The 232330-nt window shown below is 37.4% G+C and overlaps 1 protein-coding gene across 7 annotated transcripts; it reads left to right on the top strand.

Moving 5' to 3' along the window:
• Positions 1 to 20159: 20159 nt before the first annotated feature.
• Positions 20160 to 218178, top strand: TAFA2 (TAFA chemokine like family member 2). Of its 7 annotated transcripts, none has more exons than XM_027456517.3 (8): positions 20160 to 20934; positions 156675 to 156781; positions 190833 to 190985; positions 192051 to 192175; positions 203869 to 204070; positions 204593 to 204711; positions 205938 to 206178; positions 216023 to 218178. In XM_027456517.3, exons 2-5 carry the CDS (start codon positions 156676 to 156678, stop codon positions 203953 to 203955), a joined length of 471 nt encoding a protein of 156 aa, XP_027312318.1. In that variant the 5' UTR covers positions 20160 to 20934; position 156675; the 3' UTR covers positions 203956 to 204070; positions 204593 to 204711; positions 205938 to 206178; positions 216023 to 218178. The 7 variants fall into 7 exon arrangements, with proteins under 7 accessions (XP_027312318.1, XP_071890428.1, XP_071890433.1 ...); XM_072034327.1 differs by having other exon boundaries at positions 20162 to 20934; positions 203888 to 204070; XM_072034317.1 differs by having other exon boundaries at positions 20169 to 20319.
• The last annotated feature ends 14152 nt before the right edge of the window (positions 218179 to 232330 follow it).

The raw sequence follows: 232330 nt of genomic DNA, 5'->3' as shown, positions 1-232330 counted from the left end.
CCGCGCTTCAGAATGGGGCGGAAAGGGGAATTCGCCTTTCTGGAATAAAGGGCTTTTTCTGATCCTTCAGTGTTTTCATTGAGGTGTATGCGCCTTGCTGATGAATGTGTTGTCCGTAGGTTTGAGTGGTGTGGAGTCCCGGCGTTGGGATAGCCGCATAGCCCCTGTTGCTGTGCGAATGCTGTTGGGAATGTGGGTGTGCTGGGTGGCTTGCTTTAACTTTCCCAGACCTTCACAAAACCACACAGTAGTTTGTTGTGTTTGCTTCAGTCCCTCTTATCTGGGCCTGATGTCCGTACAAACACTGCCGCCTGACATCTGGCACCTCACCAAAACACGAACGAGTCCCCGTGTTACACTGCAGTAACGAGGAGCTTCTCTTGCGTATAGACTTCACAAAATTGTACAGAAATCTTGAGCTGGGGCAGGGGAGAATGCTGCTTACAAACTCCTTAAAAGTTCCTTCCTGCAGATCCAGCAGCGTATCCATAATGAACGCAGATGTATGCTGAGCCCCCTTCCTCCACCCAAGTCATTTTAGCGTGCTGAATTGTATGACTAACGCTAGAAATGCATCATCGGCTGCCACTCGTATATTATAAGCTATTGGATGTTATTACCTATTGGCTAATTAGCACGTATGAGCTAGTAGCATGTAGCTGTTATAAATAGCACTGGAGATTACTCTTTAGATATGCACACAGCAAAAAAAGAGAGTGGGAGTAAAGTTGCTTTGCATCCACAGTAGTCCAAAACTAAGTAAATATTTTGCCAGGATTATCAGTAAAGATGATGATGTTGAAGTAAAGGCAAAGTCAGGGCCTGCATCTGGAAGAGAATATGGATATGGAAGTCATGCCTCCCAAGAGGTTGGAAGGACTGGTGGTGACATTCACAGCATCTGTAAGAGCTGGAATATGAAATTCCAAGATGAAGGACAAGTAAATTAAAGATATCTGTCATGTGGAGTCATCTCTTCATCTTGGTAAACAAATACAATGTTTTAAACACCAAAAGTTACCTGTATGCCAAACTTAAATTATTATAAAAAAGATATTTTCTTGTCAAGTTGGAAAAAATATTTATTGATCCACCATGATTGATTTGCCAAAAGACTCACCTGGAGCCACCTATGGCTCTATGCTTTGGGTAGCACAAATGCAGTTACTTGTGTTCCTTAGATCTGCCTATTCATGGTACAAAACCAGATACTAGACAGACATGAGGTGCTACAGTTACTAGACAGAAAAGCACATGACATTCCATCTAAATCAGAGCTTTTTCTAAGAATCAAAATGGAGAGATGAGTAACTCTGGGACTCTCAGTGCTGTGCAAGAAGCAATTGTGCTTGTTACAGTACAACAGCAGTGTAAACTTGAGGTAGTCTTTCCTCTGCTTAAAATTGTTGAAAATTGCCGATTGGTGATAAATCTGTATTTTCACAAAAGTTTTCTGAGCTAGCAAGGAATTGTTTCCAAATACACCTATCCTCAAAGGTGCCCAAGGATCCTCAGAATTTAAAACATCTAGTAGATAGAAACAGTGCCAGAGATACTGATGAATGACCACCTACCTTCTCTGATGAAAAATAATCTTTTGTAATATAGATTTATATCATCCTGCTTTTGATATAACTGAAAGCAGGAAATTGTAAGGCTAAAAGTGGCAGACTTTCCAGTAACCACTGGGCCTCTGTTGTTACCTGACTTCACTGCTATATGATGCACTTTTCTAAACGTGTTTTTTTGTGGTTCTAAACATTGATCATTAAAAAGGAAACAATTAATGCAATGCATAGAGGCTCAGACATTCAGCAAATGGTCTGCAGATAACAACCTGTGTACTCTAATGATTCTATTGATTCCCGATACAACATAGAATTTAAGCTCTCAGTTCTTGTTTTCAAGTCAATTAGTGGACTTGGATAAAGAAACTTAAAGTATGGCTTCATTTTTTTCTTTTTTTTTTTCTTTTTTTTTTTTTTTTTGTGCTTATGAGAAGCTCTGCTTCTCAATGGATGAAACTCATGCACACAATAAATTCTGTAGAAATGATAGACATCTGTAAGTCTTACTCATGGGTACTACAGAAAAATTATCTTCTCCACTTTTTATTTTCTTCCTAAACCTTCTATACAATAGTTACGAATTTATGAAGAGGGAAAATGAGGCTTCAGATTCTCTACTCCACTGATCTACCAAGCACTTTTGTATATGGTGGCCTTATAACTAAGGTGGTAGCATGAATTTCCCTTTTAGTCTAGAACTGTGTCAGACACAGAGCCTGCCACAACAGAATGGGTACAGACAAGTGTGTATTTAACATTCACGCATATAGTCATATAGGTAACGTAAGTAATTTCACTTTTAGGTGAGAAATCTGATGGAAGCCGTTTTAGAGCTAATGTTACTAGCCTAATATGCTTTTGGAATATGTGAGAGGAGCACACATATTATCAATTATCAGTGCCACCACTGCTGTTTTTGTTCCATACTCTACTTTCTGGATATATATGTATATATATATATATATATATATATATATATATATATGTATATATATATCCTTAAATGCTAGAATTACAAGCATCTTTGAAACAACTCAATAATAAAAGCAAGAAAGCAGAAATAGCAATGGACTGAAGTTATATAGCAAGATAAGGCAGGGCTTCTGTAAAGTAAATACAAGAAGGAACGATGTGGGAAAAAAAAATCAGTACTAAACAAAGATGGGGGAACCCAAGGAAGCAGGGAATGAATGAGGGATAGAAGCAGATAAGAATGCACATTTTTTTAAAGAGAGAAAGAAATATGGTATACATTTGGAAGGCAGCGCAGTGGGGAAATTAATATGTCCTGTCCTGGAAGTTAAAACATGACTGCACTGGAATTTTTGGACAGTATTGCCTCTAATCTACTCTGCACATGGTTTGCTCCATTCACATAGGCTGAGTATGACCATGTTAAATTATTTTTTGTAGCTAGATAGGATTGCAGTTGCTAGATATAATAGTGAAAACACACCTTTGTTGAGATAAGAAGAAAAAATGCGGCATTTAAAAAAATTATATAGTTGATTTAATCAGTCTGCTGCATTTTTAAGTACATTTTTAGTAATTACTATTACTGAAAGGATCTTTCAAATGAGAGAACAAGTGTATAGACTCCTGCAGAAGTGACTGTTACTTTTTAATTTATGTAACATGACATACTCTGTCTTCTTTACCTTCTTATCTCATAGTCTAGTAGCACAGTGTCCTTAGAAGAATTAAGTCAGAAATTTCATTGATCAGAATACAGGGGAATGATGATAGGGAAATTTCAGTAGGATCAACTAAGGGTGTTCCAGAAGTCTTCCTAATTACATCACAGTGGAGGAAATGACAGTGTTTTCCCCTTCAATTTAGAATTTTTTAATACTGGGAAGCATTCTTTTATTTGATTTTTAAATTTCCTGGAGAATGACTTCTTAAATGAATATACAATTAATTAGAGAAGTAATAAGCTAAAAATGCTGTGTATCACAATTATAATAATGTTTCCAGTTAATTTAATAAATTTAATTATTAATTTGTACTTCTATTGAATAAGCTTTTGTTTAATGTACACTGAACACTTCAATTCTAAGAGCCTTGGACTTGAAAGAAGAATGATTGAAACACAGGCTTTTTTATGATCTGATCTTAATCAGATCAAAACCCAATGCTTTCATCTAGACATAAAATGTTTCTTTTCAAATTAGTACAAATGAGTTGAACTTTGTACTTCTCCTTAAAAAATGTTTTTCTTTCAAGAATTTAAAACGCAGCAATTGATTTTAAAGGTATGGTAGCAATAGGCTTTAGCCATGGTTGACAAATATGTCAAAATTATTATCAGTTTCTATAACTGCTTTGCACATCAGGATGGATCCACATTTTTTTCCTCTATGCTTATGAAACAAACTGCTTAGTTTTGAAATTAAGAAGTAAAATCAAATATATTAACTGTATGTGAAACATATTAACTAACATAACTGTTAAAAGTTTTTAATGAAGATTCATAATGTAACGTTAAAGCATTACCTGCTGAAGATGTAGGAAATTTAAACATAATGTAGACTTGCTAAGGTTGGCACTCCATGTGCCAAAAATAGGCTGCTGTTCTATAAAGAAATGTTGTGCTTAAGTGGGAGGAGACAATGAGAGATTTATAGTCAGACCTAACATAGGCAACTCAATTTGCAGAAATCGCCATTCATTTCATTAGGCAGAATTAAACATAATCATCATAGAATTCATAACACAAAATTCCAACAGAACATGAAGCAATGTATATAGGATGTATTAGATCAACATTTTTTTTTTTTTCCCCACAAATACATACATATATGGATGATATCCATTAAGCAAATATCTCCACTTGCAGCGTAGTGTGAAGTGGAACAGTCAGGGGATCTCCTTCCTGTGAGCTCTTTACAAGCCCATTCACCCCTACAGTCAATAATGCTATGTTACCTAGTACCTGAATATCCAAAAAGTATTCATTTAAAAATAATAGTATCTGCCTCTCATAAAACTATATTATAGACTTCAACATGAGTCTAATGTATGAAAAAAGGGAATGTGTCAAGAAGTATTTGTCTCAAGAAGTATTATGCTACATGTTTAACAGATTTAAGTAGTAAACATTGTAATAAAAAGGAAGAAAAATGAAGGATAAAGAAATCCTTTCCTTGATGACTTGTGTGATGTCTATGCCTTAACATGGGTGTAAATCTCCTTCTAGTAGCCCCAGCGGGTTTTCTTACTGGCTGTTTTTTATCTTCAGCTAAGCCAGGAGGAAAGAAGAGTCATCCTACATGTTGGAGAGAGAAAGAATGCTTCTGTCACCTCTCCTGGAGAAGATGTATGAGTTTGGAGAGGTATTTTCAGTGGGTGATACAAACAACACCTAAGGGAACATACTTGTATGTGTAGCAGGTCTTATTCTTTGTGTTTGTGCATGGGAACAAGTGCAGTATCTTTTTAGTACTTGAGATGAGGCAAAAAGCACAACAAAGCCAATGTGTTAACCATTCTAGATACTCTTAGATACTCTTAAGACTTTTAAAACTGTGCTGTCAATTGCATTTTCAGTCTTTTCTTTAATGGCATGTGTGCTTTAGTTAACTGTTTTACATTGCAAATAAAACAAAAAGGGGGGCTTGGATATATGAAAGTATCTGGATTAAAACAAACAAACAAACAAACAAACTTTCTCTAGTATTACCGAAAGCTATATTGTAGTAAGGAAAGAAATCACCAGACTAACACACACACAAAAAGATGTAAACTCTTAAAACAACTAATGAACATGGGTATTAATTTTTCATTGAATTCTTTGGTATAAATTACTGGCAATTACAAAGTTTATACTTAAATAAGTATGTCTACGCTAGTGGCTTGTTCTGGCCTTTTTTTTTTTTGCTTTTCCATTTTCTTTTTAAGTTACACATGGTACTAATTCATATATGACTTCAGCACTCCCAGAACACTCATTGAGCTTTGATTTAAATTATGATGCCATTTCTGTGTGACCTTGGACAAGCTTGGATAACTTTTCTGATGCAAGAACTCTGTGAAGCTTAACAACATGATGATATCTATAGAAAGTTAGAGATACAGATGCAGATATCGATACAATTTAAACCTAAACATGGACACAGACACAGAGACAGGTGTAGATTTAGTTGTAGATGTAGATGTAGGTATAGATAGACTGCTATTTTAATTGTTTGCACATAACATAATAGAGATGGGAGACGTTAAGATTTAAAATTGTTCATTATTTTGTAAATAAAGATTTCTTGTGTGTGTTGGCCTTAAATTATTTGTTTGATAGGTAATGTCATGGTTTATTATAAATTAGTCTATTCTCCTGGCACACATGTAAATTATATTTCCAGACATGATTTGATATCTGCTGAACGTAACGTAATCATTCTAAGAAAAGAAATGTAATACTGTTGTGTTTAATCTTCAACAGAAGTGGAAATTCATTTGAAAAAGAAAGCAAATGACATGTAGTTGCAGGTAATATAATGAAAATATAGTCTGTGTGTAAAATAGGCAATATTAGCAAGGCTCATGTGTTGTAGTAGAACAGTTCATGCAACATGGTCCAATACCTATTACTGAGTCAGGGTAAAAGTTTGATAGCTGGTGGAGAAAGGCGGTATATTGTGACAAACAGTGGGTACATGTTGCAATTAGACTTATTTAAGGGTAAAAATATGATTGTATGACAAGTAACTAAAAAACTTACTTTGTGTTCACAGAAATTTGATCATCTGTGCCTTTTCTGTACTGCACAGAGATGTGGCAGACTGCCTGAAATGGTGATCAAATCTTTTATTCCATTCTAGAATTAGACAATATAAGCCTGAAGTTAAAAGAATAATGAACCATAATCAGAGAATCATAGGACAGCCTGGGTTGGAAGGGACTTTGAAACATCACCAGGTAGTGATCTTGATCACTTCTGTGGGAACAATATTTTGAGGCAATAATTTTTTGAGTCAGTAGGGACTGCAGGTGTTTGGCACCTCTGGAATCTCGCTTGTAGCTGTAAGTTGCAACTGATTTCTCAATTTCTTTTTCTCCAAATTTGCAATTGAGTTAAAAGGCATAAATGAAAGTGGACATACTATTAAAACAAACAAACAAACAAACAAACAAACAAACAAACAAACAACCTTCTCCCCCACCTCTATGTATTAGTATGAAAAAATATTTTTGTATGTATGTATGTTTGTATGTATGTAAGTATGAAAAATGAAAAAACTTTTTTTTCTTAGTTTACCATGTATAAGACTCATCTGATCTCAGTTTAATACCTAAAGGCTAAAGTCTAGTCTTAGCTTGTTGAAAAGAGCTGGAGAGAGATTGCATGCATCTACTATCAAATCAAACACAGGCACTCCAACAGGGAGGGTGTAGCCTTTTCTGCAGGGTTGTCTTTGTCTGGAAACCGACATTTACCCACTGCCTATGTAGAAGAATCAAGTTAATTGGTAAATTAATTAAATGTTTTAAAAAATAATTCCAATCCATTTCTCTCTTTTTTTTTTTTTTTTCTTCCCCAGCATTATAGCCTTCCATCTTTGTAAAGTGCAAATCATTTTAACTGAAATATTGAAAATGTTCGACGTGCTGTTTCATTCCCTAGGTCTTATTCATAACATGCACTTATAAATGCACAGTTATTGAAAAATTTGAAATGTAAAGGTATTAGAGGTTATTTTTTGGGGAAAATATGGGAATCCCGAGGTACAGTACATAGGTTTAACAGCAAGGTCAGGTCCTGGGCCTCTTAAAATACCTGCAAAGAATTGGCACCCAAGAAAAGGGGCCTTAGAAACCCATGGCTTGGGAAGCACCTAAGATAATCTAGAATTAAGATTAAGAAGCATTAGAAATTACACAATTACACACAACCATTTCAAATTTTCTTTCCTGAAAAACCTAAGCTGTGAACATACTCCTAGAATTATGCACTCATTTAAACCAGATCATCTTCTTAGGCAGAATTTTTTTTTCTTTTTTCCAAATAAGTAAATAAATATAAGGGAGAATAAGACAACCTGTACAATAACCAGGACATTTACTTCCAGTTTTGAAATTCCTTTTAATTCCCTGTCCCTTCCAAATATGGAAGGGATTTCCAAATATGGAAGGGACTTGAATTTATACTGCCTTCCTCCCAGGGAGTTGCACTGATTATGGGCACAGTGCTCTCTGCTTGTCTGCTCGGGGTTTCATTCCAGTCTCCCAGACAGGTACTGCAGGGGCTAAGTGTTGGCTTTATGGGTGAAGGAGATTTGTACAGTGGTGTGCAGACCTTGTTATCTACTGAAAACCAGATATTCCTGATGTTGGCTGTATGACAGGAGTCTCACTGGGTGATGGATGAGGCTTACACAGCAAATCTTGTTAGGGCATATAGAGTTATGCAAGAAGTGTTCCTGGTCAGGTAAAAAGGGAGAGCTTTGAACATTAGCTCACTGCTGGAGAGTGTGCTTCCTAGACTCTAGGGCTGCATCAGAACTGGGTTCTGCATGTAAAGAACTGGAGGAGAAAAGTGGCTTACATGGAACACTGTCAAGCTCAGCACTTAAGGCTTGGCAGGTTCCTTCAGCTTTGGATGTTTGGGGTTTAGACCTAAAATAAGCCTCTCTATAGCTTTCTGGCTGCAGGAATATTTTAGCCATGAACATGCGGGAACATTAGCCATGTCACTTCCCAATTGCAGAGTTGCAAAATGATAAATGTCTAGGGGTTTAGACATCCAGGAGCATTTGCTGTGCCCACATAGTAGATTTAGTAGAGGAAATCCAGCTGTAAGAGTGAGAATAAGTGTTGTAGTATTCATCTACTGCAGGTATACCTACACTGAGCAGCAGACCTATAAAAAGTCCCCTGACTCATTTCTTTTTGCTTGGCTAATGGTGATCTGGGCTCAAATTGCTGCAATGTCTTAGAAAAAAAATAAATCTCAGGTATTTCCTACAACTCGAACAGCCGATCTAGGATAGAAAGCAGTCCCAAGACATGGGCTTGAGGATTTATGGGGTGGTGGTGGGAATGGGAAAATCTGGCTTTGAGAATGTGCTTACCAGTGTAGCTAGACTCCTTGATATATATCATAAGAAGTGTTTAGACACCTATTTTGGCTCTCTAGATATCTCAGTGATTTGTCTGCTTTAACCCCAATCTACACCTTAACCTTGCACTTGGGACAAAGCATGTTTTTCTGCTGCTGTCTGCTTCTGACAGTGAAAATCTGTGGTTCAGTCTTGCTTTTTTGCTAGCTGACGTTACAATAAAAGCAAATTATTGAAAAATAGGACACATTAGCAATGGAAATATAGATACGCTCTTCCTTATTTGGGAGTTTAATGTAAATGTTGTAAGTTATGCAGGACTTTCCTTGAAAAATGAAGCATGAAGTACTTCAGGAGATGGTCAGTCAGTGTAGGTCAGACTCATATGCCTCATTCAGATACAGACGTAATTATTTTACTGGTGACATTTGGAATGACCTTCAACCTATAGTGTAATAAAAAAGGCTATTGATTGACATCGAACCCTGTAAAACTAAGTTCATTCATTTAGAATTTATAAGGATCTTCAAATAAATACATAAAACATTTTTTTTTTCTCTGATGGGGTAGTGATGCTGGAAAGGTGATTTAGAAGAGCTCTGGGATGGTGCTGGCTGAGGACAAGCCCTCTGCAGTGCAGGAGTGAGCCAGAGAAGCAGCAGAATCTGGCAGGCCCATGGGGGCAGCCATGCCCCAGCCACCACAAAGGTGTCACAGCACCTCCAGCAGGCCCACCACAGCCTCTGGACACCAACCACTTCTCCAGTCCATCATATAGTTTCCTATGGTCATTCCCTACCTTTCTGTGTCTAAATTACCCTACCAGAGTGGTAGGGAATTTCCCTTGGATATATTACCATGAAAGAGAAACTAGTAGTTTGGTAGAAGACAGTGTCTGTGCACAAGGGCTCCTCTCTCACAGCTCAGGACCCTTAAGTGTGATAGGAGAAAACAACAGCCACTGGGATGGGGTCACTTTTTTTTTTTTCTTTTTTTTCCCTCGAGGTGAGCATTTTCATTGTATTAAGTTTGTGGGCCCCACAGAAACTCCTCCCTGCCTTCTATTTGAGGTCATCTATGTGAATATCCAAGAGAATATAAAACACAAGCAGACACTTTTGAAGCTAGACGCAACAAAACTGAAGATGAGGCATTAGTTTCTTGTCTGAATTGAAGGTGTGTTCCACTTCCGTCATCCAGACTCCTGCAGCCTGGCACTTTTGGTAAGATCCCATGTACCATTACAGTTTCCAAGAAGATGGTGAGTTTTCATCTTCACAGCTACCTGCACAGTTTATTGCTTCAAACAAAAATACTGGAAGACGGTCCACTGTGGCCTGCCCAGGGCAAACATGCAAACGTTAGCTAGATTCAGAAAGATCCAACAGCCTTCTCAATTGCAGTTATTTTCTTGGTATAAGTCAGTGTTGCTTGTGTTCAAGAGATCATCTTAAGGTCTGGGTTTCTACACATTAAAAAAAACACTATACTTGTGTGCTTTTCATCAGTTTGGACTAGAGGACAAAATGTAGCTTGTTGCTCTCATATGAGCAAAACCATCTTGGTTGCCCATTTATTCTTCCTTCCTGATCTGTGACAACCCAAGAATGTTTAATTTCAGTTTGTGTTGGAAAACCTATTTCCACCACTTGTCCACTTGTTTACCTGTTTGTGGGTGGTAACAGGGCAGGTGGCTTTTAATGTGCTGAGCAAATGTGAATGAATTAGTTCGACTTTTCTTTAGAATGAGCAGGGTGTGCACATGAAGACTTGTGTAAGTACTTAAAAAATATTGTCTCATGCTAAATTATGGCATTAAAAAATCATATACTCTGTCAGCATTTATGATCGAATTCAGATGTCTCAATTTAGTGAGTGAATCCATTGACCTCAAAAGATGTGCATCATGTAATGAGAGTACTGGATTTCCTGGAAGAAAGTCAGACATCAATGAACACTAGGATGAAAGTTGCCTTCACCCCACAGTTCCGGCAGAACTGACAATACAGGAGAAGAGTAAAAAGGGAGAACAAGCTCAACATGACAGAGGGAGTTTGGGCTGAAACAGAAGTGACAGAGTGGAGGTGTTTTGAGCAAGCACATGCTATTCCAGTGTGGAGAGGGTATATTATGGTGTTATTATGCTATTAAAAACAAACAACAACCCCCCCCCCAAAAAAAAAAAAAAAAAAAAAAACAAAAACACAAGCACAAACAAAACAAACAAAACAAATGAACAAAAACAGCAACAAAAACACAAAACCCCAAAACCATGCAAATCTAACCCCAGGAAATCAATGAGGTGTATGGACTTTGCTTCTGAACAAGGGTCATCATCATTTCTCAAACTTGTTTACAAAAAGAGTAAATTTGGCTCATGCTTATCCATGTGTGCATTTTCCAGGGATAGCATTTAGAAGTTTTGCTGGGTATGACTCCCACAACAGACTTACTAATTGTGTAGTTGTGTTACCAGAAAATGGCTCTGAATCAATCTGCTGAGAATGATATTTTAACGTAAAATTGCTGAAATTTGTTTAAAATGTCAGTCATGTTAAAACCTTACCTTCTAAGTTTTCATAGCATTGACCTTTTTCCATAAAAATAGCTCAGAAGGAATCATTATTATAGGCTAGTATAAATGAATCTGCGTGGCTATCATTCGTGCTTCATAAAATTTCCCTTTAATTTTTAAAATCTGTTGCTAAATTTTTATGATGCTACATAATCTCAGGTCAGGAAGGATAAGCAGCCATTGTAATGCAACAAAAACAGCTTCACACTACAAAGGGATTAATTTAAGGTGATCATTTAAATAATAGCTAATAAAATCAAACTCTTTTTATGTACATTTTAAGAGCTAGACTAATCAAAGCTTAAAATGTGATAGGATAATAAAGCAAAGCTCATTAATTTAACATAGAAAAATACATACAATCAAAAAGAGCTGGAGTAAGCATAAGCCTGCAATAAGAGAAAAATGCTGAGCATTTAATCTTATTCTCTCTGGAATAATTGTAGAAATTCTGGAGTTTAGCTGGAGTTTAGCACACAGAGGAGGCCAATCTGGTATTCTCTCACTGTTATCAGTGCTGCCTGTTTCACCGCACTGGAGGAATGTCAAAACTTGATGTAAACAATAGCATTTCATGCTATCTGCTTTTTTATTTTTTTATTTTTTACTTTTTAAAGAAGGCAGAAAAAAGGAGAGGTAACCCACTAACATGCAGTTACAGGAACTAGGGTTTCATCAGCAAAGACTAAATGGTCAATTCAGGCACATTCCATAAAGTCGTAATTGGGTAGAAAAATGAGGAATCATCAGAAAATTTAGTGGAACACTTAAATTGACAGTGCAAGTTCAGGTGTTAAGTAATTTTAACAAAGTTACACTATAAAATAAATGGCCTTGTAAGTCTGAGTGTGTAACAGATTAAGCAGTCTGCATTTTCTTTTGCTAGGTTTCCTATGGAAGCAAAGTTTGTGCATTTTGGAACCCCACCTGAAACATCTGAAAGATGGGTAGCAGTCTTAAAGCTATTCAGTTGCAATAAGAAAAGATGCTCGGAAAGAAGAGAGAAAAGACACAAATGCGTCTCTGAAGAGCTGCTCCTTGGGATCATCCTACAGGAAAAAAAAAAAAAAAAAAGTAAATTCAAAGTTCCCCAGCACAGGAAAAGCTTCAATTAACCATAGGATAAGACCCATAGGAAGCAAGTCTTCATTAACTCCAGAGCTCAGAGAGCTTGTTATTGTTCAGTTTGTTTAGCCACTGCAAATTTTAGCCAACTCTTTTCTTTGCCCCTTCTTTCAAGCATAACTGGGTATTAGATATTCTGTTTTTTATCTGTGTATGATTACAATGAAAAAAATAAACCAAAAAGAAGTATTCCCTAGGTGATTTTCTTCCTATGTGTATATGCATATATGTGCTAGGAGAGGAGGATGGGAGAAGGAAGGGGAAGGAGAATTGAAACACCCTTTTCCAAGATTTGCTAAGGTGGTGTGTCGGGTCTGTGCTCTGCCTGCTGACATCTAGCGGCAAAATCTTTCAATTACTCTCTTAATTATATATATATGTTTTCCAGACGTGTGTGTCTTGTCGTCCTCCCCCCACCCTCCCCAGCTCTACGTGGTTCTCTGACATTTCTGGGTGCTTAACGCCAGTGAAAACCAGGGCACTTGTGGATAACGAGGTAATTCTGGAATCAGGCAGGGAAGGACTGATCTGCCATGGAGCTTAAAGTGGGAGGAAAACCAAGAAGATTTCCGCAGTGGGTTTGTCATTCTAGCAGCAGAGGCAGAGTCTGCTTTCCTAGACTGTGCCTTCTGTGCATCTCTGTCCAAGACACCTCTGAAATGCTCCAGAAAACAAGCTTTTTCCACGCTGAGCTCTGAGCACCGAGTCTATTTCCAGGTGCTGAATCCCAGCATACCTGGCTGTCACTGCAGCTGCTATGTGTGTGCGTGCCCTGGAGCACACGAAAAAAAAAAAAAAAACAAACACAAAAACAACCCATTTTGATTTTTGTAAATTTATCTGGCCTGCAAAGGACACACAGAAATGATTAGTTCTAAGCTATATTTTAGAAGACTAATATAAGTGGTTAAGCATTGGTCAGAACAATAATGTCGAAATGATTCTCATGACCATGCAAGATGCACCTCCCAGGACTAGGGCTCCAGCAATTATTGCTCACCATCCTTACATCATTCTTGGGCTGGATTTCAGAAAATAAGTGTTACCCTCAGCTGAGATCAAACCAGGAGATTTAGTCTTATGTTTACCATGCCCCACGGGTGAGAAACAAATGGGAATTTGAGCTGGTATTGTGCTACATGAGGCCATCCTGCAGGTGGTGGAGCCCTGCAGCAGCCGATCCCACAGGGTGAGCATTTCAGCAGATTGCCCCAGGCAGGGGCACACATGGCACAGGGAGTCAAGTGGGGACATTTCTGTCCCTCTAACTGTGGCTTTTTAATGTGGGTAACCAGGTATTAATTTCACCTCAGTCAGGTGAGTATGGACTTGTTTGTAACACCAGAGGGAGGCTGTGTATCGAGGCATCACAGCACTGCCGTCGTGTAGTCTGAGCTGTGAATAAGCCAAGGTTAATTGGAAGGACTGCCGAGCACAAATTTACTCCCTTCAAAGGAATCAGACAATAAGAGCCACAAAAGCAGAAAAACTCAAAGCCACACATCCTTTAGCATTTCCTACCACGTATTTGATGAAGGAGGAAGGCAGAGTTCATTTGGCATAGGACTTCCTAGCCCTGCATATCCTGAGATCTAAGTGGCAGTAATCCTCTCTAGGTACATCCAGCTTTCTTTCATATTTATACAAAGAGAGATGCCGTATATTCAGGCTGTTTACTATGCAATCCGCCAGCTACACATTTGTAATCTCATTGAAAAGTATAGCTACTCTAAGTAGAAAAATGTAACTTTATACATAAATGAAGCTTATTTTTTTTGATTCTTCATTAATCAGAGGCACTTTTTCATGCTGAATTAATAGCTGCTTGTCCTCAGCCAAGTAGAACGATTCTTTAATTCCTCCCCTCCCTCCCCTTAAAAAAGTGCTTCCTTTTTAGTGGTTCTGGTTTTGAAAATGTCTTAAAAATCTGCAATTCAGAACATTTAAAAATTATAATAGTCTGCTCTTGTGTTGGTTTCTTCCCCCCAAGTTACATGCTGTTTTGGAATAAATTCAGTAGATAATATTCTAAAAAACAGTACTTCTGCTCTTCACTCTCAGAAGATCTACTTTTGCCTGTACTCAAGATTCAGAAAAATGATACCAAAATACACCTCTTTTTGCCTTACTATTAAAATGCCATAAAATGCAAAGCCTATAATAACCTTTAAGGCATCTTTTAATGTTTTTTAATGCACAAACACAAGCCTAGCACATTCTTGAGTGTAATTTTCCTTTCCTTATTAAAATGTAAGTGTTTAAAATTCAGAGTAAGAAAAACTTTAAATCAGAAAGAAATATTGAGACAGAACAACTTATTCCTATTTAATGCACTGTATCCTTCACTAAATTTCCTTACTGAACTTTGTACGATATTATTGGAAAGACTGTGTTGTAACTATAAAACAGACCGCATTATTTCTCTAGGAAAAATAACCCAAGTAAGTTCACAATGACTTTTTTTTTTTTTTTTTTTTTTTTTTTTTTTTTTTTTGGGCAAACAACACATCTGACAGACCCCTAATTTATCGCCCATCATGGGGGAACTGAGTTACTGGGCTAATAAGCTTTGACACCTTTTTTACCAGAATTTGTGATGCCTGTTTTGAAAATGACACCACACAGATTAGAAAATGCTAAATCATGAGATAATAAATGGCACTATGGATCTCTAAAGTGAAGTGTAATTCTTCTTGTAGATGAGTTCCAAATCTGCCAACATATGTTACCCCCAGTAAAGAGGTTTCAGAAAAAAAATAGTGTGATTCATTTTGTAAAATCAACCTGATCCTTACTTATCATTCCTACTCGTGGTCTGCTTTACTTTCTGTTTTCACAAGGTTTCCTTTCCTTTAATATAATTTAATTATATAAACATAATTAATTCATAAAAATAATTGAAGACATAAATTCTGGAAATAATTATATTTGTTTCAAAATGGCACAAAAATCTCATTAGGTAAGGAGGCCTGCCCATCACTTTTCTGCAAAATTTTAAATTAAAAAAATTGCCTTTTTTTCCCCACCATTTTGTGTATAATGCAACCTTTAATATAAAATTGAAACAAAGTTAACATATGTTTAACCAGGGGTAAAACGTTCTTTGTAAGCATGGCTGTAAGGGCTCATGCTGTTTGATACACAGTAAAATGGGAACTTCCATATTGTATCAGATTAAGACAAATGCATATAAGGGCAATGAATGAGTACTTATATTCTAACTCAACTATGGGCCAGATGTGTATGAACATTTTCCTCTTCCCTCCCCCCTGCCCCAATTTATTTCTTCAGATGCCTGATTTAATGTTTGTTTCTATTTCCTGCTGAGTCCCACAGATGTAGGAGGGGGAATAGTCATAAAAAAAAAAAAAAAAAAAGGAAAAATGACTCACAATTTCTTTCTCAATATAATTTTGGGCTTTTCCAAAGCTCATGAGTAGTACTCTATCTCTAAATAGGCAACCAGCACTACACTTAATGTTCTTGGCATGTTCTTTGTTGTGCAATACGGGTGGCCTTGTAGTCTTTTGGTGTAATAAAGTACAGACACACTGCTTATTGAATACATAAGGTAATCAAGCAAGTGATATAATCAACATATCTGATTTTGTTCAGATTTTTTTTTCCTTTTCCCATGTAGTTTACATAGATTCAGGAAAGTTTTGGAGCCACTACACAAAATATGTCAACACCTAACTTTTTGGTATGTGCCTCACCCAGAGCAAGACTCAAAAGCTGCAGCTGGCAGCACAGGGTCTCTAACACATGGAGAAAGTAAGGTGCCTTATGATGATATATAAAAGGCCTAAAAAAGAAAAGCTCACTGGTGACTTGACAAGGTGTAGCAAATGAGAAATGAGTAGTGAACATTTTAAAATCTTTCCCCTTTAGGGAGCTTACGTGCTTTACAAAGTAGTAGCAGGAAGCATCCCTGTTTTGAAATAGCTACAGTGCTTACAGCCTGGGGAATTTTGCTCTTTTTGATGAAACAGTATAAGAAGAAAGACCCATTTGCATCATATTCCATGCAAAATGTCAGACAAACAGCATTCACCCCAGGATTTCTTAATCTTTGTTTTTGAGGATGAGTTTGGGGGAGCATAGCACCACCTCTGATAGAGGAAGAACACAGCCCTCTTAAAAAAAATAGACTTAAAGTAGTCTATGGGACCAGGTGCACTGAGTGCATCCAAGTGGCTGATGCCACTGTTAGACTGCTCTCTATCATCTGTCATCATGATGACAGGGGAAGACCCGAAATGATTGGAAAATGGCAAATGTGCCCATTTTCAAGAAGGCAAGGAGGATGTGGGGAACTACAGGTCAGCTGCCAGGAAGGTGATGGAGAAAATTATCCTGGAAGACATTTCCACGCACACGAAGGACAAGAAGGTGATTTGGAATAGTCGATACAGATTTAACAAGGAAAATCTACAATGAAATGGCTGGCAGTGAGGGGCAGGGGACCACAGTGCCTGTTTGCCTTTACTCTGATGAGGCTTTTGACATGGTCTACCATAACATCCTTGCAACCAAATTGGGCAGATGTGTACTGGATATCTTATAATGTGGGTGTAATTTGGTTGAAGTGCCAGGCTTAATGAACAGTAGCTAGTCACTTGTGGCATTTCTCAGCGTTCAATACTGGAGTCGATCTGCTTACAGTCCTCACTAACAACCTCCAAGACAGAGTGGAAACACTCCCAGCAGGTACACTAAACTGTGGGGAGCATTCAAATACATTGGGGGGAGAGCACTGACACTCAAGAGGGATCAAAATGGGACATCTGATGCTGTACATCAGACTCTAAGACACTGTAGGTCTCTTATGCTGAGGTGTTCCTGCTTATCTTACTACCTATAACTCAATGGAAGGCCCAGGTAAAAAAATATTTTTTTATGAACCAAATGAGAAACTGACAACCTAACTACTAATCTAAAAAGCAATGCCATCACTGGCACTTTTAATTAATATAAGTTACTAGCATGGTGGGTAAAGAGAGGGGAAGGATCTCATGGTGAAGATAAAGGATCAAACTTGTGGGTAGACATTAGTGAACTTATCAGTTCTTAGAGGCAAAATCTACATGTGTCTACCAACATATACATTTTCTTTTCCACCGCTTAGAAGCTCAGAAACAAATCTGCCTCTGGGTAAAATGAACATATAAAAATATACTAGATCAACATATATACAACTATTACATTCTGAAACAAATGTTTATTTCCCTGCTTTTTATGCTCTGATGTTCCTCTTCAAATGAAAATGCTGAAGTTGTTCCAAATATTACACCTGTTGTGAGTGCCAATGCCCATTTTTATGTTTTATACTTTTCTTTCAGTGTGTAGAAGAGCCCTACAAAGTGATGAAAAGTAAGATGTAGTGACACTAACTCAAAAACTAAACAAAATGAGGAAAGAAAGAGAGAGAGGACATTCATACAATAACTGTGTTTTGTAACTGGGCTACATTCTAAGGCCACAGCATTCTGTTGGGGATTTTCCAGTCAGAAAGATATAAATACAGGCCGCGTAGGAAAAAGACAGCCAATCTGGTATTTCCAGAAAATGGTAAATTTATCATATTGTGTATGTACAGCATGCACAAATGCACCTTTGGAGATGAGTCAGACTTACTAAGTAGGCATCTGTAAAACCAGCTGTACTGCATAGGTGTAATGGATCATTTCAGTTCTTCCCAGGAGTGTTGGACTTAGTATGAAAGTACATAGAAAAGCTTTTGAAAGCACATCTTCCTGAAAGAACATCTTCCTGCATGGTGTCACGCAACCTGTGCCTGAATACTGTGCACATGTTCAGAATTTCACGTGTCAGGCAAAGTGATCAACTGCTCATGTGCAGCAGCATCACACTATAAAAAATAATTACATTATCCAGAACAAGTTGTCACTTATCCATTGCTTTGTATGTTTTTTTTTTTTTTTTTTTTCCCCTTGTATTTATTTATTTTTATGTGACCTGTTGGTATTGTTTTAACTAGGTTATAATAGTTCTGTGTCTCAGATGTGTTTGCATAATTCTTGTAACAGCAGGGCAGCAGCATGAAACTACTGAGTATTCTCTGGTCTCACCATACACAGTCAGGGTAATGATACATGCAGCTAATATAGGTCTATGTGCTCCTATAATTACAAGGTGCTAGCTATGTCTGAAGTGCAGTAGCTGCTGTAGCTGCATTTTAGCTGCTGTAGTTGCATTTTTGGTGTACTTGGGCTACTTTTAATCTAGTAACAGTGTTTGTGGCCCTACATTGACCCATGCGACAGTAAAAGCTACCCTATTCTATTACATATTCAGGGTCCTCCGTTATTTTGCACTTGTGGGACAGGAGCATCTGGCCCCAGTGGATTCACATTATTTTTGGTCTATCTCAACATACTGAAATTACGTTGCTAATTGCATATCTGGTTTCAGTTCCTTCTGTGTTGTTTTAGCTGCTTGTGATTGCAGAAACACAGCCACTGACTAGGGAAAGTGTGATGTTATTGTATCAGCTTCTAATGAATGAGGTAAGACCACATTTATCTTTATAACCAAACAGGCTTTTAATTTGGCTCCAGTACACACCCAGGCATGTGTACTGCAGTGCCTGCTGCAAGAGTGTTTGTGACAACCACACACCAGGTTATTTTCCAGGCAACCTTTCCCACACCAGCCTCTGTATTTTGTCCTACTTGTGTGCCAGGTAGTCAACATCCTTACTCTTTCTTTATTTTGACTTTTCTTTCTGATTGCATGGACCTTTAGGTCTGTATTTGCTTTGAAAAAAAAAAAAAAGAAAATCAAACATTCTGCAGATCTTTACTCACACAGAAAAACTCTAGCGTGAAGAATAACAATCAGGAGAGTGTTTCACTCCCCTCTTCCATTTCTCAGAGTTGACCATCAGCATCATACAAGACGGGATGACAGCTAAAGGCTCAACAAAGGCTTCTTTTCTGAAAAATATGCTTATGCAAATTACAATATATACATGTATATAAAGACGATGGATAATTAAGTATATCAGCACTACTTAATCCAACATGCATTCATTCCCATTTTAACCTAGGAATGGACAAGCATTCTGGGAGAACAGCAAGACTTTGGCCCTCTGTTTGATATCACTGGAATGACTGAGGGCCCTTTCTGCCCACCTCTGGCCCCCTCCCCTCCACTTCTCTGCATCCCCCTTCAGACGGCTCAAACCACGCTGCAGTAAAGGAGCAAGCTGCGCTTTCACTTATCCTCAGCCACCACCATTTCCCCCATCCATCAGCAGCCGTGGCGAGCCACCGCTGGGCTCTCCCGGCTTTGGGCAGGAGGAGAAGAGCCCTTCAGGCTCTGACCCCTAACAAATTCCCCTAAAACCCCCCCAAGCCCGGCAGCACGGAGCCAGCCCGGGAGCCCACGGGCAGGCACCGCCGGGGGAAAGCGGGCTTCCCCGCTGCCGGGAGTGCCTCCCTTCTCCCTCTGGAGGGAGACACAGTCCAGCTTTTGGCTGCCGGCGCCGCCGCGTCCCTCCTGCCCCTACCCTGCCCCTGCCCCTGCCCCAGCCGCCGCGACCCCTGCCCCGCGCCCCGGGGGAGCCGTCGGGCTCCCCCCTGCCCGTCCCGTCCCCGTGTCCCCATCGCGGCGGTCCCGGGGGAGGTGCGGGGGTGCCCCTCTTCTCCCCGCCGCCTCCCACGTGTGTGTGTGCCGAAACTTGGCAGCCCCCCGCCCGCTGCCCGGCAAGGGAAGGGTGGGCACGGGAGGGGAGGGAGAGCCGTGCCGAGCCCAGCCGAGCCGTGGGGGCGGGCGGCAGGCGGCCGGAGCCCCGCAGCCTGCCAGACCCTCTCCAAGCGGGCTCGGCAGGGGGGCGACGAGCGGAGAAAGGAGAAGGGGAAGGAGCAGGAGCAGGAGCAGGAGCAGGAGCAGGAGCAGGGCGGGCTCCCCCTCCGCCCCCCGGCTGGGCGGCCCCTGCGCGGAGCTGCTGCTGCTGCTGCTGGTGCTGAAGGTGAAGCTCCGGCTCTCCAATTACTTTTCCCAAGAGGGAGAAGGAGGCAGCAGGAGGGGAAGGCGAGCCGTGTGGGGAAGGCAGGCCAATCAGAGCCGCGGGAACGGAGGGATTGCTGCAGGACGCCGCGGGTTTTCCTCCCGTCCTCCGCCGCCGGGGCTGAATCGGGACCGCACGCAGCTGGCGGAGGGGCCGGAGCCGCACCAGGCTGCAGGACTTCCTCGCCCCACAGCCAGCCCCTACTTCTCCTCCTCCTCTCCGTGTTTTGATTATTTTATTATTATTATTATTTTTTTAAATACTCCGAGCCACTTCGGGTCTCCCCTCCCTCCCCACGCACTTCGCCTTCCCTCCCGCATCCTCCCAGCCGGATTCCCGCTCCGTTCCCCGACAGCCGGGGGACAGCCGGGCACCGACGGCCGCCTGCCTGCCTGCCTTTCCCCTCCGTGCCGTGCCGTGCCGAGCCGTGCCGAGCCGAGCCAAGGGGAGCCGAGGCGGGCGCGGCGCCGCTCCATGCCCCCGGGCGCCGGCGATGCCGGGGCGGTGAGGCCGGGGCTCCCCCTCGCCGGGAGGCGGCCGCTCGCGGGGTGCTGCCAGCTCGGAGCGGGGCTGCAGGTAGGTGAGCCGACCACCGTGGGGCCCCAAAGTTGCGGGAGGCCGGCTGAGGGGGTCAGCTGCCGCCCTCCCACCGCGTTTTATTTTTATTTTATTTTTATTTATTTTTTTTTTCCCTCATCCTTTGGGGTCTTCTTATTCGGGCCAAGTACCTCACCCGCGGGGGCTGGGGGACCCAGGGGTCTGTCAGCCCCGCTGCTCGTGAGGGAAGGGTGGGCGCTCACTCGCTGCGCCCCCGGGGACTTGGGGTTTCAGAGACCGGACGCTTTGTCGGACGGCTCCAGACAGGGGTTAAAAGAGCGTGGAGTCGCCTTGAGAATCCTTTAAAACAGGAGCGATCAAGAGATGGGTCTTGACTCCCTTTCCGTGTGTAGCGCTCCCCAACTTGTGGTGTGTAGGGCATGCAGCCCCTCTGCGTGGCTTTCTTTCCATTTCAGGGAACTCATTTGCCTCCTAAATACACCACAGGTTCGGTATTCTGCAGTGGAAAGGCTCTTCCCTTGCTCCCTGCCATTTATAGCTTTGCAAGAGTGAGTTTTAAAATAACCCGCTTTGTTCCCTTGAACTGTAGGATCGGACACCCCGTTATCTGGGCAAAGGATAAAAAGCACTAGCTTGCACTGCCTGGTTAGGAGTTGCCATTCATGTCCCTGCTGTGTGGTTCATTCTTACCAGGAGTTAAAATCATTGCTTGAAGCACTTGAAATTGTATGTGTACTTACAGTTGTCTCTTTCCAGCTTTTGCTCGGAGATTGTCAGTATTTTTTTAAGGCACGAAGCACTTCACTGCCACCAGTGTCCCCCCCAGCAGGCTCCAGCTCTGTATTTAAGGAACGGGGCTTTGACTCTTGAAGAACAGCCAATTTGAATAATAAACATACTCAGCCCCTATCCCTGGAAGCCCCATAAAGCATTCGGGGTCTTAGGGTCTTCTCGCAGCACTGGATACATTTAAATGACTATTGACTAAATGATAATTGTTATCTGGTTTCTCTGTCTTACCAAGTGGCTTCAGACATTAGCATTCAGCCTGCTATATGTTTAACACTTCAAAGCTGCTTTATGGGCTGACCTAAGTGATGTCAAATTGATAAATTAAAATTATTTTCTGTAGCATAAGGTACGCACTAAAAACGAGCAGTTCAATGGTACTGTGAATATAGCTGAACTGAAGTTGGGAAAGAGGCGTTTTTATCAGGGGTTGCAAGGGTTACATCTCTTACACTTTTTCTCAGTAATTGCACAGTCATTTCATATTGATGTCTCTAATTTATTTTGTGCGTAATTAAAAGTAGTAAAGTAATTCATATAAATTTCATTATGAAAAAATTATTTTGGGGAGCTGATACTGCTGAGGCAATATTGAAAGCTATGTGTTTTTTGGTTTCATAAAGTCCTGATTCCCCAAACTACAGTACTGCTACTGTTATAAACTATACAAGTACCACAATTTTAGTGGAAAGCTTGGCTCAATTAGTTAATTGCAGATCAGGATTACTATTCAGTGTTTCCACATGTTGTCTGAACAGAAGGGGGCTTTCAAAAATGTGGTATTAATTTTAGATATGCTACTGGTAGTGGGTGACTTTGAGATAAAATCTTGATTCCTGTCAGACGGTTTTAATCAGAGAATGACGTCTAATGTGGCAGTGTCTTTTATCATACCAGATATGAGACCAAGTAACCTTTTCCTCCTTCTCTTCCTATGAGCAGAGAGATCTCATGTAGGTGCTTGTGATGCACTTGAGAATTCTGGTGGGGAATACATGAATAACTAGTTCTGTGCGGAAGTAAGTGGATGTGTCTACAGATGGGTATTGGTGATTGCTTTACTGGCAACTTGCAAAGTGATGATTCATTGAACCCCGTCTAGATTTACATAAAGCAAATAATACTTTACACTGAATTGTGACAGCAGAAAAACATGCAGCAGCCAAGAAGTTCCGTAATTTCATCACAGGTGATGACAGGCTTGATAAAGGACCTCTTTACAAATGCAGGTTCTGTGTTTCTGATGAGCAAAACATACTATGGAATTTTTTAGATCTGAACATCTTTGCACTCAAATTTATTGCAGGCTGTATTACTGTTTGCCAACCTGTGTGAGGCATAAATAGTGTATTAGCAATATATTGCATTAATTATATCATATGTTTTACTTACTATAAATAAGTAATAGAAAAATGCTAAATAGTTATCATGTTAAAGGAAATCACTGACTTTGCAAGGCAGAAAAATCACATTACCTAATACTGTACATCTACACAAAAAGGTGATCACCATCTTGAAAAACTGTTCTGAATAGTACAACTATCAGTGAGCAGGCAGTTCTATGTCCCTGTTTTAACTTCTGCAGTATTTTATTAGAGATGCTTCATTAAGTCACATTATTCTGCAGCTGTTTGTTCACTGAAAATTAAAACAAAAATCAGAAAGTTTATCCAGCACAGCAGTAGTATTCCCTTTGTCATGTACTGAAAGTTCAAACAACAACAAATCCTTTAGCCTCACTGTGCCAGAAACACTGAGTACATTCTATTTTTGTGATATATGGATGGCATTTGCTGAAGCAATTCATCAATGTATTTATTAGTCAAACGTCATCAAACAAAGAAAATAAATGAAAGTAAACAAAGACTGCATGATGATACAAAGGCTACAGCAAGTGAAGACTCCACAAATCTAATTAATTAATGTTCAGTCTCATATTTACAGTCTGTATTTAAATATCTCATTCAAATGACATGTTTGTTGTCTTTCTCCCATTGATTTTAGTACAGCTCCAGATAATTCAGGTAGCAAGTGCTTTTCATTTGAAAATGCATTTTCCATTTTTCTTTTGAAATGCTGAATTTTAAAGGGATTGAGACAAAAGTTGGGTTTGGATGAATATAACAGAAGGGTCCTCCTGTGTCAGCAGAGCTCAACACTGACCTGTCCCCATTCATGACAATTTTTATGTGTTAAGAGGGGCGTCCTCAACTGATGTGGATTTCCCTTGCTCCATTGAAATAGTTGAAGCTCTGACATTTTAAAGCAGCTGGAGATTTGCTCCATTATCTTTAGATCACTGAATTTAAGTGTGCCCTTAAAAAAGGATTTCTCTTGCTTTTTTTTTTAGGGTGAGAAAACATTTACATACTGTACTGAGCTTCACAGAATCAATTGTAAATGGATTTGAAATAGTTTTTAAATACAGAAGCACAGTGTTGGAGCTGTTTCAGCAGGGAATTTGGCCCAGTTATTCAGTTTTGTGAGCAATCAGTATATACTTCAAAACATTCCTCATAACTAAGTCAGATATATAAAACTCATCAGGCAGAGGAATGAATGTGGAAACATCAACAATAATGTCATTCATTTTCCTGGTGACAGCTACAGAGCTGTTGCCTTTTGCTCTGGGTACAACTTGGAAAGGTAGTGATTTCTGTGCTTTGATTCTTTATACAGCATTGCCAGCCATTCTTATTTACCATACAGAGTCAGTTATTTATCAAAAGAGAAGACAAAATAATAATGGCCACCTAATGTACTTTTTCCTACTGCTACTGGAAAAAGAGTCACATTTTTAAGATAAACAGTTCAAGGCATTTTTTTTTATAGAGCTTCTTTCATACAGTGTATTTTGAAAAACATTTTCAAAGAAGAGAGAAAAAATAAAGACAATACTTCACAGTACGAGTTGTGGCAGGACAGTACATACTCAAATAAAATGGGAAAGAGTCACTAAAAAAAGCTTTCTTAGCTTTTTCTTGTTTTGCTGTGTTGGAATACTGATTTGTAGAAAGCATTGTAGCAGTAGCTATTGCTTGATGTAGCACTAGAAAATGCTTTGTATGGATTTAGAAGCAATCGTGTATATAATTGCATGTATAAAAATTGGGAAGTTGGGTTTGTCCCTTGTTTAAAGCTCACCAGACCTCATAATCTGAACTATGTTAATGGCTTACATTTTCGAGTAACCCCACTTCACATCTTGCTGATCTTGTAATAGGAAACCTGAACACAGGTCTCATTGCACCAGGACAGCCTTGCATACAGCCTCCTCTACTGCAAGCATCCCTCTAACAATGCCGGGGGGAGAGCCATAGTACAGGGAAGCACATAGATGAAAGCACACAGAGTTTTTTTTTTTTTTTTTTTTTTTTTTAAGACTCTTAGTTGTTTGGTAATCTATGCTTAAATCATGAATCTGAACGAAAGCTGCAAAAGGTGCTTTAGATTGCCAAACATTGCAAGCTAATAAATGCATGAGCATGGCTCAATAAACCTCTTTGGTTGTATAAATAACAAAATGATTAAGAAATGAGCTGCTTAGTGCGAAACATTTTTGAAATAAATAACCAAACTTTTCTTTTTGGTAACATGCTGGCCTCTTGCTGTGTGGAAAATTTCTTGCCTCTGTTGTTATATTAACAGCCACTATTGAAGATGAGGGACAGGACTAGACGGACCATTGGCTTGATCCGATAAAGCAATTTCCTTTTCGAAATGCAAGGAGGTGCAAACGCAGTAGTCTATATTTTGACTGGCTTATTAGAACGAGACTGTAATAGTCTAGCATTCTGGTTTTGCTTTTTTTTTTTTTTTTTTTTTTTTTTAAGAATGATATAATGCATTTTAAAATAAATCTCTCAGTAACATACAGTCTCACACCAGCTCCTTTGGAGACGGGAGCACAGACCTGACAAGTCTCTCACATTCGCAGTGATGCTCCCATGTCAGATTTTTCCTCATGCTCCCCCACTGCAGTTTCTCCATCCCATATTGATAAGACAGAGCAGTGGCCTCCAGCCCATCTCACCACAAACTGGTTAGCTGTGTGGCTCTCTGCTTGTCTCTTACTTGTCACGTCATGGAATGGGGCAGAAGATAAAGTGCTGCCCCTGGATCACCAGGCTGCATTTCATGCTCCTCTGAGCACATTTATATGGGTCACTCTTCCTGGTTACAGTCTCCCCCCGTGACTTCTGCCTCACCAAAGGACACCACATATGAGGGAACCTGTCCCAAAGCCTCTGATGTGCAGGCTGGGTGCCTCCTGATGCATGGCAACACAAATGGGGGATCTGTGAGCACTGGGTTAAAACCACACACTAGACTCCCTTCCATTTGAGACTTCTCTCGTGTTTGTTCCTGTGTAAGATATCCATTTGGCCTTTTGAGTTCTACGCTTAACCCTAAGTCATTACTAGCTGGTGTATCGTTGGACTTCATGACATGCAAAGTACGTCACAATGGCTTGGTAGCTCTCAGGAAAGATAGCAGTTTTCTGTGCTGTTTGTATATAGCAGTCTTTGAAATTTGGATCTTTTCCAGCAATGGATGAGCGTTAGTACCATCTGAAGCTTGTTTCATGGTTTATCTGAAACGAGTCAGTAGTCTTAGCTTGGATTTTAGTGTACAACTGCCCAAGCCACAAAAGTCACCACTGGCAAAAATGATCATGTGCACCTGCTGTGTGCACAGCGAGGCAAAAACCGAGCTCTGATCAAGCAAGGCATTTCAGCTGCAAGCATGTAGCTTCAATGGGACTAGTCAAATTAATTATGTGCTTGCAGACTTTTCTGAAGCGAGCCTGAATAAATGTTGCCAACTGCTCGGAGTGATCGATGTTGAAGGCATGTGGGTGGGGTGCTGCTGAAACGGCTATGTTTGTGTCTGTATTCTGGGTATAAATTTAAGACTTGAGCTTTGTTTCGATGGATTGTCAGTCCTACACCTTCTATAAACATCCAATCCCGTTATATTCAGAACAGAGACTGCATATCAGCAGGTCATTCTCAGAAAGGTGCTGCAAGTACCTACCCTGTATTATAGCATTAGAAACTACAATTACAGTCATGTAATTCTTCAAATGTGATGTTACTGGCATGGTGCTGAAGTAAAATATCACTTTCTGACAAAGTATATCAGGCTATGGTATTCCTGCAAGAAATGAGGTCATGTTTAAAGCTTAACTGCAGAAAAAGGATCTGTTTCTGTGCCATAGCAGGAGAAGAATAGTCTCTCTGGACTGTGTTACCTGTGGTTATTTAGTTTTGATTTGATTTTTATTTTTTTTAAATCTATATATTATAACAAATAAGCTATGATTTAAATAAGATGGTAAATTTTTCTTGAGGTCTGGTAACAGTAGTAAATAAAGTGAGATAAGTTCTGGTATATAAGCCTACTGGAATCAAGACAAGAAAGATCGTATTTGTATGCTAACATAACATGCTATAAATTCAGATATGATGTTATCAGCCAATATGGTTAATGTTGCCTGACACTTCTCATTATATGATCCTGCTTTTTTTTCTGTTCAGTCTAAAATCATGAGGGATATCGCTTACATTGGAATTAAGATAATACTTCAAACACACAGCCAAAGTGTCCAGACCTTCATAACCAAGGCATTACACTGGTATTTGTGTAATGCTCAAAGAAATAAGTAGCCATGAATCCAGGCGCTGGCTGAACTCCAGCTATAGGAAACATTTTTTCCCTCCCATGTGGATTCATTCTCCTTTAAGGCAACATGATTTTATTATTTTCTGATTATAAACATGATAATCTGATAGAAGTATTCTTGGTGATTGTACCCCAGTTTTTCCTTTACCCCATGGATAATCTTGTGGTCAAAAGCTAACAAAAAAAAGGAAAGTAACTGTGGGCAACTCTCTTCCTCTTTTCAGATGCATGTGCTTCATCTGGAAATCTGAGCCCACATGCTGCAGTGCTCAATACATCACTTCATGCTTTTAGATGACTGTGTGAGGATGAGGATGTATGGGGCTTTAGCTCTCATGTTTGCGGAGGTCAGTGTGTCCTGCATGGCCTGATGTGGTTGTGACCAAGCTGGTCATGTGCAATTGCACAGATGCCTTGTTCCATTCTGATCATATTTGCATCCTTTCATGTAATTGCTGGGGTCACTGCTTGTGTGGAAATCTATCAGGAGAAAATTTGAGCTTAGCTCAGCCTTTCTGAGCTTTTGCTTTGAGGCAGTGATGTATTTTTTTTTTTTTAAATTTTTGTTTTTAGCATTATTCCTAAATGTTTCAGAATTTCTTTGGCATTGCTTTGATTTGTTGCATCTGTTATAAATACATATTTGATGTCTGGCAAATACACACTTCACACTCTTATAAAATGAAGTGTGCTTTTTAAAGCATATCCAGAGCAACTAGTATGTAGCAGTTACTATGTTTTTTTATCAGAAGACAAATTATAGAATTGCTAATTATTCACCTATATGAATCCTAAATAAAACCCTGTGTGGCAAGAATGCTGACACAGCTATCGCAACAGCTGCATGAATGCACTCTCTTCAATAATTTTGTTCTCATTCCCACTTTAAAAACTGAATCCACAGTAATGACACTTGTATTCTCCTCTTCCTCTTCATCCACCCAGACACTCATAACCTAACTTTTTTGCCTCTAGGTCTCCTTGCCTGTCCTTTTCTCTTCATTGTTCATCTCATCTGCATTGGTGTCATATAATCTTTCCGAATGTCAAGTAAATGTAGTCTGCAGTCAGTATTACCAAATTGCTTTCCTGCCAAAAAAGTCTCTTTTCATATGCCATGACCCATCATCTCACAGTTAGCTGCAAGTCATTCTGATTCCCAAATTTACAATATATTTTCTATTTAATGAGCTATTAAACATTATGCTCTTTTAAACTTCATCTTTTCTGACTAACTGCATTCCTCCAGATAATTAGAGCTTTAGAGAGAAACAATTAATTTGAAACCAATTCTGTGATAGAAGTGACATTATTTATATAGCATTCCTCCATATCTATGCTCTAGGGATTATCTCATTAGAATATATTTATATTTGGTCCTTAAGACCATTATGTCAGTCCAATAGCCACCATGTTGTCATCGATAATATAGACATGACTTCTGCATATGCTATTTTAATGTGACACACAAAATGAAAATAGATACATGGAAGGGTGAGTAGTTTGGTTTTGTTTTGACTAAATAAAAAAATAAATAAATCAGTTTATATCCTTCTTCCAGCTCAGGAGAACATTTTGAGAAAAACTTAAGTTAAACACAAGCACAAACAATATTTCATACATACTGCACGGAAGTAGTCATTTTGGAATTGGTGTGTTGTTCCCACGTCTTTTTTTATTAATGGTAATATTCAATTTGTTAGAATAATTTTTCAAATTAAGTAGATATCTAATAAGAATTTTGTAAAAATTGCAGATTACTCAGTGATGATGAGTGAGTTCAATCTTTGTAGCTCATAGCTTACATTACATTAATGTATTTATTAAATCCAATAATGTCTACTAGTTTAGGCTATATAATCCCATTTCTGTCATTGTGGTTAATTATATCTAGTTAATGGTACGAACTAAATGCTGTAAATGCATATGCATTCTGCTAATAGCTTAGCTTGTGACAATCCCAATAACTTTTCCATGAATTCTAATCTTTTTTTTTTTTTTTTTTTTTTCCCTCTGCTGCTTAGAGCTACACTTTAGCAAAATATGAAAATGATTGACAGAAGGAAACTTTGTCCATGATTTTGCCATGGCAGCAGGTAGAAATGTACATTTTAAAGTTTTCATCTTTCAGCTTTGAACCCTGTGTTCAAGTAGCAGTAACAGTAAGTCTCTAACAGCCTTCCTTTGTTGCCTGACAGAGCTAGTGCCTGGTTCTCACAGTTATTTTGTGGGAACAATATCCAAAATATTACTGGGGGAATTTCTTTTATCTGAATCGGTAAATACTATCAGTAAATAATACCATATTAAATACTGGGTTAAAATGAGTACAACATACATATGATACATGTTATACATATGGACACTCTAAGTTCACTGTTTATCTGTTGTTCATTTTAGATGCCTTTCCATTCTCTTTTGAGTGAATAGTTACGTGCACAGTTAAGTGGTTCAGTAGACAGCTTCACTTTCCTCATTTTTCTTGAAGCTGGAATGCTTTGGTCCAGCACTGTTTCAGTTCAGTTGCAAACTTTTCTGGTTTCTTGGCAAAGTAACATGACAGGCCTGATTCTGTCACCTGAGATATTTCTCACCAGTGAACAATTAAGGCGATTCAAAGCTGCATTTATATATATTGCATATATTTTAAGCAAAAAAAAAGTATACCTCTGAACTGCTCAGCAGTTAAACAAAAGGATAAAAGTCTGAGTGTACCAAATCCTACCTAAACTTTACTATTTTATTGGAAAAAACCAACAAATTATTGTTTAATCCTTATGTCTACAGCTATTCTGAGTTGTATATTTCAGTCTCAGTGTGTCTTTCTGTCAGCATTATAACTCAAGCACTTGTTGGTAACTCATGGCCTCCTTCCTGGAGACAAAATTTGAAGCTGTTTCTTTTAAATTCTATAGGTATTCTGGTCTTGACCAGAAGGTATGCATTTATTAGGACCTGGAAATACATCTTTCAAATTACTGGCCCACATACCGTGACTTCAAAGTCACTGCCTCTGCATATATATATCTATTCTTTTTATTTACATTTGGCACTTCCAGTTGCTTACAAAAATCTTTTATGTCACAGTAAGTATAACAATCCCAAGAAAGCTATTAACTGCTTATATTTGAATAGCTATGTGACGTTCAGAAAATTAGTGTGTATCAGTCTACATTATCAACAGAAACCTAGAGAGAAACATGCATAATTTTGCTGTATACACAATACACTACTGATTCAGCTGTGGAGTTCAGACCACAGTAATGATAGATTATAAGGATTTAGAGAGGTACATTTCTGTTATACCACCTTCGGGGTTGTTGTTTGTTGGCAAAGTACCGTTTTCTTAGTTGGTCTTTGCCACGGGATGATGAGTCAGGCCCATCATGAGGGCTTCAGGTATTAGATGGCTGTTAGTTTTGAAGGCAAAGCCAATGCTGGAGCTCACTGCATAATGATATGTTGGCTCCCACAGTGTAATTGTTTCTAGTAGAAATTCTCATTTTTTAATCCTTGTTCTTTTTAGTCTGTTCTTTCTCCTCATCTCAGGAGAATTCTTGAACTCATTTAATTGTCCATGAAATAAGAAGCCTGTGATTGGAGCCCACTAGAAAAGGAAATAGCAAAATGGGTAAATACTTTCTCTGTTTTATTTTGATCAGTTGCAGCTAAGGTTCTCCAGTGACAACAGTCTTGATAAAGACATTTAGTTGTTACCCAGCAGTTCTCTTGTGAAGTTGCTCTATTAAGGAACTTCAGGTCTGGCCGGAGCCAGAGAACAAGTAGGAACAGGCTTTAACTAAAGAAGGATATCAGAAAGTGAGACAGTGAGAGAAACGCTGCTTGCTTTGTCATATTCTTTAGATTGTTGGAAACAATGGTGGTAGACAGAGTGTCACGTAACATTGTTATAGGAGGAATTACGTAATGCTAACACTTGCAGATATTGAACAGTTGTTCCCATTTTGGAGGAAAGAAACTGTCCCTGACCTCTGTCTTTTGTTCTATTTCTATTTTATTCTCTTTTCTTGTTTGTTGAAGTAATTTCATTTGTGTTTCCCAGAAAACTCTAACCATACGTTGGAGAAAAGAGTGCCTGCCTACAACTTTTCCATGGAACCTTGGTTTGTTTCAGGCTAGTTCATTTTTAACCATTGTAAATACTGTCTAGCAGTCAGAAAAAAGAAGACAAGACCATAATTGGAGAAGAGGAGAATGAGAAAGAAGAGATTGTGCCCATCCTTCCTTTTTTAATTTAAGCAATCTTTAGCTTAGGTTCCTGTACAAGAAACACTTAGAAAAATGAAACCAAATCTCTTTTTTTTTTTTTTTTTGGCTGTGATTGAATGAAAAATTGTCTTTGATCATTACCTTCATACTAACAGTTAAGAACTGTATACTTAGAAATACATGCTTCTACAAAAATTGGATTTCTAAGTTAAATGAATAGTAATGCTGGATTACTTTAGCACTGGTGAAATAATAGAGCACAGCTCCTTGCTTTTCTCTTTTTCTGGGCTTACCAGCATAATAATTTATAGTAGTAATTTTCTACAAGAGTTTTAATTTACCAGTTAAGTTTCCAATAAACTTGTCATGATTCCTGAAGTAAGCCTATTTTTCTTCTCTTCACTATCTGGGAGAATTTCTTCCCATCTCTGAATAATTTCAAGTCTCTATTACTCTTTGAGTGTAGCTATTATTTTGCCAGTCCATTGTACACACAAACCTTCAACACCAGGCTTCCTTGGCAGGTCTAAATGGCCTGCAATTAGTTCTGAATAAAATTATAGTTATTTTTAATACTAGGAATCAAGTATAGCAAAATATAAAATGGATTTTAAAACAGGGACTCTCCTCTCTGTCTTACTTTTCAGTTTCTGTCTTCCAATTGTTAGCCCGGGTTGGCTTGGCTACTGCATTTGTTCTAAGATTGATGTAACATAGTAGTTTTTCAATAAAAAGTTAAAGGGCTTCAGCAGCAGGACAGAGATGCATCTAATTTTGTAACTGATAACAGTCTTGTTAGTGTTGGTTATTAAAATAGCATCATATTCTTTCATGGTTAACTCCATGTGTTCAGTTTCTCTGCTAGAAGATGAAATCTGAAGGGATTTCAGCCTGAGTGCCACATAACTCCTTTTTAATTTTGGTCTCTGAGGTGATGAAGAAACTTGAAAACCTGCTCAGATGGCCTAAATCTGTCAGAGAAAGAAGAGTGGAGCCCTTCACATAACCATTGCAGATACTCTGAAATTCACTCTATCAATCTCAGATAATAAAAGCTGTTGGGGTGGCTGATTGTGATTGAAAAGGTGAAGGTGGAGTCACCTTTCTGCATTTTCACCACTAATAAAATTTGTAGCCAGAATTTATCTTTTAACTTATATGAGCAAGTCTGGAAGCTGGGGAACAGCTACAATTGTGTTTTACCATCATCTTTTGTTACTTGATTGGCCTGAAAATCTTCAGTGATTAAATTTTATGATTTGGAATGATACAGCTAGGTGTAGCAGTAGTCTTATAGCACTATGTTTCCTTGCCTGTCCAAAAGTATTGTGGTAATTTTATTTTTTGAAGTTATTCTTTTTAATTTTGAAGCCTCTGCTCAAAAACATATTCAATCCCCTGGTATTTTGAGAAAAGTAATAACAGTGTATCATCAAATAAAATTCTTGAGCAAGTGTAAGGAATCTAAAATGAAAATTTTTCTAGACATCTTCCTTTCCTCAAACAGACAAACAAATAAAACCCCAAATAAATTATGTGGGATTAAAATTAAATTGGCCTTTAGTTGTGATTCTTTTTATTGCTACCTAAAGAACCTTTGTAATGATACATTCAGAGCTACAATTTCCTAATTTAACAGTAATATAAACTCCTCCTTGAGAGACTTAAGAGATGTGCCAAGGGTAAAAAAAAGTCTATGTGTGTTACCTTTGTGATGTTGTAAAGTCCAGTGCTACTTGTTTTTTGATGTTGGAAATTTGGTCATAGCCTACCAAAGAGGACATTAGAGACAGAATTCAAGTTGAGACTAAACCTAAAATATGTTTCTACTTGTAACTACCTACATGTGAGGCGGTTGCTTTAGCTTCATAATCGAGGGAGATCTAGGGTAGGTTCAAGTGTGTAACATAATTTTAAAGACTCTAGAGCATCTTGTGTGGCCTCCAGGTGCTACTCAAGATGGGTGCAGAACATGATATGCCTTGCCATTTCCTTCCTTGCAGGCATCTCAGCTGACACAAGATGGTTTTGTTCAAGTACCTGAACTGCTGAATCCTGTCCCTTATCAACAGATGTGTAGAGTGATTCTAGTTGCCTAAAAGAGATACCTACTTTGTATCAGCTGAACTGTACTTCAAGTCATAGTGAGTTGGTCAAGTTAAATACTTTGCCCTAAACTTGTGATTTAACAATTGGTAGTGAAGTGAGCATTTTATATGTGTCAATGTATCTAAGATACTTGGATGGAATGCATAGTACTGTTTCAGATCTATAACATGAGACTCATGGGCACATCAGATATTGTGTATAGTCAATTCAAATAGGTACTTACATTTCAATGCCCAAATTTAGGTGTCCTGTCCTGAACTGAATCCTGTCCCAAGACCTGAAGGTAATATGAAGAATAATAGCATCATAGACAACAATTACACAATTAATTAATCTGGGGGACAAGCTCTGCTAAAACTTTGTTTTCATCTCTTTCTTTGTATGTCATTTAGTAATACATGTATAATCTGATGAAAAATCCTAGCTTGTGAAAAAGTACCTCCACACTCAGTTCAAAGTCTGGATCGTCATCTGAGGTCTGAAAAAGCTCACAAGAAAGTTAACTTGATTAGCAAACTGGGTAAACTAGATTTAATGTTTCTGATAATTCCAAGAGGAATGAACAGAGATACTTTTTAAAAGTATCTCTGGAAAGGGTTAATTCAGCTTTCATTCTAAACCATCAAGTTCATGGCATTAGTTAAATTTTATTTCTGAGGTCAACTTTTGTTGCTGAGAGCATTGTGTAGAAGGATAGTCAACTTCAGAACAAGCATTTATTGTATTGTAGTGTAATAGGTGGAAATGAGAGGAAGAGTTTCCACATGAATGAATAAGTATATACTGAATGAGGGTGAAAATCTACTTGTGGAGTTTTAGAGCAATAAACCAAATGCATAGTCTTGAAAGAGGTATATTCTATGTTCATTACTTTTGTGACAGTGGCACTTACCAGAACCAGTCAGGACTGTGGTGCTGCACAAATATAAAACGAAAGATTTTGCTGTCATCTATTTCAGTTCAGCTGCAAGACTGACCCCTGCAAGAGAATCTTCTAGTCAGTCCTCACGACAGCTGCCTGCCAGTGGGGCTATAGCTGTAAGTCTTAACATTCTTAATATTGTCCCACATGCAGCAGTGGTCCATGTACCTTGAGCTAGCAGGATTAAGAAGTATATAATTGCCAATGTCTACTAGTATTTTAGCAAAACAAACACCGAGACTGTTATAAAGAGTTTCTTTGTGGTTTTGATTTTCACATTAGTGATCTGACTGTGATTCATTAGGTTTCTTTAGTCTGGCTGTTATGTAGAATATACATGTAGATCTACTGGCATCAGTTCCCAAACTCTTTTTGCCCTCATTGGAAATAGACAGAATCAACCTACAGAACTGGAATTTGAAAGAAAAAAAAAAACAAAAAAAAACAAAGCAAAACAAAATACAAATATACACACTACCACCACCACCAAAAACAAAAACCAGAAAACAAAACAAAACAATTCTCTTTTGCCTATAATCAGAGTAAATAATGAAAGAAATAGTAGAAAAAAAGTAGTTTTGCTTGTCATTTGTCTTGTGAAGGGATTCTTAGGGTAGGCAGCAACAGCTGAAATCACTAGTTTAAAAAAAATGCTTGCATCCCAACCCTGACACGATCAGGCAGTGTACCCTCTCTCCTCTACCCATATCCTCCTCTTTTTGTCTTCCACAGTATTCCTCTCTTCACTCCTTCCTATCAGCAAAATAATTTTTGCATATTAATTTGGTGGGGCTCTTCAAGGCTCCTTACTATTTCTAGACTACTAAAAACATGTCTTGATTTCCCCAGTATCTCTATTTGAGAAGCTCTTGTTGCAGGTCACTTCTATTAGCAGAACGTCAATATGTGACTAATTAGAGATGAAACGTCCAATGAGTATTGAGTAATGTAGTTTTCTAACGTTCTAATTAATGGCAAAACACACAAAAATGTTAATTATGGTTGGAAAGATCCTAAGTACCATTTTGTGAAGAGTTCTTTTAATTTTAATTGCAAGAAATGATGCAAATAACTGAAGATAAAATATAAGAAAGAAAAAAAGGTTTCTCATGCCACATATAGTACAGATATAAAATATTTTATAGCATGTAAAATCGTAAACTCCTGCTGGAATTTGAGAATATTAATTCTTTCAGGGAATAAACATTATACTTCTTATATACTTAGCAGCCTCCTTTTAGAACAACAGCAAAAAAGGATTTGCTTTTAAAATACTTATAAAATGAAGAAACATTACAAAATTTCTAGTATATTATTTGTGATAATATGCGATAGCTCTTATTGGAGGTTTCATAACTAATGACCTAATCTGTCTTTAAATGTTAGAGTGGATAGATATATCTAGATTGATGGATACAGTTTAAAACCCTAGGGCCTGTCTATAATAGAAAGAATTAGTGTCAGCAATTTGTACAGCTGAACTGACGCTGAACACTATTTAGGTAAAAATGAATGAAGAACGAACTTTGTACAGCCCTATTTCAAAGTAACTGTTACAGGGTTTTAACCAAGCCAAAAGCCTGCATATGGCTGGAATGTCCATGAACGGTGTGGTAACAATTTTAAAACAAGACATCTAACAGTATGTAATAAGTCAATGCTACATCTGCTTTGGGCCTTTTTTTTTTTTTTTTTTGCTGAGTTCATACAAAAACATTTCACAAAAATGAGCACAAACAGCTGCCCAGCAGGACTTGTGCAAAGTGGAACATTTCTGCTGAACTCACTTCATTCCACTCTCTGTGTCATAAATGGGATAAAAGGACTTCAAGGTTATAACACAAAATCATTTCAAAGAAGCAGTTCACATGTTGTATACATGCTTACATACCTGCTGTAAACAACCACAGGCTTTGAAAATGAACAGAAAATAAAACTGATTTTTATACTTTTTGACTATTTACATGGGTGTTTTTTGCAGGACCCATATGAATGAGGGTATAGATAGATTGTATTTGTAGTGAATATCTGTCAGGAGTCGCTTTCTTTCATATTCATATATATTCATATACATACTCATATATATATTCATGCAAGTCCTTTCTCCATCTTAAGCTGATTTCTCTATTAACATGGGTTCATTATTTGCATTGAATTTGAAGCAGTAACTCTGTAACATTTTGAAAGTTTTATTTCATTGACTATACAGATGCTTTTTTTTTTTTTTTTTGTAATAAAAAATGAGAGAGGTAACAGAAATTTGGAAGCCTTTCTAATTTGTTTCAACATTTTTTTTTCCTAACAGACATTCCCAAATGAGTACATTAGCATATTTTCCTGAAAGAAATTTTGCTGCTCTTAGTTCTGAATATAGCTCGACTTCTTTTTCATAGCAGTATAGAAGTGAGCATCAGAAAAATTCTCACTATAATCTTGACTTTTATCCTATTTCCACTCCAAACATAGACCTAGATGTCTGCTTTCTGGTGAGCTTTCTTCATTTTTTTTTGTAGTGTCCAGCTGACATGCTTATGCTGAGCTACACCAGCAGTACTGCTTAGTGCTAACAGGAATGAAACTTCAACAGGAGGTCACAGCAGATTTTACCTTGGGTGATGCAGATGTCTTTCTCAGAGTCAATAAACCCAATCTTACATCTTGCTCCAGTCTAAGTATTTTTGGACATTTTGATGCATGAACATGTTATTTTATGTTGGGGATATCTAGTCCTTATAGCTTCCACTGACCTCAGTTTTAACTTGCAGTTCTGTAATTCCAAGTAGAAACTTTCTATAAACAGAAATTAAGATAGAATATTTAAATTGTAAGACAGCCTGCATAACTTACTGTCATTTGTGCATGTAAAAAGATTATATACATACAACAAAGACCCATATGCTAAAAAAGCAACTCTGTATTTTAATCAAATTCCACAACTAAAACCAAATATCATCTACTTGTAACACTATCTGCCCTGAGGAGTCCTATCTCAGATTTGTATGAATTCTTTCTCTACACTAAAGAAGCAAGCATTGCCAGATCAAAATTTTGAAAAAGTACTGGAGATACAGCTTACTCCAAAGGCAGTCAGGAAGCCCTGGAAAAATGAGATGAACCTTAATAAGGTTTGTGTTCAAGTAGTCCACTCCAAGAAACTGGTCCCCATCTCCAATCTTCACCTATATAATGTGTTTGCATAGATTTACTATAATGGTAGATGCAGTGGGTTTTAATTCCAAAGACTTCTGCAAAGCATTCCAAAGAGAAAGTAGTTTGTTGACTACAAGTTGTGTTGTGTGCTTAATTCTTTCCTTTCCATCTTTCCATCTTTCTGTCTTTCCTTTCTTCCATCTTTCCTTCTTTCCATCCTCCTTCCTCTTTCCATTTGTCTTTTTCTTTCTCTTTCTCTTTTTCTCTCTCTTTCTCTCTTCCTTCCTTTTTTTCCTTTCTTTCTCTAGCATTTAATTGAAAAATTTGGCTGAAAGCCAAATGCGATTTAGAACATTTTTATGTCTCAATCACCGAACAAGCTGTTGTAAGAACTGCATCCTTAATGCAGAGGGTGAGTTGGCATTTCTAGTTCAGATTAGTTAGTTCGGTGATTGTAAGCAATTCTCAAGTACAGGTGACAAGAAAGACCTTTGCCTTTTCACTGTAGTCAGAAAGCTTAGTTAGCCAGGAGATGCTGTCACGTCAGTGGAGGCTCATCCAAAGCTAAGGATCACTGTGGACTTTGGATGCTTGGGAGAGCTGTTACAGCTCTGAGTTATAATGATGTGGCTCTTTAGTGCTAGATTTGATATTAGATACATTTTTAGCTGTGACATTTACTGTTTCAATCCCTGGTAAACCAACCTTGAAACAATGATCACATTAGCTAATCCCAACAGTATTTGAATTCCTTTTTCTAAACTGGACAAAGCTATCATGACAGCTGTGTACTGTTCTGAGGACCAAATCTGAGTTTTCTGCAGGGACTTTTGATTTGTTGACATAAATATGCCTGAGCTTGGGCTGCATGCAGAAGAATTTCAGCTGATCAAACTCACTTATTTTCCTGTAGTTCAGGACTATCACATCTTGGCCCTTGGTATATACTGAGTTGTTCAGAATTCTACAGAGGAGTGCTTTTATGACCTTGCCTGAAATTATTGAAAATGATGTTTCCACATCACAGTTTTGGAGAGCAATTTTCCAAATTGTAGAAAATGAGAGTTTGGATAGCTATGCAGTCACCTGTGATGACCTGGACAATTTGTACTGACCTGTTTTAATTTTAGAGGAAAAAGTATCTCCTTTTACAAATCTTACCTGGCTTACACACTGTGTTTGATTTCATGGCATTGTTGTATTGTTGATGCTTTTGTATATAGGAAGTTTGCCATCTGTAGCTGGGGATACATACAGTACCTCTAAGATCACATGCAGCAGTGCATTATTGAGCCTTAATGATCACTCACTCAGACTGGAGCACCTCATGTTGCAGAAGGATTGGTGAGTCAGGCTTCCCTTTCTTTTAGGGCTGAGCTGGGGTTACAGTGGTTTGAAGTGCTGAAACTTGTCCAAAAACAGTACAGAAGAGTTATGTATAAAACTTGTTCTTTTACATAGGACTAGTTAAGGTTGAAGGAAAACATACTCCATTGGAGACAGTGTCTTCCATTTGGGAGCTGCTTGGGGATAGCAGTCTCTTGCAAAATGACTTGGAATTCTCCATAAATACCCAATACTTAGGAATACTCCAGGGCGGTATGCAATTCCTGTGCTCTCTCTGAAGGTGAGTAAGTGCTTTCATCTTTACATTGTCAATTAAAATTACCTACTTCAATTATAACGTGTCCTTCGAAAGGCGTACAGAGAGACAATGTCCATGAGATGGGAGTTTGTAGATGAAGGTCACCCCACGTTAACATAAAGCGTTTTATAGTAAACATGGGGGCCAAGCAATTGAGTCTGTACATCTCAAAAAACGTGATAGATAGAGGACTGTGACAACATTAAATAAATAAACAAAGAAAAAACACATAGTTTTTCATTTCAGAGCTCAAGACTTGTTTTGAGAATAAAATCTGCCATTGATGACTTGAAACAGAAATGAAAAGAAAGCAGTGAGGATGCTTTTTTTTTTTTTTTTTTTTTTTTGACCTTTCCCACTTCATACATCTCAGCATAATGCTGTTTACAATGTAAATACGGTTAAGTATTTTAGGAACAAGAAGCAAGATCTCAAGTTCTGGAAGGAATTGAAAAATGAAGAGAAACTTTTGGCTGCCCTTCAAAAACTTCAGATTCACAAAATCTTAGATCAATGAGCTTAGCTCATCTAGAGACTTCTAAAAGAAAGTGCTGTATGTATGGATCTGTGGCCTAAGCAGAGATGTTTTCTGAACCATGCCTGTGAAAAATGGATCAAATGCTAGATTTCATGATCTGCTTTCTTTGATTGACTAAAATAGAAGACTGTTCATAACAGTTTTGTTTTGTTTCTGTTTTCAAAAAAATATATATTTTTTTGTGATTACATGGAAATTACTGAAATTGATATATTTTTTTTTGTAATATCCTTGAGGAAGAATTAATATATAACTTTTTTCTTTACTTGGATATTTTGAAGACTTTTAATTGTAAATGTCAAAAGAAAATTGCCATGCCAATATGAATTACCTATAATAAGCTAATGTTGATTAGATTTTTTTCTTGTCTATTGAAATGCTGTAAATTACCTTCTTTGGTTGTCACAAAAGGGAAGAAGAGTCAGCTTCTGTTTTGAGTGCTCTTGGGGTATTTATTTGCAATTCAGTGTCTCTCCAAAATGCAATTTGGGGTGTGGGAGAAGTGATTTCCAAGATGACATTTGTGTGTGAAGCCAAACAGATGACAGAGCCCTTTTCACTGTCACATTGAGAACTGACTGAGAGCTGTTGCAAGGGCAGTATGACAGAAGTAACTCTGTCACCATAAGTGCTGGTGATTTTGCTCACACTCAGCTAGCTGCTCTCCGGCATGTGGGATGCCTAGTACTAAGGTAAGCGTTTGAATAGGCAGTGCAGTGCTAGCTGCTGGAAAGAACACATGAAGGTTAAAAAGAGTCGTGGTGGAATGGAGGGAGCAACAAGAATACAAGGGCCAGCACATCAGTAGTTTTTGCTTAGAAGTGTTTTTCAAAGTCAATGAAATGTATTAGTATATAAATTAGAAATAGGGGTTGCAGATGACTCAATTTATTTTTGCAGCGTTTTTATTCCTGAACATATAAATATGTAAGATGTGTATGGACACATAAAAAAATAAAGGTCTAAAGTCATAGCTGGCTGTAGAATTTGATAGGAATTGGAAGTGCTGAAGCAGAGGTGTGTCTGGATGTGTTCTCTTCTCCCTCCCATAGACTACTCACGTCAGCGTAAGCTGCTTTGCTCTCTCCCCACACAGAGCTGACCTTGTTCTGACTGGCCTTGTACTTTCTCATTTCTTTGTCTGTGTTAAAGCCAGCTGGTTCTCTCTATGGAAATTCACAGCTAGGACCCTTTCAGCAGATGTCTACATGGCTTCAGCAGCTCTTTTCCTCTGCCCTTCTGTGGCATCATTAGACTTTTACCCTCACATTACAAAGTGAAAGCTGGGTCACTCAACTTTCTTGAAATGTGTTAGCAATTTGAAGGCTATTTATAGCTGGACTTCAGAGCATATGGAGTGAGCATAGCCTGAGTATTTATGACCTCCAGATCACTGCCCTTTCTTCACTCAACATTCAGATTTACGTAAGACATTGTAGCCTCTTATTTTGGAACAATGATCTGTCCTGGTGCTTATTGTGATTATACAAGGTTTTCTACTGGAAACTGCAGATAAGTTAGACTGCTTTCCAGCTGCATAACTTCACAGTTTTTGCACAGTATATAAAAATACGATAACGGTGAGAAGGGTACTATTTGTTCAGCATGCAAGAAAGACTTAAGATAGGCTTAGGAGATGGTATCACCTCTGAGACGGACTGAAAAATCAAATAATAGCACTGTCAAGTGAGTGCAGCAAAGATGTCTCTATCTCCACCAGCTTTGGTAAAAAAAAAAAAAAAAAAAAAAAAAAGATTAAAAAATGATGGTCTGTACTTGTTACATTTATTACATGTTATATATAATAAAAGAATGTTTGCTGATTTAGCAAAAGGCAGGCTCAAGCCACAATAAACCTGGTGTTCAGATCTCTTTTAGAACGCCATGCTCATGCCAGACAGTGAGCAAAATTTTGTTTGGCTTTTCAGCTTCCAAGAATGACGGGGAAACTTACCCTTTAATGTTGTGGTGTGAACAGTGATGTCAAGAAGCTTTCTACCTTATACAGCTCAAATTTTACAGCTATGCTTGGAAGCTGGCAAGTTGTGTCCATTTAAAAGACCTCAGACTAACCTTTGAATCCTCAGGTTTAAAGTGTCCATCAGGGGTATTCCAAATGTTCTGCCTGCAGAAGTAACAAGACTTTGAGATCTTGGTATAAATACAAATCTGGGCCAACCTTGTTTAGAAAATTTCAAATCAAAATTTTGTTTAAGTTTTGTTACAGTTAACAAGAATCTCAGCAAAGCTTCATGTGACAGTCTTTCTCTGATTATACTCTTTGGAGAAAGAAATAGCTTTGTAAATGGACAATAAACCCAATGACATAGTGTATAGTAGCAGTAGTAGTAGTAATCATAAGAGCTGAGATTTTTTTTTTTTTTTTTTTACTGGTATTTTATTTTGATGGGCATTTTCAGTGTCTTATCTAGTTTTCACTAGAAGATATCTGGCTAGAGGAATGTTATATATTCAGATCTTCTTATGCTTCCTCCTGTATAGGGGGATATCCTTGAGAGTATTTTTGAGATAGAAGAAGGCAGTGGCTCAAAATTGCTGAGCCTAGGTAGGACCCAGATTCATTTTATGGAACATATTGAGTGTGATTCCCAATGAAAGCTAAAAATAAGAAAAAGAAATCATAACTACTACTGAGAGTACCAACTCCATTTCATATTCAAGCTTTACAAATTTGTTATTATTCTGATATGAAACTGAATAAAATCCCATTTATTAAAGTTTTTCTCCAAAGTAAAAAAATCTATTTTGGACTTTAGCAAGAGATTTTTTGAGAGAACAGGTGTATTGACTAAGGTGGCCTTTTGGTTGTGAGAGGTGCTTAGGCTCAGGTTCACTTAATGTGATCATTCTGGAATGGGGACTGTTTGCAGAAAACTGTTGAAAAGGCATTGTGGCATTGAAAAGGACTTCTTTCCCTGGTTAGTTGCTTGCCATCTGCCTGCAGTGTTACGACCATTTGTAGTTAATTATTCCTTCAGGCTCACAACAGATCTTGTACCTTCCAAGGTGATGCTCTGTGGAGGTTATGGTTTCCTTCAGGCACTAGGCAGAGCATGTTCTCATAGCTGGGGATCTCATTCAGACTCCTGTAATTGAAAATTTTGTCATGGCTCCTAGGTATTTGTCTCATATGCTTACCACTGTGGGTTGTATTGCAACATTCTTCCAAGATTGATTGGCTTTTTGTTCACTTTGGTGTTATGATTCAAGGTGGTGCTATTTGATCTCTGCTGACCTGAGCTCGCATCTTAACTACCTGAGAAACCAGTAAGACAAAAGGTGCAACAGACTGCAAATATATAACCCAAATAAGGTGATTCTGTGACCTACTGTTTCCTCACATAATAAAACTAGACAATGAAAATATTAAAGATGGGAGCCTGAGTGGTCTGTCAGAGGAGTCCTGACATTCATCTTGATTTAAAGATGAACGTTACAGGCAAATGTCATGTGTAATTTACGTTTGGAAGGATCAAGCTTTGTTGTAGGACATCTTTCATGCAGGATTGATCAGCTAAGAATCAGAAGACTTTGAAGTGTCCTGGTTTGAACAGAGCACTGAAAGAGAATGAAAGAAACCCTGGAGCCATTGTGGGAAAGAGGAAGAAGGAGTACAGATTTGGGTTGGGTCTTGCAGGGAGGCAGATGATGTTGCATGGTTCTGGTTGAGCTGCAGAACTGCTCACTGAAGCATGCTGTGGGCTCTGAAAGTTTACATTGCTTTGAAAAAGACTTGGCACTTGCATGAAGAACACTCCACCACGTCTTATTACAATAACGCCCTCTCTGCCTGATGAATTTCATGAAGTGCAAATTGCTCACGTTATGGGGAAATTATCACTCCAGGTTTATACCCTGTTACAAGCTCTACATAAAATTATGAGGCACCTGCTGCTGGCTGACAACAGTTAGAAACTATGTACTGGAGATGTGCTTTCAGTCTGATCCTGTATGATTGTTCTCATGCGCCGGCAGTCTGGGTTTCAAGAGTGAGAAATTTGTGAATAGATTTCCCTTTAGTAAGTGGAAGGACTGTCTCATGTCAGTTTTCTGTAGATTATGAAACAAAACAAAAGATATGAATTGGAACTGGAAATTACATGTTTTATTGACAAGAGAGAACGGAAAAATGCCTTTAGCATTTTTATTTTATTATTATATATATACATATATATATACTTTTTTTTTTTTTTTTTTTTTTTTTTTTTTTTTTTTTTTAACCTGATAAGGGTGATTCCTGGTACATTTACAAGTTGCATTGGACCATATTCAGTTCCCCTAATGACTTATTCCAAGATTTGACTCAGTAGAAGCTGTTTCATTGGAGGTGAGCTTGGTGTCTGGGAGAATGTTTTTAATTTCTCTTGTTCCTCTAGTTAAGCATGAATGTGAGGAATGATATGGATACAACACATGACCTCTACAACAAACAGGATAACAGGATAAAAAGTGTTTGTACCTTCGCCGATGTTTCAACTGTTGATTTTCTCTAGTAATAAAACTAATATTGAATTATTTGAAATGAATCATACCAGATATTTATTTTTAATGATGGATTTTAAGCACAATTCAAGGTGCCCACTTAAAATGATAAATTCTTGTTGTTTCTTTACTGCAAATGTGATTCCCATTAATTGTAATTTCTTCAAAACTTTGCATCGATCTCTTTTTTGAGGTTCCATAACTGAGATCAAAATAAGCTCAAATCAAAAAGTATCAACCACAAGTGTGAAAAAATCTGCCACTGTACACAGAGGTCCAATTTGAGAAATACAAAGCCAAAATGGACTTTTTAACAGAACGTTAAGGTTAATGAAAGGTTATCTGTTTCAAAACAGGTTCCACAAAGCTTATTCTCAAGTTTTTATTCTGCTCAATCAAAAGTGGATGGCACGAACATTTTGAAATATTTGTTCTCAGTGACTGGGGTTTTAAACTTTGCATTAAGTTTTTGTACTTTTTTGGTGGAGAATTTTTTTTTCCTTGAATACAATTTGTCTACATACAAATATAAGCTTTAATTATATCTAACTACTCGAAGGTTAGTAACCTTTAAATACTTTAAATATATGCTTGAGGGATTCACTGCTGTCTCTGGAACTTAGCCATGCAACTCTTACAGAAATCTTCCAATGGACTTGGGAAAACAACATCACAGAAGTGACCAGAGCAAGCAGGCACAAACCATGTGTGCATGATTTTATGCATACCATGATAATATTATTGGTATGGAAGGACATTTACCCATCTCACCCTAAAGTGAATTCCCTTCAGAGCTTGAATGAGCTGAGATTTTTTTTTTTTTTTCCCTGGTCTTTTACTGTTTCCTGTCATGGTTTTGCTTTGTCAAACATCAGATTACCAGTGAGATTCTCTATAGATGTCATCACAGGCGTGCGACTTACAGGTGACATTTTGCTAATCTTTTATGAGTCATTACATTTGTTTTGACTTGCTCTCTGTATAATCATTGCAGAAGAGAAAAATACTGTTGAGTGTAATGTTTGCCTCACCTCTCCTTCAGCCTTTAAATGCAGTCCTTCAAAAAGGGAATGATAGAAAAGATCAGTGAACAGCAGTATGAAATAACGTAGCAACGATATTTAGAGATTGTAATTTACACAGTGTAGCCTTTTTATTTTACATATCCTGAAACACATTTTCAACTGATTTACAGGTTCAGTGAGATTGTGTAAGGAGAGGCTGAAATGTGAAATGGGATGCAATGTGAGAAACACATTCATTTGGGGATAAAAGGGTAGTTTTGAAAACATAAAAATGTTCTTAATTTTTAAGGTAAATGTCTCATGAATACATGGAATGGTCTCATGTTATAGAAATGAAATTATTTGATTTTTACTTTGAAATTACATTTTCCTTTTGAAGTGACCTGAATTCTAAAATGGCTGAATAACCTGACACCAAGGCTATAAAAATCTCCTTGTGAATCGGATGAAACTTCAGAGTTTATACAGAATTTTTGTAGGTCTTTCTGGTTTGCTGAACAGATTTTTTTTTTAATTTTAATTTCTTTGACCTCTTTCTTTTATTAAATATAACTTATTATATTTATTTCTTTTATTATTGTTTGTTCAGACTTACTGAAGAATTTTATTTGATACATTATGTGGGGCCTGACTACTTTATCCTATTTAATAAAAATATGAAGGGATTCTTTTTTTCCATATATGTGAAAATCACGCATAATACTTTTTTTTTTTTTTCCTGTATTCTCCCTCTTTGTTTTTGTTTTGTTGATTTTTGGTATTGATGCAGATGAAGTAAGGAAATAACTAGGGTTATTTCCTTACTTCATATATTCTGGGGTTACTTTCTAAATGATTCTCCAGTTCTGATTACCAGCAGTTTCTCTTGACAGCTGCTACTTTATTTTTGAAGGAGGAGGGGTCAGAAGCACCTCTTCCTTCCCAAAGAACTGTACTGCAAGGTGAGAAAGAGTTTTTGGGAAACATAGGTGGCGAAGCTATAATTTATTAGTTAACCATCTTACATGCCAAATTTTTCAAAGTAAATTTTCTCACACAGTAAGTGTGATGTGAATAATTCAACCCTGACAGATAGTTTTCAGTAAAAAGTAGCAGTAATTTGAATAAACCCAAATTACCAAACTATCAAGTCACTTTGCAGAATCTGTATTTTTCTTAACATTATGTAGGATTAAGACAAGTTCCACAAATCCTTTGGACAATAATTTTCCATGGTAATATCAAAAGTAGATCCTATGGGATTCCACTAGAAACAACACCACTGGATAAGATTTTTTTTTTTTTTGAGAACTCTCATTTAATCATATTTTTTAATCCAGTTAAGATGTGCTAAATTGATTTTGTGTAATGCATTTTCATCAGAATGTCAGTTAGTGCTGTGTCAAAGGCCTCATGGATGTCTACCTATGTTATATCAACTAAATTTGAAAATACCCAGCTTCTGCAGATATATTTCTAGTCTATAAGAAATTTAATTTGGAGATATTTAATGAGATTGGATCTAATAAAATCTACTTTCTGACTGAGGACTTGATCAAACGTCTTTAAATCACTTCCAAGCAGACACACCTTGCCATGGCAGCTTATGAATCCTGAAAATATCTCATCGTTTATTCAGAAGTAGTAGGGACTGCCGACCTTTCCCTTGTCTTTGTGCATTCCTTCAGGCAAACTCAAGCCATGTTAATCAGAAATAGAATAATGTTCTGAAAAACTCTTATTATTTTTGGTGTCTGACATGCTAATTTTAAACATGGTCATATGATGAAGCCACAGCAAAGTCTTGGTTTTCTTACCCCTGCTATCAGAATGATTACAAATGGTTCCAAAGCGTGTTTATCAATGTGGTGATAGGTGATGTATCTATATCTATATATCTCTCTCTATATATCTCTCTATATATAGTGTGCATTGGCTAACCTGTGTTATATGTTCCTGTCATCTGCCTGTTTTAGGACGTGGTTCACCTAAGATTGCTTTAAGCCTGGAATACTTTATGCCAGACTCCTAAATTTCCTCATATGTTAATATTCCCTGGCTTTAAGCTGAGCCACATTATGGATTCTTGTTCTTGTATGCTGCTACAGAAAAAAGGGTTAGGGTACACTTATAAATTATACTTATTTTATCCAAGTCACCTAAACCATTTGAGCTTTCTGTGCAGTTATTTTCAAATATGTGCATGAATGTGTTTGTGAACACATTTAGGAAAGGCTTCTCTGGTAGTTATATTTACTGAATGACAGAATAAGATGCCTCTGTAAAAGGGAAGAAAGCAGATATATTCTTCTGCACATTATTCAAACTGACAGAGGAATCACTGAAGAGTCAAAACCTGTCACATCATATAGGAATTTAGACTGATATCTATCTGACCCATTTGCACCCATATCTGTATTAAATGTTTCATAATTCTTATAGACATTTTGGTTTTAACTAATCTGTCTTCAAAGCTTTATAGTTCCTTGTTCTCTAAACCTGAGAACTTCTCTGAATTTCCCTGACATAATCCTAGACATTTTGAAGAGTATAAAACCATTGATTACAGAGGCTGTATTCAACAGCTCCTTTTGTCTACCTTTGTACCGAGGTATCGCCGCTAAAACCTGAAGAAATATGTTTGTAGTTCAGTACAATAGATGAAAACTATCTGCAGACTTATGTTTTTCAATGATAGCTTCAATACTGTTGTGTCAGCATTGCTATTCTAGCATAAAAAATAATCTCATCCTTCCTGAAACTTCTGACATATTAATAAAAGCGAACCAAGAGAAAGAAGATATTATTTATTCTTCAGAAGACTCTCTGTCTTACTTGTTGTGTTTAATTTATGGTACAATTTACAAATAAAGATTATATGCACCTATATAGACCAGTCAAATTGTTTTCAAGTGTCTTGAAAAATTTGTATGCACCTGATACAGTGTATGTCCTGTTGCTAGCATAACCTGATTATAATTTTCTATGGGGGCCAAAATAATTGTTAAAAAAATCTTAATATTTGTAGTTAAAAAGTGTTCAAAATATGTAGTTACTATTATTCTCTGTCATGTTGTTTTTTACTTTTTTCTCTCCTTAATTTTCCTGTTTTAAAATGTGGATTCACTGCATAATCTCCTGTTTCACAAGAGTGTGGAAGGCAATTAAGGATACTTTTGGAATGGTTTGGCTCACAAAAGCCTTCCCCTGAGATAATTTCAACATGCTGAAAGCAAGCTCTGATTCTTGGCAGCAGAAAGAATTGAACCTTTTAAAAAAGCAGGCTCCCAGTAAGCACAATTAAGTTATTCGACCAAGCGAAGGTTGAATTTAGCCTCCCAAATAAACAATTCTGCCAGCTGCATCAGTACTGCATTGGTCCCAAATTCCCTCTTCTTTGATCTGGCATGGCAAATCCATGAAGAGGAACTGGTGTGAGTCTGTGTGTGTTTTATAGTCTGTCAGATGGAGGATAGACCAAGGCTAGACTCCAGTGCTCCCTGTAGCATCAAGGGGATTCATGCAGAGATCACGGGGAAAACAGAGTTTGCCTCTGAGAATTATTTGTGTGTTTTGTCACTTGGAGTCTCTGCTTCTCACCAGGCCATTACATTCTTCTTCCTGCATTTTGCTTTCCTTTTGCTATCTTTCTCTCCTTTCTTCTGTGTTGAGACTTTTCACCCCTTCCCCTGGTGTTGTTCCTGTACCCTGTGGCTGGAGTGGCTGGTGTGGTTGGCATGGTACTGTGGGGGGTGTCTGTGTGACACCCAGGAGGAAGCAAGGGGCAACGAGGCAGTCCCTGCCTCAGGTCCTTGTGCAAACTCAGGCAGCCACAGCTGAGAGGGCCTCCAGATCTGCTCCCCTTTGGCTGCTGTATAGACAGAGACGGGGGCCAGGTGACAACGTCTTTGTCTCTCCTAAGATACACACAGTAGTTAGGTGCTGTGTCATTAATGTTACAACTTTTAAGGCTGGTAATACTGTGATCTGTCTTTATATGATATTTGTAGAAAAATAATAGTTATGAATGAGATAAGCTGTTTGTACCTCTAAAGTCTCTTAATGCTATATTCTTACTGTTTAACAATGTTAAATCTTCACACGTAGGACTCCTATATTCAAATACCTGAAAGAATTAAGCAGCATCGGGGCTTGCAGGTCTGCACTGGCACAGGAAAGGGTCTTGGTTCTCCCTTGGTTCCTTATTTTGGACAAAGAAACTCAATTTGGGTTAGAGGGAATTTTCAGCAAAACTAGAAAGAAAGAGAGAAGCTAAAAAACTGGAGTAGCCAAATATTTATTCTTGAATATAATCTTACTAACATTTTGTTAATTTTGTCATTTTGTAATTTTGTTCCATCCCTGTTTCCTAGTGAACATTAAATTTTCTTAGACACTATGTGATAAAGAAGATAAATCTGATTGAACTTAGAGGAGGGTATGGTAAATCTAAGCTTCTGTGTACGGGCACACCTTTGTACATGTCCACTTCCTAAAATGCTTTTGAAAGAAGCAAAAACTCAAACTCAGCAAAGTACACCTCTGTAGTTACACATAACCACGGTGAGATAGTATGCCAATGCAGCGTAGGACACATTGTCACCTAGTATTTAGGTAACCAAAAATCACTGCTATTTTTATTAAATTTATTGTTATTTCTGTACTCCAAACAGCTATATTAGTCCTTCCATGGCTTTTCTTACAGTCAGTAAAGACAATAGGCACATCCAGAGGGCAGTTCAGGGCATCCACAGTAGGTGCTTTGAGCTGTCCTTTTTTCCCCCTGCAGATGAACTGTACTTCATCCTCATCAGCCTTCAGTAATAAATCTTTTTGTTACAGTGAGCTGCTGAGAATGTCTTAAGTTTTGAAGATGATTTTATGTGTTAGCTTTGTGCCACTCTAAAATAGTGACCACCTTTCTCTGTATGAAGGAATGTCTCTTATTTTATTTGCCTTTTGCATCTGTAGGAGGAAACCTGAACCAAAGAGAAAGTTATGCAGAGCAGCACTAAGCAATATAACCGATCAATTCTTTTCCTTTAATTTTATTTAATAATTCAACCTGAATTCAACCTGAAGAATTATTGTCTTTTATTTGATTTTTTTTTTTTTTTTAATATATCAAATTAGAACTTCTGCCTTTGTATCGTTGTAGGATGCACTATGTTGCATGGATGAAATAGAAGTTACAGTGGCAGCATCATATTTCAGATCTTTCTTGACAGAGTTTGGTATAACACCAAGCTTTTTTTTTTTGTGTGTGTGTGCGTGTGTGTGTGCATGTTCTACCTAAATGATTAAATTGAAGGATAAAAATAATGTTTAAAAAAATTGTAAAATGCAAAAGTTTGCCAAATGCAGTCATTTGCCAATTTAATTTTAAACATTCAGTGAATATTTTGCATAGGATAGAATACAATAGGAGATCATCTTCTTCATATGGGATGTGGAAATTCCCAGTGGCCTTAATAGAGGCACTGATATTTCCATTTGATTTCTGCAGTCCATAAAATGAAGCTGACCCCATCTCTTATTCATCTTCATGGCAGTATGTTTCTTGAACTCTGAATTGCTCAAATGACAGATACAGGAGGATTTCAAGGGCATGTGACAGAAATGGAAAGAGAAATTGGATTCTTTTTCACTAAGGACAAGGATTAGGTGAGAGTTTCAGAGAAGAACTGGGGCAGAAGATTCCACAGATACCAAAGAAGATTCCTCACCAGCAAAGAAAGGACTTAGTGAAATATTACTAATACCCACTCTCATAGGAGACCTCTGAGATGGAGCATAGACAGTCCTGTGTACTTGATCTGAAGCAGTAATAGCTCACATCTACATATCACCCATCCAGAAACATGACAGGGTCCCACATTTAAACAGCATACATTCAAGGGAAATGCAAGAAGATGATTTTTAACATCTGTATTTCCAGAATATGTATAGTTCATCTAAAAGTATTGAAAATTGAATCAAGTATATACTTAAATATTTTATGTCCAGACATCATTTTATTCCAGGTATTTGTCATGGGGATAAATAGTACATAGAGAAAAATATTTGAGGTTTATTGGCTTAGACACAGGGATGCAAAGGTAACAGAGCAGATAAGGTGTAATATTGGGTTGAACGTTACAATTTTTACCTGGTTGAATTTATTTCAAGGTTGTGATTATGTGATTATGACGGTGATTGTGGCTTAGTAACTGTTAAAAAGTCAGAATGCTCCAGATAGTGGGAGGAAGATTTTCAATTTCCAGAATGAATGAAAAATAATTTTACATGAATTGGTGAAGATTGCCATAAAGCTTACTGTCGTTTATCTAGAAGAAGTTTCTTAATTGCTCATTTTTAAGATGTGTTGTGGGATATATAATCCTAAAATGCATTCAAAGAATTCTCGAAAATTTTTGGTTGTTAATAAATGTCAAAATAAGGAAAAAAAGTAAGGTGATCATTGAAGTAAAATCTGTAGTGACTGATCTTTATGAATACAAGAAAAATTTAAAATTTTATCTAATCTTGGAATAGAACAGATGTGCACCTCGGTAGTGCAAAGGTTCATGTGTATTCTTCCTTCTCTTTTAGCTGAGTAAATAACTAAAGAGTTTTTGAAAAGGCCATCAGATTCTACACGGTCAGTAAATCTTCAAACTGTGGAATATCCAGATGTTTTTCAGAGGTATCATTACCAGGCAGCTGAAAAGTTAGAAATCTATTATCTGTGTGACTATTTTCAAAATAGCAACAGAATTTAGGAATATTTGGCAATATGTTAAATGCCAAAATGGAAGTATTTGAACACAGACGGTGTATTCTTATTTATTAATGTTAATTTTAACTTAGAGAGACATCACTCTGTTTTCAAATGAATAGAATTTATTTTCTTCCAGCTATTTACCCAGCTCATATATGCTGTATCCTATAGGAAGGTATCAGAGATATTGGTTATCACTTAATCTTAGGATCATAGTCTCATAGGATAATTCAGAGGTCTCAGAAGTCCACTGCTGCTCAAAGCTGGGTCAGGTATGAGGTCAGACTGGGTTGTGCAGGGCTTTATCTAGTCTTGTCTTGATAATGCCCAAGAAAGTAGACTGCACAACTTCTCTGGGCAATCTGCTCCACTGCCTGACTAGCTCATGATTTTTTATTTTCTTAAATCCAATTTGAACCTCTCTTGTTTCAGCTTATGCCTGAGATCTCATCCTCACACCATGAAGAGCTTGGCTACATCTCGCTAACCTCCCTGTAGGCAGTGACTGGCTGCTGTTAGGTACCCCCAAAACTGTTTCTTTTCCAGGCTAAAGAAGCCTTGGTCCCTCAACCTCCCCTTGCGGAGCAAATGCTCAAGCCCCAGCCTCTGTGGGGGCCCTCTGCTGAATTTTTTCCAGTTTATCCATGTTTTGTGTTGGGGGGCCCCAAACTGGAGACAGATAAGGCCTAGTGAATGCTGAGTAAAAGAGGATGATGCCTTTCCTTTGTCTGTGGCCCTTCAAATACAACCCAGGGCATGTGACTGGCCCATGCTCAGCTGCCCAACAAGGCCCTCAGGGCGGCTCCCCAGCTGATCTCCCCCAGTCTGGGCTGCTGCAAGGGAGCAGCCATGCTCCCTTGGGGCCATGCTTGGCTTTTCCCCTTGCTGAGTTTCATGAAGTTCTTGTCAGATCATTTCTCCAGCCCACCTAGGCCTCTCTGAATTGCAGGCTGGCCCTCCAGTGTATAAGCTGGCCCTCCACAGTTGGGTGCCATCTGAAAATTTCAGTCTGCTCTATTGCCTCCTCCAGGTCACTGATGAAAATATTGAGCAGGGCAGGTCCCAGGTTAGGCCCCTGCAGTTCTCCATTTCTTACAGGTCTACAGGCAGAGTAAGACAACGTTAACCACTACCCTCAGAGTCCTCTAGCTGGCTGCCCTGTGGGATCCCACCTTTCAAACCACTGAACAACCAGCAGTCTGCTCACCTGGAGTTCAGGGCCTGTGCTTGGCTGTGCTCCTTCCTCACTCCTCACAGGGTTTTGGACCCTACTATTGCGTGGTCACTACAGCTGTAGCTGCCACTTGACTCTTGCTTTCCCAGCTCTTTCTTTTTAGTGAATAGCAGATGCTGGCAAGCGTTGCTCTGCTTGGCCCACCCAGTACCCTGACACTTCCCAAAATCTTGACCGCTTGTGTTTTTCTGTGTTGCCTTTTCAGCAGACACCAGGGATTCTTGACTCATAGAATGAAAAATTTCAGCCACATTTCTTCATCTACTAAAACAGTTTAAGAATTTCAAAAGGTACTTCATTTGTCAGTTTTTAAGACATGAAAATATAGAGATGTGCCTCTTTAAGGAAATTATAATTGTTTTGAAGGTGGGAATAATGGAAAACTGCTTCCTATGTCTGAATGTGACTTCTATTGCTTCTACAATATGCAAGGAATCTTTTATTATATAATTATAAAAATTATGATCTTATATACATTGAAGTTTGTGTCATAAGGCATTCATTTATGTGCAGGTAAAAGCAAAGAATGAGTTACATTTGTCCATATATGTAGCTTTTCTCCAAAAATGAAAAATGAAGAGGAATTTCATTCTGTGGTATAGATAAGTTCTTAGGTCTGGCCTTACATTTTTATTTCATTGAATGAAGTAATGTTAGCCAATAATCATTACTGACAGGTTGAAACTTGGTAGATCCCTGGCTATGTATTGTTCATATGAGGAGCAGAGTGTAGACAGGTTCAGCAAAGGAGATATGCTGCATCAAGAATCTTATGCCATCAAAGATTCTGTCCTCAGATCCTGATTCTCTCAAATTTTTTAAACATCGGGGAACAGAATATGGTCAGTTCCAGCCTCAAATTTGGCAGTGAAACTAATGTTTTCCCTATGTAAACAGACTTGAATAAATTGCAGATACCAACCAAATATTGATTCTGTTAAGACTGACTTTGAAATTAATTTCAGTTGTCCTTGTAAAGGGCTTTATGATTAGATTTAAAAACAAAAATGTATTAGAGCTGATAACTAACATTTAAAATAATAAATTGAAGCTTATGATAATATAATAGTATATTTGAGGGTGGCAGAAATATACATTGGAGAGAAACTGTGTGATGCCAATGGTGTTTCAGAATCTCTTAAACATAATATCCATCATTTTTTATTCATAAGAGGTCATCACCATATTCCCTTAACATCCTAAACTCGTAAAACTCTTAATAGCATCCTAAACAACTGTTGGATTAAATGTTGTTGCTAATTTGCCATTTTAATAGGAGATTGTTATTGCTGGCTAGTAAATGTTTCATGTTTGGAAATTTGTTTCTTTTGCTGATCTTTTCATTAAGTGAAATTGCTGCTTAAATTTGCTGTTCTGATGGATATCCGTTTTTCTCAGGGTGATGAGTACATTATTAGTCTTGTTGAGTTGGATTATTAAAGGGTTTTAAGTGTGAGGAAGAAATAGTTCTCAGGATTCTTGGCTGAGCAGGTATACTGCAGAAAAGTAACACCTTCAATGAAACTTTGAAGAAGCCTTCCAGACCATCATGTTTTATGAAAGCAATTTCCTTTGATTTTGTAAGAACAGATTTCAAGCTAGTGTTTTGGTAGAATCTCCTGTTTTACTGTAAGGATAACTTTGTCGCTGGTCACAAACTGATCTCAATGTAAGTTGATAGGGTGCATGTTTAATGTTTAATTTTATTATTATTATTATTTTCCCTGAGTATAGGTGTGTTTCAGTTTTTGGGCAAAGCTAGTGTTTTTTTTTTTTTGAAAGAAAAATTCAAGAGGCCAAGCTGATGACAGGCCAGAATTGTACATGGCACTGCTTTATGTGCTAAATTGTTCCTACAGCTTGAGTATTGACTTAATTTGCCCTTCACAAATATGCACTCTCTCTTAATATGTTGTTTACAATGTACTAATGTTCCCACAAAGCCCACTGAAGTAGAGCAAATTGTCCCATTTCATTAGTACAGGGTTCTAACTTTGAATAATTTTATTTCATGTCAAATAGCTTTTTAGCTCTGCATCGTCAATGTAAGCAGTATTTATTGCTGTGTAGAACAAGTTGTTGCTGTTTCCCATTTGTCATCTTTCTGCCTTGCTGACTCACTCTAGCCTTTATTTTCTTGTCTCAAATCATTCACACTCTCCTAAAGGGATTGCAGCTAAATATAACAGTTTACCTTTATGTTTAATTTTCACTCTTTTTATGTGCATGATATCACATGCAAGTGGAGTCATGCAAAGTGTTGGCTCAGGATATCATCCAGATACAATTTCTGTCTTAATTTAGAGAAGAATAAACACTTTTATTTTTTAATTTTTATTTTTTTCCCCGATTTACTCTGTTTAGGACAGATGAAAATTACATTTCTTATATAATTACATGTCATACAGGAGTGATGGGCACACTGTCTTTCCAGAGGCGAGGCCAGCACACTTGTAACAGGTACTGTTGTGTTTTGCAATGTCTCAAGGCTGGTTCTCTGTCTCTGCTCTGTAGGTGAATGTTTATGGCATCAATATGTTTATGTCCTTTGGGAATGCATGCTCATTTGATTTATAAGAAGCGATTCATATGCTTAAAGTTAAGAATGCGTTTAGATGAAATTAATAATTACAAATGTGTTTAGGTGTTGGCCTGAGGTGTATGTGGAAGCAGCTTGAGATGTTTTCTGTCAGCCCTGCTCTCGCTGTGTGTATCCGACGGTCCTGTAGGAAAACACGACAGAAATTTTAAGTGTAATGACTATATTTTGCCACTAGATGGTATTGTTATATGAGATTAAGTATTTGTTTTGTACGAGGGGATGCTGAAGGGAAGTGGACCTTTGATGGCTGCTAGTCATGTGGGAAGGTGCCAATGGCTGCTTCTGAGCGAAGTGCAGATGGCCTCAGGAATAAGGCACAGCAGTTAATTAAACCATAATTTATGATTTTGTTTCGTGTTATTTGGAGGATTGGTTGAATAATGCAAGTCATTGCAATTGAGTACCCTCACTATATATGCTGGCAAAATACTGGAAAATGGGAAATGTCTTCAACTGCTATCGTTGTTTTCACAATATTTTACATAATGTTGTACACTCATGATTTCACTTTCAATAAGCACACATCTCCCATGTTTGAACAAGTGGGAATATTTTCACAGAATCGTAGAACGGCTTTGGCTGAAAGGGACGTTAAGGGTCATCTGGTTCCACCCCCCTACCATGGGCAGCGATGCCACCCACTAGATCAGGCTGCCCGATTTTCTTCAGGAAATGTATGAGAAGTGCAGATATCAGTACTGAGCAGGAACATGAGCAGTTATGACTTTCAACCTGTGTGAGGCAGTGACATATTTATATGCTACGCATCTGCCAGTGCATTATAACTTCCTAAAAATCCAGCGGGGAAATACGTGTGATCTATTCCATTGCTTGGCTGTTTCTTAAGGAAAAAGATAAGAATTATCAGTTGTTAGTTGCTTGGTTCTTAGGATACTCCATTCTGTGAAGTGCCAGGAAAGTCTGCACAAACTGTTTTATCTCATTGCTGTGTGAAAGGCATTATTCACTTAGCTTGGGATAGGGAAGCAGTTCTCCTAAGCATACCAAAGCAGGCTGCTACCTTCATTTGAAAAAAAAAAATCTAAATAAAAGGTGGAGATAAACATTTTGTAGTTTTTGCAATAACTTTGAAACTTCCTTACAGCTTTGCTTTCTTAAAAATATTGAGAGAAAGCATTTAACTTCAGCTGATATGGGGTTTAAATTGCTTTTTCATGCCAGGCTTTGTTTGGAAATCTGCTGATTTCCTGCTTGAGTCAGAGGCAGATGTATTGCAGGATCTCGGTGCCATGATTGACATTTGTATTTTTCCTGTGTTGTTGCTGTGGCAGTGCTACAGTGCTGCAGTCAAAGACCAACTTCAGTTTTCCTGGGGACAGCATGAGCACAGAACAAAATAAGGTACCTGCCTCAGAATTCATATTAGTTCATGTATTTAGATTCAGTTTTCAATACAGAAAATTGCCAGTCAAATGAATATTTTTTAGTCAAGCTCAGCCTTTCCAGTGTCCTCCCCAACCACCAGCAGTTCAATCTAATCTTAGGGTAGATGCATATGCAGAACTTACAGTCTTCTAAGAAAAAGGTGGAGCTCTTCATACTTGCTTCTCTGTGAAGCTTTGTTTTAAGTAGACTTGAAGGTGTAGCATGTTTATGATCTATGCAAAACTAAAACCTAGCTTTTCAGGATGCTTCCCTGCTTGAATGGCAATGTACTCCAGAGTAGCCAATAGCACCATATAGTTGGTCTTCCTCCTTTCATTCCCCTCTGGCACGTGCTGCTGCCTTAAATGCACCCTCCTGTCTGCAGTGAGCATCTACAGGTGAGCCCCCTGGGCTTGTCCACATTCTGCTGGCAACGCTGATGTGGCACTGATGGCTTCCCCTCTGCATGGTGGCCAGGTCTGATCTTGAGAAGGGCCTCTGGGATGCTTAGAGAGACCATGCGGACATAATGATTTCAAGTACCATACACCAAACAAGATTTAAAGGACTGGTCTGCCCACAGTTATATATCACTCCAGTTCTTAATCCACTGGAGGACCTGGCACAGGAATCAAGCTGTGAATAATTACTAGGCTAAGATGACCTGCAGACAGCAAAGTCCTAAACAGAAATGCTGCATCACACGATGTTGCACACCAACCTGTAACAGAGATATATTTCATGCAAAAAGTCATGAGTATTTTAGAACATGAAGGCCACTGGGATTATCAAATGTCATCATATTTGTTTCCTACATAATTTTCATCTTGCATTTTCTTCCTGTTATTTTTCCCCATCTATTGGATAGTGCTTTTTCTTTTTCCCTGTATTTTATTTTGCTTCACATTTCAATTAATTTCATGATAGTGTTTGTAAACATTTGAGAGCAAAAATGAAATTTGCCCTTCTGTTTTACCAAGGTCTGTGTTAACTGTTGTGTGTTTTCTCTAACAGTTTCCAGGCATGAATCTTGGAAACTGCTGAAGCAGTTTCATTTTCAGTGAAGGAATCCAATATTTTAGATCATTTTCCACTGTTGAACAGAGATGGATCATAGTTCAGGAGTAATCCCTGAACAAAGTCAGTAGCCATTTCTGAATATGTATTTGTTCTCTAAAACAGTGATTTTTGGATTGACTTTTATTTTATCTTTTAACTATATATCTCTGACAGGCAAATGTAATAGGTGAATTTTAACCAAAATAGCAATGAATGTACTGAAAGATTGCACTTCTGATTAATGTAATGATACAATTCAGTTCTACCAAAAGACTTTCAGGAAAACAATTATTTTAAGTGTATTGTAAAAAGACAAAACAAAACAAAATAAAACCAAAAACATGCAAAAAAACCATACAAAAACAAACAAACAAACAAAAAACAACAAAACCCTCCCCCAAACAGATTTCTTTTTCTTTCTCTCTTTCTTTTTCCTTCCTTCCTTCCTTCCTTCCTTCCTTCCTTCCTTCCTTCCTTCCTTCCTTCCTTCCTTCCTTCCTTCCTTCCTTCCTTCCTTCTATTTCTTTCACTCTCTCGCTCTCCCTCTTTCCCTTCCTTCCTTCCAAAACCTATAAAAATGTGACCCAAGAACATTCCATGAAAACTTAGGTAATCTGCAGGTAAGTTCAGTACACTTATGTTAAACGATATCAAAACAGACAGTAGTGCAACTCATATTTTTTAGTAGTGCAACTCATTATTTTTTAACAGATGTATCACAGGTATGTGCAGTCTTGGTAATTATAAATTAGATCTCCAGTGACCAGCAGGGAGCTTAACAAAGGCAACAAGGTAAAATCCAGTAATTTCAGAGTAACTTGCTCGCTACCTTAGTAATTAAGGCTGGAGAACACTGCATGTTATGACTGAGGGAAAGGGAAGCATTATTTTATACATTTTCCATGATTTGCTGGAGAAGAACAACAATTATTTAAAAAGATTATTTATTTATTTATTTATTTATTTATTTGTGAAAGCAAAAGCTCACTCATAGCCAGTCTGTTCTACAGACGTGTTCTGTGATAGCTGTTTCATCACCATCAGTGTTTTTGAAAATATCTGAGTTAGCAAGAGCCTTAGAAATTGTTATGACCCACCTTGCATGGTGTCCGTGGGGATGTTCACTCTCAGATTTCTGTTTTACTGTTCTCTGATGCTAGTGCTAAGCTGTACATATCCAAAATTTGAATTGAGCTTAAAACTATTAGTAATCATTCAAATAATCCTTCTTCTAAATAATCAGACTGACTGATTGAAGGACCTCAGATATTGCCTCTGACTTCTAGGTTGATTCTAGACTTGCCTTTGGTATTTTCTTAACTCTTGCTCAACCTGCCCAAAAGTAAGTCGTATTTTCCCTTAGTACATGCGCACTGAAAGTGTACCATGTATTCCCTCTGCAAGTTTAGCTACTGTGTTATTATACTGATAATATCAACAGCTTTGATTTATATTCCTTTAGCAATACTACCTGACTTCTTGTTTGCTTTCTTTGCTACAACTGGATACTTGGCTAAGGGCTTTAAAGGATTTTTCTGTAATAACTTCCAATCTCTTTTTATGCTTCAGAATCTTTCTTTTAGCTGATAGTCTGTCAGGTTTGTTCTTTGTTCCAGGGCTTGTCAGTCTGCATTCATCTACATTTGCTTTTGGCAAGACCAAGGTCTTAAGTGATAGAAATCTTTTCCTCTTCACTTCTGTTTTCTGTATGATATGCTGTGGCTCCTCATCTAATAACACTTACAGACTTTGAAATCTTCCCCTTTAACAGTGTTGTCCAAGTCTTTAAACACAAGAAAAAGACAAAAAAAGTCAAAAAAAAAAAAAAAAAGAGAGAGAAGAAAATAAGACATGCAGACATGCAGGGACACATCTTTGACTTCTGTAGTATCTTTTAACTCTACTCTTGTAAATCTGTACATGTCCAGAATTTGACCAAAATCTTAAAAGTGATATAGCCTAGATAAGAAGACCTTCCAGACCAAAATGTGCTTTTTTTTTTCTTTTTCTTTTTTTTTTTTTTTCCACTAGATGGTCCACCATTTATTTTTTATGCTATTCTTCCTTCACTGTAAGGATCATGTCTTTTGCTGTAAAAAGCACATCTAAATCTAGTATAGTTTTTTATTTTTTATTTTTGGTCCTAATTCAACATAACATATAGGTCTCTTCCTAACCGACTAGAACGTTCAAATGTGTCTAATATTTCTTGAATGCTGTGGAGTGAATGGACATGGTAGAAAAGCTGAACATATTCCTGAAGGTCCTTGTGGTGTCTTGTTTGAAGCCTGTTGTGAGGACCGTGCAGAGACATGTTGCAGATGTGATGGGGGCAGCTATGTGTATTTAAGTCCACTCTGTCCATGTGGGAACAACATGCTGCTGGGACACGTGGTGTAACAGAGACTGGCCTTGCTCAGCCTAGGGCTCAGGCAGTGTCTTTTCCACGTTGGCTGTATATATGCTAATAAATAAGATGGGCTGGAGTCTGTGCTTTGGGCCAGGAGCCAAGTGATGTGATTAAACTCATCTTTTCCCATTAAACGGGGTTTGTCATCCTTCTTATTGGGAACACAACTGGCCTGGGCATTGCCTGGACGACTGCTGGTTGGCACAGACCAAAACTGTGGCAGGGTCTGTGCCAATGCTGAAGCAGCGACAGTGATTGTGGGACATCCCTTGATCCACGCTTTGGTCCTGTTTAGGTTCCTGGAAGAGAGATGCTGTGGCTGCTCCAGGCATTGGTGTCATTGGACTGCTGTGGTCCTCAGGGGCACTATGGCTTGCATGGGGAAGAGGCCTTCAGCTCTGTCAGCCTGGCACTTTGCCTAGTCTGAGAAAATCTCTTTAGCCAAACAGTGTAGTTTGGGGGTAGTATAATAGGGTGGGAGGCAGAAGCCAATAGGATAGAGAGCTAAAACGCTCTGATTTTCCAAAAAAAAACCTTTTTTTTTTTTTTTTTTTTTTTTGTGTGTGTGTGTGTATTTGCAGTTTTTATTACCAGAGACATGTTAAATAGATGTACAAAAAATAGGTTAATTTCTCACAGCTCAGACATGTTATCTTTCTTATCATAAGGTGTTAAAAAAGTTTGCTGAATGAAATGTCTAACACTGAGGGTGAGACAATGCCTATCCTTAGTTTCTAGGAAGGTATTTTGAACACCTGAGAACAAGAATGGATACAAACAGTGAGAGGTCTCAAAGATATTTCTACTTCAATCTTTAACAGCCCTTCTGAATTCTGCCCTTTGGCCTCCTTCCAGTTCAGTGGATGTCACAGTCCTACACCAGGGAAAGCTTCACACTGCTCCATGAAACTTGTCAAATAATTCTCCAGATAAAATGTAACTGACATTTTTTTTTCACTGCCTCTTTTTCACCCTGTCAGAACAGTCAGAGTGGTGATCAAACCATCAAGCCAGTGGCATGGAAACACACCATGCTGGTATTTTTGGCATGGCCCAGAACATCCTTTCCTAGTAAGGCACGTGGAAGGGACATCTGGGTAGAGACTTCTTCCCATCCGTTCCTGGGGAGATGACCGGGGCATTGCAGGTGATGCCTTTAGCTGGGTTCTCACATGTCCAGTATGACTGTTACATGGAAGGCCTGTCACAGCTTGGGCTCCTTCCCCATGTTTATCTTGCCCCACCATGCACCTCATCGGTCACTTTAGATTATCTGTCAGATCACCTCTGAGAGAGAGCTGTGTTCATCATTCCTCAATGGGAGGGATGAGCAGAGTGTGGGCATTGCCCAAGACTGCATTAATTTTTTTGGTGTTGCCAGTTTGTGGTGGGCATTGGATTACTGATTATTATTTTGCTGCCCATTTTAATCTCATCTGTCACTCTCTGTTGTCACAGGATTGCATGGAGAGGACTCCAGGGACTGTGGAGGTAGATGTACAACCAACAAGTCTGTAATTCATTCACTGCTTTGGCTTATGCCAATATCAGTTTAGCATGTGCCATGTTTTCCACTGGATCTGCTCAGCTTGGTTAATCTAACATGTCTCATTTCTGAATTCCCTTTTTCATAAAAAGATGCCTCCTCTGAGTTTTTCTAGCCCTTGAAGGGTTTTAATCTCTGTTTTGTAACTGGGTTTGAAGATACTGGGTTACATGGTGGAGAACAAGGGGGAGAAGATGGTTGATAGCTTTTTAAGAAACAGAATTAGGAAAGAGGGTTTTCTTAAGGGCTTTAAAGAGTCAAAGACTTCTTCCTGGCCCAAGGAAGGATTAACTGAATCTCAAGCATTCAGGGCCATATTTGTGTAGCTGGTTCATTCTTAAAAACTTGCAATATTTGGGTTGGCCTCCTTCTATAGGACTTCAGCCTTTATCACAGAAAATGCTCCTCATGCCAACAAATAGATGGAAGGCAAACAGTAGGATGGCTTTGGGTAGCTTAGACTGAAATCTGAAACTTTTAGGCACAAGATGAGTACTGAGTTACATGTTTGATTATCCCCTTAGCAAGGGAAATTATCCCCTTGTATTTCTGGGAGTCCCCTGCAGCACTGCGCTGCTGCCAGTTGAAACCCTTGTGATGGTATGGAGCACATCCCTTCTCCATAAACCAGCCTTCATTTTGGGAAATCAAAATTGAATACCTCTGCTATTTCACTTTCTTGCTGCCCCTCTATCTCCATTGCTTTTCTTGGTTTATTTGAGGGTTCCTTACCACAGCAAGGAAGCAATTGCCCAGCCTTCCTTGAAGTGCCAGTGATCTCTAGGTCTCCAAAAGGTTAGCTGGCTGGAGAAGTCCCAGAAGATGTTAAACAGTTTTATGTAGCACTAAACTATGGAACTTTGCAGGAAGGGAAGAGCTGGAAGATGAGGGTACGTGAGCTCTTGCAGTCTGTGCTGTCAGTAAATTTTTATAGAGTTGAGATTTATCCTAGTGTCAACCTCATGTAGCTGCGTATAGTGGGGGCAGGATGCAATAGCCTGTCTAAATAAAAGCTGTTTGGCAGTGTGTAAAGCCACTCCTGATTTTTATTTTTTTATTTTTATTTTTAGTCCTCAATGAGTGTTTCTTCATAGTACTTTTTCATTTTTAGACCCTTTCATGCTGTTCTTCATTTGAGTGATCCTGTGCATGTTAATTTTTACTAGAGAGAGATAGTGGGAGACAAATATTTAGTCAAAATTCCTTTTGTTTGGCAATGTACAGAAGTGATGTGTCAGTTAAGAGAGAAAAACATAGCAATTACCAGTCCCTTGCTCTCTTTTTTTTTTCTTTCTTTCTTTTTTTTTTTTTTTTTTTTTTTTCTTTCCCTATTAGATGTGCTCTTTGCTACCTGATTGATTGATGTTCGCTCCTGAAGCCAGCTAGAGGAAAGCCCACCCTGCCATCAGGGTGCTTAGTGGGCTGCGGAGACATACCCCTGGCAGCCTGGCCTGAAGGCAGCATCAGGGACTGCTGGGGTAGGAGAGAGAGAAAAATATCTAATGTGGCATCCAATGGCCACCATGCAGTGATGTGTGAATCCTTCTCACTGATCACATGAAGCTCTGCAGCTGCAGCACCAGGGAGTTCCTGTGAGCTGGCAATTGCAGAAATGATTTCTTACAGAGTGCAGCCCTTCTGCCAGTGTACAAACAGTCTTGGTACAAGGAAGATGCTTTAGAAGTAAGGCAAGCAGTACTGCAACAGAGAGCTTTCCTTGTGAAAGCCTAAGTATTACTTGAAATAATATGGAGAAAATGTACGCAAAAGACAGATGAGTTCAACGGAAGAATCTTCAAGCAAGGAGTAGTGTTTATACATAAGGTGAATATGCAGTGTGAAATGCAGCCAGAGATTTTGATACATTTTTTGTAATATAATAAATAGAAATCTGAGATTTTGAAATATTTTTGGTCTAAGGTAGAACTACATAGTTTAGACAAACGAGTGTTTCTCAATACATTTGAAAATTATGGCAATTCTTGATGTTTATTTCAGATTCTCTGCAGACAAATGCTGCAGCAGGAGTTAATATATAGTCAAATTAAAGAGGAATTTAGTGGGAAAAGTAAAATATATTGAAAATAGAAGGGCCTGGCATTTTATTAAGAAACTATAAATATATGATATAATCAGAGGAAGGTATGACTTGTTTAGAAAAGAAAAATCTATATTTAAAAAAATACAAAGGAGAAAATAACTTCAAATTAAAATCAGCATTGTGCAAGACAGAATTACAGATAGAAAATTGAGAGGAAACATCCTGATCTGCTGAAGTTTAGAAGGAAAAGCATTAGCAACATTGGCATTACAATGATCTTTTAAATTAGCTGTAAGCTCACGTAAATTGAATTATCAGGCTTGATGTAGAGAAGAAAAAATAGCAAGTTCTGATTAACTTGTGCTGGTGCTTTCTCTCAGCCCCAACTCCAGAAAATATCTAGCAGTAGTGTTAGAAGGCATCCTCACAAATTTAACTAATTTAGCTCCAAGTCCGTGATGCTTTATTCATTTACATGATCAGAGGATCAGCTCTCACACTATGTGTGTGTGCTGTGTTTCTTGTCCATATACAAAATAATCATTCTTTTTTGATGACATTGAATTTTCTCACAGTTTTCTAATGATCACAGCTTTTGTTCCTGGCAAAAAGAGTTTGTCTTTCAAAGAGTTGGATAAAATAACTTTATCTAATAAGATTTATTTTAAGGAATATAAATGCATCTGCCTTTACTCACTCAAAAATAGACTTTAAAACAAACAAACAAACAAACAAAAAACAGAAAAAGAAGGTCTCATAATCTACTTTTTCTTGCTTTCTCACCTGACCAGAGCTCAGAGCCAGCCAAAGACTCCCACTGACTGAAACAGCTGTAGAGGCTAAATGAAGTTTTAAAGTGAACACTTTAAAATGAAGCTGGCTAGGAGGTTCATACAGCAATTTGAACTCTCAGTGTGTGCATGTGTACATAGGTAACAGTATTTTACTTTATTATTATCACCTCAGAAAAAACACTGGGAGTTGGTGAAGTTTGTTCAGACATTCTCATGAAGAGATAGGGTGTATATATGTCTGGATTTTCTTGTATGCCTTCTTTGGAAGTTTTATCCAGTCATGTTTTGAATACTTTAAAAATGTGTCTGGGATTTAGGGACACCAAATAACACTAGCCAGATATCCCTGATCCAGCTGCTGCACGTAAGCATTACATAGCTGTCTCTTTTGGGACTCTGAACATAGAAACGGTCATATCTGTAGCTTCTGAATACCTAGGCTGTGTTGTACAGGCACACACTTTAAGTTTGACACTTCTGGAAGGTCTTCTGTGCCTGTACTATCTAGTCAGTTTATGCATGTTCAATAGTTTTGATCCCTCTAATTCTGTATACAGAAGTTATGCAGAAGTTGATTTTGTTCCCACTGTAGTCCTCAAACGTTGTTGTAAGCATCAAGGGTCAGATTCAAGTCCTGTACTTCTGGATGGAAGGATGGAACTGTTTTTTTTTTTTTTTAGGTTAGTCTTTAATTTAGTGTGCTCCTGATAATTGGGCACTCAAGTTAAAAAATAGTTTTCAAAGAAATTGTGTTCAACATATCAAGTGCATTTATTTCTATAACTGGATCATTCATTCTGGTGGTCAGCACCTTGTAGATGCTGGAAGCTCTTTTCTTACATAGAAATGATGTGTTTGCTGGTATTATCTGATATAATGTAGGTGCTGTCAGGAATAAAAAGCATTATATTTTCCCTGATCAGCCTGTCCCAAGTGGCCTGCATTTCTCCTGACCTGGAAATGAAATACTGAAATAAAACTATAATTCAGTAATGAGTTAATGTGCTGTAGATTCATTACTATTTTTGCAGAAATTATTCTCACTTCATTAGCTTGCTCTCCCCTTCCACCCATTTTTATAAGAATTATTATGAAGCCAGAACTTGATTAGCGCTGCCTTTGTCAATTCAAGTTATTAATGATTAGTTAATTCTCTTAAGGAATCTATTTTCACTGTAGCAGTATTCATTTTAAACCACTGAGCCTCATGTTTAAACATTTTTAGCACTTACTTTTCAATTATGTAGCCACAGTAGAAAAAAAAACAAAAAACCAAAGACCCACAACCTTAATACTTCCTTAAAGGTGACTTGAGAAACATGAATGATTTATATCTTATTTTTACAGCTCTAAAAATAGTGCCCAACGTTACGCAATGTATGGGATGCAGCTCACGAGAAAACAAAGAATAAATGAGATTCTAATAAAAAAAACCTGAATATCTATTCTTTAGAGGGTCAGAAACCAAGCAACTTCTTATTTAAAAAGAAGCTCTTTACTCCTCAACTAGTAGTAGAAATGCAAAAATGGTAAGGTGTTTTTTTGGTTAACAATGCAAATCTTGTCAACATTTCCTTAGCTTCTTTAGTGCTAGAAGACATCTTTTCCTCCTAAAATTTGCAGGTAAGAGGATCGGTTGTATGTTTAGAATGACCTGGTACATAAAAATAACTGTACTATACTAAAAGTGACTGGAAATTTAAATATGAATCAGCGAGCAGATAATGTAGGACAAAGTAAAGTAGGGCAACTGAAGGGTGAGTTGTCTTTTTCTTGCATCTTTGTGGAACTACAGTCAAGAATAAATAAGTTATGTATACTTTTTGGAAGTTTCAGACTGACCTATTTGCACTTTGTATACTACGCATGGATGTGGAGAAGAGAGAAAAATAGAACTCTCTGCAGAATGTCTGTGAGAATATGTGGCAGATCTCCAGGGAGTGTTTGTATAGCTGTAGGAAAACAATGCATAGTCTGGGGAGGGACTAGGACAGGTGTCTCAGGAGAATATTTTCTTACTAAGCCTTTGCATTGCAGTGCAGAAGGACCAAAAGTGACTCATGAGGATACCTCATGACAAAGTCTACAGCTGGAAATCTCTTTCCTCACAGCACCAGGGTAACCAGTCCTTTGAGAGAAGTTATAGAATTTGTATTTGAAATATAACAATGCCTGGGATAGTCTGTTTAAGACTCACTACCTCTTGAGCAGCCTGAATGAGAAACACTGTGGAGAAAGTGCTCTCTGTGTTTCAGAAGCTATATCCTGTGGCCTTTCTCTGGTTATGTTAAAATTTAATCTGAGCCGAAAGGTCTAAGTAGGACTTTCTGGAGTCACTGCTTAAGAAAACAGGGTTGTCAGGCTCTCTCAGTTGGCTCTGAGTCCTTTTCTATGTCACTCAGAGAAATGAAATAAGTGATTAAGTGCATATTTTTAGTTACTGACTGCAGGATCAGATAATGGAAGGTTGCATGGTGTTTTAGGAGATCATCTGCTTTCAGGCGTTGTTAAAAATACCTATTTCCCCATTTTTTTTTTTCAGTCTTCTCATATTCCTTGGACAAATTACATACTCACAATGCCACCTAATATTTCATGAATTAGTAGTAAACGTTATGGATGTTCTACTGGGAAGATTTGCTTGTCTGATAAGGAGGGCCATTGTAAATGTACTGCAGCCATGCAGAATATCATGACTGAATAGGCTGGTATACTACTACTATTATTTTCTTTCTGTCCATTGCTTGCTGATTGTTAATGTCAAAGTTTTGGATATACCAGCCAAATTAACAGAATTCCCTTGCAACAGTTGTACTTGAGGTACTTAAATGGTACATCTGAACTCTTTTTTTTTTTTTTTTTTTTTTAATTCACATATAGTGTATCTAGTATGAAATTTCATTCATTTTTGTCAATTTAAGCAGTTTTCCACTCAAAATTGTTAACCAGCTAGACTCCCCATACAAGTAGGACTTTTGGTGGTATATTTGATATAGGATAGTGGTGATATACACTATGATTGTAAATTTCTGGGGTTTTATCTACCTCCATGGAATGCATCAAGGCAAACAGATTATGTTGTCAATTTTTGACAACATGAAGTTAAAGCCACTGAAACTGACTGTTTCTGAAGGATAGCTCCATTACTTACCTTAGCTTTTGAGATTAACTTTACTCAATGGCAAATTCTTTTTCTTTTTCTGTCTTAATTCATTTCTGATTTGTGTTCAAATAGGCTATGTGCTATCTGAACCAATTCATTTTTTTGAAATATTCCCAATATGCTTTTTATCAATAGCTATGCTCTACAAAGTTATCACTGCTTTCTAACTCCCTCATCACTTTTTTTTTCTAGCTATTAGTTGGGATAAATTTGTTCCATGTTCAGGATTTGTCTTAATTTTGTCTCCTTTTTAATATATATATATATTTCTAATCATGTTTTTAAAATAATTTATTCTTTCCCTTACTCAAGGATTAACTAATTTGGTTTTCATTCTCTCTTCTCATTTCTCTTGTGGATATTTTACAACTGTGCATATTGCTGCCTATATAAATCACCATTTCCCATTTTCAGCAACATTTCTTTTTATCCTCAAACCTCCAATCAATCTCTCTGAAGCTGAACTGACCTTCTTGTTGAGCACTTAAGGAATAAAATCCTGTCCCTATTGAATTCAGTGGGAGTTTTGTCATTCATGTCAATGACTTCAATGCTCCACTCACAGTTAACATGCATTAGGTTTTAATTATAATGCCTTTTAGGCACCTCCAGCCTTCTTCCTGCTTCGTAGCTTTTAATTACTTCCTAGTGAGCACACTATTTACTCCTCTTAATTCCACTCAGCTTGTATTTTGAAATGCTTACCTTTTCTCATTGCTTGTCAATACACTGGAGAAGGATGATACCTTAGGAAAACATAAAGATAGCCAAAAGGGAGTTATGGCAAACATTTAAGCATTGCTTTTGCAAATCACTGTGTGAAGGCAATATACCCCTTACTTTTGGTGGGCTTTATGGGAAACTGAGACTTCTGCATACCTCCCAGTAGTGGAGTGTAGCCTTACAGAACATGATTATCACATCTCAAACATAAAGTGGTAACCTGATTAAGGATAAATAAATATAAAAAATAAATGCCTGTGACACACCTCTTGGTCCTAAGAACTTCTAAGCTTCTGTTGCTATCTCTTCTAAGGTATGGTAACAAAAATGATAAATAGCAATTACCTGTCAAAATAAGACAAAGTGAACTTTTAGTCACTTGCTGTTTTTCATTGTTTTAATAACAATATAATATTTACCAAAGCACTATGACTTTCTAGTATTTATTAACTCATTTCTTTTTAACCTTTCATGTAGTGTTTAGACACTTTTGCTACCTACATTCATATAGAAATGTTCCAAGTTGAAAGAACCGATGCATCTATAGGCTCTCTAAATGAAATAAAATAAACCTGAATCACTGTATTTTTTTTCTCATGGCTGGTCCACAGTTATGAAGTAAATGAATTAAACTAGTAAGAGAAAGAAGATGCTTTTCTACCTTTCTCTGTACTTCTCATGATCATATGGCTTATTTCTTACATGGGACAGTATTTGTTGTTTCTTGCATGTCTATATTACACCTGAAAGAAAAAGATGTGGTATTATTGGTTCCTTCATGTTCTGACCTCGGACATTCTTTATTATTTACTGCATGAGACAATACTGCCTTAGATCTTGAAAAAGACAGATGTAGTGATGTTAAATTTATTTGAGCAAGATGTCCTTCTAAGAAACAGAGCTGCTGAATAGCAGCTGAATATCTTTTTGCTATGACTTGTAAAAAGGCAGAGGAATAATGTCAGGAATAATGGTAAATGAAAGTACTTCCAGTACTTTCCATGGAAAGGAATATGTTGCCTGTAAATGTCTGAGCAGAGAAAATGACATTGGCTTCTGGTAGGTCAGGTAAGTCTGATAATAAGTATAGTAATCCAATGAGGTTATATTCTTTTTAGAGAACATAGTAAAAGACTTTGTCATGATTTGTCCCAGAGAACTGAAAGGTTATCAAGAATTGGCATATATTTCTCAGACTTCAGAACAGAGTTAAGTAATTCTTGAAGAAAATTTTCTTGTGTGATGACTAAAGCAACTATTCCCTCGGAGAATTATTATTATTATTATTATTATTATTATTATTATTATTATTATTATTATTATTATTCTCTAAAGTATTGCTGGTATCTGGAGTTCCATTGCCTGCATCCATTCTATGGTCCTGGGGTGTCCTGTCCCTGTTCTGGATGCACTTTAGAAGTTGAGAGGAAAGTATCCTTACAACTCAGTCTAAATACAGTTTTGACAATGATCAGGTGACGATAGCTGTCTTAGTAGTGGGCAGGCCAATAGTGCATACTCATTTGTTTCTCACCGTGGTTGGTGCTCCCTAGCTAATTAATTTTTTCAACAGAACTAATCTCCCCTTTGTCTTTGTCTTTGCAAAATTTATTTTTTTTTGACAGTCCTGAGGCATACATCAATCACTTTGTCTTTTAAGTACTAAAACGTCAACATCAATATTCTGAGATTTCAGCTTTCTCTTTGATGACTTTTCTTTTCTGATGGATAACGTTAAAACGTTAAAGTTGAGTCCTCTGAGTTGAAGTCATTCTGTGGAAACAGCTAGAATTAGGTCAATATGTAGTTACTATTATTTTTCTGATAATTGTCTTTTTTTTTTTTTTTGGTGGTATTGGTAAAGGTGACTTAGCCTCTCTCCATCCTTCCCCATTTTCCTTCAAAACTTAGGAAAGAGATTCCTAGCTAGTTAGAGGCCTATTTCCTGGAACTGAACCCCTGGGAAAGAAAATTCCACTGTGATGCCTGTGTCTGATGCTTGATAAAAGGGAACAGGAAACACTAAAGTACTTCTTATGCACTTAGCTATAACTAGTGATAACTGCTTTGTGAAAACTATTCTGAGGCTTTAAATCCCCTTGTTTGCCTCTTCTAAGCTATTTCTGGTATCTGCTGTTGCTGTTTGTTAAGGGAAGATGCAGATCCACCGAATAAAAAAATCCTGAAAAAATGTCCTGGGGATTGAGGGGAATACAGGAGACTTAAAACATCTGGATGACGTATTTGCTTTAAAGAAGTCATCTGATCCCTCTTTACTAGCTGGGGGCAGCTGGGTTCTGCAAATGGGGTGTAAGAGCAAGCTTCTAGTGAGATGACTTTTTTTTTTTTTTTTTTTCTATAAGGATTCATACACATTTTCTAGAGTTTAGAATAATTTAGTGCTCTGAATGTTGCTTTCTGGGACATGAGGACCTCAGAATACTTCCCAATTAATGGACTGGCTAAAAATCATTCTTGGGAAAAAATTATTAATCTACTGCAAGGAAGGATATTTTTACATAGAGGTGAGATAGGGCAGGTATAGACCAACTCTGTCATTGAGTCTAAACCCATGCAATTACTGAGGATTATTGCAATTATTACAACAGATGTCTTGTTCAGAGGTTCACAGAACAGCTGTCTCACAGGATCTGATGTCTGCAGAACATCTGCTGTGCAGATAGTCACATAACATGGACCACAAAATGATTCCTACTGTTCTGTAACAAATACCAAGTCAAGACCAAAGCAGTAAAAGACGAAACACAGAAAACTACAATGCTGCAGTAAAGAAAACGAGAGAGATTGAAATGATTGCCCATGTTCTGTGTCTCTGGGCTGTCAAGGAATTTGCCAGCTACAACTGGTCCCAGAGGACAATCACAGTGTCAATAGTACAGTGACATCAGCTGATTCTTCTGGAGAAAAAGTTCAAATTCCTTCTGATGTGCAACCTGAGAGTTGTATAAACCTGCTGTGAGGTAGTAGCATCCATACTATTGGATCCTCTCTGTCTTGTTTTAACTGGGGTGAAACTCCCAATGATTCAGGAAGAAAATTAAACTGTCCCTCAAAACAAGTCCAAAGTCATACCAAAGTAGGACCCAGCTCCCTTGATTTGCAGTATTTTAACTTCCCCCCATCTCTCTGCTAATATACCATCCATCTTCATTAGTGTGAGATATCTACGGCTGAAAGCTGTCAGAATTACCTAGCAGCACAATTTCATTTGAGAAATTACTAATATCAGCTCTTTTATACTATTGTCCTGAGTCTAGATCCTCATTAATGAAACGACAAACACTTGTTGGCGATGTCAGTACTTTAGCTTATAACTTGTCTTTTTTTCCTGAAAAATAAATCTAAATTCTGCTCATATAAATGTATTTTAAGGAAATGATACAGAAGAATATTTTGTAGGAAAATTTCCTCTAAATCTTTTTCTTTGTCCCATGAGCTGGACATGATATACATATGCATATACTATATACATCCAGGGCCTGTTTAGCCTGGAAAAAAGACTGAGGGGAGACCTCATCAATATGTATAAATATCTGAGGGGAGGATGTGAAGAGGGTGGAGTTGGTCTCTTTTCAGTTGTGCCCAGCAAGAGGACAAGAGGCAATGGGCACAAACTGCAGCACAGGAGGTTCTGGCTCAATATAAGGGGGCACTTTTTTACTGTGAGGGTGACAGAGCACTGGCATAGGTTGCCCAGAGAGGTTGTGGAGTCTCCTTCTCTTCAAAACCTGCTTGGATGCCTGTAGTAGGTTTATGTGGCAAGGTTTTGGTAGCAGGGGGCCATAGGGGTGGTTTCTGTGAGAAAGATCTAGAAGCCGCCCCATGTTTGGGAAGGGCCCCATTGTTTTCCAGATCTGAGCCAATAAGCGATGTTGTTTTGCGCCTCTGTGAGAGCATATTTAAGACAGGGAAAAAAAATGCTGTGCCTCACAGCAGCTGGGAGAGTGAGAGGAGTGAGAAACAGCCTTGCAGGTGCCAAGGTCAGTGTAGAAGGAGGGGGAGAGGTGCTCCAGGCGCCGGAGCAGAAGTCCCCTGCAGCCTGTGGTGAGGACCATGGTGAAGCAGGATGTCCCCCTGCAGCCCATGGAGTACCACGGTGGAGCAGGGTTCCACGCTGCAGCCCGTGGAGGAGACCACGGTGGAGCAGGTGGCCCTGCACCGATGGAGGCTGCCGCCTGTGGAAGGCCCCTGCCAGAGCAGATTCTGGGCCGGACCTGTAGCCCATGGAGAGGAGACCACGCAGGAGCAGGTGACCTGGCAGGAGCTGCTGCCTGTGGGGGAGCCAGGTTGGAGCAGTTTTCTCCTGAGGGATGGACCCTGTGGTACAGACCCATATTTGGAGCAATTCTGGAAGAGCTGCTGCCTGTGGGAAGCCCATGCCGGATCAGTTCATCAAGGACTGTATCCTGTGGGTGGGACTCCACAGCACAGGGGATGAGAGTGACCAAGAAGGAGCGGCAGAGAAGAAGCGTTGTAGACTGACCATAACCCCCATTCCCCCGTTCCCCTGCGCCGCTCGGGGGGAGGAGGTGGAAGAGGGTGGATGGGGGGGGAAGGTGCTTTTGGTTTCTTTCCTTTGTTTCTCACTTCTCTAGCTTGTTAGTAATAAGTAATAAATCTTATTATCTCCCTATGCCAAGTCTGTTTTGCCCATTACAATAATTACTGCATGATTTTCTCGTCCTTATCTCAACCTTTGAGCCCTTTTCACATATTTTCTCCCCATTCCTCTTTGAGGAGGGGAGTGAGAGAGCGGCTGTGGTGGAGCTCGGCTGCCCACTCGAGCGGAACCACGACAATGCCTTCCTGTGCAATGTGCTGTAGGTGATCCTGCTCGGCAAAGGGTTTGGACTAGATGAACTTTTGAGGTCCCTTCCAACCTTGGCCGTTCTGTGATTCTGTGATTCCTTGATATAACTCCATATACTGTATGTCATTGAACATAATAGTTGGTTTAGTGTTCTTTTACATAAAGACAAAATATTACATTAAAGAAGTGTCCTGTTTTGTTCTTTAATGTTCTGGAGGTTTAAATGCAAAGGAGGATTTTTTTTTTGTAAAATATATAATGGAAAATATGCTTTAAAATAAGCAGTGCTATGGCTGGATGCAGGCATCTTTGTTATCAGTGCTTTTGCATGAAAGAGGGCCCCAGGTGCCAGTCTGGTATCTTTTCACATGAGACACAAATCTTTCTAGTTTCCTGTCTTCATGACAGTCACAAACCTCGATGAAACCTGGGGCTCTGAGGTCAGAGGAGGTCCATGAAGCTGGCAGGGAGCTGGAGCACTTGTTCTGTGAGAGAAAAGATGGAAGAATTGGCTGTGTTCAGCATGGAGAAGAGATGGGTTCACAGGATCCTCACAGCAGCTACAGTCTGTCTAATGGAGACATTAAACAGAAGACAGAGCCAGGCACTTCACAGCGGTGTGTGGTGGGAGGACAGGACCTAATTGACAAAAGTTCCAACCTGAGGGACTCAAACCGGACATAAGGGAAGACTACTCCTGTTAGGACAACCACGTTGCCTGGGGAGGTTTTGCAATCTTCATCCTTGGAAGTCTCCAAGATCTCACTGGATGAAGTCCTGGGCAATGTGGTGTGACTTTGGGCCTGGCCTTACTTTGTGCAAGAGGTTGAAATAGAAATTTTCTGAGGTTCCTTCCAGCCTGTGTTACTCTGAAGTTCATGAAATTCTTTCTCCCAGATGTAAGGGTTGACTTTCAGCCCCAGGGTGGAGGTAGAGATACATACAGTCCTTATCTGGGCCTAAGCATCTTCTTAATCCTTCCCAGGACTAAAAATGGTGTCAGCTGCTTATTTTAACACACAGTCGGAAACGTTGTTGGTGCCATTTTATGTTGCCTTTTATTGTTAGGGCACTTGCCTAAGTGGGAGACTTTATTTGAGGCCACCGGTCTCCTCAGGCTGAGGAGGTTCAAAGTTACACCTCTTTTGTTCCAGGAGACTACCCTTACCCTACTGTCATAATCTGTGTGTACCACACACCTTCTTTCTTAAGCAGTCCGACTGCACAGCTGAGAATTCAAAATCCAAGGATTAGAGAGAGAACCAGGAAGAGCAAGTGAGATTTGCAGGTGAGTTACCACTGCAAGAACTGTCAGTTTGGGTTGAGTCCTGGGTTCCAGTCTCATTCTCCTATGCTACATCTGACTTTTAGCTGGTAGCCATGATTCCCACATTTAGAAGCACTCATGAAAGAAAAATTTGTATCTTCCAATCTAAGTAAATACCTTGATATGGGGCAATATTAGTCTTTTTCCACTCTCAAACTGCAATTTTTGTATAAAAGTGATTATGGATCTTTTAGCTAAACTTTCTTTTGTTATTGCATCCTATATCCTATAGATACTTCTTAGATCATACCTCTAACAGGAACAAGAATGCTTTGCTATGGAAGTTCTGTTCCTATCTTGCAACTTTCATTCCAATCAAGTATTTAATATCCCAAATTATGTATAGTGATTGATAGTGACCAATGGTCAGGCCACATTCTCATAAATATTGTTGGTTTTGACCATGAAGGACACCCTCTTATAACATCTGCAATATTTTTGGTGTCTTCAGAGAAAGTAATCTCAACTCAGTGAAGCCACTGCAGGGCAGCCAGCTGTTCCTCTTTGTTTTCACTTGTCAAATGCTGCTCATGGCTTCAGCCCCTGAGAAATCCTTGGGTCTGTTCATTTTGCTTGGGGAACAGAATGTCTTCACTTCCTAGAAGTACTAGATAGAAGTAGTTTAATTAGAGGGTGTTAAATTTTATAGTTCCTTCATTACATGTGTCAGATTAGTAGTAAGAAAGTGTTTTAAATGGTTGACTTTAATTAGAAGAATGGTGAAGTCTGTCAACAACAATAATCCATTTTTGGTGACCAAGTGTTTAACAGTTTAGAAGTTACTCCATTTATTCTTAATCATTTTCTCATTTATTGAATTTTAATCTATTTGGAAAAACACCAGTCCTAATGATATGTTTCATGGATCATGAAATATGTGACAGAATATTTAAAAAAAATATATATTTTTTCATTTTCTAGTCTCTGCCTTTTGCTATTACCTTCTGTGATGCTTTTGCATCATTTGGTACATCTGATCACAAATCATTGTACTGCTCTTAGATTCACCATTTGGTAATATTTGCATCTGTTACAAAAGCTCCTTTTTACAGCCTTTGAATCACTGCCAGGCTGAGACCTTGATCAACAGTAAAGATACAGAGATGCCGATTAATTCTTTTGTCATCTCAAGGGCTGATTACTGTAATTCACTCTTTTTGGGTCTTTCAGCTCATGCTGTTAAGAAATTGCAACAGACACATTATGCTGCCATGAGGATTCTCTTAAAATGAGATTATTTGAATGTATTACACTGATTATTAAATTTCAAAGGAATCTGAATTTAAGTAGAAAATATTCATATTAATTATAAAATGTATGTGGGGGATCTTAGAGCATTACCAGTATGAGCCTATCATATGAGTAATCATTTTGTTCTGATCTTTTCTGTAGATCATCCATTTTACTGAGCTGTCCTGATGAAGTCTATTAAGATTTGTACATCATCAAGAGAGTAAATTATCTATTGATATTCTCTAAACTAAATCTGTGTTGCTTTTCAATCAACATCAAAATGCTTTTTATTTACTTGAACATCTGAATGGCAGGTTTTCCTATTCATGTTTTTAATTTGTGAGTATAGAATTATGGGCTTGATGAATCTTCCTGAAAGATGATTAATAATAGATACCAAAATTCAACAAATGACTGTCCAGATCGGATGATAGTTTTGAGTTTTAAAAATTAATAAAAGACCTAAAAAGTGCTATTTTAATATATTTTTTTTTCTCCAGCTATTTTAAATTTTGTCAGAAAAAGATTTTTTTTTTTTTTTTCCTTTTGAGTAATTTTGAAGCATAAAAAAAAATTACATGGGTGAGAAAATCCTGTTTTTTAACTATCCTAAACAGAACAATCAGAGTGGTTTTAACAATATGGGTAATGGTGCTAACCTATTTATGTATGCCAATCAGAATCGTCTCATTAACAACCTTGTGTTAGTGAAGTCTTTTTTTCATATAAGAGGAAGCTTGAATCTGTAAAAAGTCAATTTAAAAGGTCATTTTCAAAAGAAAAGTGGCTTATGCTTCATATTATACTGACTAGATGAAAGCTTTCCATTCTAATATATTCTTGTGTACTTATTTTTTGGTCACTTGAAAAAATTAAGGTCAAGAGCAATGCACAGATTTTAGAAAAGCTCAAAGAATCCACTCCAGTGGATTCACTGGATCAAACATAATTCTGAGAATAGATTTTAGCTTGGACTGTATAGCATCTCACATTAGTCTACTGTATCGCGAGAAAACATCTACTGTATTTTCTCAGTGTGGGAAACATATTATGTCATAATCTCAGAAACAACAACAACACAGATGGGCTCCAAAACCTGGTTAATGCTGAATAACTGGTATCTGGCCTTTTTTCCCATCCCAGGTAGTGTGAGGTGAAGAACCAACAGAAAAAGATGGCCATTTATCAAGTCTTGTCTGTTGAAAAGAATGCCTTATTTGCCCTGAAATGAAGAAGGAAGTGAAGTGTGGGAGCTGGGTATGCCATGGAGTGCAGGGCTCAGAGAAAGGGCAAAGGCTCAGAGCTACACTCAAAGGATGGGATGTAGCTGCATAGATCTCTCCTCTGGCTTCAAGCTCTGAGATGAGTTAAAAGATTTTCCAAATGGGTTGCTATTGGAACCACAGAATATTTTCTTTTTGTAGCTTGGTTTCCAGCTTGATAGTCCAGAGGTTGTCTTGTTGAAATAAAAATATCCTATTCTGTAAAGTATGGTATGAGTCTTAGTAAGGCTGGTAGATGATAATATCTTATCTCTCCAGAGGTAACTAATATAAGTAAAGCCAAATACATAGGCATTTTGATCTGCTTAGATGCATTTAAGCACCTTGTATGCTGCAGGGAGCTCAGGGCCTTGCTGAGCACCATGTGGGGCTTGGTCAACTGAGTCAGGCTGCTGGTGCAGCAGGCAGCAGAGCAACAAGACAAACAAACCTATTTTAGAACAGATAATCTTCCACTTATGAGAAAAAGATTTTCTTCTCTTGTATTTGGCATTTAAAACTTACTGAAGAAAATAAAAATAAAAATAAAAATAAAAATAAAAATAAAAATAAAAATAAAAACAAAAACTCATTGGGGGACCCTTTGACTGGGTGGTTGATGTTTCAATGCTTGCCTACTTTGTTATTTTTGTGCTGTAAGCTCTTTAAGGGAGAGATCATATTAATTTACATTTAGTTGAGTGTTGTGTGCTTTTTCTGGAGCTTAAATATTATATTTGGAAGGAGTCATCTGTTGACTAGTGAAATCTGTTTTTCAGCAAAGTTAATGCGGAGCTTGGCCTATATAAGAGCTATGGGATTTGGACATAATATTTTGGACATAATATTTTGGTGAATGTCTAGGTTTAATATCATAGATTATATATTAATATTATCATAGATTATTATATTATTATTATAGATTATATATATATAATCTTTATATATTAATATAAATTAGTAAGTTTAGATCCATCTTGGTCATTACCTATTTTAGGTTGTTAATGTCTTTTAACAGCATTCCTGAAACTATCAAAGTTGAAACAAACAAGTTTCCATGTCCCAAACTCTTGAAAAAAACTGTTTCTCACAAAATAGCTGACACCACTCTGTTTAAAAATATTTTTAAAATATGTTTAAAGTTTAAATATGTTTAAAAATATTTTTAATGATCATTATTCTATAAATGTAATAAGTAAAGGTTAACTTTTTAGCTTATGTACTGTGGCAATGCTATGTGAAAAAATTCCTCCCCCCACCCAAAACCCAAAAGACTAGATACTAAGACTGTGACCCATTCAAAGTCATAATAAATTGCTGTATAGATATGTGCCAATCTTTCTTAATACCATTAGGTATTGTTCTGGTTCAGTCATTCCATTTACTTTTACTCTTTGTAGAATAGAAATGAAAAAAGCTGGTTTTATTGACATTTTGGGTCATTTCTTTGACTTGGAATAGAAATTAGGCAGGATTGTCATTGCAGAACTAGTTGAAGATTGCCTCTTTAAACAGACAACTTGTACGTCTGCTCAAATAAACTATTCTTTGACATCATACTTCTTTCTACTGGCTGATTTGCTAAGCTACTTAATTTCTGCTTCAGTTCATTTGACAGCAGTGTGTGTTTTCAGTGACAAAAGCTGTAGGCTTGAATCCTGCTGACAGTCGCGATGTATCTGTACATGCCATTGTAGCTCTGTACTTAGCTGAACGATGCAGCTGAAGTAAGAGCAGAGGATTGTGGTCATTAACATTTCTTTAGTGTTGTCTAACTTTTTTATTGTTAAGACTTGGCAGAACTTTTGCTATATTGCAGTTCATAGCACTGAATTAAGGAGGTAAAACTTTGCCCTGATATGCTGAATCTCATCACTGAATAATGAAAAAAAGGTACAGAATTATATTGATGAAAGAGGTATGCTTGCAGCTGCATAACTGAAATAAAATTCGTTTTCAGCTTACACAGTATCAGTGGTGTATTGATAAAGGTTATGTTTCCTGTCTGGGAAAAGACTGAGTGTAGTAGATAATGTGCAGCTGCCCTTTTTTATGGAGACGACAGTCTGGGAGGCTCCCAAAGCTGATGGAGCAAGTGTGTCTCTGTCTCACTAAGAGGTTGTTCTACCTTCTGAATGTAGAATAATTTCTGTGTAGTCATTGTTACCTTTTCAGATCTGATAGGAGTCTGTAGTGTTTCACTCAGTGTTGAAATTATTTAGAATATATTCAGAAATTCAGAAAGATATAGCATACAGCAGCAAGTTTCTTAAATAGTGTCCACAGTACATGTTATATGAGACTATTTGACAGCTTTCAGTTCTTAGTTATATTACACAAGACCACATTCTGTTCTAAAATAATACTTTTTAATCCTCATGGAAAAGTAAGTCATTTCTTTGCGAATGGCTGATGCAGTGAAACTGAATCCCTTGTACAGCAAAGCTGGAATAGGATTCTTCAGCAAAAGGATAATGTTTTCAGGTTCACTTGAAGCTGTTGAATTTCATGGTATGCAGGGTAGTCTATCTGCTTGTAGAAGGGTACAATGGGACAGGAGCAGTTCCCATTTTTGTGATTGAATGGCTTTATTTATTTAGTCTTGGGTTTAGGCTATGAAGACTGTTATGCTATTCTAATTTTTACGGTAGTATGTTTTAGTTGATATAAAGGTGCCTTATTTTATAGTAAACATAGTTTAAATTTACCATGTTTCTCTAATGCTCTCCAATTATCCCTGTACCTAGTAAATATACTTTTGAAACATCTTCAAAGTTACTTCTACACCACAAAATTGTCCTTTCATTTGTATGGAATTATGAAATAAAAATTACTAAACCATTTAAAAACCTTGTACTGTTTCCTATATTTCAAACAGTCATTTGGATTTCAGTGTCCTTGAAGTAATATTTTTTGCATCCATCATTTTTTCCATTTGCTATATACTAGGATCTGTAGTTGAACCATGGCAGTCTGAGGGCTATGAATGTAATCAGGCACTATAGAGGAGGTAATTGAGTTAGGAAGTTTTTAATGGAGTTTTATTTTTTTTTCATAGTCAAAAGAAAAAAAAAAAAGAGAAAAGCCATTGACATATATAACTAGGGCTGTGATTATGAGCTATTAAATAAAAATGAATATAAAATGCTCCTACTATTATATGTCCCAATGCTACAGTTAAGCCCCGGGTAACATGGCTCTTTCTGAGGAGCAGCAATTCAGAAATTTCTGACATTCCTCTTCTAAGATGATACCAGTACTGTCAGACCTGTCTATAGTACAATCTGACCAAGTGACTCAAATAACTATAATCCAATGATTTCAAAGCATGTGCTGAATTTTCTCACAGTAGAAGAAAATTTCAGGATTGTTTTATTTATTTGTGACTACATTTTCTAAGGAACTGATGTACCACTCATTTGCAAACTGAACTTTATGTCTTGAGTCTAACTTTGCTCATATCCCATAAAATTGTTCATTTGCAACATCCCTCTTTGTGAGTATGGGGCTCATTTGGAGGATCTTCGGACTTGTCTGTGGAATTGTCATCTGAACAAGGGATATAAGAACAACTACATTTTTTTTTCTTTTTTTTTTTTGAAGGTACAGTTTCTCATGCCCAGTGGTCAGCTTATAGTCAGTTTCCAAAAAAGATTTTTATTAATTTTTATAGAATAGTAATCACATTCCAAATATAGCTCTGACATTTTAGTGATTTACAGTTCATTAATGATCCTTTCAGTACACTCAAATCTTTGGCAAAATATATCTTATATTAAGACAATATCTTTCAATCTGCATGTGAGAGACAGGAAGACAGATAAATAGTCAATTTCTGTAGCCTAGGTAATCATTTACCACAGCCTATCTCAGTGAATATTCAAGAAATTGTAATAAGTTCTTGTTAAGTTGTTATTTCCTTCACAGCAGTCAAAAGTAGATGATAGACATTTTAGACAACAGGGTCCTTGCTTTGGTAAAATAACTAAAATTATACCTTGAGGTAGCTGCATAGTGTCATGATGATGAGCGGAAGAGATGCTGAATGAAATGACAAGAAGTGGATTTTTATCATGAAGTACTCTCTTACGGAATGAAGAAGGTAAGATATTATTTGGCTAAAGTACTTGACTGGGAATCAGAAATCAAGCCCAAATTCCCCAGATCAATTCATTTATTGCACAGTGCTTAATGTAAGAAAACAGGACATGAGGGGACTGACTGGATCATCAGGCAAGCTCCACAGTATAGCATCCTTCCCGTTAATTGATTCTTCTCAAGGGGAAAGCCTAATTTCCTTGTTCTTTGACTCCATAGTTGTAAAATAGGATTAGCATTTTCTTTCTTTATGGGGGGAAGGAATGTGGGAGGATATCTTCATTAATTAAAGGATTATGCTTGACAGAAGAATGATGAAAGTCAGACCAATAAACAAATTGGTAAGACCTATTAATATAAACTAAATTTAAACAATTCAAATGCACACAATAACGTGCTTGACTGTCATAGTGCGACTGTGCCTTTTACTGAACTACTGGATTTGGCTGGTAATTTTAAATTTATCCATGAGCCTTGCTGTGTACTGAGAATATGAGAACAGCTGTACTGGGTCAATCCAGCTTCCTCAGTGGATGGAGAACTGTGAAAGAGCAGAGAACAGAACAGTCTTTCACATGTCCTTTCTGCTAGTATACCCTTGCAACAGTCTGCATTTAGGGACTTTCTGTATCAAAGATTGCATCTTTGAGTTTAATAGACTGATAGTTTTCTTCCGTGAGTTTATCTAAATGAACCCATATAAACTTTAGATATCTATATATCCTGTGACAGTGATGTCCATAGCTATATGCTCTGGCTAAAGGTTGCTATTTTTATGTTTTTAACATTGTCTTATTTAATCTAATACTTAGTATTTTTATTAGTTATGAAAAATAAATGGGTGATAATTCCCTATTCACTTCTGCATGTCCCTGAAAGCTCATCATTCTTACATTTTCCCATTGTTTTTCATAAAATCATACATTTAATTCCCATTTTCAGTTTCACTGGAGAGAATGGAGAATTCAGGAACTATAGAAGACTGCCCTGTTAAACTGCATACCTTTTGAACACAACAGGGAAAAATGCAGTTTTATTATTTCAAGAGCTGAAAGGAGATGGTTCAAAGAGTGTAAGCAAACAATGAGTGTGTTGACAACGCATGAAATCTCTGATGTGGATTGCTCCATAAAATAAAATGATTTTTTCAGGGATGCAAAGGTGGCTGTTAAAACCTCCAGTTATAAACTCACAAGAGAAAAGAATCATCCTTTGGTTTTAGCATTGCTCCCCAGCTGAAAGAGCAATGAATGTTTTTTGATGAATACCTTGTAGTGTGAAGGAGCATAAGAGAAGTTATCCTGATGCTGGTAAACTCTTATTATTTTGTTGCTGTTGTTGTTGTTTGTTTGTTTGTGTCTGATTCTTCAGTCACTTTTTGTAGGAAATTAAAATAAATTAATAGGAAGAAAGATTTTTAGATGAAAGGAGTAGGATTCAGGAAACCAGACTGACAAAACTGGTACTTTATTTACACAGTCATGTAATATTTATCAAAGAAGAATAGACTATTACAACCTATTTCTATATCCACTAAAGAATGAATTATTATCTGTAGAGTGAGTGCCCCAGTGGAATCAATGGAACTCTTATTTATTGTACACACCTTAGGCCCAATTAAGGAATTGAAGTGTTCAGTTTGGTTCCATCTTATAGAAACAGCTCTGCACTGGTTGTGTTGTACTGCATGCTGTGGGAACACCGGAAAGCATTCTATGTTGGAAAAGTTGTGGTTAAGTCTTCTGCAATTCATGAGAGAGGAATGGAGGTGCTGAAATCTGTCTGCTGCTCTCTGAGGTCATCTAGCACTGCAGAGACCGTTGCCTGTGAGAAACCTTTCTAACAGGTTTGGAGGGATGGATATGTTGCTTCCTGCCTTTCTGGCTACAGAGAAAGTCATCACCAGTGTGGTTTATTAAAATGAACAATTGCTTTCTGTAAATAAGCTCCTCAAAAGTCCCATTACTTCCCTGGGTGTAAAGAGGGAATTAAACAAACCCCCATCCCAAATGGATGATGGAGCTCCTGGCACTTAACAGGTGATAGATGTTTGTGCTCCATTTCATAGACAGAGTGAAGTGCTCAAATTAATGACCTCTTCTTTACTAAAATAAATAGACTGGATACTTGAAAGTGCTTTTATGAAAAAAAAAATACTTGGAATGAAAATAGCTGGAGATGGAGACTGTCTTTCACTTGAGCTTATATTTATGGCTGAGTTCCCTAGAGGGAGTTCTAAGTCAACTGACATTGTAATCTTCTGGGAACAGCTCTGGAAAAGTAAAGGTAAGACACGGGGTTGGCATGATCTTAGAGAACTTGATATTCTTTATGGAACCTGTGAAAAGCTTCCTTGAAATACAGTCACACACAGGACCTTACATTGTGGCAGTCAACACAATCATGCCCTCCAGCTGGAAATATCTGCCCTGGAAATAACCACAAGTGTTAAGAGAATGCTCTCGAAGGAATAGCGCTGTTTTTGTTGTGCTTACAAGTAAACACCCATCAGTAGTGTGTAGGAATAGCACTGCAAACATGAGTGTGATATTTGAATGATAGCCTCTTTGGAGTGGTAGCAGCATTCAGCACCACAAAATTCACTGCAAATCTCTAGAATTCAAACAAGGAATACATTCCATTATGTATTCATTAAGGATTTATTTTGTTGGCACATGCTTACTTTTTTATTCCTAAAATTTGCTCAACATTGTTAGGATCTGGCTGATAAAAACAGTGAGATATTTTTATACAGTGTCATGTACAGACAAGCTCTAAACCAGATGCCTTGCTCAAGATATGATGTCCTTATTCATGTGAGTTCTTTAAACAATGCTAGCCCTTCAGCAAACATCTCAGAACAAACACAAATACTACAGGGATCTCAGCCCCTGATATTTCTAGTGTTAAAAACAAGCACATAAAACAAATAACCAGGGAAAAAATGACATGTACTCAGCAATATTAAGAAGTTCTCTCTGAATCACTTCAAGAACCTTAGTGTATTCGTACCTCTTGGATACATGCTTTGCAGCAGATTAAATTCCCTGCTGTAAATGAGTTTCATTTTCTTTTTCTGTCTCTCAATATTTACATGTCTACTTCACAATACATCATATTCATATCTAAACCTAATTGCATGTTTATGTATTAATATGACCCACCTTTGTTAACATGATATTCGTGTTTTACAATTTTACTTTGTTCTATAAGATGTTTGTTTATCTTACTATGCCTTCATAACAGCCAGTTTTATGGATGCAGTCTCCTTGTCTGGCTGAGTTTCATAAAGTTCCATAGAAATCTTGCTGTAGTTTAGAGAACTATGGCAGATTCTTCTAAATTTGCAGCTTCTGGCCCAACCAATGGGCCATCTTTTCTTTCAATCTGTAATAATGCTTGTTTCTCAAGGCCAAGGAAATTGAAATGACTAAGCTTTTACAGACTACTGTGCTGTACTGAAAGTAATGTACAGAAAAACATTCATAATACATGACATAAATTATTCTACATCTATTTTCTGTATCTATATCTCCATTTTTTTTTTTTTTTTTTTTTTTTTTTTTTTTTTTTTAAAATAAAAGACTACGGAAATACAAATACAGAACTCTTTCCTATCAAACATGCAAAAAAGCTCATCAGGCATCTGGTACCTCTGAAAATACCTCAATAGCAAACACTTTGTTATCTCAAGGAAAAGGACATTTTACAGGATGAGAACTGAGATGGCTGGCATTGACAAAGTATTTTGCTGAAAAAGTACTGAGCAATATTCAGTTAGATGAAATGAGAATTTTTTTGAAGACCTGGATTTCTGTCAAAATTAGCAATGGAAGGGGTAGAAAATTAAATGACAGGGCAATGTCCTTGATATGATACTTTCATTGCAAAGACGGAGAGGCTGGAAAAAGTGTGTGTGCAAGTAGGTGCAACAGAGAGAGACAGATTGTTAGGTGCAGTAGTACACTTAATTAAAACATTGCAGCTGTTCCATTATTGTTTCACCTTCAGATATGACTGCTTTATATAATACATATTTAAGGGAAGCTCACAGCTCTTAGGATCATAGGGTCACAAGATAATGTAGGCTGGAAGGAATCTTAGGAGGTCAGCCAGTCCCTTCCCAGTCTGTGCTGCTTCCTGCCCAAGGGCAGTGCTTTGCATTTCTCCTTATTGAATTTCATGAAGGTCCTTGAAAGACCAGTCAGACCTTCTCCAGACTGCCTGGGTCTCTCTGAACGACAGTCTTGCCCTCCAGCATATCAGCTGGCCCTCCACATTTAGGTGATACCTGTAAACTTGAAGAGGCTCCACTCCAATGTCCCCACCAGGTCAATGATAAAGACATTAATACATTAAGACATATCCTGGACAGGTCCCAGGATAGACCCCCACTTCTTACTGGCCCCTAAGAAGGGTATGACCCACTAACCATTACGCCCTGAGCCCTATCATCTCAACATTTTTTTACGCATCTTGTCTGAACCTCCAGACCATAATGTCCTAACTTGTACACAGGAGTACTGTGGGAGACAATGTTGAAAGCCTTCCAAAAGTTGAGGCAAATTACATCTACTGTTCTCCCGGTGCACATATGCAGCCATTTTCATCTTCACATTTTGTGAAATTTTAATCAAAAAACTAAACTATGATGGAGTTGTTATGCATGTGTGGACACACAGAGAACACAAACAGTGAGGATGTGGCAAAGGGCAACTCCTTTTGCCAACAGACCAGCCAGTTCTGTTGTCTGACTTCTTCAGTTCAGCTGGAGAAACCACATGTGGGTAATAACACTTAGGACGTGTGTTTAACTGTTGAAAAGGGCTGTGCAAACATTAATTTATCCTTCTAATCACTCATGTTGGCTTCCTGAAGACAAGACTGGTTTTAGAAGATGGTCACAGAACATGTGCAATGAAAATACATGCAGAAGAGCCAGTAGCAGCTCTACAACTTTGTTAAATTGTGAATAGGGCTAAAACATTCCCGGAGTTGTGGTTGAATAAAGATAAGCCAAGCTCAGGCAAGTGATTAGCTACAACATTACAAGAATTGTAGTAAAGTAGAGATTATTGTTTATAGCTGGTGTGATCTTTGAGTGGCAATTGATATCACATCAATGCTCTTGGTGTATGCTTAAGGCGATAACTTAATAGCTCTTAGAGAAAAAAATAAACAAACATAAAATAAGGAAAACTAATAGTTTTCCTGTGTTATTGCATTACTAGGAAACAACATACAGAACTTTTAGCTAGAACATAGATTTCTCTTAAAAAAAAGTAGCCATGATGCAACAGATTGTCTCTGCCGCAGTATATTGGGATTTCAAAGAAGTCTTTTGCTCTGTACCAAGAATTTTCTTCTCAGAAAAGTCAAACCTTTGAACACTTCCCAAATTGTTAAATCCCCTCCAAATTGGATCCATTTAAAATACATGAACGCTATGAAATGATATATTGAAATGCTATGATACTTAATCTATTTTAAAAATATCTGTCACGTTCTTCAAGAAATGTATTCATCTAAAGAAAGGGATTGTGCCTGCTGAATCATATGATGAGCTAGGCTGTGACTGAAAGAAGCAAGGGATGAATTTTCCTTTTGCCCTCCAATCTGAGAGGGAAAAGTGGATGATGCTTGGAAGAACTCAGATGGCATAAGAAGGGAAAAGTGGTTCATTGAAAGAGCTCTCATTTATAGCATTGGGACCTGCAGATCTCTATTCAGTAAACAACTGGCTACCTTGGTGTTAGTGCACAGTCACTTTGTGTAATCCAAGAGAAACATTTGAGATTCCCCCAGCTATTGCAAAATACAAACTTGTTTGTGGTCTTTTATTGTTACCTACTGTTTTTATTTTTTCACTGCATTGTTTTTGTCATGTGATGCTAACTTGCTGGTTTAAGATGAGTTTTCCATTCAAATTGTCAGTCAGTTTTATTCTGTATAAATGTGCTGTGTGTGGCTGTGTGAGGTGGCTGTTAAAGAGCAGTGTGACGGTTCTGCCTAGAAAGTGGGGCCTTTGCCACATTTCCTCTCTAAATGCCTGGCTCTTGTATTATTCTTCACAGCTGCCTATGCATTGATTGCTATGTGTAAAGATGTCCTAATTTAAGTACAGGTAATGTGTTTTAAAAGGCAAAATTAAACAAAAAGTTATATTTTTGCTTAATCAGCCTGCTGAAAAATTTTGTGACAGACATGTTGAGAAAGAGATTAAAATGTACATCCCTTGGGTAATGTATGAGGGTGGCATTTGCAAACTTGTATGCTAGAAGAGTTAGCGCTTATCAGCTGGAAATGTTCTGTATGTCCTGGTGGAAGCTAAAATGCTGAAGTAGTGGCTAAGTTTCTTCTCACTGCATCTGAAATAAAGAAGATTAAGAAAAAATGTAAGGCAAGTTAATGTGTGCGTGGAGAATGTCATTAATTGTCTTGGTGGTTTGCAGACAGTCCTTTACAGTAATTTCAGTATCACTAGTAGAATAATAATGGCATGCTGCTTTGACCTGCTATCAATCACTGTGATTTGCATAACATTTGCATAGTATTTTGCATATCAGTCACATCTTAATCACTAGATTATATTGCTAGAGCAGTGGATTTAGAGTATGATTGTAGTAGTGTTGCTCCAGAGAAAGAGATCACTTTTCAAGTTTCTCTCTTTTTTTCCTAATAATTACCAAAATATTTTATTACAATATTTTTAGAAAGTGAATGTTATTTTTATCATGATTAATAGCAAGTCTGGATAGACTATATCAATATAGTTCACTGTTACTCTCATTCTTAGTTCCAGTGCACAAATAAACCACAAGCTGATGATTCTTGTAGATCATTATTATTATTTTGCTTTGGCTTCCTGTCAAGCAACCTCTTGGGACCTATGCTCAGAAGCCAAGACTGTGTTGGAGAGTTTTTAACTTTGTAGGCTTGTGAGAACATTGCAGGCCTCTGAGCATTGACCCTGTGCCTTGGGAGAGCTGAGCATGGGCTTACTATGCATAGGTTGATGTTAAGTGCACTTGGTCATGACCTTGTCTCATTGCTCAGACCTTGTAAATAAGAATCTTGTTCTAGCTGTATTTAGGTTTTTGATCTCCCTATATTAGTTTGTATGTCTTTTTTTTTTTTTTTTCCTTGACAGTGAGAGTAGCGTACCTTGAGAATGGGTTGAATGTAATAGAATGTGTCATAATTCTTGAGACATCAATCTCAAGGACAGCTTTTACATTTAGCTAACTAGTGATAGGAAGATGGCTTAATGTGCAGTACTTCACTTGACCCTGTGTATCTAGATTTTTACAGGGATTTGTTGTGACTAGGTACTGAATATGTTGTGAGTAGGTCCAGAGTGGCTAGAAATTTCCTTTTACTTCAGTGTGAGGGAAAATTATTGCTGTCAGAATGCCTTTCTTCCTGACTTTCGAAGAGTGTAATATACAGCAAATTTGAATTCCATTGGCCTGTGGTAAAAATCCCGGTTGTGCCAGGTCATTGCATCAAGTTCAAATAATGTATATGCTGAAGAGATCACCTGTGAAGCATTTATTTCTTTTTAGTTGAAAGGTTATGTACATTTGCATTGACATGATGGGGTTTAAGTTAATGTAAGTGCTTTTATAATGTCAATAGACTATTTTTTACCCTTCTATTTATTTATATATTCTGAAAGAGCTATTACAATTCTCAGTGGAGCCGTCTCCTGGAGTTCCAGTGACATCAAAGCTGTTTTGTTGTTAATAAACTTTCCTCATGGCCAGGCTTTGACATCATGAAAGTTTCCAAAGAGTCTTTTGGCTTTCAATGGAATATGCATGAATACTTTTCAACCATTTGCTTTTTAAATCATTTTTTCCATCTTTATTTAAAGAAATATATTTTTAAACATCCCCAAAGACCTCTACTTAAGCAATGGCTACATTTTTTTTTTTGTCATTAAGAAATTTGTTACACAAATCTTGCTTTGCATTAGTTTATAAGAAACATTTTACACTGCAGCCAGCTATTTTTGGCGCCCAGTATTGGAGGTATTTTTAGTAGGCCATATCTAGACTTCTGCTGCTCCCTTAACTGCTCACCAGTTAGCTGGGAGGTGTCAAGAGCTCTTCAGTGAGGGAAATTAGAGTTGAAATGGGTGTCTTCTTTCTTCTGCCAGATCCACTTGTGTCACTGCTGCCTAGATAAACTTTTTTCCATGAATCAGGACAAATATTTTCCAAAGATTACTTCTTCTTTTCATAGTTCAGAACCAATCACTTTTGGCTGGCCCATGCAGGTGTTAAACCCTGCAAATGCTTGTCTATGCTGGTCTTTTCATATGGCTGCTACATGTTTGTAGGCTGCTATAGGTCATCTGCTACCTTCAAGTAGTTGGAACCTGTGCCATTACCTGTTTTACTGTTTTTGTACAAATATGCAAAGCAGCTACAATAATAATTCACTTTCTAACCTTATTCAAGCAGTCTTGTGGTATGCCTGGGTACAAAACAAACTGGTTATGCCAGTTTGCCTTAAATCAGGCAGGCTGCATGGAGGAAACATTATGTTACATGAGTAGGCCTTCCTGCAGCACCGGGGTGGACTAACATACTATTAATGGCATTATATTGTGTTTGCATTTTCAATAGGACTTCAGCAATTGTAGTATAAATGGAAAAAAATGGGAAAAAATTGCACTGGTGGGTTGGGAGTGTTTTATTTATATGACTAAAATTTTGCCAGGAAATATTAAATTACATCTTTTTTTTGGTGTGTGTGTGAGGTGGGGGATGGGGATGGTGGAAAGCATCTAGAGAAAGGATTAGCTATGAAAAAGATAGGTGTGACAACTGAGTCAGTTTAACCTCAGAACTCAAACTGTTATTCCAAGATCTGATGCACACAGTGGATGTGAAACTTCTGTATTCAGAATATAGTAAAATAGCTTTTCTTTATATTAAATAAAAAAAATTATATGTCTGTTTTATAGCATGGTTGAACAAAAGTCTCTAGTCTGCTCCCACAGGATTTGCTCTCAAGCTTTTAACAATTTTTTGTTTTATTTTGAAATATTATAGATGCTACTTTTTTTTTTTTTTTTTTTTTTTTTTTTTCCTGTATAAATCCCCAAAGGGATAAATTTAGAACAATATTAGAGTATTTAATTTTAGAACATAAACATGCCTTTTTAGCATAAAAAATTAATTAGAATGGATCTACATTTTCACCAAGATGGATCTTGCATTGAAACAATGATAGTTTTTTTATAAAATTCTGAATATTACTGTAGTAGAGATTAAAGTAATATAGAATTGCATTTTTCCTGTTTAATTTCACAGACTTCGTACTATGTATTTGCACAGCTCTACTTTGCTCAAATAATTACCTTTAATTCAAATAATTACCTTTAATTCAGATCCAGTATTAACCGAACCAAACATTATTAACAACATTTTAGATTACAAATACTAATTTAATAAAGCATGATGGATTCATTTAACTCAGCATAGTCTTCCTCTTTGGAGAGTTCACTACTTTGTTTTTAGTTTGCAGAGGCTTGTGGCAAAAATCAGGAATAGGTCACGCATGATTGCTTACTGGTTTCTTAATTAGTAATCCATTTGAATTTGCAAATATTGTATCTCATTTTGCTGAGGAATCATCAGCACAGATATTCAAGAATAAGCCCACTAGGGAACCAATAGAAATGAAACTCTGTGTAATCTTGCAAAACATATTTGTTGTATTCTGTGATCACAGTGAACATTTTGCATCATAGCCTTCCGGTCTGTTTTTCTGTGACACTTGGGCTGACATACAATCGGACTGCCAGTCTGTATCTTTAAAGATGGTGCTATCATTCACTGTGGCTTTAGCTAGGACGTATCAAATGAAAAAAATCTTGCTACAGGTTGGCTAAATATGTAATCTCTGTTAGATTTTTCATTTCTACTAAGAAAGGAAAATAGAGTGTTATCAGAAAGAAAGCACCCATAGTGTGGAAACATGACTGCATCGCTTGCTGTCTGAATGCTTTCTTAAAGCATCTTCCATTGCATTGCTGAGAAATGCACATGATGATTTTGCATGGTATTGGGAAGCTAGAGGTTGTGTCATTCCAAGTCCTACATCTTGTGGGCACAGGTTAACTGCAGCTTCATAAAGTACACAACTCTGCAGGCACTCCTGCCGGCAGAGCTGACCCCTGTGCTCAGTGCAAAGTGAGGCTTTGGGAGTCCCCCAAATATTAGAGAATAATAATTCCATCTTTTATTAAGACAGAGAAATAAGTGCAGTTGAGATGTATTACCCAAACTGGTCTTGTTTAATGTTAGTTCATTGGATCATGACGGAGGTACAGAGTATCACAGCACTGCAGTGTGCTCGCTCAGCACTTGGTCGAAGGTTTAGTTGAAGCTCAAGCTGCACAGATGGGTAATAGTTGAAAGCACAGATGGAATTTAAAGAGCAGCAAATTCAGTGGGAAAACTGCTGTATTGAAGAGAGGGCGAAAACTGAATGAACCAACAGCTTGAGACAGAAATATTCAGATCCAGCTGGTTATTACACAAATTATTTCAGCCTCTCCCAGAGTATAAACTGTGAAGACAACTGGCAAATATTTTAGAAGAATTGGCTGCTTCCTCGCTATTCTCTTAAATAAGAAGTGCCTCTCATCTTATTTATTTTTTTTTTTTGAATAGTGTTTTATTGGGAGCTAATGGAAGAGACAAGAAAGGGCCTAAAAAACAAGGCAGAACTAAAGCACATGAGAAGAACAAAATCAAGTGGCTGTAGATCTTAATCCCAGGATTTTTTAATCACAAAACTAAAAGACCAGCCTGCTGAGAAAAAAAGTGGGAAAGACAAGTTGCTGATCTCATCAGTCTTCTTGCGTAGCACGTCCTTCTTGTGTAGAAAGCTTGCCCCTTAGCAGGAGTGGTTTATGCCTGAATGTTTCAACAGCATTTTCCTTGCACAACCTCCTGGTAGAGGCAGAGCCCAGAAAAATGTCTTGCTTCCCTTTTCTGAGAAGAGCAAGAGGAAGAATAATCCCAGACAGTTTTTACCTACCTGCTTTTTACCCTGGGCTGTGTCCACTCATTAATCCTTTTGCATGTACCTGGTTTCTGATAATGCCAAAATTAAGTTGTGTCTGAAGTGACTTAATCTCATGCCAATGCACTGTAGATTTTAGTTCTTGACTCTTTTTGTTACCTAGGGATCTGTTTAATCTAAACTTCCAAGTCAACTTTAGCTGAAAAGTACAGTCTTTCATTGTAATCAAGAAACTGTACTACTGTTTACTTTCTCATTGTCATATCACATTTTTTTTTTTTTAATAAAGAAAAGTTTCATTCAATAAATAAATAAGATCTGTTAGGCAAAAAAGAGTAAAGTTTGATGAAAACGTGTCTTAGAACATTTACATATTTTATATTATTTTCCAGTTCAATGATTTTCTATGTCTGTAATAAGCATGTGGCAGATGTTTTTAGCTAAGCCATGAAAAAAAGAAAATTATTTTTGAAGCACTAAATTCCATATATATGAAATTCCAAGAATAATGTGAGATCCATCATTCAGAACAGGAAGAGAAGCTCAGCAATAAATTTATTCCTTCAAGCACTGATTTAAAAAGAGAGAGAAAGAGAAGACTAAAATTATATAATCAGATGAATTAACACTATAATTTATTGCTGTGCTTTGATTTCTCTCCTGCTGCTAGAGATTGCCTCATAAGTGAAGTCTCTGTGGTCGAGCATTTAAATCCAGAGTTTTTGAACCTGATTTTTTTTTTCCTTCAAAGTTATTTGATTTCTATACATTTAAACTTTAGCTTATTTAAAACACAGAGATTTCAAGGTTATTTGCTGAATATAAATAATTTTGTATGCATATTTTCATAACAAAGATGGCTAATAAGGGTACAAGCCCCAAACAAATGATTCTGCATCACAGTACGTTAATGTCCTATTTCAAATAAACATTCTTTATGACAATGGAGCCCTGCTGTCAGAATTAAGTCTTTCTTCATAAATTAGAGAAAATAATATTAAGTTGGTAAGGATTTTTGTATTAGTTTATTGGATCTAATACTCTGGAAGAAACAGTTTCTGGTTTCTGTCTTTCTATAAACTGGGATATTTCTTCCAGAACTGCATTGAAATTTAATGTGATGGTTTGTCATTCTGTGATAGTTTATCATTTTTTTTTTTAATGAATTAATTTATTTTTTTTCTGTAAAGTGTTTGTTATTTTTTCAACATTAGTAGTAATGACATTTTTGTGGAGTCGGTTTGTTGGTAGCATTACTGCCCTTAATGGTCATGATGAAAAAAGAAATGTTTTTAATTATCAAATTTTAACACTTGTAAAAATGACTTTTTTTTTTTTCTTTTTCCAATCTATTGAGGATTTTTTATCATAGAGTTTGTACTTCCTATCAGACAATAAAGAAAGTGAATGCTATTTGTTTTCTTTTTGAAGGAAATGTTGAAGCTGACAGGATCAGAGAAGAGCTGCTTTTTGAAAGAATCACAGCATGTGATTGTACCTTCTAGCTAAAAGTTTATGATTGAAAACAGAACTGGAGAGAACCTTGCAAGGTCATCTTCCAGAATTTAATAGGGGAAGATCCAAGCATTTATATCAAGGATCTGTTGATTCATTTTCAGGACATAAGATAATAATGGTTTTTTCAACTCTCACAAAGAGTCCTCTGAGCATCTAGAAGGCATCTGAAAATGAAAAAAAAATAATTGCTGGTGCCATTCAGGGAAAGAATTCTAATCCTGCAAAGTTAGCATCTGGTAAAAAAAATCTTGTAAGGGTGCCAGTGACCTAATCTAGTTTTGTCCATGCCAACGTGAACATTTCTGCATGGGACTGCTCAGAGCTGTGCATACTGTGGGTTGGTAGAGACAGCTTCTTTGAAGACTTGGAGATACCAGAACTATCTTTAGCCAAACATGGACAGTTAGACACCACTGCTTCCCGCTCCCGGTATGTGTCACTATGGAAAATTTCCTGCCTGTATTAGACCAGGCTGTACTCGCTGGCCTTTCTGTGGATTTAGTTGCACCAGAAAGAAATGTGACACTGATTTTAAAATGGCTGTTGTGATGCCTCAAAGCAGGAGTAGTTTTCTGCTAAGCATTATTCTGACTTGCAGAGTAATGTACAGAGGTCCCACAGTGTGAATCTACATCTGCCTGACATTTAGAGAACAGACACTTGCAAGAAACATTCCTTAGCAGAAGCTGACTGACCTAATCTCATTAGTATAATTAGATAGCACCATCATTTATCAATCCCAGTCATCAGCTTGTAAGAAAATAGCAAGGAATTTCTGCCTAAGAGAAATTGATTGGAACTGGCTGTTAACACTTTGATAACAACTGAAGCAGAGGCATTATAAATAGAGAGACTGGTCTCCACTGTCTTCTGCTAAACCTGACTGTAAGAAGGGGATTGGGATGAATGAGGTTAAAAACTCTGGAAGATATTTATAGACCCAAGATAATCCCAGATATAGATCTGCTGGGCCAGCTCCTAAAGCTCCTAAAGCACCATGCACTCTACTTTTTCCTTTGAAAATCTGTTCATAAATATAATAATTGTGGATGCTAGGTACTACAGCACAATTTGCACATGGTGATATGCCCAACATTTGTAGAGCTTAGGGATATGGTTTAGTGGGGACTTTTGGTGTTGGGTCAGAGGTTGGACTCGATGATCTTGAGGTCTCTTCCAACCTAGAAATTCTGTGATTCTGTGATTAATAGGCTTTTGGCATGTCAGGTTCCCCATATAGCTATTGGGCAGTGTTCAGCAGCTCATGAGGACAAAGGAAAATCCAGATGCTGGTCAGCCACCAGGCTTTCACCCTTGGTGCTGGGGTCTGTGAAGAACCATCTTTTGCTGTCAGTCATACAGTTGCTCACACAGGAGCCAAAAATTATATGGCATGAATAAATAGAATTCCTCCTGACTTGCTTATGAACATAGGACATATGACTGCAGCTCCCTTGCTCTACAAGAATTCTGGCCATCAATGATGAGTGGCTCTTTCATACAGCCTTCCTGACTTCTGTCATTATTTATGAGTTCTATTTCTTTTCTTTCTTTCTTTCTTTCTTTCTTTCTTTCTTTCTTTCTTTCTTTCTTTCTTTCTTTCTTTCTTTCTTTCTTTCTTTCTTTCTTTCTTTCTTTCTTTCTTTCTTTCTTTCTTTTCTTTTTGATGGCAACACAATATCATCAGCTGTTTCTCCACTATTTCTGTATTATATTTATATATTATATACATATTATATAATATATATAGTTTATATAATGCATATTATAGTTATATATGATATTTAAATATATATATTTTTTTTCCCCTCACAATCTTCTTTCGTCATAGTTGAAGAGTGACAAAGGAAAAAAGAATATTCATGAAGTATAGAGGTACATTCTTTTTTCCCCTGCATGGTTGAATATCATTTCTAAAGTCCTGTTGCATTCTCCACTGGATTGCAGGGCAGTACTTCCTTATTCACAGAATCACAGAATCACAGAATTTCTAGGTTGGAAGAGACCTCAAGATCATCGAGTCCAACCTCTAACCTAACACTAACAGTCCCCACTAAACCATATCCCTAAGCTCTACATCTAAACGTCTTTTGAAGACTTCCAGGGATGTTATTCTCACAATCCTGAAACAGAAAAAAAAAAGACTGTGCTTTCAGAAAAAGTTTGATGTGCCCTTAAGGCCTACTTGTGTGAAGTAACCCAATTTAAAAGTCATAATCCTTACTAATTTCTTAGTGCAAGAAGAAAAGGCCCTGATTCCCCAGCCTGAGTAAGCAAACAGTGTATGCATGTGTATGGAGCAGGGATGTTGGCTTGCCCTTGTCATTTCAACCTACCAAGCAGTTTCTGTCACATTCAGTTCTGACTTGGGCTGTGGAAAGGAAAGGTCTCTAATGGAGAGCACTGCAGAGTTCCCATTTTGGGGGGCCATTGCAAACAGCATTAAAATGCTGTAACATCAGTGATCTTGTCTTTGCTAATATCTCCATTGAGCACTGAACTGTTTGGGAAACCACAAGTGACTTCTGTGTAGGCCTGTAAATTTTTGCTCTTTTCTATGTTTTTCAAAGAGGAATCAGGGAGGAATCAGGGAAGTACTGTATCTTTTTCTATCAAATTTATTTTTTCTAACAAATTTATATATTTTTTTGACCTTTGTGGTGTCAAAGTTCTCTCAAGGTACAGAAGAAAAAAGATTAAATATATATATAACTTTCAGTCTTCTTTTCTGATACAAAACCCAACTTTTTCGTCAGTCAAGTGTTTTGTAATTAAGTATTTTAAGAAGAAAAGGGTATGTACTTTGAAGTAATTTGATAAATCAAGGAGGATGGGAATTCAATGGGTTTTAAATACAGGCTTCAAGGAGGTCTTCAGGGATTTTACCAAGGGTGGTTTTAGTGGAGTGCAAACAATTGATACAACTGAAAGGGGTTACACAAGGATAACTTTATATGCTGTATGTCCCTGAAAATAAGATTTTTAAAGTATATTGGAGATAAAATGATGAAGTGTCAAAATCACATCAAAGAATTAAATATTTTGATAAGATAAGCAAACTGTGTGTAATTTTATGTTAAAAAAGTAGAAAGCGTTAAAAAACAAATAACGTTCTCTTAAGATTAAGCTCATCTTTAGCAATTTAAATTCACTTTTTTTTTTTTTTTTTTTTTTCCCTATCTGTTTTTACAGTGTGCTAGGGCTTCTGCTATTTTATCACTGACATACCTGAATTTTTTGCCATGTATCATTTTAACCATATTTAATAGACTTAAAGAATTTTTACAAAATAAGTTTATTTCTGTCTGATTTTGGAAAGGTGCAATAGGCAGGTGGCCCTAGTGCATTCTGCTTTCCTGATTTAAAAAAAATGTTACCAAGAAAATGTTTTTGCTACCAAAGCTACAAAAGATTTAAAATGTTGATAAATTTTCATATTGATGACAAATAACTCATAAATTCCAACTTTCTATAATATTAGAGATTAATATGAGAGAGCTCAGTTTTTCACTGTCCATAGTTGTCCTGCTTTTGAATGTACATCTGTACAACTACTACTTTGCTAATCAGTAGATTAGCAATGAAGCCATATCTTGTGGAGAGGGGGTTATTCTTCAAATTGACTCCCTGTTTCTTATAATGTTTACACATAAAACAATTGTTGAATAATATTCACTAGAAGAAGACAACAGAATCCAGGATTTGAATTTGCAGATTATGTGCCCATTGAGGAATGGCAGAAATTTGGATGCAGGGATTTTGTAGATGTCCCGCTGTGACTAAATTGATTAAATGGTGTCCTATTATTGACATAGACATTAGCTCTTTTGGAAGACAAGTGGGCATTCCCCTGTAGGCTGTCTGCATCTTTAGGTAATTAATCTTAAAATCTTACGTGCCTAAGTTACAATTCGTAAGAAAAATAGTAGATGATAAATCTTTTTTCAATTCCAGTTGTGGATCATATTCAAAGGTCACTTTCTACAAAAATATTTAATTACAAATACCTGTTTTTCTGCAGATAGTTTCTAACTGATCCAATAAAATTGTAACTCCAACCTGTAATCACTGTCTTGCTATTCCAGCAAAGGGTATATGTGTCCAGAAGTAACATCTTGACATCAGCCAGTCTGCATTTTTGGAAGTAAAGAATATGGTGCTTGTAAAAGGGGTTCAGTTATCTTTTCACATATACATATTGAGTTTGGTGTAGTAACTCCTGGCAGCAAAGCAAGATATATTTCTCTTCACACTCTAATTTCTGTTATTTCATCTTGATTTTTTTTTTTTTTTTAATTACACAAGCAAGAAATTTTTGGGGGTGATTCTTTATAAAGTACTATAAATAAAATTCATTTTTAGATTACAATCTCTAGAAAAAAAAGTTGTGAAACAATTTTTGTGAACAGAAATTTGTTTTATAAGAATGAAGAAAATAGTAGCTTTCATGTAAACTAATTTATTTATAGTCAGAAACAGATTTCCCCAATCAAAGAGCAGCTTTACTTATAGCAGTTTTAAAATGTGTTTTTGACACACACAAAGTGTGTTAAAGAAGATAAACTATCTTAAATCTTAATCTAATGGCAAAAGAATACTATTTATAAAAAAAATGTAATTTAGCAGTTGGAGACATGTGAAGCCTAATCATTTGTACTCACGTTACTCTCAGCAACCAAAAGAAAAGGACCACATTTCTCAAATAGTGTTGAAATGGTTCAAATGTTTCACAAACTCTCTGAACTGAGAGCATTGGCTTAATTGTTGTTAATAAATATGAATAACCAATCACGTTTCTGGTATATTTGTTCATTCCATGCTGCCCAAAAATAATCATGGAAGGAACTATTCCTAAAAATATTTCTACTGTTGTTGTAAGACTATAAACCACCTTTCGACCATTTTGAAGTTGCTTTGGACAGGATATCAACTATGACTTAGCAGGAGGAGATCTGAAGCATGGTAATTTGTGTCGTGCCAATATAAAATTTGTATGACCAAAATACTTAAAGGACCATTAGTAATGATAGTGTTTTGTCAGTAAAGTAGTAATTATTGCATAGCAATAATATCTCTCCGCACATTTGACAGCAGTTCTCATTGTATTCAGACTTCCTATTAGCAACATGAGTTTTAGTCAGAAGCATTAGCAAAAGAGCTCAGCTTCTATAAATACAATATCCAGATACTCAGATGTTCCCTGCTCTCAGCAGTGTTCATGCTTCATCTTTCATAGGAATAATGGAAACTTCTGGTTGTCAAATGTTTAAGAAAACAGAGTATCCTAATTTGTGTGTCTAACCAGAAGATGATTTCATCTTAAACTCTGCTACTTTGGTAATTAATTGTCCACAACTTCTTCTGTTTCTCTCATTCTCAAGGTGGTGATGTAGTGATGGTTGACACTAGGTAGCTTGTCAACCCACTGAAGCAAACTTAAAAAATGTGCTTGGTAGTAAAGTGGAATTAATGTTTTGTTTGCTATAAAATAGTTGCTCAGGAGCCATGATCATGCAGAGAAATAAACAGTGCAGGTGTCTAGTCTTTCTTGAGTTGTTTTATTTCTGCTGACTTTTTATTTTCATTCTTATGGAAGAAAACCCAGGTCAGAATTTTACCATTGGTGTTTTGAGATGTCAAATGTCTAAGAAAATAGTATTTAATCATTGCCAAAGTGCAACTAAGGGACAAATATGTCATGTTCCATTTGCTGAATATGCAGTGTAATTCAATCTTCAGTATTTGTTCTATTTAATTGTGCACTGTGACCTCTATGTAAACCTGTAAACGGCTCTCCTGTGGCTATGGAAATTGCTTAGTACAAGTCAACTTTACAGCACTGTATATTGCTTTTGTACCCCAATTGTTTAAAGTACCTCTTCCAAACTAAAACTAGAAGGAAGAAACATCTGACAAATTCTCACCCTAGAAAGGTTAGAAACCTATATTCTTTCAATTTTCTTAGCATGTCTTATCCTGGCTGGATTGTGCAAACACTTCTTGCCAACTCCAGGGTGCCTGAGTGACAAAACAATATGCCAAGACTTAATCTTTTTTCTTATTATGAAACAGTTATAGCTATTGCACAGGTAAGGTTGAAGCTAGCTTCCATTACAAACCTGATCTACAACTCCCCATCAACTACTTGTCCCCAAAACAAACCATTCCCTGTGAAATTTCACATCACATCTCATGCAGAGTTAAATATTTCTATGAAGACTAAGAAAAGAATACAAAAAAAGGACTTTTAAACTTACAAAGCATGACTTTAAACTACAAAACATGATTGTCTGTTGCCCTGAAGAGGTGAACAATGAACATGTACCCTGAGTTTGTATACATACTGGAATTGGTATTGCTAGCCCTGTCTATTGTAAGATTCCGTAGTAAGTCCTATCATAGGACTTTTCAGTTTCTTACAGATTATATTAATATTTACTGCCTTGGGTTTTATTTCAGCTTGATGTTGGTGTTTATGCATTGAGCTATATGGAAAATGTCAGCCAGCTCAACACAGTTATGGAGAAGATGGGCACTTATGTGGCAGATTGCTCCTTAGTTTCTGTAAAATATTAAAATCAAATTTTGGCTTATGAAATTAAATGTAAATGACACTTGGACCAAAGCAATTTCAAAATGAGATCTCACAAAATGTTTTAGAAGAAGAAGAAATGTATAGTGGTCCTGAGGCTTGTGTGTAATGTCCTTTGTTGGCATGGGCAGAGAATAAGCATTGTGTTCTGCTTTGTGGAGCTTACAGCACATTTCAAAGGGTCCATGTACATAATACTGGAGGTAAACTAGCTTCTAAAAATATTCAAACTGTAATTTATAGTAACTTTTTGACAATTTCAGGGCAAAATAACAATTTTGCCCTGAAATCACCTTCTTTTATTCCAACAAGATCTATAGAACAAGCTATCAATGACAAATTGATGGTTTCTTCTGAAGCTCAGAGACTTCCTATGGATTAGCTGGATGAGAACAGTAAAGATAATTTTCAGTCTGGATTTGAACTCAGTAACAAAGAGCTTTTGCTCTTAACCCTCTGAGTCACCTATCTTCTCATTAACAACTTTTCTGTAATGCATATATGAATAAGACTCTTGATATTCTTCAAAATCTGTTCCATGTTAGACTAAAAGAATTCTCAACTTTTAGCTACTCAGGAAATATCAGCCATCTATCATCTTCATACATTTAATTATGCATGCAGCTATTTTGCACTAAGGGATAAAATAAATCGCTTGTTATGTTGTAGTACTGAGGAAGACAAATAGCAGAAGATATGTCTCCTTATGTGTTTGGAATGGGTATATCATGAAAATTATCTAAACCAAATAATAACAAATACACCGAACTGGGTCTTTTACACTCCTCAATATACAGCTATATTGCAGAAATGTAATTACTGTGACTGATAATAGCAGCCATTTATTGCATGTGTTAGGGAAGCAAGACATGTATTGCTTGAATTTTGTTTGGACATATTAAGTATTAATTTGCTGATTTTTTTGTGTGCTGTTCTACTTAAACATGGATGGTGTGGAAGGAGATGGTCTTATCAGAGCTGAAATTAAAGCAAAGCTCATAAATTGGTTTAAAACTGTAAGGTGTAGCAGACTGTGATCTTCTTGGGATGACACCACTGGAAAATAGATGTTGAATAGATGTTGAATAGATGTTCCCTGCCTAAGAAATTAAGACATTACTTTTTTCTCCATTAACTTTACTATTCACATACATTAGAGTGGAATGGTACATTTTTAGCAATGGGAACTCCTCTTTTTGTCTTCTGTACACTTATTGAATTAATTTATATATAAAAACATGTTTTACCATGAAAAATTCTTGTTCTACTATTAAGTTGATCTATGAGGATATAATAAAATATACGTGGGAGTATAAATCTTGATTTCCTTAGTGCATTCAGAGATCAATATATCTTCTTCAGGATTTCCAAAGTTTGAATTAATTTATTATTTTCTTATAAACTGTAATTTTGCTAGATTTAATGTCCTGTATTTTCCTTGCTATTTATGAAAGACAGCCCCAGCGAAGCTTGTAGGTGTCTGACAGTGAAATGCGAACACTCAACAATAGACTTAATTTGCTTGATAACATCTTTAGATAACCTAAACATTTCCTTTCAGAAAATGTATAAGTTTAATTGTAGGGCCATGAAAGCCTCCTGGGCAAGGAATTAATTTTCAACATTGCAATAGAAAAGCAGTGTGTGTGTCAAGGGTATGCCACTCTTTTGTTAACTGGGAAAATTTTACTGCAGTGTTTGTCTCCAGCACTATACTTGCATATCTGTTCTGCAGTGAAGGTACAATCCTCTCAATCCTCTCATCAGATTTAAAGGAATTTTTTTTTTTTTTTTTTTTTTCAGAATCTCAAGGAAGTGGTGAAAAGGAATTTGTAAAATGTCTTTCTAAAACAGAACCCAGGGGCTTTGTTTATTTTTCACTAGTTGGGAAACCTCTTGTCTTCATCAAGTCATTTTATCTAAGAGAGGCTGAAGAAGAAGGGAATGAAGCACTGAAGAATGACATTAATATATTTGTTTCCCTCTTGGGGCAATATATGGTGACTAATTTTTTCTTTGTCTTTTTTTTTTTTTTTTTTTTTGTGGAAAAATTTTGGGATCTGTGTCAAGATTCTGTGTTTGTAATGATTTGAGGTTTTGCCTTTTTCAGTATTTAGGTATGATTATTTACATAGTGTTTTTGAAAGGAAAAATACAGGCAAGACTGTCATTAGTTTTGTAATAATGAAAGCAGTAGTCATTGATTTGAGAGGCATCCATGAATCTAAACAGGAAAGTAATTTAAAGTGTACAGCATAAATTGAAGGAATATCTTTTCTGTTTACTTTATTTTCATATCTGTAGTCTGGAAACTGAAGTGTTAGTGTTACTAACTGAATTATGTTAGCATTAACTAACAAAATTTTAAGTGATTTTGAAACCTGGGTATGTGAAAGAGAGAGAATATATACATATGCATACATACACATAAAAATTAAGTCAGTATTTAGTTAAGATAGCAGACATTTTTGAAGAGGGTATTAAATAAGTTGCAATAATGTTAGCACTGCAGTGTCTAATATTTGGGTATATAAGCCACACCCTTCACTATGAAGGTGGTTTGCTGTAGCCTCAAAGTTTTTCATATGTATCTAACAGAAAGGACTTTTAAATTCATTCATCCAGCAGAGCTCACCTAATCAGTGCCAGAGGAGATTGGCCCCAAAACATGATCCTAAATAATGACAGATCAGTTTGGCTGCCCTTTTGTTGCTTTCTCTCTTTTGTTCCATGCAAAAGAAGAAATGTTATTGCTGACTGAGCATTTCCACATTTAGCAAATAAAAGGCAGCTTACATCAGTCAGCTTCATCATGCCATGCATAAGAATGTGATAGCATGGTGATTGCTGTTTGATCCATCTGCATATCATGATTCATATTAATGACACATACAAATGTTCTGATGAAGAGGAACTTAGTGCACAAATTCATTTAAAAGACTTCTTCCAAAAGTCTCATGTTCTTTCAGTTCTTGAAGATTTTTGTTTGACTAGAACAGTGACACCATGAGGTCAGTTCATCATCTGGGATAGGTCAATTGATAAGTCAATTGATAAGTCAGTTGAGCAGAGGATTTGGGGGTGCTGATTGATGCTCTTCTGAACATGAGCCAGCAGTGTGCTCAGGTGGCCAAGAAGGCCAAAGGCATCCTGGCTTATATCAGGAACAGTGTAGCCAGCAGGACCATGGAGGTGATTGTTCCTCTGTACTTGGCTCTGGTGAGTACTCCTTGAGTACTGTGTTCAGTTTTGGGCCCTGCACTGCAAGAAAGACATCGAGACCCTGCAGCATGTCCCAAGAAGGACTACAAAGCTGGTGAAGGGCCTGGATCACAAGTCCTATGAGAAGCAGCTGAGGGAACTGGGGTTGTTTATTCTTGAGAAGAGCAGGATCAGGGGAGACCTTATTGCTCTCCACAAGTACCTGAAAGAAAGTTGTGAGGAGATGGAGATCAGCTTCATCTTGCAGATAACTAGTGATTGGACAAGAAGAATGGTCTCAAGTTCCGTCATGGGAGGTTTAGGTTGGAAATTAAGAGAAATTTCTTCTCAGATAGAGTAATCAGACATTGGAATGGGTTGCCTGGGAAGGTGGTGGAGTCACTATCCCCAGGGGTGTTCAAGGAAATGTTGAACATGGTGCTTGGGTACATGGTTTAAAGGCTGTGGGACAGCGTGCAACTTCTGCACACACAGATGCAGCATTGCATGTGCAAAACACCTGCCCTGGTGTGAGAGGGAGAAACCTGCCCTGTTGCAAGGCAGCACATGAGGTGCCCTGGCTGCTCTTTCTGTGATCCTGCAGAGTGTTTCACTCTTAGCATGATCTAAAGAAGCAGAGAGGAACAAGCTGGAAGGTGGGAAGGCAGTTACCTACTTCTCAGCTTTTTGTGCCAGCACCCCTGCTGGCAGAAGACATGAGTGTTGCTACAGCAGAGGTATGAAAATGGAAACTATTTTAAATGCGAACCTTGATCATTAATTAAATTGATAAATAAAAATGACTCAATGTATATTAGAATAAGGCTAAATTCTGTCACATTTAATTTGATTTGACATTCTAGTTCTGGACTTATTTTTCAATATTTCATTTGTTTGTTTTTAATTACATAGTAATAATAGTTAAACACATTATACAAATAATACAAATATAAAGAGTATTTTATTATTAATTAATTAATTAATTTATTTATTTAAGGCACAGAAAATGGCAGTTTCTTACTTGTATATTATTTTATTGGGCGACTTTTCCTAGTGCTTGTCAGAGCAGAAGAGCAGAAGGTCTTTAACAAAGAAGGAATGTGGTGGTGGGTAATTTGGACTGTGCTGCTGATTGGGAATGATTAGCAAGAACTCTGTTCTTGGTTTACAGGTTGACCAGGGCTACTAAAAATGTGAAATCACAATGAAAGATTCACAAGAATCACATATTATGGTTTTGAGCTAAAAGTTAAAAACTGTTGTGTTTTGAATGAAAATGAAATACTTTGGTTTTTGAATATTCTAAACTTTTAAATAATAAGATGTTTTTGTAGGTGCATTTTGAAATTACATAGTCTTTAATAAGTTACTAATCACAGCAGATGTTTGTTTAAAAATTTTTGATTAATTCAACATGAATTCACAAATTAGTTAGTTAATCTGCTTAGAAAATTTTCTGCAAAAAAGTTTTCCTGGAAGGTTTCATGGAGCTATATTTACGCTACAGAGTATTTTTCATTCAGTATACAGCACGTATAGCTGTCACATTCCAAAGCTCTTGTTAAAGATAGACTCAGTCTAAATAAAGTGATGAGATTTTTATAGCTGCCATTAATTTTAGTGAACTCTTTTTGCAGTTGGGTGGTCAAATATTTCTTTCTATATTGATACGTGCAGACAATCTTAATAATGTGACCAGTACAGGATACTAAACAATGTGTAAAAATGTGTACTTCTAATCTAGGTTTTATTATTGCATTGTTATTTATAACTCCTATGGATTATTAGGATGGGAGAATGGATTGCTCAGTGAAATAGTAACAGGATTTGAAGACTGTCACTTCTGGGTCACTGATTTATGTTCCGGACTAGATTGGCACTGTCTAAATGGAGTTACCACCTCCGTGTTTTATTTGGCCTGTGTGAAATGCGTCTTAAATTTTTAGTGGAAAGTTGTTCAAGTCACAAAAACACCATCATCTTTTGTGCTAATTATGGACTTTGCAGTTTCAGCAAGGAGGCAGAGGATCAAGTAGACACTGAAACTTCCCTCATATGCCTGGTGAATGATGTTCTTTGTTAAGACACTTTCTCAGTATATCCTTGACAGTCACGCTGCTGTCACCATGCCAAAACCTGTTCAATTGGTAATGAAAAAACCTTCAAGACTCAAACAACCATAACACTAACTTAAAAAAGAAAAGAAAAAAAGGAAAGGAAAAGCCATAGAAAAGTTTTAGAACTAGAATTTTCAACTGAATAGAAAACTATTATCCCTCAAAGACCTGGGAACTGGGAACCTCAGACTCAGTCACCTCAAACAGTTGATTATCACCTATCTGAATTCAGTGAAGAACCACTAATGCATGCCTACACATTTATATGTTTGTATCTGCTTCATTACAGACTAATGTAATATAGAAGGTTCACTGGATGGAAACAATTCATGCTGGAATAAGATAAAAGTTCTACTCCAGATTTGCCCAGGAGAGTATTAAATACAAGAATAGTACCTGGTCTGCTGAAGAAGGCTTTGCATCTTAGATCATAACATAGTAGGAGAAATATTAAAGCTTTCTTCTGAATTTTCTAGATGAATTAGCCTGGGGAGCAAGAATGTGGATCTGACTGAAGCACTCCCTAAGAAAGGTTAATTACCTATGAGAAGACAGAGTCACACTTTTCCTGGAGATGCACAGTGGTAGGATGAGAGACAATGGATGCAAGTTTGAAAATGAGAAATTAGGCTTAGGTAGGAATAATTGTTTACTGATTTATTTATTTTGCCAGAAGGATGGTCAAACAGTGCAATAGATACCCAAGCAATGGCCAGTTTCATAAATCAGGATGTATCTTCCTGTTGGGCTGGCAAGTAAAGAAACAGCTCTTGTCATGTGCTGTAACCTTGCCATACTCCTCCTTTTATTGAGGCATAGGGTCTTCCACTGTTGAGTCATCTGTGCTGTGTTCTTAGCAGAACACATGCAGAACACATTCTTGATGAAAACATCATGTCGCCGAGTATTTCACTGCTGTTGTGTCCTTGGTTATAAGGACAGGCCATACTTCTTTCAACCTTATTCTTCTCTTTCCTCTGGTATGCACTTACACATTAATTCATTCCACTTAATTCAAACCAGTATAATAATCCTGTTACAAATCTCTACAAGTGTTGTTCAGGGCATGTGTGTTCTGTTGGGCAGGAAGGAAAAACAGAGGAAAATACAAACATTTGAGAGGTCTAACTTTGAATTTTGTATGTTCCTGTGGTATGTAGAAGTTGAGTTTTACACTCTATGAACATGAATAGTGAGCATTTTCGCAGAATAGCTCTGGGGCAAAAAACCTCATCAGTGCTGTGCAAGGTGAATCAGTTGCATATTCAGGACTTGACAGTCTTCCAGTAGACATCAGTGATTTATTTATTTTTCCTGTAGAATTGGAACACAAAAATATGCAATAATATTTCACATTGCAAACCAGAAGGCAGGCTCTCTTTTGTCTCCTTAAACTTGAAAAATGCTGCATTTTTTACAGTTGTTTCTCTAGCTGATTAATTTTGCCAATTAAATCACATCTTGTAGATGCTGCTATTATATTTACAACTATATTTACACCACCATCTCTTTTTATTGTGTAAGCTACTAAATTGATGATTGGTTCTTTGAAATTAATTGTTTATTACCTCATTTGGGTATTTCTTCTCTATCTTTTTTATTTGCTGTAAGTCACCAAATTGCCTCATTTTTATGAAAGCCAGCTTTTAACATAGGCTGGTTTGTTGGTTTCATTAAATAAAAGACATTAAATGATTACTGCAGTTGTAGAGAGTTATACAGTGTAGCTCCAACCTTTAGTGAGTAAAACTTACTACATATGCAAAATTTTGCTAGTGAAATCTGTTACTAGCTTCATCAGCTGGCACTGCAATATACTGGCAAAAAACAAAACTGATTCTGTTGGGGTAGTGCAGTGATAAAGTATATAGTATAGTCTTGAAAACAAAGCTCAAAAGGAAATACACTGTGGCTTTTGTTGCTCCTTGCTTTTTTTTTTTTTTTGTTTGTTTTTTTTTGTTTTTTTTTTTAATGCCTTGAGAAGATTTTTGGCTGTACGTTTTGTATAGATCTAAATGGATTTCCCCCCACGGGTTTTATCTTTGCTAGGGACCTTCAATCCCTGCTGACAAGCCTCTCTTTTTAGGTCACTGTGCAACACACGATGTGGCAGGGCCAGTTAGGGTTAGAGAAAATAGTTGCTGTAGCAACAAAATTGACCTGGCCACACAACTGGGGCTTCTGAACTGTAAATTACTTGTATTTCTGAGGCAGTTGTTTTGGGTGAATTCCCCAGGGCACTGGTTTGTACAGGTGAGGGGCAGGTCCTTGGGCTCAGAACTACTGACTACTGCAGCCCACATGCAGTCGCCTCATCATGGGGTTGTATCCATACTGATGTCACCTCTCATGGTCTGGGCTGCCATTGGGATGTGCTGGGAGGGAGCAGTGGAAGGGCAGGGCCATGGTATTATGGCTTGAATAAAAGAGAAGGAATACACAGCTTACCTGTTGCTTGGTGAGCAGACACAACTGCTCTGCATGTGCATGTGAAAGGTGTAACACTATGTCTCAGTCAACACTTCCTGTTGTCCATAGGTCTGTTTGAAAAGATTTGTCACTAAGGCAACTCTATCTACAGCTTCTGGTTGGAGATTCAGCTTGGAGTGTGAGCTGGGGTAGCCCAAGACTGCTTGCAAAACAGATATTTCCCGTACTGAGCTTACTGAATCACAGAATCACAGAATCACACAGAATCACAGAATTTCTAGGTTGGAAGAGACCTCAAGATCATCGAGTCCAACCTCTAACCTAACACTAACAGTCCCCACTAAACCATATCCATGAAGAAAGATTTACCTTTTTTGCAGGCAGATAAAAGACCTTAATCTCCTGGAGTTGCTGTCAGAGTATTTTGTGATTACACTGAGGTACCTTAGAATAACAGTTAATCATGTTCAGCTCTTAGGATGGGCTCCGTGTTGCTCTCATCACATTAAGGGCTAACAAGGTGATTGTTTTCTCTCTGAGCTCCTTGTTGGACTCTGCCTACTGAGATTGCTGTTTCCACTCCATTTGATAGCCTTAAGCAAGCCTTTGAGTTGCTGTCCACACCCTTCTTTGGTTTGCCTGAGGCAGCAGGTGCAGGAACAGTGACTGAAGCTGGTTCTGTGGGTGCTGCTGCTGCTCTGACCCTGCTGTACAATTGAGTGGTGGTGTTGGACCTTTGCCCAAGATATTGCAAGAGATTCTGTTGCCCTTATTGGTGTTGATCTCAGTTATCCATTTTAGCAAGGTGTTTAGAGGTGTTTACTAATTCATTGAGGAGAAATGCAAGCACTGCCGCTGAGAAGGAAGCTTCCTTGTGTGGAACTCGCCAGGGAGCAGCTTTCTGGGGCCTTGGTGGGCAGCTGAGCATGGGCCAGCCATATGCCCTGGTAGCAAGGATGGCCAACAGCCTCCTCAGCTATGTGAACAGGGGCATAGCCAACAGATGGAGATCATCCTCCTTTATTCAGCACTCATTAGATCATGTCTAACGGTGTCCAGTTTCGGGCCCCCCAGTAACAGAAGGACATGGACAACTTAGAGTGAACTCAGTAGAAGATCACCATGATGGCTGGGGCTCAAGTACTTGCCCTGAGAGGACAAGCTGAAGGACTGGGTCTTGTTCCACCTGGAGAAAAGGTGGCTCTGGAAGAAGCTAACAATAGTTTGCCAGTACCTACATGGAGGTTAATGATAAGATGGATCCAGGCTCATTGGAAGACTGAAAGATAATGGACATTAATTAAAAGAGGAAAGGTTCAGACTGGACTTATGGAAAAACTTTTTTCACCATGAGGCTGCCCTAGGAGGTTATGTTCTCTGTTTTTGGTGGTTTTTAAGACTTGACTATATGAAACCCTGAGCAGTCTCATCTGATCTAAGAGCAGACCTTGCTTTGAGCAGGGGGTCGTGCTAGAGACCTCCTCATGTCCCAGCCTTGCCTGGCTAAAATAACCTTTCCTTTGCAGAAGGGAAATGAAGAGGGAAACTGTGCTTGTATATCCTACTTGTGCCTACACCACCAGATATGGCTTTGACATGGTGTTGCCATTGCCTATGTCTTGGACTATTCTGCTAGTCTGACAGACAGATGCTTTCATAAGGGTTTAACCCTATGGATGACTCAGTGAAAGTCTGTTTCCTGGAGGATTATTGATGATTCTGAGGAAACTAGGTCCTAATGAACTCATATAAAAACATGACATGATTTTGTTTCCTTTTACTCTGTGTCAGTGTTGCAACCTTCAGGTCAAGTAATGTTTCCAATAGAGGCCAGCTGTTCTCCAGCCTGGGACTGGCTGTCTGTGGCTTTGCAATAAAGAGGGTGGTGTTTTTTTCTGTGTAGACATTTATTTGTTCCTATGTTTTCTTTTTCTTTTTCTTTTTCTTTTTCTTTTTCTTTTTCTTTTTCTTTTTCTTTTCTTTTTTTCTTCTTCTTTGTCTTTCTTTTTCTTTTTCCTGCTGTTTTATTACCTTGCAATGCTGTATTCTATTCATTCTATGAAATATTTTTGTTCTCCAGTACTGTCTTTTGCATGCCTGTGCCTCAAAAATATACCTTTTACCTAATCAAATACTTCGCAGTTCCTTTAATGCTTATGGATCATGGAACATTAGGCACCAAATAAGGGCTGTCTCTAATAGTGCAGAATGAATGGTCCTCCTGCTGCAAGGCCTCACTTATCACTGTCATAAGAGAAGCAAAACAATATAGTGCGGTGGGTGCTGTTTTTTGCTGCTGAAAGAAATCAGCAAGACACTTGGAGCAAGAGTTGGGAAATGAGAGAGAGCCTTGCAGCTGTGTCACAGGTGTTGTGTACTCTGTAACAAAATGCAGCTCCTTTCACAGGGACATGTGAGTACAAAGCTTTGGCACCTGTATCCTTGTGAAACCTCAGCTGCTTTTGTTAAGGGCCAGGATGGAAAAACAAGAGGCTAAGAAAGGAGGTAGCTTTATTTTTTATTACATAAAATCTCTCTGGTCAGAAGTCTTTTGGTTTTGATGAAAAAAGTGCTCATCATTTGTATATTGCTGTCCTCAAATTCAGAAAACAAAGCAATAGATTTATTTTGGAGGCTTTTGATCCAGTAATGCTTTCAACAATCCTAGGAAACAGGTTATGCCATCACGTGGATTTGCACTAGAGGATACAGAATTTATTTGATCGTGTTTCAAATGTCTAACCTGTAGATAACTTTTTCTGATTTTGACAGTCTGCAGACAGAACAAAGGAAATAAACAAAAAACAAAACAAAAACCCCAAACAATTGTTAACTTGTCTCAGTGATTATTGAACAGATACCAATGCATCTTTTTTCAGTAATCGGTTGACAAAATTAACTCAAAAACAACCTACAGTCTCTAGCTATGAAATATAATAGTGCTTCCTTCAGATTGCTTTCATGGTCTTTTAGACACCAACTTCACTTGAAAGAGGTTTTGTCAATACACATCATATTAAATGCAAGTAGTGCTGCACACATTTTTTTTTTTTTTTAATTTAAACTAATTTTACTTATATTCAAGGATGCATTGTTTTCTAAGTATTTTTTAGGTATTTTTTTAAAATCTCTCCTCTCAATTAAAGACAAACTAATCTGTTCCTTTATTTCAGGAAAACCTATGATTTGTTATATAAAACAGCAACAATACACCTTCATCTCAACAAAAGTTCATTTTTTCTCAAAATTAAATCTTATCAATAAAAGAGTTGGTTGGAATTGCCACTTGCTTTGTCAGAAGGAATCTTTCTGCTGTTGTTTATTGTTCTTCCTTAGACATGTGTTCACACACACACAAACACACTTCATACATACTATCCTGACTTTAATAGAGTTACAGGCTAAAGATATGATGTTGGATGCTGCAAACTACATGAATTTTCCATATGTGGAGCTGATCCTTTATAGGATCTGATTTTCAGGCAAATATTTAGATAGTTCTAGGCTCAAATTTGTGATTCAGTTCTCCAAAGGACTGTTAAGTTCTCACCTAAAATAAGACATGAAGTGTAATGAAGAATGAATCTTTTACTGTTTTTCAGTACTCGTTAAGAAATATAGAGTTCACTTCCTTCAGTGTTAAATTTTGTCAATGCTGAACTCTTTGAACATCCTCTTATCTTGGAAAAAATACACGATTAGATGCCTAATATAATTCAGTGTGCTCTGATAGAAATCCTAACAAAAAATCCTAACAGTTGCTTAAGTGTTATACAAATAAAAATAAGGGTTAATTGTATGAAAGACAATAATATTGCTTTTGAAAGTCAGTTATGACTTTCCTCTGGCCTATGGATTGTGCATATTATTTGCATTTTAATCACTAAACCAAATGCTTCACTACCAATACTATAAAGTTTTTAGAACAAACAAGCTGGAAAAGATTTCATTAGAAGACTTACATATCACAACATCATCAATAATATATAAGTTAGAGTAGATCAGAGTAATTTTTTGATGAAATATTTTTTAGTTGGAAAACAATGATGGGACTGAACTCAAACTGCCTGTAAGAATTTCAAAATTGTGGAAACATCCCTTTTTGCAATTTTCTTTATGAAGATTTTGGTTTTTCTTAGTTGACACAATTGTTTTGAAATGTGTATTTATTATATTGTAATATCAACAATGGAAAGAGAATTTAAAATCGAAATATTTTGCTTAGCCAAAATATGTCCTCTGCTGGCATTTTCAAATTGCAGAAGATATTTGAAGTTTTGGCCTTTATTTTCCTGTTTATTGAAGAGGAAGGCTGTTGAAATCATGAATGTTTTTGTTCAGTAGGAAATTAGTTTCCTATTTGAAATCTGCTACAATACATCCAAAGAGACAGCATGCATCTACCCTAAGGAATCCTCTGGATGGATAGCCATGAGGGGAGCTTGAGGCATGTGTGGACACTGCTTTCCCCACATATTTAATGCTTCTTGTTTATTGTTCTCAGGTATTTCGTGAGCAAACATAAGGTGAATAGGCAACTGATGGTGGGAAAATATGGGGAGAAAAAAAAGGAATTGAGGCTCCAAAATGGATTGAATGGATACAGAAGGAAAGCAAGAAGTAGGACATGTCTGAGAGAGCCCATTGCTGCTAGAAGATATCTGAGAGTGTTTTGCTCAGAGAGGTGAGGCAACTAAGGATCCTTGCCGTTATTTATTTCCTCCTGGTGGTTTTGATCATCAGCATGGCAAGAGAAGGTGCAATGGGATCCCAGAGATAACATGAAGAGGTGAGGAGATCTGCACAGTCTGAGTATCTTCAAGAGGATCTGGAGATGCAGGAAGGGAAAAAATGACCTGGAGCTCATGAGATATATGGGTCAGGGTCTTTGTCCAGTGAATGGATAGGGGTCAGGAATCTCTGAACCACTCCACAAACAACACATCTGTGCCTTCATTTTTGGGTGGGATTTGCCCAATGTTTTTTTTGGCATGCCATGGGAAGACATCTAAGCAGAGGCTTAGGGAATTGCAAGTTCTTTGCCAGTAGAGGAGAAAGAAAGTAGGTACTTATGATAAATCAATGTTGTTTGGAAGATAGAGAGAGATAGACATGTAGAAATTTAGGAATCTGCCAGGGGAAGATAGAGGATATGGCAGGAGATAAATGTATTGTAATATAGAGAAAGTGTGGAACATAAAGGTAGAAGGAAAGAGAAACAATAAATAAGTGTTATAGCTAGCGTAGAACTCTCTAAACCTACTCAGTTAAGTACAGAATAATAGAAACTAAGAACCACAAGGAGTCTACTAATGCATACCCCTGCTTCACTGCAAGGTTATTGCCTAACAATGCATGCTTAAATCATTTACAGTACTATGTTTCTGGTGAGATTTCATGAGAAGCATTCAGCATCATTTTAACAAGTACTGTACTGTCTAAGAGGTTTTTCTCCTTGGACAGGCTCAGAACTACCTTCAAACATTATTTTTTATTGTCTTGCAGGCATCCAAAATTATCTTTCCAAATGAAATTAAAACAAACAGATAAGAAATGTCTTCACTAAAAATCTGGAGAAAGAATACTTGTTCAGTGCAATACCTAGAGAATTTAAGCTGTGTAAGTGATCCTAATGAATAACTGAGAGACCAAAGAGAATTATAATAGAACAGAAGTGCAAGAATATACTGTTTAGAATAAATTCTGCCCAGGCAGAGTGTTACTGTTTGCTGTAAGAGAAGAAATTTTCTTTCTTTATATTTTTATCTTGAGTATTATGCTTTTAGATTTGATCTTCATCAAATGAATTAATGTGGCCTTTGTAAACAAATAGGAAAATCAAGTTGTGTTGTTATATATGCCAGTGAGATGAATCAATAATTACTGCAACCTCTAGATTAATTTGCTTTCTTCTACTGACTTGGTCTTTGGAGGAAAAGCAGATTAGCCCTTGATTACTAGGAGTTGAGCAATTCACAGTGAATAATTTATTTGGTAAATAACTTATGACTCAGAATAATTTATTTTCCTAAATACATCCATTATATTTTGTACAAGGCTTTTATGTGAACAATTTTCATTCTATATAATATTCATAATTGGTTATACAATTTTCATAATTAGATAAATTTGTAAACTGCAAGTAAGATAACAGATCAAGCTATTCAAGTCTCTTTGCCCTGCTATTAGATGCCCTGCTATGACAGAGGCTGAGAAAAGGTGGACATCTGTAACAATCAATAGGAAATCTACAATCTGGGTTCAAATTAAACATTTTCTATAAGTTTCTTGCTATTCCATGTATGTATTTTTGCTAGCAAATATTTAATTTCAACTTGTATCTGGTCAGTATGGATAAATATTTATTGCAGCTATGGAGCTATTTGTGTTCTATATTTGCTGTTTATCTGCAGGTGGCTTAAGGAAAATGTTTACTACTAGTATTGAGCAGTTTTGTGGTAGTATTGGCAGCTGCTTGTAGTGGCTGAAGCAGCAGTAGAGTGCTGGAGAGCAAGGACAGTGTGCAGAAAAGGAATGCAAACAACAACTGTATTGAAGGACTATGTCTTAGATCATTTTTGTTTAAGGCAAAATGGAGGGAAGAATGGGCTGGTAGGTGCCAATGATGGTGAAGATCGAGAATACTGAGCGGTTTCCAAATATGAGGGTAACCGAGGCTATGTCTTTAAAATTTCTGGAGCTGAGCGTAAAGCCGTACACCACTATGAGATCTCAAATTATTTAAGAGTATGTGGTAACACTGTCCGGAATTGCTACCATTCATATTAGTCTGCAGGTAGCAGGTAAATTGTAGGTAGATATACTGTTTAAGCTTGTGGGATGGATATATATGTTGACAGAGAAACCAGTACTCAAGCACTGGTTCAGGCATTTGTAGATTTGGGAATGTGTGATTGCAGAATTACAGCAGATAAAACCCTGCTGATAGAACCCTATGCATATGAGTTTGTTAACAGAAAGATGTAATTTTCCATTGAGCTGCAAGGTACATTTGATCACATAAGAAGACTAATTTTTTTGGGGGGGGGGGGTAAGGGAGGAGGAGGAACTCAGTTCTTCAGTTGGTGGACGTTAATTGTTGTGATTCTTGCTGCTGTTCTGGGTGAAGCAATGACCTTTCACTATCTTGATTGAGTCTTGTTATACAATCGGATTGAGGAAAAGGGTTACTTAACTGTTACCTGCACGCTGAGCAACTGTGCATCTGTGCGAATGTCAGGGAAATGGTGCTACCTACTGACAAAGGTAGGATTTTCTGAGCAGTAGTGCCTGGAACCATGACTGCAAAATACCTGGGAGTGCAGAGAAAGCTTTACTACAATTTGAGAAATAATTTTGGAGACTTTCCAAGACTTACGGGTGACCACTGAGATATTGATGCAAAATTAAAATTGCTAGGGATATCTCATCAGGGATATTTTTTATTTTTGTTTCAAGCAAGTAAAAAGATTAAAAAAAATAAGTAAAATTTCTTTCGTTTATATTTAATATTTATGGAAATATCAGCAATCATGAAGCAAGTACATGAATGCTTCAGGGACTATATCACAAATTGTTCAGATGTCACTGAAATGCTTTGAGTATGAGCACACTTACCTAATGGGAATTTGCATAGCTGACACTTAATGACTGTATTCATACTATTCTCTTTATGAGTTATTACAGGATTTGTAAAAGAACTAAAGATGGTCATGAGATGTTGCACAGCTTGTGATAGGAGCTCTTCTTCCCACTTCAAACTTTATTTATTTTCATAATGTTTTGTGTAGCTTCTCTTGCTTTACTTATGAATATTTCATGAAGAAAATCAAGGAACATTTCTTGTACCTTTAAATATTTTTAAATGAAAATTTGTTCATATGAGATTATATTTTCCTTCTTGGGAATTTTAACGGCACTTTATACAGATTTTATGGCAGTTTTATTAGATTAAAAAATAATCAGACTGAAACTAAAAGTAACAATGAAAATACTTTTATTGCCCTCAGAACCTATGCAAATATACTGAATTAGAATAGGAAAAAAATAAACAGCTAACTGGAACAACAAGTCTATATCTTAAACCAAAAACGTCTACTAAAACAGTTTGAAATTAGCAATTAGACACTTAAAGGCAGAATGGAATTTGCAGGGCTGAAGACTTTCAGATATGACAGAGCTGCCATATGCTCTGTGCTTGACTGCCTCAGGAGAACCTGAAAGTCTGAAATGCATTTAGCTTGGATGGCTGCTGATGTTGGGGTGTTGCTTGGAGAGATCTGTATGGGTTACTGATTAAATTTTGGAATTTTGGAAAGTTCTCTGCATATAGTAGTACAGGATCTGAAAGCAGTGATGGCACAAAGCAGAGAAGATTAAACTCTATTGCTACAGCTTCATTCTGTTCATGACAAATATGTTTTTATTTTCCTCAATTCGTTACCTCCCTTTATTTCCTCTTCCCTGAGATTCTGACCTCTCATTCTCACATCTCCCTGTTTTAGCTTAACCTAGCCTTGTTTCTTTGAGAATTTGAGGAGTTTACCTCTTGTCGTGCCATTTCATTTTTTTCTCTTTGTTCTCCTACAATTGGCCAGATACTAGTTTAGGTGCCACATCTTTGGAGTTTTGGCCTAGCCCACCGCAGTTCCTGTGGAAAGCAAGAGGCACAGCAAGAGAGTGAGTTTGCAGTCTGTTCTGTTCCATGTCACGAAAAATATTTTTCCTCATATTTTTTAGTATACACCTTCAATTTCCACTGTCTATACACTTTTGAATTTTGTTCATGTGAGTTACTACTCTTGCTGCTGAATTGAAGTACCCTGAGGTGTATGGTTTGTTTTGATATTGAGAAAACTGAGCAGTTAAGGCCACTGGTGGTTTGAGGGGAACAGGTGAGTAATTGCACTTGAACGCCTTACAGTGTTTTGTGTTTTGGGAAGTGTATAGCTACTCCCTGTGGTCAGAAAGCAAAGAAGGTGCCTGTCCAGGAAGCTGCAATGGGAAGCACTGACACTGATGTCATTAACCAGAATAGTTCTTCTAACTTCCCCTCATAATTGGAAAGACTATCTCTTTTGGACTGAGTGACAAGGTTAGTTTACCCTATAGCATTTCAAGTACTACTGAAAAATTTCAATAGCTAAAAGTCCTGAATTTTCTGTGAAGTAACTGTCTTACAGCAACTGCTGAGGTTTCATATTTGCCTTGTTACAAAGACTGCAAGAAAGCATGCTGACTGAGCTCAATTTGTTTATTGATTAGGGGTATGAAGGCTGTGACCAAGCAGAGACATTTTCATTTCTCCTTTGTGATGCTTCACTGACTGAAATAGAGAAATCTCTGCATACAGTTTTACAAATCCTATATATATTTTGTTCATAAAATGTAGCACTACAGATTCAACTGCTGATTTGAAAAGCAAAAGCACAAGGAGATATACACTACATGCACACATCATCCAAGTTTGGTATTTGTTTGGCAGTCTTGAAAGGGTATTATGAAACTGCAAGATATACAAATCATCTGGCTGCTCCAAAGCAGAAAAAAAAAGTTTTAAAAGCTTTGAGAAAATAAAGGTTTTGCAAAGTTCAGCTAATCTCATGATACAAACACTTTAATGTTGTGGGGTTTGTATTTAAGAAGTGGCAACATATTTATAAATTTTAGAATTATAGTGAATTAAAACGTGGTTAGCATAAAATAGTTTGAAGCTATAGTACTAGCAAACATTTAAATCATAGGAGAGGAGCTAACAATGGGCTGTGCTCCTGGTCTTTTTGCAGTTTACTAATGGTACATTTTCATGCATTTAAGAAACGTTTTATTTGTTGCTAAGTTTTACAGCAACACTTTGATAGTAAACTTTTTTTTTTCTTTGTGTGTGTGTGTGTGTGTGTATGTGTATTGAAGAAAGAGTGGTAAGGAGTAATATTCTTATTATGGGGGAGTTAGTTTTGAAACCGTATAATAGTGTCCTGGTAAGGCAGCATTATGAGTATATAATGCAAGAAGTAAGCACGTCATTGTGGGACAGGAAAGAATGAGGCCCATCAGTGACATGCTTTTCAAGATTTGTAAATAAATATGTAACCACTGAATCATTAGTTCATGATAGGATTTCCTCTATTGTAAAGTTGCCATTTTTAGCAGTTAACAAGAATGTTAGTACTTGGACATTCTACTAACTGCTACTAATGTAGCAGCATCCAGCATGCATGAAGATCCAGAGTTAAAAGGGGATGAGTACAGAGGGGAATTAGCCAGCAGTAATTCTTTCCTTGAGCTGCTGTGGTGTATCTGTATACCATCCTTTTACATTTCTAGTATCCTCTTGGACTCTCATGTAATGGAGGGGCCCTTTTGACTATTTGCATTTCTATTGGTATTGGAATCTTTGCCATCCTCTACTCACTTGGCATTTTCTCTATTAAACTATATCTCACAGCAATATCCTGGGAAAAAATCGTAATATGATTCCTGTTACATATAGAACAGTGCTGTGAGTATTACTATTTTTAGAACTTAGCTAAAGCTTCTAGGTTGTTCTGTATTCTTTGGTCTTGATCTGGTACTCCTAGGTGTCCTCAGTTTTGACTACTCCATGCCACTGGTTTTGGTAAAGTTTAAAAAGATTTCTCAATGATGATTTATCATCTCACTAGTAAATTACTTATAAATAATTGTATGGAATGTGGTCATTTCAACGTGTAGAAAGTGAAATTACTGAGAACTTGCATCCGCTCACCCACTGCCGTGTATGCAAACCTCTGACCCCTCTCCTCCATCCTCTCCCCCTGTATTACCTCACTGCTTAGCCCAATTTGTAAAAAAGTTCAGTCTTGTGAAGTACTTTTCTGAAGTACTTCCTTGAATAGAACTACTCATATACTTGAAGTAAAGCTTCTTGCCAAATGGAGACCAGAGAGCTTTCGAAGAGGTCTCTGGAGCACTTCCAGAGCAAATACTGTTATGAATCTCTCTTTATTTTTGGATTTGTAATGTAACTTCTGCTTTCCTTGAATATTACAATAAAGATATACTTACCAAATTTGCATGAGTAAAAAAAAAAAAAAAAAAAAAAAGGGACATTGTATAATATTACCGAAATGAGCCGCTAGGGTACAAAAAGGCCCAGAAATATATATATATATATTTGTTGTATTCAGCTAGCTCAGCTGTTGGCCAACACATAATTCTGCCATCTACTTTCAAGTAGTTGTATTACTCACCCATCAAAAAAAAAAAAGAAAATGTCTAACTGACCTAAGATTTCTGTCTAAGAAAAACTTTATTATAATACAGCTATAACTTATAAAGAATAGCTTATCTGAGAAGATTAACTGAAAATTACTATTCTCATTATTGGATAATGAAACCAAGCAAGACTATATGATCCTGTGTTTTGACTGGTTTAAGTGTCATGTCACAATGGACAAAACTGTACCAGAAGATCATTCTGAGGCAACAAAGTAAGCAAGAATGAAACAGAAATGAAGACTATCATCAAAGTATTTGATTTGAAATGTATGTAGTTTTATGGAAAAACAATTTGGTCAAAAATTCAGAAAATGAAATTCAAATTCACAAATAAGTTTATTTTTGCCAAAATCACACAAAGTATTTGCAAATTATTTCTCAGCTCTATTCTGAAGAGAGAGGTTTCCAGAAAGCCAGTGCAAAATTAAGCTACAGAGAAATAAGAAGGAAGATATTCTCTAAGACTAAGAAATGGTTAAATGTTAGGGAAAAAAAATATTATTATTATTATTATTATTATTATTATTATTATTATTATTATTATTATTATTATTATTATTATTATTATTATTATTATTATTATTATTTCAGTAGGGAAAGAGGGTTGGTGGAGTCTAGAAAGAATCTGTGATAAGCCTATCTGTTCATAAATGATCTGGAAGAAGAGGAAAATAAGGTGAAAAAACATGCTGATACTAATCTATTCAGTGAAGTAAAACTGGAAATTAACAGCAGAAAGTTGCAAAAAATTTTACAATACAGATGAACTGTGTGAAAAAATGTCAGATAAAATTCAGTATTGATAGATGTATAGTGATGTACAAGGGGAAAAGAAGCTAACTTTACATACATAATGATGGAGTCTGGATGAACTATTTTCACTGAAGGAAGAAATCTTGGATTGACATGTATAATAGATTGTTCTATGAACAAGTCAGTTCAGTGCTTAGAAATAGCCAATGATTCAACACTGCACAAAGAAGGCACATAAAATGAGAAGTTCTAGGAAAGGAACGGAGAATAAAGCCTGCAACATCATTACAGCATTGTACAAATCTCTTGTCTGTATTTATCCTTCATAATTTGTACAGTTCTAAGGTCCTAGTCTTTAAAACCATATGCGAGAATTAGAAAAGCTAAAGAGAAGAATGATGTGACTAATGAATCGTAGAATATCCTGAGTTGGAAGGAACCCACAAGCATCATCGAGTCCAGCTCCTGTATCCACACAGGTCTACCCAAAAACTCAGACTATGTGACCGCAAGCACAGTCCAAATGCTCCTTAAACTCCAACAGGCTTGGTGCAATGACTACATACCTGGGGAGCCTGTTCTAGTGCATGACCACCCTATCAGTGAAGAGCCTTTTCCTGATATCCAGCCTAAACCTCCCCTGTTGCAGCTTGACTCCATTCCTTCAGGTCCTGTCACAGGTCACTATAGAGAATAGATCGGTGCCTGCCTCTCCACTCCTTGTGAGGAAGCTGTAGACTGTGATGAGGTCTCCCCTCAGCCTCCTCTTTTCCAGGCCAAACAGGCCAAGTGACTCAACTGCTTCTTGTACATCTGCCCCTCTAGGCCCTTCACTATTTTTGAAGCCCTTCTGTGGGCACTCTCCAATAGTTTCATTTCCTTTTTGTACTGTGGTGCCCAGAACTGCACACAGTACTTGAGCTGAGGCCGCACCGGCGCAGAACAGAGTGGGACAATCTCTTCCCTCGACTGATTAGCAATGCCATGCTTGATGCACCCCAGGGTACTCTTGGCCCTCCTGGCTGCCTGTTAGCTCATAGTCAACTTACTATCAACCAAAACCTTCAGATCCCTCTCTGCGGGGCTGCTTTCCAGCGTCTCGTCGTCTAGTTTGTATGTATAATCAGGGTTGCCCCTCCCCAGGTGCAGGACCCAGCACTTGCTCTTGTTAAAATGAAAGGTATGAAAGGAATTTAAACCTATGAAAAGTGACTGTGCCAGTCTACTTCAATCTGAAAATGAGACATTTGACTAGCCTCATAAAGAAAGCTTTGGCAGGTAGGGAGAGTTTATCATGAAATTACCGTTATGTGCTTTCTCTTATACTGTTCATTATTCTAGGCATCGTTATTCACCATTTCCAGAGACAGGATATTGAGTTATATGAATGTTTGGTCTGACATGCATGCCTCTTCTCCTTTTGTTATGTCATGTTACTATGAAGAGAAGCAAGATTAAACATCTTCTTGTGATCCAGTGTTCACTTGTCACTGAGATTGGACCAGTAATTCTGGACATAAAAAAAAAAAAAAAAAAGCAAAAAAAAGCTAGATGTCTGTTTATCTGTCTATATATCTGCACAAAATTATCTTGACCTTGACAATATAATCTGTATAATCAGTATGTTCTGTTGTATGCTTGAAAGGCAGAGATTTCTCTCCAGATATGACATGGTAATATCATGTACTAGGGTCTGAGAACCAATGAAGTGCATATAGAGGAAAAGATTTTATCTTATTCTCAACCTCAGTTTGAAATGTAATATTCATAGTATAAATGTAAACCTTCATTTTATCTACCACTTCACTATTACAGATTATTTTTTGATTAGTTGCAGTTTGACCAGTTTACTGTTGTGATTAAGCTTTCATTTAAGATTTCCATTCAAATAAAAGATTCAACATAAATTAATATTGCACAACTTGAATTAATAAAAGGATAATGGAGATACTCAGCCATACCTTTTTGCAAGTGAGTAGCAGTCTGTAGAAAGCATATTTTAGTGTCACAGCTTGACTGTGACTTGACTGTGACTTCAACTACATGAAGTGACACAAGTGTAACACAGTTTTTATTTTGTGTACATTCTTAGAGAAAAAAAAAGATGTCATTGAGTATTTATAACCTAAATAAATTAAGAATTTGGTTGATGAGGGATATTTCTGAAAAAATGTTTGCGTATATACATATACACACACACGTACATACATTTTTTTTTTTTGAAATTAATTATTTTGTACCTCTTGTTTTAAAATAAGAAGACCAACACATGGAATTAATCTGATATAGTTGACTGGTAAATAAACACCTTTTTTACCAGTTAATGTTTGTTTCTAGTCTTTGGAACAGCTAATAATCTTGCACTTAACTTGAATAATTAGAAATAAAATGATATTCCATATACCTCCCTGTGTATGCCTTCCAGGTTCATTTCCATTTCTGCATTTCAGGTCTAGCCACCCAGACTAATACATGAAAATGACTAGTATTAAATGAGCATATCAGTATAAGACGCATCTTTGAAGTAAAACGGAAAGAAGATAATCAGAGCAAATTGTATTGGTGGAGTAGAAAGTAAATAGAAATGACATAGTAAGTCATGATATGGTTCAGTAGGAGGATTAATTCATGTAAGAGACCTTTATTAAAATAAATCACAGTTTTGCTATAGGCTGACATGGCATGCCTAAATAAGAAAAGTTTTGTAATACTGTTTTAATGAATACCTAACCTAAATGCTGACAATGAATTCCATATTCTGAAGAAATACTGGATTAAAAGGGGGCCCTTCCCATTGCCTGTTGTCAAGTTGCTATTTGACAATTTCACTTGAATTTGTGAAAACAGAAAACACAAGAATGTTTAGAGATTTCACTTGCCATTTTATTATCTAAAAATGATAAAATGTTCTACTGTACTATTAAGATTAAAAAGATGACTTATGAGAAATATGAAATGTAAAGAAGATCACTGAAGAGAGCAACAACAAGAAAAAAAATGCTTGCAGGTAACCTTGATACATTTAAATAAATGACAATACTAATTAGCGAATAATTTCAAAACACTGAAAAGGTGTAAATAGCAAACAGATATATACTGTTAGAACATCCATGTCATGTCCAAATGAGGAAAGTAGAAATAAATGTAAGCTTACCAATTTAAATATAAAATTGTAATGAAACAAGCCAAAAACATTTTGAGGGACATCTTGCTGAAGGAGACCTACAAATTAAAACCAAACACATGAAAAAGACACAAAATAACAAATCAGAAATGGGACGTATGCTACAGAGTCTCTGAGACAGCTAGATAAGCACAAAATCAAACTCAATATGTGTAAGAAAGTCATTGTGCAGAAAACCTGAATAATGGTATACATTTATATTCACTGCAGAGAAGGTTAGGAAAGTAGGAAAATACCTACTTCTGAGTCACTGTTTATGGATGATAAGTCTGAGTAACTGTCTCAAATTTAAGTGTCAATAAAAGACATTTTGGAGCAAGTCATTAAAATAAATAATAATAAATCTCCATGATCTCATGGCTTTCATCCAAATGTTCTATGGAACTTAAATATAATATGCAACCTACAATTTTGAATGAATAGAAAGTAGAAAATGTGATGCCTGTTTTTAAAATAGGGTCCCAGGACGACCTTGTGAATTTACTTACCAAGAAATCTGACATTTGCATTAAACAATTTGATAGATGTTATGACAAAGAGTAGAGTTAGTGGGCACAAAGATAAATATAAGCATCAAAATGGCTTGGATACTAGAGGAGATTCATGACTCAAAAAGATGCTAGAGTTCTTTGAACTTGTTAACAAGCATGAGGTAAAGGTTATCCAGATGATAAAATGTAGTTAGAACAGCAAAAGACTTTATGACAAGTTCCTTCAACAAAGACCCATACACTGCCAATTTATTAAAATCAGTGGTTTCTTCTTATAATGGAGTGTAGTTAAATAAAATCCTGTAGAAGTCTGTACTGAGCCTGTGTAACTCAGTATATTCATAACTTGGAATTTAACAAACATAAATTATTCAGAAAAAGAGATGAGCATTGTAACGTTGTAATGACAAAGTCTGCAGACAAAACAAAATGATGCCTAGCATTTTTAAGTCTATTATGAGATTCCAATGGTACAATACTGAGTTACTGGGTATTAAAATGGCAAATGAATCATAGAATCATTAAGGTGGGAAAAGACCTTCAAAATCATCTGGTCCAACCATCCCCCTACCACCAGTATCACTGGCTAATCCTTGTCTCTAAGTACCAAGTCCAACCTTTCCTTAAACACCCCCAGGGACTGTGACTCCACCACCTCCCCAGGCAACCTGCTCCAATGCCTGACTACTCTTTCTGAGAAGAAGTTTCTCCTAATTTCCAACCTAAACCTCCTCTGGTGCTACTTGAGGCCATTCTCTCTGGTCCTTTCTCTAGTTACCTGTGAGAAGAGGCTGACTCCCAGCTCCTCACACCTTTTTTTTCAGGTGCTTGTACAGAGCCTCTCCCCTGAGTGTCCTCTTCTCCAGACTAAATATCCCCAGTTCCCTCAGCCGTTCCTCATAGGACTTGTGTTCCAGGCCCTTCACCAGCTTTGTAGCCCTTCTCTGGACATGTTCCAGGGTCCTGATGTCTTTCTTGCAGTGAGACGCCCAAACCTGAGCACAGTACTTGGAGTGTGGCCTCACCAGAGCTGAGTAAAAGGGGACAATCACCTCCCTGGTCCTGCTGGCCACACTATTCCTGATCCAAGCCAGGATGCCGTTGGTCTTCTTGGCCACCTGGGCACACTGCTGGCTCATGCTCATGTGAGCACTGACCAACACCCCCAGATCCTTTTCCTCTACACAACTTTTGAGCCACTCTGCCCCAAGCCTGCAGTGTTGCATGGGGTTATTGTGGCCAAAGTGCAGGACCCAGTATCAATAAATACCAGGTGATGCATACAGAGGAAATGGTCTTAATTACACATTCAGAATAATGACCTCAATAGTAGTGTTAGTATTATCATTTAGCAAGATTAGAATCACAGCAGATATTTCACACAGAATGTGGTGCCAATGCTGCACACTGGAAAGTGAAAGTAGCTGTTGGAAATTTAGAATTAAGATTTTGAGAACAAGCATCCAAACTTCATTAAATTGCTATGATAACATTTTACATGCAAAGTTCATTTATTCTGTTACAAAAAGGTGTAGCAGAACTAGAAAGGTGATAGAGGATTTAACCAAATATGGAGCAGAGGCCTGGAGCAGCTTCCCAATTAGAAAAAACAAAGTAGATCAAGACTAATTTGTTAAACAAGAAGCTGTGAAGAAATGCGAAAATATCTAAGAAATCATAAATGACCACTCTTTCCTGTTATATTACAACTAAGGAGCACCAACTTAATTTAGCAGTTTAAGATAATGGAACTGCTTTTTCCTACAGCTACTAAGTAAATTCTAAAACTCTCTGATATAGTATGTTCTGAAGGGCAAACACGGATAGTTTCTGAAACTGATAAACCTAATTCATGGAAAATAAGATATTTATAGTTGTTATCCTCAATGGTCTTGTTACAATACAAGACCCAGACAGTCCATACACTGCAGTCTGGGGGAAACATTATGTGTGACCTCTGTCTTTTGCTGATGATTTTTCAATACATAACAGTGGCCAGATCTTGCAGGTCTTAAGTTGATAACATTCAAGTTCACAACCAAAGTAGACGACCAAATTCTCAGCAGCCTTGTGCTCTCCTCCCCATGCAGTAATCAGAACTTATGCAAAATATATCTAATATACTGCCATTCTTTGGCAGTTTTACAGTATGGGCAGACTTGCAATGATGTTTCCAAACAACAGAGACTTGAGTACATCTTGTTTTCTACGATGATTTAGGTATTTAGTCACATCTGTTCATTGTGTAAGAATCCATTCAACAATGAATGCTTTTAGTACCATGCAAATGATTTTTAATGGCTTGTTGTACTGAAGAATAAACAAATTCATTTTAACCAAAAATATCTGACAGCATAGTATAGGTTCAGATGCATCATGCATTTAAAATTTTACTCCAGCTAACGGAGTATACATGTATATAAGGTAATGCATACTTGTACATCACAGAGATATCATGTACATGTTGCTTACTTATAAGGTAATATTAATACTTATTTATGTGTAAAATGATGACAAAGGTGGCTAATTATGCTGAAAGGATGATGTAATTATCCAGGTCCAGGCCTCTCCTCCCTTTGAGGAAAGTAAAGGAACAGAAAGTTTATAGTCTGACAGCTGTGTTTTATCTACAAGGAATTTCCTCAGCACTTGGGCTCTCTTTAAAGTTACCAAGGGACTTGGCCTTAAGTCTCAATTGTGCAATGTAGAGATATTTAATATCTTGCTAAATGAACTAACTTGAGTAACAGAAGTAGTCCAGTTGCAGTGGCATGGCTGGTCCACTACATATAATGTATAGACTATCTCAGGTATTGGGATTGGTAGTTCCAGAGAGACAAGTGAGACTGAAGGAAAACCAATTATATTTCTTCACAGTTCTACTTCAGTGGAACAAGGTATTCGCTATGTTTTATTTAAATTATAGGTATGAGTGAGATACATATTTGGAAGTATGTGCCATTTGAAAGGGAAAGACTGTTTAGAGCCAACTGTATTTAAATAAAAGTATCTCATTCTTTTACTCTTACATGTGTCCAAAGTTCTGGCAATATGGAACTCTCCTTGAAGGATATCTAAATTACAGTTTCCAAGCAATGAAGGGATAACAGTCTGGGAAGAGGGGAGCATAAGAGGAATGCTTCAGGTCACCAGCACTGTGTCCCTACATGGTGCTTTTGTCCATCAGAAGCCAAATGTATCTGTTGTGTTCATGTGCATGTAGTTAGATTAACTTGAGTAGGAGTTTTATAAGGCTGATTATGCAAAAGAGAATCCTACGAATCTTATTTACAATTGATACTTTCCAAATAATTTCAGAATCAAAATTTATCATTTATATACACTGGTGAATGAAAAAAATGTACTCTAATTCACACCCCAAACCCAAATGAAATAAAAACTGCATCTGCATCTGTCAGTGTTACACACCGTGATAAAATATAGAGGAACCAAGACTGATTTCTGTGTGGGTGCTGTTTTGCTTTGCTTCTGAGTAAGAGGGAATGTAAATTAATTGAATGTCATTCTTGAAAAAAAAAACAAAAACAAAAACAGAGCAGCAAATGAACCCCTCTTAGATAACAAAATCTTCTGGATTTTTAAAACTTCATATTACCTGGCCTAAAAACTGGGATGAATACTGCAGTGCATTTTTCTTCTTGGATGAGGTTCGGGGCTATATTACTGGAATATAGGAAGGAATGTCTCAGTCGGTAGAACTTTCTGGTGGTTGCAACTCAAGGTAGACTCAGTACTGTTCACTAGTTTAATGAATAAGCTCAGTCTTATGCTTGTGGAGTAAAATACATCTCTTTCTTCGTATGTCTGATGACTTCCTGAGTATTTTTGCAAAATAAAATAGTCAATACTTAAGAAAAGCAACATCCAAAGAACTAAGTCCTCTCTTTGTTAGTGTCTAGTTTGTTGCCTGAAAATATACTGTCATTTTTAGCGTCTGTATTGCTATCGTTATGGTCAGAATCTTTGGGTAGGCCTGTGTGAATACAGGAGTTGGACTTGATGATCCTTATGGGTCCCTTCCAACTTGGGATATTCTATGATTCTATGATTTTGTATTTTTTTTTTTTTTGGAGGATGGGGACAGGACGGGACTAAAATTTTGTGAGTCAGGCCATTGTAGTAATGGCTAAACTTTAGCCAAACTATGTGCCCAGTGAATACCCGCATTGAAGCTGCTGGAACTAGTTCTTAAAATCCACCTGTGGAAATTCTGTGTCACTTCCCACAGATGTAGAAGAAACCAGCCTCTGGTATTGCTTCACTGAAAAGTTGACATAGGCAGCATGTCACAAATGATGCTATCCTCTACTGCCTTACTGGGGGAGTTACCATGTGTGCCAAAGTTTAGTAATGCCATTTAGATGACAATAGAGTTTGACTTTGTAAACAATAAGCTTGTAGTGTTCTGTGGTTAACAGGTAGATGAAAACACATATCACATCAATTGAAATTTACACCTGACAGTTTTGAAGACTACAAGTCTTTCCCTGGCAAATTATTTTGATATCCTATTCCCTCTGGATGCTCAAATGTAAAGACTTGCCATAGCTAAAATGGCATTGTTCTGTTGACTGTAGGTTGTACCCATAGTCTGGCATTCATCAGATCTTCTGACAGGCTTATGCATGGCTGTTTATATTTACAGGACCTAACATGTTCTGAACATTTAATTGGCTGCATGACTTCCTTATTTTAGTATACAGATTTCTGTTTGACAACATTTGCAACTGCAGGTAAAACAACCTGGTAGCAACCGATGCTATTACCAGGCAGTTAGTTTGCAAGGGGCTAAGAATTACCAGTTTTGCTATTTATGTGGCACGCTAATTTTTCTGCATAAGGAAGTCCACCTTGATGAATAATTTAAATCCCTGTCTCCCTGCAAGTCTATAATCACGTGCCCTATGGAGACTGGAGAACATTTTATTGTGAGCATTGTGCAAAAGATTAGTACCTACGTGGCAGCAATGCTGCTATAACAGTATGAATTGCACTTTTAATTTGTCTTCTCATCTGACAGAGCATCTCATTAGACTTTACAAAATCTATTTTAAATTATACTTTTTAAATTCTCATTTGAAGGATATTTACATAAAAAGGTGAACATTAAATAAATTGTTTTAAGTCATATCAGCAAATCATTTTAATGAGAATATCCTTTCTTCCTGCATTTGAAAAAGACTGTGCATTTTGTTCCCACCATATTTAGTTCCAGTCAGTCAAAATTAGCAATGACTGGATACAATTTCTTTACAATACAGTCTAGATGTTAAATGTATGATAAGCCCTACTTTGTGTTATAAAATTATGCAAGCTCTCTAATAACTAACTTGTTAGCTATTTTCAGTTTGAAAAACATTTTATACAAAAGACGAAAACTTTCCTTTCACAAGTAGCACTGAGCAGAAAATTATTACTTTTTGTTAATCAGATTAAATTATGAAGGGGTATACATGCATACTCCTTATGCACAGATTTTAAATAACAATGTTACATTTCTTTCATTCCTTTTAGCCATATTCTTTTTTTTTTTCTTTTTCTTTTTCTTTTTGGGTCTGATCTATGTAATGGCATATCATTATCTTCCCATAACATAATGCGTATTATTCATCCTCCCGTACTATTCATTAATCCATTATATTTTTTCTCTTAGTCTTTGTGTGACTGTGTAAAGAATTAGACTTTCTCTATACAAATGGATAGCATTTTCCCAATACTTAAAGATCCTAGTTAATATTAGTGACCTGTTATTTAGATGGCTCATTTGATGGTAAGATTTCATGTTACTTGGACAGTATTTTTTATAGTTCTTGTTAATTTCTCTGGGTATCTATATATTAGAGTTTAGTGCTGTGCTAAGTGTGGTGCAGAAGCCATGGACTGACAGTCTCAAAAATACTGCAAACTCATTATATATACCAGTGACATGTTAACAGCCAATGGACGTTTTTTATAAGACTTCTGTGTGAATGAGGTTATATTTATGTGAAACAATAGTTTTTAATACTTTTTCTTATAAAATATATGGGCCAGGCCCCTCAAGGTAAGAGGAGGTTTAGGAGGTTGTTGCCAGGGCATGTTGCTTCTAGCAATGCTTTTCCAGCAAGCACACCTTGTGGGCTTCTGAGGTGGCCTTTGCCAAAGGCTGCCCATGCCTCATTGGCAATCAGGAGCTTGCTTTGCTGGGGGGACAGAGGTCTGAGAGCTTTGGGGTCAGGGAAAGACAGATTGCTCTATGTCTTGTCCCTGTCCCCGTCCCCGTCCCCGTCCCCGTCCCTGTCCCTGTCCCTGTCCCTGTCCCTGTCCCTGTCCCTGTCCCTGTCCCTGTTCCTCTTCTTGTTCCTTTTCCTGTTCCTTCCTTCCTTCCTTTCTCTCTCTCTTTTTTTTTTTTTTTTTCACAAAAGTTATGTTAACATATTACTTCACAGCTATTAACAATTGATAAGGCACAGTGTTGGGGTTCAGATCCAGATTTAAACTTCAGAGACTGCTAGGAGATATTTGGACCATACTTCTGATTGATGTCACCTAATAGGGTTTTTCATATCTCTCATCTGCTAAGGTAAAAAAAAAAAAAAGTATGTAAATTATTTTTTTTTCATCATTGCTTTAGGTTACTTCATTTTGCAGTACCCAAACATTTAGGTTGGGATTTGAAGTAGAATTCATTTAAAAATGATTTTTTATTATATACTTTTTTGAGATAGATTGCTGTAAATTACCCATATTTAAAACTAATAGCAAAAGATATGTATAATGAAAGGGAAATAATAAAGTCCGAAATGGGTACAATTATCATTAAGACCACATGCCTCCCAGGAACACAAGCAGCAGTCCTAGTTCCACAGATACTGGAACATATGCTGAGTTTTAGGTACAAGAAATTGTCCCAGTGTAGGCATCTGGGCTAGAATGCTCAGTGCTTTGCATATTTGGCCCCTAACTCCATACATGCTTATGAACTGATCTTTTGTGTGTGTACTGAACAGAGATTAGACTTAATAAAGCTATGCAAGCATTTTGGAAAAGAAATCTCACTACAGTGTTAAAAACAACTTCTACCATCTGCTTGGGAAAAGCACGGGATCGTTTCTTGTAAATTTGGCAATTAAATATGCTAAAATATAGTAGTAGCAGGATAAAATGTCTGCCATACCTATTAGCAACAACAACTAAAATCTAGTTAAATAACAACAAAACCTGAGAGAAAGAGCTGCCATCTGGTTACCAGGTAAAAACAAAACTCTTGATACTCTTAAAACAAACGCCCTCATTGAAATATATTTTTTGTGAGGAATTTTAGAGCAACAGGAATTAAGTTCAGACTGGAAAAGCAAATTTCTTATTTGAAGTCTTTAAAAAGTTGTAAAATATTTAAGGCTGTGTGGTATGTGCTGCCTCATTTAGACTGCATTTTTCTGTCTCTAAAAAGATGAGAGCAAAAACTGCAGAAATTGCAGCAGCTCTCTGAATTTTTTACAAGCTGAGATCTGTGCAGAGGCATAGCAGGCTTAGTGCTCAAACTCTTGGAACAACAAAATCACAGCTTTCACTGAGTGAAATGTAATTTCTATTCCTTACTTACCTTAGCCTTCCATGCTAAGGAAAGCTACCAAACTTTTTAAGGATATGTCAGATATCCTGGAAAATGGTGTCGAGGACTAGACTGCCATCTAAAACTCACTGGATTGTTCAGTTTCCAGAATCAGTGTGTTGAGGTATTCTATGAAGATTATTTCACTGAAGTAGAAATATTATACATTAGAAATGCATAGAAATATTATACATTAGAAATGCATATACAAGTAGAAATATACAAGTAGAAATAGTATACATTATTTCACTATGTATAGTAGAAGAAGAATACAGTAACCATAGTGCTCTCAAACAAATACTTTTTAGTAGCTGGCATTAAGTATGCTGTTCATTGCTGCTGCTTCTACCAGGAGGAGGTTGTTGTCATAACAATGTGAAAGGAAGAGGTCACAGCTCTTTAATCTACCCCTGCTGAATAAGGACTCAGCAAGTGGGCTAAAAGGCAGATGTGTCTGCCCATACTGGTTTCTTTAATTCCATTTGTAATCAATGGAGAGAATCTAGCAACTGCAGGTATTATTCAGCAGACCTTAAACACCTATGTTAAGCTGCAATGAACAAGCTTCTGAATGTCTTCTCCCCTCCATCAACTATAAGCGAAAAGTACTTTCTTAGATACCCAATGTGTAAAGTTTTTCATTAGAACAAGCAAATCCCAGTTTATGTTGCTAAAACTATGTTGGCTGTATGTGAAGAGCAGACTACAGCATGGCTGAGACTGCAGCTGTATTTCCAGCAGTGTACTTGCAGGCTGTTTCCAAATGCCTTCCATAAGTTGACGCGCTGGGTGGATGAGGGAAAGGCTGTGGATGTGGTCTACCTTGACTTCAGCAAGGCTTTTGACACTGTCTCCCACAGCATTCTCCTCAAGAAACTGGCTGCTCTTGGCTTGGACTGGCGCACGCTTCGTTGGGTTAGAAACTGGCTGGATAGCCGGGCCCAAAGAGTTGTGGTAAATGGAGCCAAGTCCACTTGGAGGCCAGTCACTAGTGGCGTCCCCCAGGGCTCGGTGCTGGGGCCGGTCCTCTTTAACATCTTCATCAATGATCTGGATGAGGGCATTGAGTGCACCCTCAGTAAGTTTGCAGATGACACCAAGCTAGGTGCGTGTGTCGATCTGCTCGAGGGTAGGAAGGCTCTGCAGGAGGATCTGGATAGGCTGCACCGATGGGCTGAGGTCAACTGTATGAAGTTCAACAAGGCCAAGTGCCGGGTCCTGCACCTGGGGTGCAATAACCCCAAGCAGAACTACAGACTGGGAGAGGAATGGTTGGAGAGCTGCCAGGCAGAGAAGGACCTGGGAGTGATGGTGGACAGTCGGCTGAATATGAGCCAGCAGTGTGCTCAGGTGGCCAAGAAGGCCAACGGCATCCTGGCTTGTATCAGAAACACTGTGACCAGCAGGGCTAGGGAGGTGATCGTCCCCCTGTACTCGGCTCTGGTGAGGCCGCACCTCGAGTACTGTGTTCAGTTTTGGGCCCCTCGCTACAAGAAGGACATCGAGGTGCTTGAGCGGGTCCAAAGAAGGGCGACGAAGCTGGTGAGGGGCCTGGAGAGCAAGTCCTATGAGGAGCGGCTGAAGGAGCTGGGCTTGTTCAGCCTAGAGAAGAGGAGGCTCAGGGGTGACCTTATTGCTCTGTATAACTACATTAAAGGAGGCTGTAGCGAGGTGGGGGTTGGCCTGTTCTCCCATGTGCCTGGTGACAGGACGAGGGGGAATGGGCTAAAGTTACGCCAGGGGAGTTTTAGGTTAGATGTTAGGAAGAATTTCTTTACTGAAAGGGTTGTGAGGCACTGGAACGGGCTGCCCAGGGAGGTGGTGGAGTCACCATCCCTGGAAGTCTTCAAAAGACGTTTAGATGTAGAGCTTAGGGATATGGTTTAGTGGGGACTGTTAGTGTTAGGTTAGAGGTTGGACTCGATGATCTTGAGGTCTCTTCCAACCTAGAAATTCTGTGTGATTCTGTGTGTGATAAACACTTTTTTTCCTGGCTAATGTCTAATTGCTGTGTTTAATAGGGCAAAGGGTACTAGTACATAGCTCAGTGACATGCGCTTAAATGTTCTGAACCAGTTTGCCTGAAGGTGTTCTCACCACTTCAAGCTGCTTATCCTTTCTGGTGATGTGACCCTCGTGGCCTAATGTCCCTTGGCAGAATCTGTTGTTGAATGTGGCTTTTCTTCTGGATGTTCAGCCATTGAAATATGCTTTTATAGTCTCTGGAGGAGTGCCGGATGAGTCCGTGGTCTTAGTTCTGCCTTCCCTCTAGTTTAACACATTCTGATGTAGCACTGAGATTAAATCCATGACCCTGACTTGGCTGGGAGAGAGTGGCAGTTTTTGCAGGCAAAATGTTATTGCACATCATAGTCAAGCGTGTCAACTACTGAACTAAAAGGTGTCCCCTCATAATCTATCCTGCACTTAAGAGAGTATTTGCATTTTCTCACTGGAGTCGGAAAAATATATATATATTTGCACATGATTGGCACCAGATCTCATTTCTTCAGTTAGAAATGATTTCTTCATTCATTGTTTTTCGGATTACTCTTGGTTTGTCACTTCAGTTTAGCTAAGCTAAATACAATATAAGTACATCTAATTGCTTATTCATGAACATGCCATCAACCTACTTTAATGAAAACAAACTGAAAATTTAGATGTTTTTAAAGAGAACGCTTCCCTGTCGTTTGGTATACCATGCATAGGAAGACATGTCAAAAACCTCAATTAAATCTTTACCAATCTTTGATGAATGACCTGATCTCATGAAAACAAACTTGCAAATAATATCAGTACTTATTTCAAACCTTCAGTGTGTGTCTGCTGTGTAGGTTCTCTGCAGCCTTCTGAACAGTATTTTTTCATCTCATGAAGTGTTAAAACAATAATTTTCACAAGAAGTTGACAGGCTTCTTGTCATTGTGTATGTTTTCAATTTATATTAATACTACTCTGATACTCAATGACACAATCAAAAGTGGTGATTCAGTTTCCCAAATTACTTCTCCAAATTCCCAGATTACTTCTCCCCAGACTGCTCTCTCTACAGAATATCTAGATAAACTTTCTGAGAAATAAGAATCATATTCATTGACTGTTATGGCACATCCAGAGATTTATCTTAAATATCGTCTCTCTCCTTGCTCAATGGATCAAAATTTAAAAGCAAGAACAAGTCAAAGTATTTGCAGAGAAGTTAAAAAGTTCAGATTAATTTAAAGCATATTGACAGCATTTCTGTATTTTTCCTAGAGAAATGAAGTTTCATAGAACTGAATGTTCTTTTCTTCAAATTGTGAAGTTCCAATACTTTATCTCAAAAGTACATTTTTTCCTGTCTATAGCCAGACAAAGGTTTTGTGTACAGTTTAAACTTTAATGTGAGAGATACCAGAATTCTGTGCTGTGTGGTCATCAGAGATTTACATTAAAGATGTAAAATGCATGAACGGAATATCTAGTTAATGAGAACTCTTTAAGTTCACGAAAGAAAAAAGTCTGATCTACTTCACCTCCTGTACTCCCTGGTAGATATTGTGGTGGAAACAGGATTAGCATTCTACTCCATCCTGGTTAGGATGTTTATAAATTCTGAGTTATTCTGCATTGTCAGCTAAAAGGTTCCTGGGGTGCATCAAGGAAAAAATTGTCACGCTTTACTCTATGCTGGTGTGACCTATCCTGGGTTCTGTGTGTAGTTTTGGACACCACAATATAAGAAGGATATAAAACTATTAGAGAGTATCAAAGGTGGGCAACAAAGATGGTGAAGGGTCTAGAGGAGAAGACATGAGAAGTCAGTTGGTATGTTCAGGCTAGAGAAGAGGTGACTGAGGGGAGACATCGTAGTGGCCTGCAGCTTCCTTATGAGGAGGAAAGGAGCAGCAGACGCTGACCTCTTCTTTCTGGTGACAGCAATAGGACCCGAGGAAATAGCATGAGGCTGTGTCAGGGGATGTTCAGGCTGGATATTAGGAAAAAGTGACAACACCGACAGGGTTGTCACACACTGGAACAAGCTCATCAGGGAAGTAGTCACTGCTCCAAGCCTGTCTGAATTTAAAAAGCGATTGTACTGTACACTTAGTCACATGGTCTAAACTTTTGGGTAAACCTGTGCTGTGCCAGAAGTTGGACTTAGTGATCCCTTTGGGTCCCTTCTAACTTGGGATATTCTATGATTCTATGATTCTATAGGTTTGATTTTTGGTGGTCCCGTGTGGATCCAGGAGTTGGACATGATGATTCTTGTGGTACCCTTCCAGATTGGGATATTTTATGATTCTGTGATTCTATGACGGTGTTGAAGCAGTGGGAACTTTTGAGAGTGTAGGTAGATGTGCGTGGCTCAGATTTCTTTTTTGTAAGTCTAATCACAGAATCACAGAATCACAGAATTGTCTAGGTTGGAAGGGACCTCAAGATCATTGAGTCCAACCTCTGACCTAACACTAACAAGTCCTCCACTAAACCATATCACTAAGTTCAACATCTAAACGTCTTTTAAAGACCTCCAGGGGTGGTCTTCCCTGGGCAGCCCATTCCATTGCCTCACAACCCTCTCGGTAAAGAAGTTCTTCCTAATATCTAGCCTAAAACACTTCTGGCGCAACTTTAGCCCACTCCCCCTCATCCTGTGGCACGTGGGAGAATACACCAACCCCCACCTCGCTACAGCCTCCTTTAAGGTACTTATAAAAAGCGATAAGGTCACCCCTGAGCCTCCTCTTCTCCAGGCTGAACAAGCCCAGCTCCCCCAGCTGCTCCTCGTAGGACTTGTTCTCCAGACCCCTCACCAGCTTCGTCGTCCTTCTCTGGGCTCTTTCAAGCACCTCGATGTCCTTCTTGTAGTGAGGGGCCCAAAACTGAACACAGTACTCGAGGTGCGGCCTCACCAGAGCCGAGTACAGGGGGACGATCACTTCCCTAGCCCTGCTGGCCACACTGCTTCTTATCCAAGCCAGGATGCCTTCTTGGCCACCTGAACACACTGTTTGATCATATTCAGCTGACTATCCACCAATACTCCCAGGTCCTTCTCTGCCTGGCAGCTTTCCAACCATTCCTCTCCCAGTCTGTAGCTCTGCTTGGGGTTATTGCACCCCAGGTGCAGGACTCGGCACTTGGCCTTGTTGAACTTCATACAGTTGACCTCAGCCCATCGGTGCAGCCTATCCAGATCCTCCTGCAGAGCCTTCCTACCCTCGAGCAGATCGACACACGCACCTAGCTTGGTGTCATCTGCAAACTTACTGAGGGTGCACTCGATCCCCTCATCCAGATCATTGGTAAAGATATTAGAGGACCGGCCCCAGCACCGAGCCCTGGGGAATGCCACTAGTGACTGGCCTCCAACTGGACTTGGCTCCACTCACCACAACTCTTTGGGCCCTGCTACCCAGCCAGTTTTTAACCCAACGAAGTGTGAGACATTCCAGTCCATGAGCAGCCAGTTTCTTGAGGAGAATGTTGTGGGAAACAGTGTCAAAAGCCTTACTGAAGTCAAGGTAGACCACATCCACAGCCTTTATCACCTAATCACTTTTGAAAAACTGTTATTAAAAAAAAAAAAAACATAGTTTTTTTTTTTTTTTTTTTTTTTTTTTTTTTTTTTTCAACTGAGGAAATGCTATAGGGATAAGAAATATTGTGAGTTTTAAAATTGTTTCTCTCTTTCTCTCTCTTTAAAAGTAACAGTTTTTAAAAATCTAAATGCTTTTTGTAATCACACTGAATATTTTTCAAGAATGAAAGTTTGCAGAGAGACTGAGTGGATTTTAAATCAGCATTACACAGCACACTAGATACATCATAGACTCATAAAAAGAGAGGTGAATTATTTCCTTGATTCTTGGGTTATAATGGCATTTTAGTGTAGTACCTTTTTTGATTAATATAACTAGGTGATTCTTTTTTTTCTGATGAGCTATGAGGTGGCAGTTGCTTTGCACTGATTCTTCTACTGATAGAAAAATAGTACCTCTGGGAATGCCAATTTGAATCATTTGTAATCATTCTGATACTTTCATTTCTTGGCATGCATTATTGAATATATAGTTAAATATATTTTTCATACTATATATATATTTACAATGTAGCTATAGCACCTATTCTTAGTGCTTGAAGTATGCTGTGCCTTGACTTTTAAATTGTATCTATATCCAAACTTGGCTTTAGCTGTAGTTAACTAATGCATTTTTCTATAGATACACTAGAATTCTGCAAAAAGGGGGGAAACTGGCTATGACATTTAACAGGGACTAGATTCACAAGTGTATAGTACTGTTTAAGACCTTCCACTGGTCAAAAATTAGCAGCTAGATTCTAGAGGCTTTGGGTCACCTTCTGAGAGATCACATTTATGCAGCGGATTTCTTTTCATTGCTATCCAGTACTGGCATGGAATGGATATTTCCCATCTTCTACCTTCACACACATTCAGATACAGTGGCAATAACTATGCTTATCTGTGGGCAGTAGTTCTGTCCCCCACAAATGCTGAAAAAAGAAAGTAGGGCAAGTATAAGTAGGACAAATAAAGAAACCTTCAAGATAGATTCATTATGGAGCTCCCTGGTTGGACCATGATAAGGGTATCATGGAACCTGATGAGATACACCCATGAGGGAACTGGTGGATGTAGTCACTAAACCATTATCCATCATATTTGAGAAGTCGTTACAGTCCAGTGAAGTCCACTGACTGGAAGAAGGGAAATATAACTCCCATTTTTCAAAATGAAAAAAAGGAGGACCTGGGAAATTACAGGCCAGTCAGTCTCACCTCTGTGCTTGGCATGATCATGGAGCAGATCCTCCTGGAAACTATGCTAAAGCACATGGAAGGTACATAGGTGCCCAGTGAAGCCAACATGACTTCATTAAGGGCAGATTGTGCCCAACAAATCTGGTGGCCTTCTACGAAGGGGTTACAGCTTTGGTGGATGAGGGAAGAGAAGCTGACATCATCTTCCTGGACTTGTAAAAAACATTTGACGCTGTCCCCCATGATATCCTTGTCTCTAAATCGGAGAGACATGGATTTGACAGATCACAGAATCATAGAATGGCTTGAGTTAGAAGGGACCTTAAAGATAATGTTGTTCATACCCCCGTATCCTGTAATTATCTTATTGAGCAGAGAGTCGCTCTCCATCTTTTTTATACATCTTCTTTAAGTACTGAAAAGCCACAATGAGGTCACTCCAGAGCCTTCTCTTCTTTAAGTGGAACAACCCAGCTCTTTCAGCCTTTCTTCAAAGGAGAGGTGCCCCAGCCTCTTGATCATCTTCATGGTTCTTCTCTGGACCCAATCTAGCAGATCAACATCCTTCTTATATTGGGGGCTCCAGACCTGGATGCAGCACTTCAAGTATCTACTCTGCCTCACGTGCAGAGTAGAAAGAGACAAGTACAGTAGAGAGGACACCTCTCCTATGAGGCTGAGGGAGTTAGGGTTGTTCAGCCTGGAGAAGAGGAGGCTCCAGGGAGACCTTATAGTGGTCTTCCAAGGGGAGCCTACAGGAAAGCAGGAGAGGGTTTTTCTGTCAGGGAATGCAGTGATAGGACAAGGAGTAATGATTTTAAACTAAAAAAAAATAAAATAGGGTAGATCCAGATTAGACATTAGGAAGAAGTTCTATACTATGAGGGTGGTGAGGCACTGGAACAGGTTGTGGATGAAGTTGTGGTTGTCCCATCCGTGGAAGTGTTCAAGCCACAGAATTTTCCTCCTTCTAGAAAAAAATAAATTCTACCCCTCTTTTAATGCATTTCATATGCTGAAAACAGGAGTTAGGCTTTTATTTTTAGCTAGTGTGGATTAAGGTCCTCTTCTGGTTTTGAGCTTTGCTAAGACATTGTGGTTCTTTGATGTCAAGTTTTAGTGTGGGTTCGTCTTTATTTTTATCCCCTAATTTTGAGATCATTAAAGGATATATACCTCTAGGAATCACTCAAACTAGAATAGAAAAATAATAAAACATAACATTTACACAACATTTTCATTTTTAAAATAATATTTGGCAACAACTGTATTTAGAGGAACAAAATAGGAAAAAAAAAAAAGAGACCCAGAGAGAAACTTTCTTTTGATGTGGAAACTCCTTTTCATGCTGCATTCAGGTGAGTATTTCTGAATTACAACAATCATGAGAATGTTGCATTTGTCTTTTGTCCCATGTAAAAGTTCTTCATCATAACTGAGAAAGAATTGATATTTGATGAGCTTAGTCTGCCTGAGAGTACACTGAACTTTATTTTTATGGAAACAATACATGTTTGACTGAGTTGTTTTCCCACTACATTCCATAGTTTGTACACGTATATATTTTGCACATCTTGTATTTAATAAAACGAAGAATAGTGTGAGACGACCAGTAAACTTTCAGGGCATGGCACACAACTTAGGTTCATCAGTCCTTTTATAACTTGGGTGAAATACAAGGAACACATACAACTAGATAATGATACTGGTCTCATTTATTGTGCAAAGAAGTGTCCTTTAGGCACTTTTCTTTCAACTAGTATTTGCTCTTATTTGTTCTACTGAGGAAGCTTGAATTGCCACCATCAAATACAGTATATTAGTATGAGCATACAAAAACATCCCAGGTACCACTGAAAATATCTGAAAGCAGTAACTGTAAAATTTTGTGGCTCTTCTTTCTCCAGAAGCATGCCCATGGGAATTCATCCCCATTCCTGCCATCCACATGATACTGAGTTTTAATAGCATTTGGTTTTGATGGTGAAACCAGTACATGTGTTTCTGTGATTGCAGCAAGCAGAAGGAGTAATTATTACCTTGTATTAAAAAATAACAAAACAGGAGAGGTGAAAGAAATAATCTAATTTAATAAAATTTTAATTTCCATTCTCCTGATTAATCCACATATTTTAGGGGCTTTTTAAAAAGGTATGTATTTCTGAATTAAATACTTTTAATAGTTTTGACAGCATTTTTAAATTCACTTGTGGGTTAAGCCATTTGACCTTAAATTTTAATTCCACTTTCCTCTGAGGAAGTTCAAAACTTACATAGGGAAATGAGGGGATAATTCCTCTCTCCTGAATTTGTTCCTTGTTTTATACAAATCCTTCCTATTCCCAGTTGGGCATTTATATTAATTAGACATGAACAATAGTGATGAAAGTGAATTCATCATAGTTAATGTAGCTATTCAGAATAAATTTTCATTCTGCACCTGTAGAAAATTTAAATAAAGAAGCATAAAACAAATATATAACCTCCACTAATTGTTTCCAAACCCAAAATTTGGTAATACTTGCCAAATTTTATTCTACAGAAATTTAGGTTCATTGTTCTTAAATTCTCAAGCCTTTAATACAAGAAAATAGACCCTTTTGATTTGAAGCCTTTAGAAATAATATATATATATATACATATATATATATATATTTTTTTTTTTTTCATCTACAAAAGATAATTAGAATTGCAGTTCCTATCTAATTATTGGACTCTTGGAACTTTCAGAGAAACACCAAATATCAAAGGACTTAAAAAAAAGTGGGGAAAACTGTGCTTGGTTACAGAAATAGGGACTTGTTAGCAATTGCAACTGCAAATTATGCAAGGAGGAATATACAAACAGCATACAAACAGCAAACATCCTTTACTGCATGAGTGTTGTAAGAAAAGTTTTCACCTTTCACTAACAAGCACTGTGGGAAATGCAAGGTAGATAGCTCTTGAAATGAAAAAGAGAATTAACTGATGCAGAAGGAAATACAGGTTAACCTAGACTGTGTTTTGTTTCTCTTTGAGTTATGAAAGTTCTGATTTTACAAAATTATAACAACATATAATGAACTCAGTATGATGAATATAGTTTCCTGCAAGTCTGGCAAACACATAATAATTTATTTTGGTGGTGATTGCTTTGCAATATCTATAACTGTGGCTGAAATGAAAGGGGAATATTATAATATTTTTTTTTTCTTTGTAGGTAGTGTATATACACTATTATACCTGTGCTGTAGAAAATTTTAATGCTCCCTCATTAAAATTAAACCTTGATTTCATAACAGCAACCTTCTAAACCTTTCCATCTTACCATTTATCTTCAGAATTTTGTATAATTTCATGCTATTTTTCATTCATGGCTGTTCCCATATTGTACTACCTAATTATCATTGTTATTTAAAGACAGTCTTCAAGTCTCGAACACTTAGAGAACTATTCCCTCTCTTAGTGTAGAAGAAACATAGAAATCCTTTTTAAGACAGCAGCAAAAGAATTGTAGTGGACTGCAGGTGCTTTTGTGTTACCAAATGTAGATTGTTACAGGAAGCAGAATAGGCATTAATTGACTTTGTTTCTAGATAGTGCAAATTAATTATTTTAAAATGAAAACTGAAAAAATAAAAAATAGCTCTCTTTAATCATCAATACTACAAATGCTGGCTTTACCCCTACTTTTAAAACAAAATGTACAGAGCCCTAAAGAAACTTATATCTAACAATGGTGGTGTTAATGAAATTATTATGAAAGTATAATGACATAACCTTCTTTAATAATGAAATACAAATGAAGGCAAATAATATTTTTGTTCCACTGAGCATGAATAAGAATGCAAATGTGGAGTTTATTAGAAACAGTTAATCCTGTTGTAAATATGGTAACATCTGAGGATATCCTTGGCTAAGGCTGTATTAGGAAAAAAAAAAAAACAACACCACATTCCTGATTCAGATTTAATTTAATAAACTTCTAATATAAGAACAGTTTAGATGGCTAGGCAGGAGTAAAATAATTTTATTCTAATTATGAATATAACTTTTATTTTTTTGGATAAAGCAAGCTGAATTGTACTTGGACTTGGTTAAGTCAAATCCTGTCTGCTAAGGACCACAAAGTGGCTCCCTGTGGGCCAAGGGGCTTAGGGGGGTCCCTATGGAGTTTCAGCCATTGATTTTTTAGACTTTTTTTTTTTTTTAACAGTCATTTACTGTACATTTAAATAGGTCCACCCATGCATCTTAACAGTGTGGTGCTTATTGGTAGTATTTCCCAGACTCAGGGAAATACTGTCAACAGTCTAATATCTGTGAGTGACAAGTATGAAGCCAGTAAAGTATCCAGTTTGACAGTTTTATAATGAGCTGTACTTTTCTTCAACAGTAGAGTTTCTTTTAGATTAGGTAGTACTCAATGTGAAAAAAGACAGCAAAACTCTGGTCTTTAATTTTCTTCATTGAAAAACAAGAGATGTGCTGTTTTATAAAATAGGAACAATTCACTGAATAATTTGAAGTAATTTATTCTGTAGTCGGTGCTCCAAATGAGGGGGATGCACTGCAGGTAGCTGTTCCCTGAGTTTGGTACACAAGCTGTCCTTCCCTTTGGTCTAATGTCATGGTAGGACTAATGGCCCTAAAATGCAGTTTAGAACTTGTTTAAGGGCCTCCTGAGTGACACAAACAAGTTCCTTTCAGTGACACAAACAAGTTCCTTTCAACACACTGTTGAGGTATGCTGAGGATCTGGAAATGCTTTTAAGATTAATCACAACCATAAGGGCATTTTATCCAAGCATAAAATAATAATAATCTCCTTCCTCATCAGACTATAAGACTATGTCTACCTTAGCAAATAGTTTATTGTTATAGAAGGGATTCTGCAGACCTGAAACAGCAACTGTTTTTGCTGAGTGTACAAAGTCCAAATTATATTCATTTGTTGGAAAAGAAGGTTGTTTTCAACTAACTTGTCCTCTGAACTGAACAATCCTGAGGAATTGTAGTGTATTAGGTGCACTCCTCGAGCTCATCATTAATTTCATTTATAGATTATTCATTTCATGTCCTTCACATTGTTTCAGATTCCATGATGTGAACCAGATCGTAACAAATGGAGAGAATTGGGAAATTTGTTTGAAAAGTGCAGTCTAGGTCCAAACTGAAAAGCTAACATAAACGCACCCCATTGCACTTATGCGATCTCTGATCCAGGACAATAGAGGAACTGAACACTGTATTTATTGATTTGTTGTGTCATTCACTCTACTGTTGTTTTTCACCTGCAAAACCCAAGCTATACATCACAGAGCAAGAAGCTGAGTATAGACATCTGTAATAGACATAAAATTAGCATTTGAAGGGAGGCAACAAGAAAAGTCAAAGCTCAACTTGAGTTGATGTTGGCCAGTATGGTGTCTGACTAAAACAGAAAAAGCTTTTTCAAATATAACAGAAGGTCTAAGGAAAACATTTGATGGATGCTTAAAGTAGGTGGTCGCTTAACAAGTAGGGATAAGGAAAAGGCAGAGAGGCATTTAATGACTTTTTTGGCTTAGTTTTTACCTTTAATAATAGGTCTCGGACTGCCTGATCCTATGAGTTGGAAGATCATGACTGGAGGAGCAGCAACTTTCCATTTGTGGTCACCAAAATTGAAAGTGACCAGTTATGCAAGCTGAACATTTTTAAGTCCATCTAGATGGGATTCACCCCAGAGTACAGAAGGAGTTAGCAGATGTTAGACCTGGACCCCTCTCAGCAGTTTACAAAAGGTATTAGGAATCTGAGGATGTCCTTGCTGACTGGAAGCTAGCTGATGTTTTATTAATCTGCAAGAAAGGCATGAGAGACCCAGAAAACTACATAGTAATTTGATATCCTTCTACTATAAGTTCACCTGCATATTGGAAGGAAGTGGGAAGGGAGGCAGTGGATGTAATCTTTCAGGATTTTAGTAAGGTACTTGACACCATCACTGACAACATCATTCTGGACAAATTGTCCAACTGTGAGATGAACAGACTTATGCTATGCTGGGTGATGAACTGGCTCAATGGTAGAGCTCAAAGGGTTTTAGTGAGTGAGGCTACATCTGACTGGCAGCCAGTCACCAGAAGTATACTCCAAGGGTCAATTCCAGGGCTGGAGGGCATCCTTAGCAAGTTTGCTGATGACACTAAACCAGGAGGTGCTATTGATTCCCTGGAGGGATGAGAGGCCTTGCAGAGGGATCTTGATACAGTGGAACATTGGGCAGTCATCAACAGCACAAAGTTCAACAAAGTTCAAAATGGCAGGTGCTGCACCTGGGGTGGAGTAATGCCAGACACAGGTACAGACTAGGAGACAAATGGCTGGAGAAAGGGGTGGGGGGGTGCTGGTCAACAGCAGGCTCAGCATGAGCAGCTCCTGGCAGCTAGGAGAGCAAACTATGAGTCGGGATGCATTAAACACAGCATAGCCAGCCAGTAAAAAGAGGTGATTCACTTAGTGTTGGTGTGACCTCACCTTGAATATTGTGTACAGTTCTGGTCTCCACAATATAAAAAGATTAAGATACTTGAATGCATCTGGAGGAGAGCAAGAAAGCTGGTAAAAGGGCTGGAAGGTAGGTGCCATGAGGAGAGGCTAAATATGCTTGGTTGTCTAGCTTGGAGAAAAGGAAGCTGAGAGGTGACCTCATTGTTTTCTACAGCTTGGGGGGGGAGGAGGGGGATAGGGGGAGAAAGGAGGAAATAGAGAGGGATGTGCTGATCTCTTTTCCTTTGTAACCAATGACAGGACATGCAGGAATGGCATGAAAGTTGTGCAAAGGAAGGTTCAGGCTGGATATTAGGAATAAATTCTTTGCTGTGATCTTTACTGTGATGAAACATTGGAAGTGGCTTCTTGGAGAGGTGAATGATGCCTAATTCTTGCAAATATTCAAGAGGCATTTGGATAATACACTTAACAATCTACTTTAACTTTGATTAATCCTGAAGTGGTCGGGCAGTTGGACTAGATGATTTTTGAAGATTCTTTCCAACTGAACTATTCCATTCCATTCCATTCCATTCCATTCCATTCCATTCCATTCCATTCCATTCCATTCCATTCTATTCCACTCCACTCCACTCCACTCCACTCCATTTAGGAAGCATGGTTTTTGTCTGGCTTTTAATGAGTTCCTGACCATATTAAAATACCACTGCAAGGCTAACATAATACATGACGAAGTGAGCTTTGTTTCTGGAGGTACGCTTCCCCGCATGAAACTCAGTACTATACAGTCAATGTGTTTCTTATATAGCTGTCAGTACCCTTCAAGAGAGGGTGTTTGAAAAGGGGCTGGTAAATGAATAGGATTTTTCAAGGAAGACTGGGTGCCATTTATATACTTTAGCCATCATTATGCAAATCCTGACCTGACTTGAATCTATTCCTAGCAAGCCATAACAGGAATACTCTGATTTTATTTTCAGCATGAGCTGGTTATTAATATTTTCTCCAGTGTTTCAGAACACTGATGAGGAAATAGATACTGAAAGGAGACTGTAAAATTGTACGTTGTATAGCTTGATTCTCAAGACAGCATCAGTAATTATAGTGTGTGTGACTTTAGATAGCATGCCAGGGCCAAAATACCTAATATTTGATAAAACCCTGTTCACAGACAGAAAAGCTGCCATATTCTCTATCAGTAATTTAAGTATAGAGGTTGTCCTTGTGTGTGTATGTGGGCATACCTTTGCTGAATACAAGGTACTGTTTCTGGATTAGTTGCTGGACTTTATGTTCCACTTTCCAGCTGTCAGCTGAATGTTTGTGCATCCTAGCTTCTTTTCTTTATCATCTCTCATGTTTGCCTATGCATTCACTTTAAGTCATAGAGACTTGCTTTGAGAACCAGAACCATGGGATATCTGGGAAGAACCTGGCCTAACTTTGGCATGCTCTATTTTCCATGGAAGTGGTGCCTCTGCTGGCCTGGTCATATCATAGAATCATATCACAAAATGGGCTGGGTTGGAAGGGAATGTAAAGATCATCTAGTTCCAGATGAATGAGCATGAGTTAGGACTTGATATTAAAAGAGTAGGGGAATGTGTTCTAACTATGTTTCAACTACCTAGTCAGCAGTTTTTCTGTCTTCCGAGTGTATTATGTGATCTCTTAGAGCTATTTGGTCATCGTACAAGAGGCTTATATTTCTGTGACCCAAAATGAGGCTGAAGGCAGAAATAAAACATAGATGGGGTTCAAACATGCCTACTGTTTGTCAGAAGTGCTACTGTGTCTACTGACAGATGTAATTGTCATGAAAATAGCAGGAGAGAACTTAGTCTGACTCTTGCTTCCCTGTTCATGTGCAGAGATCAGTCACAAAATTATTTCCCAGAAGAGTATTTGGGCAACAACAACAACAACTAACAACAAAATTTAATCTTCAGCAGGGAAGTCATGCAGTAGAAACTGAATGGGCCTGTGGACACACTAAACTTCAGCCTGTCAAGACTGTGTAACATACATGTAGTCATAGTACTTCATCCATACTCTTGAATACATGTAAGAATCCCAGAAACAAGCATCCAATATTGCTTAAGAGGCATTAAGTTTAGGGTGGTATTCTCTTTAAATGGATTTAATAATAACAGAAAGTTAAAATGTATTCACAATTTTAAAATGCTTTTAATTTTGGACTAAAATGTTACTTTTTTTTTTTTTTTTAATCTTAAAATGCTTTATTATTCTTGAAATCATGTAGTTTTTGTTTTCTACATTTGGGCTCTTGAAGAAAATAAGACGCCTTCATATCTTCATAATTGTGCTGCTTGCCAGTTTTATGTTTTGATGATGTCAGACTTAAAAACATGAGGATAATATGATTTTCAATTTAAAGCAAGAGTGATGGAAAAGAAGATGAGTTCTAAACAAAGTGAGGGAGTGTTAATCATGGAATGATCACCCATGTTCAACAGTATTTCATTAATTTACTGAACTTAGTCAAAAAATAATTTTATTACTGAATAGTCTTCCAATAAAATTACTATAAATGGGTCGACTTAAATCTTATGAAACAGACTGCAAGTGCACTTTGATAATGTTGAAAAATAAAAGGAGGGATATTCATCTTAATCAGATATTCATCAGCATGGCCTTACTTCGGTGAATTCAGTTACAAAGCTGGTATGGTTGCAGATACAAAGCAAGTATTAAAAATAATAATTCCAGAGGAAAATAGAGATGCAGAACAATTTTAAAAAAGTCCATCAAAAAAAGCTCATCAAAAAAAGTCCAAGAAGTTTTGAAAGTGGAGCTTAAGATCTGTATTTGACATGTTAATATATATATATTCTTTATGGAAGTCAACATGAGTAAAGGTATTAGGGAGGAGTCTCATGTTTGTTCTTACATAAGATATAGTCAGAAATGCTGTGATGTTTCTTTGAGGAGAGTGAAATGATTTGGAAAAAAAACCACTGCACTAATGCACTTAGAAAGAACTGGCTTATTGCTTTCTTCATGAAAGAACACTAGCACTTGACTTCGCGTACTAACATGCAAAAAAGGGATCATGGTATTGATGTAGAAATAAGACTGGAAGTGGTTTCCTGAATCACTGAGCTGAGCGTTCTGATCCTTCCTGCTGACAAGTTCCTATTTAATCTATTTCTTATGGATATATTTTTTTTTTCTCTCACTGTGTTTATTTTCTTTACTCAATCTCTCTGTTTTCCTTCAGCCTTTGCTTTGCTCCTTTGCTTTGCTGCACAAACCAGGCTCTTTTAATCTCCTACTGGGTTAGTCTTCATTTCTTTGATCATCTTAGAACACTGTCCTCATATGTTTTGCAGTTTCAGTTTTTCTTTCAACAAGATAGTTGGCTAGAATTATATAGATAAATCTTGGGTGATAGTTTAAGAAATTGCATGTTAACCCATCAATATCTTTATTAGAAATATAAAATTTAGTAGTTTGTAAGATTTGTCTTTTTGCCTTGCAGTGGTTTTACCCTGCTGGACTCCACCACAGCTGCTCTCTTGCTCCTCTTTTTCCTCTGAAGAAGAGGAGCGGAAAGTATTCTGGAAAGAAAAAAAAAGGCTCATGGGTTGTGATTTGAGATAAGGATAATTTAATTAAAGGGAAAAGGAAGAGGGAAACAAAAACAAAAATAAAATCTGTACAGAAGCCCAGAGAGAGAAAAGTAAAATCATTCTCAACTTCCCACCAATGAATGATGGGAAGCAGGGCCTCAATATATGTAGTGACTGTTTGGGAAGACAGACATCTTCATAACAAGAGCCCCCCTCCCCCACCTTCATCCCCTTTCTCACTTTTATCGCTGAATGTGACATCAGATGGTATGGAATATCTTGACTGATTTAGGTCAGCTGCCCTGGTTATGTCCCCTCCCCACTTCTTACTCACCCCCAGCCTGCTGGCTCAGCAATAGACAAAACACTGGTGTGATACCAGTGTTGTTCTAGTTACAAGTGCAGAGCACAACACCATATGGGCTGCTGCAGGGAAACTTAACTCCATCCCAGTCAGACCCAGTACAACAATCACCTCATGTCACCTTGATCCTAATGTATTGATGGTGATCAATTAAAACAAACTAGTTGTTTCTTTATATGAGTTGTTGCCAGTGATGAATTCCCAATGTATATCAGAAATGTCATTGATCTCTGATACCCCCTTTCAGTATTACTTGCTGTTATCACACTAGATCCACCTTTCAATTCTTAAAGTAATTCACAGAGTCTCCAGCTTAATGTGTAAGTTCCAGAGTGACACTGGAGGAAATGCTTCATCTAAATCCAGACAAATTATACTTACTTTATTTCTTTGTCTAGGAAATCAGTTACCTTATCAAAAAAGCTGTCAGGCTTGTCTGTCACAATCTACCCTTGCTAACACTGCTGCATTTTATCCCATGTTCTATTTACTTCTCTGGCTTTAATTTATCTTTTTCTTCAAAGCCTGTTCTAAGGTCTTGCAAACTGAAGAGGTCAGACTAATAGGCTTAGGCTTGCCCAGATCATTTCTGTGTTGCTTTTAAATATGGGCACTTCAGTTGCCATTCTCCACAAATATTTGATGCTTTCTCTGCCTTGATAGATTTGGAGGCTTATCTCTGCCACTGCAATGGCCTTTATGAAATCACGGTATACTTAACAATTCAGGTCTCAGTGAGACATTTTGTTCAAAGCCTATTGAACTTTTTTCTTTTTTTTTTTTTTTTTTTCTCCATTTAAACTTTTGATTGGTTAGTAAGATATGAATAAAGAAAATTTAAATAACCATCTACAAAAGGATCACAAGTAAGATATAAGCAAATACTACTTCCTTGATGATTAAGTGAATAGATAATACCCCCTACAACTTAAAGCCCCTTAAGCCCAGAAACTGGGAGGAAAGAGCTTAAAGTGGCATAATCATATCAGAGAAAATGATGCGAATTGGAGCCTAAGTACCTTCTGATACTGAACACTTAACTGTGAGAATTATTTCACAAGGGTGTAGATCATCCCTACGCAGATTAAAGACGGTAGAATATTTTGGATGTTTAAGTATTTTGTATATGTTAGGCACATAAAAGCACAATAAATGGAAAGTACAGGTCTAGTGCAAGACTATTACTGTTAATTTTATACTTTTATTTTCATAAATACATAGAAGTACAGAATCTAACCCTACAGAAATTTATGACATGTTCTTCCTGTGTATTTAGTAATGTGCCAGCATCATTATTCATTCAAATGAACATTCTTTTGCTTGTCCTGATGAAATGACAAAGAAAGAAATGTAATATATATATATGCAGCTAAATATATCTGTATTGTTTGAATTGAAGCAGGCTAGGAGGACAGTAAATTTCTTGTTTGTTCTTTCGTTATTTTCTTTATTGCTTTCAGTTAGGTGTTGCATCTGAAAATTAATGAAGGTGAAAATTGCAATCAATTGTGTCTACAAAGAACTGGTGTTAATCTGAAAGCTAGTGAGATTAACATTGATAACACTTGAGAGGGAAGACCATTCATCAGTAACATGAATTTTCAAGGCAATATCATCACAACCATACATACCCATTTGGAAGTAAAAGTTTCCCCTATATTGTCTGTAAGACACATAGGGCTTTTAGCTGTGGCAGTTCATATTTAGGTGGCTACAGAATTTTATAACTCTGGCAACTTAAGTATATCATATTTTGGAAACAATATATATATGCAAAGTTAACATCCAAGTGCTATGAGATACTATAAGTACGTGTAATGTCTCCAGAGTTCCAGCTAAAGGGAAAGTAATTGCAGTGTGTAAAAAACTATATTTATTTATTGCATATTTTCATATATTCTGTAACTTTTCATATATTCTGCAACTTTTCAGATACTAGAGATATTTTCCTTTCTTCAAACTGTTCAAACTGTCTTCTTACAAAGTTCACTCTGTAAATACTTCAAAAATACTCGTGTGCATCTATCTCTGTTTGGGAAAGTATGTGCTTAAGTCACAGAGATTTAAATAAAAGTTAAGTATGGGCATGTATGTCAATCATATGCTTATTTACTTTTGCAAAGAATTCATTTGCATCAGTGTCTTAAGTTTTACCTTTCAAAAACCCTTCTTATGCCTTTAACCTAAAATTCTTCAATATGCTTCCACTACATTTTAGCTGAAAGTAACTAAAATGTTACCTGTATTGACCTGCCAGCAATGCTTTGACTATTTCTGAGTATTACTCAATAGCAGGGCTAAGATCCCTAGTGCTAATTATCCTACGGATAGGATCCTGTGGATCCCATTAAAGGATTCACACTAGTAAATAACTTTTTGAAAAAAAAAAAAAAGTCAAAAAAGAAAAAGCAAAAAACAAACAAACAAACAAACAAACAAGCACAACCTACCACTTCTGCTTTGTATACAGAGAATTCCTGTCTGACTCTCATCTAAGACTTGCACACATTACTAATCCAACCACCTTTTCTCTTTCTTTTCTTACCAACCTAGATCTAACACAGTAGCTCATGAGAATGGGTCTGTAATTTTTCCCCCAGCTTCATTTCAGAATCAGAATGCACTTTGTGTCTGTTACAGGCTGTGATGTATGAAGCAGAAAGAAGATTGATTTTCACAAGCTACCTGGTACCTGAAGTAATGAGAGTGGCAAATTACTTGTTCACTGAGCAAACATGACAGGAATGTCATAGAGGGAATTTATATATATGCAAACACACAGGGGTCACATCGGTGTTACTTTTACAAAGTGACCTTATCCACCAGAGGGGCATTTTTAAATCTGCATTAGCTTACACAGGAAAGGCTAAATAAAGCTGCAAATACCTGCATTGCGTGGGATGATGAAACTAACACAGCTAATAAATAATGTAAGATTCAACACAGCACGGAACATAATTTAAATGGCTGCATTATTTCTGTAGGAGAGACGTGGGGTCAGAAATGATTTCTACTAATTTAGGGTTTCTCTGAAGTAGAAAATAAAATATTTGTTGTAAAAAGAAAAATGAGAGAATGTGGGGCTAATTTTCTATCAAGTTTTTGTCTCGTGTTTTATCAGGATTCAGTAGAGAAATAGGCTTACACTTCTCTTTATGAACACTTGCATTCAAAGGGTATATGTGTTTGCAGAAGACAAATGGATCTCACTGACACTGAAAGTTTCTGCATATGTAAAACAAGAAAGAATGAATTCTGAAAAGCTTCACAGAATCAGATGCTTGTAAAGAAGAGAAACAAAAGGAGAAACAGAAAATTGCTGTTACTCTCAGGAAACAGATGAGAGTTTTATTTGTATATGAGCTCTAAGGGGAAGAATTAAAGCTATTATTTTCTTACATTTTTCCCTCCTCAACAATAAAGATTACACGAGGTAATGTAATTATTTCCTAATAATTCATATTTTCACTTAAAACAGGAATGCAAGGCAATTTAGCATTGGCCATACAATGTAAGGCAACTCCCATGTGATTCTCCTCTATTTCTGAACCATTGGCAAGGTGGCTGATCTCAAGCCCAGATGCAAAGAAAGAGGAATGTAGAAGCTCAAAAGGTTATGGAAGCTTCATTCTGCAGTGGATATTGAAAATATACATCTGTGCACAGTAGTTTTAGTATAGCCAAATAGTTGATCCACGTCTGCTGTTGGGAGGGGGCTGAGAGTGAGATGGAGTAGCAATGAGAGCAGCCTGTGCAGCCTATTAGTGCAATTACAGTTGGCATCTGATGAATCACAGAGGCTGGGCAGAAGGGTTTCTGCTGACATGGTGATCTGCAAAGCTTCTCTGCAGCATCAGACATCAGATGTGGTTTCACCCCAGGAGAAAATCCTGCAATTTTTAAGCCTTCCATTTATTTATTTATTTATTTATTTATTTATTTATTTATTTATTTATTTATTTATTTTTGTTATTTATTGCCAAAACAGTCTATCCTTAAGTCCCTGATACCAGACTGATGATGGCCTAGTGGGTACATCAGGGGAAAGGAATGTTCTGGAACAAAAATTAGCAAATTTATTCCTTTTGTTATAGTATTGGTGAAGAGCTGGTCACAGCACAATCATCTCACTGTCAAGTCACCACCTGTTTGAATTGTGCTGGTGACATTTATTTGTTTATTTTGAGTGTATTCCTGGGACCAACCACAAAAGGACCTTTCTTTTTCCTTGCCTCTCAGCACATTGAAAATGAACTCAAAAAAAAAAAAAAAAAAAGCCTTTTATTTTCTTGTCTGAGTGAACGATCTGAGAATTCATTGGGCTTATTTCTAATATTTCAGGGCTAAAGATTGAAGGAAATTTTTATTACATATAAAGATTGTACTTTTTGTGTGTGTGTGTGTAAAACTGATTTTCAAATGTAAACATCTCCTATAACATGGCTGTTCTCAGCTTTGTTCACCTCTATCTTATATGGCATTACTGAGGGTTGTAAGGATCATGGTGAGAGAGGTTCTGCAGAAAGAAAGGAAAATAGAAGAGAAAAATGTCTCACAGAGAAAACCATTCAGGTTAACAGCTATAGTTTGTGCATCTCTGAATCACCTCTAGGAAAAATAGACCTCATTTCAGACCTCATTTGTTCCATTTAACACAGCCTGTTATGTTAGTGTAATAATGGTACAGTAATAGACTGAATTTTATTTCCTGGATCCACTTAACTTGACATGGACAGGGTTGCAAGGGGCTAATAGTTATGTTTCAAAGATGAGGCCAAATGCTGCCTTGTTGCACTGTCTTCTCAGTGGTACATCTTAGGCTTCTTTGCAAATCTGCAAAAAATAACCAACATCACAGTTTCTGAGTTCGTGTGGTAATGCATACACTGAGATACTGAGCATAGGCATGCTCAGTAGTCTCTCCTTGTTATCTGTTTGCCTGCTTTTTCTCAGAACTGGGAAATCTGGCAATAGCAATCAGCCCAGGGTTGCTGCATCAAAACTGAAACCTTCTTATGCTTTGCAGAACAGCCTCTGCTAGATTCATTGCTGGTTTATTCCCTGTTGGTGTGCTGGGCAGTGGGGAGAGGTTTGTATCCTAACTCTTCCACTTGCCCTGAGGGGCTGTTGTTCACAGGCAGATATGTTAGTTTTCTCTTTTTACTCCTACTGCTACTGTTTTTCATTGTGTATTTACATTTGCTGCTGTACATTTTCTGCTAGCCTCACAGCACAGCAAGTGAATCCTGCATCAGCAGTGAGTACAGGAAGTGACTACATTAGAGTCAGCTTTGCTTAATGGTGCAAGTCCTACAGGGCTTTGGGTAGGGATGAGTAGGTGAGGAAGAAAAATTTGATTTTAATGAGAGATGACTTGGCACCAGCATTGTACCAGGTGCAGTAAGAGAATGAGGGAGTGAAAGAGTTAATTCATATTCTGTTCACAGCAATAGCTGTGGAAGAACATATGCTGAATGTGCATTCCAGTTTAATCTTTTTTTGTTCTTATTTACAGTGACAAATAATATATTTCCCTTTAGCTTTGGGTGTTTCGTAAACCTGGAAGTGATGATGAATATGTAGTTTACACTATGAAGGCACTGGAATCACTGCAAGGAGGCAGAACTTGGTGTGGTTCACAGCCCACTGTGACCTCCACCGTGATTATTAATCAGTCAGGCTTTCACGAGCACATCCACAATCCTAGATACAACACTTGCTTATTCCTCTCTCTTTTTCCTTGATAAATGTGGTATCTGATCTGGGAAACACGCTATAGTAGTGTGACTTCTGTCAAAGGATGCTGAGTTGTATTTGCTCTGATTTCAGGTTTAAAGGGGTTTGGAATGCTCCTCAGTGGGTTGTTAATTTGAGTTGTAATGTATTGTTGCACATAGCCTGGTGTGGAATCTCATCAACGTTTAACAAGATTGTATCAATCTCCTGGAGAGCAAGGTACAGTTTTGGGAGAAGTGGTCTGGTTATGAGTCTGGGAACTACGAGCTGGGTTGTGGGGTGTTGTGGCTTGCCTCAACAGCATATAGTGTTTTGTTAGAAAGCACTTTGCTCAGAGGAAAGGAATTGCTTTGAAGGATTAAAAAGAATTTTGGGACTTTGAAAGGGCTACTAGTTATTTCTACACTACAGCAGTCTACCTTTCACAGAGCTTGTCATTGCCCAAGATATTGTTGTACATGAACAAAAAGAGATACTTTCAAATTCTTCCAGACTTCTTACGAATGGGAGACACGTGCAATCATGGTGAAGCAATGAAGTTTGTATTTTTTTTTTTTTTTCCTCAGAAAGAGAAGTCAGCCTAGCTCCAGGCATTATAGAACAGAAATAATTTTGTTCAAGTGATCAAGTTTGCACCTTTGCTAGTATAAGTGATGTAGAATAGGCATCATTGTTCTATTGATTTATCAGCAGAAACCTGACCATCGTGCAGAGCTGTTTCTTAGCCAGCTCCCGAGGGCTCTCCTACAAAGAATGAAAAGTGAGAGAAGGTTTCATTATTATACCTCTTGCCACTCTCTGCAGAGCTGTAATCCTTAAGCACCAGAGCCTATGTTCTTGAACTTGTCTTCTTGGCAGGTGGAGAGGTATTTTGTCTTTGAAGGAGGTTACTGAGAAATAAGCCATGTTACCATGTACTTGAACCACTACAGTAGCCTGCTGGCACAGTAAAAACATTACTGAAGGTAGCTGTGTGCAATTTCTGTGGGTGCAGTAACTCAAATTCTTTCATTACCCCTGGACAGATAGGAGAGAGACTAGAGAATCTGCCCTGTTTGGGTTTGTATTTCCAAACTACTCACATCTTCCTAACAGGATTTCTCCTGTGGGCCCATTGGTATAAATGTTGAAGGTCTATTCAAATCTGTTTTTTCCTTGTGACTCATGGGCAGAATCCAAAGAGTGCCGCAATTCCAAAAGCTAAAGATTCCACTGCACATGGGCACCTGATTGGCTATGACTGGCCCAAATGCACCAGTGAAACTGCACTGTTCAGGGAAATCTATTGCATAGCTACAACTGCTTCTGTATGGGTATAAATCTGATGCATGGAGGTCTTGAATCCTCCTGGTACTGACCAGGGTAGAGAAATGCTGATGAACCAGGGAGAGAGGTTGTACTGATGTTGTATATGACATAACTTATTTAGAGCTAAGCAGAATATAAGACTTAGAGGATATCAACCAGAAAATTAAAAAAAAAAAAATATTGAATTCTCCTTAATTTAAGGAAAAAAGTAAAAGAATTCTTAAGAGAAATACTTATTTTTGTGTATTTTTGTTTGCAGGATGAATAAGAGATACTTACAAAAAGCAACAAAAGGAAAGCTGCTAATTATAATATTTGTTGTAACTCTGTGGGGGAAATTAGCATCTGGGGCAAATCATCATAAAGGTAAGAGATACTTTTTCTTTTTTTTAATTATACTGTTGTATCTGAAGTTTCTGTCAACAAATTCAGAGGTGTTTGGTTTGTGGGACACTTTTTTTTTCCTAGTGTATATTTGTATGTCCTGGCATTGGTTCACAAATCAGTATCTAAGAGAGGAGATTTTCAATTGATAGACTTTTATCACTTTTTTTTTTTTTTTTTTTTTTTTTTTTTTTTAATTTAAGTATTTCAGAACCATTTTCAGCATTCTCTTGCTTCATAATCTTCAGCATCTTCTTGGTCTTCATCATCTTCAGCATCTTCTTTCTAATGATGGTACAGTTGAAAAGATAGTAAAAGAAGACAGTAAAGTCAAGAAATCAAATGATAAAATATGCTTCTATCATAAAAATAGATATGTTAGGTAATATCTATATATGCCCCTGAGGAATTCCTGGAAAGAACCTTAGAAACATGTATACTGATACTGTATACAGTTATCTGCCAAGGTTAATTAACTTCATGGACACTGTGTGTTGAATGCGCTTTTTTCATCATGAATAACAGATCATTGTTTTCCAGTGTTGTCTATCTCCTGTGCTTCATTCCTAATAATGTAACAAAAACTAGAACTAAACTTTGACAATGTGAAGTTTGTTTCCTCCTGGTTGTTCCAGCCCTTACAATGTATACACACAAGGGCAGGACAAGTACCTGTTTAAAAATAATTGCAATTTATTTATTTATTTATTTTTGTTGGTGTGGCTGTAAACCCCTAATGCAAGAAACAGGGTCTCTGGATTCATGAACAACTTGTATGCCAATAGAGTTAGAAATGTGATCTGCAGTATAATGTGATTTTGCAGTCTACTTCTCATGTTCATATAGTGACTGTTAACTGTTCATCATCTTATTCAAGACCAGAATAAACTCTAACAACTTAAGTAAAGGAAGAGTGGGACATACGTTTTACTAAGAGCTCAGGAGTTAAATATTACAGAATGATTCTAATGAAGCAAAACATTTTATCTGACTTCATTTTATAATGCTCCCTTTGATGAGAGAATTTTGTGCGCAGGTATTTCATATATCTAGCTGCTAGATATTTTTCTGCTATGTGAAGATATTTTTCTTCAAAATACCCCACTGTTTAAAGACTTCAGGATGCAGAGGAACTTTCTGCAAAGTGTTTTGTGAGTTATGATTTGGCTACAGTCAAAACAGATTTGACTTTGTTCTCTCTCTGAACTAGAATGTGGATTTGTGCTCTAGCTTGCCAGTTTGGTTTTCAATTGGAAAAGAGCCAAGATATCTTAGCATGGATTCGAATTTATTTTGTCTTTGATTATCTTTCTTTAGAAATCAAAAAGCCTATACCCAGATCATTTTGATTCCATCCACAAAGGGTGATCAAGCTGTGTTTGCCTCAATCCAATTCAAACTTTGCCAAAGTATGTTTGCCACTCTTGCCAACTGATTAATAAAACCTTTCAACAGGTACTTCTTGGAAAAAAAATAATGCTAAGGACTGTTTTGGAAATCAATGCTTCATAATTGAAAATCAAATGATCCCCAACCAATTTTAGCTTTTCACATATATTTAAACAAGGGAAACCATAGAAGAGCCATACAATTTTTTTATCTTATATTAGGCATTTGGAGCCTATAAATATATAATAGCAGAAATATCAAATTCAATGTTTTTAGATAAAAAAATAAATATGAACATGAACCACCCTGTGAAATAAGGTTATTAGCTTTGAGAAATTCTTTACAATACAGGAACTTAGCAAAAAGCTTTGTCTTCTTTAAGATGCATTTTGTTAGGCCTTTAGGAAAATATATGAAAAAGTCTTGTAGGGAACCATAAAAAGAAAAAAATGTGGCTTGAACATTTGATTTAGGAAAGCAATGATTTTGCTTATCCAGACTATTTTAGAATGAAAAAAAATATTCATGAGGATCTTGTTTTGTGGATTTAGTAGTTCTGTGAAGCAGCTACAGTCAAGGTATTTGAGTGTATTACTATTTTAAAGCACAAATCAGAGATAGGCAACTCAACTATCACTGATTGTCAACAAGACTGGGAGTTTAACTTCCATTGGGCCAAAGGAAATCTTCCTCCTGCTCTAGAAACAGAAAAGGAGCTAAGGTGCACTCAAGGAGAACTAGACTATTCTCCTTTGCCCAGTGTCCACATACTGAGAAATGTGTGAGTTTCTTCAGAAATAATTATCCCTAGCATCATTAATCTTTATTTATAGAAGTCCTTACTAATATATTGACATGACAAACCCTAATGACTTTGAAGGAGCCCTTACAATTTTACAGATCAATAATCTACATTTAAAAAAATCTTTACTTTCCTATTGACTTAGTCATATTATGCATCAGTTGCACCAACTCTCAAACCCATCTCTTTTTTCTGAAGACTAGAGAAAAGAGAGGAAAAAAAAAAAAAAAGAAGAAGGAAAGATCATCAGTGTGTGAAAAAATGTTTAATGAGCATTCTGCTCTCCAGACAGACTTCAGCTGACTCTGACAGGCTTGTTGGGCTTATCTCAAGGATGTGGTACAAACAAGTAGTTCCAGGCCAGTAGCAAGAAAAACAGAGGCTCAAGCAGGGGATAGGGAACCAGGCTAGGAGGTTGAGTTGAGGCTGCAACCACCAAAACTGCAGTCTGGGATTTCAGATTACAGCTTTTTGGTGTCAGGTGAGTGGGTAGCAAGTACACCCTTTTTTCTTTTGAGAAGACTGTCTTACAGACAGTCCTGTTCCCATGTTGTCTTTGCTGATTGTTAAAGGTCCTTCAGCCTGGACAGAAAGAATAAGAGCTAAAAGAAATAAGCACTCATGGTGTTCAAAACAAAACACGAAGCCTTTTTTTTTTTTTTTTTTTTTTTTGTATTTTTTTAATCCTGTATTCTGTAAAGAGGCAGGAATTCTACTTTTTTCTTTTCATTGTACTGGGGTCTTTGACACTGTGGAGATTTATGCCTTACCTGAGCAAGTGTGTCTATGAATCAGCTTGCAGTACCAGATACATTTGTGATGCAGTAGCTGTGTATAAGACAAGTAAAGCGTGGAATATCAGTATACAAAAGGATGTTGTCAAGGTTATGAGCCTGAAAACTGATATACCTTGAGGGTGGCTGAAAGATTTTTACCTCAAGAAATCCATAAGGGTATTATATGATAAGAGTGATCCTGATCCTCCTACTCATTGCTAGCCCTTGGAAAACAAATAAACCTGTGCAAACATATCATGTTCACTGACAGATATGGCAGGCAGGCATCCGTTCAGCTTCACTGCCTGCTTGCTCTTTCTGTCATAGGGAACATGAAATGATTTGGTGACTGTTGTATCACAACCTGCTTTAAGGTTTCAGGTGTAGGAGCGGTCCTTTGGAGAAAGAAGTATACTCTTTGTATGCACTCCTTTGTAGACAAGAAGCTGCTGAGAGACACAGTTTCTAACTGAAAAATAAAAGCTTTCTCAGAATTGGAATTTCTTTGAGCTTTTTGTGATTACTAAGTCTTCTAGTTTGATAATACCACAGAATAATCAAATAAATTAAGCATGTTTTATATCTGACCATAGTTAAATAATTGTCAAAATAGCAAACAATAAACTTAATATTAAGTTTTACATCCCTGGACAAAACTAACATTTATTCAAAAATATAGCTAATCATGAATGCCTACCTGCATAGGGGGAAAAAAAAAAAGTAACCAGAAACCACTCCAGGTGGATAAATAATGTAACTGAATATTTTTGAACTTACTAAATGAAACTGCAAGATAATTTATTTTCATTTAAAATGTTTCAATTAGAAGCTGAAATTATTTATCTGATGTTTGTCATGTAGTTAAACCAAACTCCTTATCGTTTGTGATGCAGTATTGCTGCTCCTACTTGTCTGTGGATTTGCATTAAATTAGGTAGAAGTTTGAGGGAATGTCTTGGAGAAAACGAATCTCATTTTCTCTCTTAAGTGGTGTAGCTTTTCTGAAGCCCCAAATTTCTGTACTGGTGAAAGGAGCTAATGAGCCACTGATGCTGCTAAAAATAATGGCAAGAACAAGCTTTGGACATGAGTAAGATGCAAAACTTTGACATTGTACTCAAATTGCTGCCTTCAACACCAGTAAGCTGGTCAATAGAAGCTTCTGTTTAAAAGACAGCATTCTGTTTAAAACACTGCTCCATCGAAATGAATAAGGCCAGTTTGGACCTTCTTTGAGGCCATGGTCTGGCATTCTCTCTACCCATACTGAAATAATAGCAGGATAGTTCAGTCAGAAAATTTTTGTTCTAAGTTAGATTACCTTTCCTGTGAGAGTCTGCCTTTCTTGGTTGTCTTGCTGGGGCAGAAGTACTACTGACACCAATGTTGTGATGTAAGATATAGCCTGTGCTATGGATGTGCCTGGGATTTAGGGACAGTAATGACTATATAAAATGGTAGCAGCGGCGTACTTTCAAGATGTGTTTTTTGACATGGCTGGACTTCCATTAGCTGTCATCCTTTTGTCTGATCACCAGTTCTCTTTCCGTTAGGTTGTGAAAAGAATACAAATAAAAAGTGCAGGACAGTCTGGGAAATCCCAAAGAACTGGATGAAAATTCTAAATTTTTATGGAACTGAGTTAGAAATGAAGATTAATTGTAATTATTGGCCTCAAGTGTTTCATATTCTTAGGATAATTCATCATTTCTTGTATCTAGATTTGTCATGCTTTCTATTAGGAAAATGAACCACAGTGTTGCAAGCCCTGAATAAGGCTCCATACAGGCTAACGGAAATACCAAGTGTATTTTGCATTGTGAATGTAAATGTTTATTATTTTAGGGAAAAAAGCTTCATAGTAATGAAAAAATGATCAAATGTGATACCTTAGAACAAACAGTATGGGCAGAACTATGACTGGTTCTGGAGAGCCACTGGAAGGACTAGTGGCCCCTGAAGGTAAATAGGGCGAGGCAGGTTTGTTCTTTTGGCTTCTAGCACTCAGTGGGGTTCTCTTAGGGAGTGCAATAATGCTAACACTGCACTGAATCAGCATGTGACAGTCTCCTGACTCTGCCTGACCCCTGGACTGTGGAATTGATCTGTTCTGAGGAGAGATAATATAGCACTTTGTTAAAAGGTACAGTAATGGTCTGTGTGCATTGCCTCGGTGCCCTCGTATTTGATCCTGCACAAAGGTTAAAATTCATTGGTGATTTAGGACAGCTTTCTAGGTGGCTTAATCAGTGATTTATGTCATATTTACTGTTTCCTTGTATCACAAAAAAGTGTGAGGGACTTGAGGCATGATGGTGAATCTTGTGCAATGCTTTGCAAACTCTTAGTGTTGTGAATTGCACCTTAAAGATACAATTGACTATCTGATCCTTGCAGTACATTTTTTCTAGCTAAACTTTCTCTTTACAGTTATCCATTGACTGATATTCATCTCATCGCTCTTGTGTAACTAACACTAATACACGTTTAGCACAAATGTCAGTGTTTGAAGTCTAGTACTGACTTGCACACACTGGGCTCCCTGGACAACACCTAACCATCAGAAGTATCATATATTATAGACATAAGTAAATGTACCTTTATCTATTCTATGTACTCTATATTATAGACCCATGTAAATGTGCATTTGTAGTTCACTAAAGATGATGCATAAGTGGAGATGATTCTGAACACAGATGATTAGTTCTGCTTATTTTTCTTCCTGCTTTGCTGTTTGCTGTATGTTTAAATCTGAAGCAGCAGAGCAGAAGACACTGCCTTTTGCTGACTACTTGCTACAGGCCAAATGAAACTTCCTTGAGTGGGCTGGGAGGAAGGCTCCAGGAGATATGGGTGGTCAGGTAGGAAAGGAAAGAGACCCGTGTGCAGAATGCCTACAGAAGGAACAAAGACTTGAGGATGGCTGAAATCAAAGAACAGACAAATAGCTAGCCTTTTGAGGTGATGGAAATAAAGGTACTTAAGGACCCACATGTGACTGTGTTGAAGGTTTCTCTTTAAAGTATTTATTTATTTATTTATTTATTACTAATTACTTTGAATTCAAAGTCCTGCTGAAGTTTTAGAGTATTCTATGAAAAAAGACCCACCATAGACCTGTGACTTTGATTTGGTTACGTTTTGTATGCAAAATCATATCAAAAGTTCTTGAATATTATGTAAACTGCAATACTGCAGAATATGTATAACTGTTTCTACTGTTGATAATCACAGAGGAGGTAACAGTCATTCAGAAAAGCAGACTTTGTCCTATATAAGTCCTTTACTCTGGTGTCTTGAGTTCAGACAGTGCAGGTTTTTGGCAGTGATGTTCAGAATCTTGGGTGAATACCTGCAGCACATTGCAGCTATATAATGCTGTCTATCTTGCTTTAATTAGACAAAATAGGGGGTTGCCTGTCTTTCTGGTGTTTGAGATCTATATTCCTAGTATTTAGAGTCTCAATGTCTAGATAAGAATAGCCCTAATTGAAATGTGGGAGTCCTCTGAAGTATTCAAATTTTTATCTTTTTATAGAAGTGTCTTAATCATGAGGCTATACTGGTTTAGTGTTAATGTACCTATATCCTTTCTGTTGAGGATTTTACACTGTGTAGAAGGCAGTATTGATAATGGAGAAATAGCATGTTTGCATTGAATTTTAAAAGCAATATCTACTGCGGAGGACATATCCAGGTCACAGATATCCCTCCTTCCAGCTAAGTAAGAACAAGATAGCCACATGTTCCTTCCTGAAGGAGCCCTATTGGATGTAATGGCATTCTCTGGGGACATAAGAAGTGCAGTTTGAACATTTTTGAGCTAAGGGGTGCACTGAATGCAGATCTCCCGGTTCCATGATATGGGCTCTAATAGGAAGGATTGGCAGCAGCAGTATCATGTCTCTCAGTTTGCACTTTTTGGAAGTGCCTGTACTATAGCATTTTGTGAGGGATCTGATCCCATGGGTAAATTGTATGTATCCAACATGTGTCTTGATGTGTGGGCCTATCAAAGGATGTAAAAGTTGTTCTCCAGGTTCTTGACTGGAATTAGGTGAGAGAAAACTGAATTTTTACATGAGGGAAGTTTCAAGTATGCAGAGATGTGTGTGGATGCATTAGGAGCTATCAGGTGAGGCTGGAAAATGTCAGTGGGGTCTGTCAAAATATTAGATGGAGGCATCCGTTCCTCTATTGTTGACCTGTCAGTCCTGCTTCATGAAAATCTTTTGTCATATTTGCTAAATGTGCTCAAACATAGATAATCTTATCTCTCGTGGAAGTTTGTCCCAGAGATAGATTCTCTTAAATGAGAATGCTTTGTCCGCAGCTTTCACTAACTTAATTCTGAGTGTAATTAATGTTTAAATATAGAAACAAAGGAATATGATAGTCATTTTAGCAGACATGGGGAAGAAGGCTATTAGATGTTCTTATCTGGCTTCAGCATTAATTGAAACTTTCAGTTATATCAGGATCAGAACCTGATCCGAAAATTGCCATTTGCTTGAAGATAAAATAAAACACGGTCAGTCAAACACTTTTGTATCAGTATCTGTCATTACAATCTAAAATGTTAATACAGTATCTGTTAGAATTCCGTAGATAGTACTCCTTGGCCTTCTGCCATGGTATAAAAGAAAATAATTTTCTCTGATCACCAAGATGCCAATAGTTTTGATTGTTCATGGGGACATATGTACAGAAGTCATGGCAATAGCAAAATTATACCTATTTATTCTCTGTGTTACCAGTTCCATCACAGTAAATGGCTGCCTTTATTTTTGTCTCCCTTTCCACTACCATCTTTAGAAATATAGTTGGCTGTCCTTGAGGTAGCCATGGATAGAGAAGTTGGAGAGTTTCGAAGAGATATCATGCATTTTCTTTTATACTGAACATTTTTTTTCCCCTGCTATATTTAGTTAGTGTCATGGATTCTTGATGCTTTTCTGAGACAAATGAAAAGGAAGTGCATTGGGGTTCTTTATTTTGGGCCTGATTTTGTAATCCCAGTGTCAATTTTTTATTAGATATCCATGAGTGAGTACCCAGAATCTTTTCCATAAATACATTCAGATTTTGTGTTGCAGTGGGAAGGAGAGGATTGCACAAAAGATTATAATCTTGTAAAAGTTACATACTTCATTGATTTTACAGTTAGAAATACCAGACTTTTTAACATTTTTCAGCCCTTTCATTTAATTCTAATGTTATCTTCCCTTGGGTATCTAGTCCACCAGTCATATAATTTTTTACTTGATTTTGGGAGACTAGTCTTTCCCTTGCTTTTTTTTTTTTTTTTTTTTTTTTTTGTTGTTGTTGTTGTTGGTTTGTTTTGTTAGGAAAATACTGTAGAATGTCAGAACTGGAAAAATACTGATAGGTACCTGTCTATTACTTGTCCTATCATGGGTAAATATTACTCTTTTCCTAATACTGGAATATGATCTACTTTTCCAGTTTCATATTCTTGGTTTCAAACTAATCCTGCTGATTTGTTATGTATACTAAGTAAAGCATTCTGCTAAATTTATCTTTTACTTAAGAAAACATCATGCTTACATTTGCATGCCACAGTTTTGACAGACTGTGTTTTGCCAGAGTTTTGACCACAAAAATAGTATGAAAGACGTTTTTAGGCCCCTAGATAGTAGTCTTTATTAAATTTATCTTGGACAGTAAACACTGGGAGTATTAGTGCATAGTCAGCTGAATATGAGCCAGCGGTGTGCTCAGGTGGCCAAGAAGGCCAACAGAAGGCTTGGATAAGAAGCAGTGTGGCCAGCAGGGCTAGGGAAGTGATTGTCCCCCTGTACTCGGCTCTGGTGAGGCCGCACCTCGAGTACTGTGTTCAGTTTTGGGCCCCTCACTACAAGAAGGACATCGAGGTGCTTGAAAGAGCCCAGAGAAGGGTGACGAAGCTGGTGAGGGGTCTGGAGAACAAGTCCTACGAGGAGCAGCTGGGGGAGCTGGGCTTGTTCAGCTTGGAGAAGAGGAGGCTTAGGGGTGACCTTATCACTTTTTATAAGTACATTAAAGGAGGCTGTAGCAAGGTGGGTGTTGGTCTATTCTCCCACGTGCCTGGTGACAGGATGAGGGGGAGTGGGCTAAAGTTGAACCATGGGTGTTTTAGGCTAGGTATTAGGAAGAACTTCTTTACTGAGAGGGTTGTGAGGCAATGGAATGGACTGCCCAGGGAGGTGGTGGAGTCACCATCCCTGGAGGTCTTTAAAAGACATTTAGATGTTGAACTTAGCTATATGGTTTAGTGAGGACTTGTTAGTGTTAGGTCAGAGGTTGGACTCAATGATCTTGAGGTCCCTTCCAACCTAGACGATTCTGTGATTCTGTGACAGCTACTGCTGTCCTAGTATATAGCTATATATATATATATATGTCCTGTATATAGCTATATATTCTACCTTTGAATTCGAGTCTAGTCTTATGGTCTCCTGCACTACTCAGATTTTCAACTTGCATTCCGTACACGCAGTGATGACTACCCCATACGTATCTGTTGCACACACCTGTTATCCTACTCGGGGGATTTCACATACTGAGGTTAGGAGGTTTGTGCTTGGAAAGTTTTGTCCCACATGGAGATTACTTCTATAGCATCTGGGTGTATGTTAATCTAACTTTCATCTGCATTAATTTTCTGCTGATGATATCTAAAGATTATGCCCTTCTCTCTTGACACTCTTCACTGAATTTACACTATAGCAGCATTAAGTGATTGCTTGTACAATGTCATATTTTAGAACAGCTGTTCTTTAGTCATGCAAGTGCCAAGAAAATGTTCAGAATCAGTCAGCTATTCTGGGGAATAACAGGAGAAAAATCCTTTATGTGTTTCTGGGTTGCAATTTATAAAGTTTCCTCCGGCTACAATTTCTTTAGTTTTGTTCTTTGGGGGATTGGGAGGGATTTACCATTTTAATGCTCACTGCGGCAGTCTTCACTGTAGCTGAGATTTGTAAAAGATCAGGGGATTGATCTGAGCCAAAGCTGCACAAATGAACAGCTCCAAAGCAGCAAAGCCTGTGTCTGTATGCATTCATATGTGCAAGCATATGAATGCAAAGATAGGAGACTTGGATGAAAGAGAAAAATGCAAGGTCTTCACTGAAGAAATAGCTGATGGAGACAATTTCAGTGTTTTAAAAATGCTTTTCATTTATTTATGATAGCTTTGCAAAACATTAAGTGCTTTTCAAACATAACTGAAGACTTGGAGGATTATTCATATCTGGTTTTAAACATCTCACTTAGGTTCTCTGAAACACCTTTCAGAGCTCATCTCTTTCACAAAGAAGGAGTTTAAACCTTTAGTCTAGGTGTGAACACTTCCCAGAAATCAATGAGCCTACAAACTATTGTAAACAGTCTGGAAATTTTGGAATGTCTCTTAACAGGAGGTCTCCGTTTGGATGTTCTTCTTTTATCTGCCTAAAAAGTTTCCTTCTGTTACAGTCATAATGTCCAAATAAAATTGTAAAGATCTTATTTTATTTCCACCGTTCAAATGGAGTCATGTGTTACAGGTCAGAAGCCAATGAAATTTGGTCTGTGATGGGTCCGCTTATATCTGCATAAGATAAGGTGGGAAAGCGTTGGTTGTAAAACCTAGATTTGTCATATGCTTCATATCTCCTTGTTGAGCTAACATACACAGAAATACAGGAAGAAATATTGAAATTTTCAGAGAAATTATACTGAAATGTTACCTTCACATCTCAATTGGAAGGTCACCTCTTGACACAGAGGTGACTTCGACTGAGAAAAACTTACTTCTCCACATAGGTGGGAACAAAGCTACAGCATACTGACTGGAGAATGGAGGCTGGCTTGGGGTTTAGATGACAGAAAGCAGGAAAATCATAAAAGAGCAGTCTGCTTTGTGCAGCTTTCTTTTGCTAGGCTGAGCAAGATTTCTGTCTGTAGTGATGAGGAGGCTGAGGCAGGAGCTGCCAAGTCTGTCTTGTTCTTTTTTTTCCCCATAGATTTGTATAACTCTTGTACTGAAATTGTTCTCAAGTAAATGCAATAGACTTAGAATTCTTTTTTCAAAATACTTCTGGCTTCAATATCAAGTGTCCTTGAATGACTGAAGTATAAAGCTGAATGCATAGGTTATTCTGAGGAGCTGTGGAAAAGATATGCCAGAGAAAAGCATTCTGTTAAGTCCAACACAAATCTTGGGTTCATTATACCATTGGATTTTCCGGTGCAAGTTGTAAGAATGGCTTTGGCTGAGTCTGTGCTCCAGGACTATGTGTGAGAGGAGAGTTAGGGCTCAATGGAGGCTGTCTGACTTGGAAGGCCAGAATAGTTCTGAACCCAGTATTTGAATCCAGGTCTATGTATGTGTCCAGTGAGAGGGGAACAGGGTTAAAGCAGGTAAGACTACAGTTTAGTTTCAGTGAATTGTAGCATGAATCATAAAAAAGACTAGAAACAGCATTAAACCCTTCAGTAAGCTGAAAGGTTAAGCAAAGCCAAAGTCGAGTTTTTAAAAAATGACAACAGAAAACATTGTATCTAAGAACAACAAAATGAAAGGATTTTCATTTTGAAAGGAAAATAAAATCCTTATTCAAAGTTTTGCTTGGTTTTGTTATGTTATGTAAATTTACTACCAGTTGAAAAAAAAAAAGATTACTGATGCTTAACATTCATCTAAAATGCATTGGCATGTGTCAGATTAACTGTGGAAATTTTGTAAAATGGAACCCAGAAGGTGTGCTAACTGCTAGACACCACAGAGTGGAAAGTAAATATATTTCCACTGACTGAATATTGAGAAAATAAGCATCTGGAAGCAATGGGAATTTTGGATTCTTAATTGCATCGTTCACACCAGAACATCTGCCAGAGATACCAAGAGCATATATAACTGTATCTGAGAGAAGATATAAGTTTAAATAAGGAAAGAGGAAGAGTAATATTGTGTCATCTTGTTACACTGCTGCACACTGTGCATATGAAGGCTGTGTTAATCTCTCCTCTCCTTTTCATTTTGGTTCAAAAACACTTTAGGAAAATAAAAGTACAGTTTCCATGAATAGGTTTACCTTTCCAGAACACTGGAAAATCCAGAAAAGCTCATCTGTAATGAGTAAATAATCCAATTTCTTGCATATTTTGTCCCGCACTATTACAGTACATAATATACTGAAAGGTTAGATTGCAGAAGACAAAAGGCATCCTGCATACCCTGGAAACAGCTGAGAAAAGAATTAACCTTTCATTCTATCTATGCCACTCCTGTTCATTAATAGGTTAGATGAGCACAGATGAGCCTTTAACTTTAGATGCCTTTAGATGAGCCTTTACCCTTCACTTTCACAGTAGCCCATGGAACTGGCCTGTGGGGACTGCAGGAAGGCAGGGCAGTCAGGACCCTTGCCTAATGTTGGAGAAGAAGTTGTGATTGTTCTTGCACTTGCTTCCGGGTGCAAGGCACTGAATCTGAGCCAGGGTAATCCCAGACAGGAATACAGACTGGGAGAAGAACTCATTGAGAGCAGCCCTGCATAGAAGGACTTGGAGGGTTCTGGTGGATGAAAGGCTTGACACGAGCCAGCAGTGTGTGCTTGCAGCCCAGCAGGCCAACTGCATCTTGGGCTGCATCAGCAGAGGAGTGGTGATCAGGTCAAAGGAGGTGACTGTCAACCTCTATTCTGCCCTTGTGAGGCCTCACCTGTGCCCAGGTTTGGGGCCCCCAGAAAAAGAAAAATATAGACCTTTTAGAGGTAGTCCAGAGGAGGGCTATGAAGATGATTAGAGCACCTCTCCCATGAGGAAAGGACGAGGGAGTTGGGGATGTTCAGCCTGGAGAAGAGAAGGCTCCAAGGAGACCTCATTGCGGCCTTTCAGTACTTGAAGGGGTTTTATAAAAAGGATGGAGAAGGATCCTTTATTTGAATAAATAATGATAAGAGAAGGGTGAATGGTCTTAAATTAAAAGGATAGATTTAGAATAGAGGAAAGGAATAAATTCTTCACTGTAAGGGTAATGAGGCACCTGCACAGGTTCCCGGAGAAGTTGTGGATGCCCCATTCCTGGAGGTGTTCAAGGCCAGGCCAGAGGGAGCTCAGGGCAACCTTATCTAGTGGGTGGCATCCCTGCCAATGTCGGGAGGGTTGGAGTCAGATGATTATTAAGGTCGCTTCCAACCCAAGCCATTCTATTGTTCTATGACAAGTCTATGATGAGATGTAAATGGCTAAAATGTGAGAAATTAGGAGGATGACCATTATGCCAGTGGACCATTACGGACAGTGCTCATCTCATCCCAGTTTTGACTTTCCAGTTTTTGCTTTACATCATTAGATGTGCTTTTCTGCTATGCAATTTAAGGACAATATATATTTCCCACCCTCCTTTTGTAATGACATTACCTTCATCACATTTTTTCTGGGTTTATTCTGAAAAACATCTTTTGTAGAGGCTGAAAAAAATGAGCTTAGCTACCATAGGAGACTTAAGATATTGTGCTTCACAGATATGAAATAAAACCTGAACTTTAGAGAAAAAGAAAAGATTTTTAAAATGGAGCCATATAATTTTTGTTTTTATTATTTTGTTTAATACCAGAAGGACCACTGCATATTACTGCCTCTAACGATGCCATATTCTAGAACAGCTGTTATTTAGTTATACAAAATGTTCAGAATCAGTCAGCTATTTTTGGAAATAGCAAAATAAAAAAATCTTGAAGTATTTTTAGATATTAATAGATTATTAAATTTTATGTTCATGTTATAGGCATTTTCAACTTCAGCTTATATACAAAAGCCAAAGAAAAATTCAATGAGTAGTCTGAATAGCACATGGAAGTCATATTCCTATTTTTTCCAGCTCATGTGGTTTATTTCATCATGAGTGACATTTTTTCATCATATTTTTTTTTTTGTCAACTTTTTGAAATAAACAATGCTAGTCTGTTGGTTACTACTGAAAGTAAATACTGAAAGTACTTCTAAAAATAAAGAATTGAGGCAAATGACTTCCTCGAGTCTAGTTCTTGCTTCTATTAGCAAACATTTCTTAGTCTACTGAGGATTTTTTAACCTGTATATGTAATAATTATTGTGAAACACTCGCACTTAAAACCATTACAAGACTTTTGCTCATGAGCTAAACAGCAGTGCAAGGCAAGATCCTAGATGTTAGAAAAGCTCTCCCAAAATCTGTTCTATTGTCTGAACAGGTCTGTAGGAGTGATTATAAACTAATTTGCTGTTTTGCTTGGTGCTAGGAATACAACAGTTTATACTTAAACAGCATGATGACACTGTAACATTAAAAATATGAGAAAATGCTATATTATGGCTCATCCTAATGGACTCATTGTAGGAGACGACTATTAAACTATAAAATATCACTCAATTTTTCACAACAATGATCACTGGGAGGTAACAGTTTCAATAGCTGTAAACGAAGTTTTTGTTTGCCATTTATTTTGTTCTTTATTTATCATATGGAAAAATCTCTTAGGTTTCATAGCAAAAAAGAATAATTAAAGAGGAGGCAGATGAGATGCATGAGATTTTTTTTCTTACAGACAACCTGCAGAAAAATGTGGAAATATTATTTTGCAGTTGTAGAGTGGGATTTGAAAGCTTCATACTGAGTCCGTGTCCCCTTAATAAAATCAGTTTACAGTGAGTAAGTAAACAAATGATGTATTTTACATCCAGGAAATTTGAGATATTGAGTCCTCTCCATATATTTTTTTTTTTTCTTTGAAGGAAAAGAAAAATCATATATATCTTCATCATATAAAGAGAGCTTTGAAAATTTGTCTAGATATGCTGCTCCCATAACTAGTAACATTTTAAAAGCCCCTGAAATAATAGCTAGGAGAGTATATTCCTCAAATGTCCTTTTGCTTCTTCCTCTGATTGTAGTGTTATATTTGGACCTGAAAGTCATCCCTCTGCTGAGTCTTGGCAAATGTCTGAGATCTTAGAGGTCAACTTTACAGTGGGGGCTGAATCAGTGGATATATTTTAGCTTTTTTTTAGTTATACACCTATACTATCAGTGATAAAGCTGATGTGGTCGTAGAACAGTGACCTTCTGTTAAGTCAGTTTCAGTGTAATGGTAATAACAGATTCTTATGGGGGCGACCTCTTGAAAAAAATTACTAACCAAAGACCACCTCAATAGCAAATTCCTGTCTCTGCTGATGTATATCTTTCCCTTAGAGTTTTGCCTTATAATGGATCAAAACCACATCCCTCAGGGAGGGATGCAATCTTGCGCAGTTAAAAATTATGTATTTCCTCCTGGGGGTGCTTCTGTCTATACCTCTGCGTTGATTATATGAACATATCCAACTTAGATTAAATACCAAAGTCACAGATATCCAAGATATGGAGATGTGTATCTTTGCTTTTGTAGAGAACCATGGAAATCTCACATGGTTGTTATAATAATATACTAAATGATGGCCTAAACACTCAGAAAGTGAATAAAAATGCCTGTTGTTTAACCCAACAGGCAGCTAAATACCGCACAGCTGCTTGCTCACTCTCCCCAGGTGAGATGGGGGAGAGAATCTGAAAGGTAAAAGTGTGAGAACTCATGGGTTGGGATAAAGATGATTTACTAGGTAAAGCAAAAGCTGTATATGCAAGCAAAGCAAAACAAGGAATTTGTTTGCTATTTCCCAGCAGCAGGCAGGTGTTCAGCCACTTCCAGGAGAGCAGGGCTCATCATGCGTAGCAGTTTTTTGGGATGACAAATGCCATCAATTTGAACATTCTCCCCCTCCTCCTTTCCTCCAGCTGTTACTGCTGAGCATGACACCATGTGGTATGGCACATCCCTTTGGTCAGCCTGGGCCAGCTGTTCTGGCTGTGTCCCCTCACAGCTCCCTGTGCACCCCCAGCCCCCTCACTGGCAGGGCAGCACAAGAAGCTGAAGTGTCCTTGGCTCTGTGTAAGCTCTGCTCTGCAACAACTGAAACACTGGTGTGTTAGCAACATTATTTTCACCAAAAATACAAAACACAGCATTGTGTGAGCTTCTGTGAAGAAAATTAACCTTGTCAAAACCATGACAATGCTGTGGTATGTCGCCGTGTTAATGTTTTGTATCCTTCTACTTAGAGATCCTTATATGCCAATGACTGTAAATGTATGCATATATGTAATACTTGATAAAAATAATGAGGGAAAGAACTCTGGCAGTCTCTTAGGTTTGCAGACTTCAGATGCTGCTGTGTATTGCTTTCAGAGCTCTGAACCTTGCATGCACTACTGAAATATGGTTTCTGTTCATTCAGTTGGCAAGACCTTTATGCAATACATGTATTGATAGGCTCCACAAATGATGGTGGGGGAAAGGAAATATGCATGAACATGCCATTCCCTTGAAGAAGTGAGACAAATTATCAGAAATAATGATCTATCATCCATTTTGTGGAGCATATTTGCCAAAGTGAAAATCCAGATGAAGAACAGAGTGTCCATGTTTACTCTGATTGTTGTGGTTTTTGTTTCTTAGAAATTATAGGTGTCCATGCATAACTCCTAGGCATTGCAGTAGTTTCACATAAATAATCAGCTATTAAAGCAAAGCTGTGCCACTGAAGTCAGGAAAGGCTGGCTCACTCCATCTGCATCTTCTATTTCTGATTTCACTATCTTTTTATTTTGTGTTAAAATGCTCTACTGACTATGCCTACACCTGAGGGATGTGTGCTAAGATTATTCTCAAAACTTACCTGAGTTGTGAATCCTGTGAAGATGAAACTCCTGCTAGATTTGTGTATGCGATTTGTGTATGTGACAAGGTACCTCATGAATAGCTTTTTGTCAAATCCTACAGTGTATGTACAGTGGCTGTTCAGCTTTTTAAAGTTGTGAATCGAAGGGGAAGACAATTCTTGTTTTGCGACAGTCTTCTACACATTAAAGATTACTTCTGGCTCTCAACATATCAGTGCCATGGACCTGAACAGTTATTTAATGATCATCTATTTTTTTCTGGCTTTTATTTTAGAATTAAAATGGTATAGTATTTGTTATGAGTCAATGTAGGTATTCCTAAGGAACTATGGGTAATGGTTATTTACCCATAATAATTTCATTTAATCTTAAAAATATGCATGGCCCTGTAGATATTTATAAACGGCCACTCATCTGTCATCTTTTTTTTTTTTTTTGAAGAAAAGTACATTGTGTTATGTGTTGTGCATGGCATTCAACTTCATCCATGGGACTTTGAAAGTGTACATGTAAACTATTCCACAGATAATCTCCATCTACTGATCTTTCAGTTATTTAACTAAACTTCAAACAGTTCAAAGCAATCTGAAGGGTAAAGTTTTGAGGTTCTAATATTGACCTCCGTGAGAAAAATCTGTTAAAATGAAATACGTTAAAGTATCAAAAAGATCGAAGAATTTTCAGTCCTTAAAATGTGTACAGCTAGAATATGGACACTGTATATTCTGTGCAGATTTTCAGTTACCTATACATTAAGTCTGATTCCTTGCGAACTCTTATCAGCAACATTTGAATTAAAATTTGATCATTACATTTATTTTTCATAACCTTTTAATTGCTCTCTGAGGGCCCATCCATCTCTTTTTGCCCTCTCACAGTGGTGAGAAAGATGTGAGAATTATGGATTCCATCTTCAGACTCTCTCTTTGGCAAAAGAAGTGTCTTTGGTGTGGACATCTTGGAGGGTTCCTCATTCTCTGCATCTGATGAGCATTGCTTTGGCCCTTGTGGGAGGAGGATGCATTTTGGCAGCGGATGACATGGAGAGGAGATGCTGTGGGAACTGGACCTGGGGAGGTGTGGGAAGCTTGCCTTGAACAGAGGCAATTAGTTTACTAGTAATGTACTTACATAGTGCTGCAGGTGTGCTTTTTCTGTTCCTGGAAAGTTTATGCCTGAAGGATACAAGGTGAGCTCTGCTGTGCTCTGTGCTTGTATTTCATCAGTGGCCTAGGCACACACGGTGCCTGGCTTATTTCATGGAAGGGCAGTAACCAGAACGGATCACCACCTGGCCTGACCTGGCCTCTCACATCCCAATATGCAATGGATGAGAAGATACAGATACCTTCTGTAGAGATACATGGTAAAATATCAAGCCCAGAACCATGCTCTCATTCTCTGAAAAGGTCCCTGAATAATTATATTTTTTCCTTTTTTTTTTTTTTTTTTTAATTTTTCTCTTGAAGGTGTGAATTACTTCAGATGCTTTCATTATCTAACCATTGTTGCAAAGCATGCTTATGTGCTTATGGTGTTCTGGGAATGGTGATGCTTCTGCAGCTTCTGGCTTTGGATAGCAATGAGAGAGGTATTTATGTTTCCTATCAACCAGGATTCCTTCAGAAACAAGTGCCAGGGAATCTGCTTGGAGCATCTTAAAAGATACCTGTTCAGCAGGAAGAGATAACTGAAAATACTATCTACTGGGAATCCTTGAGCAAAAATATTCTTGATTGTGCAGCTCTGAATGGTTCTCCTGGCACTTTCTCCCCTTTTATTTTGCTTATTGAAATATGCTTACTTTTTCTCCATCTTGAAGGATGCCAGCTTCTTCCCAGGCCATCTAGTTTCAACGCACAGCCTCTGTCTAGATACTTATTGATTCATCATGCTTACAGACTTGCTATTTATATGGAATCAATAATGTAGAGAGAAGGTTGTAGCCAGGGAGATCACTCTAAAAGAGGGGATTTCACAGGACTAGACATGTGCCTTGTTAGCATTTTTTTTTTTTCTAAAGGCCTGAGTTAAGTTCCTCCCCTGACTCTGTGCTTCAAAGAGCTTGCCTGGGGCTCTACAGAAGCAAGCTGAAACTTAAAATTAAGATCTTTCTTTCAGATGGTGAACTGTGTGCTGGGACATCCTACAGAGCTTCTCTTAATACATGTGGGGGAGTCTGAAGTACAGTAGTAAGTCTTACAAGGCAGGGGTAGAAAAGAATAAGGAAACAGAAGAACACACAGAAAAACACCTCTGTAACATTCAGAAGGCAAGCATGCATATATGTGCTTGCAGTTAATGGGAAGAATATTTCAAGATAAATATTTGATATTTAGGTTAAATGGACAGACTAAGGAAAAATGCGTTCTAGTGCTGCAAAATAGTATGTGAAGTAGTTTAAACATATGTCATAGAATTTAAAAAAAAACAACTTTATATTAATATAGATACACCATTCTATCCAGACATGAACATAGTTAAAGCAAAGCAAAGTCAAAACACACCCCAAAAGAAAAAGTTTGACATACCAACTAAAGCTATCTGTAAAAGACAACAAACCACCCAAAAATCTTGGAGAATTTTTGAAGTGTGGAAATATGAATATAAAAATTCAAATGCTTTTTCTAGTCAAGTTTTGTTAAATTTCATCACATATGTATGTGCTCATTTTACACACATGAATGCAAAAATATTTTCAGATTCTTTCAATGTTTCAATGTATTTTTATTTATTTATTTATTTATTTATTTATAGATAAATGGGTGCACAAGTGTTATGCAAATACCTTTCTGTGACTGTATTATGCATATTGTGTTAGGAAAAATTCTACAAGAACATGTGAATCTTGAAGTTGGGAGAATTTTTGGAAGTTCACCTTGACTTCACTGCGTGGTTTGTATCAGGTCATTGCTAGAGTGCTTCTAATGCAATGTGTATTCTAGGTTTAATCAGCTTAATGATCCTTCATTACAGATATTACCTGTTAAACAAGCAATGTTGTCCTGGTTTCATCTGGGGTAGAGTTAATTTTCTTCGTAGTGGCAGGTATGGTGCAGTTCTTTGTATTTAGGTGGAAAATAATGTTGATAACACATAGATGATTTCAGTTGTTGCAGAGCAGGGCTTACACAGAGTCAAAGAAGTTTCAGCTCCTCCTCATCCTCTACCGGTGGGGAGGCTGGGGGTGCACAGGGAGTTGGGAGAGAGGGGACACAGCCAGGACAGCTGGCCCAAACTAACCAAAAGGATGTCCATACCATGTCCTCTGTTGTGTCGTCCCCCCACCGCCCTTGAAGAATCCTAGTGTAGGGTGAATAAAAGGGGTGTTAAGCACTTTTTTTTTTTTTTTAAGAAAAGTGGAAAAAAATATAAAGATTTTGATAACAGAATTCACAGTAACATTCGTGTGCTTAAGTATGAAACAAGCTTCTTAAAGATATCTATTACCTAAATAGACTTATGCACCTTACTAAATAAATAAAAACCTTATCTGTGTAAACATCACCCGCAAGCAGCTAGATGTGTGTTGAGATGGAAATAGAGCACAGGGACTTAGACACATTTTTCTTTGATGAAACCATGTTTGTCCTTCCCTAAGCTTCACTGCTCTTTCCACAGAGACACCTAAAGCCTACTGAGGTGCTTGAGCTATTTTCTAATAAGTGTGAGTAGCCTGGAAGCAGGCTGTTCAAAAGAACTATTGAATTTACCTCTCCACCTTGTTACACTAATCCTATTTTATAAAGACTCCCATTCACAGCACTTTTCTTAAGATGTTACTTCAGGCGAGGGCTATGTGCCAGAGGGTCATTCAAATATGTGAGGGTAGAGAAAACCTTTCTTTTTTCCTCTGATGCATGCCTGAGATCATGTTAATTTGTCATAGAGTACAATGTACCCCGAGACCATTTGGGTCAGCTGGAAAGAAAAGAAGATTAATAATGAGAGTCATCTAAGGAAGCAGGGGAAACATATTTCCCATAAACTGTGTAAACTACAGGTTTCTGAAGCCCTGAGAATGAGGATTTTTATTTATTTATTTATTTATTTTATTTTTTTAGTATTCAGTCAGATGCTGAAGACTGCTCTGAGACATGTGCTACTGCTTCTTGCTGAGTTGAAATATTTGGCAGAAGGCCCACAGAGAGAGTAAGAGAGAATAAAAAGTCTTTGTGCCAAATGTTCTTTTGAGTGCCTGAGAGCTGGATTGGTCTTTTTTCTCTGAGAAATCATATAATTAGTAATCTCAAACCTCAGCCTGTTAATTTACAAAATGTCTGCACACTTTAATATATCGTTTGCTTAACATGTTTGATAACAACCTTGGAGATACTGGGGCTTTTGACTTCTTGTAGTATTTATAAACTGCATCTCTCCCTGGGTGTTTCTCTGCCAGTTCTGCACAGGCTTCTCTTGTGGTTGGTGTCAGCCTGAAGCAGCTAGGAGGAAAGGCAGGAAGTGTTTTGCCTGCAGAAAGCAAAGTTTCCATTTCTGGCCCATAAGGAAACACACAGCCTTTGCTGCCAGCGTCTTCTCCTGCCCAACAGATGAGATGGTGAAGGTGCAGCCTTGGTGGGAAGTGGTGAGCTACCTCACAGGCTGGCTCCGGCAGGGGAGCTGAGCTTTTCTTGAAGTCTCAGCAAATGTGCAAAAGCCTTTTATTCTCTTCCCCTTCCAGTGGGTTGTGCTGCACCAAAGGTCTGGGGTTGGCAGCTGGCAAGAATCCACAGAGTAGCCAATAGATACAACACTGTTTATTTCCACCTCTGATGTGGACAATCCTGAAAACTGCAATGGAAACCCTGGAAGCCCTGCCACGATGAGTGGAGCCATCAGGCACTGCAGAGCATTGCCCCATGGCTGAGGCTTGCTCCTACTAAAAGGACAGCCCTTTTCTAGTAACAGTTTGTGCATATTCATGTTTTGGGCTTGAGGCCACATCAGGGAGACCAGTGAGGTCACTTTTACATTGGGTACCCTGTGTGATAAGATTACACATCTGGGAAAGTTAAAATAGGGGTAAGCTCATATAAAGAATAGGTAATCAAGAGCATTGTGTGGGCCTGACCCTTGGCCAAGTAAGATATGGCTGGCTACTTGAAATACATAAGAGAGAGAGAGAGAAGTAATAAAAGTCCTTGGCTAATTACCTTACTCCTCGCAGTATTTTGTGCCATAGCCTGTACACTGGGTCAACACACAATGATCTGCAAGAACCCATATGATCATTGCATGTGATCTTGACTCTGAACTGTCTGTGGTTTCAAAAACCTGGCAATCACCTGATTCCAAAGTTGTAAGGGGGGCAACCCTTACAACATATGAAGGGCAACCCTGTAGGCTGACGGGATCATATGAAAAGGAGGAGGTTGCCCTTCAGTTTACCTGAAAACTGGTCATGTTTTAAGTTCTTGTGTTTTTGGAGAAAAGTTTGACCTGAAGCTCTCATTTGTAGCCACTACCATAAAAAGACCCTGGCAACTGTGAGAGTGGAGATAAGCTTATTTGAGTAACACTGGCTCATTCCTGCCAAAGGACTGATTAAATAATTAGCCCGAGTAAGGCCAGGAAGATAAAGTCACATGGCTGTGAGCTTTTCAGGTCCAAGAGATCCTACATGAAGTTCTCCATCTGTGGTTTTAGTGTTTGTAAAGATTTTATGTCCAGCTGGGACCATGCCAGCTTGCTGTGCTATTCCAGTAAGTCTTTTTCTCTCAGTGGGGATAACTCAATCCTTCAGACCATGGCAGATAGTGCCATGGGGATATCTGAGGCTTGATCTCTGGGTCATTAGTGAATTAGTGAGCTCTTCTCAGGGGTAATGATTACATAGTAGCTTTTTTTTTTTTTTTTTTTTTTTTTTCCCTGAAAGGGAAAAACGCTTCCCACACAGATGGCTATAACCAGTGTCTGGCAGACAAGCTGATGGATGAGACTTTTCTTTGGCACCATGCAGCAGAGTATGCTTGGCAATGTGACTGTGGCAATCCATTCATTAGCTCAGTTTTTAAAAGCTACCAGAGATGCTGTCAGCATAGTGTTTTCATATGGACTCTGCTAGCCATTTTCACCCAAGCGGACTAAGTCGGTTAATTGCGGTAGAGGCAGACCTGCAAGAAGAGCTGGGCTAGCATTTGCAGGATAAACACTTATCAAGAATTGCTCTTGTAATTTTAAAGTGGTTCTCTCATGAGAGAAAACACCATATTGTATCCAAGGAATCTGGGAAGGGCAGGATCTTTTGTGTATGTGTTGCCAACAGGTGGCAGTACAAAAATAATTTGTCCAAACAGGCAGCTCTGTTTTCAAACAATTCACCTGAGGACCCATGCCAAGTTCCAAGAGATATCACAGCAAAACAGAAATGAAAAGCAATGCTGTACTTTTAAGCTAAACTTATTCTCCAGTGATGTAAGTAGTGCACAGCATGCATTCTGTTTTTCTGGATTTTGCAAGAGCTCAAGGTGACCAAGTGGCTTTTAATAGCTATAGGTGGAGTGCAAGGCATGGAAAGGTGCAAGCAGATAAATAAGACCTCAAAGCCCTGTCAATAAGGTGTGCTTGTAGGGACTTAAGAGATATGTGCACGGGAAGGAGTTATTCATATCATAGCATTACCCAAATCAAGCATAAAAGAGGTTGCATGGCCTCTGGCATGGAATGGGCTGCTCTGATCGAACAGCGTGACTCTTTGGCTGAGCTCACTGCAGTGATTTGGCATGTGCCTCTCTACAGATATTGATCCGCTGATCTAGCAGGTACGAGAGGATTATCTTGACAGTCAGTGTGCATTTCTTAGAAGGAAAGGTTGAAGGTTAAATGTTATTTTGCCAAATGCCATCTCTGTCTTCCTTGCTTAATTTTTCTTTCCAAAATATTTCTAATGCTCATGTCTGTTACAGGCTGCTGAATCCAGTAGCTGGGTAGATATGAGGCTGCTGCAGCTCCCTATTCCCAGTTTTTGTCGATGGAGAGGCTGAACATCTATGCTCCTTAGAAAGTAGTTGAACACAGACAGACATGCATGCCATACACACTCAGCCAGCTGCGCAGATCGGTGCAGACATAGCAAACCACCTTTCCTGGCACCCATGTCCATACACACAGTAATCACTCAGTTGATGGGCCAATCCTTTTCCTCATCCCCATCTATCAGAACTGAAATCTGCTGGCAGAGAGAGCTACATGTACATGCATATATATGCACACCCAAATGTAAAATGGGTCACTCGGAAGATGGTCTAAGACAGTCAGCCTGACTGGTAGCTGATCCGAGGTGCCTTCATGTCACCAGTTGCTTTCACTTGGATTTACAATGTTTGTGATCTCACTCCAGTTGCTTGTAATCAGATCTCTTAATTTATCACCAACTAATCTGGCTTGAATTTCCCTAGTATTAATGCATATCCACTCAGAGAAGGCAGTATGCACACACACACACACAAAAAGATAGAAATAAGATTTAATAAGAATGTAGCAGAACTCGCAGTGTTTGAGCACAGGGCTCAGCTAGACAAATAAACTAACTGCCCCCTGTTTATAATTCACTGGCCCATTTTATCCTTACCCCTTTATTCATTCATGCTCATTCCTCTCCAGTCCACCCTGACATCCCTCCCTTTCCCTTCCTTTGGTCCTTCTGCTAAATATCCCATAGTGAGCCTCACATGTTTCCACAAAATATCTGATGGAAAATTTTATGATCTTTAGGTTCTGTTCCCCCTTCATCCAATAACAGGTCCAGTACTCCTGCAGGCTGTAACGCCCTTTAGTCTGCAAGATTTCTGGGGAGGCAGTTTATTGGGTTGACCCATCTCAGTGGCTTTCCCACCAGGCCCAGGAGCTGATCACTCCCCATGGATGGCTCTGGGAACACTGAGTGAAGGTGCCCTGTTGGTAGACACTGGCTTGTTGGGCTCCTCTGGTCCCCTGGGGCCTTTGTGTTTAGCTTTTGGTCATGCTGGCTAAAGGTATCATTGGCCATCTGGTGCACAAACGCAGTCTTCAAACAAGTTTTGGTGTTTCTGAATGCCTTTATCTCTACCCTCTCAACTCCGGCCTGATCTCATCATGGGGCAGTTGCATTATTTATTGCAGCCAAAATCCATTCCTTTGAGATCTGCCGACAGCCCTTTCCCAGTTATATATTCTCCTGTAGCATGGTTGTGAAGCATCTTTGGTTCTAGTTATTTGGAAAATGGATGATCAAGATACTTAAAGAGCATTTTCTCTCTTCAGATGTTGTCTTTTTAAAGGAAAATTTGGTGTTTGTTTTCAGCTTTACAGTAGTTTTGAATTACCTGAATGTTTTAAATGCACATGGCATCAATGGAATAGATAACTAAATAATTTTAATTAGTCAAGTGAAATGTAATGATAAAGTATAATAAGATAACATAAAATTATCATTTTTTCCTGATGATTCTATAGTGCTACCCCATGTGTCATCTGGAAAATAAAGCAGCATGAATGCCTTTCCTAAGATGCACTACAACCGTAGCATGCCTCATGCCTCATTGTCAACACCGAGGACACAGGAATTACTGCTGTGTCTGTAATTGATTTTTTAGTTCACTGGCCAAACATTGGGGAAAAAAAAAAAAAAAAAAGAAAAAGTGTTTTTTTTTTTTTTTTTTTTTTCCAGGTAAAATTAAATATTTTGCTTTGCTTTGAAAAAAAAAATACAGCTGTAAAAATACCTTAAGATTGCATTAGCATTTTAAAAAATAAAGTTACAAATTATAAAAAGTCATGTGGAAACAATTTTTTTTTTACCCCCTCTGAGGGTATTTACTTTTAGATTCAATGTGTACCCAAATTTAACTAGATTTCAGAAATCATAGAATCATAGAATATCCTGAGTTGGAAGGGACCCTTAAGGATCATCAAGTCCAACTCTTGACACCGCACAGGTCTACCCAAAAGTTCAGACCATGTGACTAAGTGCACAGTCCAATCTCTTCTTAAATTCAGTCAGGCTCGGTGCAGTGACCACTTCCCTGGGGAGCCTGTTCCAGTGTGCAACCACCCTCTCTGTGAAGAACCCCCTCCTGATGTCAAGCCTAAACTTCCCCTGCCTCAGCTTAACCCCGTTCCCGCGGGTCCTGTCGCTGGTGTTAATGGAGAAAAGGTCTCCTGCCTCTCGACACCCCCTTACGAGGAAGTTGTAGACTGCGATGAGGTCTCCCCTCAGCCTCCTCTTCTCCAGGCTGAACAGGCCCAGTGCCCTCAGCCGTTCCTCGTACGTCTTCCCCTCCAGGCCTTTCACCATCTTCGTAGCCCTCCTCTGGACACTCTCCAACAGTTTCATGTCCTTTTTATACTGTGGTGCCCAGAACTGCACACAGTACTCGAGGTGAGGCCGCACCAGCGCAGAGTAGAGCGGGACTATCACCTCCCTCAACCTACTAGCGATGCCGTGCTTGATGCACCCCAGGACACGGTTGGCCCTCCTGGCTGCCAGGGCACACTGCTGACTCATATTCAACTTGCTGTCTACCATGACCCCCAGATCCCTCTCTTCTAGGCTGCTCTCCAGCGTCTCATCGCCCAGTCTGTACGTGCAGCCAGGGTTTCCCCGTCCCAGGTGCAGGACCCGGCACTTGTTCTTATTGAACTTCATGCAGTTGGCGATCGCCCAGCTCTCCAACCTATCCAGATCCCTCTGCAAGGCCTTTCCACCCTCAACAGAGTCCACAACTCCTCCAAGTTTGGTGTCATCAGCAAACTTGCTCAAAATACCTTCTATTCCTACATCCAGATCGTTTATAAAAATATTGAAAAGTACCGGCCCTAAAATGGAGCCTTGAGGGACCCCACTGGTGACCGCCCGCCAACCTGACGCAGCCCCATTCACCATAACCCTTTGGGCCCTGCCCGTTAGCCAATTGCTCACCCATCGTATGATGTTTTTATTTAGCTGTATGGTGGACATTTTGTCCAGTAGGATCCTATGGGAAACCGTGTCAAAAGCCTTGCTGAAGTCCAAAAAAATCACATCAGCTGGTTTCCCCTGGTCCATCATACGGGTGATCTTATCATAAAAGGAAATCAGGTTAGTTAGGCAGGACCTACCCTTCACAAACCCATGCTGGCTGGGACCAATGACTGCTTTGTCCCCCAGGTGCGCCTCAATACGTTCGAGAACCATCTTCTCCATGATTTTACCAGGCACTGACGTGAGACTGACAGGCCTGTAATTGCTAGGGTCTTCTTTCTGACCCTTCTTGAAAATCGGCACAACATTTGCCAGCTTCCAGTCTACCGGGACCTCTCCAGACTCCCAAGATCGTTGAAAAATAATTGAGAGAGGTTCCGCGATGACGTCCGCCAGCTCCTTCAGCACCCGGGGATGAATCCCATCTGGACCCATGGACTTGTAGGGATCCAGGTGGAGTAGCAAATCCCGCACACGTTCAGGGTCGGTTGGGAGTTTGTCATCCCCACCGTCCCGGTCCTCCAGCTCAGGGCACCCTGGGTCCCGAAGCCCATCATCGGCATTGAAGACAGAGGCAAAGAAGGCGTTAAGCGTCTCTGTTTTGCCTATGTCATCGTCTGTGAGAAGACCTTCCCTATCAAGGAGCGGCCCTATGTATTCTTTAGTTCTCCTTTTTCCATTCACATATCTAAAAAAACCCTTTTTATTTTCTCTCACAGACACAGCCAGCTTCAACTCTAGGTGTGCTTTGGCCACACGAATTTTCTTCCTACAAACACGAACAGCATCCCTGTATTCTTTCCATGTCACCTGGCCCTCCTTCCAGTAGCGAAACACTCTCTGTTTCCGCCTAATCTCCATCAGAACGTTCCTGGTCAGCCACGCCGGCCTCCTGCCGCGCCTGCCTGACTTGCGGTATTTAGGAATCGCCGACGCTCATCAGAAATAGTTATATTGGTTGGATACTGTAGTTTTAGCAAATGAACTCTTCAATGAAAAACATGACACCTTTAGTGATGGTTTAAAACAAGATTTAATAATCATTATTTATCATATTTTTCAGTCACATATATATATATGTCATATATATAATATATATCATCGTTTGTTCAATCACTATAATAGATGCTAAATAAGCAATCAACAGAATAAGTATCTTAAGTTGCAAATCTAAATGTCGCTTTCATTGACAATACAAATTTTTAATTCTATCTCTGAAATTCTGACTCAAAACCACTGATCAAGCCAGAATCATTGAGTTCAAAGGGCTTTGAATCTGATCTCCAAAGGTCATCCTTAGTGAAGTTCCTGTCAATGCTCTTCAAGTGCTTCTTTGGGAATCGGTGGCTTGCTTCATGCCAGAGGTAATGAGATGATGACTGGTATGGGAGACACCTCTGCTTTTTTGACTTCTGTGCTGCCCGCTCTCCATCTGGCCTATGGAGCAAATGTTTTATGTTCACATAATGAAACTGAAGCTTGTGTCCCTGAAAGTTTGTCTGTTTTTTTTTTTTTTCTCCCCCCCCCCAAATATACTGATGGCTAATCAAAGAAAAGATCTTACCTCTGACAAAGAGCTTTGTGTTGCTTATGTTCTTAGATCACCACAACTGCAACAATATCACCCCTAATACCAACATAGTATGATTAAACCAAATTCAGTTTCTTCTTTACCTGCTTTTAGGTATAACAGAAGGATAGTGAAATTAATGAAATGAAGGAACTGGACAATTTGTTTCTTTTCAAAGATATTCATCTATCTTTTAATAGAAAAACTGTCAGTGTAAATACTGGCTTAACTGTAGTTGCACAGTATTTTAATTGCTTAGCTGTAGCAGCTACTAACACTTCTAAAACTACCAAAAATATGCAACAATACCATGTCTGTGTGCTTGTGTGTGAGAGAGATTTTGCAAGTTTATTTGTAATCCTTCCTATCTACAATGACACACTGAGACTGATGTGACATACTGAAATTGCTGAAGTGTAGCAGAAATATAACCTACATTTGTTTTCTACGTCAATCAGAATAAAGAAAGCAAATAGACTATGTGAACAAGAAAACCTACTTTTTCCTGGTTACTCTAGAGTAGGACAGTGATTTAGAGCCTATTGTGGAAAATACTACATCATAACCACTAATTTTATTTTTATTTTTTTTATGTCGGTACGCTCCACCACCCCTCAGTTTAAATATTTTGGTGGTATACAATGACAGATGATTTAGTAGGAAAGGAGGAAGCACATTGGTAATCTGCTGAAATATTGTTTGTTTTCCCTTTGTAGATGGTTATTAAAAACAAACAAAAAAAACCCATCATCAACAACAACAACAAAATAGTAGTTGTATTATAGTCCTTAATGTCAGTACACATGTGAATAAAGACTACTTATGTGCATAGTTTGAAAGACTGGCTCCCTATAGTATTTCATATGGGATATATTCCTGATTATCCTCAAGATAGGCAAAAAATCCTCAAATTGGCCAAAGTCTGATTAACATTAGATGTAATTTGGACTGAAACTCATGGCTAAAAGTCAATCCTGTTTCTCTCCTCATTGGTGATCCGTTGCTTCTTGTTTAAACTAAAGATTTGTTTTTGTGAAGAGCTTTAGAAAACGCACAGATGCATGCAAATAAAGCTTTGTACATTTTACATAGGCTCACTGATCTCACAGGAATTACCTGGAATGTAAAAAAAGAAGATGCACTTATCTCAATGTAAAAAAAGAAGATGCACTTATCTCATATAAGGGTACAGAGCTTGTAAGCCGATACAGAACAGGTTTCTACAGGAGGAGGTGATCACGCGTCTGTGGTTGCTTGCTCCTGCTGCTTCTCTTAGGCTGAAACTGCTTCTCACTAGTCTCTGCACTCAGGTGTAAGAGCTAAAGTGGTAGAGAACTAACCCTGCAGAAGAGAGGTTATTTTTCTGTCCATCTAAATACTTGGCTTACCATTATCATTGTTAAATGGCACTGTTCAGGCAAGCAAGGGATCAGTGTACGAAAAGAGGCAATGTATTTTATTTTTTAGTACTGTTAGTCATTATGTTGGCTTTGCTGTATTACCCAATTATACCTGTCTTTGCAGAGAACATATAAATGAGACTATTATTACTATTATTATTATTATTATTATCATCACTAATTTATTTGTACAGTGGCTACTACAATGATGGAGAACCTGAATATAGATATGGTCTGTGGTTTTATTTTATCTAGGCCATGGCAACATGTTAACATGTTCCTTTTTTATTTTATTTTATTTTATTTTATTTTATTTTATTTTATTTTATTTTATTTTATTTTATTTTATTTTATTTTATTTTATTTTATTTTATTTTATTTTATTTTATTTTATTTATTTTTTTAACGGTCCATGTATATGTATATGCATTACCTATGCAACTTTCAGCAAAGAAAAGATTCAAACCGCCTACCAGAGAGTTGTCAGATTTGGTCATGAATGATCAGGTGACAAGGCTGGGAAATAGTGATCATGTTGAAGAGTGGAATTCAGAAAACTTAACTTGATTTAATGCTAGATTTATCTATGATGTTATGATAAATATATATGTATATATATATATATGTGTGTTACAAAATAATAATCTGGAACAATATCTTGTCTTCTGGTCTGGAAAAAAACTCTCACAGAAGTAAAGGAGTCAGAGCTACAATTTAGTGCCATATGTGCTGTGCAAATATGACTAAAAAATTCACTTATCTAAGCAAAAGAAATGTAAAGAAATGTGAAAGAACAAGAATAGGTAGAAATTATATATATTTAAAGTTATTTACTGTGTTTGTTTAAACATACTCTTTAAGCACATTCAATGTTTTGTGCTGTTGCATACAATGAGGAATAATAATTACTCAGCTTTATATTTCCTAGGATCATAATTGTGAGCACTCAAGTTTTTGTGGCAGTAACACACTGATTAATGAGATAGCTATTCACAATTTCACTACATGAGAAAATGCTGTAAAAGTGGCAGGCTAATTACAGGATATACTGTTAATGAGTAAGATATCTGTTTTCCAAGTTACACGCTCATATTACAGTGTTACATCTTCTGTAATGTAATGTATACATATATTACGTTATACATAATAATTGGGAAAACTTTACAGTCTGTACACATAGATATCTCTCAGTCTCTTTCTTCAGTCCTTCTTCACATTGATTTCAGGCAGGATTACTTGCATTAGCAGGACTGAGGATGCAGGACTGAGGGTTTGCAGTGGTTCTGAATAATGAATTTCCGAAGGATTCCAGAAATGACAGTTCTGTAAACATTTTCTGCAAAGCAAACAGCACACTTTGAAGTCTGTGCTTGGAGAAGAAGAAACAAAACCAAACTGCGAATCTTCAAAAGTTCTATCTCCTTTTTGTGGAATGGTTCAGTGCCTTAATGAGGTTAATTTGTATTAGGTTGTGGGAAATCCTTTATCTGCAGCATAGAGGCTTTCATTTTGAATGAATGTGACAGATACTGTACTTACTGCACAGGAACTTAATTATTTGATAGCATAAAGACCTGAAATCCCTGCATTTCCTTTCAAGGAATATTCATAGTGTACTCTAGATGGTAAACAGAAACTAGAGGATGGCTAGCCTAGATATTCAGTGATTGAAATATATATATTCTTTAGTAGGTTGTTTTGTTTTTATATCTAGAAAATTTCAAAGCAGTTGTATTAATGACAAGACACTATCAGTAGTATATGGTTATCTTTTATTCTATCCCATTTTCACATACCTTTTCATCCCTTGAAGTGCTTTTCTGTAATGTACATGGATATAAGTGACCATTTCTTCTAATTATAGTCTTTTTCCCGATAAGAGACTTTAAATGCCTGATTTCCTGTTTAGGACAAAGTGAGTTTCTTTCAAAAGTTTTGTTTTAGAATGAACATTTCTCTCAAAGCTTTTAAAAACAACTCTTTTAACTGGCTTCCATTCCAGATGGCTATTGGTGTACATAATACCAATATACTTAGCAGGTGTATCATTTCACAGTATCATGGAAAGATTTGAGTTGGAAGCAACCTTAAAAACCACCCAGTTCCACCCCACCTGCTACAGGCAGGGACACCTCCCACCAGACCGGGTTGCCCAAAGCCCCATCCAGCCTGGCCTTGAACACCTCCAGGGATGGGGCATCCACAGTTTCTCTGGGCAACCTGTTCCAGTGCCTCACCACCCTCAGAGTAAAAATTTTTTTCCTAATATCTTATTTAAATTTACCCTCTTTTAGTTTAAAGATGTTCGTTATCGTATCACTATTCTCCCTAATATACTACCATTTCTGAAGTCTCCATTTCTGGAGACATGGTAGAGCTGTGTAAAACTATGAAATGAGACACTGAAGGACAAAATTTCAAGATCACTGAGACACATCAGAATACAGAAAAGAACTGAAATCTAATATAGTGAAAAATTAAGCGGGAAGAAATTCACTACGTTTTCTTTTTAGACTCAGTGTCTTTTTTTTTTTTTTTTATGTACCTTTCATAACACAAAAATCATTGAATTTTTGTTAGCATGTGTGTGTAGAAAATATGCAATTGCCTATCAAAATAAAGATGAATGTGAATTTACAGAAGCAGTATGTGCTTGCTCTCTTATATATTATGCATATGAAAGATATCCTAGATTATTTTTTATTATATTCACAAAAACAAAAAAAAAAACAACCCTTATAGTAATTGTATTAAGAAAAATGAATTTATTTGGATTTTCTTATTGGCAGAGCAACCTGTGAAATGGTTTGGAAAATAATTAAAGTACTTAAAATATAAAAATATTCACTCAGCATCAAAAGAATCAAAATATCAGAGTTCATATCATCATATAAAAATATGCAAAGTGCTTTCCTTGCAATTGAATTAAAAATGATATTTTTTCCCCTAGATTTCTGATTTATGTGTTATATTTCAGTATCTCATAATATGACGGATCATGGGTTAATTGTGTTTCACTGTGTTACATAATTTCATTTGTAGTACAGCATGATATGAGAGAGTATAATCTAACCTGATGTAGCACGATGTAGTGAGTGACTACAAAGATCACAGGCTGTTCCACAGACTTTGTTCTACTGAAAAATGCATAATTGCCTGAATGAAATGTTTAGTAGTTTATGTTTTGTTAATGAAGACCCAGAGTCTAATTGCTGCCTGTGGCTTTTGTCTCTAGGCACATTCTCGGGGGCCATATCTTACATCAAGTATACTCTCTTTCCTCAGCCCTTTTGAGAGCTGATACTGTGCAATAACAGCTGAGCAGATCCAGTCATAGATGTTGGGTTCCTGAAAGCTGATTGGTAGGGCCTTTACCTTGTAAAAACTCTCAATTTCACCATTAGGGTGTGAAAGATAGATGTACTGTTCAGTACACAGGCTTTGCATAAAGCATACAAAAAGTTAACCAGCAGATGAAATAGAGGGGTTGCCAAAATACATATTGTTTTGCATAATTCGTAGTCCTTCCTGTACAAAGTAGTAGGTCAATACCAGTTAAAATTTCAGATTCTTTCTCTATTCCTTCTGATGGAAATGAACTATCCCCAGAAATACCTTGTCTGTTTCTTATTTTATTTACCAGTGACCACTGCAAGTTCTGTTAAAATTATTTTTCTGATTTCTGGATCCTGTCATAACTGACTGCTGAACCAGAATGGCAGTTTTCTTACCAGTCTTACCAAACTGATCCTCTTATAGGACTCCAGTAATATGACTCTAGTAATTGGTTAGATCACCAAGTGGATACTGGATAATGAAGATTGTCCTGTTGCCCCCAGGGTTTTGAAAAGCTTTGATTCCTCATGTTTCCAGATTACCTTTGCAGTGCCAGGCAGAGAGACTTAAAATGTGATTCCCTAGTTTGTTTGTTTATTTTATTTTATTTTATTTTATTTTATTTTATTTTATTTTATTTTATTTTATTTTATTTTATTTTATTTTATTTTATTTTATTTTATTTTATTTTATTTATTGGGATGTGGCTATAGAAAATACACAAGTGGTTATGGGAGTCCAGAAATTAATATAGTGTCTAGGTTAGTTTTATAATGTTTCTTCTTCCGACTTCACTGGAACAGTCCTGTATGCAACCTTCTCCAATTTTTCTTTAGCCAACATTTTCTGCCTGAGATAGTCATACTACATTTGGAAAAGAAATCATCTTCACATTCTACTGTTAGTATCATTGTAATTCTATTTTCATGCTTGGCCTTACAGAGCCTAGTTTAATGCATTTCTGATTACAAACAAACAAACAAACAAACAAACAACAACAACAAAACAGAAAAACAAACAGTATGAGCCTACCTTGCAATGTTATCAAATTGCTCATCTTATTTTCACAGCTCACCATGTTAAAACCGGGACCTGTGAAGTGGTGGCACTCCATAGATGTTGCAATAAGAACAAGATAGAAGAAAGATCACAGACAGTGAAGTGCTCCTGCTTCCCTGGGCAGGTAGCAGGTACCACCCGGGCAGCTCCTTCTTGTGTTGATGGTGCGACTATTTTTATTGCTTCCTTTGGTTGCGTGTTCCTAGGGGGTTTTGTTAGCTTAGAGACATCAATAAAAAAAAAGTTTATTATAGTTAGCTATTTAAAATAAGAGGAAGAAGGCTTTTGCATTTTGAAGGGCATGCCCAAGGTGAACGAGAGGAAGATGGGAAAAATGAATTATTTGCTATTACTCTGTGGAAATGCTAAGTGAAATTATTAGATGCCAATGAAAGAGACCTCTTGAGAAGCTCAATTTGATCTAACTAACAGAATGCCCTCAGAGTTGTATGAAATTCACTTAATTAAAAGTGTTTACACAAAATCTACATGAGCATATCATTTTCATATGCTGCAGTCTTACATTTTATTTATATATTTATCTTTATTATAAAGCAGTATACAAACAAACAGAACAGAGTTTTTTTTTTTTTTAAATCTTTGTATTTATATATATTTATATGTAAATATATATTTCTGTTCAGAGTACAGTATTAATGTTTTACTTAACAAATCTGGCATTGTATTTTATGTTTTAATTGGGAAAATACCAGCTCATTTTTCACATCTATTTCTCTGAAAGAGGAGCAGGATGGATTCACCCTTTACATGATCTCTTTACTGTTGATATGTTGATGGCTGTCAGAGAAGCAGTAAATATGTCATCTTTGGGGAATAAATTTAATCAGCCTGTGCTAGACTATAGTGTAGATCAGGCAAAATATACTAACTCAAAAGAAGAAGAGAGCTGGCTTAAAACTTTGAAATCTGTCTGAGCAAGAAAAAATGAGAGTTGGAAAGGAATGCTCTGAAATTACTTTCTGAACTGCAGTAAATTAGAAAACAACAGCAAAAAACACCACCACACTACAGAAATCAACTTTGAACCTTGTGCAAATTGCGGCTTCATTTCTTATGGAGATTCTGAGCTGGCTGCAAATTGCAGAATAGCTGTCACTTAATATATTTCCAACATTTTCCTGGAAAACAAAAGAAAGGTTGCAATATAATGACATATTAATATGTCCATTCTGAGAACATGCAGATATGGTTGTTTTCTTCTGTTGTAGCTTCAATAGTGGAGCAGAAATGGTGGTGCCACATGCAACCATGTCTTGAAGGGGAGGAATGTAAGGTTCTTCCAGATCGTAAGGGATGGAGCTGTTCCTCTGGGAATAAAGTGAAAACAACTAGGGTAGGTATGATACCAAATTTACATGCTACCAACAGGTAAAAAAAAAAAAAAAAAAAAAAAAGTGCACAGGAAATTGGGTTCACATGGAAGACAGCAGTTGAGAAGAATAGAAAAGTGTGACAAGAAGCTTACTGGGATTGGACTTCCTGGTCCTGCACACTTGTCTCAGCATACTTTGCAATTGCTTGATGATGGTAAGCAGTATGCCAGACCTTCTCAGGTGAGCAGTGGAGTTGAGCTCTTTTTCACCTTCTGGTAAAGATCACATGCATTATAATCTGATATCTATTTCTCTCTGAAACCGGTTGCACAAAATCTATAGACCCTGCTAAGCTGTTTATTTACAGGATAGCAAACGAACATTTTATCAGTAACATGGAATTACCATGTTTCAACGTTGAAACGGCTGAGTATGGTAAGCATTAGATGTGTAATATAATACAAGCTGGTTCTTTCTGTCTTGAATGACTGATTTACTACAGAATTTTGTGAGAATTTCAGTAAAAATTTTTTCTCCATTTGACACTTTTTGTTTCGTTGGTTCAAAATTAGATCAAGAATATCTAACATTCATCAAATACAAAGTCATAAAACAAAGTAAACCTGCTGTCACCTAAGCTTTTTAGTACCTAATAGAAACACAAGATTAACAGATTCTTCAAATAAGCAGTAAGCACTCAAACTTCCTAAAACTCCAGAATTGTATCTCTACATGGTCAGTAGTTCTCCATCCACATAAAACATTAAAGATGTGCTCTGAAAATATGCATGCATGTGTGTAAGCATAAACACATTCACCCGTCCAGTCCTCCACCTGCACTGGATGATTGTTTTGCTTATAGGTATTTAGTAATTGTTTGTAGAGTCAGGCTGTAACCTGCTAGTGTGGTGTATTCTTTATGTAGATGTGCCTGAGTGTCTATGTCATTTGCATGAAATGTGCCTTATGTGGGCACTAAATTTCTGGTACACCTCAATTGTAGTGACGTAGTGTGTACTGGCTGAATTATATTCCTTTTGTTCATCAGAGAGATCTGCATGTCTCAGTTTCTTTATGCATAAGAATTTTGTCATTTTTACATTCTTCAAAGGAAGGATGCTTCCTAGATATTTGATATACAATTGCACTCCTGTATCCTCTTTCAAACGTATTTCTTCTGAAGCTAACCTTGCTTGAATTCTGCTCACACATAACCTTGTACATGCCAACACAAACCTGAATTTATGCATGTAAGATGTGTGCATGTAATACAGCTGAAAAAACTTCATAACCATCAATAATGACAATAGAAATAGGAAAAGAAGTGTGTGTCTGTGTGGCATGCATATGTGTGTGTTTTGAAATTTGTTGCAGTTACTACTACATTATATATGGCACTATTAGTGTTAAAGAATGCATTACACTTCATATTTAATATGACTCTTTAACAAGCAGTAAAGAAATGTGTGGGTCTGGATTACCCTCCTGTAGGAAAAAAAAAGTCACAAAAAGTGGAGACATCAATAAGAATCTCCCTGAGGATATTTCTTCCTCTCTTCCTCCCATTTTGTCAAAAGATTATTATTATTATTATTTATTTTTATTTTTTTTTATATTGGTCAAGGCTACGATGTTCCGCCCTTAGGAATACAAAGAAACATGACTCTTGTCCTCAAGAGCTAATGCCTCTGCTACAGACTTGTAGGTTTGGCTCTTTGCAGGAGTTAGTCTCTTCTTGCCCTTGATGGTTGGTGGCAATCCTTAGGACTCATTTTAAGGCTTTTCAGAAGAGATGCTAAAAAAAGGCCATCTGGGACACTGATTCAATACAATGGCCACCATAACCTGCTTGCCAAACTATCAACAGCAAAAGGAAAATACAAATCCCCTTAAATCCCCCACCATTCATTTTGTCTTCTAGTTTGTCCAGATACTATGCATTTCTCCCTTCTCGCTTCATTTCCTGTGCTGTTGCAGTATTGTTTTCAGACATTCCAAGTTTGAATTAATATTTCTGGCTGAGAGTTGGTCTCAGTCATTGACACCAGGTGGTAAGGGAATGAAGGTTTCTATCTTTCTGGTTAAAAAATCTCAGTAGAGTGATATTTTAAGAGATGTCATTCTGATGCCCAGGAAAATATACATTGCTATTAGGAATGCCAATGATTGTGTTGAGCTTGCTTTCAAAAGCATGTACTTTTCCCTAATACGTAGAGACTACCATTATTTTTGTAGCTCCTCTTTCTGCTCTCCCAAGTCTATAAATAAAAGGAAAAATTCTAAAGTGCTTGGTGGTTTCAAAACCTCTTTTTTTTTTTGAGAAAAATAGAAAAGAACTGTACAGGGAGTCAGTATTAAAAAGTCATGAATAATAACCTTCTCATTGTCAAATGAAATAACCCATATGTGATTATCATGTATAATGTAAAAGCATAAAGAAACAAAGGGAACTGAACAGCCTGGGTGAGTTAAGTGTACTCCAGAGGAGCCTTGTGAAAGCCTTCCTGAAATGCAGGTCTAAGTAGGTCTATATTCACCTCCAAACACTTATGTAAGTTTGCCTCCTTCGTGTGCAGAAAAGGTAACCCAATTAACTGATGAAGTATTACCTTCTCAGCTACAGGACACCAGATTCAAAAGCAGCACCTACATTTTCACATCTCAACCTGTTAATAGTTAAGCATTATACTATAGATAAAAGCAGTAATAGAAAAGAATGTATTTATCTTGTCCACATCTGTTAGCATATTTAGTCACAGTGCTTTAAAGACTGGTGGCACCAACTTCTTGATATTTATCAGTCACCAAGCAAAACGGCTGAGAAAAAAAAATTGATTTTTAAAAATGCGGTTTATTTCAGGTTTTGCATCTTGTTCAGAAATGGGGACCTAATAAGGTTATATATTAATAATAAATTGGAAATAGAATAAACTTTATGGTACTCAGAATTCACATAATAAAAGTAATGTGGCAATTATTTACCTTAGAAATGCAAAATAATATAGTATGGAAAAATTAAAGTTTATTTCCTAATTTGTCTACATATCAATGGGAGATTCAGATGTTAGGATTTAACCATAGAAAAATAATGAAAATGAGGTGGGGAAAGCGTGCATGAGCAAACTGAATACCAAAAAAAAACTTACGCTAGTTTAGAATTGACAATTTTGGGCCTGGGTAACATGCAAGTGGGGAAGGATATAAAAGGGAGTACCAAATTAACCAAAACACTATTTACAAAAATAAATACTATTTTAGTATAGAAAAATGCATGTTCCTGAGCATTTTACAAAAAAAAAAAAAAAAAAAAAGAACTTTTATTAAACAAAGGAGCACTTTACAAAGACTGGAAAGCATTTATATAACATCTGAAGAGAAAAAATCCTGTTTCTTATTTCTCTCCAGTACATGGTGGACCTCTTCCACATCTGAGGCCTCTGGTAGGGACCTTTTAAAGGGAAATCCAAATGCCAGGCTTTACTTTTATTTTTAAGAATAAAACTAAAGATATAAAAAGATATAAAGATATAAAAAATAAAGATAGTGTTGTTCACTATCTTTATAATGCAGGCTTACCTCAGATAAGAGCACCAGAAGCTACATGTGCCTTGTGTGAACGTGCAAGCTGCAATGTTTCCTGGGGTCCTGGTTCTCCAGTCATCCACCTTAGGAGTAGATTGGTCATAGCTTCTGGACAGCCTATAAATCCAGGTGTCTTTTCTGCAGAAACTGGGATGCAGGAAAATGTGAAATGGTGCACCATAAATCTTACATTCAAATCCAGGAACTTTGACTGAGGAAGTGGGAAAATTCTCCCCCATTCACACCTGGGAGTCGGGAAATGTCCCTGGACTTCAGTTCAGGGACAGTCTGAGATTCTGTTTCAGAGAAGGTGGGATGGTATTCCACGAAAATGCAGAGAAATGTGTATTAATGTTTTTCATATGAAATACTACCTTGTCCTTAAACTTTTAATTTGATTTGTTAGAACTGCAGGGGGAATAAGGGGAATAATTTAATGCTAAGTTCTGGTTAAATTACTCAAAGTGGAATTCACCTGGCTTTGCTTAGGATAGGACTGTCTAGCTTAAATTGTAGGCTTTCTTATTAGTATTGGAGAGAACTGTCTGCTTCCAGAGGTCAATCTGTTTTGTTCTATGATAAGTCAGATGAATTTGGATATGCTTATGTCTCCCTATAACTCTGAAGGAAAGCTATGATGATTAGCCTAGGGTCTAATATTTAGATGCTTATCTTTTAAAAGAAAGATGATGTCTAGGCCACTTTCACTGATGTAGTCTTCAGTAGGAAGCTGATCAAAAACTTCCTTAATTCTCTGTCTATTTGGGAATTTTTGGGCTTTGACCACTATCAAATGCAATATAATATAAAAGAAGCTTCAAAACTCTTCATGCTCTGAAGATATACAGTGATATGCTAAAAAAGTGAATCATACTCTGATGAGCAACATCACCAGTATCTATTATTCAGCAGAAATTGGTAACCAGTGCCTATCCTTTTGGGACAGTATAGTTGGTGTAACAGTAAGAGTATAAATGAACGAAAATGATCAGGTGTATTTCATTGCAGGTGTTAATTATTAACCTCTGAAAATCTCTAGAAGGTGAAAGTGAACAAAGTAGTGTTTTCCTATGAACAAGTACTAACAGTATTTTCACACAGGTTGTATAAGGCCATCTTTTGGAAATGTACATGTAACTTCTGGAATAGCTGGATACTCACACTTTTTTGAGAAGCAGAAGAAACTGCAATTGTCACTCAGAAAACTAGGTATTATTTTTATAAAATAAAATAAAATAAAATAAAATAAAATAAAATAAAATAAAATAAAATAAAATAAAATAAATATTCCAGGGACAGAGAGAAATAAAAGAGAAATATTACAAGGCCAAAAATAAATCCATATTGAATCCATTTATCTGCATTCCAAATCCAAATCTGCTTTCCAAATCAATACCAGAGATAGATGACTAGTGAGAGAAGAATAGAAATATTGCCAGGATGTAGAGAAATCCATACTGAGAGTGTTTATCTACATTCCAAACCATATTGGAGAGAGCCTGAAGTCAGATATTTGTAATATTCCATTTAATCTAATTTTGCATTATGGTGTCCAGAATTTAAAGCAAACTAAAAATTGAATAACGTTCTTGGAAAAGGAGAAAGTATACCATCCAAACATACCAACTGGCTGTGTGTGAAGCCAAATGGTGTTCAGCATGTGAATTCCACTACTCTGAATCAATGCAGTTCTCCTGTTACCTATAAATTCAGCTTACGTTTTTACTCTTTCTCACTTGCAGATGCTGGGCTGTTTCTAAACTGATTACAGTTGCTGATAGGAGAGGCAGTAATTGTGTTTTTGTTTCAATTTATAAAATATGTTGTTCATAACTGTTTCAGAACAAAGAATGAAAGAGCTTCCTTCAGATACCTTTACGTAGTAATGCTTTGTAGTGGGCTACAGGAGGAGGGCTGAAGGCCTGAGACAGATTCCTGAGATTCCCAGTATCAGAAGGCAGCATTAATGGTGACTCAACTATTACCAGTGCTGTCATAACCAACACATGAATAAGACAACACAATAATATAGAGGGAAAATATGTCCTGGGATTTAAGAAGGAAAGGACATTATTTTTTATTGAAACTGAGCTTGATATCTATGTTAGTAATGCAGCTGTTGTTGATCTTTGCTCCTCCCTATCAGCAAAAGATGCATTGTGTCTTTAAGAGGCAGCAGAAAAAAAAAAAAAAATATTACTGTTTTCTTCTGTCGAAGTTGAATAGAAATATTGCTATTGTGGTAGCTTCTTCCCTTTTATCTTTATTCCTCTTTCTTCCTCCAAGCTTTTCAAAAACAGCACTGGTGATGAAGTAACTAAAAAAATCAGAAATTATAAGCATTGTGTACGGGGTATTTTAAGATGTTTCCGATAGGCTGGATGTATGGTAGTTGTGGTCAGTCTGTTCTAATAAGGCAGTGCATTTCTTGTGTGACGTTTGTTTCAGTGTAAAACTACTGTTAACCTCCATCACATGGAACACTTTGCCTTTTGCTTTGACCACTGTGAAACCTGAAGTACTTACAAGATAAATCAATAATGTGTCTGTAGTAAATAATTATGGGAAGTGTTTCTTCTAATGTGTTTAAGGAACTGTATTAATAAATTTAGAGACTACCTTGCTTTAAAACTGCTATGTCCCCCTGCCTTACTTCAGTCTCAATCTATAAGTCTATAAGTCTATACCTCACCTTCTGCCTTAAATTTGGGTGAAGATCTACAGGAATAACTCACAAATAGTGACTAACTATACTTTGTGGTTCATAAAAAGCATGCAATTACAATACACGTAAGTGTACAGACTGTAGCAAAATATTAGCCATGGAAAGGAGTGATTGCACTTGTGACAGCCTCTTTGTTGCTATGGTATCTCTTTCCATGCCTTTGGCTAATATGTCACTAGCAGAAATTTGCAGCTGTCTCTGCATGTTTCTCATTGCTAACTCAGAGACCTGCTGTATCTAATCTATCATTAAAATAGTCATAAATGCTATGTATACATTTTCTTAAAAAATGCACACAAGTCTCAGGGAGCAAGTGAACTGGGAATAGAAACGATAACATTTTCTGAAGTGAAGCTAGCTTTTTGTATTTGTCAGTGATGATTGTTTTGATATACCATCATGATTCTTTCCTATTGAAGAACTGTATTTTTTTAGGATGTTGAAACACTAATTTTTTGGACACTTGGACATTTTGATGGAAATAGCATCCCTGGACTACACATGTTGTAGTTTCCTAAGTATAGCTTTCAAGAAAGTTTGAGTGAATTACCAGTTTTCAGGGCTATGCAAATCACTGAATCCCTTAAAAATAGCTACTGTATGCCAAATTTACTTTAACATGAAGTTGGCAGGCGTAGTTCTACCCTATGAAAAGGTTCCTGTTTCAAGTCTGGTTCAATTCTGGTTCTGTTTCAAGTCTGAATAGGTTCCTTTTTCAGTGCATTTAACATGAGTTTTGGCCCACAGAAATCTAGGCAAGCAATATTCCTCCCCCCTCCCCCAAAAAAAAGCATACAGAAAAAAAAAAAAGGCAAAATAATCAAATATAAAACAAGTTATAATGAAAAGGGTTAGAGGAGGGATTAAAAGGGGGTTAAGGTAGTGAAAGAGGCCACTTTTAGTGAAAGAACATGCATAGAGAGTTTGCCACAAGACCAGATAACAGAGATAGTACAATGTGCTATGCAAATGCTTTGAGGTGGAAGTAATAGTTCAGTACTGAATTTTCTCAAAAACATTTGACCCTAAATACAGGAAATCTAAATCATTTACTAAATTAATTACAAAACATAGTGAAATGCAGAAGTTAGCAATCCAGTGCTGTATGATGTCACATGCTGGACCTATTTTCCAGTTTTGCCTTAATTATCTTTCATTTCATACTTGCCACGTCTGCAACATAAATATGGACTTCTTGACTTGATTACCAGGTGTAAAAAAGGAACTGTCCCAAATCCACTGAAATATGACAAAACAAACAAACAAACAAACAAACAAGTCCAATGCATCCCAGAAAGTTATGAAATAGGCTCATAAAAATTGGAATGATGAAAATTTTAATTGCTTTTTATTTAAAGTTTGAAATGTTTTAAGCAAAATCATGAACTGCAAAAGACAGTGAAGCTTGTTGGACACATCAAGGTATGCAAACATTCAACCCAGAAAATTTTCTATCTCAAATTTTGTTTGATTTGTGTCCTAAAGATACCGATATTAAGGACTGAAAGTGAAGAACATCAAAAGAGGGACTGGATTAAGGGCAACGTTTATAGGTATAGCTCTTTTGAACAGAAGGCATTTCTATTTTTTTCAAAGTAGCAGAATTTAATTGCCTAGGTTTGCAATTTTCTTTTTTTCTTTTTTTTTTTTTTTAAAATTTCTGTCCCCAGCTGCAACTCCTTGTGAGTACTCTGGGTCTTGTCTCTGGGTTACACAGGGCTATTCTTTTTTTTTTTTTTTTTTTTTTTTTTGAGCAGGTACACTGTACAAATCATGAAAAATGAAATCTTTTGCAATCCTTTCATCACACTCATAGTGTTAGTAATATATGTTATAGAATATGCATTTTTATGAGGGGATAGTTTTTCTTAAGGTAAGACTGCAGCAAGCATCCATTGTAAATAAGTATTTTAGCTTCTCCAGAACCTGAAAATTAATGGAATTAATGTGAAATCAAATGAAAATATTTTGCCACTGCTACAGAAAAAACACAAATGGATTCAGTTGCATGTCATTAATTAAATAATTGCTAATTTTTGCAAGCGTTACTTTCTTCCACGTGGGAATCCTCCAATCCATCAGTCCAGTTGAGAGGTTTTCTGCCTTTGTCCCAAAAGATTCTACCTGTGATTTTTTTTTTTTAAATTTTTTCTTCTTCTTCTTTTTATTGTTTCTTTATTTTTTTTTCTCCCCAGTTTTTCCTTTGCTGGCACATTTGAGCAAACTAACCTCATGACTGAAGAATAATTTTCTGCCTCTGTGATGGAAAGTAAGAATGAGTTCTGAAAGCTGAATGAAAATTACTGGTTTTCTCCACTACTCTACAAAGTAGAAAAGGTCTGGCACCAAAATCAAAGATGTTTCCACTCTCATTTGCAGTTTCCTTGCCCTTTCAGAACTGTGCAGAGGATATTCTTTGAATATCTAGCAGTCCTTTTAAACTGTCATGGGAAATCTTTATCATCTTTTAGAACCTCATAAGTTACCATATAGGAAGATGATTTTCAAATGCCAGTATGATATGAGTCATGCTGGGATGCTCTAAAACTACTGCCCTTCCTTGTCTCATCCTCCTTTTTGGTCTGTGAGGGCTTTGGATCATTTCTGCAAGTCAGAAACATTGCATTTCAGCTCAGAGGGATGAGAGGATTCTGAAACTTGGCATTACATGCAAAAATAGTTGCAGGCAGAAGTCTTGCCTCTATATGGCAGAGGCTTCACAAACTATACATCACTGATCATCTATAGAAATGATCTGAGGGGTGGAAAGGTGGCCCCCAACTGTCCAAAAGGTATCACTTTAAATTCTCCCAAATCTCATAATTTTCTTGAGGTATTTCTTTACTCATTTGGACTACTTATAAAATCTCATATGTTCTACCCTGTTTCAGATCTGCTTTTCTGCCTTCTAATAGTCAGACAGAAATAGATAGTAATGAATACCAAATAGAGAAAGTGTCATACAAAGCATTTTACACAATCATCTTGTGGAGTAGTGAAAAGTTCTCAAACCAGTTGGAATTAGATTATTATTATTACAGTAATGAAGATAGTCCTGTCCTATAAAAGAAGAATTCAAATTTAAGCAAAAAATGTATTTCTGGCAAGAACAAGTGAAAGATTGATCTCTAGGACTCAATTTAAAGAAAAAAAAAAAGAAAAAAAAAAGAAGAGGAACAACATCAGATTTATTTCCATACGAATTTCAAAACTGTTCATGTTTTCATAGCCTATTATTTACTCCTTCTTCCACCTTAATGAAGATCATGTTCATCTCAGGAAAGACACGGCTGCTGTACATAGAGAAAAGACTCCAAAGGACTATATATGTTTTAAAAGTAGATGTTGTCTTCTTATACTGCTTTCTGATACAATATTAGCATATACAGATGATTTAGTCTCAGAAACTACAGTCCTAATGACTATCATCGAACACCTTCCATATCTGTAGTGAGAAATGTCACAGAGCTCTAAAGTGGAGATTTGGGGCAAAGCTATGAAATATCCAGTTCACCATGACTTCTTTGTATCATGTGACCATATGACCTGTAGCATTATGTTGGCAAGACCTCTTCACCAGAAGTGAATATATGTCTCCCAGTTTATGAAGTTGGATATGATATCAAGTGAACAATGAATTTTTTCTAAACAACCTGTATCTATACACTCAAGACAAATAGAAGATTCAAGAATTTTCATGGAGCTTCATATTTTAAGAGGTCCAAAGCATCTGTGCCTCTTCAGGTTTAAGAATACCAGGAAATATTTTACTAATGCCAGAAAGAAGAAAACCAGCTTTTTCCTATATCTTGAATTCAAGCTTTGTGGCTCAGCAACACATCCCTGCTAGAAGACCAAAGGATTTATCTCTGCTTGTTCTTTTACCAACTTTGGCAAATGCACTGAAAAATCACAGAAATTGTTCTAGAATTTTGAGATCCCTCTCTCCTGCTTTGTTTTTAGAGTGATATTGGAAAGAAAAGAAAAAGCGTATTTATCATCTTCAAGGCATCTTTCTGATTCCAGTTGCCAATACTTATTGTTCAACATTGTACACAAAAAAAGGAACAAGAAACATTTTTCTAGAATGCAACTTGTCGTCTTTGAAGCTGATGACTTGCAAAGCCAATTTATTCTGGAGTCTTTCAAGAGATTACTATTCAAGAGTCCTTTTTATCTCTCTTGACCTTAAATCACAGCACTGTTACTTACCTTCCGGAAATTTTTGAGCCTTTCGGTTTTTCCTTCTTTACTTGAGAATTCTGGTAACTAATTGTGATTAGCTGCTCTGATTCATTCATGCTTATCTTGTCTCGGGTTGTGTACTAGTCAGGGGATAATGAGAAGACACGGATATGTCCAGGTTCTTTAAGAAACACAAATTAAATGCCAAAGCAAGTTCTTAGTTAAACGTATAATTTGTCTTTTCCTTAGACAGAATACATCTTTTCTGTGTACTATGAAGTCCAAAAAAATAGTATTAAAGTGATCCCCAGTACACAGGAGTTATACAAAGTTGTAACTTTCACTTGGAAATTTCCATAATACTCAAGCAAGAAAAAATTTCTGCTCACTTCATGAGTGACGACAGTAACTTGCATCAGTTTATCTTGAGTTTGGGAAAAATGCCAGGGAAGACCATCAAAGCCATCATTTTCTGAAACTAATATCAACGTGATATGCTATCTGCTTCCAAGAATGTCACAGAAACTTGTGAGTTCTACATGTCATAAGTGCAAAACAATGACAGTGAAATTTGTTGTCTACATGCTACTTCAAGCATGGATGGTACATTCGCTCTGTTTTGTGCTTTATGTATTTATTTACTTTATTTAAATCAACAGTAGTGGTTTCTCTTTTTCATTCTTTTTCTCTAATGACCAAGATGACGACGATAATTAGTTGGAAATGAGCAACTCTGACTACTTCCTATTGAACCAGACTTTACATATTTTTCCCTAGGCAGTGAGAGATCATACTAATTGTTCATCTATGAGAGCTTTTAGGTGAAAAGCCTTTCAATCTTCACTTTTCCTGCTTCTATTAAGACTTCTATTAAGGGTGACAGGGATTTTTCTGTTATCCTTTAAATCTGCCACCTTTCTTCTGTTTCTTACCCGTATTAGAATGATAGTGTGATGGGTACTCAGACTGGAGAAAGGTAAAATTAGATTCCCTTAAAATAATTTTATATTCTCTAGATGGGTACCCACTACTCTGTCAGCACCCACTACTTTGCCTAAAATTTCTCTGATCATGGGAAAGTCTCTTCATTTGGAGATTCTAAATGGATAGAAAAAGAGGAAAATGATCGAAGTGTTTCAAGTTGATGACTGATTCATTGTTTTTAAACATTTTTTTTTCCTGCCTGGATATTGCTCTGCTGTTTTCTAACTTGTTTTTTAGTTGTCTTATATTCCCTCAGCTGTGGCAGTATTCGTGGAGCCAAATCTGAGTGCACTACCTCAAAATGCCAGCAGTGGAAGCTGGTAATCAAGAGGGGAAAAATCACCAAAGGAATCTCTGACGCTTGGGACAAAGGCAGAAAACACATCAGTACTGCACTAGCAGAGCAGCAGGTACCCTCATAGAGAAGATAAAATTACAGGTAAGGAAATAATTTATGTTTCTCTTTTGATCTCATCCAAATGGCTTATTGTCCATTCAAAATCCCTGGAAAAATAACACACCTAGGGATAACACATTACTGGGGATAATTTGAAATTGAATCTTACCCAATTTCTGGAAAAATACATTACAAGTTGGAAATACAGTTTACGTATTAGGCAATTTAAAACCTGATTATTTATTTATTTATTTATTTATTTATTTATTTATTTATTTAATATTAGAGTACTAGTTTGTTAGAGGTTTCCCTTTCCAGTCAATAAAGTAGGTTAGTCAGGTTAGTTAGGCTCTTTAGGTTAGTCAGATAAGATTAGTGAAAGACTCTGTTCCCATCTCTGCTTTTCCCTTCACTTTTCTCACAGTTGGTAGGGTAGTATGAATTTATAATGCTTCAGTTTGCCTATCTGTTAAAAGGAATGAGTTTATTTTTATCTTCCATTTGAGGTGACTAGATGATGTAAAAGAGAAGAAAATTACATTTATTTAATTAATTGTCTTGCAGTCTTTTATGCCGCTATGCCGCAGTCCCACTATGGAGTTGTGATCACCACAAAAACCACAAGAGGATATATCCTTGTCTGAATTACAACAGTTATTATCTGTTACAGAAAGTAAAATAAGGTTTACATTTAAGTCTTCTTTCAATATAAAACTGTTGCTTGTAAATGAAAAATTTTGTGAAGTTATAAGAATTTTAACATAAACTTGATTTCTCTGCTGAGTTATAGATTCATTGAGAAAGTTTAGTTATTTGCATTGTAGTGGCACTAATTTTTGGAAAAAATAATAATGAAATGCATTTGAAAAAGTAATGAATTAGATTTATCCTTAACATAACTCATATGTCTTCATCACTTATACACTATAATAATTGTCCCAGTGGTCTGTATCATTTATGTTGATTTTGTAAACTATCAGGTTCAAGGAAATATAAATCCAGAGCCATATTTAATTGTTTTATAGTATTGAAATGTGTACAGATCTTATTAAATCAACATGCTATCCAAGTTATCAGTTTAAGATTGTAATAGAGGTTTCTAATGATCTACGGCAGGACATTTAAGTTTAAAGGCATAAAAGAAAAAGAAGAAAAAAGAGAAGAAGAAAATAATTATCTATCTGTTGTAAGCATTGTTTAAAGAAATTTAGGTGACTTTTTGAGGTATTGTGTACCCCTTTTCAGAAGAAATCTTTATCAGCAGGTCCAAAAACTATCTCAAATACTTAGATCGGGAAGTAGCTGCCTGAATTGAATAGCGTGTTTTGAAATGTGAAATGTCATCTGTTCCTTTATGATATTTCCTGTAGCTTAATAACCATAGAAATGACTATAAATAGAGTTGTCCTCAGAATGATCAAATTTTTCAAACTTTACACTTTTTTTTTTTGTTGTTGTTTGTTTTGTTATTATATATATGGAAAGAACACACTCAAATCTTTCATTTGGAAGAAAATACATTCTGACCTCATGCCTCTTTTCTGTGTCACAGGTCTATTCATGGATTTATTTTCAAATACCTTTTCAATTACTGTTTTATAATAGTTAAGAATTGCTGATATGCTTGCAAAAGTGAGAACCAATGCTACCTATCCACTTCTATTTGATTTTGGTGACAGATCAGTGAGTTTGAATTTGAGTATGTTTAAAACTTTTCCTTTGAGATTATTGTTATTGTTTGGGGTATTTTTTGAGACCATGCTAATTGAATTTACTCTGGTTATGAAATGTTTTTTCCTGTCTTTCTGCACTTTTACTTATAAGTTAAAGAAAATTCCATCTATTCCAATTTTGTGTTCTATAACTAATTCCATAATAGTGTAGTACTTGACATGTGTTTGTTTCTTAGGCAAACGTGTAAAACTCTTCAAGTCCGAATGGAGAAGTAGAGAAAGGAGGTTTCTGCTGTGCCTGATGACAATTTTTGATTTTTCCACACACACAAAATATTCTGGCTCCACGTTGGAGCACTAGTTGCACTAGTCTTGGTCGGATTCTAAGGAAGGGCCAGAACGTTCGTTGAGGAATAAAGAGTCAAACCACTCCAGAAAATGTGTTCCAGCCCTGGTTTATTACTCACAGAGCAGCAGGTGTGTACAAATACAGGTTTACACAGTATTAAGAGGAATTGTTGTACCTTACTCTTCATTGTAGTTACTGAGTTTGCTACAGATGCCCAGGAATCATTGTTTATTTGGGCAGGACTCCAGGAGGGTGGTTGTGCCGTTAAGCAGCTCCACTGCATCAGTCAGATGCTTTTGGGAGCCTTTAAACATCTTTCTTCACTCCCTCTCCTTTCAAATTGATGAACATGTGTTTCTCACTCTCATAGGAATGAGAAGCATGAAAAGAGAACAGTGCTTAATAAGGAAGTACTTGGTACATTCAGCTAGGTGGTGCTTCATAGTTGAAAGTTCAGTATTTCATATTGGATTACTTACAATTTAGAAAAAGATGGGAAAGGGGATTTCTACTATATCCCCATGATACAGTAGATGTTGTCTGTTTAATCTTAAAACCATGCTTAATATGAAGAACTCAGTTGTTTTCAGAAATGTATGCCATACTCTAAACCACTTTACTTCTACCTATTTTTCCAGACCTAACTGTAAGATCGCTTGGCACATGCTTAGTATACATGGAGCAGTTGGAAAGCTCAATTTACATATGAAAGCCCTTTTAAATTTTTAACAGTGATTGTCTAGGTTCACATTTTTTAACCCCCAAAATTTCCTGCTGAAATCATTAAGAGTGGTGGAAATTAAATATCTGTATCACGAAATACAGAATTATTCTTCAAATAGCATGGTGTGCAATGAGTTTTCAGTATTTTGTTTCTTTCTAATGGACAGTCCTAAGCACGAGAATTATCACAAATGCAATTCTGATTAGTCACAGTGTAATAAAAGCAAGAAAGAATTAAGAACTTTAGAGTCTGGTACTTATCAAAACCATTAAAAACTTCAGGGCCATTTAACTCTACTGGGAAATGCCCTATTTAATTAATAAAATGAGCTAGATTTGTTTGCCAAAAGACATACCTGAGGATCTAGAATTCTAAAGTGTTCTGTTACAGGCTTTCAAATATGTTTAGACACACTTTTCATACTGCAGTGCCTAAAATAAACTTGAGAGAAACAATTAATGCTTTTGAGTCTTGATATCAAAAGATAAGTATGGCTGAAGTATTATGGGGCAGGAATAAAACATTTGAAGACTTGAAAAAAATGTCTATGAATACTTAACCCTCACTGAAGGTAAATGAATTCATATAGTTATCATTACATATTTTTTCAAAACTGCTCAAAAATCACTTAAATTTTGCCTCTTGTCACTAACCCAAGCAAAATAATGGTCTGTGATATTGAAAGAATGACCTGTTTCACAATGCTCAGTTCTCTGCTGCAGTTACTTTATGAAACATACCCCTGAAATACGGTTGAACCACTTTAACTATTGTCAGACTTTTGAAATGCTTTCTTGTACCTCCAGAAACTATCATAGACATCCAGATCCTAGATCCTACATCCTAGATCCACACCTATCTACTATTAATTGCATATTTTTGCCCTATTGCAAAAATATCTTTTACATCTCTTTTTGTCCAGCTTCACCATTAATTAGAAAATAAATTACAGGATTTTCATGCTGTGAGGAAATTGTGAGCCTGTTCTTTGTTTACATTTGCTAAGTACTTTTGAGTATCACAGGTACAAGCTAGCACTTTCCAAGTCTAGAATGCTGATCTGTTTCAGGAAATAAACATGCGCAAGTTGCAATGCAAATTGTCACTTGCCTTCATAAGCCACATATGAATAACAGTGCATGACAAACACACTGTATGAAATTTGAAGTCACAGGAATGAGTAGGCTTCCATCTGTTCAAAATATTAATTTCCATCCTGAACTTTCATTTTCAGAGGGTATAAGAGGAAAAATTGACAGATACTTGTTTCTGGTTATATGGGCACTTCTGGGCTTTTTAATATTAATATTAAGCTTTCAGTACCAAAACAAGTTGTTTCTGGCATGGAAAAATATGACTGATATAACTCTCTTAAAGTCTATTCTGTTTTAGGAAATATTTGCTAAATAATTTTTATTTATTTTTTTTGGCTCTGTTTTACTGATTTTTCGGGTGCTACTTGATGTTCATTGTGAGGAAGAATATAAAAATAAGGGCACAAGGGACATTGAAGTGAACTGCATAAATATAAGGGCTTTCTTGGTACATGATCTCTGTTTAATCTCCAAGACGTGTCTTGGAGGACAATCCATTGAGGCATTGAATGCTTGGAGGCATTCTCATAATGTGTTTAAAAAACTATTTAAGGGGTTCTTGTGACATTCCCCATATTTAGCTTGTCTCATGTTGTCCATTAAACATATTTGTGAGATCCTTTTTATTTTTTTAAGAAATACCCCCACCATTTTTGTTTTCCATGATCTTTTAAAATTTTGCAGAAGAATGCTATGGGTGCCGAGATGGCTTTTCTTTGCCTCATGAAATTACATATAGCACAGTGTGAGTTAGTCATTGTTAAAAATATGTGATTTTGTTTCTCTGTCTTACATATCTGAAAAAGAAGAAGAAGATAGCTTGATTCCTGAGTATACTCAGACAACACACAGGATATGACCATAGACATAATCCTATGCTATAAAGTTGATGGAACAATTCTGATTAAAAAGGAAACAAACAAACAAACATACAATCCCCCCCCCCCCTCCCCCAATAAAACTGTATTAAGTTCTTCCTGTCTCTTACATTTGTTTATGTCGTTTGGCTAAAATCCAGAACAGAGGGTCAGTCCATCATACTGCTGAATTATATTAGGGTTGCAAAAGCACCCATAGATGTCAAGTTCCTAACTTTTAAGCACTGAACTTACAAACTCATGAGTTTGTTTTAATATACATGTAGACTTTGTGTATAGTCTGTGGTAAACATATAAAAAAATTGATTGAGCTGACAGTCAAAAAATTAGTAACGTAAAAAAGTATGTTATGAAATATTCCAGCATACACTGACTTTAACATATCTTACCTTCTTCTAATAATTATTAAACAATTAATAATTAATTTCATGCCTCATTTGCATGTGAGTGCTATTCCATAGTTAGAAAATATTTTATGATAGATTTATTTCTATAAGAAATAAATGATTTGTGCTATGCCTAATTGTGACCCTGTAACTTTGATGCTTGGGGGTATGACAGTTAGGAAAAGTACTTTTCTATTTCAAAAACATTCACTCAGTCATTCTTTACATCCTATAATCTTGATAAGAATGGAGGCTGTCCAGAAGATCTCTTGAGCTGTTAGTTTTTCTAACATGCTGCCTCTGAGATCACTTCATCTCTGGTCCATTCTGGGTTACACTGACAAATATGTTTTACTGAAAGACTGAATCTGTTTGGAACATTTATTGACAAGAAGAAATGTGAAAATAATCTGTTATGTTTATTTTATATATTCTTGTTTTAAAATGAGACAAGTGAGTTCACATACAATTACAGCCTGTTTACAGTGGCCACTCACTTCTTTAAATTAAAAGCCTGCAACTGCAAAGTAATTATATTTTAATTGTACATTTAGCACAAGAAAGTGAAGAGAGTCTAATGCATTATATTTGTGATATAACAACAGTGTGGAAAAAATATTAGCATAAAGGGAGTAATTATGTTCCAAGAATGAACAAATTAATTAAAATCAATATCTAGGATGCTTAAAGGTATAAGTATTTTTTTTATTATTTTTTTTTTACTATTTTTTTATTTGTGCTGTTAAGCAGTAGCAAAGCTAATGTTCATACACATTAATTATTAAGTGAAAAATTGATTAGACTTGATTTGCACCCATTCACTATATTACAGTTCTCTTAGGATTTTAGAGATCAGACATACCACTCTCAGTCCCTCTTTCATTTTAAAGACCTTTGGCACAATACCTTGCTTCCCAGCTACTCAAACCAAACAGCTTTTACTTTGTCCAAAATTAAGCATTTCTGGGAATAACATCATTAGATATTAGCTAAAATTTCCCTTCTTCACTATGAAATTTTCCTTAACATCTGAGAGGTCTATTCTCTCCTTAATGTGTATGGATGTATAAGTTCCATTAATGGTAATGGCTGATATGTACTTGCTTATTACAGGTATTACCTTACTACATAGAGGCCAATGCGGACCACTATGTGTGTTACTCAGAGTAGCAATGTATGAACTGTACATTAAGGAAGAAAAAAAAAAGAAAAAGGAGGGCAAGTGGAATAATAAAAATTCTGTTAAGGTGTTAAGTTAAAAACTCCAATTATGTAATTGTAAAATCTAGGAATACACAGCTTGACTTCCTATGCTGTTTGTATAAACAAGATGACCTTTGTATAGTGTTAGACACCTGATGTAAATCAGAGACTTGAATGGTTTTCAGATTTTTTTTCTTTATTTCAGCTGTTTATCCTATGCAGTAGTGTTTGTTGCTTGTATAGTGATATTTTCACAACACCGTTGTAGAGCTAAATTCAGGGAGCAGATAGGCCTGCAGATTATGATTTTAATGTGTTTCACTCTGTCTTCAGTGACTGAAGAGGACACATTTAGACTTTCAAACAGCCATGTGACTGAGCCGTCATGTATGTCTGAAATTACTTTCTGCTAGCTACCCATACCTTAGTGCATACATTGGTAGAGCTGGACATTATAGAAATAATAATGGTTGAGGTTGGGATCTGGTCCAAACCTATATTCAAGCAGGGGCACCTAGAGCAGGCTGCCCAGGACAATGTTCAGGCAGCTATTAAATGTCTCCACAGCCTTGGTGGACAGCCTGCTCCTGTGCTCAGTCACCTTCAGAGTGAAATGTTTTCTCATGTTCAAAGGGAACCTCCTGTGTTTCAGTTTTTGTCCCGGCATGGAGCACCACAGAAAAGATCCTGTCTCTCTTCACCCTCCCTTTTCACCCTCCCATTAGGTATTTATACACATATATATATACAAGATTGCCCCCTGAGCTTCCTCTTCTCCAGGCTGAATAGGCCCAACTCTCCCAGCCTCTCAAAGGACTGGTGCTTTTGTCCCTTGATCATCTTGATGGCCCTACATTGGACTCTGTCCTATATGTGCATGATTCTCTGCTTGGGGGCCCTGAACTGGACACAGCCCTCCAAGTGTGGCCTCACCAGTGCTGAAAAAAGGAGAAAGCACCTCCCTTGACTTTGCTTAATACAGCTTGGGTTACCTTTAGTCTTCTTTGCTACAAGTGCACATTGCTGGCTCATGAGCAACTTGGTCTCAAAAGAGAACTGTTATCCTCTCTTTTCAATAACAAATATTTATTTGTTATTTTTTTTTATCTGCATGCATGTAGGCAGAACAGATAATTTGACTGAGTTGCTGTGCCTGTGCCTGTCCAGTTATGCCTTTGAGGAAACGTTCTTCTGGTTCTGCTTAGTTTCTGGTCTAGAAACGTGTGGTATAGAAATGTGGTATAGAAACTACAGGTTTCTACAGGATCAAAGGTGCTTTGATCCTGCATCTATATGGCCTTTCTGGGAGTCTCACATCATTTTATCTGTCTTCAGTGTGCTTTGCATCAGCCGATTTACCGAAGTTTTTTATATACCTATGTCTGTATATCAAGCGAAGCTAATAAAATTCGACCTGAAGATAGGATCAAACTCCATATTTTACATTACATATCTCAGTGGCACCTGGATCCAATCACAAAATCACAGAATTTCTAGGTTGGAAAAGACCTCAAGATCGAGTCCAACCTCTGAGCTAACACTAGCAGTCCCCACTAAACCATATCCCTAAGCTCTACATCTAAACGTCTTTTAAGGACTTCCAGGGATGGTGAGATCACGTGGGATCACGTGGGAGAACAGACCAACCCCCACCTCGCTACAGCCTCCTTTAAGGTATCTGTAGAGAGCAATAAGGTCGCCCCTGAGCCTCCTCTTCTCCAGGCTGAACAAGCCCAGCTCCCTCAGCCGCTCCTCATAGGACTTGTTCTCCAGACCCCTCACCAGCTTCGTCGCCCTTCTCTGGGCTCTTTCAAGCACCTCGATGTCCTTCTTGTAGTGAGGGACCCAAAACTGAACACAGTACTCGAGGTGCGGCCTCACCAGAGCCGAGTACAGGGGGACGATCACTTCCCTAGCCCTGCTGACCACACTGCTTCTTATGCAAGCCAGGATGCTGTTGGCCTTCTTGGCCACCTGAGCACACTGCTGGCTCATATTCAGCCGACTATCCACCAATACTCCCAGGTCCTTCTCCGCCAGGCAGCTTTCCAACCATTCCTCTCCCAGCCTGTAGCTCTGCTTGGGGTTATTGCACCCCAGGTGCAGGACCTGGCACTTGGCCTGGTTGAACTTCATGCAGTTGACCTCAGCCCATCGGTGCAGCCTATCCAGATCCTCCCGCAGAGCCTCAAGCAGATCGACACACGCACCTAACTTGGTGTCATCTGCAAACTTACTGAGGGTGCACTCAATGCCGTCATCCAGATCATTGATGAAGATATTAAAGAGGACCGGCCCCAGCACCGAGCCCTGGGGAACGCCACTAGTAACCGGACTCCAACTGGACTTGACTCCATTTACCACGACTCTTTGGGCCCGGCTATCCAGCCAGTTTCTAAGCCAATGAAGCATGTGCCATTCCAAGCCAAGAGCAGCCAGTTTCTTGAGGAGAATGCTGTGGGAGACGGTGTCAAAAGCCTTGCTGAAGTCAAGGTAGACCACATCCACAGCCTTTCCCTCATCCACCAAGCACGTCACTTTGTCATAGAAGGAGATCAGGTTCGTCAAGCAGGACCTGCCTTTCATAAACCCATGCTGACTGGGCCTGATCGCCTGCTTGCCCTGCAAGTGCTGCGTGATGACTCTCAAGAGAGAGTCCATGAGCTTCCCTGGTACTGAAGTCAAACTGACAGGCCTCTAGTTCCCTGCGTCTGCCCTACGGCCCTTCTTGTAGATGGGCGTCACGTTTGCTAGCCACCATTGAACTGGGACCTTCTCCGATGGCCAGGACTGCTGATAAATGATGGATAGTGGCTTGGCCAGCTCCTCTGCCAGTTCTCTCAGTACCCTTGGGTGGATCCCATCCGGCCCCATCGACTTGCGCACATCCAAGTGCCATAGCAGGTCGCCAACCAGTTCTTCATGGATAGTAAGGGCCACATTCTGCTCCCCATCCCCTTCCACCAGCTCAGGGTACTGGGTATCCAGAGAACAACCGGTATTGCCGCTAAAGACTTAAGCAAAGAAGGCATTAATCACCTCCGCCTTTTCCTCATCTTTTGTAAAAATGTTTCCCTCCGCATCCAGTGAAGGATGGAGATTCTCCTTAGTCCTCCATTTTGCGTTGATGTATTTGTAAAAAGATTTTTTGTTGTCTTTAACAGCAGTAGCCAGATTGAGCTCCAGATGAGCTTTGGCCTTTCTAATTTTGTCCCTGCACAGCCTCGCAACATCCTTGTAGTTCTCCTCAATAGTCTGCCCTTTTTTTCAAATATTATAAACCCTCTTTTTTCTCCTAAGCTCAAGCTGCAACTCTCTGTTGAGCCAGGCCGGTCTTCTTCCAAGCCGGCTCGTCTTTGGGCACGTGGGGACAGACCGCTCCTGCGCCATTAAGATTTCCCTCTTGAAGAGTGCCCAGCCTTCCTGGACTCCTCTGCCCTTCAGAACCGTGTCCCAAGGGACTCTATCAACCAGTGTCCTGAGCAGCACAAAGTCAGCCCTCTGGAAGTCCAATACAGCGGTTTTACTGGTCCCCTTCCTGGCCTCGCCAAGAATAGAGAACTCCACCATTTCGTGGTCACTCTGCCCAAGACAGATCCCAACCACCACATCTCCCACCAGTCCTTCTCTGTGAAGAGAAAGTCTAGCCGGGCACCACCCCTGGTAGGCTCACTAACCAGCTGCATCAGGAAGCTATTTTCCACGCTCTCCAGAAACCTCCTAGACTGCTTTCTCTAGGCTGTGTTGTGCTTCCAGGGTATGTCAGGGAAGTTGTAGTCCGCCATGAGAACAAGCGCCAACGATTTCGCAACTTCTGTCAGCTGCCTGTAGAACTCCTCATCCATCTCCTCATCCTGGTTCGGCGGTCTATAACAGACCCCGACCAGGACGCTAGCCTTGTTGGCCTCCCCACCGGTCCTAACCTTCCCGCCGATCCTAACCTTCCCACCGATCATAACGCATGAGTAGAATTCCAGTAACACACATAGGCAAAACCCCAAACAAAATGAAGCAAAGCACAAAACAACTACCAAAGCAAGCAAGCAAGCAAACAAAGAAAAACCCCCAACCAACCAACCAACCACCACCACCACCACCAAAAACACAATAAGATGAAGTGTCAGCCTTTTGGGCTTTGTTACAGAGCATAGAAATATGTTGCTTGACTTTTAAATTAATTCTTTATTATTTTTTCAGGCAATCTTCCACTATAGAAAGGCTCACATGAGGCAGTTTCCAACAGCAAGAACAAAAAAGAAGAGCAATGAAATAAACTATCTCCTGTATCATAAAACCCACATAGCACAATTTTATTATGGCCTCCCTAAATGCAGTTCCTAAGCAAAAAATGTAGTGAAGGCAAACTGAAGTAATGAACTCCTAGAACAATCCTTTTAATATTCTGCTCCATGTTCTCTGCAGAGCTGATGAGAGCTGTATGCAAACAGTTTTGCTGAGGGCAAAAGAATGTTTCATCATTAAGGAGCATGACCCTTCTCTCTGAGATCAAAATGAAGAGCATATGCCCTTTGATGTCCTAAAGTGTTATTGTGACCGATTCTATTGGGTTGTTCATCACAAGTTGGAATGTTGTCCCCTGACACTACTAGATATTAAAATGTTACGTGATCATTAATTGTACCCACTGACACAGCAGAAATATTCCTCGATGTTATGTTTCTTTTATATGACAGATTTTTAATATATTTTCTTTCTTTCTTTCTTTCTTTCTTTCTTTCTTTCTTTCTTTCTTTCTTTCTTTCTTTCTTTCTTTCTTTCTTTCTTTCTTTCTTTCTTTCTTTCTTTCTTTCTTTCTTTCTTTCTTTCTTTCTTTCTTTCTTTCTTTCTTTCTTTCTTTCTTTCTTTCTTTCTTTCTTTCTTTCTTTCTTTCTTTCTTTCTTTCTTTCTTTCTTTCTTTTTCTTTCTTTCTCTCCCCAGTGTTTATAATCCTAACAGGAAAAGTCCAATTACTGTGAAATGTTTTGCTTTCCTCTCTTTTTCTGTGATCCTTCTGTTCCACTCTTGTTTCACGCTAGGCTGGGTGAAACCACTCTAAGTGAAATCCTTGATAGCTATTTTCTACCTTGCATATATCAAGATTTATCTATCTTTTGTTTATGTATGCATGGTTTTTGTTCTGTTTCACCACTAAGTGGTTATTGCTTGCTAAAATATATGTAGCACTTAACAGAACATTGCATTGTCAAGTAGCATGCAAGGAATGGAAGAATACATCTCCAATATCAGTCACCGTTATACCGAATGGCTAACATTTTAAAAGCATTTTTGTTACCATGCAGTTCTAACCCTGAAAAAGATGCACAAGATATGGAAAGTTTCCTTAAAACCAATGCTTTTAACATTTGTGGGTTGATGATATGGGACCTTCAGATTTTATTTTCAATTATATTTTTATGTATGGTCACATTTTGGTTTCTCCTTGTCAGGTCCAACTCCAACAAAGCACTTAAACACACATTTTAACTTGGGGAGCATCCCTGTCTAAAATAATTGGGAATTATTCACTTATTTAAAAACAATTGAAAGTCCTTTGCTGGATAGAGATCTTATTTTTCAGTCTCAGTTTCCAGTACTTCAGAAGTAGATTCTCTATGTACATTTTGATTTTCTGATTTGTTTTCTTTTTTTTTTTTTGTCTATTTTTTTTTTTTTTTTTGTCTTTACAGGTAACCCGATAGCTAAAGACAAATCAAGTCTTAAGGCTGATAACATTAATTCCTCCAGGCAATCGCTGAAGTGAAATTTTATACTGCTGGGGTGTATCCTTCAGAATCAATTGTTTCAATGAGAACCTGGTTTGCGATCAGCAACAGCCTTGAGATCAAAACTACAGGAAAGTTATTTTGAACTTCTTTGTCACAAAGATTTCAATGGATTGAACTGTATACACTTGCAAAATTGCACTTGCTGAGGAATTTGCAGCTGTAACCTCAAGAGGTGATATTCAAAATGTGCAGAAAAGCAGCAATCATTTGGATTCTCCATTCCAGACTGGTGACTTTTCATCCTGAAGAAACCAACCTCCAAAATGTATTGGTTCCTTCTCTTTAAAATTGTCCACCTGGTCCACCATTCAGATTGCTGGTGGGACTGCACACTGCTTTAATTAATTTCTGTTGCAGAATTTGTCCTCTGGCATGGCGCAGTTTTAGACATTTTTATTTGTATTCTAATCTTGGAGCTCTGAAGGGTACATATTTCAACATCTTGAAGTTGCTTTTGTTATAGGAATGGAAATATATATCCATTGTTAATAATTATTGTTGACAAGTAATAGTTATCTGAATACATCAGTCATATTATAATGTATAGTCAGGTTGACATGTTTCCCTAAGGCTAACCAACTACTGCAGCTCTTTGGCAGTTAAAAAAGTAGTGGTCAAAACTCAATTACCACTTCCATTATAAGGCATTTTATACCGTTAAGATATACATTTCAATTTAGTTTGAAGGAGATGAGTGTTCCTGTACTTTACTTTCCTAACCTTTAATTCATTGAAATTCATGGTAAGCAGTCAAAGACAGTATTTCATCCCTTTTTCTAAAGGTAGGCAGGGTTGTAAATGAGGTTTGCAATTATGAAATTAGATGGTAATCATTCAGAATTTTTCTCTTTTTGTTAAAAAATAAAATCTCTTGCTTGAAACTAAGTACTGTTGGATGCTTATGTAGATGTCTGCTCACTCTCTTTGGTATAAAGGAAAAAAATCTTAGTGCCCCCCCATATTCACAGTTCATCAGTATTTTGCTTGTTTACTGTCATTCAATTCATACCTGATCCATGCCAAATTCACATTTACTTTTTCTTTAATTTTCTATTTCAGTAGCATTTTTTTGAACTTTGTGATGTGCTGTTACATTTTAAAAAATCCTCAATATTTAAAGGCCTTAAACATCTATGAGCTTTTTTTCTAAGTTATTACAGAATGTATAATTTTATACTCCATTTAATGTATATTGTACCATCTGTAATATTGATAGAACTGAAATTTGGCAATTTCTTTTAGTGACACTACATAAGCATGCTGGCTTACAGAGTAAGGGAGTTCTGACTGTATGCTTTGGTGCATTAAATAAAAACCACACACACTTAGTGGTAGTCAAAATATATATATGGGGTCAAGCTTATTTAAAAGTCCTGTGTGGTTACCAGACTCTCAGAAGAAGAGGGAAACAATTTTATCATTACAAGCCATTGACATGGCTAGGTAGTTTTATATTAAGTTCCATGATGGATGAACACCCTGGAGTGCTCTGCCTCTCACGGTATCCCCTGCTGTTCCCAAACCATTTCATTACCTTTGTTGTATTACTGCACAGGAGAGTTAAATAAAATAAATGATTGTTCAGAATAAAATTGAGAAGTATATTCTATCATTCTGCTGAAAAATAATCAGAAATGTTGTCAGAGAAAGATATTATTTTCTGATTAAGTTTTAATTAGGATAAACTGTAGCAGCAACTAGGTATCTCAGTATGTTATGATGGATTAATATTGTATGGATTTGTGCTAGCAGGTGCAGGACAAGAAGGTAGCATCTTAAAAAGATTGAGACGGTACCAAGTATAAATGTGCTATTTTGTAAAATCTGGATATGGCCTGTCTTTGGTCAAAAATCTGCATCATGCTTCTCAAAATTTGTTTTATTTGGTTCTTTGTTCTTAAACCAACATTGAAAATACTGTATTATATACAAGTGTAACACATGCATATCAATAAGTGAAAATAAATGGATTTTCAAATATACTGAATAGATTATCTGCAGTAGATTACTGTTGTGAATATTCATGACAAGTGAATAAAATTGTGATATAAAATAGAGTAACCTACATGGATGTTCGTTTTGAAGATCTATTCTGTTTGCCCATGTAACAAGTAACTTTGTTCAGGGAGTAGGAATCTCAAGGGTTAATTAATTTTGTATTTCTTCTGTAGGGCGAGGAATATCTCCCACCACTTTGAAAGGTTCTTCTCCAAAGGAAATTGATCAAATGCAACTGTTTAGCATTATCATGGGGAATTCAAGTGAGCATATTGTTGTTTTCAGACAATATTAATTTTTTTTTTTTTCCCCACAAAATTCCTGAAAATCTTAAATTTACACCTTTTCAGTGTCAATGTAACATGGTAGATATTATTGAAATGGTAATGTTTCAGTTTAATTTGTTGCTGTTAAAAAACAATCAAACTAGTCCAACACTGGTCTCTGGTGGTCTGTCTCAGAGCAAACTGGAAAGTTGAGATGTCCATAGTGTCTGTTTTAGTAGACAGTGTCTGTCTTTGGACAGAGTATGTGTGACTAGATCAGTTATGGGTATTCATATCATAGGAATCTGGAGATTAATTCTGCTTCAATTTATTTTATGTTTTATTCCTTATATTCTACTTTCTAGATTATTTGATGTACCCAGCTTCATCTGATGGCAAAGATGGTCGGGCATAATAATCAGAGGAAAATCCATGTTACCTTTTGAATTTAGTAATCATCAAGAGCTCTGAATCATAGGAGATTATGTGGTCTCAGTCTGCAGTTCCATATGGCAATGCACCATTAGGGAAAGAAAATTCACTGCTTTGTTCAAGCTTTTTGAAATGAAATGCATTGGATTAGTTCAACTAAACAAAAATGAAATCTTGAGACGAGTCTTAATGAAAAAACTTCCAAACTAAATCTAGTAAATATAAAATAGGGCTTAAAAAAAACATTAAAAAAAACTGCATTAGGTAGGTCTGTTCTGAAACTAAAATTGTATTATAAAGCTTGATATTTGGTTAGGTTTCATAAAAATATAAGCAGTTTTGTTGTTATTGCTTTTTTCCACATGATGATTGTATGGCTGGCTTTTATAGCTGTCCAGATAATGCATGGATGTCAGTAACAACAACAACAACAAAAGGTGATTGGCATCCTTTTCTGTTGATTTACTGCCTCCTCCTTCATGCCCTGAATTTTACAAATCTGTTGTTAACCAAGATAAGGGAACATAGTTTTGGTCTATAACAGCAAAGTTGCCTTAATCTCTAGTTTCTTTCTGCCAATAGATAGAATCACAGAATCACAGAATTTCTAGGTTGGAAGAGACCTCAAGATCATCGAGTCCAACCTCTAACCTAACACTAACAGTCCCCACTAAACCATATCCCTAAGCTCTACATCTAAACGTCTTTTGAAGACTTCCAGGGATGGTGACTCCACCACATCCCTGGGCAGCCCGTTCCAGTGCCTAACAACCCTTTCAGTAAAGAAATTCTTCCTAACATCTAACCTAAAACTCCCCTGGCGTAACTTTAGCCCATTCCCCCTCGTCCTGTCACCAGGCACATGGGAGAACAGGCCAACCCCCACCTCGCTACAGCCTCCTTTAATGTACTTATACAGAGCAATAAGGTCACCCCTGAGCCTCCTCTTCTCTAGGCTGAACAAGCCCAGCTCCTTCAGCCGCTCCTCATAGGACTTGCTCTCCAGACCCCTCACCAGCTTCGTCGCCCTTCTTTGGACCCGCTCAAGCACCTCGATGTCCTTCTTGTAGCGAGGGGCCCAAAACTGAACACAGTACTCGAGGTGCGGCCTCACCAGAGCCGAGTACAGGGGGACGATCACCTCCCTAGCCCTGCTGGTCACAGTGTTTCTGATACAAGCCAGGATGCCGTTGGCCTTCTTGGCCACCTGAGCACACTGCTGGCTCATATTCAGCCGACTGTCCACCATCACTCCCAGGTCCTTCTCTGCCTGGCAGCTCTCCAACCATTCCTCTCCCAGCCTGTAGCTCTGCTTGGGGTTGTTGCGCCCCAGGTGCAGGACCCGGCACTTGGCCTTGTTGAACTTCATACAGTTGACCTCAGCCCATCGGTGCAGCCTATCCAGATCCTCCTGCAGAGCCTTCCTACCCTCGAGCAGATCGACACACGCACCTAGCTTGGTGTCATCTGCAAACTTACTGAGGGTGCACTCAATGCCGTCATCCAGATCATTGATGAAGATGTTAAAGAGGACCGGCCCCAGCACCGAGCCCTGGGGAACGCCACTAGTGACTGGCCTCCAAGTGGACTTGGCTCCATTTACCACAACTCTTTGGGCCCGGCTATCCAGCCAGTTTCTAAGCCAATGAAGCATGCGCCAGTCCAAGCCAAGAGCAGCCAGTTTCTTGAGGAGAATGCTGTGGGAGACGGTGTCAAAAGCCTTGCTGAAGTCAAGGTAGACCACATCCACAGCCTTTCCCTCATCCACCCAGCGCGTCACTTTGTCGTAGAAGGAGATCAGGTTCGTCAAGCAGGACCTGCCTTCCATAAACCCATGCTGGCTGGGCCTGATCGCCTGCTTGCCCTTCAAGTGCCTCATGATGACTCCCAAGAGGATCTGCTCCATAGGTAGCTCTATAGCAAAACATGTCACACCTGAACAATATGATGTCACTAAATGATTTCTCATGGTTTCAGTGGTATTAAATGGAATAATGAGAATTACCTAATCACTTGGTTAGTCTTCATAATACAGTTTGTGTCCTGAAAATTTTTTGTTTATACTTTTATACCACGAGAAACTATTTCCACATTGCATCTTTGAACTTGTTTCCATAAGATGTTACATAATTTTCAGCTACCACTTACAGTCATTCATTGCAAATATTTTAGAAAAAATGTCTTCCATGGCTGGGTTTTTTGAATCTTCTGTATTCATGCACTTGTTATGTGGTGATTACAAGAGGTAGTATATAAAAAGGCTTAATTTTCGACTTTTTTTTTGACAGGTGATGGCAAGTGTTGCCAACATCTGTTAATCCAAAACTAACTTGAGACTGTCTGGCAAGAGGACCATTGCTAGTGACAGCTGTGAACTATTTTATAAGGCAATGATTCTGTTCTTTGTCAGACTTCTGTCAGTGGGATGCCAGGCCAGGCAAAACCATTGTAGTATATTTTCATCACCAGAGATGTGGGTTATGGGCTGTGGATTCTGCATACTGTTAGCATCATGTAGAAGTCTGGGCTGGGGCTTCGTGTGGTGGTGGCAGAAGGTCCTTTGGTCTGTTCTCCAGAATGGTAGAAAAGTCTGTCTTCTGTCTTCAGGATTTGCCCAGACTAAATAAATGGCATGGTGCCTTGGTGATTCCAACCAGGTTTGAATAAGGCCTTCAGCTGAAGTTAAGAGTGTTCATCATTTTGCTTAGAAAATTCTGAATGAGCAAGTTTATTAAAGTTCATATGCCTATTGAGATTAATGATTAAACAGCCTTCCCTCTATTTCTGGTTCCTCCTTGCTACCACACAGGTAATGTTATATGGCAATGGGAAGAGAAATCCATTTATTCCTTGCTCATATATTTTCTTGACTAAATATCACTAATCAAAACAATATTATCTATGACTGAACATATAGACATGAAATATAGCTGTTTTTTAGCTCTGAAAACAGTTATTGCCTAACCAAGTTCAAGAAATAGCTTCTGTAATAGAAGTATTATTGCCCATATGTAACCCTCACTGTTAAAGTTCCATATTAAAATCTTTAAATTACATTTATATTAATAACTATAAAATTCTATTTAGATTTTCTACAACGACAGGGCTATTCTCTCCCTCCTATACCCTAATGACACTGTAGTTTGAGATTTATGGCTTGGCTTAAATTACTGCAACTGCACCATGGGAAAAAACACATGTAAAAATTCTGATACTACCTGTATTGCTGAGACAATACAAGTTTTATCTTGGAAATGAAGAGTAGGTGGAGTTTCAAGTTTATCCTATATCAGCATATTGTTTGATTCTCTTGATGTCTTTTCTCCTTACTGTTAGAACAAACATGATGAAAACTAATTTTAAATTCTCCTGCCTTTTGTCTTAGTATTTCAATTTCATATGAAGAACTTACAAAATGTATACTGGTTGCTCTAATCACTATGTTTCTATATAAAGGAGTTTTTCTTTTCTCTTCTTCTCTCTTTATGATTAATCCTGGATGCCTTGCCAATATTTGGGTGTACATAATATGAATTTTCCTCTTACTGATTTAGAGTTTGAGTCTCTTTTGTTTTGTTCTTTTTATTTTTCTTCAGAAATTTTCTCCTTAGCTGGGATCCATTCAAAATATTTAAGATAAAAATTTCTTTTATAAATAGTGGCCTGGAAATGAACCCAGGCTACTTGTGCAGTTCTTCTTGGAGAAAAGAGAAGAGATGATGTGTATCTATCATTAGCTTTTAAAATGGTTTCCAGCTCAAACTGTTCTGTCTGAATAAGAACATACATATCTATATATTTTTTTCCAACTATAAATTGTCTGTGTTTCAATATGCTCTCTGATCATAAAAGCTGATGAAATGGTCCTATCTGTATGGCAGATTACCTCAGCAGAATTTGCAAATGGAAGATGATGATTTTGCTAATGTCCATGGGCAGGTAGACAGAATCTGGTCCCAGATGCTCTGCCTAATGTTCATGGCAAAAGCGACTCAAAAACAATGCCTCCATATGCCATAATTGCTCAAATTATTTCTCAGGCATATTCCCTTGTCATCCCTCATATGTAGAACTCATTAGATACCTAGTGGGAGAACATATGGAGAGAAGAGATGATGGAAAACATTGTAAAACAGATTGTGTATTTAAATTTATATTATAAAAGACCTCTGTGCACAGGCAAACTTAGTGGAGAAAGTCCAAACTCATTCGTCCAGCTTCATCAGCAAGTCAACATTTATGGAGCTGTTATCTAAGAACACTGAAATGCATGATGGGTTAAAGCCTGATACTAGTGGGAATTTCCAAATATTTATTTAAACCATAGATGTGTCATGTATTTTGACTGATAGAAATGACCAGTAGTCAAACATCATACACAAATCTTTTGGCAAGATCAGGTCTTTTACTGTGGGTTTGTGAACTGGATGTCAAAACAATGACTTTAAGAGCTATTTTTTTTCACAAAAAGAAAAAGAAAAAAAAAAAAAGAAAAGGAAAAGGAAAAGGAAAAGGAAAGAGACAAAGACAAAGACAAAGACAAAGACAAAGACAAAGACAAAGAAAAAAGAAAAAAGGTTCCCTTCATCCAGCTCAGCTCATTGATGAATGGGGATCCATATCCAGTGTGGAGATAATGACTAATGAATATTAATAATTAATTATTTATACTTATTGTTAAATTAAAGAAAAATAAGCTAATAATACTTGAATTCAATCATTATATGCAGAATTTTGTGATGCTTTTTTAATTATACTTGAGTCCTTCTTGTTTTATTTTGGCATTTTATTTTTCTGATTTTTGACTCACTGCTGACCATGAAGCTGATTTCAATAAGAAACATCTGGGGTATTGTAAAAGGTCCCAGAAGTGGAAGTGGGCACTAGCAAAACTTGTCCAGTGGACAGGTTGGAGTTGGATAGACACATGTCTGGGAACACTGTGACTTTAGTGCTGTGGTTGGTAAAATATAGCTATCACCTACATAAATGCTTCTGCAAACGTTGTTACCCAGTTCCTAAAGAAACTATTGTGACAAATGTCTTAGAGCATGCAGCTGAATCACATGTCATACCTAAATGAATTTTGGAAGGACAGAGGTGAAGAATGTGGACATCTCTTACAATGTGACTCCATGCCTTAAAAATGTCAGATACATCCACAGGATGTTTCTATATAGGTTGTTGCCTTTATGAAAGGAAAGACAAAATGGCTGTTTAGGTAGAATTTGCAATGGAGGCATGTGTGCTGGCAAATATTCCTATTGAAACACAAGATTTTGTGTCATGTCTTGAGAGATGGCCTCTGGAAATGCAGATCTAACCCTTCTCAATTACTGCTAAAATAAGACTGCATTGATATACTGTTCTAAATCAGAGCTGCATGGTATGCTGCTGGCAAGCTGCACCACTTGGCCTTCACCTTTCAGAGCAGAATAGTTGTTCTGATGAACCTCGTCAGGAAGCAAACCTTTACGTGCTCTTGTCTTACACTAACAACCCTGATTGTTTTCTGTTTTTACAGTTTATATATGTATTAGCCTTTCTTTTACTGATGATACCTATTAAAATACTGTCATAATTCAGGGACTGTTTAGACAGCAGGAAAATGCTGTTTAAGTTGTGTTGTAAGTCTTTCATTAACATGTTGTGGTTTTCTGTTCCCTCAGTACCAGCATTAGAAACTAGATGATGAAATAGTAAAAGAACCTTGAAGATGTACTGATTTATTTACTCTCAGGCAAGCAGCTAGACCTTGCTCAGTGAAGGAAGTTACAGCTCCTATGTGTATGATCGTGTTCTGTCAGTCTTAATATCCAGCCCTGTGCTTTGATTGAACTTTGATTATACAGAAATTTGTGCGGTAGTAATATTAATGTAAAAGATTAATAGCTACTTGAAAGATGGATCCTTAAGTATTGATGCATGCAGCGAAGTATCCAGGACTTCCAAATTCAGGGTTTTACTTAATGTTCCTGATGACTAGATCAGCATAGTACTAATTATTTTCCCCCTTTTTATGTCTTTGTAAGGATACACAAATATACCAGACAACTGGAAGCTAAAATGCTGACTTAACTGGATCTCAGTTAATAATGTGTTTATTAGCCAAATCCATATAACTCGACTCTTCCCTCACATGTTGTTAAAGCATCTAACATAAGGACCTTATACTGCAATTATAGTTCTGAGAGGAAACACAATAAGGAACGACAAGGCAGTTTGTGTCTGTGTTAGCTCCACTCTCTTTACTAAACTTACTCACTGAGCATATCCATTTATAAGCATTCTAGCTCTATAATTTAGAAAAATAAGCTGCAGTTCATTAGCACGTGTAGATGAAAAAGCATATTGAAAATCAAAGGTTCAGGTAAGAAAAAAAAATGCAGGTGAAAAAAAACTTGAATCTGCTTTACAGTTTTACCAGATGTCATATTGCTGAGTTGAGTCTGGGAAGTATGTAGTCTTGGTCCTGCCTCCAACAGAGCAACACATGAATACCATTCCTTCCCTTGTCCTACCATAAAACATACCTAAGGCAATTTAAGAAAGGCAAATGACAATCCTCTCAGTACAAGGTCTCCGTTCCATGCCTTTGCTCCTTAAATCCTGAAAACAGAGCTTTCTGAGAACCTTACTGGTGACTAAAGCTTCTTATGGACTTTTGTTCAGGTTTAAATTTCATGCTGTCTACCTGTGCCAGCCATTTGAAAAGCTTTCTCATTGGTTCAGACACCCTCCAGGCCCCGCTTTGTTGTTTCTCAATATGGTCAAAAGCATACTTTGTAAATACCGTGTTTATATTTGATGTTTTTGCTTGTCTGCAGGAATTCCAAAATGGCATTTCTTGCTTTATGTCAAACTTGAAAGTTATTAAAATATCCTGAATAGTTATAAACTCAGTCGACTCGTTCATAATAAAGAGCTGTGATGCCTTAAGCTACTTTTTACCAGTCAGGGTATTGTCAAGGTGACCTTTCATGCTGTTTCAATTGCATAGCCTTGCCATTATTTAACTATTAGAATGATGGAAAGCTTGCACTTTGCTATTTGAGTGGCAACATTTCCAGACACAGGGACCTGAAAGAATGAACATATGAGAGGCTATAATTAATGTGCCACATTAACAAGTTAAGGATAAGGAACCAAAGCAAGACTAACTTGGTGGAGCAAAGCAGTTGAATTCGAGTCTTGAAAACTAAAAATCCATTTGCAGTGCTTTCTAGAATCCTAATATCTCCTACTGGTGACAAATTGTTAATGATAGCTCCTTTTTCCTGCACTTTGTGTTGACCATCCATCATTATTGAAATGAACAGGAAAATGGAGACTCTGGAATGCTATTAAAATTCCTCTCAAATTTAAATGTTAGTGAAGTTACAGCACAAAATATATTTTTCCTTCTATATACAAAAAAAGTTTATTTTAAAATGTCCATATATAGTTATAGAAATAAAAATTCATAAAATACTTGTGTGTGTGTGTGTATGTGTGAATAAGTAATGAGTGAAAAAAAAAAAGCTTTAAGCTTTAGAAGCCACAAAAAAGCCCGCTACATACTAATATATTAGGACAGAATTAATGATATGCCGTGTGGTCTAATATTATCTGGCCTACTCAGGACTGACCCAATGTGTAAAGAAGAAAAGTGAGCTAAAACAAATAGGACCAATTTTACACCACTGTAATTCTGCCCCTGGATGTCTGTGTATGTCTTCTTTGTAGGGCAAGAGATTTTGTATGATGATAAGGTAATGTGAAGCAATCTAGATGGGAGTGAAAAACTCATCATCTTTGAGGACGGGATAAAAAAAGGAAAATAACTCTTTTTAAAAAAAGTTAAAATGCAAATTTAGGAAAATTGATGTTTGTTTTTGTTTGTGAATTTTAAAGAAAAACAAGTATTGTTAATGTGATTTCTAAACAAAAATGAGAAATAATTATTTGACTTATGTGAAATGATTTCACTGAGTTTTAAGCCCATTCATAACCATGTAAAAACAGAATTTTTTTATGACTGCATAGTTAAATGTATTCTGTCTACATGCATCTTGACTCATGTTGACATAAAGCAAAATCTCTGGAAAGATGTGGCTGTTGGAAACACTTTTGTGTTCAAAATGCTGTTGGAGGAGTGTGAACATCACAGACTGTGGAAGCTGCATAAAAAGCAGAACAGAAAAAGGTTTATTTTTTCATCAGTGGTTAGATGATTTATATGCATGACTCTCATTAACATTAATGGACTTATCTGCCTCATTTTTTATGAGCCTGATGTGAAGTTAATGGCAGTCTTCCCATTGTCTCTAGTGGGCTGTGGATCAACCACTAAGTACATAAATGAGTTTGTTTGAAATATAGGTGTTTGTAGACTTAGAATGTCAACATGCTATATTCATATTTCCAACAAAAAAAATGTGGTGGGAATACCTCAGTGTGAACTGAGGAGTTAAATACTGCAGTGTGCGCTGATCTGCATGCACTTTGGAGCATCTACACAGCAGACTGTAGAGATGCCTGAGCCAGCTCTCAGTGAGCTAGTGTGAGCAGAAGCAGTAATCTGCTAAGCAGCATGAGCTGATTTACTCCTCAGAGATCTGATCAGGGGTAGGTGTACTGGGATATGTGGTCCAGATCAAGTGATGGGGGAGTTGCTCTGTCATACTACACTGTATTCCCATCAATAACATGGTAATAAGCAAACCTGTTTTTTTGAAATCTACCCTTACATGTGTATAAGCTGAACTCTCTCTCTTTTTTCTTTTTCTTTTTCTTTTTCTTTTTTTTTTTTTTTTCCCATCCTTTATTTTTTATTTCTTATTTAATATTGTAGGAGTAATAGAGGAACCTTAATTAATTAATTAATTAATTAATTTATTTATTTTTGTCAATAACCCTTTCATTGAGTATGTATGTTTTGCAGTTTTAATGAAACTAAACTGCACTACCTTTTTCTTCTGTGGGGTAGGGAAAGAGTCCTGATGTTTTCAGCACAACTGGAAGGATTTCTATTCAAATCCAGGTTCCTAATTAACCCAATCACTACAGACAGCAATGACCTGCCTGATCATCTGCAGACAATGTCTGTGGACACACACAGAGTAGCCTGTATAGCTTGGCTGTGGACTGGGAACTCTTCTGGCTCAGCTTAATGCTGGCAGATCCCCAGCAGTGACAGGTTTCTCCTTATCATAAAGTTGCATTGGCGTATGTGTGCAAAACTGGTCTCCAGAAGAACTTGCATTTTGAAGCTGATCTTCTGTTAGTGTTAAGGGAAGCTAGATCCTGAGTCTTTAAACACAAGGGATTTCTCCTCCCAGTCATACATGTCTGCTGCTGGTCCCAATTCCAGGATCAGCCTGTAGTAAGGCTACAAAACGAAGACACAAATTGAAGATACGAATGTACACACAATACAAACATGGCCAGACACAGAGCTTAATGCAGACTGGAGACTGGTGCCTTTGGAGACCTACTTAGAAACTGACGAAACATGCACATAACCATGCACAACACAGACCGCCAAATCCCTCCTTCCTCTCTGTCTGATCAGGACTGAAATTTGCTAGTGGGGCCTACACACACCCTCAGTCTCCCAGTTTCCAGTCACTAACACATCTGATACTCCTTTGGTTGACAGTGTGGACTTTAAGTCAGTCTAATATCCTTGCTTGGACACTGATCCCCTGCCCAGTTACAGTCTATGACCCTGGGGCTTTCCAAGCAGTGGTGATCAGACTTGGATAGGCAAGTGTATTGACCAGAAATCAGCTTGCACATAGCTACCCCTTGTATTCTCACCCCTCTCCAATTTTCCAATGCCTGTTCCTCCATGATGTCTCCCTTTTCCTTTTTTTTCCCTTTTCCTTTTTTTTTTCCCTCTTTTTTTTTATCTACTTTTTAATTATTATTATATTTATTATTATTTATTATTATTTTTTCCCAGACATCTCTTAAGTATCATAGGCTCTTGCAATCCCCTTGAAATATATTTTAATAAGATTAGCTTGGTTCCATAGTCCCTCTGAAATATACTGGAGTTTGCACTTTCACATAATTATCTTTTTCCCCCCTTGCTTATCAGTTACACAGTTTTGGTTGAACCTGACCAAGGTCATGTCTGAGCAGCTCCTTCAGTGGCCCATCAATCAGATGTAAGAGTTCTGGCTTTTAGTGTGACCTCAATTATGTACTGTTCTTTAAACTTGATATATGTATATGTTTAATCCACTGCTTTTCCCATCTTTCTCTCTCTCTCTCTTTCTCTCTCTCTCTATTTTTTATTTATTTATTCATTTATTTTTATTCTGCTGAATAGCTGTTAATCAGATAGCCTTACAAATCAGATATTCTTAAATTTTAGCTACGTCCTTACAGCTAGGTTTATTTAGTTTAGACAGTGGCTGCTGACCTGAATTCCTTTGTGCACCCTCACCTTGTCCTCCCTGTGGAAAGTCTCACCTCCTCAGTGTGGTATGTACAGTACAAAAAAGTAGGGAGAATACTTCTTTCCTTTAAAATAAAAAGGTTGGATTTTTCCTTTCCTTTCCAGGTCCTCTGAGATCAGATGGACCAGACATGCTACCCTGAAGCCTGAGTATGAAGCTGACATTCAAATCTTCAAAGAGGTATTAAAAAGAGATGCAGAACAAATTCTCTTCACGACCCGAAAGTAATGAGATCATGGAAACCTGAACAGGTTTGTGGAGCAGAGGTCTATAAAGCAGAGCAGGTGCTCAGGATGTTTTCATCACAGCCATTGATTCAACACATCCTTGTGCAAGCACATGGGTTTTGCTCCCTTCAGAGATAATCTCAACCCTATTGATAGTTTATCTTTAGGATCAGCCTCATATTGTTTCCTGGAACAGGCTCAGGAAGACTTGTCTTCATAAGCTATCAAGCAGGTATGTGACTGTCCCATCTGACTTATGCAAGATTGGTGGTCCTTCATTGTATCAGTGCAAGTCAAGCCTCTCAGCTTAATTTAGGCAGACTGAAAAAAAAAAAGGCTTAATCCAAATGACCTAAAGGCGCCTATATATAGACTGCTGCAGCTGAAAGGCACAACAAAATATGATTAATTTCCATCTCAGGTTGAGATCTTTCTCTGGTTGTTCTATCCATACAACACCTTGGAATGTCAGCTTTTGCAGATGAATTGGGTTTCCCCTGGCTCTGGATTCCTCACAAATTTCCAAAATACGAGCAAAGAGAATCAGGAAGGTTACTGCTATACAGTATTGATAAATCCATTAGGTAGGGTACAAGCAAGTAGACAGATATGGGATTTACTGGCTACATTCACATATTTTAGGGTATGTAGAGCTCAAGTAACTACAAGAGGAACAGAGGAAATACTCCTCACTTATTCATCTCTGAGATGACTGCACATTGTGCATAAGAGAAAAGGTAGGAGCATGGAAGAAAATAGATCACTGCCATTGAGTTTGCCTACAGCAAATTTAAAAATTTTATTTACAAGCTGTGCTTTAGTTTTAATTAACACTTTTTTATTATTTTTAGATTAAACATTGCTTCATTGTTTGATAATTTTAAAAGTCATTCTACATCTTGTTAACAATCAGCAGGTTGGACTGCAGTGATGCAGAGTTTCTTCTTGCATATACATGTATTCACCAGTTTAATAAAGCTCTGCATTTGTATTAAAGACCTGTAGTCTGCTTAATTGTAAGGAAATGGGAAACCACAGTAATGCCAAAGGGTTTTATTAAAGTATCAAAAATCAGCAAGCAATACACAAACCAATTAAATAGCACTCTATGTCCCTGAAGTAGAAAGCATAGAGGTTTGCACTTAAATTGAGATTTTCTGTGACAATGAAATCAACCCTTACCTAATCTAATCTATAAAATTTATCAGATGCAATATGCCAAATGCCGTCCTTCCACCACAAAAATTAAAATAAAATAAACACAGTCCCCTAAAAACATATCCAGCACTGTTAAAGTATTTCCATTAAAAATATGCATTTACAGTCAATGACTGACCTAAATCACTGTGTGCACTATATAGATCCAGGCATACATCTTAGTGTCAGAGTTCACTAGTATGCATTCACCCTGGGACTGTGCTGCTTCTAGGGTGGTTTCTAGGTGGTGGATATCTCTGTGGAGTGCACTGCAGTACGTGGAGTGGATTCCACAAGAAAAATTTCTGCCCTTAGTGATGCAAAAGATTCTTTGGTGCCTGAAAGTTGGTGCAACCACTCTGAAAGGAGGCTCTCTGTGATTAACTTTGGAGTATACTTGCAGAAAGCTCTTCCAGAAGATCATGCTTTTGACTTCATAGAAGAGATAGATAGTAGAATTAATGAGTGTGTTTAGCTAACAAAAAGTCCTATCACACTAAGAGCCCTTCTCATCATACGCATTCTTTGTACAGTGCTGTATTTTACCAGTAAACTGGGAATGGTCCTCACAGCAATCTTGTGTTAGATATGAAAATCAGTAGGAGTATTTGAATGTGGGTACACGGTACTATGTATTTTTTACACATTTCTTGAGGATGTATTGGAGGTATTTTGCTCATTGTCCATGTGCTGGGTATGGTTCTAGTAAGCCTTTCCAGGGCTACATTAAAATTTAGCATAGAGTTAATAAGCTAATTACAAGTTAATTACAAACTGAACAAATTCCTTGTGGTCTGACTGTGAATCAGAAAGTGTTTTCCAACTCATGTATATATATTTTTGCAATGTATCTTGCAAATTTCTATTGCATGGATGTTTGTATTTCAAAGCAGTCATCATTAACATACTTTGCAGGTAGATTTGTCCCAAAGGGTAGAACGAACATGAATTTTTCAGTCTTCACTCCTGAGATGACCCTTTACTGTTCAACAGAAGCGAACAGCGTGATCTGTGGACACTATTTGCATGCACTAAAAGTCACTTAGTACTTTAGTAGATTGGCAGACATTTTTAAATCTCATGACCATTAATAATCAGCTGGGTAACCAAAAGCATTAAGGCAAATTTCTTTTATTATTTCCTTAAATATTAAGAGCAAGAAAACTATTGAATCTCTTAAAATGTTTAACAAGTAAATGGGGATTTTTTTTTTTTTGTTGTTACATCATCACTACAGTGTCCTGTTTTCTTTCATAAAAACATTAGAAATGAGACTCAAAATCCAATTAATTTTCATTTACCCCAGAAATGTTTAATATCCTCAGTCCATGAGATGTGAACTGATGTACTTTAACGTATGTTAATATATTAATAATTATCACAACTGACCAATGGAATATGTACCATTATTTGATCCATTCACATTTAATATAAATTTCAGATTTGCTAGAGAAAAAGATTGGCCTCCAGAAAGCTGTGAAACTGTCTAATTTGACAGGATTTAAAACACACATGAGATTCTGAGTGGGAAATTAATATATAAAGACTAAACACCAGTGTATAAAATAGATTCATGATCTACATCCATGTATTTACTGTTCCATATGTTTATCTTCTAATATTTTTAACTCCCTATTCTGT

Source organism: Anas platyrhynchos, chromosome 1, assembly GCF_047663525.1.
Source record: "Anas platyrhynchos isolate ZD024472 breed Pekin duck chromosome 1, IASCAAS_PekinDuck_T2T, whole genome shotgun sequence".
Lineage (NCBI taxonomy): Eukaryota > Metazoa > Chordata > Aves > Anseriformes > Anatidae > Anas > Anas platyrhynchos.
Note: the sequence above shows the minus strand (reverse complement) of the source record. Positions and strands in the feature narration are given on the sequence as shown.

What these genes read in the sequence shown, in the direction of transcription:
- TAFA2 (XM_027456517.3), top strand. Translation starts at nt 156,676, where the DNA reads ATGAATAAGAGATACTTACAAAAAGCAACAAAAGGAAAGCTGCTAATT. An exon ending in AGCTCCTTCTTGTGTTGATG is followed by an intron (nt 190,986 to 192,050) that starts GTGCGACTATTT and finishes CTTCTGTTGTAG; the next exon opens with CTTCAATAGTGGAGCAGAAA. An exon ending in ATAAAGTGAAAACAACTAGG is followed by an intron (nt 192,176 to 203,868) that starts GTAGGTATGATA and finishes CTTGTTTTTTAG; the next exon opens with TTGTCTTATATTCCCTCAGC.